At 40.1% G+C, this 288358-nt stretch overlaps 1 protein-coding gene across 4 annotated transcripts; it reads left to right on the top strand.

Moving 5' to 3' along the window:
* The first annotated feature begins 95922 nt into the window (after positions 1-95922).
* NRP1 (neuropilin 1) lies at positions 95923-234011 on the top strand. 4 transcript variants are annotated; one of them, XM_030321698.1, is made up of 17 exons: positions 95923-96297; positions 99714-99888; positions 152098-152279; positions 157964-158191; positions 164367-164522; positions 167068-167234; positions 191874-192029; positions 195431-195575; positions 203101-203432; positions 207981-208125; positions 211517-211600; positions 215988-216047; positions 221557-221694; positions 225539-225810; positions 226291-226387; positions 228898-228948; positions 231090-234011. In XM_030321698.1, exons 1-17 carry the CDS (start codon positions 96225-96227, stop codon positions 231377-231379), a joined length of 2751 nt encoding a protein of 916 aa, XP_030177558.1. In that variant the 5' UTR covers positions 95923-96224; the 3' UTR covers positions 231380-234011. The 4 variants fall into 4 exon arrangements, with proteins under 4 accessions (XP_030177558.1, XP_030177557.1, XP_030177556.1 ...); XM_030321697.1 differs by having other exon boundaries at positions 225536-225810; XM_030321696.1 differs by having other exon boundaries at positions 211517-211621.
* The last annotated feature ends 54347 nt before the right edge of the window (positions 234012-288358 follow it).

Genomic DNA, 288358 nt, shown 5'->3' with positions numbered 1-288358 from the left:
AAGAAATCAAGTACTTGGCTCAAGTGAAAGAATGAGGAAGGAAAAGAAGATGAACACATAATGAAATTCTCACAAAATCAAATGAAAATAATAAAATAATTTTCTTAGAAATCTTTAGATATAAATTAGTCGTTCATTGCAGAAAAGATTTTTTATTTGTTTTGCAAAAGAGCTAAAAAGCTATGTGACCAACCAGACCTGAGCATTTGTTCATTATTTTATATTGCTATTAAAATGCTGTAGGTAATTTTCAGTTATATATAAAGAACTAGCAAGACAGCTATATTCTTATAATTTAAAAATTATCACATGTCAATAAAACTATTAAATTATAATTTTAGGCCATTAAAATGAATAATTTAAGGCTATGAGGAGAGCTTTCACTTTAATAAGTTCATAAGGTGTCAAACTTTGCAATTTATTATAGATTCTCCAGCTAATATGCCATAATTAATGTGAATGAAAAATATTTCATTGCCTAAATATTCTGTTTATGTATTCCTTTCTAATGATGAAACAAAAGGACTAATTTGTTAAAGATATTCTTTAATTGACTCCAAAGGGAATACTTAGAATATAATTTGCTGACTGGTTTTGTGCAATTCCTGATTCCTGGTACTCAATGACGTCCATAATTTTATGATGACAAAACAGTATAATCATGTAGTAATGTTATTCCCAAGCACAACAGTTCCCAGTGGATTTTCACTACCAACTGTATGGTTTAATAAAAAGAACACTGGGGATAAGATTTCAAAAGGTAGAGGTAAAAAAAGGTCCCTCTGGCAAAGTAGACCCTTGCCACCAAGAATACAGACCTGGGAGAAGGTAGGCAGGTGAGACAGATAGATAGATAGATAGATAGATAGATAGATGATAGATAGATAGGTAGATAGACAGCAAGAAGTATTATCATTTATTGCCAAGTATTTGCCCAGTTGGGGAAAACAAAGTTTCCCTACTTTAGGAGAGAGTAGACTTACACATCTCTTCACTCCATACCAAATATGATACACACTATTAGGTATTAAGGGGATAGGATTCCACCACTTATGAGGAAGGGTGATAGCTTTATCTGCTCAGGAAAAAGATAGAAATTCTGCTAGGCACCTTCTTTTATGGTACTCCCCAAATATCCTTGTGGCCCTTATTGATATCAACTGGGTACTGGCTGTCTGTGCTGCATGTACACAAAAGCAACTCATCAATCCCCTCAGTCATAGCCTAATAATTCAAGTCACAACCTAATAATTCAATATAGGCAAATTGGGCTTAAATTTTAGCTAGTATCCTACAGATAAATTACATTTTATTATTAATTGTTTGGGGCTCATATGTGTTAACAATTTAGGGGAGAATTTGGAGGCAAAGCATTTGTTTGAAGAGGCAGGTCTTATTAGGGTTTATTTAGTTTAGATTAGATTTTTAGAAGTTCACCATTCACAATTTACTTACATAAATAAATTACCACATATAAACCTTAATTTGCTCAATGGGAAAACAATGATCGAATTAGCAACCATTCGACATCCCCAGCAGGATGTTTGTGAGATCCTCAAAGACAATGTCAATGAACGTTCTTAGCTAAATTCATACTACTTTACCAATAGGAGGCAGCTTTAAGCCTACTTCATTTCCAGTGTTCAAACATTAAAATTCTAATCACAATGGATATTTGTCAGAATATAACCCATTTAAAGGGTAAGAACTCCTACATTTTATGACCCCAAAGAAAACTTTAGTGAGCTGTTCATAGAGCCAAAACTTGCCTTAGCTCTGAAATCATAATGGGCAGAACAAATGTGGGCCCATGACATGGCCCTGACATTAGGAAGTAAACATCACATGATGTCATGTGAGTGGAATATGAAATGTGAAAGCCAAGCCATTCTTTAACCCTACCTGTCATATGTTAGGCCCTGTATTAATGTGCTCTGCCAAAATGGGGTCTTTACTACTAAAGAGACATGGAAGTTTGGACTAGGTCCAGAGGAGAACGTGACAATTATTAATGACTTGGAAAAAAGACCTATGAAGAAAGGTCAAAGAAACTCAGAACTTTTCAGAGAAGACTTAAGTATCTTCACAATTTCAAAGTGGGCAATTAACCAGTAGGAAACACAAAATCAAGAAGAGGAGTCTGGCTGTTAAATTTGTCAGACAGAAGAAGTTTCCAAGGGACAATGTGGAATCTTATCTGGGGGTGATTACGGGTTTGATGATCTTTTGCTTGGATGGTTTCAATTTCATGTTATCTCAACTCCTAGGCTTAGACTTGGGAACCTCTTAAGGCCATTTGTAAAAGGGGTGCTTGGGCTTATCTGAACGGCAATGTTTATTCCTTGTGTCAACATAGAGCTGGAACCAAAGAAATTGAGACTGTTCTTTCATTCTGGCAACTAAATTGTCACTCCCTCAATAAAATTTGTTGCAATAAAAGTCTACCCAGTACATACAAAAATCACTTGACAGTTCCATTTTGGTTTTAGTTCTTTCTTTGAGGTACCCTTTTTTAATGTCCCACACATACACACCCTGAATGCATCCTGTACTCCCTTATATCTGAACCTTTTCTTATTTTCTCTTCTCCCCCAGGAATGTCTTTGCTCACCCTTTCCATCTGTTAAAATACTACTACTTTATTTCATATTCCTCAAGGCCAATTCAATTGGCATTTCCTCCAGATAAACTTCCTTAGTTTTCTCCTTCCACTCTGTTGGAACTAATCTCTCCCATATGCACATATGGAAGTATAGCTTCTATAGCACTTTGTACTTTTATTTTACTTCTGCTTTTGAAAATAGATGCTCAATTATTTATTTGCCTCTCTTCTAGAGATAAAGTTCCTTGAGGACAAGAAAAATTATTCTTTCTTCTACTCCCCATAGTGCCATGCATATAATAAATAAGAATATTTCTCAGGAAATACTCTCTGCAGTCATGGACATGAGCCCTTGAACGTTCTTTTCTTTGTAACTGGAATACACTGTCTTACTCTAAGAAAAGTCATCTGTCTTTCTTCTTCACAACTCTGTATAGAATTTATATCTTCTATTATAATTTTTAACCTAATTCCACTGAGATATTGGTTCACATTATTCTAGACTCTAGACCAAAATCTGTATTTGTTACCTATTGCTGCATAATAAATTCCACCCACAGCTTAGTGGCTCCACATTTTCATTATCTCATAGTTTTTGTGGTTCAGGAATTGAGGTCTGGTGTATCTGGTCCTCTGCTTCATGTTCTCTCAAAGGTTGTAATCATAGTGTCAGTCCAGGATAAGGAGCTTCATCTAAAATATCAACTGGGGAAGGATCTCCCATATGGTTGTTGGCAAGATTCAGTCTCTACAGGGTGGTTGGCTTGAGGTTCTTTGTTGGCTACTGGAAGAAGAATCTCTCAGTGCCTTGCTACATGGCCCTCTCCAATATGGCAATTTGCTTCATCAAAGCTGTTAAGAGAGAACATCTTTATAGTGTAAAGCTTATCCCATCTCATTCCAAGCTTATTTACTGGTTCTCAAGCCACCTTAGATTAGTGAAAATAGAATCAATTCTTCTCCCTCTGTAACTCCTGATGGTGCACCATAGTGCATAAAGTGTGTTTGACTAAAGATGTTCCTTAATGAAATTCAAGTAAGTTTGAGAAATGTAGCAAATTCTGCAACTCTCAGAAGACTCACAAAACAAATAAATATAGTAAAAGATCTGTAATATATTAATTTGCCATGGTAAAGAAAACTGTTTAATTTTATTTTTTTCAGGGTTTCCCAAATTTGTTTGGCAAGGGACCCCTATAACAACCTATGAAACTACTGCTCTGAAGAATGTGCTTATATAAATAAGGTGTTAATTTTATAACAAGAAATAATCCCTTCTGAGAGTGTACCCAAAACACAGAGAAACTGAAAGCACTTGAGAGGCATTGTATTTCATATATGCTACCCAGGAAAGTAGGACAGAAGGCAGAGTGGTACTTAGAAGCACCATTGTGCAAATTCTATGAAGGAGTTTGATAGGCTATGGTTTGGGTGATCTCTGCACACAGGACATATAGGATGTACCATCCATCCAAGGAGCCAAATTATGGGTTTTGCTTGTGGAAGTTACTTCAAATAAGTAAATAATTAACCTACTTCTTGCAACACTGGAGCATACCCCCATCACTCTTTTTCCCTTTCTACCTCTTCCTCCCCACAGGACTGTGCTTCTTGGATGTAAACAATGCCAAGATAAGATGGGGATGTAGTGGGGGGAACAGTGTAGTGAAGCATTTCTAGCAGAGGACCGGGATATGCTTCAGACAGCTCTGAAATGTGTGAGCCCTGACCAACTGCCCACCAACCGCCGATTTTATCCTCTAATGAGACTTCCTTATTCCTCCCAAGCACGGTTTTAATAAATTGTCCTGGAAAACATCAAAGTTATTTGAAAAGGTCCATTATGGCATATTATTTCTTTATGCAAAATGGCTGTTTAACAAGATTGCCTCCTTGAACTTTTCACATGAATAAGAAAGCCAATCTCATTTGCTAATGGAGGCTTTACAGCAGATCCTTTTGCTGCCCTTGTCTCTCTTTACCATTATTTTATGGATAATAATTTACAATTTGTGTAAGCTAGGGGGGGAAATACCCTAGAGCATAGGGTGACATTCTCTGTGCTGCCATATGGTGTGAATGTCCCTGAGGCACATTTTAAGGAAGCCAGCCCTGGCCCCTTTGGCAGCTTGACAGGAAGTAGAGAAGGGCAGGTGATACTTGCCACTGAGGTGAGGCCAGGGCTAGCTTCATAAGCTCCCAGCCTTTGCTCAGAAACTCTATTTGTAAGACGCTGTTTGCATCAGTTATGGTTAAGAAGGCAATGGATTCGTAAGGAAGGAGTCATGCCGCTCTTACCCCTGATTTGAGCACAGAGTGGATGATGTGGATAATTAGGCTTCTGCTGCTGCTAATGATTATTCAAGTGAATAAGGGGATAGAAAAGAGTCAGCAGTAGAAATATCTTAGCAAGAAAACATGTACTGAATGGGAAGCTTGCACAGCACTCAGATCCTTAGTAGACACCCACCTGAGTTTTGGCACTGGTCAAAAATTGGTGAATTTACCATCTATAGAAATTACTTCCTTGACATCATGGGATATGTTTTATATTCTCTATTTGGGAAATTCCTATGTAATTTTATATTAAATGGGGGAATTTCTTCTGAGCAGCAAGGAAAGATGTTTTCAATTGTTTTTCTGAAGGGGAAAGAAAGGAGGTTGTAGGAGACAGCCCAGGATCCCTGGATAGGATGAGAAAAGAGAGAGAGAGAACTGGGGCACCTGGGTGGTTCAATTGGTTGAGCCTCTGACCTTGGCTTGTCATGATCTTTCAGTTCGTGGGTTCAAGCCCCATGTTGGGCTCTGCGCTGACATCTCAGAGCCTGGAGCCCTCTTCAAATTCTGTGTCTCCCTCTCCCCCTGCCTCTGCTCGGGCTCTGTCTCTCAAAAATAAATAAACATTAAAAAAAGTTTTTTTAAGAGAGAACTGGATTAACTATACAAGAAGGTATAATAAAACAGAAAGGAAAGAAAAAGGAAATTAAGAAGTTATGGGATTTAATTTTTTCAAAGGTGATGTTTTGAGTAAATCATTTGAGGGAAAAATTTGAGGGAAGGTTGCAAAATTATTAGTATATCAAGATTTTCATTAGGGTAAGAAAGAATGATTATTTCTTTTATGAAACTTACTTTCTTCACGGATAAGTGGAAAGTTCCTGAAAAAAAAAAAAAGTCTATTGACTGTGACTTTGCCCACTTTATGCCAATTGTTATTTAATCTTTCTGGTTGCCAGTTTCTTTGACTATACATGAAATATACCTTCCTTTTCAACAGAGGCTGCCTTAATAATGGAAAGAATCTCAGGACATCAGAAACTATGAGACTTGGGAAGGAGCCAAAAGGCAGGAGATGTTTCTTTGCTGAAATTTATTTTGGAGAATTTGATACTTCAAGATTTGCATGATGTCAGAATGCCAAATCAAAACATCAGAAAGAAAAATATGTTTTTCCTTCTTCAGTCAGCCTTTATTCTGTGTAGAATCCCTTCAATTAAGAGTTGTAAATGATTCAATAAATAATAATAATTTCAAAAAAGTGTATCAATTTAAAAACAGTTAAAATTGAAAATGGACCATCTTGAGAAATTTTCAGTGGTATGTGTCTGTGTGTATGTGCATGGCCAAAAGGCCTTCTCTAGCAGACAGAATAAAATTAAATTAGGAGATGTACCCTTAAAAGACTGATCATAAAGAGACCCAGTACCTGATGGTGATGCCAAAAGCCCTATAAAAATGCCTATGGATAGCAGGTGCCATCAGGCGATGATCAAGTTGATTGTCTATCTGCATCGAAATGGCTCTCCACCATGTAACTAATCACGTAGATGAATATTATTGTGATTTACACAGCAAAAAAATAAAATCACTTAGCAAAAAGGCCATGATTTAATGTTTTGCCTTGTGTTTATCTATTATTATAATCAAAATTACCAATTACCCATCATATTGGTCAATATGGTGGCCCAAGTTAATTAAAATACTTATTGAGGGGCGCCTGGGTGGCGCAGTCGGTTAAGCGTCCGACTTCAGCCAGGTCACGACCTCGCGGTCCGTGAGTTTGAGCCCCGCGTCAGGCTCTGGGCTGATGGCTCAGAGCCTGGAGCCTGTTTCCGATTCTGTGTCTCCCTCTCTCTCTGCCCCTCCCCCGTTCATGCTCTGTCTCTCTCTGTCCCAAAAATAAATAAACGTTGAAAAAAAAAAGATTTAAAAAAAAATACTTATTGAGTACCTCCTTTGTGGAAGACTTTGTACTAACTACTGTGGAAAACACACACACACACACGCATTCACACACACATATACACACTCACACACACAAACACGAACTGAATGATACATAAATCCTGCTTCTAGTTTCTTAAAATGTATGGACACTTTTATTAGATGAAAACTTTGAAGTATTATTCCCATGGTGGGAATACTTTGAATTATGTAATCTAGGTAATCCTGAAGAGTTTGTATGTAAATATTCACAAACAGGAATATATTTTAAATGCTCAAGGAAAGTTTGCTAATTTAAGAATCATAAATTGTCTTACATAAGACAATTTGATAATTCCAGTAGTCTATGTTACTTGTAATTTTTGAACTTTATACTTATTTATACTTATTTATTTATACATCCGTTATCTTGTAGTAATAATTCCATTTTTCAAACAACAAAATATATCCAACCTTTTTTTTTTAAAAGTGTAATGTAAACATTGCCTTTTCACAAATGCCAAAAGTGTTCTAATGGTGTGTAGAGCAAAGACAACTCATAAGGAAAAAAAAGGCTCCTTTCACCTGAGAGATCATTTCTAGTGCATGGTGTGGTAAAGAAAATGTTTACTACTTGCCCATTTAGAGAAAATGTCTTTTATTCACTACACTGGACCATACTTTTATCCTGTGCTTTTAAAAAGATAAAAGCAACAGAATGCATTTACACTCCTGTTTCAAGAAAGGATATTTGTTTAAAAATATTTTTTTCTTTCTTAAATGAATGGGGAAACATTAAAAATGTAATTTGAATGACCTTTTTTGCAGTAACCTAATGTATGTATTTCCTGACATAATGCTAATTTATACTACTATAGAGTTAAAAAAAAAACACATAAAAAACAAGCAAACATTTGTTTGTTGCGGTTGATATATACATGTAGTCTACAGATATGAAGGCTTATGTTAAAGTTTTAATGTGAAAAAATATTAGAATGCTTTCTTTTCATTTATTCTGATGGCTATGAAGGTCAAAGAGAGATCAATCCACAGAGGCCAGTAAAGTTAGAAGTAATTTAATTAGGGTTGTCTAGATCTGAAATATCATCTAATCCACTTATTGCTGGGGGAAAATATGTGTATCTATATTTGTCAAAAGTGATTATGTACTTTTATAACCTGTGAAGAATTATACCACAAACCCCATGAAGAAGACAGCCTTACAGGAAAAAAAATGGAATGGGCAATATTTATTGTCATGCTCAATATTATTTCAAAGTACAACAGTATTTTTTTCTTTCTTTATGAAAACTGCATCATAACAACCACAAAGGTCAGTTAAGAAGTGTTATGCACAGCCCCTTGCCACCTAAAGGAAGCCAACTTGTTACATCGACAAGGGTGACATTGCATGGTCTCTGGGCCCCTCCCAGGAGATCACATTTCAATGTCATGATACTTGCTGGTGTCTCAGAACCTACTGTGTTGTAGAGAGGCCAATGTGATCCATTGTCACCACTCACTCTGACCAAGTCAGTTCAAGAGATAAGACTTTCAGACAAACTATAATATGTAAGCTACAAGGTAGAATGCAGAATGTGGGGCTCCAGAGAAGCTTTTTGGTGTGCTGGAGCTCTCATTCACTATTTCCACAGGACATCATGTGAGTGGTGGCTCCAAAGGACTGTATAATTCACCTGGGTGTCCCACACAGGAGGTCCCATGTACCCATGGTGGGCAGAATGCACCTGTTTTGTTACCCTATCTGAGATTCCTGAATGCCACTACCAACAGGGCACTATTAACTGGTGGAACATTTGTTCTACAGAACCTCATCATTTTTTCCACTCAATCTTTCTTTGTAGACACCAAATCCACAGAGAAACTGATAAGAGAAATTATAATTAACAATTAATAAATAAGTCTCCTTAGCAAGGAAAATCCCTTATTCCCGAAGGTTTCTAGATGCATTTAGCGACTAATTGCATAAGCAATTCTGTCACCTGTGACCTTGCATCGAGACCTCTCATTATAAAAAAGTCTTCACCAAGTTAGTCAATTTGTTCCAGGAAAATGGAGTTGATGTAAAATTTCAGTCCTGCCTATAGAGTTTTCAAAGTGCAGGCATATGTTGCCTAGAGTTCAACTCCAATGAAGTTTGAGGCTTTTATTAAATTATCCCCATTTCATCGAGCATTTTCCTGAGTCCTGCAAACCTCTAAGTGAATATAATGTTAGTTTTACCTTTTTTCATAGTCCTGTGTGGGGCAGAGGGGGAGAGGGGTACGGGAGAATGAGCTTTGAGTTCATTGGACCACAACCTTCTGAATGGGCCTCACTGTGGAGAGGGACTTTTTATCCCTGACAGGATGGTAAAATACTCTAACTTATTCGGATCTGCATTCCTTTTGCAGTCCTGAATCTAAACAACCAAGGTTTGTAAAAGTTTAAAACTCTGTAGGTTTTTTTTTTTTTTTTTTTTTTTTTTTTAATGAAACAAGAAGAGTATTTAAATGGCAACAAAGAAGGGAAGCTGTTAAGCCATTCCCATGATTGGCTTCCAATGGAGCAACCGGTGCGGAACAGAACTTGAGGGTTTCATATTGAGTTCCAGATTGCCATATGGGTTCAGATGAAAGTTAAAGTCAATGAGTTGGATACTTTTCAAATCAGATACATGAAAATTTGGTAGGAACACAGGGGTGGGTTTAAAAACTATACTTTAATTAAAGATCACAACATGTTTTCTACAACTTTTCTGTGTTTAGGCTTGGCAAGCCCATGATGAGTCCACACTAATGACCATGAACAGAAAGAAAACTACTTGTGTCTCGTGTTTTTACAACACTGTTTATAGACTTCTCTTATGGTACTTATAAATTGTGCTAAAAAGAACTTGATATGTAGGACCAGATAGACCCAGTTTTGAATCCCAGGCACACTATTTACTGTGTGACATTGGACTAGTTGTTTAACTTCTAAGTTTTCCTAGTGATCTGGTTATCTATTATATAATGACCAACATTCCAGAACTTAAGGATAAGGCAACAACGATTTTAGTATGTTTGTGGATTCTGTAGATCAAGAATTCAGTCAAGCCACAGCAGTGATGGCTTATCTCTGCTTTACAGTGTCTGGAAAGATGGAATCTATAGGCAAACGGAATCGCCTAGAAGTTTTATTCAGTACCTGGGTCAGGATAAATTGAAGGCTGGCTCAGCTAGGACTGGCATCCAGAGAATGTAGACATGCCCTGGGCTTCCTCACAGCATGGTGGTCTCATGATATACTTCTTCCATGATGGTTCTGGGCTCCAAGAGCAAATGTTCCAGAGGTCAAGGCAGAAGATACATGGCCTTTTAAGACATTTTGTCATTTATCTTGTACTCTACCAGTCAAGGCAGTCACAAGCCTCCCTAGATTCAAGGGGAGAGGATATAGACCCCACCTCTCAAAGAGGGTATCAAAGAATGTGTGGCCATGTTTTAAAACCACCAGTACAACCTTGTAAGAACATGGTGAGGATTAAATTAGAAAATGTAAAACATTATATTTCCAGTACCAGAAAATTAACAGGTGCTTAATAGATGGAGTTCTGTTTAGTACTTTGTTAGGGTTGTTAAGGTACAAATCTTACTGCCCACTGTAAGTTCGCACAAGATAAGTTCAAGTGGAATTCATGGGGTTACCCTGCACTCACGCAGTGCCCTGGCACATGCTTCATACACTTAGTTAAACATTTACTGGACTGTTTTTGGTTATAGGCCTGAGACTGTGAATGAATTAATGAAACTTTTGGAATCTTGTAGTAAGCAATGATACCTAAGATAGTTTATTAAGAAATATTGTTAATGCCCCAAAGCACTTAAAGTGGTGCTTTAGAATTACTGACAAATTATCATTTCAACATAGGTATTGCTAAATGTGCAAAAGCAATGATTTGATTTCATAAATATATAACTGTGTAATTCTTTTAGAAAGCACTGGGATCCCTTATTGTCACTTACCAATGCCATTTAGTTAAAGTCTTAAGAACACAACTTTTCCTCAAGTTCTTCTTGTTGTTGGTTTTTGTTTTTTTTTTAATCCACACTGTATGAGATTGTGCAAACCAATGAAAAAAGAGGTTAGACAGAATTTTCTGGCCAAAATGAGTTTGCACAGCTGTGAGCAATAAAATACAGCAGCCATGGCAACCCTCTCCAGTGTCCCGATAACACATCTGAAATGAGGTTATTAGAATTATTAATTCACATTAGTGGCTGTTAAAATTACTACCTGCAGATTTGCTGCTTGAAAATCCTTTCTGTGTGTGTCAGAAGAAGGCCTTGTTTCCAAAGGGATCTAGGTACTTAAATAGATGCTATCTATTGTGTGTAAGGTGTTAGAGGAAGACCAATGGATTAATAAAGCTCGCAGTGAAATCGGGATAGCTGCCTTGTGAGGCAAAGAAAGCACATGTAACACTTTGTTCTCCTGACGGTGGCAAAGGACCAATGAGGCTCTGATGGCCAGAATGATAACTGGATGCTCCTGAATTCTCTAGAAGGTATTACTTAAAATCCAACCCAGTGTGGGCTGTTTCATGAAATTCTGAGTGGCATAGAAAATATTCTACCTTGGCGAGCCATAAACAAAATCAAAAGAAATCAGCTGAAAAGTAAGTCATTTGTAAGGAGGTTATGGGGATTCTTGGAGAGCCCATGGAGACTTGGCTAACTCCCTTCCATCCCCCATTAACTCAACTCAAAAAGCAGATGCCTGCTGTTTTAAGCAAAAGAAGAAACACCATTACAGAGAGGCCACGGTAGGGATTAATCAGGGGAAGCAGCTATACGGCTGAGAAAGAACATTTTATTTATGGAAATGAGCAGGAAAACACACACACACAAGGGGAAGAAAATCTACAGATATAGGAAAGAGGCTGCTGAGGTGACAGAGCTGCCTTCCTTGTAGCTCACGCGTGCCATGTGATGTGCGTAGAACCAGACATCTGCAGGAATGTCTTCCTGGTGGCAATGGTGCCCCTAATCCCTGGAGCAGGAGCCCTGTTCAGCCTTGCATAGTGTCACAGAAATGGGAGGCATAAGAGTTCCTGTGTCCCTTCTGAATTCTGTCCTAGTGACTAAGAAGGGGTACTCCATACTTCTGCCTTTTTGATCTAGCTTTGCTGGGTTCTTCATCCACGCAAAGGCAGTCTGCCCTTGACTCAGGAATAGTTGTCAGCCAGAAGTCAGCAGGCTTCCTCCACACTGCTAAAAGTGGGGGTCTTTTGTTTTTCTTTTTATTGAAGTATAATTAATATATAGTGTTATATGAGTTTCAGGTGTGCAATATAGTGATTCAACAAATCTATACATTTCTCAGTGTTCATCAAGGTAAGAGTACTCTTAATCCCCTTCACCTGTTTCACCCACCCTCCACCCACGTCCCCTCTGGTAACCATCAGTTTGTCCTCTGTATTTAAGAGTCTGGTGTTTTGTCTATTTTTTGTTCTTTCTTTGTATATTTGTTTTGTTTCTTAAATCCCACATACAAGTGAAATCATATGGGATTTGTCTTTCTCTGTCTGATGTTTTGCACTTTGTATTATGCCCTAGAGGTCCATCCATGTCGTTGCTGGTGGCAAGATCTTTTTCCAAAACAGGGAGCCTTTGATAACCTCTGCATAAAGCACCAGGAACAATTGCAAGGGTTCTATTTAACCTTGCTCTGAGTCTCCAGAAGTGGGCGCAGGAACCAGGAGACTAAGACAGAACACTGATAAACACCACGTAACTCCAGAAGCCACATTCTCCAAACAGAACTTCAAACACACAATCCGCAGAGGACTTGGGTGTTGCTTACAGATTCTCAGAGCAGTCTGAGTCATATATAGTTCAGAAGTCAGAAATGCTGAAATTGCTGGGACATTCCTATGGTTTGTGGGATGATTTGATAATATGTTTGTATTGAATCTGGCTGGAAAACCAGAAGGTATGTTTACTCAAAGAGGTCACACACAGAGACCTTCCTAAATAGGAATTTGTCATAGAGGCTGGCCTCAAAGAATCATTGATTCCCACCCAAGGAGAAGAGCTTCCATGAGATTTTTCTAGTAGCAGAGACTAGATTGTATCTCTGCAAAGTATATACCTGCAAAATTCAATTCTATTCACAATTCCACTGTATCTAACAAGTAACTATTGAGTACTTAGTATTTTGAAATCCCATTGCCTTAAAATTCTTACCTACTGGCAAAAATGCCACACCTCTTTCATGGAACTACATGAAAAAAGTTTTTTTAAAGGATTAACTGCTTTACATATTTGGGCATTGAGATGGCCCAGTCTTCCCTTTGACTTGATTTTCAGTTAGCTGGCTTTCTTAATCACAAAAATAAATATACATTTTTCTGATTACAAGGTAAATCAAATGCAACATGATGCAAAAGCACAAAAGTAGAAAATGAATACTATTCCAAAAATCACCACTTATTCCAAAAATCAGCCACCTTCTAATCTTTTTCCTGTGTGTGTGTGTGTGTGTGTGTGCGCGCGCCTTGGTATTTCTTCAAAACTTGCCTCTCTGTCACTTGATCAGTATCCATCACATCCACTTAGATTCCAAATCCCCCAAGCCCTCACCATAAGTCCCATATGGTTTCTTTTCCTCAAACTCAAAAGTTTTGGATGCAACCTCAACAATTGCTTTATGCATCTCTGGCTCTTAAAGTCATTCATTATGTTTACTTTTGGGTTACTGATCACTTCATTTATCAGTTCCCTGCTCATCTTCACCATCTTAACCTTTTATCCTCGTGCACAAGTCAGCATCAGAAATTCCTATCTTGTAGATAGGCACTATATCTGCCTTTAACTGCTAAGAATAAGAGGATGGGGTGGTGCTTTTGTGTCTCTCAGAAAAGGACAGGTGGCCCTGGCCATCTGGGTGTCATTTATCCCAAACATTTGCCTTTGATTTCCCAGACTTTTTCCCCAATTTCTTCCAGAACACTTGTCCCTTTCCTCTGTCCCTTCCCACCCACACTCCTGTTTCTTCACAGCCCGTCCTCTGTCACTGTTTTTTGCCACTTCCTCTGTACTTTCAAAATCAGTCTTGTGTTTGTCTTGTCAAAATCTTATCTGCCTTCTTTCTAGTTATTTAAAAAGTTTTATTCACATTGATACATAAAAATTCTGACTTTTGTCATTGGCTTATCCAAGAGTTTTCCCATCCCTTCTCTATTTCTCTCTTAATTGTAATCACCAAAAATCCGTTTTCTCAATCTACAAAAAGCAGATTCTAAAGCTTTGTGATTCAGAAAAATGCACTGGAAGGTACACAGATCTGGATGCACAGAAAACAATAAAATCTGGACAATAAAATCATCTGATAATTCTCTGCCAATTTTGTCCATGTTCTTCATGTTTTCCCCTCTTGCTAAATTTTACTCTTAAGACATTTCTCCTACATTTGTGGAGTGAGTCATGACTTGGGTGTTGCAATCCCCTCTGCCCTCCTATTTCCTAGACACATCCTCTCTCTGGTCTTGACTCTTAAATGTTTCTCCTCATATATCAAATAACCAACCTAAAAATGAACCCTGTTTGTTTCCTTTTTAAGACACCTTCTTTCCCTTCTTGACTGTCAATAACACCTCCCCGCTTCCCAAACTCAGGGGCTTATAATCATGTATTATTCCTCCATTTCCTTCTCTGGCCACATTTCATTCCCATGGGACCACCGCTCCACTTCCTGAACAGAAATCTTACAAAGTGAGCGTTTTCATTCTCACTTCCACTGGACTTTAGTTTAGACTGAAATAATTTCCTGCTCAACCTGCATGCAACCCCAACTTCCTACCTTCCTAACTCTCTTGCTTCTCCCTTCTCCTTCCTAGGAATCTAAACTTTTACTAGCAAAATATTTTATTTTCTCAGCCCACTTCCCTATGTCCCCCACACCCACAGGTGTACCCTGTTCATGTAGTTGTTCTTCTTGATTTCCAGAAGTTTTTTTTTTGTTTTTCATATACAATTCAGTGTTTCATGATATTTATGTAGCCCTCCCTTTTATCTCAGGCTCTTGCATCTTTCTTTCCTGACCTGCATTAGCGACTGGCTCTCATAAGCATCCTGTTATGGCATCTTTTAACTTCTATATTTATTCCAACACACTTGACTTAAAGCTTGAGCACTGAAGTATACATATTTTATCTACTGTATCCCCTTCCAGATGAATAGTTTGGTTGCAAATAACCAAAATATGCTAGATTTTGTTACTACATAACAAATGATTTCTAACTACTTCTTGTTTTGAATCACAACAAACAGTGCCACAAGGCATCCTTGTTATTATTTCTTTAAAAACACTTGGAGCCCTTGTACAGGAAGTGGGAAGTAGGACAGCCCTGGAATAGCCTTGAGGAAATATTGTGTTGTGGAAACTACTTTTGGGATTACATGGGACATTTCCTAAGACCCAGGTAAAAGCAGAAGCAAGAGAAAGATAGTCTAGGCTGCTTCCCAGGGAGTTTTCACGCACTGAAAACCACAAGAGTGTCTCCATGGCTCACTTAATGGAGAAGGTACTTGAGACCTTGGGACTGATTTGTCTAACTTTGGTGTAGTTGGATTCGTGTCAAATATAAGCATCAGTACAGTGGAACCGGCCAACTTTCTGAAATCTTTCCCTTGGTTCCAGACACCTCCTCTATGGTGTTTATACTAACCCTGGAGCTAGAAAATCCTCTTGAATCAGATAACTATGAAGACCTATATTTCCTCCAGTCCATCTTAAACCTGTTCATTCATCCCTTAATAATCAACATGATGCATTAACTTTCTCCCTTTGACTTTCAACTCTTAGCTATCGCCTCCCGAGTCCTTCAGCCCAAAGATGCGTTGAAATGGCTGATGCTGTACAGCTGTCACAACCAAACACTCAGTTTAAATGTTACTTCTTCCTGGAAGAATCAGTTATTGTCTTAATGTTGCCCCAAGCTGGTCCCCTCAGACCACTCCTGGGGACTCTGCCACAGTTGCTTGCGCTGTTTCACCTCTTAGATTTTAATACATATTAGAAAAATCTAAATGAGATTTTTCATTGGGGTAATTTCAATTTCTTCCCAAAAGATAGGCAGGGAAAGCAGCGGGATGCTTTGCCAGCTGCAGCTTTAGCACTTTGATGGAAGGATGCAAACTCAGTCTTTATCTCTTTATGGATCACAAAGGCCTGAACTAATTAGTACTTATTAGAAAGCCAATTAGAAATACATTTTATTTCTCCATGTGGTGTAAATGGAATATACCAAGGTTGATTGTGGACCGAGATATGCTCTACAGCACTAATGCAGAAGCGGCAAGTGCAGGGTCTGGAGGGCGCTGCACCAAGAGCGGAGGTATGGTTCTCTCTTTCTCATATGCAAACTTGACCAAATGCTATGCATGGTTGGGTCTATGGCTGATATCCATGTGCTGTGGGGAATAAATATCCTTTCCTACTTTTGATCTAACATCCCTAGCATTCCAACAGATCGCTCACCTAGAGTGTTTCCTTTACTTTCTCATTTTTCTTCATAATCAAACCTATTCAGCCAAGATTTTATGTAACTGGGTTTAGACACCAATAACCACACAGATGTGGCATCTATTTTTGAGAACCTTACATCTTCTTCTCTGACAACCCTTTTACTGTGTTATCCAAAGGTGCTCAGTCAGGGTTGATATAATACCACCTCCCACCTCCCACTTTAACCACTCTGTCTTGTGCTGGCCTTAAGTGTGCTCCTGACTTTCCTCTTAGAGATGCTTTGCAAATTAGCTAGGTGATAAATACAAACAACTCAGATCCATATTCTTCCATAAATTTCATATTCACTCTATTGATATTAGAATGCTAGTGACTGTTTATCAAATATAAAATTCATTATACGTCTGTGTATCAAGCCATTTGTCCATCCATCTATCCGTCCATATCTGTATCTATGTCTGTATAACCCTCATTCCCTCTCCCTCCCTCGCTCTCTCTTTTCTCATATGTGCGCACTTTAATAACAACCTATATAGCTTAGGAGGTTGGAAGAGTGATGTCTTTTCCTGTCATATGCCTCCTTTTGGTTCAGACTCACTGGTAAACCATTTTTGGCCCTCCACTCACAATCTGGACCTTATGTGTTTATGTTAAGTGTCACCTCTTCCCTCATTAGACAAAATGCTTCTTATTAGCCAGCACTGTGCCCATACTGAAATGGAGATCATAAGCTCAGTAACCTCCATGTGGACAAAAATTATTTGCTAATTATCAGAAGTACTTGCTCAGGAACTTGGTTCTGCCCCACTGTTACTGCTGAGCTGACTAAGCCATCTGCTAGCCTGCTTTCTTTTATTGTACAGTTTGGGGCCTCCCGTGTGTCATTCTGAAAGCTGCTATTGCGACTCCCTAAATTACTTTCCACTGCTCATATTCTTTATTGCCTTTGTCTTATTTTAGAATCTTAGATTGTTCTCATTCTTCACCTGTCTTTGAGCTTAAACAAAATCGGCCTGGTTGTATGGGTCACCCTTTATATGGTCATTCGAAATTAAATGAAAGCTTTCAAACAGAAAGGTCTAATAAAGACATTAACTTATTTTATCCTATAATATCAATGTTTTTTTTGAGGGTGGGGTAGGGTGGTAGGGGGAGATTTTCATGGTTTGTAACTCTAATCTAAAATGCCCAAGAAATTCCATCACCCATAAAGTGAAAAGCAAACAGACATCCACAAAAAAAGCACATTCCTTATGCCCCTAATATTGCCTTCAACGCACTGGCTACCTGGCTGACATTTACACTGGTATTTTCTTCTAGTTTTTCCATGAGATTTGCTTCCTTCCCCTCTTTCAGTCATCTCCCTGGTATTAACTTGTTATAAGTAGAAATCTGTGGCATGTTTCTTCTTATTTCAGGTGCCCAGATAACACATGGATCCTCACCTGTCCCTAAGATCAGCTCTTTCTTTTCATTCTAGGACATTATGCTGTGCTTTTTTTAATCCCCTCTTATATATCTTCATGTTAAACAATCAAGGTTTTATACCCATTTTGTGTTGATTAATGAACCTTAATTCTTGGAAGAAAACTCTGAGACAAGATTTTTGAGTCGTTCCTGACTCAGCAAAGCTTCTATCATTCCCCTGTCCTCAAAGCCCTAATACGAAGAATGTCCATCTGACAGAACCTGAGTTCATTGCCCACAAATTAAAAGTGTAATTATTTTTCTTTTCAAAGACTCAGGCATTTGAGCATTGGAATGCTCAACTCTGAGGTCCCCAACTGCACAACATATTTCACATCACCCTTCTGTATTACATATTATTCATTCTTGATATTATTCCCAGCCACGTTCTTTGTTATTATACAGATTGCTGATGTTACATTTTTGTAGACATTTCTCCAGTACCATCCTCACTTTCTCTCTGATGGGTTAAACTTCTGCCTGTCTCTTTGAGTCCTGTTCTAGTCACTTTGATGCATTGTGATTGACAGTTTTTCTGAACCCCCCCCCCCAGGCCTCAAGAAAGATCTGTTAGTGCAATGCCAGTTCTCCTTCCACTTTTCTCTGGTGAATGATTGGGCAGGTGCTCCAGAACTTATTACCCAGCTCCCCATTGGTCCTGCTGGGACCACCCAGGTGCAAATTGCTTTTGCTCTTGGGATCAGAGTTAGCTGCCCAGGTAAATGTGGTTCCTGCCTCTGTATGCAGAGAAAGACTCCAGAAATTTTTAAAATTAAAAAAATATATATTGTTTTTATTATTTCTTTTTGAGAGAGACAGACAGAGCACAAGCAGAGGAGGGACAGAGATAGAGGGAGACATAGAATCCGAAGCACAGAGCCTGATGCAGGGCTTGAACTCACAAACTGTGAGATCGTGACCTAAGCCGAAGTCTCAGACCTGAGCTTAACCAACTGAGCCACCCAGAAGCCCCCAGAATTTTTTAATGTGGGATGGGTCATCAGAGATTTCTATAGTTCCCTAGGAGCTAGGACTGTTGGCGTGTTACCACTTTCTAAATTACTAAAAATGCATTTTTGTTATTTATCAGATGGATTGGATATGATTTAAACTTCTTCAGTTATGGTTTTCATATCTAGAAATTATGCATGCATTTTTATTATCTTTGATGGATGTAAACTTTTTAGAATTTGGCAATCCTAAGGAAGCAAGATTATGTCTCAGAAAGATGAATTCTAGCTGTTTCTTCTATCTTTAGTTCCTTCCTCATAGGCCTGGTCTTCCCCAACTCTGGTCAACAGAAATAAATACAGCTTTCCTTGCCATATGAGGTCACAAAGCACCATTTCACCAGGGGTACCCCTGGGCCAGGTGATCTCACCTGGACTATGTGAGCCTGAGCAAGTTATTAATAATAAACTGTTCTCTGAATCCTCACAAGGTATATGTGCAGCTATGCAACCTTCCTGTAAATATCTCCCCACTTCTTCACAGAAAAGGATTTCAGTACATTAATCCCAGCTTCCCTTTGTCATAGATATGCACAATTTCACCCGCATGTCGTTCAGGAATCTATGACAACGCCTTCCTTCTGTCCATCCAACTGTGTCACCACTAGTAAATGTGATCCCTCAATGACACGCTAACAGCTTTTATCCTTGGCCTGTGTATCAGTATTGCTGCCAAACCAATGCTCATCTTATCCTCCAGAATAAGTCAGAAACAGCTCCCCTGCTAAAGCTGACTCTGTACTCTCAACTCTGGAATCTGAATCACAGCTAAAAGGTTTGTGAGTCATGGCCACGGTTTTAATACCGAAAGTTCCCAGGGCCAATGTGCCAGTGTGGGCAGTCACTGGCTTCTTCTTCAACCCCCATCCTGATGATGACTCAGCTTTCAGCTCTTGTGATTTGCCCTCTTCCTTTTCATTAACCCTTCCAGATCTGTTCTTCCCTCTGTCATCTGGTTTCTCCTTCTGAAACTTTAGGGGAATTAACTGATTAATTCACCCATGCCAAAAAATTCAACTGCTTTTTTTTTAATGTTTATTTATTTGAAAGAGAGAGAGAGAGAGAGAGAGGGAGAGAGAGAGAGACAGCATGCAAGAGTGGGGAGGGGCAGAGAGAGAGGAGGACAGAGAATCCAAAGCGAGCTCTGTGCTGACAGAAGTGAACTTGACTCAGGACTCGAACTCACAAACCATGAGATCATGACCTGGGCTGAAGTTGGATGCTTAACTGACTGAGCCACCCAAGCACCCCCAGAAAATTCAACTTCTTAAGTCTAATATTTCCCCATCCTTGTTATTTTTCCTTCTTCCTTCTTTTTCCTTCAAGCAGCAATTCCCCTCATGTGGTCACTTGTCTGGCTACTCCTAGCTACTCCTCAAAGAAGCATCTCCCATTCTGATGGAGTCTGTGCTCTTCCATGATATTTCGTACAGCCCTGACTTCCTCTGTGTCTCTTACAGCTTCTCTGACCTCCCACCGCAGTGCTCTCTACAGTTGTTGAAGGAGTTGTCTCTCTCCCTCCTTTGTCCTTGCAAAGTGGCCATCAGGCTTAGCTTGTGTATCTCTCAGATTGGGAGGATCTTGCCCAAATATAAAACCTCAATCACATGACTAGACTTTTAGGAAACCAGTATTCCTTATGCATCCCAAACTGTCATTTCTAGAATGGACAGGGAAACTAAAAAATGGTCAATGTAGGTGACAAAAATATTCAGGACAAAACAGAACAATATCCTATAATCAAGACTTTAAATTACAATGGCAGACAAAATAGCAGGTGAAAAGAAAGCAAAGAAGCAACTTTCTTGGTGGATGGGATAGTGCCATCTTCCTACCTTCACCCTCACAGATACTAGAATTTTCTCAGTAAAAAGCCACAGACTTGTGGGATTCCTTTACTAACCCCTTTTCTCTCCTAACCATGCTTGTTGCCACTAATACTATAAGTGAGAGCAGATAGGAATCCCAACCTCTCTAGAGCATTCAGGGGCTCTTTTTTTTTTTTTCAATATATGAAATTTATTGTCAAATTGGTTTCCATACAACACCCAGTGCTCATCCCAAAAGGTGAGGGTCTCTTTAGATAGGAGGAGAAGGCAGCAGAGAAACATCCAGACTAGCCTTTCTGAGTCTCCATCACAAACAGCTGGCCAGTTTCTATGTCAGATGAACAATAATTTCATGTACATTGCTCAAAATTCAGTAAATCAAAAACTATATTGACTTTCCATGAAAACTGGCTCACTTTCTCACTATTCCATTCTCCTGCATTGTGGTGTCTTTATTCTTTGGTTGAACGAGAACTTCAGGTTGGCTTCCCTTCCCTATCCCTGATATCCAGTCTGTCACTACTCTTTTTAGACTCTTCCTCCTTCCTCCTCCTCCTCTCCTCCTCCTCTTTCTTCTTCCTCTTCCTCTTCTTCTTCTTTTTTATTCATTTTAAATTATTTTATCTTTTGCCATCTTAGATCAGATTACCACACCTATCTGGTGGATGGGAACTATGGCACCTTGTGTTTCCTTACCCTTGCCTATGTTCTTGGGCAATGACACTGACCACCCCAAACCCTGCTCTCAGGACATCCTCTCTCATTCAAGGATGCACCATGGCTTCATTTCATCACTATACCAAAAGCAACCAACCACACTTAATAAATTTAAAGGTGGAACACTATTCAGTACCCCCTGTAGGATTGCCTTCAATCTTTGTTTGTTTGTTTTTTCAGTATTATTTTGTTAAGTATATGCAGCGCATGATTGCTCTGATGCCTTTGTTCTTTTAAGTATTATGTAATATCCTATTTTTGTCCCTATTGTTTCTGCCTTAAATTCTAATTTGTCTGATTAACATTACCAAACTAAATCTCTTTTGATAAACATTTGTATGGTGTCTCTTTTTACTCCTCTTCATCTTTAATCTTTCCGTATGATTTTAAATTGTCTGTTTTAAGCAATATATACCTGGATCTTTATGATATTGAATAATCTATCTTTCAATAGATGGTTAATTCATTACTTTCATTGAATTTTATTTACTTTTATTAATTTTGTTTGGACTAATTTCACCATCTTAGTTACCATTCTTTTCCTTGACTTTTTTTCACCTTTGCCTTTTTCTGTAATAAAAATATTTCTGCATTTTTGTTTATATATTTGTTTTCTTCCACTACTTTGGTAATTAGAACTTGTGTTTCCATTCTTTCAGTGACAACTCTTAATTTTTTAACATATAGATTGTATCTTTTGATACTTATATCCTTCTGTTGACCATGACAACCATATCAGTATGATTTAACACTCTCTGAAGAATGACCCTCTCATTATCTTATGGTTATTGGTTAGATTGTGGTTTACATTTTTTAGTTATTTTAAGGTAAAAAAAATAAATAAATGTAATGTCCTTTAATCAAATTCTGTTATAATTGCTTTTAACTTACCCAGTGCATTTAGCTTTTAACGTGCTTTTAAGAGTTTCTATTTTGATCTCACCCTTGAGATAGTTTAACTGGTTTTTAGATCATGCTGACGATTATTTTTCCTCACCTATTTGTTTATCTGCCATTTTGTTCTGGATAATCTATCTTTTCTGTGTTATGAACTTTAAGATTTTCTCTTTATCTTTGATATCTACAAGTTTATTATGAAGTGAATGGGTATGGATTTGTTTTTATTTCTCTTTCTAGGTACATAGAATGTGCTTTCAGTCTGAGTACTCATGCCAGTCTTTTCTTCCCAACTGTTTCCTCATTTTCTTCTGCTGGAACCCTTACTAGATATTCTCTGGTGGTTTTCACCTGGCCTTCCTGTCTCTCAGTGCCTGTTCATGTGTATTTTCAAATCAATCTCTCCCCACCACCACCACCCCACCCCCCCCACCTAGCCCCAGCCATTTGCTTCATGCTGAGTACGCTGTATCTTAGCAATGTTTTCCAAATGTGTAATATGTTCTTCCACAGTTTATCCTGTATTTTGGATTTTTATTTTTATTTAATTACTATATTCCTCAATCCCAAAATTTTAGAATTGGTCCTTTTCTATATCCACCCATTCTAGTTTTATTTCTGCCTTTTGTTTCCTACTTATATTTTATGGTTTCATTTATCTCTTTATGCACCCTAAATGTAGGTCTTTGTCCAGACTTCATCTATGCTGATTTCTTGTCCAGATTTTTTTTTTGTCTACTTCCTTCTTTCTTACCATTAGGTTTCTCCATGTGGCTTAGAGTTTTGTTTTGCTGGTTCATCCTGTTTGATTGGTTTCTTTCTCTCTTGCTCTGTCTTACATCTTCATCCTTCCTAGTCCAACCATTTGTATCTGCTTCTACCTGGTGCCTGGGTTCCAAGTGCAGAACCAGACTTTATAATGGTCATTTGGGGACCTAGTGTTTTGGGGAGAGGAGAGATGTCACAGATGGAGTTCCTTATCCTGAGACTGTGCCTCTACCTCCTACCTTCTTGGATTTCCAATTACCATCATCTGTAGTCCCTAGGCAGCAGTCGATAACAGTTTTTCCATATCTTTTTGAGAGCTTAGAGAGCCCAACCTCAGCCCCTGGCATTTGTCTTCATCTCTTGATTTTTTTTTTTTTTTAAATCTCTTTTACCCTGTAGGAACTTAGTTCCCATTGCCTGCTGCCTGACCTGGACTCCATCCCACCCGTGGCTATGACCCTGCTTACCACTTTGTATTTTTGTTTCACTTTTGTTCCATGGAAATGTTTTAATAGTACTTCAACTTAGCTATTATAATTTTCCCATTTAATACTTAATCATTTCTTGGCATTTGAAACAGATGGGAGGTGTGCCAAAGCCCTGCCTGCCTGTACCAGCTTGACCACAGTTCAACACTACTTCCAACTACTCACCAAAATAAGATGTTTGGTTGAGTTAGGAAACCAAACACCTCTGCCATGCTGTATGCAATAACATATTCAAGTCTTATGAGCCTTATAACTCAACTCCCTAGTCCTTGGCAAAGGCTTCACCAAAGGCTCCAACCCTTAAACCTTCGCCTCTCCTTTGAATTTCCCAAGCAGTGTAGATCTCAAATAGAAACTTAACATTCATATCCTAGTCATTTTATGAACTATTTAGAAGGCCCATGCTTTACAATAACTTGTAATTGGTTGAGACATAACTAAACTAGTTAGTAAAACCAGATAACCCCCCAATTAATGCTGATTTTATTGTGCCTTATTTATCAATTGGTTGGTTATTACAAAAAGTGACCAAAAACTTCCTCTCTTTGACATTTAGAGGCATTTGTGCATATTGCTATTATGCATCTATTTCTATAAACATAATATAGTAAAGAGTTCATTTGACTTGTAGGATTCATTTTAATAATGTAGTATAGTTTTTGGTTCTAAACCTATATAGTTTTAAGTTTTGAATTGGACCACTGTATTTTTCAATTATATTTTATTGAATTTTAGAAAGGAGAAGAAATACATCTTATTTATTTTTTGCAATCAAATATATTAATATATTTTTTCTTTTTTATTAGGTTTTTATTTTAATTCCAGTACAGTTAATATACAGTGTTATATTAGTTTTAGGTGTACAGTATAGTGATTCAACAATTCTATACATTACTGTGTTCATCATGATAAGGGCATTCTTTAATCTCCATCACCTATTTCACCCATCCCCCCACCCACCTTCCCTCTGGTAACCATCAGTTTGTTCTCCATTGTTAATAGTCTGTTTCTTGATTTGCCTGTATCTCCTGTTTTCCCTTTTGCTCATTTGTTTTGCTTCTTTTTTTTTCAAGCATTTTACTTCTTAGAATTTATTGCACAGATATATATTTGAGGAATGACAAAGAGAAACAGAATAAAAATACCTAAATGTCCATTAGTAGCGGTCTTTCAAGGTAAGTTAGAATGTTCTGTTAAAAGTCACGTGAGTTCTATATGTACAGATATGAAAAGATTGCTTAAAGTCTGTTACAGAATCAGATGTAAAGTTACCATTTATATTATGTATAAACATGCACATATTTACTACACCACATGCTCAACTATGCATACATTATCTTTGCATGAATACATACAAGAAACTGGTCACAGAGGTTGCCAGAGATGAATTTACTTTAACCAACCATGTGTTTGCTTTTCAAGCTTTTTACTATTATATGGATACCTATGCAAAATGGAGAAAATGTTTCCATTTTCAATTCATTTTGCCATGTTAAAGAGTATTTCCAAATCTGGAGGATTTACAAAGACCTCACAGCATCTTTCATCAATGTCAAGAATCTACTCATAAAATGTTCCATTCGGTACCCATAGCTTAGCCTCTAATTTTATTTAATACTTTCACTCATATTTTCAATCTTTACAGCTGAATTATAAGCCCCTTGGTGGCAGAGAATGTCCTGCAGGACCTTGAAGAAAGGGACTCAGCTCTCTTTGTTCATGTGAACCCAGGATCTGGTACACAGAAAAATCTCAGCAAATGGTTTGCTGTGTTTGTTTGTTTTGCTCCATAAGTTCATTTTTATTTTCTTCAATCTTATCTGTAGTAGATAAATAAGAATGGGAACAAATACCTGTTACTTGTGAAAGGCTTTATTCAATTTGACGCACAAGCTAAAATCAGGAGTAGATTCTTAGTACACGGAGATCAAGATGATATGATGAGCCACTATTATTTGGGTTGTTTGAGGGAGCTTTTCATGTATCTCAAAGTTCCTCAGGCACAGGGTTTTGTCTTCTACTTATTTTTACATCTCCCTTAGTGCCTAACAAAGGAATGCATACCTACGTAGGTACTCCACAAATTCTTGTTGCGTGAATGCCACTTTCAGAGACTCCTATATGGTGGATGTGAGAGCTCGAAAACTCCCTGGAGAAATCAGCCTAAAATGGGCTTGGGGAGACTGGCATCTGCGTAAAGCAATACTTTAGTATCAGGCGTTGGACCCTGAGATGTGCTACTTTGCCAGTAGGATCATCAGTGTGGCAAACCTATTTCCAGTGTTAATATTAAATTCTCTATCTCGTTGTGTCCCCTTTCCATGGTCCCTTAAGTCCAATGGCTTGACAGTTTTAGATAATGCAAAACAATGGTAGTGCTTGGTCTTTGTCTGATTTGTGATTAGTTTTTCTTGGTTATTTTCGTACTTTAGCATTTCATCTGCCTCTTGAGACTTTGATGCTGGGCACATATTTTATTTATCTGAATTTTAAAATGCTACCATCCTTTGTGAGAAAAGATAAGTAAAAGTGCTTTTTTGGTCCCCCTGTGGAACTGTTCTTTGTTTTATCAGTAATGCATGTGCTAGGGAACAATTTTAATGGGATCTGTTCTGAGTGTCTGAAGGACATATGCAGATTGGATTTCATTCCTCAGTGAATTTTCATCTGAGAAGATTGCACCATCATTACTATACCCATGCTTTAGCCTTTGCATGGCTGTGGTAGACTGAGTTACAGTCTCACCCCCCACTCCCCAAGATATTCATGTCCTGATTCCCAGAACCTATGAAGGTTACCTGATGTGACAAAATAGTCTTTACAGATATGATCAAGTTAAGGATCCTAAGATGGGGAGATTATCCTGGATTGCCCAGGTGAACCCAATGTAATCATAAGAGTCCTTGTAAGAGGGTAAGCAGAGGGAGATTTGATGAAAGGAGAGGATGAGGTGATGTGACAATGAAAGCAGAGAGTGGAGTGATACTCTTTGAAGATGGAAGAAGCCACAAGCCAAAGAATATAGACAGTCACTGGAAACAAAAAAGGCAAGGAAACAGACCCTCCCTTCAGAGCCACCAGAAGGAGCCAGCCCTGCTGACACCTCGACTTTAACCTCATGAGTACCCTCTGGCTTCTAGAACTATCAGAGAAAACAAACATGTTCTTTTAAGCCATGGAGTCTCTGACAATTTGTTACAGCAGCAACAGGAAACTAATACATGCCCCATATAGTGTAAGCATCCAACTTGCTTATATAATGACAAAGAACCCTGGAAGCTCTCATTGAACAGTTCCTTAACAGCCACAGAGTCCAGCAATCCAAGTACTATTTGAATCCCTGTTATGTTATCCATGGCAATGATCACTGGAAGGAGAGGGAACCATCCATCTGGAACATAGTCCACTTTACCTCTGACAGCTACATTCAGGGGGTAGATAATATACAGTACAATAGTTCTTCCTGAGAGAACCTTCATGCAATGGAAGAAGAGAGCCAGATACGTTTAAATTGTGAATGCATCTGAGATCCTTCAGCAGCACAATGAGGATAAAAACATATACCTTACAGGGTTGTTGAAAGGATTAGAGATCCTGGCAGAATACCTGGCATGTATGGGTCACTAACAAATGATAAACACCATTATTTTTATTGCGCACCAAATAAATTTGCTTCAAATAAATAGCTTCATCCAATTACACAATCCGTACTTTATCGCTATACAGGAAAGGTCTAATCTTTCCTCTTACATAGACAACCTTTGCAATACTAACAATAGCAATGCGTCTTGTGAGACTTTATCTAGTCCAGTGAAACCTTTCCAGATTCTTCAGCTGTAATTCCTATGTCATGGTTTAAATCTCCTCCATTATTTTCTAATCTCAAGCTCTATCCCATCCTTAGTGTAGAAATAAGACACGTGGAATAGGATCTGTTTGAGGGGTTCACAGCGCCTGTGAATGGAAAGACAATATATAAGCACCCATGTTCTCCATTAAGGCTATCATGCAGCTGCTATGACTCAGCGTGGAAGATGGGCCTATGGGTAATAACCTGCCAGATGATAATCTCTGTCTTTAAACTGACATTTGAGGGATAATCCTCAAATTTGTAGTCCAGTGCCTAGAAAGTAGGATAGACTCAGGAGGAACAATTTGATATATATATATAGTTATAAATATAAATAGTTATATATATATATATATAAATTTATATATATAAATACACTAATTATGTATGGGATCTCTAAAACATAGTGCAGTGGCCTCTCTGATTTTACTTTCTTGGGATAGAAAGCAAGTGGTCTTAACCTGCAACAAAATATTCCTCTAGTTCTGCCTTTCTCATTTTGTCATTGACCTGCATCAAACCCATTGATAACTATCCTGCTTGGCTCTTGCCTCCCTCCGCAGCCCTCACCTCCTATTCCCTTGCCTTTATCTCCTATATCCCCACCATAGCAAACTTCCAGCAGCTTGGCAAAGTGCCACTTCCCCTTGCCCATAAGTCAATCTGCCTGGTACAATCTTCCCCTCCTATGTCTATTTCACCTCCTATTTCACTGTAAAGATCCATCTCAGTATTCACCTCACTCAGGACCTCCTTCTTTACCCATCCCACCCCATCACCACCACAAGGATGAATCAGAGCTCCTCTGTATGTAGATAATACCATGTACTTGTTGCCATCATAATATTTATTTATATCTTGTTGTATTTGATGATCATGTGTCTCTCTCCCATGTGAGTTTCTGAACTTCTTAAAGGTTGGGATTTGTGTATTGCATGTACTTAGCACAGAGCTAGACTATGCAAAGAGATCAATGTGTACATGCTAAATGCAAAGATAAGTGCTCACGAGTTCTCTGGTACTATATGTGCACCTTTGCCTAACCATTCTGTGTGTCTGGTGTTCTGTCATTACGTCACCAACAGGGATTGTCACACAGCCATCTCACATGGTACTCTAGATGCCAGAGCTATTCTAGTACAACTTCTCCATGGAGTAAATGCTCAAATAGACCCAACAAACCCATAACTTTGAAAACTGGAAATGATTTACCTAGGAAAAACAGCATGGAACAACGCTTTGAGCTCTCTAAACCAGGTGGTATCTCGCAAACTAGAATGTGGTTTCTGATTGATATTGGGTGCTTGAATTACTTAACCCTGCCTCCCCTTTAATCAATTAATCATTTATAAAAAAAGACCAAATAATATAAATGATTATTTATTTATTGCTTTTATTTCTTTCTTTAAGCACTCTCTAGACTAGTCCATATTTCAGTGCATGTCAGCCCTCTTCAATCATTTTTTCTTGACACACACTGATTTCAGAATTTGGTATTTATTGCAACCTACTTAATGTATTGCGGTGTGGGGTAGTTTTTTCCTAATAGCATTTAAAAATGTGTGCTTATACTTCCATAAGAATTGTTACCAACTTTTCAATGCATTTGTATTTGATAATTTTTGTTTCAAAAATAAATTGCAAGGTCTTCCACAATTCCTTTGGTTATATCCTATGCAGGGGAGAAAATCTGTACAAAAGGATATCACTGTAAGTTTATGTGGAAAAAGTAGAGAAAATTTTCTTTCACACTTTCTAGCAAGTCTTTAGTAATTTTTATTCCCCTGAATTAACTAATCACTGACGCTTGTTCTTAAATTTGTTTAACAGGTCGGATAAATGCTGACTCAGCATTTATGGCTTATTTAAGAGAGGTAAAATTTATGTGTGTCTCTTAAACTCATTGGATAAAAAACACAGATAGTAAATCTAGGACACACTTCACACAAGTCACCAGAGGAGGTGAATAGTGTCAGATGCTAAACATGGGTCTTTTCTGAGGGAGAGAATTTTGTCAGTTTCCAATCAAACACAGGCAACTGTAACAGCTATGCTCTCTGCTCACTACCTGCCATGTCACTTAACTGCTTGGTCAACAGTTTCCTTTAGAGGTGCACAAATAAGCTTTAGTTGGGCCTAAAACCACTTTTTTTGCTTATGCTCAAGCCCCATTGAACCAACCTAAGTAATTAGTTGCTTTTCGGCACCTGTGTGTAACACAAGAGACTGGAAACATCCGGTGGCTTGGAGGGAAAACTAGCAAGCAGGACAAGTCCCACTGGTTTGTACAATAAAATGGCTCATGCATAGAAAAAGTAAGCCATCTAAATAGAGCGTGTGGAAATTTACTAGGACTTCTGATTCTTTTCCATGGAAAAATCTGTTTAGTAAAAACACAAGATAAAATTTAGACTATTTTCTGATTAGATGAATGCACAAGAGCCTGGGAATAAGAACATGCTAGAATATAACAATAAAATTAGAAAATGGGCAAAAGACATAGACACTTCACTGAAGAGGATGTACAGATGGCAAATAAGCACGTGAAAAGATGTTCCACATCAGTAACCGTTAGGGAAATGCAAATTAAAACCACAATGAGCTATTACTACACACCTATTAGAATGGCTAAAATAAAAAATAACAAATGCTTGCAAAGATGTTCAGAAACTGGATCTCTCATGCATTGCTAGTGGGAATATAAAATGTTATAGCCATTCTGGAAAAGAGTATGGCTGCTTCTTATGAAACTAACCACATACTTACTATAAGACCCAGAAATTATGTACTTTCCACTAGGTGTTTGTTACAGAGAAATCAAAATGCACATTCACACAAAAACCTGTACATAAATGTTTGTGGCAGCTTTATTCCTAATAGCTAAAGCCTGGAAACAATCCAGATGCCCTTCTGTGGGTGACTAGTTAAGCAAATGGTGTTCCATCTGCAGCATGGAACACTACTCAGCAAGAAAAAGGAACTTTGGACTAATGACACACAGAACAATTTGGATAGATCTCAAGGGAATTATTTGAATTTAAAAGGTTATGTATTGCATGCTTCCATTTATATAACATTCTTGAAATAGCCAAATAATAGAAATAAAAAACATATTAGTAGTTGCCAGCATCCAGATAGTGGGAAAGAGAGAAGTAGCCCAAGGTATCCTCATGATGAAACTGTTCTGTATTTTGACTGTTGTGGTGGTCACATGAGTCTACACATGGATAAAATTGCATAGAACTAAATACACGCACACTAAAATAAGTGCATGTAAAACTGGTGAATTTTGAACACAGTTGGTACAGAGTATCAGTGTCAATTTCTTGCTTGTGATATTGTAGTATGGTTACTATCAAGGGAAACTGGATGAAAAGTACATAGGAACTCTGTGTTACTTCTCAAAATGAAAAGTTAAAAAAATTTTAATGTTAGAAAAATATTTGTAGGTTACTGATTGATAGGATTACAGTTTTAGGTTGATAAATTTGCTCTTCTGAAAAATGGTCACCTTAGGGTTTCAACATTACTCAGGGTTCTAAAGCAATGGATGACAGACCTGGACATCACCCTCAATTTTTTCCCTTGTTTTTATCCTCTTCCACACTAACTCATCAAGTTCTACTTCCTATACACTCCTTAAATATTATGTCCTCCCTTGTTTCTACTGCCATTGTCTTGGTACGGATCATCATCTTTCCTTAGAGACTATTCCAATAGTCTCCTGACTAGCCTCAAAGTCTTTGTTCTCTTCTTCATTGCAGTCCATTATCAAAAGTGTAATAAGCTAGTCCTCTTTCTTAAAAAGAAAGTTTGCCTTTCATCTACTTCATTGACTCCCACTTACCCCCAGGATAATAAAGAATTCTTATATATTAGAGAGAAGCCCCAACATGCTGGAACCATTACCTTAGTATCTACCATTATTTTTCCCGCATGACACTTGATACTTCAAGGATTTTAAACTACATGGGATTTCTATTCACACCACAAGTACTTACGCTTCCATACTTTGTCCACACCCTTCCCTCTCCTTTGAATGATCCATTCCACCCTCTTACCTTCCAAGCAGTCTTCTGCAAAAACTCAACTTAGATATTAGCTTCTCTATCAAACCTCCCCTGAAAACCTAAGTAGAATTCATCACTTCCTTTTTTGTCTTGAACATACTGTTGAATTTATAACATTGGTTCATATGTGTTGATGTACATGTCTCTTTCCCTTCTCAGGGCGATGAACTCGTTAAGGACAAGTTCCATGCCCTCTCATCTTTATCTTCTTATGATCACACACAATGTTTATCAAACAATAGGCACTTGATAAGTGTTTGATGAATTGAGTTAGAGAAAAATTATGGAACTCCAGCAGTCTGATTGACTTGGCTGTAGCTATTTGGTATCAGTAATGAGAATTACAGCTGTGATTAATTGCAATGATGGTCCCAATTAATAGCCTCCCATTACAATGTGACTTTGCAGCTCCTCCCATCGGGAGGGGTAGTCTGTTCCCTCACACCTTGATTCTGAGCTGGTCTTGTGATTTGCTTTTGCAAACTGAAAGTGACAGAAATGTCAGTGTGCCAGTTCTGAGCCTTGAGAGACCTCTTGTGATTCTGCTCTCTCTCTTGGAAAGCTGCCCAACCACTATGTGAATGAGCCGGGCTGACCTGCTGGAGGACAAGAAACCACATGAAGGACAGCCCAATATTCCTAGCCAGGCTATTCCAGACAAGCCTATAGTGAGCCAGTCCCTAAGACAAGCCAACAGAACTATCTGTATGACCTAAAGTTGACAGGAGATTTATAAGTGAGCCAGTTGAGACTAAGAAGACCACCCAATTGACCTGTAGATTCATCAACAAAACAAAGTGATTATTATTGCATGCCACTGATGTTTGATTGTTTCTGATATAATATTAGTTTGGTAATAAATAAAGATGTGAAAATTAGTACCAGAGGTGGAATGTTGATGTAACCAACATCTAAAGTATGCAGCATTGATTTGGGAAACAATGTGTGAGTAGAGGATGGAAAAACAGTAAGTGCACTCTTAGCAAAGGCTGGAGAAATGATGTAAATATTGTTTTCAAAGCTAGAAAAATGGTGATCTGTGTTATGCAACAGCAAAATTACTTGTAAATGGTCATCCCTGCACATTACATGAAGTGAAAGGAGCCAGTCATAAAAATCCACATACAACTCCATTTGCATGGAATGGCCAGAATAGGCCAATCAGTAGAAATAGAGGTGGAATTTGAGGAACTTAACAGAAGGCCATAGGGGAAAGGAAGGAAAAATAAGTTACAAAGAGGGAGGCAAACCATAAGAGACTCAAGTACAGAGAACATACTGAGGGTTGATGGGCATGGGGGGGTTGGGAGTGGTGGGGAAAATGGGTAATGGGCATCAAGGAGGCACTTGGTAGGATGAACACAGGGTGTTGGATATAAGTGATGAATCACAGGAATCTACTCCTGAAGTCAAGATTACACTGTATACATTATATGTTAGCTAACGTGACAATAAAATATTATATATATGTATATTAGATTAATTAATGTTTGCCAGGGGCTTGGGGAAGAAAGAAATGGGGAGTGACTTCTGGTGGATATAGGATTTATTGTTGGAAGCACAAAAATTTTCTAAAATTAGATAGTAATGAGAGTAGTACAACCACTGAACTGTACAATTTAAATGAATGAATTTTAGAGTATGTGTATTATTTCTTAGTAATGCTGTTATTGAAAAAGCTATCACCTGCTGCAAAATAAAACATGCTTCATCAATCAATCAATAGATTGATCAATCAAGTATCATATATACACACATACATATGTATATATCCACACATATACATGCATATATATATATATATATATATGTATATGTACATATAAAACCTAAAAAATACTTGGTTTTGGTTAAGTGCATTCTCCAGGCAGAATGTTAAAAGTGTTAGCTGGTCACTTCTAGCTGCATATGGCAAGGTACATAATCAGAAGATGATGTAAAGAAAGCACTGGACAGTGTGTAAACAGAATGACTTGATGGATTGAAAAATAAAACACTTACTTATTTCCAGTCTCTTTAGATAGCAAAAATTCTTAATGTAAAATTCTGCCTGAGGACACAGATCAAATCAAGGGTATCATTGTGGGACCATTTGTTTAAACCTCTGAAATAGTTAAAGGACACATTGAGACAAATGATTCAATTGCCACTGAACCAAAGGACTTCTAAAATATTAATGGTATAATCTCTCAAAAACGGAATCCCAAAGTAGCAATTGATAAATCTAGAGAGCATATCTACAGAACAATCTTGGGTATTGGCTTTGTCCAATGAGGTGAAGAAAATAATCAGATTAATTAGGAAGTTATATAGGCAAAAGCACTGCCACTCTAGACTAAAGGTGATTGAGATTGTCCAAAATGTTCAAAATATTCTGAGCATCCTACTTTCTGTAGGCAGAAATAGGTTAAGAACATCATTCATCAAAAAAAAAAAATCCATTCATCTGCCAATATGGGTTATTTCTTCAGATGGAGCCAATGAGGATGATGGAAAAGAAGAACATCTCAGAGGCCAGGGACAGGATCTCAGAGGATGGCATAAGAACTTTAAAACAAAAAAAGACCAAGGAATCAGTCACAAGAATCAGAACCAAGGTTCCTCACCACCAGCCAAGGTCTAATCAAGAAACACTCCCCATCTCCAGAGTTGGAGGCACCTGGTAACATTTCCCTGGTGAGTTTCAGAACTGCTATGGGTCAGTTACTGATAGTGTCTCCCATCCTCTCCCTTTTTCAAAAGGAGTTTTTATTGCAGTGATTTGCCCCTGTGCCATCATGATATGCTGGGTCTCTGGTGACATGTAACTTGTCTCTACATTTCACAGACCTCTGGATCAAGAGGATACACATTCCAAGAGCCACATGCAGGGCTGATATTAAGTTTAATGCCATGATTGGTTGAGATTTTGTCAGTCTTAGCAGAGTCTGACTATATTTTGCGTGTAGGAGGGCTATGAATTATTGAGACCAGAGGCAAATTGCTATGAATTGATTGCAGAGATAGCCCCAACTAATGGCATCTCTATATCTGCACTCTGCAATGTGACTTTGCTGCTATTCCCATCAAGAAACAGAGGCTAGCTCCCTAGCACTTGGGCCTGGCTAAATTGTCTATTTGCTTTGACTAATATAATATGGCGAGGCCAAAGTTATGCCAGTTCTGTGTCTAGATCTTGAGGACTTTCACACTTTCACTTTCTTTTAGAATCTTGCTTCTGCTAGGAGAACAAGCTTAATAAGCCTGCTAGATAATATGAGAGACAGAGTGTAGAGTATAGAGTATGAGAGAATTCAATTGCCATTGTTATTCCCTAGCCAGTGACTATAGAAATGAACCAACATCCAGAAGCAGAGCCACCTGGCCAACTTGCAGATGACTGCAGATGCATAAAGAAGCATACCAAGATGTACTGAACCCAGTCTAAATTGCCAGCCTTAAGAATTGTAAGACAAATTAGTGTCTATGGGTGTAAGTTGCCAAACTTGGGGCAGTTTGTTATGTAGAGATAGTTAACTGATACAATAACTAACATAAACTGGGTACCTACTCAATGTTAGGCATTGTTTTATACACCTTGTAGGTATTAGTTCATTTATTCCTTACAAGAACTCCGAAGTAGGTGTTTTTATTATCTCAGTTTTACAGAGAATGAAACTGAATTAAAGAGAGTTGAAATAATTTGCCAAGGCTACCAACCAGAAGGTAGTAAATCCTGGGCTCAAACTCAGAAAGTCTGGAGAGAGAGTCCACGCTTTTAAGCAGTATACTATACGATTGCTTGAGCAAGCAACTTGAGACAAACACCTTGATTTATTTACCTTTGTTTCCCCAATGCTTGGCATCAACTAAAGGCTCTACACATACTAAATTTTCCATTTGTAACAACATGTATGAACCCATTTTTAATTTCTACATGTTGCTAACTATAAGGAGCCATTATCTGAGGAATAAAGTTCAAGTCCTTTAACATCTATCTACAAAGCAACCTATAATGTAATTTCCTCTACCCCTTTCCCTCCATGTACACACTATTCCTTGATAATTCTCCATAAGGATCTACCAACGTGTTCAAGTGTTCAGTAAATATTGAGTACATATGGTTTGGCAGATACTGGTCCTCTTGCTTTTTATGCATTACGGATGGCTCAATTCACACAACTCTATGAAGTATTTTATCCTAATTTATAAATGCGCGCAAGTATATGATTTTTTAGTATACAAGTACAGTTATAAGAACAGAACCAAAATATCAATGATTTAAACAATAGAGAAATTTATTTATCTATTGTTTAACAGTCCAAATATAAACTGTCCAGGGAAGGTTGGAAACCCCACAGGGTTGCAGATCCAGACAATTTCTATCTTTTTGCTACATTATCCCCAACCCACAATTTTTGCTATATGGCCCAAGATGGGTGCATTGGCTCCAGCCATCACATGTGGATTCCAGCCATAAAGGAGAAAAATAAAGGCAAATAAGAAAGCATCTTCTTTCCTTTCAAGGAAATGACCCAGAACACACCCACATTTTTTTTCCAGGTTCCATGGGCCAAAACTTTATCATGTGTTCACATCTGGTAATAGGGGAGGCTGAGAATTATAATCCTTAGCAGAGCAGCCATGTTCAAAGTTTAAAAAAATGTGTGTAATGTGAGAATGAGAGCATAGGCACTGGGGACTACTGGTCACTGTTGTCGCACCCACTGGGTCACATCCAGGTCACAGAGCTAGAGAGTGATAGAACTGGGATTTAGTAAATGTGGGCCTGCCTCTGCCACCTGTGCTTGGTGCATTGTGCTGCCCTTCTGCTTTCCTCTCTCTTGCTCCCTCAGCAAGTTGTTTGTGCTTTCCTCAGAGCACTTGCACTGTCTGTGTTACAGTTGTGTCTGTGCCTCTTTGTCTCAACCACAAGACAAGACGTCAGGACATCCTGAAATCACAGAGCTATTTTAATCATTCTTTCTCCTAAGCCTTCAATATAATCCTAATGACCATTGTGTGCCAGGCAGTGTGCCAGACTCTGCATTCATTCACCCCCCCCATGTGAAGAACACTACTTGTACTCGTTTCAGAGGCCAGGAAAATGGACACTTCAAGAGATTAGGTAACCTGCCCTAGATCATGCAACTAGAAAGTGTCCAAATGGAGATCTCGAATCTGCACCGCTGGCCTCCAAATCCTCTTTTACACTGTCTATTCCGGACCAAGCCCAGCCATGGAAGTCATGATTTACATACAGCCCTCCCATTCACTCAGTAAGCCACTTAATTATGCCACTGAAACTATTCCCTTGGGAATTATAAAGAATAGTTATTTTGTCCGTGTTCTCCAAGACTTTCTAGGTCAGTTCTCTTGGTCTTCTTCTGACAATTTACTCCTTTCTTACTTATCCTTATCCAGGGGTTTCCTCTCTGCTGATTTTATTCTTTTCCTGGGAGGTTTTTTTCTCTTTCCTTTGAAGGCAGGTACCCCACAAGTATATTCTCTGAGCTCTGCCCACCCTTCTCGTCCTCTCACTCAAAGACAGCATCCAGAACACTCCTTTGGAAGCTCCAGTCAGCCAAATTCCCGATGAGTCTTCATCTCTCCCTTCCATGTCTCCCCTGTTCTGGTGCACATCCACCTGCCCGTGGACACCTCCTCCTGTTAACTATGCTAGTCATCTAAACTTGTCATGTCCAAAATGGAACAGCGTGCCTCTGTCTCTCCTCCAACCCAACCCCAAAACTAAAATTAAAACATAAATAAATTGACTCTTGCTTATTTTCCTTCCTATATCAGGCTATCATTTTTTTTCTGTATTTCGCCAATTTTAAATGCCATAGTTGCATCTTACTTCTTTTTCTCCTTAGCCCAGTCCCTTCCCCTGCCCTTCTATGGTTCTTCCTTTTCTTACTCTATTGTTACCCTTATGTCAGATCCCGGCCACCTGTGACAGGGCACGACCTCTCAACAGGCCTCTCTGCTGCCCCCAGATCCATGAGTGTGGGCTGGGACTTGGGGCTTATCTCCCTGCAGCCCCCGTCTCCCTTGTGGGTTCCCATAGAACTGCACCTTGGCTCCCTTGGTCCCACCCAGCCTCCTCCCACTGGCTTCTGCCCAGCAGTCACTGCTACCTTCCACTCCCAGCAGGGGCTAGGCAAAGGCTCAGGGATGGTCACATTTGGACACATGTGCCTTGCAGAATCTCAGGGCGGAGTATGGCTATGGCCCTCCCTGACCCAGGCTGGCTGTACCACTGACCACTGTATGGGAATTTGGCAGAGATGAGCTTCTCATCCACCCTGATCCAGGAACCTCGCACCTTTAGGTGCCCTGAGGCCACCCATCTGCTATGGGTTGAGGCAGCGGGCCATGGGAAGGGAATACGTACGTGGCTTGACTTCCTCACCACCAGCCAAGGCAAAGCACACTTGTACAGCAGCTGGTGGGAGGGAGAACCCAGCAGCTGAATGATGGGCTCTAGCCAGGCACCCATGGAGCACAGATCTTCCCCTGAGAGGACCCTGGTGCCCTGTATATTATCCCTAAAATACCCCTTGAGGAGTCTAGTATCTCCTCACTTACTGGACAACCTGGAAAACAGGCTGCAAGTGCTTTAACCCAGTGTGTAATTTCTCCTTGCTCTGGACACATGAACATCACCAACATCCTTTCTCCCTATCTCTTTCCTTCCTCCTGCTTGCCTACCTTTGCTCATGCTGAACTCCTGTTGGAAATGCCAGTCCACACCTCAGCCCCATTGGATTCTACTTACCTGAACCCTGTACATCCTGCAGGGCTAGGTAAATCTCTCCTCCACGATGTCCCCATGATTCCCAAGGGATGAGCTCTCCCCTCTGAATACGTACATCACTCCCATACATTTGGCTACTTTACTGCCTTATATTTTCATCGGTTACACATATATTTCTCTTCATTCTAAAGGAGATTTTAAACCTGTTGAAGTATCTGGGTCTTAAAGATCTTTGACTACCATCAATATCCAGCACAGAGCTTGCACACAGTCAGCCTACAGTAAGTAGCTGTTGATTGTTAGAATGTGGACAAGGCGTGCAGAACAGACACTCCAGGAGGGTTGGCCAGTATCTGCAAGAGTGTGGAGGTGGAATACGTGTAAGGGACAGAAGGAGGCTGCAGAGAAGGGGGTAGAAGCTCGAAGAGGAGACTTCTTGACAAGAGCTGGGGGTCCTGGTGGGGAAGTGAAACATTTAAAAAAATCCCAGGTCACCGTATCTAATGAAATGTCAGACTGGTTCTCAAATCCTCTGCACAATTTTGCATTCCCACTCCAGTAGCCTCCAGGTGCTGTTCTCATACATTGATCTCCCTAATTGTATCTCACTGTTCGTTTGAAATGTGATTTGCAAATCCAGCCCACTGCTTCAGAGCCCAGGTCCTGGCAACTGCCTGTGACTGATTCAAACGAGACTGTTTGAGGATACTCTCCTTCCCCCACCTCGTACATGTTTGCTGCAAGTCCTGTCTCTCAGAAAGGGTCTTTGTGCCACTATTTTACAATAATATTTTGGATAAAATGTTCAGTTTCTTCTTTGTGATTCCAGTCAGATGGAGAAGATCTGAGCTCAGTGTGCAGGAAAGGGCAGAGGATCTGTAATTTTCCTTAAAACAGTTCTTGGCCAGAGCCCTTGTCTAATTTGTATGATGCATTGCTTGACAATGTTACGAAACACCATGCTGGCCTACAAGGCTAATTTATGGAAATTACAAACATGCATGGATTGGATTCTTTTTTATATTATAAAGTGGTTTGACGTTTTGAATTTTTGTTGGCTTTTTAGTCTCTGAGGGATGAGTGAGCCCAGAAACTTCCTAACATTCCCATACATCAGAATCTTGCTAATCTTTTGGTGGTCTGTGAGTCCAAAAGCAGCAAAGCCTTTGAAAATGCCTCCTGCATTCTGTTCCACATTGCATTTCAAAGTTTCTTTTTGATGATTTTATTTTTGGGAGACCTTCAGAATCCTGTTTGTAAGTTGGCCATTTTGTTCCTATTGCTTGATATTTCACTAACATCTCAATAGACAGTACATTCAGCCAAAAGTACTCTGGACTCATACATCAAAGAAATCCTTAATGAAAGTACATTAAAATCAGCCTTCAGGGTCTGACTTAAATCACTAGAAATACATTTACACTGTAAAAAATTTAATTGAAAGGATTTTCTTTTTTTCAAAAATGTATGTAGTGATCTGATCCTAAGTATATTCCAAATCCAAGGTCATCTTCATAATGAAGCAAATAGCTACTGATTTGCTTAGCTTTGATGATAAATTCCATTTTTTTCCCAGGCAAAATATAAGCCACCAAGGATTTGTCTATTAGGAAATAAGGTTGATGCACTGGGTTTGTCTTAATTTACTATGTAAGTAATTGTTACTTGAGATAATGTTTAAATAGTTCCTAGGTACTCCTTGTATTCAAAGAAAGGTAGCCTATCACCTGTTTTCATCTAAATGAACATGCTTTCTAAATTTAAAAAAAAGTACATTTTTTTGCTTCTTTAATTAATCCCTTCTTCAATCCTAGAGACCATAAAAACAAAAGCAAAATATTTCTTAAAGTCACGTATTACTCTCTCATCTTCTCCTTAAAAATGTCAATCAATTTATTCTGAAATCTTCCTTGTAATTAAAGTATGGAATATCTTACTTTTTATTCATTCATTCATACCACAGACATTTTCCCTAAGAATTCTCATTTCTCCATTCCAATTTTGGCTTTGCAAGCAAGCCTGCTATTTATTTCTGGTACTGTTCGATGTCTCTCAATTTAATCCTCAAATAATTATATTCAAACATCCAAAGAGCACAAATGTAGCAGCCTAACTATTTAACTCAAATTCTAAATCACAAGTTATTCATGTTAATGGTTATAATGAGTTTTTAAAGCATATATTACCATTATTTAACATGCCAGAAAAGGAGTTCAGTGTTTCTTTTCCTCATGAAATTTCAAAAATCACTAGAATTAAAATCACATCAGACATTTTTGGCTGACCTGTATCACAGGGCAGTGGTCCTCACTTCCCATGACTTAGCACCCTCTTTCTCATTCAGTGTTCTCTTATGTAGAGAGGAAACAGCAACAGAGGATCAAATAACTGGATCTTTTCCATTTTTTTCCATATTTTGTCCACACATTTACACAGGTCTAATTGGCAAGATATAAATACGATGATCTTTTTCTGAAAGGAGAGCTTGTGGCATCATGCATATTCTCCATGCCTTTATACATGCATACACACACACTCATGTACACACACACACACACAGGATCTGTTACTGCTCCTTGTGAAATTAGCCCAACTGTCTATGCTGGGAAAAGTAGGAATATGTCCTTACTCTGCAGCAAGTCAGCTCATTCAGACAATAAAAGCCTGGAAGTTAGGACTTGGCACTTGGCTTTATTCTCCTTCCCAGAAAAATGCAAATACCAGCTCTGTGACCAGGTTCTGTATCCTCCTCACCACTCCCTGCCACTAACCCTGCCTCATCCAGGTCTCATTGCAAAACCCAAGCCTGAACAGAGGAGAAGAGCCACAAACACAGGGGGGTGGGCTCAGACCAACAGTGGAGCAACAGGTGCAGAGGACTCGGTCATAATCTCAAAAGGATTCCATGTCCTAACACTGCTTTTGTTACTGACTGGACCAGGTTCCTTGGACACAGCTAGAGTAGAAATGAGGCCAAGCCCCAAATTTAAAGGCACAGGCAAGGCTTAGTTGGGGGCCAGAGCTGCAGCTGAAAGGAGACACAGTCAGACAAAGGTGTCAGACTGGCTCCCTGAACAATATCCATGGAAAGGCTTAAAGGGGCTGAGGTGGGAAAGGAATGATGTGTAAACAGGTAGGGGTGGGGAATCCCAGTAAAGTGGGAGCGCAGGTGCAGTTGACAGAACATGATCTGGGTGTGGTTTTTAGCATTAAAATGAGGGGAGATGTTAGTGAAAGGTCAACTTTGGTGACCCTCCTGTTTCAGATCAGTTTGAACAGGTCTGGGCTTGCTCCTTGGTCCCAGCTGTACTCTGGAAGAAAAGCAACAAGAGCCAGTGGAGGGTGCCCCAGGTGCATAGGGACTGGTTGCCAGAGTCCTTGACTGTCTCACTTTCCCTTCTCCTTCCTGTTTCCAGGCAGGGTTCCCACATACTGGCCTCCTAGGACCAAATTTCTGATTTTCTTTAACCTCTCTTAAGCCTTCCTTTACTGGCCATCTATCCCCATCTGCTGCTTCAGGAATTTCTCTCATTTCCTTTCCAGAACAAGGTGGACTATCAGAGTCCACTCTGCAGACTCACCCCAATTCAGCATCCTCCCCTAAATTGTTGGTCTGCGGGGTGGTAACTATACCCATGATTCTGGAAAAAATCTCCTTGTTAGGTGTATCATCAGTTCTCAGTGGTGAGCAAGTTAGTGGAAGGCTATTTGGCATACGGGCTTTCGTGAGGATCATCTAACTGTAATGCCTGGCATCTCAGCTATTCTGGCCACATGCATATTCCCTTCTGTCTGACTCTAGCCCAACATTTGAAGTTAGTCAACAAGGTAATCTTTCTAATACCGATTCTTCCATCAAAGGCTGCTTGGATTAATAGGAAAACATTCAGGCCTTGACCGTATCAGACTTTCCTTTTACTTACATTGTCTTCTAAAATGTATTATGTAAGCCAAACACTATAACTGAAATTTCTACTCATTCAGAATTAGTTGCCCCACCTGCTTGTCTGACCAACAATGACTCAGTGGGAACTTCTGTCTATCAATGTCAGAAGGTCTTCAGGATGTTCTTTTGGCTGTTTCCAAAGTCATTCCAAAAAGCATTCCTTCAGTGTTGTAATAGAGGCCAGATTTGGTATTCAACAGCACAGAGACTTTTCTTTCTTTCCTGCCAACTTGAGACATCCTTATAGCTTTAAAGGACAAGAATATTCAGTAACTGCCAAGACTGAATGAATCAGCCCCCAAAAGCTATAGTAAAAATTATGTAGGAAATAACAGGCCAAGAAAACCCAGTGCAAAACAATGGTCATTTTACATGTAAATTTCATGGCCTTCATATTACAAAAGAAACAAACAAATTAGTAGAGACCTTAGCCCCAAGGAAATTAGTTTGGAATTTAGGAAGTGTGACAAATACATTTAAAGATTTTAACAAAACCTGGCATTTTTAGCCAACACACAAGTCTTGTATTTCATCAAACTTTTCCTTAGATCATAAACTGCTCCATTATGAATATATTGGAAACATGATGAACTATTGTTTTTGGTTTCTTTGCAAGAAAGCAATAAAGTTGCCTTTTTCTTGGCTGTTATCTAGATTCTTGTCATTATCCATGACATTGCATGAGCCTGTATTATCTTTAATTTTGTTTTTGCAAACTAATAGTCATAAGAAAATCTCCTTTTTTCACTTAATGATTTGGTTTATTTTCAGTGTCTTTTTCAGTATGATCTCAGCTCCCAGGCAAAAGGGAGTTGAGAAACTTGTAGAAGATTGACAAGGGCAGAGGACTGCAGTTGGCAGGTAGAGGCACAATAAAGCCCTGATAAATCTATAAAATTTTGGCTTAAATATCTTAAGTACCATTACTGTTTAAAACCTGCCCCAATATAATGGTAGTAGGGAAAGAATTCCAAAATATTGGCCAGTTTAGTGGGCATTCCCTTTCCTCTGGTGACCCAACACCATAGGACAAATACACTTAGGAAACTGAACAATGATATCTGACTGATGTGTGATGGCTATCCTGTAGGGGTACCCTAAAGGGTTTAGGCCAAGGTGGCTAAATGCGTTCTTACTAAGACAGCAACATAGGTTATGAGACAAACCCTTTAGTGACTTCATATTCACTTTGGAGTCCCAACACCAGCCACTCTAGATTCTTGTCTCATTATCTCCTGCTCTGGGCATATTATTCATAGACAAGGTGGGGGCTTATGATGGCAACAGAAAGAGAAAATTATTATTAAAAACATTTCAAGAACCCCAATCTCTTGCAAATGTAGAATATGAATCAGGCAGAAAGAAAAAGCTTCATGTTTGTCAAACAAAAAGCATCCTGATAGACAAATAACATAGAAAGTTTAACATTAAGTTAAGGCAAAAAACAACCAGGGCTGGTAATGTTGTCCATCAAGGAAGGAGACGGGGGGGAAATGTGGGCAAATGCTACCAGCATGTAGACAGTGACCTGGATAATCCAGGACGTTCCAGGTAAGGGAACAGCGCTTTCCCATGCCCTGACTCCCTCTGTCTGTGGGGCGCCACTTTATTTAAAAATCTCAGTTAGTTAAAACTTCAAAACACCTACAATAAAACTGAGGGACCTACAGAAGGTACACCTGTAAACAAGACTCCTTCCCTTTCAAAGTCCTAACGGATGACAAAGGACCTGTGGTAAAGGCCTAGAAATAGATACAGTATGAGTGCTGTGAGGGGGTTATTTAAATAGACCCTGAGGTGAGGGTGGGAGGACCCCAGAAAGCATGCAATTGGTTCAAATCTTACAAATGAAGAAGGAAAGAGATTTGTTCAAGATCCCACAGTTACCAGGGTGCCTGGGTGGCTCAGTGGGCTGTCAGACTCTTGATTTTGGCTCAGGTCATCATCTTGGAGTTGTTGAGTTAGAGCCCTGCGTCGCACTCTGCACTGACAGTGCAGAACCTGCTTGGGATTCTGTCTCTTTCCTTCTCTCTGGCCTGCCCCTCGCCCCCCCCCCCCAAATAAATAAATAAACTTTAAATATAAAAAAGATCCCATAGTTACCAGTAGAAACTGAGTCTTCTACTTCCTCCATTATGTAGCACTACCTCTCCAGGACTCACATTTCTGAGAAATAATGAGGTTAATGGAATTAGATAACTCATAACCCAATTTCTCATTTCTCAGTGAGATCAGGAAGAGAACTATGAAGTCAGGATGTGTGTGACAATGAGATAGGGCAGTTCAAAGAGGACCAAGGGTAGACAGGGGTTAGTGCTGATATCTATCAGGGAGGGGACTTCTGTCCAGGATCTGGGAAGTCTGCAGAGGTGTGCAGAAAGGACTGAGAATTAAAAGCAGGTGTGCAGGAGCAGCCACACAGGTCAGCAAAGCAGAACAGACGAACCTGTTCTGATGTGGTGCTGAGGAATAGAATATTTACTCAACCTAGGTCAAAGGCTCTTTGTTTTCCAGTTTTATGCTGTTAGAAACACAAAAGACTATTCCAGGGAGAGGCATGCTTTACAGGTCCTGACAAACGCTACTCACAGAAAATACTGGATATAGGCTTGTTAAGAATGAGGATTTAAAGAATCTAGCCGACTTTGCCAAATAACCAATTAAATTAGAATTAATTATTGAGAAGAATGTACATACATATATGTACATACATATATATTTGGGTCTCTGGAAACAAATAACAAAACCAATTAGAGCTACTTTGCATCCAAAAAAAGAGGAAAAAAAAGAAAATTTACTCTCAGTATACAAAGTCACTCTACGGAACCCAAGGTCAAGCAAGCCTCAGGCTTCAGCAAGGAACTAGAATAGAAGTTGCTGGAACTCTCCACTTGCCCAGCCTGCTTTGCTCTGTAGATTGCTTCATTGTTCCCTCTCTGCATTTTGCCTGTGCTGCCTGACTACCACACTGGGCAGGAGGTGGCCACCCCCAAATCCACAGGTCACCGTTCAGTCACAAGCAGATTCTGATTTGCAGGACCACAGACCTAATGCCAAACACCTGAAAAGAGAATATGTTCATTCCAGCTCAATTCCAGAGTCCATCACTGGCCTAAATGGCTCTATCCAGGAAAAGTGCTCCAGCAGAGGGAGATGGATTGGGGGCTGAGCAGATGGTTTCCAGAAAAAGACCTGGAGGTAGGGTCCTGAGGCATCTACTATGTATTCATTCCTTAAATTTAAAACTAGGGACCTCCAAGAGCTTCTAGGCCAAACCAGTCATTTTGTAAATAAAGAATATGAGGCTCTAAGAAGTGAAATGCTTGCCCAAACTTATAAACCATATATATGGCAAAGCCAGAATTAATCCGAAGTCCTCCTATTCTTTCATTCCTTCATTCAACTCATGTTGACTTACAGCTTGTCAGCTTACTACATGTCAGGTCCTTGGCCAAGGACTAGAAATAAGTGTTGTATGCCAGACAGGATCTTCTCCTTCCTGGAGTATACAGACAAGTGGGGGAACAATCACACAAATAAATAAAAGTATAACTCTCATCAGTGTTAAAAAAATTGACAGTACCAATTTCCATTTTGCTGTTAGATGTCATTGGCTAGGTCAAAAGAGTAGATATCAGCACTCAGAAGAGGAGTTTCACCTAAAATCAACTTTGACAGGCATGATATCGCCAAGATGGTTGCATAGGAGGCTTCTGACTGGCCCTTCCTTCTATGGACACACTGCAAATATAGCTACCCACAGACCAATTGCCTCTGAGAGAAATCTAGAACTAGTTGAGTGACTCCTGCACATTGGATGACACAGAAATTACCCACATCAAAACACGTAGAAAAGGCTGAGACACTCTTGCTCTGAACTGCACCCAGGACACAGTGACATGCATTTGGGAAGGAACCCCCAAGTCTAAGCTGCTCCTTGAGGACCAGAGGATTTGGACGATACTTAAGTATCCTAACTTCTAAGGCTGCCACTCAAGGGACAGTCTCTCACACAAGGGACAGACTCCCAAATCACCTAGCTCTGAGAGTCAATGAGGTTTGTATTTACCAGATCCATAGCACTATAGCAAACAAAAAAAACAGATGTTAGATGTACATCTGAGCACTCCCCTTGGTTATATCCCCAGCTCAGCGCAGAGGGAGTAGGGAAAAATAGCCATCCCTCAGTTTCTTGCTGGAAGGGACTGCATACTTTCCAAGCTGCTGCCTGAAGGCCCAGCTTCTAATCAGCCCGTTGCTAGGTGCTGACGAGTTCCTCCCCAGAACCCCAAAAAGCTGGTAAGCACTTTCCCTACATTCTCCCTCCGGCTCACTCTAACAATAAAACCAAGTTTCCAGCTTCTCTCTGGAAGGAACTTGTTCACACATTTAGTGCCCCAACTTCTCAACTTTTGTGGTGGCCACCCAAGGGATAAGCCCTCAAATCACCTAGCTATGATAGCCAACAGGGCTCAGCATTCACAGGTCTATATTAAACAAACAAATAAAACAGTTTTCAAATGGGTGTGCAAGTACTTCCTGCAGATATCTCCCACCCTGGGCTCAGCACAAATACCAAATGGAAATAAAGAAAATCCCATTTACAATAGCATCAAAAGTATTCCTAAAATACTTAGGAATAAATTTAACCAAGGAAATGAAAGAACTATACACTGAAAACTGTAAAACATTGTTGATAGAAATTGAGGAACACACAAATAAATAGAAAATATTCCATACCCATGAATTGGAAGAATTCATATTATTCAAATATCCATAGTAGCCAAAGTTATCTACATATCCAATTCAATTTCTCTCAAAATTCCAATGGCATTTTTCACAGAAATGGAAAAAAATAACCTTAAAATTCATATGGAACTACAAAAGACCCTAAATAGCCAAAGCAATCTTGAGAAAGAACAAACCTGTAGGCATCACACTTCCTGATTTCAAACTACACAAAGCTGTAGTAATCAAAACAAAGTGTAGCACTGGTATAAAAACAGACACATAGGTCAATGGAACAGAATAGAAAGCTCAGAAAGAAACCCAGCATATTAGTCACTTAATTTTTGACAGGGATGCCAAGTGGGGAAAAAATAGTCCCTTCAATAAATGGTGCTGGGAAAACTGGGTTTCACATGGCAAAAAAAAAAAAAAAATGAAACTGGCCCCCCAACTTATACCATACAAAAAAAATCAACTCAAAATGGACTAAAGACTTGAACATAAGACCTGAAACTCTAAAACTTCTCAAAGAAAACATAGGCAGTAAGCTCCATGACATTGGTATTGGCAATGATTTTCTTTGGGTTTACACTGAAAGAAAAAGTAACAAAGACAAAAATAAAGAATGAGACTACATCAAACTTAAGAACTTCTGCACTATGGGGGCACCTGGGTGGCTCAGTCAGTTAAGCCTCCGACTTTGGCTCAGGTCATGATCTCACTGTCCATGAGTTTGAGCTCCCCTTCAGGCTCTGTGCTGATAGCTCAGAGCCTGGATCCTGCATCAGAGCCTGGATCCTGCTTCAGATTCTCCATCTCCCTCTCTCTCTGCCCCTCCCCTGCTCATGCTTTGTCTCTCTCTCTCTCTCAAAAATGAATAAAGATTTTTAAACATTTTTTAAATAAGATAAAATAAAAGCTTATGCACCATAAAGGAAACCATTAACAAAGTGAAAAGACAACCTGTGGGGGAAAAAGACAACCTATGGAATGGGAGAAAATATTTGCAAACCACATATCCAATAAGGGATTAATATCCAAAATATATAAAGAACTCATACAACTCAACAGCAAAGTAAAGAAGTTTTATTTTCCCTAAATTTAAATAACATTTTATTTTGCTTAAATTTAAATAAAAATTTAAAAATGAAAAAAAAACAAAACAAAACAAGGGACCTGAATAGATATTTTTCCATTTTCCAAAGAATACACACATTTAGGCAACAGGTACATGAAAAGGCGCTCAGCATCACTAATCACCAGGAAAATGCAAATCAAAACCACAATGTGATATCACCTCACCCATGTTAGAATGTCTATTATCAAAAAGACAAGAGATAATAAGCATTGGTGAGGATGTGGAGAAGAGGGAACCCTTGTCCATCACTGGGGGAAATGTAAACTGGTGTAGCCAATATGGAAAACAGTATGAAGCTTCCTCAAGAAATTAAAAATAGAACTACCATATGATCCAGAGATCTCACTTCTGGGAATATAGCCAAAGGAAACAAAATCATTATCTCAAAAAGATATTTGTACTCTCATGTTCATTATAGCATTATTCACCATACCCAAGGTACAGAAACAACCTAAGTTTCTGTCAGTGAGTGGATAAATAAATAAAATGTGATACATACACATTTATACACAACGAAATATCATTCAGCCTTAAGAAAGAAGGAAATGCTGCCTTTTGTGAGAAGATGGATGGAGCTAGAGAATAATATGCTAAGTGAAATAAGTCAGAAAAAGACAAATAATGCATGTTTTCCTTATATATGGAATTAAAAAAAAAGAAAGAAAAAAGCCTTCCTCATAGAAACAGACAGTAGAAATGTGGCTCCAGGGGCTGCAAAGTGGGAGAAATGGGGAGAGACTGGTAAAAGTATACAAACTTTCAGTTACAAGAAGAATAAAGTCTGAGGATCTAACACGTAACATGGTGACTACAGCTGAAATTTGCTAACAGATAGATGGAACTTAGGAGTTACCACACACACAAAAGGTAAATTTGTGAGGTGACGGATATGTTAATTAACTCAATTGTTGGAATCCTTTTTAAAAAAAATTTTTAACGTTTATTTTTCAGACAGAGAGAGACAGAGCATGAATGGGGGAGGGTCAGAGACAGGGAGACACAGAATCTGAAACAGGCTCCAGACTCTGAGCTGTCAGCACAGAGCCCGACTCGGGGCTCAAACTCACAGATCCCGAGATCATGACCTGAGCTGAAGTCGTCTGCTTAACCGACTGAGCCACCCAGGCGCTCCTGGAATCCTTTAACAATATACACATGTGTCAAATCACCACACTGTATACTCTAAATATACTACAATTGTATTTGTAATAAAATAAACTTAGACACTTCATAATTTCATCAATCAATATAGTGTGTGTAGACATGTTACGCTATTATAAAATCTTGAGAAGTGGTTTTAAAATCACCCATAGCTGTGGCACAGCCCTCAGTGTGTGTGACTGTTTACCAGCAAACAGCATTTTATCAATAGACATTAATTTTTGTTTAATTGGCATTGGCTGAACATTTGGAAACAATGAAAATATTCCATCAACTCAGAATACAGTCTTTTTCAAAGATTCTTATAGTACAAGCATCCTAGATATTTCTTTTTTGGATATCTGTGGCTCCTTAACTGAGATGTTGTCATCAAAAATGTAAAAGCCTATGAAAAATTAAAATGGCTTTGGTTTGGCTAAGGCCCTCAGCTGAAAGAATATCATCACATGTCTTCACTTCTCTTGTATGTATGGAATTGTACTTTGGAGATTTTTTTCTTTTCTCCCTTTTGACTAAAACCAAGTCAGTTGCAAAGTATCCAGCCGCCTTGCTTCTTAAGAAAGTACTCTTGATTTTTAGGTGTCATTGTTCTCTCCCATTACCATGCAGCAGGTTTCTTCTCTAAACAAGTGGCATTCTTAATCTTTCCTTCCATTCCATGCAACACAAACTGAGTTGGAAAAAAATAACTCCAAAATAGCATCTTTCTATTTTTGCAGTTTTATATGATTATAACATGCTAGAAATGTCACTATAATTATAGCAACAAATTATTTCAACAATCCTCACAAGTGATGCTATTTATAGACACTTGGAGAAGTATACAGAGCATGAATCGACCCTGGCGGAAAATCTACTGAATGGCTGTGCTGTAGCCTCGGGCGGGTACCACCTGGCACCAGGTGATTAGATGTGTCCTGTGGAAACGAGGTTCCAGGAGTCTTCACTCAAATGCAAAACATAAGAAACAGAATAAAGGAAAGAGGACATTTAACTGATTATAGCTTGGCATTCACTCTGCATTCCTAGTGTGTTAGATACTATTTTAAAAAATTACAATCACTGTTTCACTCTCTTTCAAGACTTAAAGCTGACTGTTCTATCAGAGAGACCTCAGGTTCAGGAGAGGTAAATGGCAAGGGAGAAATGTTTAGGTCAGGAAAAAGAATGAGATATCTACCTATCTCTTATCTGTGATCATTTATGGACTATTGAAGCTGGAAATATATACAAATAGTTATTATGGACCATACTTAAACTTCGTTCATGGCAGTTTAAGCAGATTGGCTGGACGTGTTTGTTTGTTACTGGGTTTTCCCTTTTTTGTTTTTAGTTTCTTTCATTTTATGGTTTTTATATAGTATTGCTTAACAAAGCTGTACATTCAGGGATGAAGTAAATTTCACAGTGGCTCCTTTAACCTCTACTGCTCAGATGCATTTGCAGAAACTGCACTTTAGCTCAGAGATTCAGCCTAGGATGAGATTTAGAGAGCAGGGAAAACCATTTCATCAAAAGTAACCCCTCAGTAAATCACAATTTGCTCCAAATTATCTGTGTTTTTTCATATTGGTTGACGAAGCTCTCTTCCTGGGTCACTGAGTAGAGTTGACAGTGCTGTCATTCTGACAGCAATGGGTAAGTAGCTTCCCTTCTCTTCCCCAAAACCTGACCATGCCTCTCCAGGACACCTCCCAGGAAAGTGTGAGCACCAGCTGCAGTAGCTGATAATGACAACCCTGTTTGATTTTTTTTTTCCTAGCAAACAAAAAGATGTCCCTAATTTTCCTAATCTCCCTGTGAATGTCCACCTCTGTGTCATTAAATGTTCACCTACAGAATTTTAAACTCTATCAGAGATTGCTTTTTTCCTATCTGTATTTCTCTGGTGTGCATTATTGCCTCGAGTATGCAAAGGTAAATTTGCCATTAGTTGGCTGTCATTATGTTGTGGGAGTATACACACAGAGTGAAGCTTAAGCTTAATGCAGGGCACAAGGTTGAACTTCCGTGACTGTTGCATGGTGCCGAGAAAGTGATCTGGGGACACACTTTATGGGTAAATGACAAGTGCAAGAAAGGGGTCTCCAAGGCAGAAGACAAAGATTTCCGGAATTAATTGCTAGTAGCTTCTTCTGATCCATGTAAAGGACCAACCTAAGTAGGAAAAATAGTAACAATAAGAACAACAAAAAAACCAAACCCAACAACATGTGTACAGCAGGGACTGCAGCCGCAGCTCCATTTGGAATGAATAAACATGTGTTAATCATTAGAGTTTGAAACTGATCCCAGAGTATGTTGCATTATAGCTACAGACGTGAAAAATGCATATTTGCACAGACAATAACTATGAATGCTTAGATGGCGACAAAGCCATCCCTCATAGTGCGGAGCTCAGGATGGGCTGGGGAGGACAACGCGACGTTACAGGTCACATTTAAGGAAGGAGGAGATGAATTTTCTTCAGAAGCAGCAGGATGTTCCCTGGCACGCAAACTACGGGCTTTGTAAGAGAGCTCCAGATGGATGCTGAGAATAAGATACTAAACACAGCAACACCATACTAGTTGGACAGCTACCTGACAGCATTGGAAGAAGCCTGCAGAAAGGGTCCCTTCATTACGCTAATAATACACGGGCTTATGTGGTTAACTGAAGCCAAGGGCTGGGGATAATTTTACAAAAAGGAAAAAAATTTAGCTGCCATGGTAACCTAGACAACGACAGATCTTCTGGATGTGACAAGATTCCAGTCTGAATTACACAAAGTCACCATAAGCCCAGAAAGCAAAATGGATTTAATTAGTTGGTTAAAGTCTGCAGTACAGGAAAAATGGCAACATTTGTCCTTTATTCTCTTTCCAAACTAACAACATTTCGCTAGTATGAGCGTTCCTAGAAAAGGAGCATTTTTAGCTAAGCACGTGATTGCAAAACGATGCTTCGCATGGGAAATCCCCAAATTTAAATTCCCTCAAAACTCCAGATCCAAATTAGCCATGACTCCTTGAAGGATGAACAGAGAATAGGCTTCATGACATGTCATTACTAAACATGGAGTCTTCAAATGTCCCTCCCTGTAGCCACAGATGCCAAGATTACCACTTCCTAATTTTAAGGCTATTAAGATAACTATAGCACAGGAACCTTCTTCATCTTATTAATCAAAATATATTTGGTAAGTACATATGGCATATTGAATATTAAATAAAGCAACTCTCAACAGAGAAGATTCCTATAAACTAAGATTTACTATCCAAAACAACAGCCGTGTTATCATAGCCAGGCCTGTGGGGGGATATTAAAGGGCACTGAAAACTTTTCTAAAATTGGAAGACTTGTGGGGATGTTGCACATGTATTTTGCCTTCCTATAATTTTCTTTTCCTTGGTGTCTTAACTGTGTATTATAGACTATTACGATTATACAATTATTATTACTACTATTAATAATAATTATTGTTATTATTACACCTGCTCTATAACTCTCTTCTTTTGGTTTTCTAACCCCCATTTCTGGGTAATCTTGGTCCCATTCATAGCTCCTCTTCATGGAGTCCTCGTTCTCTCCTTTTCTGCTGTCAGCTTCGACTCCTCATCTCCCATTTCTCCAATTTACCATTCGATATTTATATGTTTCCCAAAGCCTCCTCTCATATCCACAGTTAAATTCTTCTCCCCGGTCCTTTATTTCCGTAGGCTTCTGTCAATGCAGTCATTGCCCTTCCAGGGTTTCTAGTCGTAACTTCAGAATTGGTTATCTTCACATCTCATGTCTAATCAACCACCAAGTCCTGTGGGTTCTTCCTTCAGATTCTCCCTCAATCCTGCCCACATATTTATACTTGGCAATGTCAAATGAACTACTGCTCATGAACAGATCATAGTCCCTCAGGTCTGCGTGCCTGGGAGTATGTGCTTTCCTCAAGTATCATTAGGTAAAGAGCAGTAGAAACTCAAAATAGTTCTCAATGAAGGGATATTGTGTAAAGATTCAGAGAAATCTCATGGAACTCAAGGTGGGAAGCCAAGTCCAGCTGGCAGTCCCAGAGCTGAGAGTGGGAAGAACGCCAGGAACTAAGGGGGTGTTTCTCTTTACTCAAGAGGTGCTTCATTCCCTCAGTTTGCTTGAAGGCCAACCGTCTCTTTATTCATCAACATGCAAATGACCACCAGGCATCAAGACCTTCCAGCTCTATTTTCTGTCACCACTTGGCAACACACCTGGGTCTCTCAGTTCAAAGTTCAAGGGAAAGAAAAGATTGGACCAAGTTATCTGTTTAACCAAAACCACACATATGTTTGGTAGCTGGACCATCAGTAGGCTGCCTTTGTGTCAGGTGGCACGTGCCTATCCTTAGGCAATGAGCCCTGATTCAAGTAGTGGGAGCCGTAACTATTGTGGCCATTTGCAGAGACTGTAGGTGGAGGATGGTCTTTAGAAGGGACCATGGGGAGGACAGGCAATGAAACAATTCTTGTCAAAAGTGCTGTTTCCTAGAACACTCTTTTCCCCACCCATCTACTCAGAATACTCCTCCTACTCATTCTTTGAAACCCAGAAACAGTCACTCTTTTGTTCACCATTTCACTTATTTTGCTCAGAGCCCCAAGCAGAAACAATCACACCCAGCTCGGTGTTGTTGCTATTTCTTGAGCTTATATCTATTACTGCATATAAATCACTAACCTGTAATTATTTATTTGCATGATTGGGTCTCCCACTGGACCAAGCATCTCTTCAGGACAGTTTTGAATTCTGTTCATTGCAGTATTCCCAACATTGAACACAGTGTCTGGTAGTAAGTACTCAACAAATGTTTTGTTGACTGAGTTGCTTTTAATATGCTAATTAATTAATTAATATTTATGAATGTTGTCTCCCAAGTCTGCCCCTTGCTTTAGGGAATTAATTGTATGTAATTGAAAGGGCAGAAGTTACAGTTAGAAGCAATGAATTAGAAGCATCTATAGAAATATGGATGAATCTTAAAAGTATAGTCCTTAGTAAAAAACGGAAAGGAAGAGAAGATATGTAATGAATATCATTTGCATGAATTAAATTTTTAATGCACACAAAATGTAGTAATATTTAGGAACACATACAAAAAAACAAATATACAACAAACACATGGAAATTTTTGACTATGGAAAGAGAGTAATGGAAAAAAGGTACAAGAATTTTTAAAAGAGATAACAATAAATAAATAAAATAAGAAAGGGGTCTTACACAGATTGAAGATGGTAATGTGCCTTGATCCAAGGAGAATGATGGACTCAACCATCTGCTTTGACTTCAAAATAAAGAATAACAAATGGAATGAATTTTAACATTATTAAGGTTTGCATTGGTTTACGTACCCTAGCTCTTGTTTGTTGGTGAATTGATACTGGGAAAGTTACTTACATCTCCTTGTACTTTAGTTTCCCTATTTATAAAATTGGGATATTATCAACTTAGTAGGTATGCCTTAAAATTAAATTAGAAAATGTATATAGAACACAGGTCACACAGCAACTCAAGAAATATTCATATAAATGGATTCCTATGCAGTCTCCCTGCTTGCATTTGCCTTTGGGTTCTTCCAGATCAAATTTACCTACTATCAAAGACAAAGACATCCTGCCCCTACTCAAAAATTTTCCATTATTTCCTGATTCCTATATTATCTACTTCCCACTTTGTTGGAATTGGGGGGTTAGTGGTAACAAGGTAGAGGTGTTAGAAATGATGTCTTAAATCTTACCTGTGAGTTTAACACAGTAGAGGAAGAGGTGGCTGAGGGAGACAATAGAGAGGGCATGGAAGGATATTGCCCTTGTACCACAGAGTTAGACCATGGAGTTGGCTACTGGAATTACTATCACACTCCTATAATATGAGGATTGGAGTGCCACCCAGTGATCCACTAATCAATGCTTAGCAACTCAAGGCCAACCTTACTCACTTCCTTTCATAAATCTTGAGCTCCAGGTAAACTGATTTTGTTATCATTCTCTCTGTAGGAGTGCTGACATTTCCTGCTCTGTGACTTTCCTGAAGATATTCCACACTTGGAATGTCTCATCTCTTGTCCCCCTATTTCAATACTATTCATTTTTCAGGGACCAGCTAAAATCCAAACTTCTGAAAAAACTTCCATAGATCACTTCAATTTTTGAGGAAGCTCTCCTTTCAAGATGGTCACATTTATTTGGCATTATATACTACCCCCTCATAAGTTTGAGTCATCTGTTCAATCTGAATTATATTTATATTGGGTGTATAGACTTTTATTCTTATGGTATCTTAGTATCTAAACAGTGATTTATATGTAGTAGACCCTCAAAAAATATTGTTTAACAAAGAAGTCACTTCAATAGCCTAAAATTATATAATTTGCAGGTGAGTTAACTGAAGGCTAAAATCTCAACTTATTTTATCAGTGAGGAGACAGCAGGTAGAGGAAATAACGTCATATCTATGAGTTAATGAATACATTTGTTCTTTTAAATTTTGAGTTTCCCTGTCTTTTTCCTAATCCATAGAGGTTTATGGGGATATCTTGGGATGATACACAACCACAAAGGGCCTTAATTTCAACCATTTGTGAAATGAAAGTGTTTGATTAGAACTTTCTGCAATCAAAATCTTACAGAGAAACCCAATCAACAATAACAACACACACACATGCACACACACATACACACACATACACACACAAATACGTAGCTGCTGTGATTGAAGATTCCCATCATCTTTCCCTTACTCCATTCACCAGTTACTTGGAAGTAGAGTTTGAAAACCCCAGGATGGAACCAAAGGCTCTCAGACACTTGTTAGTTGCTGACTCCATGACTGCAGGAAACTGAACACCTTCTTGCTTCTTTCATACCATCCTCCATTTGGCAGGCTATCTGAGTGGTACAAATTACTTAATAGGCCATTCAAAGTAGTAGGAGTTTCACTGCCTTCCCAAGATTCTATGAAGATCAAATGAAATAACATCAGTTGAGGTGTTTGCCAGTAATAAATCTTAGCATAAAGGCATAGTGGTATTATTCATATTTAGATGGTGATTGTTGTTGCTTTTACCATTTTTATTACTAACTTGCAACACTACTTAGAGATACTAATTTTACTTAAATACAAGGAAATGAGGACTTATAGAGGTTAACTAACCTCAAACCAGGCAAATTCTAAGTAACAGAACAGTGATTTTAATCGCAGGCTTTCTTATCCAACATCCATCTTTTCACAACATGCGTCCTCAAACTGAATTAAAAAGGCTGCCTGAAAGAAAAGATGGTTTTTGAAAAATCTGTTTAAAAGAACACAACTTATAATGTCCTCCATGACAGTAACCCTAACTGATATCTCTGAAGAGCTTGGAGTGAATCATTTTGATCCTTGGGGCCACCTTGAAACATGGAAGTGTTGGGGGTGATGGAGTAACAGCTTTTCATGAGCTTGGGATGCAATAAAAGATGTCAGAGGGAAATAAAGACCAGCTGGTGGAATTTACCAGAAGCCAGGGATGAGTGTTTCTGGTAAGAGTAAACTCTATTCCCTGGGATATTACTCTGGTTCCTGTTTGTCATCTCCTATACTGTTGGTAATAGTTGGACACATTTCTATGCTTGGTTTCTAGGCACTCCCAACCACATACTAACAAGTTTAATCTTTGCTCCCCATTGATCTAATACCTCTCATAGATAAGACCTTCACGCTTCCACATATGTACACTCTGCTTTGTGGTGTCAAACTTATGTACTTGTTTTTTTACTCTGCAAGCTCAAGACCCATCATCAGTCATGACAGGTAAGACATTGAGACTGAGACTGCCTATATTACTCAAATGAAATGACTTTCCCAAGATCATGAGAACACAGACAAATTCAGTGTCCAGATCCAAAATCCAGCTGTCTTCCCACCACATAGTTTTTTGGATGAAGCATTAAAAACTGGTCTGCGTATTATTACATTGCTATCTGATCCCATTAGTGGACATACGAGCTTTGTGAAATACAGTGCTTTCTTCCTCTGGAAGCCATTTGATTCTCATATAATCAAACACTGAAAGTATTGTATTTCATGTCCTCACAATCAACATGGAAGGTGATGAATATGGAGCATGTTTGGTTTTAAGAAATCTCTACGTGAGGGGTGGAAGGGAGCAGGCATGGTGTATATTCATTTGTTTGACTTCATTTTATTGTCTTTTGCAAATCCTTTTTAAATTAATTGATTGGGCCCAATGAACAGGTCTTTCTTTTCTCCTTCCCACTCTCTTCTCTTTCCATAAAGATCCCTCTGGTATCCCAAAGACATCTGTTCAGAGAAGAGAGCTTGAGACATAAAGGGGTCCATGCTTTGGGGAAAGTCTTCAATACCTGCTGTCTCATTGGGGTCCATGTGTGTCAATAACTTTACTTCTGGAAGGTGCTGGTATGAACATTCAGATTCAGGACAGAAACTCCAAAACCTCTAGTTAAAACCTCTGTCCTACTAGTTTCAGAGAATCTAAGTCTTCCCTCTAAGGTTTCATTTTTGGTCTCAGTACTACAAAAAAGGACATGTTTTCAATATAATTCACAAAAACCAGTCACATCTGGCGAATTATTAGTAAATACTAAATAATTAAGCTTCAGTTCAACAAAATTTGAATCTAATGCCATTAGGTGGCCTCCATTTGGAGTTTCTGTTAACTACTTCGAGTCTAAAACTGGTACAAAACCCTTTCAATTCACCAATGTTTAAATTTTGCATTTCAATTTAGGAGGAGAAACAGGAAATGAAGAAAGAAAGAAAATTATTACAGTTCCAAATGTCTAAAAGTGTTTAACTTCAGTTTTTTTTTAACTTGGTTTTCATTTTATTCAAATTAGTGTAGGCACTGCAAATAAAATTTTAGAATGCAGACAGAAGGTCTGTGAAGCATAAATTATAGGTGTTTTCCCAACTGGTTTGTATAAAGGATTTGCTAGATCATAAAAGTTTAATTCACTAAAAGTCAATTCTTCTGAAAAAGAAATTAACTTGGTTTAAAGAATAATATTCATTCACTTAAGGAGTTTATACTGAGTGCCTAGGATGCACCAAGCATTGTGCTTAGTACCATGGGATATAATCTAGAAGTTTGGTGAACTTATTTGAAAAAGAGGCGGAGAGGGACAGAAAGATATACCTATAATACTGGAAATGCTGGCAAATCTAGTTTTTGCAAACATGATATATGTTGAATTTCTTCTGCCACAGTTTGGATGCATATACCTTATCTATAAAACAAATATCTATCTAGTATTTAAACACCAGTGAAGATACAATGATGAATAATCTGTAACCCCTGCCCTCAAGGAGTTTACAGTCTCGTAATCAATTTGATAACTAAGTGATTTTTTAGAAAAAGGGGTGAGCTCTCTATTCTCCCAAAGTAAGGATCAGTAGCTTTGAAAACAGGAATTAGGGAAGCAGCAGAACCAGGCAGTATCTGGGTTGAATTCTGTAGGAAGGGGATGACATTAAAAAGACTAACAATTAACTTTTGAGAAACAAGCTCAACATAGAAGAAAAATAGACTGGAGGGAGCCAATTTTAATTCCTGAGCCAAGAATTGACCATGGCCTGGATGGATGATCCAATCTGAGAAGAATCTGTAAGAATGGCCTCTTTATCTTTACAAAGCTAGATGCCTTATCCTTGGTGCCTGCATGCTCCTATCAATAAGGAACTGGTACCCACATCTGGCTATAATAAGTGATGAGTCCTTCCCCCCAAAAAAGATTCAGAGTTCCAAGACTGAAGCACAGAAGAAAAAATTGCAGAATATACATTCATTCTGCCACCCACCCCCACCTCAAGCAGGGTGCACAGTGCCAGTCCCCCTTCTCAGTATTGAGAGGACACTGAAGGGACTATGTCATTGTCCACAGTAACAGCAACAACCAATTTAGATCCTTAAGACAGTCATCCTGCACTTTTTCCCTATGCAGAATCTAGATGAAATAGCAAGCACACCAGAGATGAGGTAAGAAATTAAAATCATAAACTCAGACTCTAAGAGTGTACCTTAGTGTAACATTTAAATTTTAGCATTAGAGATTGTCTATCTACTCATAATATAAAAATAAAACACAGTAAGTCTTTTAAAAATCTGGCTCAAAAACTTTTTCATGAATTGTTTTGAAATGAAATCTATGACATGTTCTAAAAACTCTTGAATCACTTAAAAAAGAATTTCGTAGAACCACGGAAACTTAAGGCATGGATGTTACCTTAGGAGGTAATATTCATAATTGATTATGGGATTCTCCTGGGAATTCTCTATCGGAAGTACCCATAGTGTAATTCTGTACTGGAAACCAAGGATTACCTGTCCTTCAATATTCCCCCTATATCATCCTCTACAAAATCTGCGTCGGTAAGAATCTGCATTCTCAGGGCGCCTGGGTGGCTCAGTGAGACTGACTTGTTTTTGGCTCAGGTCACAATCTCTTGGTTTGGTTCCTGAGTTCAAGCCCTGTGTCAGGCTCTGTGTTGACAGTGCGGAGCCTGCTTGGAATTTTCTCTCTCCCTCTCTCTGCCCCTCCTGGACTTGAGATCTCTCCCTCTGTCTCTCAAAATAAATAAACTTAAAAAAGAGGGGTGGGGAAGGGCTCCTGGATGGCTCAGCTGGCTAAGCATCTGACTTCCGCTCAGGTTATGGTCTTGCCATTTCAGAGTTCGAGCCCCGCGTTGGGCTCTGTGCTGACAGCTAAGAGTCTGGAGCCTATTTCAGATCCTGTGTCTCCCTCTCCCTCCTTGTCCCTCCCCCACTCGCACTCTGTCTCTCTCTCAAAAATAAATAAACATTAAAAACATTTTTTAAATAGAAATAAAAAGGAATCTGTGTTACTCACATTCCCTAAAGTAATTTGCAAATGGGATTCTGTTTGCCTACAAGAGATGGAACAGGGTAATTTTAACAACAAAATTTAATTTGATCTAGGAAACATATGAGGGAATTTTAGCCATTCAAAGCAGAAAAAAGGAATAATAAGAACTGAGGCTTCTCTTTTCCCTCACTTTCCTCAAAACTTGAACTTCTGGCAGGACCTTGTTCATTCTTTCACTTCTCAAAACTGCCATTCTTTGTTTCCAGTTTTTACCTTTTTCTTTAATACCCCATTCTCCTTATTTAAAGCCAAATGTGGAGTTATTAAAAAGTAATTTTTTAAAAAAGAGAAATAAAATTTGTAGAGTACATACCAAAAAACCCCTACATTTTATAAATTATAAATCTGAGGCATAAGAAATTTAGTGACTTGCCTGAAGTCACACAGTGAACACATCAAAAACCTAGGGACCCAGCTTCTAGGAAGATTAGAGTCAGATAGACATTGACTCTGGAGGCAGAATAATAATGAGATAACGTTTGGAGATTAGCTCCAAAGCTGCATATAGTAAATACCCAAGAAAAAAATCACCATCATAAGTTTCTGTCTTCAAAGATGTCAGGATGATAAGTGCTGCAGAGGAAAAAAAAAAAAAAAGATAGGGGGAGGAAAGTAGAAAGTAAGGAGGGATGCTAACTTCATTGAGAGAGATGTATGTCGTTCACAATAACCCTGCCCGCTGCCCCCTGACGTAGCCCCCTTTTATCCTGGCTCTTTGCTTTAAGACCTTTTTTTTTTCTTTTTTTGCCTTATATCTCTTGCTTCCTCTACTTTTTGAATGCTAAATGTTTAATACCTAAGATAAAAAATATAAGTTCTGCACTCAATAAAGAGGTGAACGACATGGATACAAAAATTACTTCAGCAGACTGGGTATAACTTGGCTTAATTTTTGTCAAATATAGGGATGCCTGGGTGGCTTGGTCAGTTGAGCTTTGGACTCTTGATTTGGACCCAGTTCATGATCTCACAATACAGTCTGCTTGGGATTCTCTCCCTCTCTCTCTCTGCCTCTCTCCTACTCATGCTTGTTCTCTCTGTCTCTCCCTTTCTCTCAAAATAAATAAATAAACATTAAACAAATCTGTCAAATATAAGAAAAATGGTTTCAAGTTTTAAAAAGAAAACCCAAAATACACAGAAAAACTAAATTTTGTTGAAGACCCATTAGTCTTTGCTCATTCATCTCAGGATAGTTGCAGAAAGGTGAAATCCATTCAAACAAGCTGTGGTCCCTAAAACTGAATTTTCAAAGAGTCCCCAAACCCCTCTGCCAGTATCTCATTGACCTACTCATTTTTTTTTTGTGTATCCATCAAATATAATCCTCCACACACTGAATTGAAAAAGGAGTTAGAGTCAGAGTATTCAAATAATTTAGAATTTTTATAGCAGCTGATATCTATTATTAAATTAATTTTCACCTGTAGGATAAAACTGAAGTGTTTTATGGGCATCTACAATCGTAAAAACCTTTATTTCCATTTTAAAATAACTGAATACATGTTCTGGTAATCTCTCTTTCAGACTCTTCTTCTCTGAAAAGAGGGTAGATTCACAACCCCTTTGGATACTCAAGCAGGAGAGGACTGAGAGACACAAACCTTTAAAAGGAATTTTAATGCCATTTAGAAATTATCTCATCAAACCTAAGATGGTGGCATGAAGTAGTGAGAAAATCTTTGCCCTGACACTCTGGTGGGGTTGGGAAAGGAGACAAACCAAGTTTTCTAGAACCAATTGTGCTGGAAAATGCTATATGGTATTTTAAAAGAAACACCTTCATTTTTCCAGGTCCCAATTTCCTCGTCTATAAAATGATGGGGTTATGTCAGCTGCTTCTAAGTTCAGGAATTGAAACTTAACGTAGTCAATTTCAACCTAAATATCTTCCTTATCTGGGGTGTCTGGATGGCTCAGTCGGTTAAACATCTGACTTAGGGCTCAGGTCATGATCTCGTGGTTCATGGGTTCAAGCCCCATATCTGGCTCTGTGCTGACAGCTCAGAACCTGGAGCCTGTTTCGGATTCTGTGTCTCCTTTGCTCTCTGCCCTTCCCCCGCTCATGATCTGTCTCTCTCCCTCTTTCTAAAATAAATAAATTTTTTTTAATTCGAAATATCTTCCCTATCTTGCTTTATACTTCAATCTGACCAGTGCCATCTGTCTCAGGAAAAGGAAACACCACTCACCCAGGTGGTCACACCCGTCACCTAGAAGATGTCGTCCATGCCTTTCTTTCTCTCACAACCCAAATTCAAGCCATGAGTATATGATTTCTGAACATATCCTGACTTTGGATCTTTCTTTCTATCATAATTGCATTCCAAACTACCTCCCTTTCTCTTCTCTCCTAATGTATTTTCCTGTTCCCGCTTTTGCTCTGATAAGGTTTATTCTCTACAGAGCAGCCAGAGTGATCCTTTTAAAACATACATCAAACTCTGTCCCTTTCCAGAACAAATTCATCCACAGGTTTCCCCTCAATCTCAGAATACCTTGGCAAATCCTTACCATGCTCTGCAAAGGCCTACACAGCTCACTTCTGGCTATCCCACCAAGTATGACTATATTCTCCCTCTGCCTATTGGCCTCCAACCACTCTGCCCCCCTATTGTCCCCACTCACAGTCTTTGTACACACAGCTCCCCTGGCTAGAACCCTCTCCCCTCTCACCTGGATGGCCCCCTATTCTGCTGCGCAGGTCTCTGTTTTATTGTCACTTGCTCAGAGATACTCATGCTGACCTCCATATCTGAAATAACTTCCCTGTTACTCTCTCTGAATCCCCTTCCCTTTGTTTTATTTTCCTTAGTACCTCTATCACAAATATGTTAGATTGTTTCCATAGTGGTGCACAATGAATCATGGCTCCTGACCATATGTAGCTCACTCTGAGCCCCTGGGACATGAGCAAATATGACACACTTGATAAACACTTGTTCTTTGGTGCTTGTTCCCATGGAACCCTAGGACCACCCAGGGTCAAAAGACCACATGGACAGAGGATCCCAGCCAGCCCTGCTCTGCCAACTGAGTCCAGCCACCAGCTGACCTTTCAGTTCAAAGCAGTCACATGAGGGAGCCCAGGTGAGGCCAGCAGGGACCCCACAGCTCATCCACAGAATTGTGGGACATAATAAACCATTGTTTAAGCCACTCAGTTTGGGATGGTTTTTTATACACCAAAATATAACCAACACAGCTCCGATGGCATATTATTCCTTTATTGTTGTCTTCCCATTGGCATGTGTACCCTATGTGCATGTAGGGACTTGGTGCCAGAGAGTGTTGTGGTGGCAAAGTGCCAAAGGAAAAGTATTTGAGAAGGTAATCCCAGCCAGAACGAGTGCAGACCAATCAAAAATATCTTACAATATTTCAGTTCATTCACAAAGGCAGTGCCCATGACCAAAACCACTGCTGTGCCCATCCTGTCTTCCTGCTAAATCAGAATCCCCTCAACCTGAAACCTTAGCTCACTGTATTATTGATTTCTAAACATACCCATCACTGAGCTTCTAGACCCTTGGACAAAGAACAATATACTTTTTAAGTAACCATTATTTTATATCTGGTATAATTAAAGTTATAAACTTGCCATTCCTCCCACCACATTAGAAAAATGAATTCCCCACACACTCGTAGCCTCAGGCAAGATGGGCAAAGAAAACTATGTTCATGGAAGAGCTGTCAGTTCTATTGATGATGAGCAACATGGATTGAGAGGCCGGACCTAACACCCTGTCCCCTGCCCAGTGGGATGGTAGAGCAAGACTGGGGGAAAGAATCAGAGAAACAGGCATGGAGGCTTTAAACTGAGCCCAGAAGTGAGCTGAATCTGAGCAGACAGTAGACAGGAGATACCATTTGTTTTTCATAGTCACTACTCTTGGGGACACCCTGGTGTCAAGTAAGGCAGGCAAACTAGGGGCTCGTTTGCTTGGGAGCCATTCTTGAGTTTTCCCACAGGCTATACTGCCTGGAGCAAGTTCATTCAGCATTCTGGGTTGTAGTTTTCTTATCTGCAAGAAGAGGAAATTGTCCTAGATGGGATCTAGGGCCCTTTTAAGCTTAGAATGCTATGAGCCTAAATCAGTAATACCAGAAAGATGCTGTTTATCACCCCCACATCCAAGAGATGAACAATGAAGTCACTATTTTTATCAATTGTTAGACACAAATTAATAGTCCTATGAAGCAGTTTTTATGAAACTGCTTCCTAGATGTTGTGTGTGTTGCATCAAAAGCAAACATCATGAATTGACTCATTCCGCATGTATGTGCTGAACACCACTGCATGTTGGAATTTGGACAAGCACCCAGGCCAGGTGAGAGGCACAGAAGACAGCCCCCTGTGGAAGGCTGTAGTCAGTTCATAAAGGATCTTGAGTCCCCAGTGGCTTTAAAGGAGGAAGTTACTGGTCAGCGTGATTCAGAGGAGGCTCATTCTGGTGTCAGGGCTGCTGGGCAGGCGGGGAGAAGCAGATGGTGGGGAAGCCAGCAAGAAGGCTGTTGAAGTAGTGTGAGTGAAACAGAAGCATAAAGATCTTCCTCTGTTATGCGGGCAAACTGTGTAACAAAGAGACCCAAGCATGCCACAGCTCAACACAAGAGGCATTTCCTGGACAGTGGGTCAGCACCGGGGGTAGTTCCTCCACATGGGTTGTGCCATCCGCATCTCCACGACCTCATGGGGCTTCATGGTGAGCAGTGTTCAACCAGCAGAAAATGAAAGAGCACAGAAGACCTCGTGCGGCAGGTTCTCAGAGACCACACCTGAAAAAACACATTTCTGTTCTGTGTCCCTTTGGCATGGCCTGGATGATACAACAGAGTCTGGGAAAGCCATATACTCCTTGACAGTCCCAGGAAGACAAAAACTTTTGGAAAACTACTGGAAGTGTCTGCTAGAAGATGTGAGCTGACAAAGTAGCAAAGACAATAAGATGAGGGAAGGATGGAATTAGGAGACATTTCTGAGATTAAATCACAGAATGTGGTGACAATTTGGAAGGAAGCTAGGGAACGAAAGGGAGACATTTGGTGATGACCCTGAAATTTCTAGCTTAGTAAACTGAAATTAAAAATATTGCCAATAAGAAATAATGTTTTTGAAGGGCAACTTAGTGTTATCCATCAAAATTTCAAATGGAGCATACCTTTCATACAAACATTCTACTCTAGGAACTTCTATATAGAAAAATTGATTCTCTCTCTCTCTCTCTCTCTCTCTCTCACATACACACACACATACACACATGCAAAAGCATTTCTTGCAACATAGCTTGCATTAGTCAAATAAGGGAAAACTACTTAAATGTCCATCAAGAGAATACAATAGGATGAAATATGATATAGCCACATAAGTGACAACCATTAAAAATTGCAAGAGTGATCTATATGTATTGACAAGAAAAGATGTTTAAATTGTACTGTCACATTTAAAAAGCAAGTTGCAGAATGATATATACAACTGTTTTTGGAATAAAAATATATGTATGCATATTCATTGAAGAAAAATTCTAAAATAATATACCAAAAACCATTAAGTCATTACTTTGAGAGTTATGTATTATTTAAGTTTATTTTTATAGAGTTTCTATCTTCACTTGAATAATCAGGAAAATATATGATTAAGGGTTTTATTATTCATCTATTCATCTAGCTAGCTAGCTATCTAATTTATTTCCCAGGATCTAATTTATTTCAAGGAGTACATAGTTTCCCATGCCTGTTTAGGTTTAGGAGAATGGTCAGAATGTGAACATGTATGTGTGCATGTGTGGAAATGTGTGTTATTTTTGCTGTTCCTCCAAAACGCTTCATAATATCAGCAGCTTTCCCATTTTAGACAAGAGTCTCTGAGAAGTTAATGTGCTTCCTCCATATCACAAGCATCCATATGAAGGATCTTTCCTTGGGCTTCATGGAAAATATGAAGGCCTTCTTCTGCTATCCTTGTCTGCAGAAGACCCCCACAGGCAGACATTAGTGATGGCTTGGTGGCAGAAGGGTGGGCTGAGTGGGCAGAGAGGGAAAGACAATGAGCACAATAAAGAAAGCTGTGTCTTCTTTTGGAAGATCATGTGGAATGTCAGCTAAAACAACCCCCTGTCTATTTTCACTTTGCCTAGTTCTTGTTTCCCTTTTCTCTTGATCCTTCTCTCTGACTCTGTTTTTCTCCCCTCTGCCTTTCAGCAAAAGATGATAATGAGAAGAGATATAAAAGCCAACAAACCTTTAGCTGTTTTTGATATTTTGCAAATGTTGCCTTAGGATTTTTTTGTTTGTTTTGTTTTTGTTTTTGTTTCTGATCACAAGCCCTTGAGAGATACAAGCCGTGCAATTTTGAATTTTTGTTTGTTTAGAGAGAGCAGGAGGTATGTAGAGAGAAGGAGGGAGAGATAATCCCAAGCAGGCTCCACACCATCAGCACAGAGCTCAATATGGGGCCTGAACTCACAAACCACAAGATCATGACCTGAGCCAAAACCACGAATCAGATGTTAAACAACTGAGCTACCCAGGCATCCCACAATTTGAAAATTGTGTACCCTGTCTTCTATAGGGACATAGTCATGCCCATAAAATTCTATTATTAAGCTCTTGATCACAGGTACCATTTGAGAAATAAATGGCAATTGTTGAGTTTTTTAGTTGTATATTGATGTTACCAGTTAATTTTTGTTTTTCTCTTTCTTCTCAATCCAGTTATCTCTCTCAAATGTATTGAGTGAAATAAATAACAAGTGTGTACATTTTGTTTTCCTGCCTTGTTTTTTTATTTCTTTTTTTTTTTTAACATTTTATTTATCTTTGAGAGACAGAGCATGAGCAGGGGAGGGGCAGAGAAAGAGAATCCGAAGAAGGCTCCAGGCTCTAGCACAGAGCCAGATGCAGGGCTTGTGAACTGTGTGATCATGACCTGAGCCAAAGTCAGAGACTCAACCGAATGAGCCACCCAGGTGCCCCTTCCTGTCTTGTTTTTGATGAATCATAAAAAGATCCATATCAAAAAATGTAAAAGGCGTTTCACATGCAAAATATTTCACAAAGAATGAAACTAAGACATAAAATATCACATATATTTGTATCAGCTCACAGAAACCTGTTATTTCCATGTAATAAGACATTTCATAAGCTACCCATGAAGTCTGTTTCTTAATATTATAGCCACTACACACATACACACACACACACATGTGCACACACACATGTACACACACACACAGCGGGTTGGGGGAGAGACAAAGACTGACTTGGCTTAGCAAATATCACTAATAGCCAGTATTGTTGCAAATTCATCTTTATTGCTTTATGTATGAAAATAAATTTAAGTATATATTTAATATGCATCTAATGTAACAATAAATTCGTTATAAAAATAATCATTAGAATGCAGATGGTAAGACTTTGTTTCTAAATAAAGTCAGCAACAATTACTAAAAATTGTTTATTAGGTTCTTTTTTAAATAAAGGAAAATGATAAGCCTCAGTGTGTGTAGGATATGTCTGCATCATGCAGGCTTACTTGGAGCATAAGAATGCATACTGCTTCAGTAATTCGGATGAGAAGAAAGAAGTTACAATATTTTAACTTGTAATAAAAATCCATCAAATATGCTTTTCAAAAAATATTATTGTGTGAATGTCTTAAATGGCTATCATTTCTAGGAATCTTCTTTAGCTATCTCTGCCCTCAAGAAAATCAAATAAATTACACTAGACCAAGCATTAATTGGTTGCCAAGATTCATTTTGGTAAAAATCATTCTGGAGTTATAGACGTTCATAAAAAGACTAATTGCAAAGTGGTTTAAATTATTGTTATTATGATTTAATTGTTCAAAACAATTTTCTCTTAGGAGTATTTTTTCCAAGTCATTTATTTCACTTTACCAAATGACCTTTTAAGAAGTTCTGTAATCAGCATACTTTGTCAAGCCAAAATAGGAAATATGCAGAAATACTCTGGACTGTTTGCTCTCTTTTCTTCTCTGTCTCTCTCTTTCTTTCTTTAGGAAAGCCATGAATTTTATTATTAAAGTAATTCAAAAAGATAGGCACCTATAAAATTAAAAACAAAAGCTCAACCTTAATGCCATTAGGCTCATTAATTTTTTTATGAAAAATAGAAACAGTATGTTAAAGTAGTATGCTGAATATTTAATATGAAAAATAATGTGAAATGGCTTAAACATATTAGATGTAATATGAATATATAACCTAAAATATAAAATGCAATACCTAAATATACGATGTGAATATATTTATCTTGTAACACTTTGTATTTAAAGTCTTCCTTATAGGGAGTCTTTGAAAGGCCCCAAATATTTTCCTTTCCACAGCGTATAATTTAGCAACATGTCCTTTCTGTGCACTGACTGGTATCAAAGTGTTTCAATAATCAAAATATATACAGAAAAAGAAATTCAACTCAGTATATTTGCATCTGCTTAATGTGAAAAATTTTATTGTCATCTGAGTTCCCAAAATAAAGATGAGGATTGGAGACTGACAGTCTAGCTTGTGGCCCTTTTTCTATCCACACATTGAGCACAGGGTCCATGGGGTAAATATGAAGATGTGGGCCAGCTGACCTTCCCATCTTATGAAGAACCTGAGTAAAGTAATAAAGTTAGGAAACAGGATGGAGTTCATCTACAGATGATCAAACTCAATATTTTTTCATAGTTAAAAGCTGGGTGTATTTAAAATAGAATTTACTCTTGGGGCGCCTGGGTGGCTCAGTCGGTTGAACATCCGACTTCGGCTCAGGTAATGATCTCACGGTCCGTGAGTTCGAGCCCCGCATCGGGCTCTGTGCTGACAGCTCAGAGCCTGGAGCCTGCTTCAGATTCTGTGTCTCCCTCTCTCTCTGCCCCTCCCCTGTTCATGCTCTGTCTCTCTCTGTCTCAAAATTAAATAAACGTTTAAAAAAAATTTTATAAAATAGAATGTACTCTTGATAATAGTTTGAGATTTCATCTATATAATATTAATCAGTAAAAACACAGGTTTATCAGATTCTCTTTTAAATCTAGCATTTATCTCTGGCCTTCAAATGGTATAAGAAGGTGGTGACCAGTGTCACATATGCACAAAAGGTGTCTTCTATCAAAAAAGAAAAAAGAAAGGAAGAAAGAAAGAAAGAAAGAAAGAAAGAAAGAAAGAAAGAAATCAGCAGATGTAGTATGCATTAACTGTTCTTTAAAACTATGTGGCCATGGTAGGAAAATGGAGGAAAAACAGAAGGTGAAAATGTATGCAGATGAAAGGATCTTGTTATGGACTGAATTGTGCTCCTTCCCCTAAATTCATATGTTAAAGCCCTAACTTCCAATGTGACTATATTTGGATATTAGACATTTAGGGAATAATTAAGGTTAACAAAAGTCGTATGGGTGGGGTCCTATTCTAACACCGATGGTGGCCTTATAAGAACACAAAGAGACACCAGAGATCTCTCTTTCTGCTAGTGCACAGAGGAAATCCATAGGAAGACACCATGAGAAGGTGGCCAACTGCAAGCCAGGAAAAGAAGTCTCATCAGAAACCAACCCTAACAACACCTTCACCTTGGACATTTAGCCTTCAGAACTGTGAGAAAATTAGTGTTTTGTTGTTTAAGCCACCCAGCCTGTGGAATTCTATTATGGCAGCCCAGAAAGACAATGCCAGTTTAAAAAGTGCTTCCATTTGTTAGCTAATGGAAGGTGAATGAAAAGAAAAAGGAGACACAGGACAGGGGCAACAACTGATTGAACAAGTCCCAGAGGAGACTAAAGATGATGGAGTCTTGAACACAGAACACAGTTCACAGAACACAGATGACTTTCATTGAATAAATCAATTGCTTTAGAACATTTTAGACAGAATTTAGAGAACTTAACAAGCATTCCGACTTAGTAGGTGCAGTATTTTCAAAAATGCTTCAAAATAGTACCCTTTCCCTTTTATCTCAGAAGAAATAGCTCCTACTCCAGAACCAAACCTTCCACTTGCACTTAGGATTTCAAAACTTCCCACCCCCTGAAGACATCTTAGACTTTCTCTTCATTACATTCCTGGCCAGGCCTCTCCTTGAGGTCTCTCCCCACCAGCAACCACACCCATATACCCTATGCTCCAGGCTTGAATTTTCTAGCCTCTTGTGACTTACGAACCCCTTTCATAATGATCTTGCAAATCATCTCCTTTAAATTTCTCCATGGTATAAAATGAGTAAATTTTAAGTTGAATTTTTTTTAAAATTTTACATCAGTGTATTATTAAAAATTATATCACAAAATTCATTTAAAATACTCTCCTATAATATTAATTCTGTGTATAAAAATGTTTATCTTTTTCCATTTGTTATATGACATAGTACTGTTTGATTTGCTTTAATTATGTAAAAAAAAAAAAAAAAAAGAGATGGTTTAGTAACAAATCCCAAAATGATACTGTATGCAATTTGGAGACTGATGTATATTAAAATGTAGATTAAAATTTAATTACGTGTTACATCATCAGGATTTGACTACTTTAGTAGCTGATGTTTAGAATCCCTATATTTTGCAGTTTAAAAATCAACTGGTTCATTTATATAATTGTTAAGTTCTAATGATGGTATGAAAGGAGTTTTCAGGCTGTTATTTGCAAGCACTTCCCAAATAACATATTTTTATTAGATGAAAAGCCAAACTAGATATGATAACTACCCTATTTTTTTTTCTTTTTCTGTTTTTTTAAGCATTTGAGGCATCTTGAAGAGCTTCTTCAGAATTTTTTTTTTAATTTTTTTTTCAACGTTTATTTATTTTGGGGACAGAGAGAGACAGAGCATGAACGGGGGAGGGGCAGAGAGAGAGGGAGACAGAATCGGAAACAGGCTCCAGGCTCTAAGCCATCAGCCCAGAGCCCGACGCGGGGCTCGAACTCACGGACCAGGAGATCGTGACCTGGCTGAAGTCGGACACTTAACCGACTGCGCCACCCAGGCGCCCCTTCAGAATTTTGATATATGAATATTATCATGTGCTTTTCAATAATTTCTATTCTGACATCAACATTCCTTACTTTATGCCTTAAACCCAGAGGCCCCTTTGTCAGCTCCAAGATGAAATTGAACACATTGCTTAAAAATTATATGATGATTAAAACCAGTGGTATTCAGTCTAGTGACAACCTTGTTATTTCCATCTCCACTTTCTACCATGCTTGCCTATCTAGTGTGTATAGGGACTCTGGCATCCTGCTGCTATTACTTACTAGGGCACAAATCCCTTGGAAAATCTTGGGGAATCTCTGGGTGTCCACAGATCACAGACCACAACACATTGCTTTAGCCCCTTGCTCTCAAACTTGAGCAAGCATCAGAATCAAATGAAGGAACTGTTAAAGCACAAACTGCTGGGCCCCAGAAAATCCAAATTTTCTGATTCAGTAAATCTGGAGATGTGCAACAATTTGCATCTCTAGTGAGTTCTCAGATGATGCTGATGCTGCCAGGTCCAGAAGCAGGCAGGAAGAAGCACTGCTCCACCATTGCAGACTGTTTAAAGTGTTCCCATTTGCATCCAGGGTCCAGGTCTCAGCTTTTTCCCTTCCTGGAATGCCCCTCCCCCAGCTCTTCCCATCCTCTGAGTTCTACCTGTGGAAACTCCACCCCCACCTGTCCTTCAAGGCAAATTTACTACACTTCCTCTAGCCAGCTTTCTATTCTGCCCAGAGTTCCCCCATGTTCTCCCCTGTGAGACAGCCAGGTGGATGCTTGCCCAGCATGCACACATTGAGCACAGACTACGGGCTAGGCTGCAAGGAAAATGTCCAGGATACAAAGATGTGTAAGCTGCAGATCTTCCCTTTAAGGAGACCTCATTTATGGATCTCACTCTTGTTGGCTGAGTTGAAAATGCCTGGATTGTGACAACTATGTCTTATTAATCTCTATATCCCCTAAAGAGCCTCATGCACATTTAGGCATTTAATAAGGTTACTTCTAATTTTAATTGACTCATGAAAAATATTATTTACTTATTCAACAAATACTTATTGGATGTGCCATGATGGATGAGGCAGACCTAATCCCAGCCCTTATAATAATAATGACACATGATGATTTATTGAGTGCTTATTATGTGCCAGACACTGTACTGAGTGCTTTATATTTATCAACTCATTTAAACCTCAAAACAAGTCTATATGATGAGTACTGTAATTACTTTGACTTTACATTGAGGAAGTCTAGGTAAGCTGCTCAAGGTCACACAGCTAGGAAGAAAAGGAACCAGGATTTAGGGCCCAGGCAATCTGGCCCTAGAGTTTGCCATTTACCATGACAGTACAGCTGATGAAACCTATTTTATTTAGTAAGGGAGGAGGGCAGTAACGCTGAATGAATTAAATACAATCCTAATATGTACTATGAAATGAGAAGTACAAGATGTTGTAATACTAGATGATGTAGGGGCAAACTTGGTCTTTGGGGATGGTCAGGAAAAGCTTTCTTGAAAAAATAATTTCAAGCTAAAATACAAAGTGCAAACAGGAGTAAAGAAAGCAAAAGAGAAAGAGGGTAAAGTGGTGTTACAAGTCAAAGAAAAGGCATGTGCTTAGTTTGAAAGGGGTGAAATATGTTTAAGGAACTGAATCCTGGGGGGCCTGGGTGGTTCAGTCAGTTGGGTGTCAGCTCAGGTGGTGATCTCAGGGTTCCTGAGTTCGAGCCCCGCATCCACCTCTGTGCTGACAGCTTGGAGCCTGGAACCTGCTTCAGATTCTGTGACTCCCTCTCTCTCTGCCCCTCCCCCGCTCACACTCTCTCTGTCTCTCAAAAATAAATAAAACGTTAAAAAAAATTTTTTTAATTAAAAAATTTAAAAAAAGGAACTGAATGCTTATGTCTGAAAAGATGCAGCTGAAAAACACTGGAGGCAGATCAGTCAGACTTAGGCATCCTGTTGGGGATTCTGAAAATCATCCTAAGAACAATGGGAAGCCGCTGAAGTTGTCTATGTAAGACAGTTGTATGATTGGATGTACACAGATTGGAAAAGAACAAGTACAAATATGGACCCTGGCTGGTAGGCTACTTCTATAGACTAAGCAAGAGAGGAAGATGGCTTATATTATGGTGTTGGCAGTGGAAAAATTGAGAAATGAATGGATTTTAGCAAGACTGAGAGAGAAGATAAAACTTATTGCTAACTGAATGGGAGGGCTGAGGGAGAAGTGCCAAAAAGGACTCTGATTTCTGTCATGCAGAGGGAGGTGACAGAGAGTGACTGAAGGGTGACTTTTAAATTGAAACCAGAGTGATAAAGAAGAACCAGAAATGTAGGGATCTAGACAAGGAAATTGCAGGCAGAGGTGAAAGTAAGTTCCAAAGCCCTGATGTGGGAATGAGCTTGATGTGTGCGGGATGGCAGTGTGGCTGGGGCACAGTGGGAGAAGCAGGGTGTGGAGGAGAGCAAAAAAGAAGACTAGACCTGAGTCATCACAGCCTTGAGAGTGAAGGCAGAAAATTTAGAATTATTCTAAGTGAAATGGGAGCCACAGAAGAGTTGCCACAGAATGGAGACATACATGCACATGTTTAAAAATTGTTTTAGCGGGGTGCCCGAGTGGTGCAGCTGGTTAAGGATCTGACTCTTGTTCTCAGCTCAGGTCATGATTTTGTGGTTCATGAGTTTGAGCCCAGCATCTGGGTCTGTGCTGCTGGTGCAGAGCCTGCTTGGGATTCTGTCTCTCCTTCTCTCTGCCCCTCCTCCATTTGTTCTCTCTCTCTCTCTCTCTCTCTCTCTCTCTCTCTCTCTCAATCTTAAAATAAATAAATAAACATAAAAAATTGTTTTAGCTGCTTTTGTAGAGAATTGTTTATAGAGAAGCCAGAGTATACATAGAAAGACTTGTAAGAAGCTACTATAATAGATCAGGTGAGAGATACTGGAGGCTTAAACTGGGGAAATGATTATACTTAGCATTTAAAAGATCATGGATGTTAGATTTTGGCCTAGACAACTGATGGATGGTGGTATTTACTACTTACTAATGTGGGGCATGCTGGGGAAGAACTTCTCAGGTGGACAAATATCAAGGGTTCTGTTTCCAATGTGTAGTTTAAGATGCCCAGCAGACTTCCTAGTGGAGTTACACTGACAATCAGGTATGTGGGTCCAGGGCTCAAGACCAGGGCTACTAAGAGTACATTTGGAGTTTTGCTTGAAGCCATGGGACTGAATAAGATCACTGAGTGAAACATGGAAGGGGAAGGGACAAACACTGAGCTCTGGGACACCTCAAATATGGGCCACCTGGATCGTTAGGATGAAACTAAAGAAGTGACCACCACGTATGGCCACCTGCACATCATTGTGACCTTGACCAGGGCGATGTCAGTGGTATGGTGGCAGCGATAGCCTCACGGAATTCCAGTGAGGAGACAAATCAGAGGGAATGACACTGACTACTTTTGTCTTAAGTTGTGTTGTGATGAAACCCAGGGGAGTGGCGGGGGGCTGGAGAGGGTATGGGAAATACTATAGCATATCTGGGTGCAGGGGAGAATGACTTTGAATAAAGGAGTGGCAGGGAGTGGGTAGCAAGAGAGAGAGAGAGAAAGAATAACCGTAGGACTTAGTCCTTGAGAAGGCCAAAGGGGATGACAGAAGTAGAGGAGATGGCTTTAGACAGCAACAGGGATAGCTCATCAACTGAAATAAGAGAGAAGGAATACTATATGGGTGCGGATAGTTAGGTTGGTACAGTTAGGTTAGACAGATACAGATAGCAGTTAAGTTGTTAGATAACGTGGAGGGAAGATGAATTAATTCAGTTTCACTCTCTGCTTATATTTTTCAATGAAGTATGAGTTGAGGTCATCAGCTGAGCAAGATGGGAAATTGAATACAGATATTGAAAGCAAATAAAAAGTTGTAACATAGTCATAGAAGCAAGTAGAAAAAGAAACTACCAGAGAAATAAAGCAGGGTTGTACAACAATGTCCAGTACAGATTGTGGTTATGAATATAAGTGAGACCGGTCAGCACAGTTATGTGATCTTTTCCCCCAACATTGTTCAGCTGTTTTGGTGAAGCGTGGATGCATGGATAGATGGATAATTGGTTGAAGCAAGGGTGTACATATGCCAGGCAGGTGCAATGAAAGAAGAGAGGGACAACAAAATGAAGGAAGTGGTTGTAATTATGGGCTGTGCAAATGAAGGTAGGTGAGGAGGGAAGGAAGAGAGGCACTAGATTTGAGATCTTGATAACATTTAAGAATCTCCGGTATAAGGTATCAGAGCATGTAATAGGTTAGCAAGGATAGGTTGTGGTGTCTCAAAAGAATTATGTTTAAAACCAAGCTAGTTTCTCTTGCATTATAGGTCATAATCACTTATTCAAAGCTAGTCTGGCCAGATGCAATCATTATTCAGAATTTTTCAAATTTCCCAAAACATAGTGCATATGTGTCATATTCCAATGGGAAACAGGGGTACTCTCCAATCAAACACATTAATATTTCTGTAGCAAAACCACGAATTTTCATGTGAAGTAGGATAAAGACTATTAATACCCTTGGAACAAATCAGATCAGGTCATCTTGCCAGATGAGTTGTCAGAACTGGTGGGATGTGGCCTCCAAATGAGTGGCAAATAAATAAATAATCAAATAAACAAAGGTGTCAGAGCTATTTGATTGGGGATTTCAGATAAGAGATTGTGAATACAACAACCCTCTGTGCCCCCAAGTCATTTGATTTTTAATTTTCTCTTGTTTTCTTTTTCTCCAAGAAATTTCATATACTTCCCAACTAACACAGCCATAATGCTCAAACAATAGCCATAATTTTAAAGGTCACACATGTTTACCATTGCTCACCTAGAGGAATAAAGTTTTACACCAACCCATGAAAAACTTAACCTCCTGTAAAAATATGTGAACAAATGTAGATTTGCTTCCGTAGGGAAGGGAAGCAGGGGGCAATTATCCCAGAGTGTGCCAGCTCTGGAATTGCTCTGGGGTCAGCTCCATCCTCTGGTTTACATTCGTGGGGAGGATCCACCCAACAGCTGTGTTTCAATCATCTATAGAGATACTGTCTCCCACCCACTACCCTAAGTTAGTGAATTGTAATAAAAAGCACAGAATTGAATGTGCTGCGAAATATACATTATGTTCCATTGTGTAACTGTGTAATTACTGTACTATACATGCTGGGCCAGAGAATGACTGAAAACTGAAGAATTAACCAAAGTTATGGCTAATCCTGGACCAGATCCAGCAGGCAGATGAACGGGAAAGTCCTGATATTTTGCCAAGGCCAGGGCTGTAGATAACTGAGCGACACATGGGGTAATAGAAAGAATTAATTGACTGAAAGTTCAGATTAGAAGGTTGTTGAGTGTGGCAAGTTTGTCCAGAATGGTCTCTTGGGATGTGGTGTTAAAACAAACAAAGAAAACCACATAGGATATTAATATTATTTTAATAATCAATAAAAAATCTACATAACCTTAAGTTTTAATAATCTTTCTCTGTATCAAGCAATGTTTCCATTCCACCATTTAGCAATGTTTCATCATGTTGTTGCAAGTATCAACCTTCTTCCTTCTTTCTTTTGTAATTTACTGAGGTAAATCTGTTTTCTTTTAGGATAATCTTTCTAGCCCAACATTCCTAAGCAGACAGAGTTTGCAAGAGTGGTCCATTAAGAATTTCATTTTTCCAAAAGCTTAAGAAAACCATACATTTAATTAGGATAAGGCTAAGAAGCTAATTAACCTTGCAAGTATATTCCTGAGAAAGTACATTCCAAGTGGGAGAAAGAGTGAATGAAAGTAGAAAGGTAGAGAGATGTAGATGCCCAGGGAGTTCATTCCAGCAGGACAGAGAGTGTAGGTAGAATTAAGGAAAGTGAAGAACAGAAATGAATGTCACCATCCAGTTTTGAGTCTCTTAAATGCTAGCCTGACAAATTGGAATTTATTTAGTTTGTTTGCAAAGACAACACGAAGGTTTTTGAATAAGACAATGGCATTATCATATTTATATAGCTTTTTCCGTAGAACTCAAACCACTTCACGTTCTTCTGAGTCATTAAATATGTCTGTGGCTTTAGGGTAACATCAAGTTAATTTGAGTCCTTGTCCTAGTTTTTACTGACTTCCAAGACCTGGAATCTATAAATTAAAGTCTGCCAGTGACTCAAACTCTCTGAACTTCATTTTACTTCTATGTAAGTGGGGATAATAATACTAATTTTATAAAGTCCCTGTGAGGATCAAATGAGAGAATATGTAAACCACATTGTGGAGTATATGGTACAAAGTCAATGCTCATTATAAGTCAGTTCTCCTCCCAGGCCTTCCATGTCTTCTAATAATTAGAATGATAACATCAGAAAGAAAATATCCCTCCTGTAAGCCTTTTCATTTTCTCTTTATTCAATTTGAGAGACTTTTATATGGCAACTTGCTAGATCCTAGGACACCAAGATGAATAAAATAAGGCTCTTTTTCTTAAGAATTCCACAGGCTAGTGAAGGGAGCAGAAACCACATCAATAACCAGAACACCAAGTAAGGAGAATTAACAAAACACTGGAGGCTTAGAGGATGGGAGCTAATCCTTGCCAGTGGATCTGAGATTTCACAGGAGAGCTGATAGTTTAGTTAGGCTTTCAAGAATGAGGAGGTAGACATGTGAGCAAATCACAAAGGCATAGAGGGTGAGTTCCTAAAACAAGAAGGCCAATAGGGTGGACTAACCCAGTATGAATCCAGAAGGAATATGAGAACAGGTTATTAAGGAATATATTTATCCTACTGTGAGTATGAGTTTCATCCTACATAGAAGCAGAAACCACAAAAAGTGTTCAAGCTGATTTGATATTTTAGGCAGTGGTGCAATAAGATATACTGGAACACCGGAGCAGCAACACCTCCAAGATCCACAGAGACCTTCATGTTTCCGGTGTTGGTATCATGATGGAAACTGTAACCAAGATGAAGGGTCCAAGAAGAAGAAAAGTAGGGAGAAGTGGGTTGAGGAGTGAGATGAAATTATTTGGGCCCCCTTAGACTTGCATTGGCTGTGGCACAACCAGATGTAAATCTGCTTTGAAGTTCAGTAAAGAGATCACGATGGATTCAAGGAATCACAGATTATAGGTAAGGGCTGAAGCCAAGCATGTGACCAGGTTCAACCATGAAAATATGGAGTGTGAAGGAAAGAGGGCTAAGGGTGGAATGAATGATGGGGATCACAGAGTAAAACATGGTGTGAAGAAAAGAAAGGATTGGTAACAATAACACAGGGGCACCTAGCTGGCTTGAGCTATACAGCATGCAACTCTTAATCCCGAGGTTGCGAGTTCAAACTCTATGTTGGGTATAGACATTACTTAAAAAAAATAAAAAATAAAATAAGTAATACAAGTGGAAAAAAAAAAACAGAAAAAGAATGTCTATGAAGTCAATGGAGAAAGCCAGAAAAAACCAACTGTGTTTTTTTTTTTTTTAATGTTTTTATTTATTTTTGAGGCAGAGAGAGGCAGAGCATGAGCAGGGGAGGGGCAGAGAGAGAGGGAGACACAGAATCCGAAGCAGGCTCCAGGCTCTGCGCTGTCAGCACAGAGACTGACGCGGGGCTCGAACTCACGGACCATGAGATAATAACTTGAGTCGAAGCCGGACGCTTAACCGACTGAGCCACCCAGGTGCCCCAGACCAACTGCGTTTTATGCAGAAAGAAGGTCAAAACATGTTTAGAGTGAAAATACATATATAGGTCTTTTTCCTTTATTCCTTTATTTATGTATAAATAAATATAATAAAACATAATATAGAATAAAAATATAAAAATAAATATATATAATATAAATTTAATACATAAAACATATCTTTTATCGCCATTTAATGAACAAGATGAAATGCTTACCTGATTTTTAACATGTATCATGTAATGGCTCCAAGTAGAAAACATTTCCTGAAAAGAATATCATTTTTTCTCATTCTTAGATGATCTAGATGGCATCATTCAGTCTTTTGTGTCCACACTCATTATAATACAATCAATCCTATATAATGACACAAGATACATTTTCCTGAGACTACCAATCTGCTACTTTCCTATTCAAAGAACTTTGAGTTACTCCTAATTGCTTACAGGATAAAGAATAAATCTTTTCCTTTGTCATTAATGACCCTTCGTATGCAAGCAACAACTTCCTGTCCTGTTACTTTATTACATGAATCTTCTCTCTGGTTTATTCATTGTCCTCAAACAAATTTTATGCATTTATGCCTCTAATAGTTTTTTAATACCTGATATAATTCCCTTTATCCGACCCTTAGAAACAAAAAGAAATGCTGCTATGTAATTCCTGAGCATCCTGGAAGGCTTATCTCAAGTATCATTCCCACTAAAGTCCACTCTGCTTTCTAGACCTTTGATAGTTTTCATTTGGTACTTATCAGGCCAGAGACGAGAGAATCTGAGCAGGGCCCCTGAAAGACTGTGTGACCTTTGGAAATATCTCCGGCCCTCGGTTTTCTCATCTGTAAAATGAGAGAATTTTTAAGATTCTCAAGCTCCAAAATCATTTTGTTAGAGTGGGCAGTAGGTTCTAACAGGATACTAGAGGCCAGCAGAGAGGAAGACATGGGGCAGCACTCCACAAGAGTTGGATCAAACCAGACAGCCCAAGATGGTGGATGCCATGACAGGAACCACCCCCCAACCCCGACCAAATTAGGAAGAAAAAGCAGGAAACACTGCACCACCCCAAGAGATGAATATTCCATCCCCTAGCTAACAACTATCAATACAAGATAGAAACCCAACCCCCAGGGCATGCAGCACCTGCGCGAGTGCTCTATCTCTGTCTCTCTCTCCCACTCTCATATCTCCAGAGTGTACTTTTTGCTTTCGTTTTCATAAACTTTCTTGCTTGTGTTGCTCATCCCCTGTGTTGTATGTCTGTCCTCGAATTCTTTCTTGAGACAAGACCAAGAACCGTCTGCACCTCCTTCAGGATGGGCTGGGTCTAGGCCCTAGGGTTCAGGGTCTCCCCAGTTCACCCAGCAACAATTTGATCCTATATGTTATAGTGCATGTCTAGCTAAAGAGATAGGCACAGAACAAAACAGAACAGAATAAAACAAACCATGATACTAGGCACACACATGCAGATGTGCACGCACAGACACACACAGACACACACCAATATTCCAGCAAGGAATGAAATTGAATATCTTCTAATGAAATGAATGTACTAATACTGATGAAGGAGCATGAGGTAAGCGGAGGGGCAAAACACAAGCTAGCACACACCCCCTCCCAAGGTGGGATTTGTGTGATATTCCTTGGACACTCCCGGCTACCCCAAAACAAGACAGGACAAAAAATAAATTGTTAAACTGATAGGAGTCTCCACCAGCTTACCAGAAAAAAGCAATCCCATCAACAGCCTAAAGTCCAGGAACTGCCTACTGTCTTAATGTTAATGTTTTGCTGGAGGGAAAAACAACCTTAGCTTGACAATAGCTAGGCCTCCGATTGTCTGCAAGACTTTACCATAGGACAATCCCTTTAGCAACTCCCTCTTGACTTTATCTCCCCCACTCTATAAAATGGTCACCCCTGACACAGCGACGCTCTTCCTGCCCATGGGTACTGTCCCCATGCTTCAATAAAATTACCTTTTTGCAGCAGAGACGTCTTTAAGAAGTTTTTCTTGGCCTCTATCTCCGGACGGCCCTTCCCCCCCACCATCACCTCAAACTTTCATCAATACTAAGACTTTGCCAATGAACTTGAGTTTGGAAAAGAACATATATATGGAATAGAATGACAGTAGCAGAGGAATCAATTCAAGCACCTCACAAAATTGGAAGCTAAAAGCGTAGAACAAACTTAAGCTTTTAAAAAACGTTATCAATAAAATGAACTTAGGGTCCATATTTTCTGACTTTGATGACCTGGGATTCATTTCATGTTCCCCTCTCATGCACACTGTCCTATTTTGACATACAATATCCTCTCAAATCTCTCTGAGTATATTAGTCATAGTTTCCATATTTTTTTAAGTTCTTTTTTTCCTCCCTGAATTTTCTCTCTTTCTTATCTATCTATTTTTCTTTTCTGATGTTTTGCTTTCACACTGCAGGATTTTCTCAAATGCTTTGTGATCCATGGTTGGCCCTTCAGACTTAAGATGAGGGAGCAAAACAGTTGTTTATATATCTGCTTTTCTTACTGAACAGTAAGTCCTTTGACCAGAAGGATTATGTTTTGTTTACCTTTTTTTTCTTAAACACTTTTGCAAACTTGACATGCAATATTAAAATTATAGTATTTAGAACATAGGAACTGACCCACTCTTTTCTATCCATACCATATTTGGAGTAAGAGTACCATTAACAACCAATAAGGAAGACTGAATCAGTTATGAAACTTCATTCTGTAATCAAAAGTTGAATAGTTATATCATTGATCACACAAATGGAGAGGTCACCTGGAAAAGAACAGGCAGAAGGAAGTAAGGAAAAATGGGACATTAAAGGCAAGTCAGATATCTGAATGACTAGACATGACTGTTGTACAAATACCATTACTATGATAGGCACTCTCCCTATATCAGGCACTATCCTGAAAATTAAACATCTAACTCTTGCAGTCCTATGAGGTAGGTATTATTTTTTGCCCCATTTTACAGATGTGAGATCAAAAGGCAAAAATACTAAGTACTTTGCCCAAGGCAACACTGTTCATAATTGGCAAAGCTGAAATTTGTACCTAGGCTATTTCTAGAACAGTCATTTAATCTCTATAGACCTAATTATCATACATTAAGGGCTTTAGAATTTGGAAGTGAATGGAATTTATTAGAATTTAGAATTTCAATCAGAAATTCAATTCAATTAGAATTTCCCAGTGATGAACTAATAGAATCAAATGTCAGGGACATCAAGAGGGCACGTTTGCAATGGTCAAGAAGTTAAGTCTTCAAGATCTACTCCAAATCCAAGAGTCTCTGATGGCAGTTTTATGTGCATATATGTAGTCATTCTTTCCAAGTAAAATGTAAGATTCTTGGAGGTATGAATAATGTCTTAACCTTTTCCGTGTTCTATGTTCTTCTCTCCATACTGTTCTGTATGCATAGTAAGCAACAAATATTTGTTGTTTAATTTTGAAATACTTTCCACTGACTAGCCATTTAGAACAGGGTCGATTATCCCTTCTCTGTGATGTTTAGCATGAAGGCAACAGAACAGATTGATGACTTCTAAAGCTCCCTTCTAGAGCTATGATTTGGTAGGGGACAAAAATAGACAGGAAAAAGCACCAACATCCTTATGTCCCTCTGTGGCACAGTTGGAGAGTGCTATGCCAGGGTTTCTGATTTTAAAGGTTGTTTTAAAAAAGAGAGAGCGAGAGAGAAAGATAAAATGAAGTTCTGAGCAAGTCTCAAAATGGCTTATTGATCATGTCACGCAGGTCTTCTAAACTCCATCCTGGGTATATACAAAATATCAAATACGTGTTGGGAAAAGGAGCTAGCCTTTCTGATGGCCTCAAGGATATGTCAGATATAGCAGCAAGTTATCTAAATATTTCTAGACTACAATATTCAAGACAAGACAAGAGGAGCAATCACAAAGATTTTGCAAAACAATTGTCAGCAATAAGAACATATCTGACAAGTTTTGGGGTAATACTTCTTAAATATCTCTCCAGGTTGTTTAAATCCATTTGAAATCATCATTTTGTCTCCAAACAATGACAATTTGATATTACAAGTAGAACATTACAGTAATTTTGAAGCAAATGTTACTGGGTCACTTTGTAACTGACACTACATTTAAATACATTATATTATTTTTTAAAAGCTGAATGAAAGTGCAAAAAATATTACTGAGTTAAGAAAGTGAGAGTATAGGATAATAATAATGATGCTTTAAACCTAGTCTTGAAATTTTTAGACAGCGTACATAACTATTTTCATCCAATAGCAAAAGCATACAGACATAAAGATTTGAACAAAGAGAATTAGATGTTCTTGTGTTGAGAGAAAACTGAAGAGCAGACCTCAAAAGTCTTTGAAAGCATCAAATGATCCTATAATAGTGAGATATGGTTGCTTGTAAAGTTATAATTATATCCACATTGACTAAAACAGCTCCTAGCCTCCGAAAATGCCATTTACAGAGAAGATAGAAATTCTACTTACCTGCGGCCCCACCCTCCCAAACCACAAAGCCTCACTGATGGCAGCTGTTCCCTCTCACCCTCATCTTCAACTGCGTGTCTTGGCTGTTCAGGCGCTTCCTTCAGGAATATGAGTACTATCAGGACCTCAACCAAGGCACTTCTTTAGAGCCCCACTATCCAGAAAATTTCCCCTCACAATCCTAGGAGTAGAACCCAGCTGCCAAAGCCTGGCTTTTTTGAGCTTTCCCCTATTATTACCCTATTGACTTAGTGTCCTTGCCCTTCTTAAAAATAACCAAGTCTAGGATCATAAGAGGCCTCACAGCTCATGGCTACCAATAATGAAAGTTCAGCTATGGGTGAGTTTACAATGTCTTAGTGAACTGGCCTGTTGCCTATCTTGTATAACCTTGTCTCTGTGGGGAACCATGTACAACCCTAACCAACTAATTTCGAAACCAATATCTAGAGCATAACCCATGCCTAGGCTAGGGACCACCCATAATAATAATCACCCCCAAATAAGCAGCAGGAGCTAAAACTACAAATTGAAAATATTCCACCAGGGAAAGAAGAGGAACTAAGACATTGGGAATGCATATTTAATAGTTGTAGCTATAGAAAAGGAAAATAAATTCACACCCAAAAACAAAAGCAAATTAAGAAGGCTTTTTAGGTGAAACTACTAGCTAATAATGCTGTCATGGGAACTCTGATAAAATGCTTACATTGCAGTCTGACAGATCCCAGAATCCTCTGATGGTCTAGGAAATCAAGTTATTGAAAACAGTGTCTTTTGTATTTAGAATGTCTTCTCTGCTTTGGAGTAAAAAAATGTGTCCACACTGGATGTTAACAATAACCAAAAGGAAAAGAAAGGAAACAAGCAAACAAACAAAAATCACTCTCTTTTTTTCTTCTTTTCCAATGGAAGCACTAGAAGGAACAGTAAAATAACAAGGCCATGGTATCAATCTGTCAGAATTAAAAGGGACATAGTAAAGGTCACAATTGCGTAGAGTGCACGAACTCAACACCAAGAAGATTTGGAAGTCATTTGGCTTTGACTTAATACCGTAAAAGTGTTTGTGCTTAATTATGGAAGCCCTCGGGGACTCTTCCCTTTCCCCTTTGAAGGTGGGGAGTCATCAGTAATGGAAATTACCTGGTTGTGAGATTAAGAAAGACAATGTGCTGGACACCAACGAGGGGCCAACATGGTTCTGACAAATTACAACCAAGCCTCTCTTTTAGGGCAGCAGGATATCACTCTGGGGGATTTTTCCATCAGCCAAAGTACACCTACCTGGATCTTTGTAGATGTGACCTTCAATTAAGGCAATGATTTCCTCATTACCCATTTTCCACAGGCTTATTTTACAGAGAAACTCCCAGGGAGCATGAAATAGGAAAACTCAGAAGGAACAACAAAAGGGATTTTAAAATCAGGATAGTCATTACAGCCTCAGGGGAAAAGGAAGAATGTTTTGGGAGCCTTTATAAAACTTTTATTTTATTTATATTGTTTTCCAAGGACAGCTTTTACTAAGGGATGTGGTTGTTAAAATCACAGCAAAGGTACGCTTTGTCAGATAGATGAAGAAGCTCTACTCTGACCTCCTCATGCTTTGGGCCAGCAAGACACTGAGGAATATTTTTATCTTAGCCACAAAACCAAACCTATCTTCTGGACTTAATAATATGGGGAATATTTGCTAGAGCCAACCACAGCTTAATCAGTATGAGCCCATCGAATACCCCTATGAAGAACCAAAAATTGCCCCAGAAAATGCTCCTGTGTCAAAAGCATGGTACTGGGTAGGTAGAGCTTTCAATCTCACAAGCAAGTCTGCAACTGAGCTCCAGATTAATCTGAAAAATACTCTGAAACATAATGTGCCCTTGATATGGAAGCTAGAGGTAACATAAAAGGAGACCCACAAACCAAACGTGTTATTTTTTGTCTTCAACTTGACCTAGCACCGGCAAGTCTCCATTATTGCTCCCTGAAGGGAAGTGGGAATGAAAGAGCAGAAACTCAGCTTGGTGCATATTCCGCTTCCATTGACAAGGGTACCCAGAAAGGCAGAGCATGTCCATTAGCACAAACAGCACATGGTCAGAGAAACATAAAGAGGAACAGCCTTGCTTTACCCTGTACTTTCTCAATAAACCTTTTCTTAAATTTTTAATCTAGTTAACTCACAAAGATCCTTTATGAAATAAGTACTCCTGTTCCCAGCTGAATAGGAATGCTGACTTGCCCTATACTTATGAGAAATCAGGCAAAGAAGAGTTTTGGTGGAGGGTGTTTTGTGGTTTCTTTATTTTGCTTTCTCTTATGGTTTTGGTCACTCCCTGCCATTCCTCCGATAGTACTATTTTTATTTTATTTTATTTTATTTTATTTTATTTTATTTTATTTTACTTTACTTTATTTCTTGCTGACAGTATATACAGATGGACACAGGACACAGTCTTCAAGTCCACTGCAAAGCTTCATGGTCCATGTTAGAAAACAATTCAGAAAGAAAATACACTGGGAAGGTTTTAAATATCACATGAGCAAAGGAGCCAGTGTGAGAGACTCCCTGAGATGTCTTACATTCAAGGTCTTACAGAATATTGGAGAATGAGACACCCACTCTAATGTTTAAAAAAAAAAAACAAACAAAAAACTGCTCTCAAATAGTAAAATTATCATCCAATTTTGCCACTGATAAGGCCTTGAAAGATTACTGAATCCAATGCCTGTGTTTTACAGATGAAAACCCTGGCAGCCCAGCAGGATGAAGCGATGTGTTCAGTACTGCACAGAGTTGTGGTAAAATGGTAGCCTGGACCCTCTGGGTCTGGACTCTCAGCACAGTGCTCTGAAATTAAGTTGTACTTTCCTGTTATATGCTTTCATAGGTAAGCATCTCTCTGACATTGTTCACATCCTTATTTAAGCATGTATCTTTTTTTTTTTTTTCAACATTTATTTATTTTTGGGACAGAGAGAGACAGAGCATGAACGGGGGAGGGGCAGAGAGAGAGGGAGACACAGAATCGGAAACAGGCTCCAGGCTCTGAGCCATCAGCCCAGAGCCTGACGCGGGGCTCGAACTCCCGGACCGCGAGATCGTGACCTGGCTGAAGTCGGACGCTTAACCGACTGCGCCACCCAGGCGCCCCTTAAGCATGTATCTTAAAAAATTTTTAGGGACAGCTGGTGGCTCAGCCAGTTAAGTTTCTGACTCTTGATTTCAGCTCAGGTCATGATTTCACAGTTAATGAGATCGAGCCCCAAGTGGGGGCTCTGTGCTGACAACAGGAACCTGCTTGGGATTCTCTCTCCCTCTTTCTCTTCTCCACGCCCCCCAACCCCTCTCTCTCTCAAAATATACATTAAAAAATACTATTTTTAAAGAGTAACATTATGTAAAAAAAAAAAAGTCTGGTACTATAAATGTGTGTGAGCCTGTTCCAAATATGTCTCAATATAGTCAAGTAGTTCTTTTTTTTCTGTGAGGCTTAACATACCTCAAGAAAACGTACCACATAAGACCTGCATTAGAACATATTGTTCCGAGTTCTTTTTAGGATGTGATTACTGTTTATTGCAAACTTCACACCAGAGTCTACCAATCATGTCACCCTAAAAACTGTTTATTTGTTGAAGAAAACAAATTATTTTATAAGTGATTCTTAGGCTGTGTCTTCACAGCAATCTCCCCAAAGTAGATATGTTTGTATTTCCCCCTTGAAGGCAACTTAACATTTTGGAACCCCAGTGGTGGTATTCTGACACCATTGTGCACAGATTCCTTATTCATATCCTTATGAGGGTATCCTGAAAATTTCCTGGCCTCTAAGAGCTTACTAACTTGGATTACATAGCCCCTGAAATTTCACCATTCTGTGGGCTAAGTCTTGTGCTCTTACAGTGAGTGATATATTTTTTTTAAAGGCCTTTGTGAAGGAGCAGGGAGAAGAGAAATAAAATGCAGGAGAGTCACTGAAAAGAAGGTGGAGTTAAAAAGGAACTCCTTCACCTGCTTTATCATTTTACTGACAGCTAACCTTAAATGAAGTTTGAAATAAAAACTATAGATGCATGCTATGTCACAGTTGGATATTTGGATAAAAATCTAAAAACAAAGGAAAGCAAAACAAACACACACTGTCATCCACCATAATAAAAATGAAGAACTGAAAGTTTGGTAACTGGTCACTCCCAAACAACAAAGAGACTGGTCTGCTGAATAGTGGACACTTGTGGCTTCTGGTGACCTGGCATTCCTTCCTACTTCTTCCAGGAAACTAGAGACCCTCTTTTTCTTTCGGACACTGCCTCTCTGCACTCCGTCTATCATGCGCCCTCATGCCCACAGCTCTGGTTGGGCAAGTGACCTAGGATGACGAACAAGAGGAATCCATCTCCCTTGACAACTGCCTGCTCCAGGGATGGGCACATAAACCAAGCAGATCCATCTGGATTTTATGGAAGGTAAGTACATATTTTGGGAGAGAAAGCCTACCTCTGAACCCTTTCTCTACTAACACAATCTACAAAGAAGGAAGCTTTAAGTATGGACTTGCTATTACCCTTGACACTGCCTGGAGAGTGCCTGTTGGAGAATGAAGCCAGCTCAGATGAAAACACACATATCCTGCTGATTGGCACCAATTGAACCTTTGGCCTAGCTATGCCTGAGGCTAGGTCCACATCTTGATTTCCCAATTAGGACCATTAAATCACTTTTTTGTTTAAGCTAAAACGGACTGACAAGTGACAACCTTGATTACCCCTCATCATCCTAGAATTTAGGAGATGCTTCCTTTTATACCTGACAGGAAAGTTGCTGTCTTATATCTACATAATAAAAGATATTCACCCGACATGATCAGAGCTAATAGGAACTACACAGATATCAAGAGTTGATCTGTTTCCTACAGTAGCACCTGTTTAAAAACCCAAGGCAGACCATTTCAAACCAAGGTCCAAAGAATCTTAAAAATCAATGAGATAAGAGTTTGCTTAGGCAGACAACATTAAATTTGAGTATGTTTGAGTAAATCTGAGAATGAGTTAAATTTGACTACATCCAGTCCGTGTCTCAATATAATTCCAAAGTCTGAGATATCACAAAGGAATCTTAAAATCCAATGGAGAAAAATGCCTTTGAATGCCAGACTAGAGACAATAGCACAGTGTGAATTTAAGATGCCATTTGACTTCATAAAACACAAGCTAGTGGATATTTTATGAATTTTCTAAAGAATAAACCAATTGTGTTAAACTTATTTTATAGTTTTACTTCTATCTTCCTTAAGATACAAAGGAACATCAATTGGTAAAGATAAATTCAGAACATCAATTTCCCACAGTTTATTCCATCATAGAATTGCTGCATAATCTTGCCAAATTTGAATTCTCCATGTATCTTCGTTCTTCAATCTGTGGCATAAGAGGGAGAAATGATCTCTTTAGAGGCTGGTGAGACCCAGGTCCACTTTGAACTCTGAATGCAAATTGTAAGTAGTAAAGTTCTCATGGATGCTTGCTTTTTGTTTCTTTCTTTCTTTTTTTTTTTTTTTTTTGCTTTACATTTCAAAATGCAAGCCTATATATTTCGTTTTATCACCTATCGCTTAACAAATTTGCTGTCTCAACTTTTACATTTCTATTATTTTTAATTTCTACAACAAAAAGTTACACCAACAAAATTGAGAAGAGAAAGTGCAGGAGTGTCTCTTACTAAATATTTTCCCTTCCTGTCTACATTGCTATTTATTGTCCTTGCTGAGGTGTTTATAGCATTTGTGCAGGAGGAGAATGTGCCTGCAAAAGGTAACTTGTTGAATGACTAGTCTGAGGAACTTTTACAGTACAAAGCTTCCCCAAAGGCTTCCCTTGTTCTGCATGCCTTCCTCAGGTCATACAAACTTTTATGTGGCATTAGGACAAGTCCATCAAAGCAATGAATTTTGTAGCTGATATCAACCAGCAAATATATGTTACCTCTTATATAGGAGAAAAGGTGCTTTGACAATCTATTGGTTTAACATAATAAACTGAAGGAAGAGGGCTTGTTGAAAATGATGCCCACTGACAATAGTCTATCAAATACATTTGACTGAACTATCAAGGCAGGAAATTGTATAACAACTCAAAGTAAGCAAAACAATCACCTATGTATCTATGGAAAGTGTGTGCAATATTGTTGTTGAATCTTGACTTTCCAAAATTGAAGAAACAGTTTATTTCACATGGAATATCCAAACAGGCAAGTCTGTGGATGGCTTCTATAGGGTGTAAATGAACATTTAAAATTCTTCTTTGGCCATCTCCAGAAGGATAAAAGACAAAGAAGAGATTGGGTGGGAGTAGAAGACATTGCAAAGAGTTATTTGGAGTGACACTTTCCTGTACATTAGTAGACACATTCATTAATTTTGTATAAATAATAGTTAGAAAAATTCCCTTTTATTAAGGCATTATTAAACACCTACTTTGAGTCACTAAAACTGAAATAATACCATGAATATTTGATTACTAGGTCAGTAGGGGTTAAGCAAGCTTTTATGTTTCATGGAAGCCAATTTTTCTAGGAAAAGTGTCCCTAGTTCAAATTTTCAACCTACAAAATTATCAAAACAACAGGAACAGCTTCTCTGGTCAGTCTGCTCTTCATTCCAATTATGCTCATCTCCAGAGACTTTCAATACCTCTCTCTCTCCCTCTTATCGCATGGGACAGGAGAAAATGGAAGACACTAGAGAGAAACTGTCCCCTACCAGGACAGCAAACCTCCATGCAATTACATCCACCAGCTCCTCTTTCCTCACATGGCTATGACAGAGAGGCTGTGCCTTATTTTCAATATCTTTCCCAATACTAGATTCTACCCATTGGCGTTTAAGAGTGTTCGAGAGCACCCATCTTGAAAGCAAACAAGAAAGAGAAAAAATCAACCTCCCTCCACACTTCTTCCTTCCAGGGCTATTTTCTGTCTCCCCCACCTTCAGTAGAAACTTGCAAACAGAATTATCTTTGCTCATTGTCGCTATTTCCTTACCTTCCACTCATTCGCTAGCCCCCTCCACGCTGGCCTCTAGCCCTGTCCCTCCATCACTCCACTGGAAAGACTCTTGTCAAAGTCACTGTCAGTAGTGATTGGCCACTATATCCAATTGCATTTCAGTTCTCATCCAACTAGGACTCTCAACAGTATTTCAACTCGCTTGTCTAGCATTTCCTGTTTGAAATCTCCCTTCTACTTGACTTTTATGACAATATACTCTCCTGGTTTTCCTTCTACTTCTCCAGCTGCTCGTTCTCCAGATCTTTTGTTGAATCATCCTGACAATCCAGTCTTTAAATGTTCCTCAGCGTTCTGTCTTGCTCTCCTTTTCCAATTCCCTTAGCAATTTAATCCATTCCTTCCACTTCAATTACTAAATTCTTATAATTACTGGATTGTAATATCACAATCTATTGCTACATACCTAAGACTACAAATGTATATCTCCAATCCAAACCACTCCTCTGTATTCCTACCTCATTTGATAGTCTCAAAGACACTAAACACTAAACCTGGATCAGATCAAACTCATGATCTTCTTTCCACACTAGTCTTCCTTCCAGTGTCTTTTGCCTATTTGAAGACTATCACCAACAATTATGAAAGCCATAACCTTATGGGTTGTCCTTGACCACACCCTCTTCTTCATTAGCATAGCCATTTCACCATCTGTCCTGTTATTACACTTCTAAATACACCAGAAATACATCTTTTTCCAACCTCCACTGCTATGATCTTTGTTCATGTTCATATTCAGATTCTACCATAGTTACTTCCTAACTGGTCTCTTGGCTTCTTCCCTTATTCTACTCTTAACCTATTCCCCACATAGCAGCTGGAATCATCTGATATGAACACAAAACAAAATTAAATTCTGCTAACATAAATTCTACAATTCTTAACTGTGGGTTTGTTTTGTTTTGTTGTTTTTGTTGTTGTTGTTTTGATTTTTGTTTTCAACTTTTAAATTAGTTTTTACTAGTTTTTTTTCAAAATTCCTTAAAATTTTAGTTCTCTGTATAAAACTATGATTAAATGTTAAGAGAGAACTACTTCCCTGTTTGATTGTTCAAATTATATTTTATACATTGTCCTACTTAAAAACAATCCTTTGGAAATTTTGAATATGTTCTCCGTAATGTTTTTATTGGTCTGATGAGTGTTTCTATTGGTTATTATCACCTTAATTTTCCTAATTAAAAAGTAATTCAATAAAGGCAGAACAATCTAAGAATATTCTTTTAGACAAATAATACATAATTTTCAAATTCTAGCCCTGACCTCTAACACCAAAAACTGTTTTAAATCAGATAACATGTTTCCAATTTTAGCATTGTCTTCCTGCATCTTGTTATTGCATGTACTGTATTATAACTTTGTCTTAAAACTTTAGATGGTAGCATTTTCTCCAACATGTGAAGAATTTTTAAAGTAATTTTTTATTTACTTAAAATTTTTTTAACATTTATTTTGAGAGACAGAGACATAAAATGAGCAGGGGAGGGGCAGAGAGAGAGGGAAACACAGAATCTGAAGCAGGCTCCAGGCTCTGAGTTGTCAGCACAGAGCCTGACACAGGGCTCAAACCCATGAACCATGAGATCAGGACCTGAGCCTAAATTGGATACTTAACTGACTGAGCCACCCAGGTGCCCCTTAAAGTAATTTTTAAAAGGCCAAAACTGAAGGATAAGAAAGTAAAGTTTCATTTGTTTATTTTCTTCCTTCCTCTGCCAATCCAAATTAATGACATACCTGTGGATGAGGTCCAAAAGATACCTCCTGAATAGCAGAGTCCTTTGACAGAAGTGTCATTTGTAATATAATTTTTAAAAATAGTAGTAGGGACTCCTGGCTGGCTCAGTAGGAAGAGCATGCAACTCTTGATCTCAGGGTTGTAAGTTCGAGCCCCATCTTGGGTGTAGAGATTACTAAAAATAAATAAATAAACCTAAAATAAAATAAAATAATAGTAAATTAAATTTAAATTTCTAATCTTTTCCCAGTTTCACTTCTTCCATCCTTACATTTCAAATGTAGGTTAGCTCCTGCTAAAAATATGTTGTTTTATTGCTTTTCTGAAATATGTGGGTTTGGTGCTTTAAAAAACTTGCCTAGACTTGATATAGTTTTGAAATACCAACCTCAATCTCCATATTGCATCAACCTGGAATACTTTGAGGAAGTTTGTGGCTCAAATGGCCCTCCCGGAGCAATGGATCTCATCTTATTTCTGATAAATTGATGAGAGCTTGATGAAAAGAACCAAACATTTACCACCCAGTCTATTCTTAATGGCGGGCAAAGATTCCAGCCCTGCTAGGGAGGTCTGTGTCCCTTATTCCTCTGCAGTTCCAGTGTGGGAGTCTATGGGGCTCGGTGTTGCCCACCCAGGGCCTCCGCCTGGCATTCTGGAAGTATGCTCCATGAATCTTCCCTTCACTGAAACTGGGTCCTATCTAGTCTGGGGATTTGTGATGTCAGGAAGAGTGATGTGTTCGTGAGATCAAAATAAAATCAACCTAGGAACACTGCCAAATTCTTCCTCTGTCTATCACTTATTCTCATATAAAGGTCGGTCTGTCTCCCTTGCTGGAGAATTGCGGAAATCTAAAACTGACCCTTTTCAGCACTTAAGCGGAATCTAACAGCAGAGGAAAGAGGTTGTTAGCAAGGACAATTTGCTCTGTACCAACCCACTAGCTGGCAATTATCAATCAGTGTGGTAGGGCTCCATTCCCCAGTACTGTGTAGAAACTAAGAAGTCTAGAAAAGCCTCAGATCAGGTAAGCCCAGAAAAATCAGAGGCAGAACTTAAATTTGATAGTTCCCCCCAAGCACTTAGTGCAAGTCTTATTAGTTGCTTGGAGAAAGCCTGGCTAAAGTGTTCACCGGTGAGCAAGAGAGAAGACAGGAGTTTTTTGGGGTTTTTTTGTTCTTGTTTTTGTTTTTTTCCTGCGTGTTGACAAGCTGGAGGTGCCCTTCCTCCGGGAAAGGAGGAAGGGAGCCAGAGGGGGCGGCGAGGTTGCAGAGTGGGGGTAGTCCCTCTCTGAGCGCCTGATCTGGTGGCTTTATTTGTTAGCGCGGTGGGTCCAGGCTGGGAACTGCACACTCAGCAGGGAAAGGGGAAGAGAGATTGGCGGCAGTTTTATAAAAACAATACAGCTCAAGTCTCCCGCGTGTGCCCCCTCGCTCACCCCGCGGAGGCACAGTCCGGTCAGAAACGGCTCCCTGGAGCTAGTGCGGCCTCCTAGTTCCCAGTAGGAAGAAGGCGGGTGTTTGCGACTGGAGGACGCCCTGACCGCTGCACACCCCTCCCCATTCCCCTTCTCTGTCAACCCGCCAGGTTCTGAGAGGCGCCTTTCTCTCCGAGCCCGGGACGGAGGTCGCTCGGGGTCACCCCAAATCTGATGATGCCGTTCGCCCTGCGCAGCTGGGGCTTGGGACTGGCGGGGGTGCGCTGGAGGCAGAGAGGACACGGGGAGGAGGCGACGTGCGCCTGTCGTAGCCAAGCGCCGGGGCTTTCCTCCGCAGCGCCTGCTCCCCCGGGTCTGCGCTGGGCGCGGCTGGCGCCCTGGTCTCGCCTCCCTCCCGCCCTCCCGCCGGCCGCCAGGGCCCCCGGACGCCGGGCTGCCCACGGCCCCGCCACTGTCCCTTCCGCTCAACCCGGGCATTTGACTCCCGGCCTCGTAGCGCCACCTCCCCACCCAGCGCCTCCCGGGGGTCCGAGAGCCAAGACTCGGGAAACTGGTGAGGGGAAGGAGGCGCCCTGAGGCCGGGTCTCCAGCTTCGAGGCGGGGGCTTCCCGCGCGCCCGCAGCGGGAAGGAAAGCTGGACCCGGAGAGAGCGCGCGGTGAATGCGGGCGCCACGGCTGCACCTCCGCCCGGCCACTAGCCCGCCGGCACCCCGAGGGGCGCGCGCCATCGCGCGTTGCCGGGCCCGCGCGCCTCGGGCTGCCCTCCTCCCGTCCCGCCCCTAGTTCTTCCGCCAAAACCCTTGACCAGAGTCTCCTGGCCAACATTCTTAAATCTCTTTTGCCAGCTCTTTGCGCCAGGTAGGAATAAAGCTCTGCTTTCAGGGTGTGTGCAGAACGCCTATTCCCAGAAGGTGTAGTGACCTTTTCACCTCCCGCACGAACTCTTTGGGAGGGGGGTCCGAGGGCATTTACCCTCTCAAGGGCCTGATCGGTGGCCGAAACGTTTGTTCCCTATTCTTGCTATCCATATCCTCAGAGGCCTTATGCAGCAGTTCCGGGAAAGCCTTTGGGGATGGATCTGGGGGGCATCCAGTCCACAGTGAGGACGCGCCGCCACGGGAGGAGGGGGTGGACAGGAGCTGGAGGACTGGCATGACAATTGCCTGTGGCCTGGGGCGGGCACCGTGCGAGCCCTGCCAAGAGCCCTCCTACCCCGCTACTGTTCTCCCTCCCAGCAGAGGCACAGAAACGGGGGCCCCTAGACCCCTAATTGCCAACCCCCGGGAACACCTGGGCTCCAGAGAGACGAGAGTCTGGGCGGGGTCGGACGACGGCTGCCCCCTAGCTGAAGACGCACCACTTCCCACCCTCCCGCGTTCCCTCTGTCCCGGAGGAGAGGGCCCCAGATCTCAGTTAACAATGGAGCCCCCGGTGCGCGGCGGGCACCCGGGCACCACTGGCGCCCGGCAGCGCGCCCTGCTGCGGGACAGGGAGGCTGTGTGCGGCTGCAGCACAGCCTCGCCCGCTCGAGTGGTCTGATTCGGATTTACGTGGCAGCGACACTGTCAACCCTTGCCTGGCTCTGTGGTGCGTCTCCCACTCCAGCCTAGCTTTCCCGGGTCTCCCTCGTCCTGGCCCGGAGCGCCAGGGGAGCCCTGCTCCTCCTCGCCCCGGGCCTCGGGCCGGCACAGCGGGAGTGACCGGGCAGGCCCAGCGCTCCTCGCCGCCGCGGGTCGGGGATTTGGAGTTGCTCGAAGCTGTAGCCAGTTCCCGGGCGCGCCGCACTCCTCCGCGGCCGGATCCCGGCGATCCTCCACCAGCGGCCGGGCTCTCCCCCGGGGGTCCTGAGCGAGCGCGCAGAGGTAGGCTAGCCCGACCCAGTCAGTCGCTGGCACCGACCTCGATGCTTTCTTTCCAAACACACACACACACACACACACACACACACACACACACACACACGCCCTGGGCGCAGACCCCCCAACGCCTCCCTTCCCGTGGATATCCTTCAGGGCCTCCGGGAGAGACCGACAGACGGACGGGGAAAGCACACGGAGGGAAACTTGTTCCTTCCAGTCTCCTGTCAGGCAATTACTGGCGAGCCTGTGCCGGCAGAGAGGAGGGAGGAAGCGAGGGAAGGGCTCCAGAAGGGGAGGGGGAGGACGAAGGAGGTGGGGGAGGCGGGGGTGCAGTTGGTGAAACTCCTCTGTCTCCCGCTCATCTTTTCATTGCGTGCTCCTCTCCTTCGCGCAGACACCCCAGACCTCCCCTGGGCGCCAGCTCCTCGCCAGCTCCTCGGCTCCAACGGGTCCAGAAACAAGCCGGATTTTTTTTTTTTTTTTTCTGGAAATTGGCTTTGGTGTGTTTCCCTACCTCCCTCCTCCCCCGTCTAGCCCCCCCCCCTTTTTTTTTTTTTTTTTTTTTGAGACATGGCCCGGGCAGTGGCTCCTGGAAGAGGAACAAGTGTGGGAAAAGAGAGAGGAAACCGGAGCTAAATGACAGGATGCAGGCGACTTGAGACACAAAAAGAGAAGCATTTCTCTCGGATCAAGGCATTGCATCGCTGCTCTCCTTTCTCCAAGACGGACTGAGGATTTTACGGCCCTAGGCGGAGTTGAAGCTCTTCAGTTTGTTTAGATTCCCCGCTTTGCTCTATTTTCCCCGCACGTTCTGGTTCTCCCGCGTCTGCCTGGGGATCCGGCGAAGGGAGAATGGAGAGGGGGCTGCCGCTCCTCTGCGCCGCGCTCGCCGTCGCCTTCGCCCCGGCCAGCGCTTTTCGAAACGGTAAGTGACAGGCGGAGGCGCGTGTGACAGCGCGGCGCCCGGGCTCCCCCGCTGCCCGCGTCCGGCCGGGACTCGGGCTTCCCGCTCCAGCCACGGGACTCACGCGGAACTGCCGGGATGCACCGGGAATAGCCACCTCCTGGGCGGAGGAAACTTTTGTCCAGGAGGAGAAATAAAAAAATAAGAACGGTCGGTTCGGGGCAGGAAGATTTCAAGTCCTCCGCCTCCCTCCCCAAGTTGGTTGTTTGGTTATGGGGGTTTTCCTACCTCCGTTACAAGGCAAAGCTGCCTACCTTCCCAGATCAGCACACCAATTATCTTAATAATGTTTCCTCCCAAAGGCAATTAGATGAGACTCCCTTTCAAAAATCTGATGGCTGTTGAAAGTTAATGAACACTTTGCCGGGAGAACTTCCTGGTTGTTTTGCAGCTCTTTGAAACCATCTCCTCTGGTGGGTGCCTGCAAGAGATAGCGGTTTTGGGGTTGCTGGACCTCCGTCCTCTGTCTTTACATATCGCCCCTCATCTGTCTGAAGTATGAATGAAAGTTACATAGTGTCAATAAAGGAATCTGATATATACAGTGTAAGACACCGGGATATCTGAAAATCCCTAACCTAGCTACAGCTTCCACTTAGCTTCTAACACCACTCACTGCTAAGTAAATGAAAGAGTGCTGGGTTATAAACAGTATTCTGTAAACTAAATAATGTATTTTAAAATGTGATCTGGTTGTAGGCATGTTTAACTTACACTTTAAAGTAGGTGAAGGCAAGGATATGGAATTATCTTTACAGTAATTCTTCAGCAATTATTATTAACTATTTATCAAATATTTATTTTTGTCTGGCTTAGATTTCAATCAAAGTAATTAGGGAAAAAAAGAACACCCACTACTTACTGTGGTATATTGTTTTAATAAGAGGCCACAAGTGGAGGGGTTCATACCAAGAGGAATTTAAATCACGTCTTTATGATAGGAGTTAATCTCTCTAATATGCTTTTTGGAGGTTTTGTGATTGAAGCAATAGATTTCCCCCAACAGCCACCAAGCAGTGTTCTAAAAGAAAAGCTTAGAGGCAACACACACACACACACACACACACACACACACACACACCTGTAAATATGGAGTTCAGTTTATTAATGAACCTGAGTTAGTGGCATCTTTCTATAATCTGGCTGGCAAGGGATGAAAAACATTCTCCTCCAATTGAAAGAGGTCAAGTGGTTAGACTTTAGAAATTACAGTAACCCAACCTCTGCCCTCTACAACTCCCGAGATTAAGTCCTTAGTAGGGATATTCACAGGATGGATTCGTAGCCTAATGCAAATAGCTTCCAGACTTTAGATTGTGAAGTCCATGGATATATATATATATATATATATATATATAGTATATTTTTAAATTTTCTTAGCAGAAATCTGGGGAATGCTGAGAACCTGAGCTCCAGTCTGTGAGCTTGCCTGGTTAAAGCCATGTTGCTATGCGTTCAGTGACCAGAGCCAGTAAATGCCTCTGTAACACAGCAGACGTCTTAAAGCCATGTCCACCTCCTCCAAGTACCAGTGTCTGCTAAATTAATTCATTAACCTTATTTAGGTCTAATGGTCCAGAGTCATTAGAAATTGCTCTTTCTTAATCAACTGTTAGAGAGATTTAACAGAGCCAGGGAGTCTAGCAGTCCACATTATCTTATTACACTGTCACTTTCTCAGAAGTCACAGATTAAAGAGCTCTGGTGTGGTACCGAGTCTACCTAAATGTCTTCTGAAGTGACTCTGTGGAGTGACTAGAAGCAGTGCTGTTTTATTTCACTCCTCTTACGGATGCCAGACACTGCCATGATGTTTGTATAGAGCTGGAGGAGACTTAATGAGATGGGGTCACTTTCCAAGTTTTCTGCACATTTGAAATAATGGAAAAGCCTCAGTAGAATCACATAACAGAGTCCAACATGATCATTAGTTGAGATCCTGAACTCTAGTTGCAACATTTCTTCTTGGCAAACCTTAAGCTTTTAAAAGCCAAGGCAAAGGAAACCAGTAGAAGGGTACCCCCCAGTCTAAGAAACAGGGTCAGAAACATCTAGCAATTGAGAAAAACAATGTGATTTATATTGTCTTCTTTTTAATTTATGGGAAATGATTTCTGTAATGCATGTAGCTTTATGCATTTTTGATGTGCACTTCATCTTTCATTTCCATTTGACCTGGTTTTCCTGTAATAAAATTCTGTAGATTTATAAATTCATGCTGAGAGCAAAGAATGCCATTCTCTTTCCACAGGGAATCTATTAGATGCAATATTAAAATCTATATATACCATTACTGAAAATTTGTGATTGATAGGCTTATATATTTCACTGCTTTCATACCTATTCCTCTTACATAGTTTATGCACCAAATTTTTTTGCTTAAAATTAAGCATCAATAAATGTGGCAGCATTTCAGGCTGAGACTCTCCAGCATGAAATCCATCATAAAAAGTGACAATGAGAATCTACGCTGAACAATAAAGCAGCCCAGTGACTGGTTTATTTGGCTCTCAGTGAATCACTTCAGCATTTGGTTTTTGTTTTTGTTTTTTAAATGAGGGCTCAAAACTAGTAAGCTCACCTTTCGCAGAATGTGAGACTATGGCTTACCATACCCAGACCTCATGTGTGGTAGGATTTTTTTTTCAACATATAGGGAATTAGAATTAATGCCGGGTGGCTATTTATTTTTCTTTCTGCCCAGTAGCTTTGATCTAGTCTCTAGGACTGAACAACTTTACTTGGAGCGGTAGAGCAGAATTATTTCTGCTTCACCAAATACACTTTGTTCTCTGTTGATCTGGATCTCCAGAGCAGAGATAACTCAAAATCACTTAGATTTATGGACAGATAAAACAACAACACAAAAGGTTTGGCTTTAAGCCAATCGAAATCTTGGATGACAATCCCCACTGATCAATGACATAGACCAGGCTTATCATCAAAAAGCCACACAAGGGGTCGAATCACTTCTTTTAGTCACCTTCCACTCAGAACTTGCTACTTAATGCGATTACACTTCTTGGGGGATAATTAAGTCTAGTAGAAGCTCCCTGGGGACCATGTTAACATCCATTGAGAGGATTTAATGTTTTTAACGCTAGAAGACCTTTTTTCTTGGGAAGGAACTTTGTGGGGGTAAGGGTGGAGTCCTGTCAGATGTCAGTCTACTTTTCTCCTGTGCTAACCTTCCTGGGATCAAAGAGTGTTCCTTGGTGGGGGGTTGCTATCAGTGCCACCTGAAGGGCCTGTGGGGACCTCTTGGAGTTCCCCCTACAGAGTTGTGGAATGTTTAATAACCAGTAATGTTTGTATAAAGCTAGAATACCTAAATGGTTGTCAGGGAAAGATTTACTAAAATGTTATTTTTATTACAGATAAATGTGGTGATACTATAAAAATTGAAAGCCCAGGGTACCTTACATCTCCTGGTTATCCTCATTCTTATCACCCAAGTGAAAAATGTGAATGGCTGATTCAGGCTCCTGACCCATACCAGAGAATTATGATCAACTTCAACCCTCACTTTGATTTGGAGGACAGAGACTGCAAGTAAGTGAGAAAGTATTTGAACAGGGCACCACACCACCATCTAGTGGTCATGGATGCCTAAGGGGGGGGAAGTCTGTGTGTACAGTATGGGATATAAATGGATCCAGGAGGGATTCTGATCTAGGCCAGATCATGTATCAATGGTATGGAAATTAAATTATGTTAAGTAATTTCTGAGTTCCCCAAACTAGCATATTATGTTTAAATGTATAATCTCTCAATTTTTTTTTCCTGGTAACACTTATGGTTTCAGAACTCTTTTGTTAAGAAATGTATATTTACATTTCTTTCTCTTTTTTTTTTGTTCCTGGAAAGGGGAAGAACTAGAAACCCAAACTTTCACTTAAGATTTTTTTTTAATATTGTGGGTTACTAACATATATAGCATCAACAGATGATGAGGTTGGGTATTTTTTAACAAATCTGTGACACATTTTGTGATTTAAGGACTGAATCTTATTGAATTTGACATGACAAAAGCAAAGTGTCATTGAATAAAAATAAGGCATATAGTGTAAGCTGGATGAGGGGTTTTCGTTGTAGATTAATGATTGCAAGTGTCTTGTGGAAAATGCAAAAAAAATGTTAATGCATAATGAATACAATGGGGCTCAAATATAAATTATTATTTCATCTATCTGCTTTCATCTTGCTAACGCCTTCTACTGTTAAGTAAATAAGCATCAATTTATGCCAGATTTCCTTATTATCAAAATATCCTCACTATAGATACAGTCTAAATTTTATCTTTTCACTTTATATGAATGAGCTAGTGTGTGGATCTTGCTTTGCACAGTGTAGAAAATGTGTTTTAACATTGCAGGCAGCAGTCTCCTCAGATCCAGGATTTGCTCTTCTCTCTGGACATCCACGAGACCACCTGTCTCTGTCTTGTCCACGTTACCACACTCTGCCACCCTGCATGTGAGGTGTTCTCCAGACACTTGAACCTGAATATCTACCTTTAATGAATGTTTGGATAATGAAATAGTTTTAGCCAAGGAAAACAATCTACTTAAATCTCAATTCTAAAGTGTTTCTCGGGGACCAATATGTTTTCCCAAGTTTTAAAATGGATCAGTTTGATATAATTCCATACGATGTGAGTAGGCTATGGTTTCCATTGGATATAAACATTATTATGCAGGCACGTTCATTATTAAAAATGTTCTATTTGCAAACACATAGCCTTTTTAGGGAAGAACAGAGTAATATGAAAACGTTCCCACCTGTAGGAAGTCCTTAACGACCTGTTGAGTTGGTGGGGTAAACTAGTGTTTCATGGGCAGGGAAATGAGGTCATCAGGCTAATTCAACATTCTGGTACCTAGAGAATTAGCATACATTCATACACTGTTGATCAATTTCCAAATAATCAGCATACACTAGAGTGTAAAAAAAGTATGCTGATTCCAATTTAATCCTTGTTCTGTGCCTCAGGGCATTATATTGACTTCTTAATCTTGTATGAAAGTTGCCATTAATAGAGTGTTCCAGTGACTGCTAAGAAACAGGGAGTTTATTGTTGTTGCCAATATTCTGTATGGTGGTTTTACAGCGTCAGTCACCTAGAGAAGCTGGATGTTTGTTCTCTCTTTCATTTTATTTTGTTTTATTTTTTGCTTTTTGAAAATATTTAAACTGCTATAAGAGATATTTTTAAGAGATGGTAAAACATGTTCAAGTAATAACATTTTTCCAAAGATAAGATGCCATTACATTTTAGTAAACTCATGTCTACTAAATCCTGATCTGAAAATCATGACCACATCTGCATATGATATAATAGCTAAAACATTCAAAATAATCAGTAGTCAGTAGCAATGGTGTGCTGGTAAGGGTTGAACAACTGGTTCTTGGAAGGGGGTGGGTCAAGTCCTCATTTGTAACATTTGCCAATTTCTGTAGTGTAAATATTCCCACCATGGTCAGTTTCAAACTATCTATGTGATGTCACTGTATGAAGACTTGCAAAGAGACGTGCATGAGGGGTTCTTGTGAGCTGGTGCAAGCTGGAGTAGAAGTGTATGAAGGGGAAGCCAGTCAAGTGAGTTAATATGTGTTAAGTGCGTATCACAGTGTCTGGCAGGCAGTAAGTCTGCAATAACTATTTTCTATATCATAATGGGAGGTGGAGGGTTGTGGAATTGGAAGAGCACTTTTTCAATGTTCTTTCTTAAACATGACAAGAAAAGGGATAATTATAATTTATAGCAAGGGAAAATTTTAGTGATATCGACAAGGTATTCAAGAAACTGACATGACCAAGAAGATTGTTGCTGTTGTTCTGATAGAGGCGAGATTTTTCAAGGCTACAGAGTGAAGTGGTTTCTTAACTGTAGCGAGTAGGGATTTGTTCTCTGTGAAGGTGCCATCTCCTGGCCAGCCTTGAAAGGCTGATAATATTTAGCCTGATGAAGTCAACGGAGATGATGGCATAGAAAATAGCTTTGTGCCCTGTTTTGAAGTGTTGCTACCTGATTGTTTTATCAATAAAAATTCAAAAAATGATATAGGAAGAGCAGCTTAAGACATTGCTGTCACTATATTTTCAGGCTGGTCCACATGTGACTCCTGGTCACTGTTGCATGTTGCAGTTGAGATACAAGCGTGGCACAATTCTGACAATCTTTTGTGAAGGCTGTGAGAATAATCTACAGCTTTAATTTAAAATTAAAATTCCCTACAAAAATGAAAAATACCAATAACCCTTGGGAGAACAAATTCATAGGCAAAAAGTTTTTGTTGGATGTGCAAGAGCATAGTTTCTTTGTTTTTTACATTTTAGTGGGTTTGGGGTAGGTTTTTGTGTTTTTTTTGTTTTTGTTTTTGTTTGTTTGTTTTTTGGTCATTTATAATAGGCTCCTTCCAAAAACATATTTGAGTTGATACAAAATTAGGTACAATAAACCAAATACAGTGAGCTGGCAAGCTTTTAGTAATCATTCCTGTTAAGATCAAACTGATTGTCTTATTTGAGATATTTAATATCTTCGCCTGTTTCAGCTACATTTTATGTCTAAGAGCAGTAAAAAGTCCAATGTCATTGGGTTATTGGCAAGATAAAATAGGGTAGTGGCTATGAAAGCCCTTTGAAAAGTTAAAAAGCTTCTCTCGAAAGAAGTTGCCACTGTTATTATGATATCTTTAACAACTTGGTGATGGTTAGAACATTTAGAAATATGAAACTTAAGCATATGTGAAACTAAATACATAGATCCAGTAATGGGATGATCCACATAAAATATACCTGGCAATTTCTCTTGAAGCTTTCTAGTATTTGTACAGTCAACTTCCACCATGTGAAAGTTTGAGAAATCAATTCCCTAGCACATTTGCTTATTGAGGAACATCCTTAAAACCCAGGTAAAATTCCTTTTGTGGAGTGAAGGGATGGATAAGTAATTAAATAGATTAGCTCTGGTAGGAAAAATATTTACTTATTTAAATTGGTATTGTTTTATTTATAATTAAATTAAAAACTATGTGTAATTTTTAACAATATACTAATGCAGTACCAATTTTTCATGTGAAGAGCTCCAAGACCAACCCAACACATAAGCACTATGAACCTAACCTTACAAAAGGTTTTTAGAGTGGATATCAAGGCGTTACTTCCTTAGGGAAAATGGATTTGCAAGTTTGTGCCTGATAATTTTAAAATGCAACAATCTATGCTTCAGGTTGCAGTATGAAAGTCAGGTTTCATTACGAATAAACATAAAGACATACTATTATAACTACCAGAGTTCTTTTATTGAACAATGTATAGTATTGATCAATCAATCAATCAACCAGTAGGGCAGTAGAGAATCTGTCTGTGGCTAACATTGCACTAGGACGTTTAGCTAGAATTACCACCTGGTTTTATTGTTATGTTGATAAAAGAGAGGTGGCTAGAGAATATTCTGAAGGAGGAGAAGGTATGGAAGGAATGTACCAGTAAAATCCTCCATACCTGTAAAGTGTCAAAGCATAGTTACAAACAGAAAAGAAAGAAAAAGGCAACCTGCTGAAGTGTTTTTCAGAAAACAGTGTTCATTGTGACCTGTAAATGGTTTTCAGCATTTACGTTGAGCTAGTTAGCTCTTACTCAGCTACAGTTTTCTTCAGTGGTAAAGCAGACATCTTGAATCTCATAAAACTTTATATCTGCATAATAAACAAGAATGTCATTGATACAGTAGTTAGAATTTATGGAGCTTTTCCGGTTTCCCAGCAATGCAAACTATCAGCATGATAATTTATAATGGGTTGTGACAAATACTGCTGAGCAAAGAGGTGTGTGATTACATTCAGATCAGATGTCCTCATCTAGGGAGCAATAAAAATTTCACAGACTTTGGGTTAAAAACATTAAGAAAATGAATGTGGAGCTCCAGAAAGAGTCTAAAAAGGTGGTAGTATTGGAGGGAGAAAACTCAGTAGTGGTCTTCTTACTGACTGGTTCCTGGCTCCAATGGCTGATTTGTCAGTTGCTGTTTTGCAGGATTTCACCAAGACACAAGCTAACATGGTACAGGTGATTTTTGTCTAGAAGAGATTTGTAATCTGTTCTTTGTGTAACCAAAAGTAGGGTTTTTTTTCTAATTCAATGCAGTCAAAGGAGATTTCACTCTTGTAACTTCATGTGAAGTTTAGTTATAAGAAAATTCTAACTAACCAGAGATAATACTCAAGTTTGGGCATCTTGTTGGAATAGATCACACACTGTTTCTTTAATGCCACTTTTAAAATTACCTAAGTTCTTACGAACTTAGAAACACTGGTCATTTCATTTATTTTCATAGACTATAAACTCACTGAATGAAAATTAATGTTATGCTAGTTTCTCAGGTCTGATAATTTCCACCAATTTAATTATCCAATGGCCACTTTGTCATTTATTGCCAATTTGGGGAAGTATAAGTTCCATTTTTGGTTTCCCTGAGTGCTATTTTCTGTTTGTCTTTTCTTATTTTCCTTTGTTCCACATGGGTTTTTTTTCCCCAATTAATTTTGATTTTTTAATTTTTTTTTTATTTTTTTTTTTTTAAATATTGGTGTGATTTTTTTTTTTAATTTTTTTTTTCAACGTTTATTTTTGGGACAGAGAGAGACAGAGCATGAACGGGGGAGGGGCAGAGAGAGAGGGAGACACAGAATCAGAAACAGGCTCCAGGCTCTGAGCCATCAGCCCAGAGCCCGACGCGGGGCTCGAACTCACGGACCGCGAGATCGTGACCTGGCTGAAGTCGGACGCCCAACCGACTGCGCCACCCAGGCGCCCCAATTTTGATTTTTTTAAATGCTGCATTAAAATATTATTTATCTTGATTGGTAAGTTTTTCATTTTTTTTGTTTTTGAGGTGAGTGCCTTACTTACTCTAGTCCCAGTCTTGCATTTTAGAGCATCACTTACACCCAAACAAAGTCTTTGTTTTATGGAAAACAGTGAGTATTTTAAACCAAAATACTTCTCCATTTTCTATATGAAATATAGAAGTATAGGTTCTTTTAATTAAGGTATGATATGTATGTAGAAAAATACACACAGTGTGAAGTTTGATAAAATTTTATAAGGTGAGCACATCCATATAACCAATCCAAAGTAAACATTTCCAGCTTCCTATGAAGAAGCCCCCTTATGTTCGCTTTCAGTCACTAGCCTTTAACTTTTTAAGGATGACTACTGTCCTAACTTCTGTGATTCCATTTCTATAAATTTCAAAGTCAGACAAAACTAAACTATAGTCTTAGAAGTCTGTATGCACTATCCTTCGAATATGATAAAACTCTTTGGAATAGAGATAGAACAATGCATACTATTCCCTTTCTAATAATAATAATAGTAATAATAATAACAGTCATACTGAAGTGTACTCTAATATTTTTTAGTAACTCCTGTAGAAATCTCTTGTATTTGTTACATATATTATGCATATGTTAAAATATACACAAAGTTTTCAATGTGGAGCTTGCTTTAGATTCAAGGCAAATGCAGAAAAATCTTCCTTTGCTTTACTTTTCAGTTTTTCATTGTTGATTTTCATCCTAAGTAACTTCCTGACATGGTCAGTGTGAGAGACACCACTCAATTAAAAACTTTTGAGTGGATAAGAATGAACCCTTCTTAGAACAACTGCTGGCCAATGTTGTTGCTACCACCTGCAGCCTCCTTGGTTACTACTCAGGCAGATAATTATCTACTTTCTTCCTTTTGATTTTTTTTTCCATTAGCACTGATTCAATTTGAACAAAACCCCATGTGTTTAATAAAATTAACTTTCTTTATTATTTTTTACTATAAGCAGTCACATTTGATCATAATGAATTTTGAGTATTATAGGGTTGTTTCGCGTTAGGCATTTTGGTAATTTGAAAGAAGAAACCTTTATGAGAAACTAAAAGAGAAGGTTAGTTGAAATCTTATCAAATTGAATCAACATGTGCATGGCATTTCCAACCAGATTTCACTTGGGGAGCAGACACTTAAAAATCGATCCAAATGAGACATATGCCTTCAGCCGGCATGCATATTCTCAGCTCCTTTCTTTCCAGCATAAAACTTGATACTTGCATGCATGCTGACATACTCCGGCAGAAGCACACACACAAACACATATGTGCATGTGTGTGTGTGCTTGTAAAGGAGGCTACAAAATAAACTTAACTAATTGCTGTTGTAGTATTCATCAAGGCTGATCATTAAGCCCAAAGAAGAACAAGAGACAAGATTAGTGTTCAGATCAGGTTCCAAATGCTTCTTAATTGGGTGTTTGTAATCAATCCTGATTGTAGGAGTCAGTGACTTGGCAGAACATAGCACCTCAAAAAAAGATTTTTCCTGCTATTCTGTGGTTGATAGAACTGTGTCTAGTATCTAGGTCAGTTAGGGATGGCATGAGGTCAGGATAACTCTCAGATTGGCTGTGAAGCATGCCAAACACATTATGCTGCTTATGTTTGAAATCACTTAGTCTTTGCAGTTAGCTTAGCAAATGAACTTCATTCATTCAGAACTCTACTAAATTCTGCAGAAGAGCAGAGAGGAAAAATAATCTTTTGGCTTCTGTCCACTCAATTGCCTTGTAACTTGGATTCTTTCCTGATCACACCCAGGTCTATATTGTACACATTTTATATCTTATTCAGTCAACATGTTTTTTTTCCCCTTTAATTTAAATAGTTGATAGAGTGTTTAGAAAGTAATGATCATGGCTGGTTCTTATTGTTGGGTCCTCACTCCATGCCTGCCATGGCACTCACTAAGCACTATGTACGTGCACGGGATGTCACTTAATCTTCCTATCATCCCCATTTTACAGATGGCAGCACTGAGGTTTACAAAAGTTAGACTGAGCCCAAATGCTCAGCTGCTGCACCAAATCCCTTTCCATCTTTGTGACTGATGCGGCTTGTGATGTCCCTTTTGAATGAGAAAATTCTTATGAAGGGTTGCCACCTTATCTTTTATTCAAGTAGCCATTTTCTTCTATGAAACACCTCACACAAAACTTTGAATACAAACCAACTAACTCTGGGGAAGGACTTAGTTTTGGAACTCTCAGTTCAGATTAGGTAAGAACTGCTAAAAATGGTGCACAGAAACTTCACACCAATTGGTGATTTTCCACTCAGTTAAAACTTGCCTTGGGGTTGGGTGGCTTAGTTAGTTGAGTGTCGACTCTTGATTTTGGCTCAGGTCATGATCCCAGGGTTGTGGGATTGAGCCCCGCATAGGGCTCCACACTGAGTGTGGAGCCTGCTTAAGATTCTCTCTCTCCCCCTTTCCCTCTCCCTGCTCTCTCTCTCTCTATCTCTCTGTCTCTCTCTCAAAAATAAATTAATAAAATAAAACAAAATAAAATAAAATGAAATTAAAGTAAAGTAAAATAACTTGCCTTAACTTGGGGATGAAATCCTGGGGGGGAAATATCTAAATTCTGGTCCCTTTGGTTGGTGGAGTTGGAAAGCTCAAAGCACATACAAACACAATATTTATGTAAAGCCTGATAACCAGGCAGCACAAGCGTTCGACTTATGCAATTGGTTCGGGGGACATGTGAGATCCCAGCTGGGTCCAGGGCTTTTTCACAGGCCCAGAAGGCAGCAGGATTCCTTGTCTTCCAAGCATGGCTCATTTACTTAATCTCAGGCAAATGTCAGGAAAGTTTTGCTCTCTCATGTCTTCCCTGTCTGTAAAGTTTTGATACTTCTATTTGCCATCATGACTCTGTAAGGGTTAAATGGAGAATGTTTGCTCAGGCCCTGGATTCCTATGAGAAACAGAAGAGTGTTTTTTGAGAAGAAACAGATGCTCCAGAGTATTTTGTTTTTATCTGGTCAGATACTTGTATAATCAGCTGGCCAGGTTGGAGGTGATGGCTTGTTGCTTCTGATGGACTGGCATGTCACAGAGAGAGCAGCCAGTCCCAGGCTGAAAGAGGATGCTGAATGTCTCCTTATTCAACTTCTTAAATTTCTTTAGAACAGCCAGAGGTGCCAAAGGCCAGTCAATATATTTGTGATTCCAACTTCTTGCCTGACTCTCCAACCAACAGATGCTATGAGCAGGGAAGCTATTGTGTGAAATATAAGCAGTCACTGAAATGGCATGGAAAAAAAATTAAATGTGCTCAAAATCTTGTTCCGAGAGAGAGAACTTAAAAAAAAAATTGAAGGCACTAGGGATGCCTGGGTGGCTCAGTCGGTTAAGCATCCAACTTCAGCTCAAGTCATGATCTCCCTATTTCCTGAGTTCGAGCCCCACATTGGGCTCTGCACTGTCAGCTGTCAGCGCACAGCCTGCTTGGGATTCTCTCTCCCTCTCTCTCTCTCTGCCCTTCCCCACTCATGTGCTCTCTCTCTTTCAAAATAAGTGAACTTAAAAAAAAATTAAGAGCACTGAATTCCCAAATTTAAAGAAAAAAGAACAGGCTCTTGACCCAAACAAAATAAAAGACACAAAACCCCACAAGCATGGTAGCTTGACTTCATCTTGTTTGGGATGATGATTTTTAGACAGAGAAATCCCTGGCAAATGAGACTGATATTTTACCTTTTATCTCAGTTCATACCTGCCTGTTCATTCTTGAATAGCTTGAGAAAGCAGGCGTTTATTTGTAACACAGTTGGTCACAGAAAAAGATGATTAAAATTTTAATTTCTGGATCAATCCACTCTTGAAAAAATTTCAGCCACTAGAAATGACAAATTCTCATTAGTTCGACAATGAGAGTGCATTTGCATCTCTCTCCTACCACCCATCTGTTCAGGTTCTTCATTCTAACAGTACAGGTAAAGGTTGGTCTCCCCATTGGGTAGTGAACTCTTTGGAAGTAGACACTGTGTCTCACTTTCATTTCTGCTCTCTACCATCCCCACAGTGCTTTGCACATATAAATTAGTGGAACTACACAGCTGACTTTTCTTGAAATTGAAGTCTGGAAAGAAGAGAAGAGAACAATGTTGCCCTGAGTAGAGTTCACAGTGGGCAGTCTGGGGGACAGACTAGCAAAAGTCAGTGAAGGGAGAGCAAAGGAGCAATTCTGGTAACTGTCCAAGTGGGTGTTCCATTGGTCTCAGTGCCAGTTTTTCGAAAAGACGTGATGGCAGCCACTCCCCAGACACGGAGGTGCGTTATCGAAATCTGGCCAGGTTCCCCCTCCTTCCCCACCTGCCTAGTCAGAGGCATCAGAACTGGAACTTTCTTTGTTTTTTGTTTTGTTTTGTTTTGTTTGTTTGTTTGTTTTAATTTATTGTCAAGTGAGCTAACATACAGTGTAGTCTTGGCTTCAGGAGTAGATTCCGTGATTCATCTCTTACTGATGACACTCAGTGCTCATCCCAACAAGTACCCTTCTCAATGCCCATCACCCATTTTCCCCGCCTTCTCCAACCCCCCACCCCCATCAACCCTCAGTTTCTTCTCTGTATTTAAGAGTCTCTTATGGTTTGCCTCCCTCTCTGTATCTTATCTTTCCTTCCCTTCCCCCTATGGTCTTCTGTTAAGTTTCTCAAATTCCACATATCAGTGAAATCATATGATATCTGTCTTTCTCTGACTTATTTTGCTTAGCATAACTTTGCAGCCTCAGTTCCCAGCCACACAGGCAAGGCTGGCTGATCAGCTGGGGAGTGATCAAGCAGAAGGTGGGGGGGGGGGCAGGGGTTAGCCTTTCATACATGTACAGCCCACTGCTCTTACCCTGTGTATGTTTGAAATGCATTTTAGCCCTGGTTCCACTGGAGCCAAAACATCACCAGAACTGCCCTAGAAGCGTCTTCCCTTCTACAAGTGGTAGCCCGTAATTTCATTTTTCAGTGAAGGTTGCTGACCCTGGGCAGAGGGAAGAGTGAGGTTTTTTTATAGAACTGATTGGATTTTCTTTCTTTCTTTCTTTCTTTCTTTCTTTCTTTCTTTCTTTCTTTCTTCTTTCTTTCTTTCTTTCTTTAGAAAAAGTTTTATGTTTTCCTTATCCTTTATTCCATTGCCAATTTTTTTGTCCCTGAGTAACTGTTAGGTTATCTTGGTTCAGTCCGTTAAGACATCCTCCTTTCCCTCCTTAGTGGATCTAGCCTCATATCTGGTGTGTGTTAGTTCATTAACAGGAGCTGGGGATTTCTGATTGTCGGGGGAACATGTTAGCAGCTCCTGTGAAAAGTGTTCTGGTGAGGATCAGGGGCATGTAGTATAATTGCACGTCTGCCCTTCATTTCCATCTGTGAGGCAGGACACAGGGAAGGTGGGCGGGGTCACAATCTGTGAATGGCTGGGTTGTGGCGCTGTGAATACTGTGGTTTTGACAACCTCAACCAGTGCCTCTCAGGCAGATGTAACAACATCAGACTCTGATGGAGCAACACAGCCTAGACATAGCTTCAATTCCTCTTTTTCCTTCTCTTTCTGGAGAAAAAAAAATTGCTTTCCTTCCTCTACCTATCTCGGTGACACAGTGTTGATGAGATAATGTAGGTGGAAGTAGCTTAGGAATACAAGAGAAATATGTTAAATAAAGCCTAGGTATTACTATAACAGGAAGTGCATCCGCAGGTTTTGTTCCTCAAAATAAGTTCAGACTGTAAACAATAACGTCTGCATCCTTACGAGGAGGCACTTATAAATATTTCAAAAGCACTGCACATGTCTACAATGGAGATAGTATCTCATGCCCAGCCTGTATTCAGCAAACAAGAATTTCTGAACGTTCTTATACTAAGTTTGGCTGGATAAGTGGGCTATAATTGCTGTCTTCTAAAACTCTGGATGGGTGGAGTTTCTGGAAAAATCTCGTGGAACATGCTATCTCAATGTCACAAACTTGATAATAAAATTCATGGCTTTAAAAACATAATTTTCTCAAGTTTGCCTGAGGACTTATAAATATATTTATATGGTACATTCAGACAGTAAACCAGCCAATACTTTATGTACAGCCGGAGCCAATATCATGGTGGCTGTTACAGGAGGGATGCCAGTCCTTTCCGACCAGTTAACCAAAATTGTGCCAGTCCATTCATGTCCACAAAAGAGGAAATTAGACGGATTTTGTTGTAGAAATTTGTACAGAAAAGCAACTGGGAAAATACATGTCTTTAAATTGATGATTCATTGCATTCCTGTCCCTGTCCCTGCACTTCTGGTGGCCCCAGGTCTTTTAACTTTGCTGTCTCCTTCCCCTATTTCTGGTTGTGAGAGATTTCCCAATAGTGAGGAGATGTCTCAGTGGCTGTGATGAAAAGCACGTTCTCAGGAAGTCCCTTGAGAGAGTGGCAGAGGAGAGATTGCTGTTTTAGCCCCCTCTCCCCACTTCACCCTCATAAATGGCCTTAAATGATACAGTCATATCTGTAGCTTCTCAAATGCACTTTCAATTCTGTTTTCATTTGAAATGCCTTCAGGTGTGTGTGTCCAGGAGCTCCAGCAGAAGTGGTTTGCTTTCCTTCTTGTGGGACCATTGTGGTTCTTCACAGGTCAGATAGATTCTGTAGGACTTTCTTACTCATGAGTAAAAGAAATCCTCCTGGGAACTTGTTACCCTTCACACAAATATTTCATATCTCTCTCTCCCTTTCCTCTTACTGGCACAAATACTATACTCCACAACTCTACCTTCTCACTTAACTCTTTTCCACATAATTCCTGTCCCCTCCAGTTGATTGAAACCTCTTGTTGAAATGTTACATTCCAATTATTCTTCTAATGCCTCAACCACTAGCCTTGCCTTGGCTCTAATTTCTTCAATCTATGTACAACATTATACACAATTTGCTACTCTCTACACGTCGGGGCTTCCTTCTTTCCTGCATCTCGTCATACTGAACCATCATGGTTTCCTCCCCACCTCTTTTTTCTGACTTTCTCTTTCTCTTCTAACACTAAAAGACAGGCCCTTGCCAAGTTTCTGCCTTTGCCCTGAATGTCTTCTCCCTGAATTGCCTTGTTGATCGTAGTCACTCAGCTCAGATAATACCCAAATTTCTGTCCAGCCCTAGATTTGACCTACACATTGGACTCAAACTTCCAAATTCATATGGGACGATGTTGACTGCCTGAGTGGTAGACCATTGCTACAAATGAAAAATCCGATTTTGTCCCACCCCTGCATTTTCTTTCTCTTATTGACTCCTTTCTTTCCTGTTTATCCAAACTCGACACTCCGGAATGTCTCCCAATGCCTATTTGTCCCCCAGGTGCAGTCAGTTTAAAGTCCTCTAAATTACAAATCTAGAACGTCTATCTTTTTTGTTACATTTCTTTTGTAACCACTCAAGCCCTAACACTTTTAACCCCTTCTTGGTGCTATTGCGTTAGCCTTATAAAGGGACTTTCCTTATTCTTCTTCTTTGCTTAGAAACATGGAGCTTCCTATTTCTCCTTGCTTCTGTCTGTACTTCTCAGTCAGTCTTTCACAACATAATTTCCCCCATCCCTCCGGCCTATCTCCTGTGGTTCCCCTATACATCCTAACCAAAATACATTGTAGTTCTTTAGACTTACCCCTGCTTTCCCACCCCACACCTATTCATAAGATGTTTCCTTCAGAAAGGTGGGAAGGGTAAACACGGTTCCCTGTGAAAATGTTACACATCATTCTAGTTGAATCTGAAATGCTGCTTCCTTCATAAAGCCATTCACCGAATAAACATGGTTTCTCTTTCTCTGTCCTCCAACACCCTCAAAAACTGTATTTATACCTCATTCATGTTCTTTAAAATATTGTACATTGTGTCATGATCATTAATATTCTGCTACTCTCCATTCAACTAGTTCGTGAGTTGCTCAAGAATGGAGGATGATATTGATTTCCACTGCTTGCAGGGCCTTGCATAGTGTTTCAGCTATTATAGGTGTTTAATTAACATTTCCGAACTGAACTGACCAACTGACACCCAGCGAGTCTTCTCCAGGGTGTCTATCTAGCGTGGAAGAACCAAGCCAGCTTTACAGGGAAAGCTCTAACTTAATCAGACTATTAAGATGCACACTTACACTTCTCATTTACATAGTAAACCCTTCATTTTCCCGGGTAGTGGAGTCAAACTTACATTTTCCTTCTAAAAACCGCTAGTTTTAAAAACTTAGATTTCAACAGGTGAATGGCTTTAGCTAAATCTCGAAAAAATATGCAGAGGTAGTGCTTGACTGAAAGCTTTACTTTCTGTCTTACACTCATCTCCATAACCTGTTTTGGAGTTAGAGACATAACATGAATACTATTGTATAGGTATATGTCCTGATTGCTGAGTGTTTTCTGATATCCCCACAACTCTTAAGACCTTGTGTCACTACTCTGAATATTTTGTCCATTGTATATTTATATCCGGGCTCATGTTCAAACCACCTTTATGTAAATTTAACACAAATAATTTAGAGGTTTCGTCCATTCCAGCTGGCAACCTCAGTATATGCACATGTTAACTTCCCAGCAGATCACTGGGGAAGTTGTATAAAGTGAGGTTCTGTATGATAGAAGTCAACAGGGGATACAAACTGTGCAGAATGGTGTAAGTTTGTTAGTCTATATCGCCAGATAAATACCATGCCCCAGGCCTTGGTACAGCCACTTGTAAATACCACTCTGGGGAGGTGTTAGATTGAGCTAGCCCAGGGGTTGCTGCAGTGGGGTGTTTTCTAAAATGGACAGTACAGGGTTTCAGCTACTCCTCTGGTTGACAGCATGGCAGTGTTTCCTAAGTGTTTCTTAAAGTTGTGTGTCACAATGAGCTAGTGTCAACCCAAGGGGAAGACACAAAGAAAATTGTAGGTTCATGGCTACACCTACAATAGCAAGTAACCTCAGCCACCATGGCTCATTTTTAGATTTCTTACTACTTTACACTGAGTTCTCTGGGATAGTTCCAGATGTTTCTGTTATCTGTCTTATCTAGAAACCCACAGCACATCCTCATTCTCCCATGTCCAGGTTGCCTGCAACCAGAGAACAGAATGACTTAGATGACAAACTCTTGCATTTCCATGGGTATAAAAGATTAGCTGGGGCAGAGGTGGGAGTGCTACCTGACCAGGCCCTCATTTTATGCTACTTTGTGCCAGTCTGTGTTGACCATGTTCATCGGTCCCTCGGGAGACTTGCTTAGTTAACGGTGTACCCTTCATGTATGATGCCTATAGGAACCTATAGTGATCCTGAATTCTAGAAGCGATTCAGCCTTTATGTAGCTGTGGGCTCCAGTATTTCATCTTTCTGGGCTTGCATTTCCTCATCTGTGAAGTGAGAGGATTGGGCTCTGTGCTTTAAGCTGTCTTGCCTCTAATATAACAAGAGTGAATGTGTGCAGGGGAATTCTGCTGCCATAAGAGCATATTCCAAAGATGTCTTTTCTGGCGATTTTTCCTGGCCCTGATCCCTGGGCCTTCCTTTGTCTTTGACAAGACCCCTGCCCCTTTTTCTTTTGTCTGTCTTAGCTGTAAGCTACCCCCACTCAGCCTTTTGTAAAATGGCCCTTCCCATTTCCTTACTCTTTTTTTTTTTTTTGCCTCTGAGACACTCTTATGTCAGAGACACTCTTTTATGTCAGTTTTCTACCCCCAAATGGTATCAGACATTTTAAACTCTATTTCAGCAACATTTATTCTGAGGAATTGCCCGTTTTCCCACCTGACTTTAATCTTCCCCATTACCAGGTCTGTTTCAGCTAATCAGTCATTTGGAAGAACTGAGAATGTGGTCCTCAGAAATACTCATCTCTCGTTCTGCTGTCGTTGAATATGATATTTGCGGGCAGTGGAAATTTCGCATAGGAATGAGTTGTTTATTCTTGAAACTAAATGAGCCACAGGCCAAGTTCGAAGTGTAATTTAACTGCAATTGATAGCCTAAGTGTTAATCGAAACTTGGATTTGATCACTAACACAGAAGTAGCTCTACCTTACCTTTTTGTTCAACATGGTTTCTTAAAATTAGATTATAAAAAATAGAAATTACATTGGAAAAAATACAAAGGAATGACAACAGCGATTTTGTTAATGAATCCCACCTCACTCTTTATGTCTCAGAGGCAGTGTAAACTGTGTAATAAGCTATGCATCTATTTGTAAAACAGCCTCGAATTAAGGAGCTTATTCAGATGCCATTGTAAAAATAATTTTCTGAAATTGTGGTCTATCAACAGGAGATAAGATGGCACTTTGTTGTCGCCTGCTGAGGCCCATTATGAATATTCTATTTCAGAAGCAAATCACACTGTAAATACAATGTTCAGATTCATTTATTTCCACAATAGCATTTTTGCAAAGGTGCAATTTCATAATTTGACTTAGCATTGATAGCACATCATCATTTCAAAGCTCTTTATAACCACTGGTTAATTCACACATCCTTAGGAGATTGTTTATTTGTACCAGCCCCATTTTACAGTGAAATCACCAAAATGTACACAGATAAAGCAACTTACCAAAGACTAAACAGGGAGAGAGATGTGATTAAAATGTGCTGTCCTTCTCCTGAGCACATCTGACTAGGCACTTCTGAACATACATGTGTTCCCAATAAAAACTAAGAGCTCTCTTAATGATTCTATTACAGGCAGGAAACTTGGTTTAAAACAATAAATCCAAGTCATTCAAGATGCAAATGTAAACAGGACCTGAAATGAAAGAACATATTAATTGTACTTTTCTCCTCCCTTTGGTCCCCCGAGCCATATTTTTGTTAAAGCAAGTGATCAATGGTGGACTAATGTCTAAAGTTATTTAGCTAATTCCCAGCATTAATTGGAAAATGTCTAGTATTTCTAAACACCGCAATAAAAAAAGAACTTGAACTGTCAACCCCCATTATTTTTGTCATTACATCCTTCCTAGGACTGACCCTGGGATTTAAGCTCTTCGTGCTTTTTATCCATGTTGTTTTAGGGTTTGGTGTAGATATCAGTTATACAGGCCCTGAGGTTGATGATGATCATGAGTTTACCGTTCAACATCCATCACAACATATTCTTAAAAAAATGCATGGTGATAAATTCAGAACTTATAACCTTGGAAGTTGAGGTCAATTCAGGCACTTTCCAAGACATTGTTTATTTGGACACCAACATTCCTCCTTTGAATACCTCAACTGTTGCCTACTATTTCATTCATTTGACAAGTAATTATTGACTACATAGTATGTGCCAATGACTGTTCGGTGATATAGCAGTGACTGTAACAGACATCATCCCCTTCCTTCATGGCACTTATATTCTAGAAAGACGGTGATAAACAAAAGAGAGCCTCTGTGGCAGGAGCTGTCCTTTGTGCTCACTCTGTGCCCTTCCATCTTGATTCTCATTATCTTCACCTGCAGTTTCCAGACTGTCCACCTGGGACCTGACTCTCTCTCCAAATAAGATGCATATAAAAACATCTGGCTTAGGCAATTGTTGGTTGAGTGTCATGTTTGTTCCTGGTTGCTGATGCTCTCTACATGTAACCTCTGCTGAGGTTCCAGACCCTCTCTGATTCAGCCTTCAGTCACTACTCTTGCTTCCCAAGCTCACTTAATCTCCAGCCCTAAATACTTGACCGGTGCATGCCGGCTATCCACATCTGACACTGGCTAGGAAGGTCCTGCCTCGGGTCCTGGCCTCTTTGACTATAATTATGGATCCCAGTCCATCCTCTTTTACTCTCCAGCAGGCTCTGAGTGACAGGTTTCAGGAAGCAGTGGACATGGACAGAGTGAACATGTGGCCTCCAAAGTTTCAGGATGGTTTTTGGTTGCTTTAAAGTATATGTTTGCCAGAGCCGGCTCGGCAGGGCTGCAGGGGACATGGCCTCTGGGTGATTCATATACAAGAATCTCTCAGTGGGGACCAAGCACAATCAGCCCTCACATTTTAGAGTTGGCTTATAGCCTGAGCAACCATTTTACTCTTTCTTCAAGTAGCAGAAATTAAAGAGAAGACAGAAGGAAACTATAGGAAATCTTTTCTCTCTCATATCCCTAGCTGGAGTATAAAAATAATAATCCTTTAACAAAAATGGAGCAGAATGCTTTACCTTACCATTCCATCTTCGTCTCTTTCCATTAAAGGTCCCCATCCACTTCCTGAACATAGTGAGGGGTAATAGAAACAGAAAGGAAGAGATAATCCTCAAGGAGACATGGACAGAACTTGACCAATGATCGGATCTAAGGGGAGATGGAGGCTGGGATTAGCGACTCTGGGTGTCCCTGTCTTCAAGACCTGAAAAAACAATAGTACTAGTAACATAGATAGTAAAAAAGCAAGGTAGTAGGTCCTATTGTGGACATTTTGATATGCTTTTGAAATATATACACAACATTCGATTGCTTGCGAAGTAAGATGATCCAGTTCAATGCTGATAAAAATGGGTTTGACCACTTCATCTTAAGAGAAGGAGGAAAACTAGAATTCACCTACCAAATCTGTCAAAGATGGCAAATATGTTTGGTATGGATTAGCAGTGGCCTTCTGTAGTACATTTGAGAAAACTTCTTGGAAAGGAATGGCACAGTAGAATGCAGTGTCTCCCACAGGCTTGAGAAAGAGGTGGTAGTTCAAGTGCTACAAATAGCCATCTTTAGTCCGTACACAGAAGCAACCTCTTTTGGAAATAGGCTAACCACAGAATGGTAGACAAGAGTTTTATGTAGAACAAACATTTCTGTTGATTAAGTTAAGGCATGAGTATTTTTTTTTTCTTGAGCACAGAGTTATCCGAAATAGATTTTTAAATCTAATTGTTATCAGCCCAATGACAATTTTTGGATTATTTGTCTTGAAAGAAGTCTTATGTATATATTCTATAGAATCAATTTTAAAAACTCAAGATTTGCAGATACTGTGAAAATATACATAATCATTTTTATAGTTCTAAATAAAGATTTTCTCTGTGGCTTGGCAAACTCTACATTCTGATTTACACAATAGGCCTTTTATAGAGACATGCACACCACACTGAGGTTGCATATATATGATGGACTCATGCTGCATATTTTTCCTTTGAATAAATATTTGAAAAAAAAAAAAGACACAAGAAAATAAGTTACCCGTAATCCTACCACTCAAAGATAACACTGTCTTCTTTTTGTGTATCTTTTTTAGGCTTTTCTCTTTGCATTTGGAAATATGCATATGTTAAAAAAAATGAGATGATTCTCTGTAAACACTTTTTATCCTACCATTTTCTCTTAAAATTACATTTTAAGTATTATATTAGGCCCTTAAATAGCTTTTAAGGCATGACTTTTATCAATCACATTATCTTTGCAAAAATAATAATTTTTATTAAACTGCTTAGGACATTTATTTTCAATTATTCAAAATTATAAGTAATAACAATAATGGTGAGATGAACATCTCTATGCACATCGTTTTGTAACTTTGATAATTTCTTTGGAAGAGATTTCTAGAATTATGATTTCTGAACTGAACAGTAAGGACAGTATTAAGCCTCTTGAATACAAATTAGTAGCTTGCTTAAGAGGGTAATTCTCAGAGATAGGGGAGGTTAGTGAGATTTACTTTAAAACCATCTACATTTTCAAAGAAATTGATATTTTTATGACATAAATTGACACTTTAAATCAGGAATTGGCACACTTTCTGAAAAGGATCAGCTAGTAAATATTTTAGGTTTTGCTGACAAGATGATCTCAATCTCAACTTCTCAGCTCCTCCATGATAGTGTGAAAGCCCTAGACAAGTAAATGAATGAGCATGGCTGTGTTTCAATAAAACTTTATCTAAAAAACACACAGACCAGTTTGCTGTGCTGGCCGTAGTTTCCCAACCCCTGTCTCACCTGAAAATTCTGCCAGTCTGTGAAAATATCTAAATTTGTCACCAGCAAGATTTGGGAGCCATGTTTTGCAGTGTTCCCTTTGTAAAGATTTGAGCTTGTAGGATTGTAAATCCCAACTATAGTCTAGGGAAGGGAGTAAATTTGCTTTTGTTGAAAGGCAATTTGGAAACTAAGCAAGGAAGCTATGAATCAGCCTGTTGTTTCAACATATGTAGACTATGAAGAAGTCTATACAGTTAAGCTTCTGTTTGCCTCTGTTGGGCAGCTGTAGCTCTGCCTTGCATCTTTTCTTAGTGTGCTTCCTTGAGATATTCACTCTAGCTTCCACAAAAGTAGTCCCATCTATGTACACAAACTAATTTAACTCAACATTGATTCAATCAAGGGCTCCATCACTCATTAATTCCAGCATTACTGCACAATTCCTAGGAAAACAAAGCTGACGCTGGAAGAAAAAAAAATCTTATGAGAAATAACTTTGTTCTCAGGAAACTTACTGAACAGGGAATATTTTTCCCAGATGTTAATCATGTAATTGCTTTTCCTTAGGTGACCCTTTATGGACCAGCTAAAAGACATCACTGACTACCTTTAACAAAGGTATAAAACAAAGGAAATAAACCAAGTGTAGTCTAAATAATGCTACTATGTCATAGATAACTAGCAATTATTTGTCAAGGAAATTAGTAAAGTAGCCACAGGTGTAATATATATTTTAACAGTCTTTATGGCAAAATAGAGGATGAAGGAAATTACTTTCAGTGACTGTCGGATCTTACAGAAATGGGCACGCATGTGCGTGCACATACACACACACACACACACACACACACACACACACACACAGACACCCCCTTATGACTTTAAGAATGCAAAAGCAGCTGCCTTGGTAAACACCACATCTGAGTCCAGCAGTAGTTTTATGCTCATTGTTTCTGTCTCTTTTATTTATGCTAGGGAAACAATGTGAGCTAGATGCAGACAGCATCTCTGCCAATAATAGAACTGTGTTTGCTGGGGAGCCCAAGCAAATAACAAAGAGTTAGAAAAAAATGGATTTGACCTTAGCAAATTAATATAAACAATAACTTCCCTGCACATACGCACCCGTACTCATACACACATACACATATTCACACCATGTATGTATAACAGCTACAGTTAAAATTTTGGTTAGATTTTTTTTTTTTACTAAAGGACCCCAAATTGTGTTCCCATCATAAGCTTTTAGGTCTAACATAGTTGTTAAAATGTATGGAAGTTATAAACACATACACTGCTTGGCAGTTAGCTAAAATGATAACCCCAGATTTATATTCTGACTCTTCTGTTGGGTGGATGAAGAAACTGGAGATTTAACAGTGAGTGACTTTCCCAGTGAGTGAGGCTGTGTTACAAGCTTGTTTCTCCTGATTCCCAGAACAATAATTCCTTCACCCATTCACACTGCCTCTGTACCTATGTTTCTTTTCCTATTTGTTGTTTGTTCTGGGTAGTATATATTCATGATTTGTTGTTTAGGACACATGTATCTCTTCTGCAGCTTGTCCTTCAAGAGGTTGAGAACTTATTTTGTGTCATCTTGAAAGGGAGGACTGGGACCAGTGGGTAAAAATGATGGTCCTAACATACCATCACAACCCTTCTAATTGTCATAAAATATGACTTCCCAGGAATGTAAGCTCAATCTTGAGCTATTTTAATTTGAAAGGTTTACATGTTAAAAAAATAGTTTTAGTACATTATATATGTTTATACAAATGCAATTCAGTACCTTATAATAGTTGCTATATGACAGAAAATCTTCAGACAGAGTTATCAGTGAGGTCACACAAATCAATGATTCCCACTATCACTGTGTGCTGTGAATTGGTCCATGGTAATGTCACAGAGTGCCCATTTGTAGCCTGGCAGAACACACGTTCCTGATGCACAGTGTTCTATAGCAAATCACTTTTCAATTACAAAGAATTGATTTGATTCTTTACATTACTTTAAATCAAGCTGGATGCTTTTGCTTTTCTGACTTTCATTGTTTAGACTCAAAGTATGTGGTTTTCTACTCAATTTCTACTCTAGTGAGGGACTATTTCATAAAGCAGTGGGCTCCCATTACCCCCAGAAGCTTTCAAGCAGTGGCTTGATGCCATCTGTGAGGAGTGTCATGCAATTCTGTAAAATTTCAGACCGAGACTGAATCGGGTCCACAAATAAATGGAGATGAGAAGATTGAATGCCAACGCCATGGCCGTTGGTTTAGATGGAGTCATTTTCATTTCATTCCCCAGAGTGCATAATGAAAGACACAGCTTATCTCAGAGCTAAGTTTGACTTGGAAAATAGCATCACAACAGCTGCTATGGAACAATCACCATGTTGTAGAGTCCTGGTGCCCTTGGGTACTGAGAAGCAAAGGAACCAGTGAGGCAGTATTGATTAAAAATAAATAAATAAATAAATAAATAAATAAATAAATAAATAAATAAAAGGCATCCCAACCAGGATGACAGAGAACCTCACTGAAGACAAAATGCTACCAACTGTCTCTTATGGTTGGGGTTTGGTTTCTTCCCCATTCTTTTCTTAGCTTTCTCAGTCTTTTGCAGTGATGAGTTAGTACTCCTAGGGGGCTAGGGGTTCAGTTCAAATAAAGAGAAGTAAATCAGTGAAAGAAGAGGATATGGAAGCCAAAAATAGAAGGTACTATAGTGAAAACATGTCTTGGGTCAACTCCTAAACTAATTATTATAATGTATTTCAGTTACCTTCAACCGTTTGACCTTTTTTTCGTGTGTTAACCAAATTACTTTTCGTTATTTCCCAAGAACAGCTAAGTATCATACAGGGAATATTTGTTCTGTCATATGATTTGGTTGACTCCCCCATTTATATCTTAATGGAAAAATGGATTCTCAAAATTTGAAAAAATCAGAATATTCATTTCTTCTTTCTTATCACCATGCCAATACTGTTTTATTCTATTCAGTAAAAACAAAAGGCAGGGGCATATATCACATGAAGTACCACAGTGGGCAGTGGGCACTGGGCTCAGGATGATGAATAACGCCTTGTTTACCATCCTCAAAGGGGCTACAGTAAATGGGGGAAGCAGGACTGGTAAACAGATGTTTTATAATTTAAGATGGTAAATGCTATAACTGATGAGTAAATGAGGCGGTTTCCAAGTTTGGTTATGTGGGCAAAGCTTCACTTTTCTCCTGCCACTTCCATCCCATTTAACATTATTTACTTTTTTCTCATTAACCACCAACCTCCCATTTAGAGAGGAAACTGAATATCCATTCACACCCACAAATTTTGGCCTTTCACTTCATTTCCCTATTATAATGAAATAAGGCCCTAATCATTGTCAACTGGAAACTAAATAAGGTAGAGTTTAAACATGAATTGTTATTGATCTGTACCACCTACAACTGTATGAAAGGCAGAGACAAAGAACTGTACCCTGGAATGCATCCCTTGATATTTAAAAGTTTATCATCTCTTTTGGAATATGGAGTTTATCCAAATAATGAGATAGCAAATGAAACAAGGCAGTCTGGAAGTGCCAGCTGAGTGTTACAGAGGAATGTGTGATAAGAATTCAAAGCACCCGTTTTTCCTTGTCAGGTAATTAAAAAGAAGAATGAGTTCTACAGATAAGACGAATACAAGAGAGAAGGTCTTTTAGAAATGTTTGTTTGTTTGAGTACACTTTAATCTATTTGTCCAATTTAGAGAGAAGGTAACTGATAGCGTTGATTGCTCTCTCTCACTTCACTCTTACATAATGAGGTTCACATACAGGTGTGATTAACTAGAAAGGAATGCAAAATCTCGCTACGGTGGAGGGACAGATTTTGCCTGAAATTGGTAGATTGTAGTGAAATTACAGAGGGGTGATTAACTGCCTTGGACAAAGATGTATTCAACTTTGGAAATATGAGCTGTGACTATAAAATAATAAAGTTTACTTTATAAACAATCATACCCAGAATTTCTGCCTGCAATGATGTCTCTACCTTTTAAGTCATTGACTGTGCTCCCATTTGTCAAAACCAGTTTCGAAGTGACCTCAGGGCCCTTACTAACCACAGGGATAGAAGCGATTTTTGTGTTTACAGTTATTATTTTTATTTCTAAGCTTTGAGGTCCCCAAACTTGCCAGAGCACCTCCCACACCTCTCCTGTCCCCCTTTGTACTGTGAACAGGTCTGATCAGCTTGCCTTCCTTGGCTGTTAATCAGGACGGAGGCTCCAGGCCTGGGCCTGGATTTCTCAGAGGAAATCTTAACTTTTCTCCAAGCCCCACCTCCTCATTAACAGACCAGCTACAACTTACTCTTCCTGCATTTTCTGTGTGGCTCTTGCAGTCCTGGCAAGATGCCGGCACCTCTGCCACGGATGGTAATAAAGTGCCCTCCAAGAGAACATCTGATCTGCAAAGTGTTAATGGTGAAAAACTGGGGGGAAGTCCTTATCCAAAAGCCATCTTTTGATCAAGGAGGGGCCCTCTGCCTCAGAGGAAATCTTTCCTGTTTACAGACTTCTGGGGCTTTGAAAAGCCTTGGCAGACAGTGGGCCAGGCTCCTTAGCTTTTACAGAGGGGCAAACAGGATGAGACCAGGATGGAAACTACATATCATAGGAACCCAGAAGGACAGGAAGTAACAACATGAGAGGGAACTCTTGATTAAAAGTATAATTGGAAAGGTTTGTGGGAGGTGGGAAGGGGATAATGACATTAAAATATGTCTGTAGATTTTGTTCGTGTTTGTGATAGTACAGCCATTAGCCCACCTTTTCTTCAATTGGTTTTCTTTGTCACATTATTCTCCACTTTGGAGAAATCTGATCTTTCCCCCCTCCCCTCCGCCCCCCCCCCATGAAGATTTTGTGCTAAGTCTATTTGGGAGAAAAGACAATCAAACTTCATTATTTTGATTATTATTAATTTCTTTTTTTTTCTTTTTTTTAATATGAAATTTATTGTCAAATTGGTTTCCATACAACACCCAGTGCTCATCCCAACAGGTGCCCTCCTCAATACCCATCACCCACCCTCTCCTCCCTCCCAACACCCATCAACCTTCAGTTTGTTCTCAGTTTCTAAGAGTCTCTTATGTTTTGGCTCCCTCCCTCTCTAACCTCTTTTTTTTTCCTTCCCAATCCCCATGGTCTTCTGTTAAGTTTCTCAGGATCCACATAAGAGTGAAAACATATGGTATCTGTCTTTCTCTGTATGACTTGTTAAGTGAAATAAGTCATACAGATTATTATTAATTTCTATGTGAAGTGGAACTTGGGAAAGACCTTATTATCCTTTGTAGAATTAATTATTCTAGAATTAATAATGAGGATATTGAAAATAAAAGAAGTAGGTAAAGGATGAAATTGCCATTCACTATGCTTTTTCTTTTTTTTAAATTTTTTTTTTTCAACGTTTATTTATTTTTTTGGGACAGAGAGAGACAGAGCATGAACGGGGGAGGGGCAGAGAGAGGGAGACACAGAATTGGAAACAGGCTCCAGGCTCCGAGCCATCAGCCCAGAGCCCGACGCGGGGCTCGAACTCACAGACCGCGAGATCGTGACCTGGCTGAAGTCGGACGCTTAACCGACTGCGCCACCCAGGCGCCCCTCACTATGCTTTTTCTACATCCTGTTCTCCAAGAATGACATAGATGGTTGTGAATTCTTTTTAAAAAATGGCTCAAAATTAGACATTACAATTAAAGGAACATTTTTTTCTTGCTTCAAAAACTGTTGTGTGTGTGTGGTGGTGGTGGTGGTGGTGGCCATTGAACTCCCACATGTGGATGGGGATGTCCACGAAATGCCCCACTAATCTTTACTCCATTTCTTGGCTCCACCCAGCCTTCATGTCACCACTGAGCCACACCCACCCAGCTCTGTATCCCACACTACAGGGTGAACCATGATCATCTGTTTCCAGACAGAAGTCAGTAGTAACATGTTTTATAATTGTAGTCCTATGCCAACTAGAGAATAAATTGTCATTACCAGATGGCTCCATGTTGCAGAAAATGTGCTAGTACAGAATTCTGCATCAGCCTCCTTGACTTGCACCCAGCAGGTGATATTTATGGACTGTTTACAAGTTGCTCACATATGGCATTCTAAAGAGGTTTGTAACTTTTATATGCTGTCATCCAGTTTATTTATTTTATGAAAATCCCACTCCAAAGGTCAGTCTCGTTCTGTCTACCTCCCTAACTTCAGACTGAAGGAAAAATCCTGAATGTAATCTCAGGACAAAAGAGCTAAACAAAGGGACTTTCAAACTCTCCAAATGTAGTGCTCCCCCCACCCCCCCGCCACACACACACACACACACACACACACACACGTCCCTGCCACGCTGCTCATCCTGACTGCGGGCGTAACCCCAGTGAGAATGGGGTAGTGTCTCTCACTTATTCAAATGATACAACATTCATGTGCTTCTGTGTGGAATCATCTGCCAGCACTGGGCTTGGTTCAGCTCATATGGAGGAGAGACCCCAGCAGCAACCCTGCGGAGTGAAGTATAGTCAGTCACGTGGGAGGGCAAGCCATGGGCACAGAAGCAGAAGTGCCCACAGACCCCTCCTGCCACGCACCCCTACCTCAGTCCTCAATGGGCCCTGGCCATCAGGTAGGAGCCTTGCCTGGCCACCGTCCAAAGTGGAGCATCAGGGCTCCCACCTGAGACAGTGACACATCGGTTCCTGAAAATAGTTCTTCCTGACCTGGATGCACTTTGCTCTGGACATTGGCATTCCCGACTTTATCATCCTCGGTCCAGGTAGACACTCAAGATGGGTGGAAATTCTATTCATTTTTAGGTCAAGGAAAATAGGAAGATGTTTTCTTGTCCTCGGGAGAGCTAATCTACAGGAGTGACATTATTTGGTCATTGGAAACATTTCAATACTGAAACGAACACAAGGTGTCCCCATGGTGGGAACATGGGGCAGGAAAGAGGGGAGAAAGAGGGGGCAGGCTGCCCAGGAGCCACAAGGTCCAAGGACCATGAAGATTTTAGACGTCTTGAAAGTCAAGTTCTTCATCTTCATTTGGTAGGAAATAGGAGACAGCATGTTTTTTAGAACATGAACTTTTCAAGTGACTTTTCCAAGTCACATAGGTAATCTTTTCCCTTTTCACAGATTTCTTTAGGTAATTAGAGAGCATATCATAACACAGAGTTCAGATGGGGAAAATGGAGGCCAGTGATTCCCCCACAGTTCAACAGGCACTGTCAAGCTAACCAGGATCCAATCATTATTCTCAACTGATTGCACCCCTCCGAATCAGTTCCTGCAGCAACTTGTATTTTTATTTTTTCAAAAATGTTTATTTGCTTATTTTTTAGAGAGTGCAAGTGGGGGAGGGGCAGAGAGAGGGGACAGAGAATCCAAAGCAGGCTCTGCACTGACAGTCTGACAGCAGCAAGCCTGATGTGGGGCTGGAACTCAGGAACAGTGAGATCATGACCTGACCGGAAGTCCGACTCAACCAACTGAGCCACCCAGGTGCCCCTGCAGCAATTTTTTAAAAAATACCTAAAACTGGGCCCTCAGATAATCCTGAGCTAAGAGCCTGTGGATGGTGCTCAATACTGGTGAGCGGAACAGACAGAGAGCCTGCCTCAGCACCCAGGCCTCTGGCCCACCGGTCAGCCTGCAAGGCTGATGGACCCCTGCCTGGGAGAGCCAGTGGGTCTAGGGAAGGATGCTTCTGGGGGAAAGGAAACAAGGCTTCTGTGGTAGGGGTGGGGCAGGTTTGGCTCAGCCTCTAGAAAGAGTAGGGCATGGTTTATGGAGCCCTTTCTCTGGACCACACTGACCCAGGGTCAGCCACTTACTCTGTGACCTTGGGCAATGTAATCTCATTAAGCCTCATTTCTCTCAAGGACAAAGTGGACCTAAAAATAGTACCTTGTGTGGTTATTGGAGTATGGAATGAGATTATACAGGGCAAGTGCCTAGAAAAGCTCCTGGCGCACGTAAATGCTCATGAATAGTAGGTGGTAACAGTAGTGGCGGTGGTGGGAGTATTTTGATTAGTGGGAAGAATCTGGGGTTTCCATTCTGGCAACATTCCAGCCTCGGCCTATAACAATAGCAGCTACAGTTCCTGTGGTGTCTACTGCGTGCCTGATGGCATGTGTATATCTTTAATCCTCACAATCATGCTGCAAGATATTGTCATCCCCATTTTATGAAAGAGAAATGAAGTATAAAAAAGTTAAAAGATCTGGCTAAAACCACAGAACTTGCAGTGGCAGAACAAGGGTTTGAAGCCAGAGGTCCTTCTGATGCCAAAACCACTGGAGGATCTAGGTTACCTGACCAGATACTGAATTATGGGAACTTGTGTTCCCTTCCAGCTGAGCAGGGATCCCAGAACCCCTGACCACATGACTGGTACTAATGTGCTTATTTCCGGGGCAATAACTGAAAAGCACTTGGGATCTTGGGAATTCAGGCGTGACATAAGGTTAGGACATTAAATGGGACCTCCAACTCTGAAGTTGAAAAATCAGGCTTTTCTCAGGGCAAAGGACGGCTGTGAATAATGAACAGGGGCTGCCTAGATGGGTGGGTGTTGGCTGTGTGCAGGCAGACCCCTCAGATCCCCCAGACTCCCTTCAACCTGGGCAGCACACCCTAATGGAGCAGGAACCACATGAGTCCCTAGTCACCCAGGGTAGAAAGAAGACTTTCACGTGCTGCTCCTGGGACCAGTGCTAGAAATAGGTTCTCTTAAAGTTCCCTATCACAAACAAAAAAAATTTCCTGGGGATCCCAAGATCTTAAAAATCTGCTTGGCTCCAGAAAAACAGGTACATTTAATGCTCATCTGAGCAAGATTAACAGGATAACGTGAATTTCCACTGTGAACTGACGTTGATAAGTATATTATTAATAGGAAAATGTAGTACTCGTTTTCAGAGAATAATGTAATTCCTAAGAATGTTTTCTTAGAGCAGTGTCCAAGGGTCTAATTTTTTTTTAAGTTTATTTATTTATTTATTTTGAGAGAGACTGACACAGCACGAGCTGGGAAGGGGCAGAGAGAGAGGGGGGCAGAGAGAATCTCAAGCAGGCTCCACACTGCCAGCACAGAGCCCGGTGAGGGGCTTGAACTCATGGACTGTGAGATCATGACCTGAGCTGAAACCAAGAGTCGGTCACTTAATCAACTGAGCCATCCAGGTGCCCCAAGTCTAATTTTCTAGAGCCATGAGATCCATCTGACTACAGGATCTCAGGAGATCACTGAGAAGGTGGTCCTCTGTTTTTTTTCCCTCCCCTCCCTCTGTCCTCAGACCTGCACAATTTAAGGCAGTTAACCCTACCTTGAGGCCCAAAGTGTTTGAAGGAAAAGTAGGTTTGCTGGAATGGAGTGCACTTTGACAACATGAGATACAAGATGGAAAGTAAAAACTGCAGAGTCCCCAGAAATATTTCAGAATCCATATTTATATTCAATTGAAATCTAAAGAAACAGAAATTCATGCAAATGGCTTCTAGGAACACCCTTGAAGAAAACAGTTCATTAATAGACTGCAAGTGAAATATTCACCCCTTAAACAGTGTGCTGCTTTTTATAATAAGACACACAGGCTGTGGCCATAACTAAATTTGCCATAAATTATATGGCATCACCACAGACAGTAGTGTTTAGTGTTGGGTTATAGTACAGATTGTGTGGACTCCCAATCTGTAATTTATAATCAATTTGTAGAGTCTTTAAAGTTGCAGTGAAGGAAAGATTTTTATTTGTTTAAACTGGATTATTAGGACTGACATGCTAATGCTGTCTGGACTCTGGTGGCCCAGTAGGTGCCTCCCAGGGAACTGACTGACTTGCCTAAACCAAACTTGGTGTGTGGCCTTGGAGCACTTGGCTGCCAGATTAGATTACCTGTTCCCATCCTATCCCTGCATCTCTAGAGTAAGAACAGACCCCTTGTGCCACTCCTGGGTAGTGACTGCTCCAGATCAACCTTCCTGGCACTCCTGTCTGCATTAGGCCTACCCTGAGAGTGCAGAAACTTCTTGTGCTTCTCATCAAAGAATAAGCTTATTTCCAGCTGGCTCTGGGCTGGTTTGGGTATAAGAAGCAGGATTAAGATGAAAGGAATCATTTTTCATAGGTCTACTTAAAGTAACTAAAAGGAAAAGGAGATGGAGAGTTCCAGAACAGTCAAACTAACCTCTAGAGAGGTCAGTGGACCAGGGGCAGCTTGCCTTCAAACAGATCTTCCTGTCTGGCTGTCGGTTCCTGCCCTCACTGAAAAGCCTGAGGATACAGCTGAAAGAAAAGTGTTTCCCAAACTTAAGGAATATACTTATCCCCCTTTCAAGAAAAGCATTCCCGCCAACCTTTAGTGTTGAAAATTATTTTATTATTATATTGCTTACTATATATGTACAAACGTGTTCATGTCCTATTTATGTTTAGCATTCCCACAGAATAAATAAAATAATGCAAGTTTACACATTAATCTTGACATAACAACAAAACCAAAACACTCAGATAACAGCGTCAATTTTACGTGATGAATCATGGCATTTGGCAGAAACAAAATCCCTGTCATTGGGTAACATTATAATAGCGTGATGGGTTTGCAGTTTTATACTTAACTTATTATTAACTTAATTTCCTTGAGTTTCAGCACAATGGACAACCCTTCTGGCTACTAGTATGGCCTTTGCTGTTTTTCCTTTTTAATTTTTTATTGTTTAATTTGTTTTAGCCACTGATGGTGGTTTAAAGTAATGGCGTATTAACGATGGATTAATTTAATGGTGTAGCCCAAAATATTATTATGTTGGAAAATAATAAAAAGTTGTTCACTGACTATTTATGTCTGGAGTTGTCACTTGTGAACTACTGCCTATTAGTTCCCCAGTGACTAGACCATGGTGCCAATGGCCAGGATCCCAGTGCTTTAGAGTTCAGTTCTATGTTACTCCTGTGTTATCTGGTATGACTTGCCCATCCCAACCACTTGTGTCTGTTTGAATGAACGGGAAGCCTTTGTCTACACAGGGATCCATGCCTTCAGGTGGTCTGCACTTCTCATTCATTTAATCATAAACGCAAATACACGCGTGACTACAGAAAGACATGGCAATGTTCCTTATATGATGGTTATCGAGGCGATCTAGAATATGTGTGCAGTGCAGGTTTTTAAAAAGATAATCATCAAAAGGAAAACCCCATAATGTTAAATTCTTTTATAACTGTTTGACACTTGAAGAATGACTGGCCTTAGGTCCAAGTGCCCACATATGACATATTAGAGATCGTATCAGGGCAAGCCACAGGCTCTGGATCTATGGTAAAACCAGAACCAACATGACTATTTTTAAATCCTGGTGTGTTGTTAATGGAAAAGGCCTTTGAGATCTTCTGGGGCAATACCTTTAGGTTACAGATGAAACAAAGGCCCAGACCAGTCAAGTGACCTACCCAGCATCACCCGAGTCCCTCCTGACTCTTTGACCAAGGCTGTCCTGTCACTGCATTGGCTTCAGAGGGGCAGTCAACCCTGGCAGCTCAGCAAGTTGGTAGCTGTGGCACAGAGGAAATGTTCCTTGTTTAATGTTATGGATTTTGCTCAGATACAAAGTGGATGTCGGTTCTCTCCCAGGTTTCACTTACATCGGGTGAACCCTTCAGGATTTCACAAAGACTGGCTTATTACTGTTTTTCTTCCTCATTAACTTTCCAGTGCTTATCCTTCTGGCCCTTTCTATCTCTGAGCAGTTGCTAGAAATGAGTTTTGCTGAAACATTATTTTGTGAAAAAGATCACACCCAGAAATAAGGACTTACATATGTTAGCAGGAAGTTAGATGTTACTTTAGACTTCGTTACGATTCTCACATTCTAAGAGCTTAACCCAAAGCTTTTGAGAAATGTAGGGACCTCACCACTACATAAAACGTCACATATACATAAAAATCAGTAAGTGATCAACACCTTACATTGCAAGAAATAACATCAATTTTAACTTGAGGTTGCAAACCCCACTCTGATTTTATATAAAGTTCTACTTTGTTGAATTTGCTCACACATGTTATTGTTCAAGGTAACATGAAGTAAAGAATATATTTAGCTGGTATTAGTGACCTCTTTGAGTTGTCTGAAGAAGGAACATTATCCACACTACAACTGTGATGGAGGACTACACATTGGGTATGGGGGAGTGAAATTCATTCATTCACATGGTAATGCAAAAATTGATAAATCCTCAGTATGGTGATAATGCCACATACCTATTATACAAATCAGCTATGTTTTAAGGGATGTTTGTGGCTTTTAAGCGTGTGTGTGTGTGTGTGTGTGTGTGTGTGTGTGTGCTGTTGGCAGATGCCAAGCATTCCTCCTTCAAAGATAACAAATATGTTTTCTGTCTTCTCCCTCTTGCTGAATGCTGAGTGAGTGTGTTTTAATAGAAGTGCTGGAATGGGGAGAGAGAATCCAGAGTCCACTACTGACTCTGCTGCAGTCTCCTGGTCGTATGACCTGTAGCAGTCACATCACTTACTAGGGGCTCTGTTTCCTTATCTGTAACATTTAGGGGTCAGAGAAGATGCCTGCCAAATTCCCTTCTGTAATTCTTGTTCTTGATAGCTTTCTTTGTTTCTAGCACGATGAAACAAATTGTGTGTGATTAAGTACACCATCGCTGTTATAAAGATGTAATAGTCCAAACAGGTTGTAAAATTCTAAGGATGCAACGCTCTTTCTGTTTTCTTCCACACTGGAAGCCAAGGTATCTACTAAAGATGTTAGAATCAAAATTGGCTGGGCCAAAAACATTCCAGGGAAGGAAAAGCCTGGAAAAGTTCCTTCTCAGATTACTATATTAAAGTCTATATTTCATAAATGTCTCTTATCTCATCTCAAAAGAAATAGAGAATCTAAGTATTCTGGAATAAAAATAGATTGTTATTTAAGTATATGTGCATGCGTACATTTAAATAAATTGGAAAAAAGAAGAAATGTTCTGAAACAGAAACGAAACAGGTTGGAACTGTCTTCAAAAATTTTCTTCAAAGTAGAGGTTACAGAATGCAGGAATAAGTTACTAGGGAAGCTGTGGAATTTCTTTCTTCAATGGGTTTTAAACGTAGGACAGACACAAATCTGCTCATCTGCCTGAACTGGATTAGGTTGTACAAATGAACTCAAGCCCTTCATTGTTGATTCCCATGAAAATGCTCAGATGCCTTTCTCTGCCCATTAAGGTTCAGGGTCAAAGTCAGCACAATGGTACATGCATAGAAAACTTAATTTCCTCTCCTCCCATATTTGTAGCTAAACATTAACTGAGCCCATCAGAATGCTTGAAAACATTTATTTTTTTCAAGTGGGGATTTTAAAAATCACTTTGCTTGCTGTTCACATATATGCTAGAGAAACAAAGGAGACAACAACTGTAGAATCCTGTTATTCAAGAAAAATCAGGGCAAAAGTAAATTTGTAGAGAAAGTTCATGTTCTTAAACCATGCAAGTGAAAACATGTTTAGGAAGTCTGTGGTAAAAAAGTAGCTGGGTATCAGGATGTTAAAACTCACTCTGATCTTGGCTACTCCACTTCTCTGTCTCAGTTTCCATATTTAAAAATAAGGAGCTCAAACAGACAATTTTCAAGGACATTTCAACTTGAAAATAGATATATAAAAACCTCTCTCCCTCCCTCGCTCTCTTTATGTAATATATGGCAATATATATATGACTATATATGGCATATATGTGACTATATCTATAAGATAGATGTGTGTGTGTGTGTGTGTGTGTGTAGACAGAGAGAGAGGGAGAGAGAGAGAGAGAGAGACAGAGAGAGAGAGAGACAAGGTATATAGATATATACGTATCTTCTAAATTTTGTCCCCATTTAATTGACTCTCTAATTCCAGGAAACACTTTTTGACCCGTGTTTTAAATGTTTATTATAAGTGAGTTTGCAAGCCCTCAGTTTTCTCTAGAATTCATGCCGACACTCTTTTGAAGATTCTGTTTGCATCTACTCTATGTACCCCACAGATGTCTTACTGCTCTCCACGTCTCCACAACACAGCTCTGTTTAGTGGCGCGCTATGGTTGCTGTTGTTCGTAGTTGTCTGGAAAAGTCTTGTCTCCAAATTACAGTGGCTTTCTTTTCTCTTGCCCTGAAGCAACAAATGATGGGAGAAATCTGTGTATGTTTCTGTTCTTCAGAGTCAGAGCTGCCTCAAGCATAGAATTCTTAACCCTCTAGTTTATTCCAAATGCAATGAATTGCTAAATAAATGAGAACCATGGGCTGCCTATCAGGGCATTTGTGTAAGTTAAATTAATTTTTAGAACCAGATTGCATTAGTTAAGGCTGGGATCTTAATGTGCGCCGACAAAAATGTCCAATCAGCCTACCAAGGTGCCTGAGATGTATTACCCAGATAATAGCTGAAAATTTGAACTTGGCATTTTTATGGATTGGTTTGTGTCTAAAAGGCAGGCAGCTTTTAAAAGCCCTGCATAAACACTGCTTTCTGTGGACACCTATGGCGTGACTATTTATAAAAGTACCCAATCATTTTTCCCCTCCTAAAAGTGCTATTGGCAGAGGAGGGCTTGATATTTAATCCATAACCTGCAACTCACTGCACCCCACAGTGGCAAAGAACACACAAGAGCCAGAAGAAAGAGATCAAGAAAGCATTAAAAATGTCAGGCCACAAGACCATGTTTAAATTATTAGGTGAGATGCTGTCCTGCATTTAACAATGGCCCAGCACACCTCCAGGCCCAACTTCCTCTCCACTTGCTCTGTTTTGATGGGTTACTGCAATCTGTTCTGAAATTGAATTTCAGTTTGTTTCAATAGCATTTTGCAGTAAATAAGAGTGACTCTGGTATCTTGTTTGCGAATCTTGATATAATAATCAGAAGTAATTGAAGCATGCACAAGCCACAGAGACTTATGACATGTTTTTAAACAAGTATTGACTGATATGAAACTAATTTAACTAAAACTGGAAATCGGACTCCTCGGAGAAGGCGTGCACAGAATACAGGGTCTGTTGCAGTTGCACTGAATTGGCCTTAAAAAATTACTCGTTCAAATCTCCTTACCGTTTCTGAGGAGTTTAGGTGCAAGTTAGTGGCAGGCAAGGTTGTGACCCCATGAATAGGGCTAATCATCTGACGACCGGAATTAATCATTTGTCAGTCCTGTGGTTTGGATTAAGTGGGGTCAGTCATCCACGACTGCCTCGGTGGCTCCTATGGATAAGAAAACCTCTTGGTAACAGAGGCACACAAAATCGACTCCAAATGACAACATTTTGTGTAAACCAGCACAGATTTGGAATCTTTTTGTTTTATAAGTGAAACTTCCTTAGATAAGATTGTAATCTTTTGTATTTATGCTCATGCTTACATCGATCTATGTAACTACAGACATCCCACATAACCATCATATACATTCTCACTTGCAATGTGCCTGCTGGACTTATATTCCATTTAATGCTACTTAGGTACTGAAAAGGAGAAATAAAAGAACAAACCTATAATTTACATCTCTAAGCCTTATTACAGACAAAGATTATTAGAACAGGCCGTGCTATTCTCCTTAGGCTCCGGATTTAAAGCAGGTGAAAAGCGTTTGAGGATAAGAATTTGGAATTCAAGTGATGGAAAAATATAGTCTAAAATGTTGGCTTCCACAGATACTGACCTTAGGTACAAATGGTGGTGAATTCTTTTGTTCACACACTAAAGAAAAGAGAATGGATTGTGTGTAGTGCACTCAGATTAGTGATAAAGTCTCTGAAACCTTTTGATGCTTGTCCCCTAATTGAAGGAAGTAGAGGAGAGTGATAATGCAGAGAGGGAACATAACGGAAAGAAAATAATTAACAGCTTCATTAGGCAAATTTTACCATTTGAATGTGTTTCAAGCACACAACTAATGTCAGTTGGATTGAGACTTTATGTGGAGCAAATTTCTTTAAAAGACAATGAATTACAACATATAATTTGAAATGCATAAATGCTGCCCTTATCAGTAACACTACCAGAGATCACAGAAAAGTTGAGGTCTAAAGAGTATATTTTCCTAAATAGAATCTTGAAGACATGGACCTCATTAGAATCATCATTCCACCTGTGGAAACAGGATTGACAGAGCGACTGGGGATTTATAGACGTAATACCTATTATCACTAATAGGAGTTAGGTACCCAAATCCCAGAACGGTAGATGAGACTATGCCCCTAAGTATTTGGCATATTCCTCTGCAGAGGTGTTGTTGTCGTGATGGCTATTTTAACAAGGTTTAATGTAATTGGAACAAAAGTAGAACCACCCAGGGTCTTGAGTTTTCCCCACAGTGATTGATATCATTTGTAGAAAAAATTTCTTAGAGCATAATATGTTTTCTTCCAGAACCTTTAGTAAGCAAATTAGACAATGCAGCTGAAATGTTGTTACAATATCAATACCAAAGAGTTGGACTACCTGAATTATGTGATGTTTGTTGCGATTTTTCTTGTTTATTCATTTTCTCCATAAGCATGAGCTTTTTTCCAGGGAGGCAGTTTTGTTTCTGATTCTCATAAAAGCCCGAGATAAATAGAGAGACATATTTTCTACCTACCAGAAATCTTATCATGGAAATAACTAGGGCATGGCAACACCTAAAAACCAATTCCAGGGCAACACTGGGCAAATATAATTACCTGGTCCATACTGGCTAACAAAGGGCTCCATAAATTCAAGTGGAGGAAACATCTACAGATGACTGACTATAAGGAAAGCTTCACAGAACAGATGAACCTTGAGTTGGGCTTTGAAAGAATGGAATTTGGTTTGGCAAAAATAAGAAAAGAGAAACTTCCAGGAAAAGAGATGCCAGAACAATTCTGTGCAGTTATTCTTAGGTGAGGGGTGTCAGGGAAGTTGCTCTGGTCTTTGGAAGAGTAGTACTATCCCAGGGATGGTGACTGGGCAGAGAGGCTGGGAAGCAGAGACCCACAGGAGTAGCCAGGGGAAGACTCTTTGGGTTTGTGTCTTCAGACGACATGCATTTGCCTTCAAGTCATCGTTTCTAATTTCCTTTTTACCCTGCCATTTCTCTAGTAGCCTTTTTTTAAGGCCATTATCAGCATTTCTTCTATCTACATTTAAACACTGTTTTTCAAAAGTCCAGGGGAGAACAAGGGAGAGATGCGTCATGTTGTTTGCAGCCCCAGAAGAGCCTGGCTGACACTCTACCTTGAGCCAGCTCTGAAGTACTGAACGAGCAGAGCGTGCTTGAGAGGCAGTGGGAAACACCTTGCTAGAGAGATATCTTCACATCATCTTCAACTGGCACGACTTCTATTTCTTGGACTTTCCGTCTAGCATCCATGCTATTGGTTTGCTTTTTGGTCCCTGACAGTGAGGTCGAGAGCCAAGGATGAGGAGTCGGCTCTGTCTACACTGCCACTCATACCCTTGACTCTATTCCAGGCACTTTTGTGTGACTCTAGGTGAGCAATTCAGGAGTTAATTCAGCTTATTCTTTAGTAAGTTCAGTAAAGAATCGCCTGTGACACCAATGGTTTAACAAAATCGACCAGCTGCTCTGGTCATGATGTGGACATAGCTGCAGTAAAGACACCCTCACATGTCACAGGATACCATGTATTCACTCTTTCCTTTCAAGCCTGTAAAACAATGCCAAGTGTAAAAGCTCTCTCAGCTTTGCAGAAAAAGAGTGCTGCATAAATATAAGCTATTATTGCTTTTCTCACCAAAATTATATATACACATATATGTGTCACACATGCTAAGAATACTTTCCTCCTTAATTGCAAAGCATAATGGGAGTAAAAATCAAAGCTTTTGCTAATGGTCTGCCATTTGTACAGAACATTTCCATTGAACAGATCAATATTATTACTGTTCAAACATTTACACAGCCTGTGTTCAACATGTCTGTCACACATTAAGGGGCAAGTATTTTTGAAGACATTGGATTTTAAAGAAGAAAAATTAGAAAAACATCAAGTTGAAGTTATTATTTTTAACGACTGCTAAACCCAACATTCCTTCTGCTTTGATAGTATTTGAACTATTAACCTGTGTTTCTGGAGTGTATGTTCATCAGTGAATAATTAAGGAGGAATTCAGTAGTAAAAAACTGATATAAAAGCCATTTGATTCTAAACTTACAAAAGCCTATTTTAAGTTTTAAAAAATGATTAAGGCTATGTGTGTGCTTAATTAGTGAAAATGGGTATTTCGCCTATGTCTGGCAAGGAGAATTATTACAACCTGTCATTAGGAAAAGTATCCTGAATCAATGACATTTCTACAGTATAGCAACAATCTTGCTATATTACACTCACACACACACACACACACACACACACACACACACACACAAATGTTAAAGGGACTATCGGTTGGCATGAAATTACATAGTAGTGCGTGTGAGGAGGAAGGGAGTAAGAGAAAATTCAGCATATAAATTTAACAGTTACAAAAATAGGAACATTCTCAGTCCAGCATTGGGAGTTCTTGGCTGGTGTGCCTAGTTTGTAAAAGAAAAATCAGCAAAATAAATTCTTTCCCTGGCATCAGAAAGCCAACCCTCAATGTGAATGTGGAAAATTTTTGTATTAAATTGTCATCTGGGCATTTCTTTCGCCCTCTGGCTCCATCCATGGCGAGATCTAGAGCAGCCCTTCCTCTGCCCTGAACCTCTCTCCATTTCCTGGGTCCCTGCTCCACAGAGACAATTTGTCATTCCCATGGCAAGACCCTGCGTCAAGATTGCCTAGCCCCAAATCAATAGGAAATGTGGAGGCTGGAGAGTATGGGAATGGAGGGAGATGGAAGGCATGGTGGGGTATGGAAGAGAGGAGAATAGAAGTCTAGCCACCCACCCTGCCTTTAATGGCACCAACACTACTCCAAGTGCCCACAACATTACAGTGTTCGAAATACATACGCACCTTCCATAGTGCTCACTGTCCTTATACTTGCTAAAATAAGCTTGTCTCAACAACCTTTGAGCAATTTGAGAAGTGGTTCCTTACATATCTGTGCTTTTGCCTGTTTTCAAAAGTGTCAGTCTCATATATGTGTTCTTTAATTTTTTTCTATTCTTATAATACCAAAAAAGTTAGAGACTTTAGGGTTGTAATGCTTATCCACAGATACCTGAAGAGCTGTCCTGTGGAGGAGGAATTGAATGTGGTCTTAGAATAATGGGTAGAAGCTACATTAAATACTGAAGAAGCATTTATTGAGGGAGCAGATCCAAGTCAAAACAAGGAACACACAATAATCATCAGGATGACAAAGATGGAATGAACTCCTTGTCTGGACTCAGTCCATCTCCTCTTCCTATAGGTTTTGGAGCAAGGCTGAGCAGTCCCTTGGTAGGAATCTCAAATTGGAAGTAAACCCTGATGACCATCAAGACCCTTTCATCATCTCCTCACAAATGGGATGTAATGGTTTGTCGTTCATCAAAATACAGTAGAATGTTCTGGTTCTTCTGGTAACTGGATTTGAAATATTGCTCCACTCCCCTTAAGCGTTTTTTGGCTTCAGTTTTCTCATCTATAAAATTTAATTTTTTTTAATTTTTTTTATTTTAGAGAGAGAGGGAGAGAGTGCATGAGTGGGGGAGAGGAGCAGAGGGAGAGAGAGAGAGAATCTTAAGCAAGCTCCATGCTCAGCACAGAACCAGACAAGGGATTTGATCTCATGACCCTGGAACCATGACCTGAGCCAAAATCAGGAGTCGGATGCTCAACCACCTGAGCCCGCCAGGCACCCCTATACAATGCAGTATTGGTCTCCTATCCCTCAGATCTCTTCCCACTGTAAAATTTGCTAGTTCTCTTCATGGTGCTCACCACAACATGAACTACATAGTAAAAATCAGGACATTCCCAATTCCTGCTCTCAGAGATGCAAACTAGAGTAATCTAGCCAAGTGCATCTGTCAGGCGTGGTCAAGCCTGTTTTACCAAGTATAGGGATCAGTCTTAGGGATCAGCATTGTACTTGTTTAGCTAGAAACAGTTGCTAAAACAGTTTTCCAAGCACTGATTAAAATTAAATTCCTAACATTTAAGGCAGAAAAGAGGAAGGAATTATGTTGCCAAATTTATCTCTGTCTTTGCAAATTTATGTCATCACTTACAAAATTGATTCCCTTCCTGAATTTTTTATTATTTTTGACCTGTGGCTAGTTCAAAGTCAGTGACTTTCCAAAATAACACTTTGAAAATACTTTCTGATGAACAACAGTTCCACAGGTATTATGTAATAAAAGACACTTACAATCAATAGATTGGCACATGTTGGGTTAAACCAAGTTAAATCAAGGTTTCGGACCTGTGGGACTTCTCAGAGCCTTTAATATACTGACATAAATTGTGAATATTCACAAAAGGAACATTACAACATGTAGCATTCCCAGATGATTTGGGGAAAAAACTATTTTTTCCGTGAAACATTTCATGAGTATTCTGGGGAACACATTTTAGGACCAATTCTCCACTGTTTCTGCTTCCATTAAAAATTAATAATAATAAAGGCAAACACAACAGATTGGAAATTGATGAAAACAACAATAATATTATATAGGTAATTGGCCATTACTAGAGAAAAAAAGCAATCACAATTAATGAAATATCTGAAATATGGGATATTTTTAATGTAATGTGATAATCTCAAAGACCTGCACTATTTTAAGTAAGTTTCCCCTGAAGGATTCTCAGAGGGCCTGTTTTATTGTACATTTGTAAGTGAGCACTTATTTGCCCCCAAATAATTCAAGAACTAAAATGCTGAAAAACTACCTTGCTATCTCTCCGTGTGACTTTACACTATCAATTCTCTTAACAAACTTTTATTTATAAAGTGCAATAAACTATAGCCCTCTACGTTAAAAGCGTTCAAAGAAAGTAAGCTGTTTAAATATAGTGAAATGTTCAATGTTCCATGTATTCTGGTTTTTAATGCAAAAAGTCACCTTTCCTTATGGAATAATTAGTCAAAGTAAGGGAAGATAAAGTACAACCTTCTATCTCCTTTGCCTACCTGTCTTGTTTTTACAGCTGAGTCTTTACTATCATCAAGAGGAAATTTTTTATGCCTTTCTCTAGTTTATGTTGTGATAAAGAGAAGAGTGTATTTGGAAATGCTCCCTTTATGCTCCCTTTTGTTTCAGCAAACTTGACCATATTCCCTTTTCCTTTCTGTGAAGCTTGCCATTAAAGGCACCTTGGGGTTGGGGAGGAGTTTAGATGGTAGGACGGAGGTTGTCTGATCTCCCGGTTGAGTCGAATCCATGCTTCCACCAGAGCCATTTTGGCAAACTGACCCCCTCTGAGTTCATATGGTTCATATGGTTAAACTTAGATGGTGCTTCTGCTTTTAGGCTACTGGCAATGTTTATGGCCACTGCTTTCTTTTCTTCTAAACACGCAGTTACTCTTTAAGGTCTGCATAAATCATGAGGCCACCTAGATCATTAAAATCCTTTCTTCTCTCCATGAGCTTGCTCCAGCACAGAGATGGTTCGAGTCTTGCTCTATACCGATTAATTACTGAGTCTGTAATGCAAATCAGTGATAAGAAAAAATCATATAAACTAATGTTTAGGCCAGTAACCAATGATTCCCTGAATATATTTTTTAACTGGTTTGCACGTTGTAAGATAGAAGAAACCCTAGTTGACATTTGAAGTATTTTTATGTCCATAGATATATTTCTCATTACATAAATTATTCTCTGTATTACTAATCGACTTGGGGGTTCAGAATATATGCTAGGTTAGTAAAACTACTAGTGACCCAGTCATGTGCAGCTGATACACCTGTTTTTCAAGTTAATAGAATCTTAAATAATGAAAACCAAAAAACAGAAAAGAACAAATACTGTAAGCATGGATGCACCGAACTCTAAAGATGGCCTACAGCAATTCAACAGTACACTGCTTTCAGTAAACATTAGGGGTTAAAGAAAAGGCAAATCTCCCCTTGACCATGATCTATTTTTCTCAAGTGTATTTCATTCTAGTATTATAAACGCATTAGGCCCACGGTGCCTGGGTGGCTCAGTCGGTTGGGCGTCCAATTTTGACTCAGGTCATGACCTCACAGTTCATGGGTTTGAACCCCATCTCGAGCTCTCTGCTGTCAGCACAGAGTCCACTCTGGATCCTCTGTCCCTCTCTCTCTCTCTCTCTCTGCCCCTGCCCTGCTTGTGCTGTCTTTCTCTCTCAAAAACAAACATTAAAATATCATTTTTTTAAATAAATGCATTAGGCCTATACCTAAAAGATTCATATTTCTTGGTTATGGCTAGCTTAGTGGTTTGTATCTTAGGTAAACTCTAGGACCTACTGAACAGAATTGTAGAGTTCCAACTAGGGTCAGTACTCCCTGTCCATACTAAAATTCAACTCAATGTTGCTTTCACTGGTCGTGTCACTAAAAGGAAAACTAATCTGTGTCACTAGACACATTTTTCTTTGGCATTTTTTTTTCTTTCCACTTTTTTTTCAGAAAATATGGATAGCCATTTCAGGGTAAGGGACTTCCCCATTCCAGAATGAGTAATCTCACCTACCTGACACCATAGCGTTCTACTGTAATTAACCTGCAAAGAAAAAAAAAAAAAAAAACTTAAAAAAATGAGTATTTGCCAACTTTAGTTCCTGCAGCTCTGATTTGCAAACTACCTAGATCCCCACTGAATAATTACTAATTAATCAGGAGGATATTTTTAAAATTCTTGAAATTAGCACCTCAGGTCCTATAGTCTAAAGCAGAATTATTGCTTTATTTCTTTTTCCAAACAATGAAAAAGGAAACTTGGGGATTATGATTTTGTGACACTATAAGCCAGAGTCACTGCCTTTCTATAACTGGAAGTTGTACCCGGGGTGCTTCCATTGTACCAATTATGGGGGCTTTTGGAGAAAATTCAGCACTGCATGCTAAGAGTACTAATCCAACTGCACATCATTAAATCAGTTGGGTACATCAGTGGAAACACTTAACAAACTTAGTGATTTAAAAAAACATATTGTGGTTATCTATAAATTGATTTCTTTAATTCCATTATTGACGATGGTTTTCATTGATTGACTTTTGGTGGTAGTACTGGGGCAAGACCTACTGCCATCGCAAGTCGTATTTTTCAGAATAACAGGTTATTATGGTCATATTCTGAGCCTTAGTCATGTGACTGATGGATCCCCCTGGGAGATAACTGTAGTTAGATTTCCTGCACTACCTGAACTACACAGTCTGTTTCGAGCTTGGTGGCATACCTTTTGGAAAACAAAGCCCCCATTTACTTTTTGATACATTCATCTCTTTCCTTCTTATGCATTCCAACCTCACTTGGGAAGGGACATCAAGCCTGGCAAAGGTCATTACATTCATTACCTAATTTAACCCTCCCTATCGTCCTGTAGGTTAATCCTCATATGAGTTGTCCATTGTACAGGTGAGCAACAGAGGCTCACAGAGTTTGGTTAATACCTGCCCAAGGCACTCAGCTAGTCAGTGGCACAGTGTAAGGACTTGGATCACAGTTGTCCCAATGTGGCTAAATTGACTGCCTGATGGTCAGGCAGGTGGCACTTCCTTGCCTCACTGACCCCTGTGACACTTTGTGGGAGGTCAAATATTGTGACACATCTTGACAGACCAAAGGTGCCTGAGTGGTTCCTGAAGTTCAGAGCCCAGACCAGAACCCTGTTCTTCCTGCCCCAGATCTCTTCACTGGGCCACGTTATAAGAAGCTCAGTTAACTTAAAAAACTCAAAATTATTCCCTTTGGAGGGCCAAGAGGAGAGGAGCAGAGAGAAGAGAATATCTTTTTAGAAAAAAAAAAAAAAAACCTTAAAGATACAAGGATTTAAAATAAATTAGAAGGAAGTAAATGTGTCCAAAAAAACCCCTCTGTCACTTCCTGATGGCTTGACTTGCTATATAAACCCATCTTGAGACAATCCATACAAGTAATTCCTTTTTTTTTTCCCCTGAGAACAGTGGAAAGTTGGCAAGAAGTAAAAATTTTCTATGAAATAGGGAGGCGAACAAGTTGTAAATGATGTTAATATCTTCCAGATGGCACAGTTTTACTTGGGAACTGAGTTTATTGTAATTAAAGGCATGTGAATTTTTCTATAAATACTGAACTTTGCAAGTTTGACACTGAAAGACTCCATCACTTCTGGAGGATAGTTGTTTTAAGGGAGGTGTTCCTTCTCTTCCATTTAAAATGCATCATTGAATTTCATAATCTGAGTTAAATCATAGAAATATTTTCCCATGTGAAGGACTCTTTTTTATCTTCCCTTCCAATAAATCTTAATTACGAAGTGAGATTCCTCAGAAATGAGAAATTTTAACTCCAAACATTTTCTATTAAAATTATGTATTTTGACCATTATTTTATACCACATGTCTTGAATTCTTCTATGTATTTATTTTTAAATTAAGCTATTATCACTTTTCTGTCTCCAGACATATGTGTTGGGCAATCTTGGAAGTTCTGTTTTTGCTTCAAACAGGAGAGTCTGGCTCACTCCAGAACCCTGCTTTCCTTTTCCCTGCAAGCAATGCCTGCGGGCTCAGGGATCCCAAACCAGCAGCCAACATGACATGAGAACATTAAAATTGCTTCCATGATTGCTCCAATTTCCTAATCCCATCCTTAGTCTTACCCTGTATCTACTAATCTCTGCTCTACCAGGTGATGCAAGTGGATGATCCCTGTTGGCTTTGGTTTCTACTGTAGCTTCCAAGCCCCGTATGTCCTACCAGAGCTTGGTCTGTGTGGTAGGCAGAATTCTAAGAAGGGCCCCCAGGATCTTTGGCCCCTGGGATGCACACACCTTCTCCCAGTTATTCAATCAGCCATTAATCCAGGTGCTGCTACAAAGGGATTTTGCTGATTTAATTAAGTGGCTAAACCAGCAGACCTCAAGAAAGGGAGATAATCCTGAATGAGCCTGACCTAATCAAATGAGCCCTTAGAAGGGACTGAGCTTTTCCTAAAGACCATGAGGCATGAGTAAGGCAGATTTTCGGCTGTTGGCTTTGAAGCTGGAGAGGGCCACATGATGACAGGTGCAAGTGGTCTGTAGGATCTGAGAGCAGCCCCCAGCTGACAGCCAGCAAGAGAGTGGGGATTGCAGTCCGGCAGCTACAAGAAACTGAATTCTGCCCTGGTGCTGTGAGCTTTGACAAGGACACCAAGCTCAAGTTGAGAATGCAACCCTGCTGACACCTTGATTTTGGTCTTAGGTTGCCCCGAGCAGAGAGCCCCAGCCACGCCATGCCAGACTGCTGAACTATGTGACCTAATAAATATGTGTTGTCTTCGGCCCCTCTCTTCACAGTGATTTGTTATGCAGCAGCAGGGATCTGTCTATAACCTGCTGGACATTTATTATCTCATGTTTTCTCCTATGCTAGTCCTGACCAGCCACGGCATCCCTCGTAATCAACTGCCATCCCTTTGCATGGCTCCAGGGAGAACCATTTAATATCTCTTAATTTTACTCCAGTAAAACTTTTTTCTTTAACACTTTCTTTCTTTACTTTTGTAATGCCTCATTTCCTGGGACTGTTAACTCTCATACATATTATTATGTTACTATCTAGTCTATTAATCATCAGTTTTCAATAGCTGCAATAAAATTATGGATATTCATTATAATGACCCTGAGGCATCACAAAAGCTTAAAGATGAAAATTTTAATGTGTGAGATTAGCTTTATGAGTTTTACTATACTCTGATTATTGAGAACAAGTTATCTGACTACCTACATAAAGAAACCCTTACTATACTGAATCAGCAGAACCACCTTCTGGAAAAGATGCTAGGGAGACTGTATTGTGTTGGGATTTCCTGCAGGAGAATTATCTGGAAGCCTGTGGACAAGTGCAAGATTAACATCTTGCAAGCCTTTGAGGAGGACAATGACAAGACAAAAGCGTTTGCAACAGTTTTTGTTCTAAGAGAGGTAGGGGGTTGGCCTCCCATTCACAATCTGTAAAGTCAGTTACAGGAGGCATGGTTTGGCTGGAGTACATCCAGCAGCCACTAAGCAAAGCTACCTGTTCTCTTTAGCACCACCTACTTCCCAGCTCTGTGGCATGGGCGCAGCCAGCCGGCCAGGGTTGTCATCCCTGCCCTCTGGACCTTGAGCTCTGTACTGAGGAACTCCAGGGTAGAGAAATGGCAATGTTGATAAAATGCCACTCTCCTTATAAGCGAATGGGGTCACCACTATGTTGGGTAGCTCCACAACTGAAATAATGCTCCCCCATGCCGGACACTGTCAAGAGCGTATCACTTAGTGCAACTATTCATAACCACATCATAAGTATAGCTATAGTCAGGCTATGGACTAGAAGTTAGGGGTGTATCAAAAGGATAACTAGACTTGGGGCATATCAGAAGGATTGCCAGAATAGAAATAAGGGAGACTGACTTTTAGAAAGTGTCAGCACAAGTTAAAATGAGGCTTAGCTTAAAGACTCATGTCCTACAATCCTACTTATAATACACAGAGTGCATACAGGAAGAAAAAAAAATATATATATAGACATATATATATATTATATATGAAAAAACATGTATCATTAGGAAAAGATATTTAGCATTATTTTAATAAGGGAAAATTACTTTATTAACTTAGAAACAAACATTAAAGGGGAATATGACAAAATATTAAACAAAACAATTTTCTGTCTATAGTATAAATTTAAAATTTTTGCCAGATTCAGAATGGCTTTCTTAGAAATTGGCACTTCATAGAATCAGCCAGCACAGCCCAGTTTCTCTGTCCCTCTGAAAATGTCAAGGGCTCTCTGGCCATGCCCAAGGCTCAGGCCCTCTCCTTGTCCTGAGTTTGGTGTGTTACTACCTCCTTCCTGGGGGAGTGGCCCAGGCCGACTCCAGCTCTGGTGGCAGTCAGAGGGGCCTGCCTTTCCCACTTATCCATCCTGGGGAGTGCGGATAGTCCTGCATAATCCAGTCTCTGTGCCTGCCCCATCCTTACTGGAGCAATCTGTGTTCAGACCTCAGTGCCAGCAGTGGGGAGAAACCAAAATTTGAGCTGCTATTCGATAACACTCTAGCACCCTCCTCTGTTTCATCTCTATTTCTCTACTGCCCAGGCGGGGCTTGGGTTCTAGTCATGTGGTCCCTGAACATCCAGCCCAAGCAGGAGGACCAGGACCAGGACTAGAATAGCTCTGGAAGAGGCCCATTAAATGACCACCACCAATTCCACTGAAACTTTCAACCCACATGACTCCCTGGAGGCCAGTGGCTCTCTCTTATCTCTGTCTATGTCTGTCTCACACATGCACACATGCACATAAACTTCCATACACACTGCTATGTCTGTGTATATACCTCTAGCACACTGTTAAGAAAAAAATCAATGAAATATTAGTTGATATGGTGGTTTTCTAGCAACAATGACCAGTTGAAAATGAATTATGAGTTGTTAATAAGTAATTCTAAAATAATAAGGTCATACCCATCCTCCACCTCTCAAAGTATATGTATGAGAAAGAGTAACAAGAACAAAAATAGGAATCAAATTTGCCCAAAAGTAGGCAATGTCGAAAGGATGCAAGTTTCTTCATCTGTGTCTCCCACCCAGTGCTTCCCCAGCTCTGTGCTCCCTCTGGGTTGGTACTACCTGATCAGTGCCTTCCTGGGATCATGGGAAAGACTATGTTAGATAGTACATCTGACAGCACTTTGTAACGTGGAAATTACCATACAAATGGCAAGTATTATTGCCAGTATCAGACACTATCAGATCACATCTGATTCATTTTAACTTTCTAATACTTAAAAAAAAAAAAAAGCACACAGACTTTCATTGATCCAGTTATTTTTAAAAAAGATGGAGCCTTTGATTTATTTCCAAATAAAACCTCATAAAAAATAGTGTTTTCTGACCAAGAAATAAAAAATTATTAGCTAGGCAACAGGATATTGATTTGCTACTTTATATACAGAGAGTTAATGCTTTTCAAAATAACTTTTATTTGATTACAAAGAACACTTATCCATTGTAAAAATTTTGAAAAATACAGAAATGACTGAGGAACATAATCTCACTACCTGGAGACAATCACTTATTAATGGCTCTACATACTCCCTTCCATTTCTTTTTCTTCATATGATTAAGAATTGAGAATATACTGTATATAGGGTTTTATGCTCTTACTTTTCACTTATGATATCATTAACATTTTTCCTATGTTATAAAAAAATCTTTTGTTGAATATGCTTTTAGTGGCTGAATAATATTCCATGATATGAATGTATATAAATTCCTTCTTGTTTCCTTCCTGCCTGCCTTATTTCCATTTTCCCCCATTATTCTAAATAAAACTTCAGGAAATATTTTTGCATAAATATTTGACATGATTCCAGATTATTTCCTTTGAATGGATTTCTAAAAATTGTTTTTACTCAATAAGAAGCTATGAACCTTATAAGCCTCTTCATATATCTTGATTAGAACATTGCAAGCAAGCCAGAACTTAGGGGTGAATATCATGTAAAATCACTCAGAAACACAGATACAGATACAGACTAATTGGCTTCTTCTAGCTCCATCATTGTATATTTTTATTTCCAAATCCTTCTCTAATGCTCTGAGAGTAAAGCTCATTCTCTGCTGGGGAATATGTAAGGTAATTCTTGGACAGCGGTGTAGTAATCGTTTACAGGTTGTTCAGTAGGAATAGCTATTAATGCCTTGTGCAAAATAAACCAAAGATCCAAAGAAACACATTTTTGCAGGTGAAAATTATGTTAGCCAACATCATTTCTCACTCTGGTTTATGATGTCAGGTATCAGGTTTCTCCATTATTAATGTACACATGCACGTGGGGGCAGATCCTCTTGGAAGGAGATTAAAAAGACGCCGCCACCTATAACTCCCCTTCCTAATCATACGAGAATGTCCAGAAGCTGTGAGGGGCTGGTACAGTAGCTCCCCCGTACAGACAACACCCCGCAGAGGATTAGCTTTCTTCCCATTAGCGGGCTCCACCATGGAGAGTCAGGGGTCATTTGTACTCACCAGAGAAAACCCGACTTGAGTAAAGTGTGCTATTCGTCTCTTCAGCACTACGTACCTATAAAGCCTCTGAAACCACTCTTTAGTGACTGAGTACATTTCTCATTTCCCATCCCTTCTCCCCCTACTTGGCGGTTTTCCTAAAGCCGTAATTCAAACTTCCCAAAAGAAAAAAAAAAATAATCTCTGGGTAATCCTTTCAAGAATTCTTAGAAGGAAATCTTTATTCTTTTATCATTCTTATGGGAAACCTAACTCGTGATTAGTATTAGGACTCAGAATGTTTCACCACACACGTATACCCAGGTAGGGTGAGGGAAGGGGGAGTGTGGGGGCAAAACACCCTTTAGCTTAAGGAATTTGTGCTCCTGGGGCACCTGGGGGGCTCAGTCAGTGGAGCATCTGACTTCAGCTCAAGTCATGATCTGGGTTCGTGAGTTGGAGTCCCACATCGGGCTCATTGCTGTCAGTGCAGAGCCCACTTTGGATCCTCTGTCTCCCTCTCTCTGCCTCTCCCCTGCTTGTGCTCTCTCAAAACTAAATAAACATTTAAAAAAAACAAAAACAAAAACAAAAAAAAAACCAGCTTGCTCTCCCAAGCCCGGGACACTCTTGAGAAGCACCACCATAGTACCACACCCTAAACCAGGAACCGTGGTAAAGTGTCTTTAAGTTGTAAAAGAGTTAGTTCCCAGTAAATGCAGGCTCCTTAAGGGAAAGCATTAAGGTAGGAGAGTTAAGAAAAAAAGTGGCAGGATGCCTAAAGGGGGAGAGCTTGGTTGTCCTCTAAATATTTAAAAAATCCACATGACGTTTACATTCCTGTGATAAGTGGACAGGATGAGGTTTGAGGAAGGGTTTTCCTGGCTGGGACCCTCCAGGCCCCTGCACAGAAAGACAGTGCGCTTTGGACTCAGAGGCAGCTTCCCTGTCACCTGGAGCATTCGTGTTCTGGAGCAGGGCTCCAAACGGATGGGCATGTCAGCTTGCTGACCCCTCCTCTAGCTTCTATGCATGGGCCCAGTTCCTGAGACACAGTTCCCGGCTCTCCTCAGGCTCTTCTCCAACGTGTGGGTTCAGCACGAGAGTCAAGCAAGTGGCCCGGCTTCCACCTGTGTAGGTCCCTGCCGTCATGACCAGGGATCTTGACATTCCAAGAAGTGTGGCGTTTGTCACACTGGAGCACTAACAGAGCAATGTTCAGCCGCCTGGGGGAGCGAAATTTGCAAACTCAGTATCTCGGGCCTCAGGCCAATGCAGGCTGGGTGCGTTGCTGTGGTGACACATTTAGTCTCTAGGGAGGGATTGCTGGCATGCCTGCTGCATTCCTGGCACCACGTTTGCCAGCAAGAAACTTATGGAGTGGAACTGGTATCAACTCCAGAGGGAGATGCAAGCTGCTTTCTTAACTTCCTTGGCAGTACTACCCTTTGCAACTTGTGCACATAAACCCTCCTGAATATTTACATGAACTGCTATTTGTGACACTCTTTGGGGGCCCTGTTGGATGGTGCTTTGAAGGGAAGTGCTAAAATGATAGCAGCCTTCCAGTTTATAAATGTAACTATTGTATCCCCGAATAATTCAATTTCCTAAAATTGGCACTTAACGATGCAATGACTTATCTCTTGCTGGGAAGAGATTCTAATCCCTCTCCTCCTGTTAAAAATAGCTTTTACTGTTGCCAAGAGGAGAGCCTGGTATTTACTATTAGAAGATATGTGAATTAAAATACTAGCTTCTTTCTCTGTTGCAACTCACTGGCACTATCTTAGCTGAGCTCTCTCCTACCTGGGAGGAAAGGCTCCTCACAGAAGTGCCCCCAGTTCTTAGGAAAGCCTGACCTACCTCCCTTATTTGTGCCTGGAAAGCAAAATGCACTAAGATTTGGCCACTTAGTATTCAGACCATGTCAAGATTCAAGTAAAAAGCCTATATTGCACCATCACCAGGCCAAACATAGCCAACAGTTCAAACCACAGTTAAATTATAAGCAAACGTGGGGCAAAACATGCAGACCTGTCTAGTCAATGAAGCAGTAGAGATAAAAGGAATTACTACATAAATGCCAATGTGGAGGCTTAATGAATACAGAGATGGTGTCCTTTCCAGCTGCCCCCAGTTAAGTGTAAAAGGCCAGTAAGGATTTTGAGCATAATGCTTTCTTCCTCCTCTTCCTCCTCCTCCTCCTCCTCCACTTTTTCTTCTCCCCCTCCTGCTTCATCTTCTTTTAACATGCAAAGCATCTCCCAAGGTATTGAGAAATGAACAATTCTTCTGTGCATGTCCATAGTTTTGCAGAGGGGCCAGCCAATGATTACTACTGGAAACATCAGATGCAGCAAAGGAAATGCAGTTAATACAATAATTCACATATGTTAATGCTTAGTTCCATCAATGTCAGCTTTATTTTCTTCTTGATATACACAAAGCTGGCACACAATTTTAACTGATGAGGTAATGTCATTTTTAATTTAGAGAGCCTTAAGCTGTCCACTCTAACTAGTGATATCATCTTTGCAGTTCCCTCGTGAGACTTTATGTAAACATAAGTAATGTGTCCTGGACAGTTTGAAAAGAGATTGTTAAAGATGACATTGGTCATCATGAAGATTTCCCCCACTTTGATCTCTTTTAAATTGCCAGATACAGTTTATATTACTGCCATATTCTAGCCATTCCTGAAATTAATATATCCCAGGACTTTTGAACCAAGTCAAATGCAGAAATAAAATAAAGGTTTGAAATGAATGGACTGTAATGTTTTCATGTCAGTTCTAGAAGAAAAATGGAAGACAGCTCAGATTATCTGGATCCTAGGTGACTTGGTAAATAACAAGAGAGGAAAGGGAAAGGCACTAAGAGTATAACACCAAACAAACAAAACTCTTCCTATTTTTGAGGGGGAATGCTAGTTTGTTGGAGACGGCTCGCCACCTCTTGGAGGTAAAGAAGCATATGTGTTATCTCAGTACAATATTTAGAATAATATTTTATTGTGATTTCCTTTACCATTTGTCTCCTTAGTGTATTATTATTAAGCCCGGTTTTTTTTTAAATCACATCACTTTGGTGACTTGGAGTGTGTCACATTTCCTTCTCAAGCAACAATATTCCTTTAAAGATTCAGGCTGGTGGGTATAAACACAGTAATTTTCCATTTTTAAATAAACCTTTTTCTTTGGAGAGATTATGTTCTGCAATTCAAGTATAGCTTTGGAGAAGATGATCTGTGTTTTAACCACTGTGGATACTGAGAGAGTTTTTCCTAAGAAGTCTGGAGTTTGGTAGAATTGAATTAAATAGTAAAGAATCTGTTTATTATTCTGTGGCCATATGTTTAGAGGGTCGCTCACAGAAATCAAAGTATTTTTCATGGAGAGCTCCAGCCAAGGAGACATTTTGGATTCATAAAAGAACTTCACAGTTTGAAAAGAATGCATAGCATTATGTATTGACACCCCACCACCACAGACAAAGGAACACAATTTAATAATAGAGAATTGTGCTCATGAGATTTTTCTTTTTCTTGTTAATTGGTTACTTTAACTGACATTGTCTGCAAGTATAATGGACACCATTATTCTTAATAGTTCTGTGTTGCCAGATGATGTATACAGACATGATGTAGTCCATTTTGATTATTTCATTTTGCTAGATTTTTATCCCTCCATGTAATACAGTGGTGAATACAGATAGCACTGTTTTCCTAACAGACTATGCTGGATAATGCTGCCTTCTAAATCACTGAAATTAAAAGGGCATTTCTCACTAACCTGTTGTCTCCTGTATTTATGTTAGGTATGACTACGTGGAGGTCATCGATGGAGACAATGAAAATGGACGCTTATGGGGAAAGTTCTGTGGGAAGATTGCTCCTTCCCCTGTAGTGTCTTCAGGGCCATTTCTTTTTATTAAATTTGTCTCTGACTATGAGACACATGGTGCTGGATTTTCCATACGTTATGAAATTTTCAAGAGAGGTGAGTGACTTCCTGCAGAACAAGTGTGGCTAAACGTTCATTACCATTGTTTGATTCCATGAATGACAAAGGGAAAAGAAGACAAAGGCATAATGCTTTGATCTTCTTGTAAAAAATTGCATATTCCCATTACAAAACTGTTGGAAAATACTTTAAACAAAGGAAAATTACCCAATGTATGGAAGAAGTCGTGTTTAAAGATTTTTTTAAGTGGGTCACCTGGGTGACGCAGTCGGTTGAGGGTCCGACTCTTGGTTTCGGCTCAGGTCATGATCTCACATTTCATGAGTTTCAGCCGCACATCAGGCTCTGCGCTGATGGCGTGGAGCCTGCTTCAGATTCTGTCTCTCCTCTCTGCCCCTCCCCAACTTGTGCGCGCGCGTGCATGCGCTCGCTCTCTCTCTCTCTCTCTCTCTCTCTCTAATAAATAAACTTTAAAAAATATTTTTAAAGTATTTCAGGACTCAAAATTGCATCATTTTAATGTGCTGACCAGTGTTTATAGGGTATATATTCTGTAAAACTCTCTAAGAGCATTTATTCTTATCTTTCTTCAAAAATAAGTGTGATCTTCTCTTGAAGTTTTATTTCTTTCATTCAAAATGTGTGAGTCTCCTTTATCTTAAAGCCATGTACATACATCCTGTTCCCTTTATTTCATTACAAAACTCAAAACTAGTATTTCCCAGGAAAGGGAAAGCAGTCTGCTGGTCTTAGAGTTTCTAATGCTGCTGAAGGAAGAAGAGTCTTTCTATTAATGTCTGTTAAGAAGAGGAATAGTTGGAGAAAGAACCTCTTGGAGGAAACAAAACAGTAAAGCTTTAAATGCCATTCCCCTTAGGAAATAAAGATCTTTCTCCCTCTACGATATAATCACTTAGTAGTAATCTTCTGTTCAAATGGTATATATTGAGATGTATAGAATCTGAAAATTCCTAGTCTCCCAGCCTTGAAGAATTGAATGCACATATCAGTCAATTGATAAACAATGTATATTTATCCAGATGTCACTGTTTTTCACAACAGCTGGTAGATTCCTTTAATGTGTTAAATTTAACCTTCCGTTTTAGGTTGGCAGTAATGTGGTGGGTGGGAGTTCCAATCCAGGGACAGAAGCTTAAGATTTGAGTGTACTGTCCTAGAATAGGAGCTTTTTTTAATAGAAAAAAATCTAGTTACATCAATTACAGAGTCTCAGCGGCAACTGAGAATAACAAATAGGAGTCATTAGGAATTTCTAGGAACATTGGTACAACTTCTTAAAATTTCAAAGAAATCTGCCATTGCCCCATACAAGTATGGATAGATAGAAACAATTCTGCAAACATTTGAATAAATAATAGTATACATATGACTTCAGTATGTACAGCTGATTACATATATACATATTTTCTTGTGTTGAAAGCTGTTTGACCTGTTGTAGAAATCATATTGTACATGTATGTATATGGACACACACACACACACACGTATCTACATTTGCTCACTTACCGGCATATGGCACTATCAAAGAAAATAAGGTGTCAGAAAGGAATTTAGGAGTAGCCTTTCATTTTCAGTGTTTCTCGAAGATCTGAAGATAGTTGAAAGAGGAGAGAGAGAGAGAGAGAGAGAGAGAGAGATCTATAACTAAGTCATTGAGAATTCTTCATATTCCTTCCTAATGAACTCAGCCCCTTATACTTCCATTTCCTCAGAGGTACTGTAATTTCCTTATCCTGATCTCCAACACCACCTTTGAAACTTGAAGCCTTATTTTTTCTTTCTCTTCTTGCCTCTCTACATCCAATATGGCTTCTAGTTCTTTTGAATTTACATCCAAAAGCCTCCAAGAGTCATGCTGCCTTTCTGCATTCACTACATTCCTCATCTGGTAAATGGATAATAGTATCCAACACAGGTTTATTGAGAAGATAAGTTGAGATGAAAACATGAGAAGCATGTAGCCAGTGCCTGTTACCAAAGATGTGTTCAGTAAACAATGCTTATGGATGAAACTGGTGCCATTAGCTTTCAGAGCCCTCGCTCTCTATCAGTTTATATTAACCTCCATGGAAACCGGGCTCTTTTCTTTCTTCTTCTCAAGAAGCTTTTTTTAATTCTTCTACTTTTTTTTCCTATGGATATACCCAACTTGTCCTCTACACATGCAAATGCACACACACATACACACAATATACACATAATGCATATTATGTATACACATATATATCCAAGTATGTTTCACTAACCATTATGCTTCTTAATATTTTCAAATTTGTTCATATATGTATATTTTATTTCCCAACCAGATTGGTACCACCTGAAAAATGCAAAGAAAACATCTCCCCCCCCCCCCCACTGCATATACTATAGTCCTTACAGGTGTTTCATAGAAAGTCATTAATGAATACATTTATGCATACATATACAGGTTCATGGATATTTTTTTCCTCAAAAGCCATTTAATGATATTATAGAATCCATGAATCTCCTTTTTCTATTTTTGAAAACATACCACTTCTTCCAGAGTGCAGCAATTTCAGGTTTCCTCAAAACACATAAATTATACTAATTATAGTTGGCCCAATAAATGAGTCTTTCACCTGTTGGCCTTGAGGTTTTCTGGCACTAGATTACAGTTCTAAGGAAATTTTAGGCCATTTCTGCATCCCTAAGGCTGCATTTCTCGAAGGCCACCTTTGCAAAGGTCAGTCAGCAAAGCCAGTCCCCACCTCTTCCCATGCCTCCTGGAGCCACCCTGGACACCCTAACTTTCTACCCAGGTCCCTCACTTTCCCCTTCTATGTGTCTTTTCCTAGATGGTGAAAGATTGGGCCATCAACCTGAAAATTATTCCCACTCACCTAAAACAATTTCTCCAGGAAACCCAAGCATCACTACCTATCACTCCTCCCCTGTCCTTCCCTTGGTCTGGGTTATCCAAGGGAAGAAAATGTAGACATTTTCTTTGCGTGTCCATGTGGGGAAGACATGGCATTTATGGAGAGCAAGACTGATCCCTTCACATGTTATTTGGTTATGAGTCTGGATTTTAATAATAATTCCAAGGAGACTATCTTAGCTGTTATTATTGTGTACCCTTATTGTCATTAACAATGAAGCGTGGCATTCTTACAGCCACACAAGGTCCTCCAAGTCTTACAAATAAATCAAAAGCACAGTGTTCACTGGCGGCCAATGCCATGTGTTACCTCTCACAGCAGCAGCTCACTCATGCCTAGACACACAGGGCTGCTCTCCTTCTCTCCTGTTTAGTGCTTCTGTACTCTCTACAGAGTTCCTTCACCCACTCCTGCCTTGCTTGTTTTTGGGAAGTGCTTGCTCATCTGTGGCAAACCTATGCAACAGTGAACAGGAAAAATATTAAAACAAATGTTGATGTTTACTGGAGGAAGTAGGAAAATACAGAATCTTGAAGTTTAAAGGGATTTTTTTCCCAAATCCTAAAGCCCACCTCCCATTTGTTATATACAGAATCTGAAGACTGGGAAGGTTAGGAGGCCACTCAAGTTTACACAGCAGGTTAGCAGTAGAAGTAGACTGGATCACAGATCTGGTGCTCAATCCAGTTCTCTTCTACTACTCCATGGAATTTCTCCAGTTTTTGTCACACTCCTTAGCAAACCTGGGCCAGCCTTAGTGAAAGCATTGAAATTATTTGATTTTGAAAGTATGCCTTTAATCCCTGTCATTTTTTCCTCTTATTAAATCTTGATCTCACCTGGATAATTTTACCTTTTTAAGAAGGAGAAAATATTAGTACCTGAATTGAACCCCACTGTCAGCTTTTCCTTATAAGGATCTTAAAAAAGCATCCCCCCCCCAACCCCGCACTGCCCCAGGGAGGAAGCTGGAGGTCTCCAGGGTCACTGTTCCTACATCTTAAAAATAAAATGAAAGGGATTCCAATATTTTATATATATATAAAACACACATATATATATATATATATATATATATATATGTGTGTGTGTATATATATATATATATATAATTGTAAACTATAATGTCTTTGTAAATTAATGTCTTAAATTGGCAAAGTCCCTGTCATCTTAGAAGCCACCCATGAACTTAGAATATAAATGATACGGCACATTCTGTAATCTTCTTACCTGTAATTGACATGGTAAATGTCACATGTTAGTAACTTTAACCAGAATCAAATAAGTAAGTATCTGAAGCCACCATGGTGAAGGATGAGCCACATCTGTGAAGGCTTTGGAAGGCATTTTAAACAAGTCAGACCTCTAAAGGCCAGGTTTATTGTGTACATCTAGTAATTTTTATTCTTCTGTGTCTCCAGTGCCATGAACATCTAGTATGTACATGGAGAGCAAACAATTGATTTGTTTTCTCAAAAGCCTGCCAGACGCACTGAGGTGGAGATTCAGCGTAGCAATTCTAAACACTAAAAATAGAGATCTGTTGGTTTAATTTAATCTGTATTGATGCCTACAGTGTTGCCTCTAGTACTTGGCTCTGTGGGAGAATATTTAGTTAAGAACACTCTCAACCAACCTCCTTATTAGAGCTGAATCCATGCATGCCATCACAGGGTGCTCATCAGTGAGACAATGGCCCAGGGAAAGAATTGTTGAATTGAATATTCCCAGGTTGGATCTTGAGTTTCAAGAGGATCAAGTCGTTGCTGATTCCCAGAGATCCTTAGGATACGTTTGAAAATCATAGCAATGGTGGTGGTGATAAGGGGTCAAGTTGATGTGCTCATATTCTTGTAGATGGGCCATTTTCAATGGTGTGGTGAATACTACCCCATTTGCCGCTGGACGCCATGAATCAAAATTGTGGTCATTCATACGGTCATAAGGTCAACTTGCACTATAGGTGTGTCTGAGCTTGACCAATTTAAATTACAAATTACCATAATTTGTAAAGTGTTGAAAACCCTGAATAGTCACTAAAATTATACACTATAAATAGACACATTACACACCCACACATGTATGTTAAAAATAATTTTAGAATGGCACTGTATCTGATACATTGGGGAAGGCAACAATGTCAACATTGATATCAAGTGACTTCTAGCAACACGGCCTGTAATCACAGTTTATCGTGCCCTCACTAACAGCCACACTTTACCGGCACACCTGTGTCAACACCACTCAAAATGAGTCACTCACCCTGGATACATGTACGAATTACCTTTCACATTTAGTTTGTCAAAGAGGCATAGGTCACATCTGGCAGAGTTACTGAGTCACTGGTGTAGGAATCTGAAACCCAAACTCCCTCCACTGAATTCTCTCCCTCGCCTTTGTAAATGTTCTATTTCACCAATAAAGGGCTGTCAGCCTCAAGATTTAAAGATTTAAGCTTGAAGGGGCTATAATTATTTCTCTAGGGCTCTGTCGAGATTTCTGTAGCTTACTCATTCATTGTTCCCACATGATTTGATATTTGTCATTTTTTTTTCTCTGCAACAGCAGAAGTTTTTAAATTGCTTCACACAAATGGAAAACTAAGGTGAACACAATAAATCTGAACTTGACTTTCCATACCTATCACTCCTATAGTAAGGCTGAGTAATGAGTGATTTGGAAAGTGACTATAATCGTGAGCTTTTATTAGAAAGATATGCTGCCTTTACCCAGGTTATTTGTTGGTGAAGTTGTGTGAGTGGGATTTTCACTTTGCTCTTTCTTTTCTTTTGCTTCTAGGTCCTGAATGTTCTCAGAATTACACAGCACCTAGTGGAGTGATAAAGTCCCCAGGATTCCCTGAAAAATATCCCAACAGCCTAGAATGCACTTATATTATCTTTGCACCAAAGATGTCAGAGATTATCCTGGAATTTGAAAGCTTTGACCTGGAGCTTGACTCAAACCCTCCAGGGGGGATGTTCTGTCGCTATGACCGGCTAGAAATCTGGGATGGATTCCCTGATGGTAAGAAGGGCAGGAAGCATCCCCAAAAGGGGGAGAATCTGGGGGAAGGGCCCTGAGATCCTTTTACAAGTGTCACGATACATGCATCATTTTTTAAAAAAATAGTTCAGAAAGAGGAGATAAAACAAAGCAAAATGGTAACTCTCTTTATGAAGAGTAGCGATGAAATATTTGAGCTCAAAAGACAGTAATTATCTAGTCTAATTTCTTCAACTTATAGGTAAGGAAACTGGGGCCATGAACGATTACACATGGTCTCATAGCTATTTTTGTGATAGAATTAGGACCAACACATGGTTTTCCTGACTAAAGTATTTGCCTCATTTCATTGACCTGCCTACTGGTCATTAATTCACAGACCTGAAGAGATCAGTTAAATCAAACAATTCATTTGACAAATGCAGAGACTAAAGACCAGAGAGGTTAAGTACTTGATACAATTTTAAGGGTGAAATGGCATCCATTATGCAGTTACCAAAAATTTAGAAATTTAGAAAAATAAAGAGGATGTTTGGACATTCCTAATTTAGACAGATTCCTTATCTGCTCCCTAGGGAATTTTTATCTTTGGCAATTTGAATCATCTCAACACATCATCTGTATACATTGTTTTTATCATCTAAATTTATCCTACATTTTAAAATATATTTACTGAATACCTGCCATGTACCAGACATTGGTCTAGCTACTTCTTAGTAACAGAACAATCAAAGATGGCTGCTCTGCCCCCCCCCCCCACCCGGAGTTTCAGTTCTGCCAGGGGCCATTGGACAATAAACAATACACTTACAGATGAAAGAATTCTGTCCTTGGAATGCAAAAAGTGAGAACTTCTGTAAACAACAACAACAACAAAAATGAAAGAAAGGAAAGTAGAGTAGAGCAAAGGCATGAAAAGTACTAGGGTTAAGAGACGGGGATATTTAGGTTGAAATTTTAAATAAGGTGGTCAGGTTCGGCCTTATTACAAAAATGTCATTTTAGCAAAGATTTGAAGGAGGTAGGGGGCAGGGGGTGGCCATGTGGACAGCTAGATGAAAGTTTTCCCATTTCTATCCTTGTGAATTAGAAGGTGAATGGCAAAAATACGCACCCAAATCCTGAAAAGAGGGAGATAATATCAAATAATTTGTTGCAGCTGTATTGCTTGTCTTGTGTTTAGTCTGGTTTAATATTAAGATTTCTCTAGAGAACACACTCTACACAGATCAGAAAGGGCAGCTTGGAAGTTCTTACGAATCATGCAGTTAGAAATATGTAACCACCAATAAAATAGAGTCAGATATTATGATCAGGCTGGAGGAAAGAATATTTAAATAAATATTAAATTGTAAATGAAGGGCAAGTATCATGTGAAAGAGATTGCCTTTGCCTTTGAAATGACATTAAAATTCTCAGCGTAATTCAATTTAGCTATGTTCCTCAACAGTAAACAGCAATGGAGATAAACTGGGTTTAGAGAAAGCTTATATTGTCATTGCAGTAAGTGGGTGAGTTATCATTGGTGTAGTTTCTTCTTTGCTCTTTTACTATATAAATAGGGTTATGATGATCTTATCGAAACTCCTTCATTAAGTAATGAGATTTGCCCAAACAGAGTGCTGATTGATTTCTAAGTATTCAATCTGATAATTAGGAAAACAATATTATAACAGTATTGTAATAATAGCTGGAACATTTAATAATGGGTTTATTTGTTCACAACCCAAATTTGCAGCCTTCCTTTCTAGAACTTACATTTAAATTGACATTTGAAAAGGAGGTCCAATCAACCAACTTATTTAGAATACTTTCAGAAAGAAGCACATTGTTATTAGTGTCAAGGGTTTTTCAAAGTAGTAATTTTCTGGCTCTAGAAAATCACTGAGTTGAAGCGAGGAACAATTAACAATAAGAGTTATCAGCCTTGCAATTCACTCATGTTTTAAACTATGGTGCACTTGACTTATTCCCAGAGAAAACTGGCCTTGGAATATGGAAACTGTGTTTGTATATTTGTTAAAATTTACCTAGCCTTGTCCAGCCTACACCGGCATAACAGCACTCTCCTTTTTAGGCAAAAATGACAGACTTCCCCTCCTGGGTTTGTCAGTGGCACTAGAAACATTTTTGTTATAGTAGTTCAACACGTACAGTCCCTTGCCAGCAAAATTGCTTTTACTCTTTGATATCCCTTCCAAAAACAACAACCAGAAGGCGCTGAAGGCTTTTAAACATCAAGTGATTTTATGTTGCCTTTTATCATACACATTGAATTAGGTGACTAAGTAATTGAAAGCGACCCATTGAATAGGATTGACTTTGAAGAAAAGCAGTTTACTCCCAAACTCAAGTCGAGGTATGCATTGTTGTGAATCACACATCTCTGTCTATCACTCCTTAAGCTCCATGGATTCACAAGTAGCGACTCTGTAGTAATTGGTGGAAGTTTACATATGGTTTGTGAGCCATGAGCTGAGCACACTGCCCGGCCCTGGTGGATATTGCAAATGTTTGTGCTGAATTCTGGAGCCAAACACGAATGCTTAGCTCACACCACATGGGCGCACATGAAGTCAGCTCTCCCCCCAGGCTTTAGCTGCTGTCGTTACCTACATTCCAAAATCTATCAACTATTTGAGGAGTAAGTTTCACGAACGCTAGATTGAGCTCTGTTTGGATTTTATTGACTTAATGTTTATATTAAAATTAACTTCTGGGGCGCCTGGGTGGCTCAGTGGGTTAAACGTCCAACTTCAGCTCAGGTCATAGTCTCACAGTCCATGGGTTCGAGCCCTGCACTGGGCTCTGTGCTGACAGCTCAGAGCCTGGAGCCCGCTTTGGATTCTGTGTTTCCCTCTCTCTCTCTGCCCCTCCCCTGCTCATATGCTGTCTGTCTCTCTTAAAAATAAATAAAAACATTTAAAAATAAAAATAAAATAATTAAATTAAACTTCTAAAATAGAAATGATATAAACATAAAATTATTAACACTCCAAAATGTAAATGACATAAATGTGCAATTTTTTTTTTTCCTGGGGAAAAGTTGCCAAGTCCAGATATTCTCCAACAAAAAGTTTATTATTGTAGGAAAACAATACCTGGTCTATTTTGTACTTTTTCGAAGTGATTACCTTTTTTGCTTAGTTATTCAGAATGCCTCCTTTTGAAAGTCTGTCTTTATAGCAGATTGCTGCCTTTTTTTTTTTTGCCCCCCACCATAGAAAGGGAACAGGAGACCAAACTGTCTCATTCTGAGGTGAGAGATTGGAGAGATTAATTATTGGAGAAATTAATGGAAAAATACAAATAACAGGGTAATGCCATTCCCAGTTGCAGGTATATCTTTTAAATAGCATAAATACTTTATTGCCTTCACACCTGGAAAGATATGGTCACTATGCACCTACTGTCCCCCCAAAAGATTGTTTAGCACATATTGCTTACTTAAATTCTTCAGTAATGCAATTGCTGAGTTCCACTTCTGTTTTTGTGAGTTTCCATTCATCTCCTTGGCCTAACGGAAAGAGGAAATCCAATAGCTGTGTTCATGTAAATACACAAATGAGCACATGCATGAGATAGATAAGTACTGTGCCCACTCTTGCTCAGATCAATATTGCATTAGCTTGCTAGGCTAAGGTCTTGCTGTTGTTCAGGAAAATTCAATACTTCTTTGTCTTATAGTCGAAAAAGCCTTTTCACTCTCATATCTTGAGGGCTCCTAAAGAGAGTTGCACACTGCTATCCGGGGGCAAGGTTCTAAAGGACAGAAGGCAGATTTACCCGGCATGTCTTAAACATTATAAACCAGTGAGTCATGGAGACTCTCTAAATTATGAGTCTGCATTAGACAAGTTCTCTTCTGTTTGCTCTTTCAAAGAGACTCCCCCTCCCCGCTCCCCAGAGGAATGGGGTGGTGGGGGGAGGGTGGAGAATCTGCAGCCAGAGCTTAAGGGGTTGAGTGTGGCTTCCCTTGTGCACTTGTATTCTTGGCGGGTCAATGGCTGTGGTGATCAGAGGCTCCAAGGACTAAGGCTGTAAATGTTTGCCCACAAGCTAAAGAAAAAGAAAGTTATGAAACCACAATAATGGAATTTAACTGAGGGGAAAAAGTGAGAACCTACGAATGGACTCTAGGCCTCTCATTAAGATAGTAAATCAGAAATGGGATTCTTTTCAAGGAAAGGAAAGACCGGAGTTTATGGCTCTAGCTCGGTGTTTTCATGCATATGTCATGGGCAACTTTGTGCTCCATAGGGAAGAAAAACGTGTTGAATTCATTCAGAATGATGAAAATCTGTAGAAGAAGCTGAGGCTCAGATTAAAGCTCAAGAGAAACAAAACTGCAAGTTTCATCTCCTGAGATGCTCTCTTCTGCCAACTGGGAAACCTGATAGAACAACATTTTCTTCCCATAACAGAGTCCCTGTTCATGACCATGTCATGCCCTGTAGATAATCTGTATCAATTCCCCTAATGGGCCAGGGTCCTTGTTTTCTTCATAATAAAGCAGGCTACACACACACACACACACACACACACACACACACACACACAATGTTTGGTTGCTGGAGAATGAGGAGTTACAGTAGAGAAAACTCTTTAAATTCAATCACATCAATTACTATGAAGGCATGGAGAAGTTATCAGATATTCGAAGTAACCATTTTTCACTAACTCAAATGTGGAAACACTTTGGTTTAGTTGTAGTTTTAGGTTTGCTTTGTTTTAAGAGGGCCAGCCAAGAGCTGAAAACCTGTCAGCCAAGGATCTGAGCACTCTGAAAAGCAGGGTGCTTGGACTAGCCAGCTGCCTACTAGGAACTCAGTGGGTAGGTGAGGCTCCAGGGAGATCAGTTCTTATGAGACTCACTTTTCCAATCACATTGGAAGCTGCTTCTAGTCTTCATCAGCTGCTTTCTGCATCCAAGCTCCACACACGGGCCTTGGCACACCAAGTCCCTTCTGTAGGCCCATCCTTCCAGAGAGGGGTCCACCCACTGTGCTTCCTTGAACAAAGCAATAACTCTTAGTTGAAATGCAGAGAACCATGGATTTCTTGGAGGGGAAAATGGTCCACACCAGATTGTCCTTCTAAGCCCAAACCATCTGCTATGTTTTTACCATATGTGCAATGGAAAAAAAAAAAAAAAAAAAAAAAAAAAAAAAACTAGAGAAAAGGGGATTTTTTTTTTCCTTGCTGATGATCTGGACAGGGAATTGGAGAGATTCTCCAAGCCCAGAGGGCTTGTGCACTGTCTATGTGGCAAGTTGCAATTACTAACTGCCAAGGTTTATCTAAAAGCACTTCAACAAAGGGGTGGCCAGTTTAAGCCCAGTTGCAGTTTGACATATCACAAATTAATCAGTGTTCCCAATTTTTCACTGCCCCAGGTACTACTTTTTTTCCTGATGTGCACAGTCAAATGGCTCCTTTGGGCCATCTTTTAGCCACAGGACCTAAGTGCAATGTGGTCACGTCTCTTAAGCTTGGGAGAGAAAAAAACAGAGAAAAGTCAGATACATTTTCTTTTCATTTTGTTTACAACTTATTATTACGTATAAATTATTGGTGTCTGTAGCTTCTAATTTTTTTAAATTGTTACAATTATAAATTATCCATTAGATACAGCCCTGTCTGTGATGTTCATCATAATAAGGCTCCAGAACTAAACGATGGAACGAAGAAGGAAATTGGGGTTACTCAATGTTGGATCAGATTCCTGGCACTGGTCTGGTTGCATCCGGGACCAGTTCCCTGGATCTCCTCATAGTGGGGGGAAAGTGAGCAAGGCAGCTTCCAGAACCCTTGGTGATCACAGCCTAGCTGGAATCTTTCAGCACTGGGTAGTGTGTGCAGTTTGGTCCTGGAGATGAATGTCAAGGTGACACTTGACAGCCCAAATCTCATTCACTGCAGATGAAGCAAGCATTTTGATTCTGTTCCTGAAAACAATCCTGCTCAGTGGGGAATGAGGTTATATGCCTGTTATTGCCCTTCTAAGCACACTTTAAATCCCTCTCCACAAACCTGATCCAATATGTTCACAGTGAACCAATTAACCAGGGAAGACTTGCTTTGGGTAAGAAAACACTTCTGGGTTCTGCCGGGACCCATGTTTGCAAACGGTTATTCTTGCATCTGCGGTGGAACAAAAGATACTTTAATGTTCTCTGCATTTCTCCCTTTCTAGTTGGTCCTCACATTGGGCGTTACTGTGGACAGAAGACACCAGGTCGAATCCGTTCCTCCTCGGGCATTCTCTCCATGGTTTTTTATACTGACAGTGCAATCGCAAAAGAAGGCTTCTCAGCAAACTACAGTGTTTTGCACAGTAGTGTCTCAGAAGGTCAGTATTTATTCACCCTGCAAAGCCCTGTGGTAAACACTCCATGTTATTCCTCCTCACATATCTGTGGCCACATGAAACACTAAAGAAATGGTTTGCGAATTGGAATGTCAAATATTTATTTTTCTCTTTTAAATGGTTTTTTGGATATCAATAGGAAGAACTGTTTGGTGTGCTTTCTTAAGGAAATTGTGGATGAGAAGGCTGCTTGTGAGCCTCTGAAATTATGGGAGAAAGTGGGAAATGGCAAAACAGTGTCCTGAAACAACGAACTATAGCCAGACCCTATCTGGCACCCTTGAATGTGTACTGGGCTGAGAATCATAAAAGGACAGGCATTGATCACAAGGGATAGGAACAAATCTGCCATAGTTTATTGACAAGGCAGTCTTACAGAATAGATGACACTTGGTGGATTGGTTTGTGAAGACACCAATGGGAGCCATTTGTTTTTTGTTTTTAGGTGAATAAAAGTGGATATTCATGTAAAAGAAGCATGTTTTAATTTTGGTTATAGCTTTCCACAAAAGAAAGAGGAAGTACTATGTTTCACATCTTATTAAAATAATCAACTAACTCAACGCTTCTTCAAAGTTTATGTGGTGTCCAGCTCTTTTAAGGGCCCAAGGAAAACACCAGAGAGAACAATGAATAAATTGTGTATTTCATCAGGTCTAGCTGCCAGGTTGTAAAGTAACATAGGGAAGAGGACAGGGGCTGTTTGGAGACCTTTCCTGCAGATACACTAGTATCTTTTTTTTTTTTTTTTTTTTTTTTTTTTAATATTTGTCAGATGGGTGCCCTGGGTGGCTCAGCTGGTTGTGCATCCCACTCTTTTTTTTTTCTTAAGCTTTATTTATCTTTGAGAGAGACAGACCAACAGAGCGTGAGCAGGAGAAAGGCAGAGAGAGGGAGACAGGATCTGAAGCAGGCTCAAAGCTCTGAACTGTCAGCACAGAGCCTGATGTGGGGCTCAAACTCACGAACGATAAGATCATGGCCTAAGCCAAAGTCAGACACTTAACCAACTGAGCCACCCAGGTGCCCCATAGATATGCTAACATCTTTTCTACCAGATCTTACTGGAAAATGAAAAGGCCAATTAAATTTCAAGATCTTATTTGTGCTTAATTTGATTAATTAATTTATATATGTTTGTGTCTATAAATATTTTAAATGTTTATTGAGAGAGAGAGAGAGAGAGAGAGAGAGAAAGAACATGGGGGAGAGGCAGACAGAAGTAGAGAGAGAGAGAAGCCCAAGCAGATTCCATGCTGTCAGCACAGAGCACGACACAGGGCTGGATCCCATGAACCATGAGATCATGACCTGAGCTGAAATCTAGAGGTGGATGTTCAACCAGCTGAGCCACCCAGGCACCCCTAAAAATATTTCTATATTACAAATAACAAATCTAAGCTTAAAAGTATGAAACCAGTGAAAGAAAACCTTCTATGCCATAAAACTTTATCTATTATGATAAAAAATTCAGAAAATGTGCAAGTTTGGTTAGTTGGCATTTTTCTTGATGATTGAGAATCCTTAATCTCTAAAGCTTTTTTTCCCCATGTTAGTACTTTTAGATTCACATTTCTTAAAGTTGATTATTTATTTCCCTATGTCATATTTCATATCAATGTCATATTTCATTGTTTCACTGAGTATATGAGGCCTAATGGAATACATGCTTTCATGATTCATAGTCATCATTGTGAGCATTATTATTTTATGTTGTAAAACTGTGGTCCTCCTTGGGACCATATGATACTGTGGTTTGCTTCTGATGGATACTCTCGTGTTTTAATAATATAAACTAATGATGTTAATAATCATGACAAGGCCAGGGCAGGAGGCATGAGAACAAAGGGAATCAGGGACAAGTGGCCCAGGTGCCAACTACAAGGAAATCTGAAAGACAGAGAATTAAGGTCTACTGTTCACCAAATATGGATTATAAACAGACACAGAATCTTTTTCACTTTTACTGGATCTTAGAGAAAATACTAAAACTTCTGGTGTGTACTCGTATGAACTTTGAAAATAAATCAAAAGCGCCATCATTTCCTAGTAATTTTTTTAAAGTATATTTATTTATTTTGAGAACAACAGAGCCAGAGCAAGTGGGGGGAGGGGCAGAGACAGAACTGCAAGCAAGGTCTGTGCTGCCAGCACAGTCTGATGTGGGGCTTAAACTCATGAACCGTGAGATCATGAGCTGAGCCAAAACCAAGAGTCGGGACCCTCACCTGACTGAGCCACCCAAGCACCCCCTAATAGATTTCTAATAGTATTTCTGTCAACCTAGGTCCAGTTAGGAAAATAATTAATCCACTACAAGATCTTCAGAACCCTGTTTTTAAAAATTACTGCCATGAATTTATTCCCACGTATCAGTACCGCGTCTCAATAAGTCCCCCACTGTCATCTTCTGTAAGATTTTGTGTGACTGTCAACATGAATGTTTTAGTTGGCCAGATTATAAAAAGAAATCTGCCTTTCAGGTCCCCTATGTTTTCATGACTTTGGGCCATTTTTCCCCCTCTAGATTTCAAATGTATGGAAGCTCTGGGCATGGAATCAGGGGAGATTCATTCTGACCAAATCACAGCTTCTTCCCAGTATAGCACTAACTGGTCTGCAGAACGCTCTCGCCTCAACTACCCTGAGAATGGGTGGACTCCCGGAGAAGATTCCTACAGAGAGTGGATACAGGTATGTAGCAGGAGACGTGGCATCTTTAGGGTGGAAGATTTTGGTCATCTAGAAAGGGTGTTGAAAAAAAGCAGTGCAATGCCTGATGCCTGCAGGTGAGAAGACAAAAGGAATGGGCACCAAGTGTCATCACCCTGCAGAACCATCATGTCACTGCAGTCTAAGAAAAGCAGGCCTGGTTGATGTCCTTGAACATTCCTTTTTTTTTTTTTTTTTTTTTTTTTTTTAACTCTTCAGAGAATGCCCAGTTGTCTCACTTTGGTAACAACTAAAAGATCTGATTTTTCCCAACAACTACACATTTTCTATTCATATACTTCCTCCTTCAACAGATTTTTATTTCCTTGATGAAATATTTTGGCTCAACCAGTAGACTTGCATGAAATAGTTATATCAAAGTATAAGGCTTCTTATTTGTTTGTTCAGAGTAGAAGAAGGAAAGAAAGGAGCTGAGGTTTGCTTTTCCATACAAGTGTACATAGCACATGCCCAAGAAAGCAGTGGGAGCAGATCAAGGGCACTGGTCTTTGGGGGCTGTGTATATACACATGTATGTCTGAAATGGACACATTTGTATCCTTATTATGACGTTGCTTCTGCTTCCCTCCCTTTGCCCTGATACCCCCTTCCTTACCATTACCCTTAAGTCCCCAACAGACTCTCCTCTTCTGCACCATGACTCCCTTGCCCCAACTCATCCCTGGCACCAATCCTAATACCTCAGCCTGGCCAACCTTGATGTCTGGATATGCCCACTCAAGACCTGATGCTCATGTTCTTGACTTTTTCACCCACTGTCAAATGAAACATTGGGTATCTGGCTGTGTGGGTTAAACTGTGGGCAAATTATACAAAGTTATTTGCTGAAGGATACAGGCTTCATTTTCATAGAGTAGGCAAAGCTTGTCTTACATACATTGCAAGATATATAAAAATGACTAATTCCCAGAGAGAGTTTCTAAGCAAGAAAAAAAGCAAGATGATTAATCCCCTACTTTCTATATCCATTGTTGTTTCAGTCTTTTGAGCACAAATCCCAGATTTTGTTTTACTTTGTAAAGGTCAATATTAGTTTAACATACACTTAAAGTGAAATGGCCTATTACAGGAGACTGAACTCCTGCTAACCTCTAAATGGTAACACTGAGAAATGTGTAGACGGTGAGAAAAGATGAGATTTTTACCTAAGGATTGCTGAATCCAGCTCTAGATTAAGTCAGAAGTTAAATGAATTTGCCTATGTCAAAATAGCTCTTGGTAACTTGTTTTTTCACATCCCCAAACCAACAGGCAGTTCAGTATGATTGACAGACGTGTCTCCAGAGGAAAGCTTGCATTTTGCAGTGCTAAGCATGTTTACATGGTAACGTGGTCCTATTCTTGGTAATGTGGATAGTGCTCAATAATTTAGGGACAGTGTTGGGCTTGCAAGACTTCTGAAATTGCAACTGTAGCAATTCTTCTGTGCAAGGCAATTCTGTGTCAGTAGAAACATTGAGACAAGATGGGCTCTCACAAAGCATTTGTCAACAAGACAGGATTTACATCCTTCTCAGGAGCTAGGCAAAAGGAAAAAAAAATCTGAAATGGTCCGACTCTTTCTATCAAAGCGTAGAAAGCAATGGTTAGGAGAAGCTACGTAACCAAAATCTCTCAAACAAGGTTTACTTCTTACTCAAGCTACTCTCCATCGGCCAGCTGGGGGTCTGTTCCACATCTTCTAACACCAGGACCCGAACAGAGGGGACAGCTGTCATCTCAAATATTGCTGGTCACCAAGCAAAGGGAAAAAGAGAGCACAGCCATTGTGCTAGCTCTTATGGTCCCCTCAAAGAGCGCTTTCACCCATTTTCATTGCCAAAGCACATCCCATGGCCACACTTATCTTCTGAGGGGTAGCAATTCACTTCATGCTGGATGGAGGAGAGCTAGAAATTTGGTGAACAGCATGAATGACATTGTGCCATTCGTAGAATAGTTACCATTTATTGAGGGTTTACTATGGGGCCCCACTTCTGCTGAGTACTTGACATATTTGTATTTCATCCTCACAGTAATCCTGTGAAGGAGGTGCTATTATCCTCATTTTACAAAGGAGGACCCTGAGGTTCGGAGAGATTAGTAAATGCCCGAGATCACAGTGAATGACCGGGCTTGGAATCAGGGTCTGCCAAACTCCCAACACCTGCTTCTTTACACTTCAGTCTCCTCTGTCTTTATCATTTGTTACCTTTCATATGAATTCAGGTATATCTTGGGACATAATTCCCTTCATGCCTTTCCTTGTGAGAGGACACACGGAGATGAGTTGGGTGCTTACTCTTTCTAAATCTAGCATTCAATGCCCTTATGCCTCCATCCCTATGGACGATGAATGTCAGAGAGACTCAGCATCAGTTCACCTTGAGGTAAGATTATCTTTTGCTCCTTCTGGAGCTCACTGGACTCATTTACATGTTTTTTGTATCTTTTCCCTCATGATGGGAGCTCTTATCATTCACCCATCTCCTAATTATGAATAATTTTGTATGTTTCCAGCTTTTCTGAAACTCCTTGGAAGTGGTTGGCTTGTTGTTTTCATTGGGTAGATGTTTTACAGTAACCACCAAGTAAAGCATAATTGAGGCTGAGGGCAAGAGGCGCGTACCTCCAATCACAGGAGCATTAGCGCACAGACATTTCTATTTATATGCACATCAGTATGCGGTTGGTATTTGTTTTCTTTTTCTGCTTTTTCACATTTTGCATGAGATATACCCCACAAAACATGTTGCTGTAGCAACAAGAACAAACACTTGCATGTGTTAAATTAATAAGGCAGTGTTGGAAGTTGACTTTCCTTCAAGACAGGAACAGTCTTTGGTTGCCATTGTTTTCTCTAGGAAATTACTGAGTGACATAAAAAAAACAATGCGTCGTTAACCGTGGGTATGAACGTCTACATCGGTGCTTCCTGTGAGATCTGTTGTCTGCCAGAAAGCTTAAAAACAAGTCAAGAGGCAATTTAGTGGGAAGGGGCATAAGGGAAGTCCCCACTCGGAGCTTTGCACATGGTCATATCCTGCTCAAAAGGCCACTTCATATCCTGAGCAGCTAAAACCTCCTAATGGTCAACAGCAGAGTTTAATCACACTTCGAAATTTGCCCATGTTTTTCAGAGTATTCCACTCTGTCCTGTTGCTTGGAGCTGCTTATCTTATTATTCATTTAGTCTTTTTCTTCCTTTTGTTTCTGGCTAAACAATAAAGGATTCAAAGTAAAGACTCCGTATATCAGTGGTGTTATAAAAATTCTTAATTTTCAAGCACATCATCAGAGCCCAAGCCATTAACCTCATTGAAGCTGAATTTCCTTCCCTGTAAAATGAAGGTATGGTAGCCTTCTCCATTCAAGCTGTCGCAGTTCATGATACTGTGAATCTCAGAGAAATGCAGTCTTGGGCTTTCTTCTCCTCTGTGCATACTAAGTGCGTAGCATACTGTCTGCTCCGGAAACGTGTTCTCATGGATCCTAAGTGTAGTCATTCACACACAAAGCAGAATTTAATTCGTTAATTATTTCAATGTTTTATTAATGATAGTGTTCACCACACTGTAAACAGATTTATCCTTCTCGCTTTAATTAAAGCTCTTGGGAGCGCTCTCCTCAAAACAACTGTGACTTTTCCCTGATTAAAATGCCAGGAGACGAGGGGGAAAAAAGGCAAGAGATATAATGCCTAAATGGGATATGACCTTTGTTGATCCAAAGAAATAAAATGGCACCAGGGACTAATCGATTACCACACCCTCCAGTGAGTTTAGAAATAGAATTGCTTGATAAACCGACTCAGGCTGAAACTCCACTCTTCTCCAAATTTGGGGGCATTGTCTTTTGTGGGAAAATTTTTGGGTACTAGATTATTTATGCCGTCACTTATCCCAGAGAAGCAGAAAGCGAAAGCGCTGGCTCCTAAACCCCATCCTGTTTGGTTTGGTAAATCAGCCCTTTTATGGATTAATCACACAGAAGAAAGAAGCCTCCACAAAGATACTCTGTAGCTCTGAGAATACCTCACCGAGCCCCCAGAGCAAAATCGTCTTCTCTCTCCACTACCTCTCTCTATTTACTAGAACAGATGTTCATTCTGAGGAATGAGGAGAAGGAAAGTTCCAGAAGAGAGGAGCTAGCACTAACTTTATGAGGAGGCTTGATTCTATATTTTCCTTTTGCCTTATGTATGTTCCTGTTGGATAATATTCCACATTTTCTAACTGAAGGAACTTTGAAAGCAGACATCAGCAACAAAAGGCCTTAGTGTGGAAAGGAGGTAATCTGAACTGAGACATAACACACCCACAATACCACACACCACACACCCTCAGTCGTGTTCACTCACTTACAATCATAGTGTCAAAGAAAGTAAATGCCCTTGTTAATGTTCAACATGTGAAACTGATCAGGCCAGGCCTTAGGGTTGTTTTGTGGATTTTAAAATTAGTTATATGATTGGGGTGCTGGGTGGCTCAGTCGATTAAACGTCCGACTCTTCATTTTGGCTCAGGTCATGATCTCATGGTTTTGAGATCAAGCACTGTGTTGGGCTATGCTCTAGGCATGGAACGTGCTAGGGATTCTCTCTGTCCCTCTGCCCCTCCCCCCACTTGCACTCTCATTCTTTCTCTCAAAAATTTAAATAAATAAATAAATAAATAATAAAATTAATTGTAAGACATGTTCTAACAACAAAACTTTATGTTCCTATTGCACTTTTTCTTTTTTCTTTTATTTATTTATCTTTAATTTAATTTTATTTTTAGAGAGAGAGAAAGAGAAAATGCAAGTGGCAGAGAGGGGCAGAGGGAAAGAGAAAGAGAATCTGAAGCAGGCTCCATGTTCAGTGTGGAGCCTGATGCAGGGCTTGATCCCATGACCCTGGGATCTTGAAGTGAGCCGAAATCAAGAGTCAGCTGCTCGACCGATTAAGCCACCCAGGCGCCCTACTTTTCCGTTTTTAAAGCACCTTTTTGCACACATCCCAGTTTAGTCTTAGAATGTAAGTTAAATAGGCCAAAGATTTACATCCTCAACTTCATGTGAGAAAACAGAGGCTCAAAGAAGTTAAATGGTTCATGAGTCCCAACTTGCAGAAAAGATGCAACTTGTGGGGAAAATCGGGCTTACACAATGGAAGTGGACTTCCTTTCTCACACGTGAGAATGGAGTCAGTAGGCACAGAGAGATCATGAAGGCAGACAGCAGCTGGTGAGTCACCACTTGTGGCTGGACCTGACCCAGGCCCAGCGTGCAGCTGGCTTTTCCATAGCTCTTTGGCCATTCGAACTGTGAGTTTTTCACCTTACACTCTCAAATTCTCAAATGCAGTAAACTGAGCAATTCTCTCACGCCGATTCTACAGAGGAAAACCACAAAGTCTGGTGAGGTCGTAAGGCCCCACATGTCCTGGAGGAGAGACAGTCATTCAAATAGCCAAGTTCCTATAATCCCCAGCCCAAGGGTCCTTCCTCTAGGCCAGGAGGTCCTTCCCGGCTTATTGCCCAAAGGCTTCCCAACATCCCTCCAGGGCTGTGAGTTGGAGCTACCAGCAACTTCCAGAGTGGCTCTGTCATCATTAAAACGTGGAATTAACAGTTATGACTTGCTGATAATGGAGACAAAAGGCAATTTAAAGGCATGGGCTTGATTTCAGGAGCTAAGAAGGGGCCAGCTGGATGCCCTGTATTGGAATAGTAACAAATGGAATGAAGTAACTCATGAATTCTTGGAAATATTCCCTCTGACACATGGAATTATTACACATTTTTAGGAAATCTTAGGTGGGAAAAGTTAGTGCTCCTCATTCAGTTAAAAGAATTTATTTGGAATCCTTGTTTTTATCTTTCAAGTTACTTGTCTCCCAAAATTAGGATAGAAACTGAAATCATTTATCGTAAAGCCTTAGAATATCATTTATTTTAACAGGCTTCATGTATAATTTTCTTCTAAACGTTCTGGAAAAATCTTTTGTTCTCATAATAATGTGTTGAGTATGGAACAGGTATCATGGATGAAATAGTTTTTGACATTTTCATACAATTGCTAGTTTTTAGCAGGTTTATAATCTGTAATGCTGTATTCATAATTGGTTCCATTTGCTGAATTGACTGGTCCAGAACATATATTGAGCCACGTTATCCTGACTGTAAATGGTCTGCTTATAAACCAGACACTTTAGAGGGTACATTATCTCATTCAGATCATTAGTAAATTGCTGAAATCGCAATAAAATGATCCTTTATAAATGTGTAACTAGAGAACTGACAAAAATAGCTCACTGGGTTACCCAAATGTGGAATGAGACATGTAAAATATAGTGTTGGCAAATTTAGGGAAAATATAGCTGTTTGACTGAATGTTTATTCCCCAGGTGTGCTGCCTGTGTGTGTGTGGTGTGTGTGTGTGTGTGTGTGTGTGTGTGTGTGTGTGTCTGTGTCTGTGTGTGTCTGTGGTGCAACTAATATTAGTATGCTGTTTTAGCTAAAACATTGATCTGGAAGGGAGAAAAATTGCTTTAAAAAAAATTCCCCCAAGATAAGTCTTTCATTATCTTACCCTGTTTCTGCAGGGACCTCTACTTCCTGATAAAATGAATGCTTTACATCCTATCACAGGGCTGTTTTCTCTGACTAGGTTCCACCCAGGAAGTCTCTGTTCCCAAAATTCCTCTCTGGAGGAACTTTTCCTTTGCTTTCTCTTGTACCTTGTTTTCTCAAGTTGTTGAAAGTCATTTGAAGGAAATACTTATAGAAAACATGTACAGGGATGGGTTAAAGTCAGAACTTGTTGCTGCATTAAAGGAGGTTATGATTTGGGGAACATGGAATAAACGTGTGGCATAATTATTTAAGATATTTTTACCTGACTGTTTTGTCATCTACAAAATACCAAGATCATTTTAACTGTTTTGATCAAATCAACCACTTAATTCAGTTTTAAACATCAGTCAAATGATTTTACTAATTAGTATTTCATGTCAACACACCCCAAAGAGAATGTGTGACATTTAAAGAAACCTCTTAGATTTTTATGATGAAATCGCTGGAAAGACAATATTGAAAAAAACCACAACTATTCAGATAGAACTACACTTCACATAGATTAATTTGCATACCACACACATTTCATTTGTTTATGGTTTTGGTTTCTTAATTGTTTTATGTCTATTTGGAACCAATATTCATAGTTATATTCTAGAGGAGAATTGTTTTCTTTCTAGGAAAGCGCAGTTTTAAGTATAAGGCTAAAAGCAGATGCAAACATCATTTTATCTAAATTCCTTATTTTGCTTGAGTTCAGAGGTTAAGTGATTTCCAAGACCACATAGCAAGTTAATGACCCAGACCCTGGACTAGAATCTTAGCATCCTTGCTGCCCCTTCTTTGTTGCTACTCAGTTGTAATACTGTGCAAACATGAATTTGGATCCTTCTTGAAGGTGACAGCGTGAAGACCAGGTAAGCACATTTAAGTCCCAACATATTCCTGCTTAGTTACTGATTGGTAAAGGATGTCTATCAAATTGAGCAGTCATTGCCAAAGCTTTACCTTTGGCCAATGACTGGACTCTGTCCCAACCAGAGTTTCTTGGTCTAAACAATACTGATGTTTTAGATTAGATAATTCTTTAATTTTTTTAACGTTTATTTATTTTTGACAGACAGAGAGAGAGAGAGAGAGAGAGAGAGAGAGAGAGAGAGAGAGAGAAAGAGCACGAGCAGGGAGGGGCAGAATCCGAAGCAGGCTCCAGGCTTGGAGCACAGAGTCCGATGCAGGGCTTGAACTCATGAACTGTGAGATCATGACCTGAGCCAAAGTCGGATGCTTAACCAACTGAGTCGTCCATGCTCCCCTAGATTAGATAACTCTTTATTGTGGAGGCTATCTGTGCATTGTAAGATATCTAGCAGTACCTCTGGCCTCCACCCACTAGAAGTCAGTAACACACACACACACACACACACCACACACAAACACACACACACACCTCAATTATGACAGCCAAAAATGTCTGTAGGTATTGTACAATGTCCTACTGGGGACAAAAATCCCCTTCCATTGAAAACCATTGGTATAGAAGATGCCCCAAGTCCTAATCAAGTCATTTTTTAAATAATAAGGTTAATCACCATTAATAAGGTTGATCACAAAGGAAAGGTAAACTGGTTGCTTGGCTGTTTTTTGTCACATTTCAATTGCTTATCATAGATAATCATTTGAATAGAACCGCAGTTCTTTTGTTTTCCAAAAATACAGATGCATCTGTTTACCTTATGCAGGAAAACAGCATCATAAACCTCCTGGTTTATTTATCTTAAGCTTCACTATTTTTAGCTTTTAAAAGTGAACTGTTTTTAGCTAAATAAATACAGATGTGATTTCAAAATACTGTAGCTTGGGTCTCAAAATGCACTGATAAGGATTGGATTATGAAAAGGAAACACAAGGATAAAATCACAAGTCATTGTTGACAAGATATAGGAAAAATAAGACTGAAATGAGCCCCTCCACACCTGGACATTATGTGTCACTGACCTTTGCCAACGTATTTTAATTTTTTTTGCAGTATGTAAATCAAACGTGTGTGCGTGCGTGTGTGTGTGTGTGTGTGTGTGTGTGTTTTCACTTCCATGGTAATCAAGAGTAAGGAGCTGTGTTTGAAAAACTTGTCTATTGCTTATTAACTTATCTTTTCATGGGAAAAATACTATTAAGTTTCCAATTTTGTAACCTAAACAACAACACATTAAGAGCTATCAATTCCAACCAGTTTCATATCTGTGGACCAATAAGAAGGCAAGGTTGATGGTTTCACATCTGTTTTGGGTGAAAGGCTGTTCCTGTCTGTGGTATTTAAAATTTAAAGAACTTCTGTTATTATACAATTGGGAATCCTCAGGGAGTAAAATGTTAATGAAATCCATAACATGCACAGATTTTATGATAGCAGTTTTAAGAAATTCCTTTGGTGGGGTTTGTTGATTTCTGTCCCGGCGGTAATAATTGTACCTTTTACAGAGTGCATTAATGTTCGCGTTTAGGAGCAATGGCTACGTTTATGCAGCGTGTAATGTAACACACGAACTCCTAAGCTTTAAATAACTTTCATATCGTAATTTGAAAGCCCTGGAGCAAAAAATGTGTGTTCTTCAGAATTGGCACAACCCACAGTTTAAAACTTACCTAGCACGTTCACAGCAACCTCCTCCAAAGATGGAAAAGGTACACCCTGCAAATTCCAAAGCCTGGATGCAGACGGACATTCCAGACCCTCTTATATTTCTCATTTAATGCACCATTTGAAAGCTCTGCATCAAAAAGGCAATTTTGATCAGCATCACAATAACAATTTGGGATGCTGACCTACAAGAGAGACAGATACTCATATTTATTTCCTTTCTCCACTTCCACTGCCCTCCCCGCAGCTTTCGAATTTCATTTAATTCTGTGTTCAGATAAAGAGAGGAAAGCAGATTAAATCAAAAATGCTCTATAAATCCCAATAGTAATAAAATGCATTATGCTTTCATATTTCCAGCTATTGAACAGAGTAAGCATGTGAAACTAATTGCACACATTATGACTCAGAATAATCACATATGTACTCGTGCATGTGACATGCAGGGTTTTTTTGTTTTTTTTTTTTTTTTTTTAAGCTCTCTTTTCCTTAAGGGGTTAAAACCGCATTTATGACACTCTTAGAATTGCCTTTCTTCAGAATAGTGAAGTCTTTTACCAAAGTTTTGTTTTCTCACAATTCTAATGCTTTAAATTTCTGACTACATTTTCAGGATTTAGCAGAAAAATAAATCAGCTCCTTTATTCTTTCAGCAGGCCTGAGAAGGACTATCTATTGATAGAATTCTTCAGGGGATGGATGATTGGACCAGACAGCTTCTGAAGTCTTTTCAAGCATTTAAGATTCTGTGATTCTATTAAAAATAAATTTACTCTATCAGCTGGTGCCCTGGGCTTTGCCTAAATGAAAACATAAATATATGAAGCATAAGTGGAATTCATTTTAAATACTCCTGATTACCGTGTGAGGCAGCACATAGCAAAAATGTATTCTCAATTCAAAACATTTTCTCTTCTTCGATCAAGTAATTGTTTAGGTTGGTTTCACCATGAAGTTTATCTGAGGATTTCACATAGAAACTTCACTAGTGAGGCCTGTCTTCCTTGGTTCTTTTGTACTAGCTCACAGGGATGTGCAGCCCACCAGGGAAGATAAGATGAGGCCCAGAGAGTTCATCTTTCGTGTCTCTCCAATCTTTGAAGAAAATATCTGTAAGGCATAAGCTTACCTACCATTACGGACTGTTCACACCTTAAAGTCCTGCCAATACTCAGTCTTTTTTTCTTTCCTTAAGAAGACAAATACCACATTCAATTCTGAGGATGTTATAGGCCATAATACTAGCCCAGAAAAGTGACAGGGAAAAAAAGCGGCCCCAGGGAACCTGGATGAAGCTGTATGAAGAAGGACATTACAGTTGTCTTATGCCTCCAAGACTTGATGTATTTACTTTGGGCTAAAGCTGATGCAGATAGATCCATCTCAGAGGAGAGAAAGACCAAATCCCAGGGAGACACGCAGGCTAATAGCTACAGAAAGTGTAAGAAATCTGACAGAGCTTTCAGTTTGAGAATCTGGAAATGAAATCTAAAATTTGCAGTGGGGAGTACCTGTGATAATAAAAAGAAACTAGCAAATTATGAAATATGAAATACTGAAGAAAATGTTCTTTTGTATTTTAGGAAGGACACCACGCTCACGGGAAGAAGAGATAATAGCTCTTTTTTATGTTCCTAGTCTTAAAAAATGAAGGTATAGCATGTAGGATTTTCATGGGCTAATTATTTAAACCTTATTTTAAAAATCCAGGCTAGTCATTGCTACTCTCAATCAGCAACATTCTATCACACACACATTATACTATTTCTGTAGCTTTAACTTATGTTTCCAAATATTGCAATAAGGAGGCTCTAATTTATTTAGAAAGCTCCAATGCCAAGACAGCAAGAATTCATTTATTTAACAATTCAATTTCCATGGAAAGAAAAACCAGTCAATACATTTGTACATTCAATATGGTATTTCCTCTCAATCAACCACTAGGAAATAAATGAATCTTCTTTATTGCGACAAACGTGGAAGGCATCTTACGTGATCTCCATCTGCACATTCCTGTGTTTTCTGGGCAGTAGGACAAAAAGGAAAAGGAGGCAGGAATAGGCAATTTGGGGTTCATCCTGTATATGCTGAAATTCAACTGTGATTATTAATTCCTGTAATACAATAATCCAGTCCCCTTAGCCTAAGAACTTTGTGGTTTCAAGAAGAATTTACGTTAACATCTGTTTATCTACTTATCTTTCTTTGAAGTGTCTAGACTTAGAATATTCATGTGTCTCATATAGAATTCATCTTAATTAAAATCTTTTTATCAAAAGTAATTCAAATGTTATGAAGCAGTTCATTTGATTTCTTTTTAAATACTGGCAGTTTTAGTAAAACCATGCGAAGTGATGTGTTCTTATCCTTAACTTTGTGTCTACAAGTATAGTAACAATGGGATAGGATTCTTACTGCTCCAAAAACTTGCAAGGGTATATGAAAGGGATGCTTTTTTTAGCATCTCCAAGTATGCGCCTTAGCTCCATGTTTTTCTGTCAAGAAGTGCCCCTTACACACACACACACACACACACACACACACACACACACACACACAGCAGTGTGGCCATGTTCCCCAAGAAAGCATTTCACCTCTTGTCACCTCCAAGTGTATGGTTGAAATAGATGTATCCAACCACGTGTTAAGAATGGTTCCAGTGGATAAATGCAAGTCATAGCTTCCATTATGTTAAGGACTTTAGGCAGTGCTAGGGGACGAATAACATGATATGCTTAGTGTAACATCTGTGCTCATTCTCCTGTGGTTTGAAAGTAGTCATGCACATGCATTTTTCCCATTGTGTGACCCAGGCTGAAATGCATGAAATTAATATAGATTTTTTTTTCAGCCTGCATTTGGATGGCAAAGCAGCATATCTTCAGAACACAGAATGATGTCATGCTTTTTCCCTTTCTTCTAAGGGGAGCCTGGAAATCACTAATCATTATATAACATTTCTCCTCTCCTTGTTTTCATTGCCCAGCTCCAACACGGAATCAGTCAGTCCAAAACTACAGAACGTTCCTTGTGAATTGTAAATGCAAATGATTTTCTTAGAGAGTAATTTTTGAAAATACATTATTTCAAGGCTTTTCTTGTCCTCCTTTCTCAGTGATCTTCAAAAAGAATCAGTATACACTTCCTGGATGAACGATAAGCTTCCAACAGGGAAAACGCAGTTGACCAAATATTCAATCGTGACGTTCATTTCATCTGTTCTCAGGAATGATTGGCATCCCTTCAGAGACTAACTGTTGACACACACTTTCTGATGGCCAGCTGTACCTAGGCAGTCTGTTCTTTCTCTCCTTTCTTGTCTCCGGGGCAGCATTCCTTATAACCTTAGGCGGTGACTGACTTTAATCTCAATAATCCCATCAGCTCCTTGCTGGATTGTTCATGCCAAGTGGACGAGTTTTCTTGGACACCTGCACTTGCAGATTTGCCATCAGCACATGAAATTCTCATTAACGTGACAGGCCCACCTAGCTCCCTGAGAAATACATGGAAAGTCAGTATAAAAGGATGCTGTCAGAGTTTATAGGCCAAGAAGCTGATTTAGACTGTTGCCCTCATCTGCAAGTCTTTAGTTTCCAGAAATTCATCCTTGTGTTTGTTTTTGAAACCAAGCTTTTAGGAGGAGGGAGAAAAATTAAAGTCATGACTTACTGGAAAACTAATAATAAACAAGTCTTTTTGTTTGTGCTGGAATAGACAGATGCCTTTGGAGTACAAATGTGTGTTTATCTTGAGTCAGTTAGGGATCTCCCCACTAATGCAGATAAAACTTAACAGGAAGAGTGGAACAACAGCTTCTGAAACAAGTAAATACACTTTACCTGTACATGACATTTAATACGCTTTTTGGTCTTTTAAGTTTGAAAATCTCTTTAAACTCCTGATAGACCTGAAAGATGTATGTGTCATAACTGAGATCACTGCATCTAGAAAGGGGTGATGTGATTTTTGCCTCGGTGCAGAGCTCTAGTTCTCCTGCCAGGAGGTTCACTTGCGAGGCTGTTTCTCAGACACCATAGACAAAAAAACCCACAAAATTCACCAAAGGCCTGAAATCTGCATGCATTTCCTAGCCACATACAGCTATAATTCCAACGTCTTATAAAGCCCACAGGTTAATTTGGTAAAACCGTAGAGACCTATAGTTATGCAGTGAAATGTTGATGTTGTTCCTTTTTAGAAAATACAGGAAGGGTATGGGAAAAGTCTAACATACCAGATACATAAACAGCCAATACATAAACATCCTGTGGACATCATGCTTGCAATTAACTTAGCTCTAAAATAAAAGGTTTGCATGAGGTTGAGAGCACGATAGACATTGTGAAAAAAAATTTATGGAAGTCCTACTGTCCTTTGGGGTGACTTGTGGGAGGAAGGACACATACTAAGTTACATGAGAGGTCATCTGAGAAATAAGTGAAAAGGAATACTTCACACAGCGTCAACCTAGCCCATGAAACTCATTGTTCAGTGGACTCCAGCCTCAAGCAGTGGGCTTTTCAAAGGACTGGAAATTTTATGAGTAGTTATACTAGTTGCAGTTATAAACGCCAAGATAAAAATAATCACATTCCTAGCTTACGTGCACAAGTTAGTTGGCCAAACACTAACTTTGCCTTTAATGACAGGCAATTGGCTTTTGTTTGGAAGAAAGGGGTTTCAGATCTTGCCAGCAATGGTGGACAGACACAGCATTGAGTTTAAATCCAACAGATATATACTGAGTATCTGCTAAAGATTAGACACTGTATGTGAGAGCCAGGTGAATTTAAAATGAAAGTTTCTGTCCCTCCTTCAGAAGAGTTAAAATCCAGGTACACTCACACGCACGCACACACACACACACACACACACACACACACACCAATTACCCAAGTGACTAAGAGAAAAAAATATTAGGGTCACATTCTTATGGTTAATGTGTGTACGAATGCTTCGTTATGATCCTCATAATAACCATGGGTTGTAACTAAATAGAGTAAGCCTTAGTGTTTTTGCTGGCAAGACAAGAAGACTAAGGCTTGGGATGGCTAATTAACTTGCTTAACATTGTCCAGGTCACTTTTTAATGTCAAAGCTACAGAGTTACTTCTGGACCCTGTGCTATCTGCCACCACTTGCTGCCTTTATCACCCCAATTTTTTCCCTGAAGTCTAGAATTGATTGAGCATTTATAATGCAGTCTATCCACTCTGTACTGAGATTTATTGTTTACTTTACTTTTTCCCTCACTGACTAGAGGGCAGGAATCTGGGAACCTTCCCTCTCTTTCACCCAAGTATCTAAGACTTATTTGTGTTATAAATGAGTAATTGCCAGTCACCAACTTCCCTCCACCGAAACAAAAACGCTCACCATTATAAGCTCATGTTCTGAACTCGATGCCCTCTCCTTAAATGTTTGAGGAGCGAATGGTATGATTTCAACAGCAGTATGAATCCCTGAAGTAAACAAAAGGTTTTTATGCCACTTCACTGAAATGTTTTCTTTTAAATGTAGATATAAACTTAGGGTAAGACTGCAGAGTGTGCCATTAGAGCTCAAGAGAGAAGTCCCTGACTCATGCAGATTGAGGTTTAGGTATGTTCCCAGGAATGCTTGGATTCCCAGAGGCAGGGAGAGCCCGTATTTCAGCAGGATAATCTCAGCAACACAGTACATGCTCATGAGCTTAAAGCTTAATTACAAATAAGATGTCATTGTCTCTCTGTCATTAGCCACGCCCTTCCTGGCCTGGACTTGTGGACCACATGAAGGCCCACGCAAAGAGTGATACATGCTAGGGGAAGGGGGCAGGGAGGACACTTAACCTTGATCTCTAAAGCAACTTTGCCAGGAGATATTAGATAGAAAGAAAATATTCATCATATCCGATATTTCAAAATACAGACAGTTGGGTGAGATATTTTTCCAGTTGATTCTGCCTTTAGCTCAACAATCTTGGCCCCTTCCCCGGCCAAAATCTTACCCCATCTTATGGTATCCAGTTTGATTCAAATGACCCTTTTACCATAAACCCTGTTCTTTCTCTTCCTGGAAGGAATCTTTCTTCTTTGGAATCCCATAATGCCTCATCTGTCAACATGGTGGTGTTTTTTACTTTCAGCCTTGTGTTATCATTATTTCCACACAGGCCTACCTGCTTCCAGAGCCTGGCAAACAGTACATGTGTGTTGAGTTTAATGGATTAGCTGTTTTTACCTGGACACTTGAGATCCTTCAATTTAATTTCACACTTTCAGCTTGAATATCTATGATGTGTAACATGCCCTAATTGTGAACATGCTCCCTCGCTCCATTTATTAGTTTATAGTTTGCCCCCAAACGTTTTTAAGAAGGAGAACAGTAATTAATGTTTATCTACATCATACAGTGTGTCTTAATGTCCAGATTTTAGAGGTTTCTCAAGTAAGAGAGGAATTCAAATGGAATAACTGTCTGGTTTTTCTGAACACAACTATATCTGTTCAAGAAAATCTAGAAGGAAAAATACCCTCAGGTTTTGCAGAGAATATGTGAAGACTTTCGGCTCATATGTGTCTTAAAGATGTTTTTCATAAACTAAGCTGAGCATTTTCGGGTGGGTGTCACAGTCCCATGTGCTGCTGTCAATCCAAAGATCTTCAAAGCCTAATCTATCTTCAAAGACTGTATCTATCACATGGAGGAAATGTAGACCAGTGGTGGTGCCTCCATTCTAGAACATTCCATCTTTATCGTTTCCATATTGGAGTGATTTGAGTAGCTGGATTCTGGAAATGACACTAGTTGAAATGCTAAAGTATTAACCTGCTGCACGGAGTCCCTTTTGTTTCTTTTTTTGCCTATGCCACTTGCCAATTTTAACAGCTACAGCAGATTTTACTATTTAAACAGAACCAGATGGAACTCCAGTTCAAAGAACATAGCAGAATTAAATATTACTTTTTTAATTAGTTGTTTCTGATTTATACCCAAAAAAATTAACATGAGATAGAAAGAATGTGCAATAAATTCAGACACAAAGGAACCCACTTAAGCATTATCTCTCTTTATTAGCCAAAAAAAGACAAAGGTCTGCCCTTGTTTAGGGACGTGGTTTTTCTTGCCCCTTTCCTTGTTCTTATGCTGGAAGTATAGTGGCAAGTCAGGGAAACCAGGCTTTCCATTGCATTTCTGCTGTGACATCCTTATCTAATGTTATTCCAACTGGCTGGCTCACGTCTTCCGATAGAAGAATTCATCTGTTCATTCATGTAGGATTGTTGTACTATTGGAGTTTTGTTATAACCAGTAGTTTGTTTCCACCCAAGAAAAATGCTTTCCTTTAATTTAGCTATGGGGAAGAAAAGAGAGAGAGATTAATACAGGCAATTAAGACCAGAAAAGAAAATAGGTAAGGTTCTTCCTGCCTTGCACTTTTCTCATACTTGGATATTTTTACTCTTTACCAGAATTTTAAAAATATTTCCTCATTATCTTTTGCTTAAAACAATCCATCCCTACCATCTTATTTTTCAACAGCATAACTGAGTCACTTACAAAGTTTTGCTTTCTGGTAGCCTGTGTAAATTTTAAACCCACAGTCAAGGTAATCATAAATGGTTTCATATTTTCTATGATTATACAAAAATGTAATTTTTAAAAAGAATGATCAGATTTCATTATTCTTGACAAAGCAATTCTTTCAATACTTATCAAGTTTTTGCAATACAGATGGTGCAACAGCATGGGTGAGTGTTTGTACATGGGCCATGGATCTCCTCTGGGTAAGTCCTGGCCCAGTCACTGGTGAGCTCTGTGACTCTGGGCAAGGTCCACCCACCAGTTAGTTCCTCAGTTGCTTTGCCCATAAAATCTTCCATGTGTGACTATTGAGAATTCAAAGAGATAATCTTGTAAATTTAGCCCTTAATAAATGCCTGATACATAGGGACTGCCCTGTGGTTTTCCTGTTAATATAGTAACTTCAGCCATAAGTATATTTTTTATGTAATACAATAATAGTGAAAAAACACATAAAGAGATAGAGAATTATATCACTGGCTATAAAGTGGTTATATTCCAGTTGGTAACTATACAAAGTCCAAGATGCTAGGTTAAGGAATGCAATGATCAGATGCTTGAATTAAGCCCTCAGATCCCAGAACAGCATTGATGTTCAAATGACCAGGCTCTATCAGAAAACGTGTGTTATCTAAGGAAATGAGACAATTACTTAAAAAATATTTTCTTTAGCTTGTGGTGTCTAGTGATGAATTAAACAGCTCTTTGAGTCATCAGAGATGCTCTAAAAAAAAAACCCAACACACTCTCCCCCTGCTTCAAAGTATTTTTCCTGTTTTTAATCAGACTTCAGTTCTTTGTCCTTTATTTTTTCAGGCTCTTGTATTGACCTGCTATGGGAATGTTAGAAGCTGGTAAACGCTTCCTTACCAATGCTACCTCAATGGGCAGTATTTTATTGAGCAAGACAGATTTTCATTTTAGAAATGAGGCTTTCCACATTATGACATTACCAATGGCTGGTTATGTATTATTATAGAAAGCAACGATATTCATTTCATGGCTCGGAGGCTGCATGCTGGTGTTTAAACGGCAGTTTGCAAAGGTTTGCTACGTGATTTACTACACAATGCTAAGATGTGTGCTTTGTCCAAAAGTGATTCCCAGTAAAATGTGTGCCTCTCCTGGCTTCTCTTTATCTGGGGAATGTGTTTCCTGCCATTACTAAGACAATGCCATGGCCATAAAGTGCATGTGGATTATACCTGTAGACATCTTACAACAAATGTTGAGTCAGGATCATGGTCAGGATCTATGCTGTAGGGAGTCCTCACCCCACAGGTGCTGCTAGCTCTCTACCCCCTGCCCCCCCAGAAGTGGATAAGGACAGGATTTTACTATTGCACCTCTCCCCAAACCCGAAATGAAAATTGGGCTTTCCTCTTCTGTATCTGCTGTCTGACAATATTTTCTCTTTGAGGATAGAGCACAGTGAAAGTAAGATGTGGGTAGACATTCTACTAGCAGTGTTAGAATTTATATTTATATTTATATTTATATTTATATTTATATTTATATTTATATTGGAAACAGGATATATGGGGTAAGCTATTGTAAGCTAACTCAGAGAGTGGCCGACAGAACTCAAAAGTAGCGTGCTAGACTTCTGCAAAATAGTCTACACACTACCAGATAAGTACCAGATGTTTATGTGCATCACACACACAGAGTGAAACATTCAACAATTTTAGCGAATGCATTGATGCTCGGCTCCATGCATACCCATCCCACCATCACACCCCCTTACCATCACCCTTAATGTCAAACAGAAGTGCATCAAACTCAGATGTAAAATCACATCCTTCTTCCAATTAAAAATAAAGCAGCTGTGAAATAATGATATTCTTTCAAAATAAGAAGATAGTGATTGGAACAGAGCTGATTGGATTTAGGGAAAGCAGGTTACTTAATTATGGTTATTGTGTGAATGAGTTTTTATGGAAAGAAAGGAATTATTGTTCAGGATGATGAACCCTCCAAAACACAGAGGGGTGGCATTATGTAAAACTATTCTGGGGTTATATCTTTGTCTTTCCAGCTGCCTGTCTTGGGTCACCAATCTTGTCTATTATGATGTGAGGTTGGTAAGAGCTCATCATAATTCAAAAAGCTAAACCAGCAAGAGGATGGCCAGTGGCTGATTTGGAAAGGTTTTCGTGAAAACTATTTCTTTTGGCTTGAAAATGACCGGAGCACAATACTCTTTAAAGAGCCATACGCTTCTTAACAAATAATGTCTATAGTGGTGAGGGAGGCACAGTAAGTCGTTTAGGGTCCATTTATTTCATTCATTCATTTCCTCCTGCTTACCTCTGCACTTACTGCTCCTCCTTCTCACCAGAACATTCCTTCCCTTTGTGCCCATTTGTCCACTTCTACTGGGTACCCTTCAATACCCATCTTAGACATCAAAGTCTGCAGTGAAATGTCTGCAGTGCCCCAACTTCCAATTCTCTGGGTAAAATTTTACTCCTTCCCCTGTGCTGGATCACATTTCATGTGTATTGATTGCCCCATTCTGTCATCATGTGTTTGTGTTTCCAACACTCTGACTGCTCTTTATATCCTCACCACTTGATACAGAACTTAAAAGATGAGTGGTATTAAGTGTTCACTGAATGAATGTCAGTTAGGTTGAATAAAAATGTTCACAGGTTGAACAGATCATGCTACAACCATACTGTGGAACACCATGAAGCCATTGAAAATACTTTGGGCAAAAACTTCTATCCATAAAACTAAACAAAAAGCAGGTCATCAGACATAGACTTAATATGACCTCATTTTTTCTGATACTAATAAAACATACAACACAACATTCACATATAGTTTGCATAGGAAAAAATACTCTGGAAGGCTATTATTGGTGACTTTCTCCTAATGTTGGTCTTATGGAGATTTCATTTTCTTCTTTAATCTTTTCTGCAGCTTATACATTTTCAATAGACATCTATTACTTTTCTATATAGAAAAGCAGATGTCCCTTGCAAGAAATCCTAAAAGTCTGTATGGAAGTAGAGCAAAGACGCAACCTGATGGGTTCGGTGGTGGAGACATGAGCTATCCCCCAAACATCGCAGGGGAAGAAGGTACTTCATTCTGTCTACCGGACTGAAAAGACGAAAGAGTCATTTGTTATCAGAAAAGAGGAAAAGGTTATTTTAGGTCAAGAGAACTTCACGTGGCAAAACAGGGAAACAGAAAGGCTTATTTTGTGTTAGGAATAACAAATAATTTCACGTGGCTGGAAGGGATGGTTGGAGAGGGATAGATGCAGCAGGTAGGACTACAAAGGCCAATGGAGGCCAGTGTCATGGTTAGCAGAGCTGGCTTCACCGGTGAGAATGGTGTAAACACCCAGGCTTTAGGCAGTGAGTCCTTCTGAGTCTCCTGACACAGACACAGGAAGTGTGCCCAGCAGGGCTTCTGAGGCTGATGGTTTTGCTTCTCTCCCAAACCCAGTGAGTCACTCCAGGGTTGTTGTTAGGGCATTCCTCAAAAATACCTAGGAAGAAGGACTTGAAAGAACACCCCTGGTGTTGCCCATGAGAATTCCCGCAGTGATAGGGAGGCTGTGTCTTGGTAGAGTTCTGGCTACCATCCGGTTTTAATTGCAAAGGTTCAGGCCCCAGCCCTGATCATTTTGTGAGGTTGTCATTCATCCTTACTAAACCCAGTGGCAGTAATGTGAGGAAGAAAAATGAAATGAAATTTCAAGTATCCCAGTGTGGTATAAACAAGAGAATCTGCAGAGTTTTAAAGCACAGCAGGAAATTTTATGCAATTACAAGAGGAGGTTGCTAATGCATTTCATTGCTGTTGAGAAAAGAAAATATTTTTTTCTTTTTTATAAGTGATTCGTGTACATGTTTTAGGGCCTTTCTATCTGGGACCTTGGACGTTTCCCCTGTTGGATACCCAGTTAATTCCAGTCTGTTGCTCCTTCCTTTAAGTCAGTTGTTTCTAATGCCTAGGGTTCTTCCAGTTGACAACCAATTAAATTCTCTCCTACCTGGTAACCAAATTTTACCCTAAAAACAAAGTTTAAAAATTAGGAAAAGGACAGCCAGGGAATGAAGTACTAGAGTTATTTCAAATCAGCCTAAGCTGAATGTGCACTCTTGAGAATTTAATCATTTCCAAACTGAAGAGCCATTTGTAAGTTTGACAGGAAGAGTTTATTTAAATAGCTCTGCTTCATGCTCCCTTGGACGTCAAGACTTGAAGGGCTCTTCAGCTTGAAAGTGGATATGGCATTGGGCATGACTCAATGGATAGTCAGTAAAGCACTAAGTGTTCTGAGAGCATTTGAAAACAGTTGAAATTGTTGAGTGCAACCATGTCCAGAGTGCCCATTAACTTTCAGATTGCAGCGTTAGGAAATCAGAGAGTTTTTGCGGCAACTTAAAATCACCTGATTATTTGTCTGGAATAGAGTTAGATTTAGGGTTGCCAGAACATCCAGTTAAATCTGAATTTCAAGTAAACAATGGACCAGTTGTTCATATGTCCCAAATATTGCATGGGACGTACATGTACTAAAAACATTTGTTGTTTCTCTGAAATTCAAATTTAACCTAACAGTCTATATTTTTATTTGCTAAATCTGGCAAACGTGGATTTGCCTCCTTTTTTTGAGCTTTGTATACAAATTCATACAAAGTACTATAGTTCACTTGGGGAAAAAACTCAAATTTCAGAAAAAAATTCAAATAGCAAGTACAGGCACTTGATAAAAATGTGTTGGGTAAATATTTATTTGTTAAAATTAAAGCATCTACCATTATTCAAAAATATTAATTTCTATTAAAGTCTTGCTCATTTTTTCTCTTAAATCTGGTAATAGCAACCAGAGCATAGACTTTACATCTTTAAAATCAGGTAAATGAGGGGCACCTGGGTGGCTCAGTCGGGTGGGTGTCTGACTTCAGCTCAGGTCATGATCTCACAGTCTGTGGGTTCGAGCCCCACGTCAGGCTCTGTTCTAACAGCTCAGAGCCTAGAGCCTCTTTCGGATTCTGTGTCTCCCTCTCTCTCTGACCCTCCCCCGTTCATGTTCTGTCTCTCTCTGTCTCAAAAATAAATAAACGTTAAAAAAAATTTAAATCAGGTAAATGAGATAAAGATGGTTTTACATTGAATGGTATCCTCTTCCTTTCTAGATGAAGTCTCCTATTATTGAATTGTGTGACTTCAACTTGGCTTTTATGAGCTAGTAATACAGCTGTTTTTCCTGGATTTAACTTTGTGTTCAGTTTTGAAGTGAATTGGCAACATGTTGATTTAACTACTCTAAGGGCCTTCAGGAAAAAGCAATTCATGAAAGACAATAGTCATTCTTCATGAGGCTGACTGTACATAAAATGGAAATTCTTTAGGTGTCCATGGCCTATAGGACTGGAGGGTTAATTGAAATTTCGTTTTCTGAAAATTGGGTTGTCATGTAGTAAGTGGAAAGCAGGATTCAGAAGTTTTGGTGGTAGGTAGAGGGTATACTGCAGGGGAGGGGGTTGTTTTCTTTTTCTTTTTCTTTTCTTTTTTTTTTTTTTTTTTTTGGCTTTTGTTGCTATTTTCATTGGAAAATGGCATTCTCTTACCTAATAATGAATGTACTGTTGAAACATCTTGTTACTGTTAAGCAGTTGTGATGTGCAATTACTTTCTGTGTCCTTTAAAAAGTATTTGCCAGGGGTGCCTGGGTGGCTCAGTTGGTTGGGCATCCAACTCTTGACTTCAGCTCATGTTCTCATGGCTCATGGGTTCAAGCCCCACATCAGGCTCTGCACTGATGGTGTGGAGCCTGCTTGGGATTCTCTCTCTCCCTTTCTCTCTGCCCCTCCCCTGCTTGCACTCTATCTCTCTCTCTCTCTCCAGATAAATCAATAAACATTTTTTTAAAAAACTTTCAAAAGTATTTGCCATATATTTGTACCATTTCTTTAAAGTATTTGCATTATACAGAAATACAATAGAGGGTATGACAAATGAAGGGAAACTATTTTAAACAAATAATCAAATGTATCCCTAAAAGGAAACTGAAAACATTTCTAATCTATAGAAACAAGTATTGATTTTTGTTTTAAGATCATTCTTGGTTATTGGGGCACCTGGGTGGCTCAGTCAGTTAAGCGTCTGACTCTCAGTTTCAGCATGAGAGGTCATGATCTCGCAGTTTGGTGAGTTCAAGCCCACATCAGGCTATGTACTGACAGTGTGGAGTCTGTTTGGGATTCTCTCTCTCTCTTCCTCTCTCTCTCTGCCCCTCTCCGACTCACACTGACTCTCTCTTAAAATAAATAAATGAACTAAATTTGTTTTTAAAGATTATTCTTGGTTATTAATGATGGAAATAAGGGAAGTAAAAGAAAAAAAACACTGTAGTTGACCCTTACACAACATGGGTTTGAACTATGGGGGTACACTAAAAAGTGTATTTTTTATAGTATTGTACTGGAGGTGTATTTCCTTATGATTTCCTTAATAACATTTTCTTTTCTGCAACTTACTTTATTGTAAGCATACAGTATATAACACATATAACATATAAACTATGTGTGTATCAATTATTTATATTATCTGTAAGGTTTCTGGTCAACAGTGGATTATTAGTAGTTAGGTTTTGGGGTAGTCAAAAGTTATACACTGATCTTCAACTATGGAGCAGGTCAGAGCCCCTAACCCCCCCTCATTGTTCAAGGGTCAACAGTATTTTACTTTACAGAGAACATGGAATCATAAGAAGTCAGAGTTGAAAGGGGCCTTCCAGGTTATCTAGCCTAACTCTTTTATTTAACAGACGAAGAACTGGAAATCTAAAGTCATTAAAGATGAAGTGATTTGTCCGAGGCCCAACAGCTAGCTAGTGGCAGAACCAATACTAGACATTTGAGGGCCCGATGCTTAGATCTTTGTCCCACCCACTCATATCACAGGGTCGCAGGAACAACCCAAGCCACTGCACACCTCTGCCAGGAAATTGTGGACCTTCAGGCTTTGGTCACCCTCTGTCATCACTGCTGTGATGCTTTCCAAGTAGCCCAACCTTCAGGGGTACGAGACAGGCTAGTGAGAGATGAAGATGAGGCTCCAGTGTTGAGGAACTTCTCCACTGGAAACTTACAGTAGGAGCTTGTGAACTCTAGCCATTGTCCTTGGAAGCATCAGTCCTTCCCAGATGATGCCTTGGAATCCACTTGCCTCTTGAGCTGAACTGCAAGAGAGGCCATGGGAAGATATGGGGAAGGAAGAAATCTAAAGATGAAACAGATATCCTTACTTTGCCTTCCTGGTCTCCCCTCCATTCCAGATTATAAGTCTCTGGCCCATTCTCTAAACCACAGCACTCCTAGTGCTTTCAAAGTCCTCTTGTTTCTCTCTGGAAGGGGACAGATGCTGAAGAGTGATGAGAAATGGGAGCCCATTAGACCTGAGTTTTAGTCCAAGCCTCTCCAACATCCAATTTGCAAGTTTATCTTGTCTTTTCTAATTTTATCTTATCTTTTCTAATTGTAAAATAACACATACCAATGCATTGTTTGGAAAGAATTTTTAATCTCTTAGAAAATATAGCAAAATGATATTGAAACCAGTGTTCACTTTTGTACCAAGATCAAGCAATTGTGGTTGCAGCAGTCTCTTCCTGGAACTGCCAAACTTGGACAATTGCTGTCTTAATCCTAGCCATGCCTTTCTTTAGAAGGAATGAAATGGAGAAGTTAGGGGATGTTGATGCCAGGTGGAAGTAGGACCTATAACTCTCAGGTGGCTGAAAACTGCACTGTGGAACCCACGGGAAAAGATGTTTCAGGTTATGATAGTGCAGGGTGAATGATTGACTAAGCTTGTATTGTTTTGCAGGTAGACTTGGGCCTTCTGCGCTTTGTCACTGCTGTCGGGACACAGGGAGCCATTTCAAAGGAAACCAAGAAGAAATATTACGTCAAGACTTACAGAATAGACATTAGCTCCAATGGGGAAGACTGGATCACCATAAAGGAAGGAAATAAACCTGTCGTAAGTTTCGCTGTCAGCCCCTCAACCAATTCAGTCTTTGAAACGGATGATCAATTTTTACTTGTTTGTTTGGGAGCTTTCTGTCTGGCCTGGTTGAGTCTGGGATTGATTTAAAATGAAAAGTGCAATTTGAGGTTTATATCTGACCAAGGGGTGGGGGTGGAGGGGTCTCATGTTCCCAGATCCAGAAGCCAAGAGGAAATTATACAGATGCTTCCTAGAAAAGTCAATACCAGCCAAATTAAGTGTTAGGCTCAAGAATCACTTTAACCCTCCCGTGGGGACACTGAGCATGTGTAGGATAAGCACTGTCTTTTTAGAACCTGAGGAGTTGTTCTGTTTTACTTCCCCGTGTTTCTTCATTGTCTTTCATAGATTCCTTCTTTCTTCCTCTCAGTCATGGGCTGGTTTTAGAAAACTCCTTTTCATCTACGCTCTGTGGCTCACAAACTAATTTACAAGAGTGTTTGGCCGTTTATGTGAAAATGAATAGAAGAAAGGCAGTTCACAGTGTTCCCTCAGATCACACAAATGACATGATGTTACCTCCTCACTGCTCTTAACAAAAGAAGACACACCAGCCATGCCCTGCCCTGGGTGCCCTACCCTAAATCATTTGGAGCTGAGTTGTTTTTCTCAGCCTGCGTGTTTATTTGAAGTTATGCTTGCTCTGATTTACTCATCAAAAGATTTCTGAGATCTCATATTCACTGTTTCCCCAAAACTAAAAGCTTGCCCTGAAGGCCAAATAAAATGCACAGAAATGATAAGGATAGTAGCAAAGATCCAGGTAACTTGAAATTCAGGATTTGGGAAGAGGCCAATTAACATGTCCTTGTCTCTGTTTTGAGCATGCATGGCCTGATTTTCTCCTTCTGGGTCTGGAGCTAAGAAGAGCCATAGTGTGAAGTGAGAGAACTGTTAATTCCTTTTGATTAGCTGCAAAGCCCCCACTCTTATTTAGGGCAGACAAAATGAAAGTAGATATATAGACAGTTGCCCTGTGGGAGGGAAGGTCTATGGACAGCAAGTTCAAGGCCACTGACTAGCCCTGGAGGACATGGAACCATTCCTCCATCTGGGGAAGAAAAATCCTCACAGCCAACATTTGTGAAGCTTTAGCAAGTAAAATTTGACCCTAAGTTTCATGACTTAATCTTGACATATTTTTGAAGACATGCTTTAATTTCAAACAAACAAACAAGATACTAATGCCCAGGATACAGCAAGGAGAGTAAGGAGAACTGACCTCAGGCCTTCAGGCCATTTCTTTAAAACATGAGTGCTACTTCTCCACGGTGTCTTCGTCAGCCGCTGGCCATCAGTCATTGGCATGGCCCAGAAGGGGCTGTCCGAGAGCACACACCAGGTTCTGAGGGGGTGTCTGACAATGCACAGAGCTCACTCTAGGTCCACTATCGGGAACATCCTGGCACATGGAAGGGCTTCCAGAGTGGGAGGCAGAAAGAATAAAGAAGGATTCAGCAAAGATATAGGTGCGACATCCATCTGAGCACTTATATTGAACCTAAATGCAAGCCAGACGTCCACCTGGCGTCCAGTTATTGTTGTCCACCCTCCTTTCCCTTTACTTTGCGGCCTCTCAGACACTGGCCCCTACCCCCTTCCCTGCTTTCTTAGCCAATGACAAGGCCAGCAGCCCTCTTTATGTTGAGTGGAATGTATGTACCTCCATGGTTTTCAGCAAATGTGAAGTCCCCTCAGTGTGAGCCAGAGTTCACCCCCAGCCTGTGCCGGGGCATGCAGTGCTCTTAACTGACTGTCAGGCTCTCCCTGAAGTGGACTTGTTGACCCTTCAAGCGTTATATGGCTTGGGACTCTGCTTCCTCTGGCAGCTGCCCATTCTTCTCTGTCACACAAAAATGCTCCCACACAGATTGTTTCCCAGAGAGATTTGCTGAAGTAGGACAGAAATCCAAAGGCCATCACAGGCGAGGATAAATTATGATATTAAACCATCTCTGGAGAGGGATCAGGCTAACGGCCAACTTTGTAAAGCATTTGACCACCTTCAGTCACACAGGCCACTTAAGCTAAATGAAGTAAAAACATCAGCTCGACCTTTGGAAGTCCTTTCTCCCAGGGGAAGAACAAGTCTTGGGAAATTGTGGTTCTCCTCTGAGAACTTACCTGGAAACGTGGGGAGGAATCTCCAGGCCTCCAATGGGCTCAGTAATGCTCAAGTGACACAACATAATAGGAATATGGTGTGGCTGTGTAAGAAGCAGAGCACTAGCTGATTTACTTTGACACGGGATATCCCCAGTTCAGGGCCAAAGTGAAAGACAGGGAAGTAGAGGCTTTCAGTTCCTCCTGAGGTGGGTCTCGTGCCGGATGTTCCAGCATGGAACCTGCTGAAGAACACAGCAGTGGAGCCACGCCCAGGAAGAGTAGTCCCGACACATCCTTGTGGGAAACTCATTCATGACTGGCACTTACTACCTTTGCAGTTACAAGCCTCATCTTTCTTAAAATAAAATGGCTCATTTTTAAAACTAGAAGCAGGAGCCCTGGAAAAGCTGATTTCCAGTTACGTATCATTTATAACTCAGTGTTGATTTTGACCGCTAAAACATAATTTTACCAATATCCAAAAAAGATGAAAGATCATTACTTAGTTGGTGTCAGGAATAAAGTTTCCCATCAAGAAATGGAGTTAAAAGAGGGGAAGCTACTTGACACAGTGCTGTAGCTGGGAATACAACCTAGAATTTTCAAAAAGCCAAACCCTATGGGGGCACCTGGGTAACTCAGTTGGTTAAGCATCTGACTTCAGCTCAGGTCATGATTTCACAGTTCATGGGTTTGAGCCCCATGTTGGGCTTTGTGCAGACAGCTCAAAACTTGGAGCCTGCTTCAGGGTCTGTGTGTGTCTCTCTCTCCCCACTTCCCCGCTTGTGCTCTGTCTCTCATGAATAAACGTTAAAAAAAAATTTTTTTTTTTAAAGCCAGACCCTACACTGAACTCAAAAAGTACTCCTTCTGGGGGTTCCTGGGAAAGTAAAATAGAGTGAGTTCCCATGCACCATCTATAGTATTATGTAGGTCCTTATGATAAAGTTAATAATTTCCAACTTTTTTGGATAGCCTTTTTTAGGTAGCCTTTAACAAACGTTGTCTTCGTAATAGTGCTTTTGGAGTCTCCAGGATCTCAGAAAATTGAATGGATGATTAGGACAACATTCTACATTACACGTGATTTCTTCTGATTGCCATCATTTGAAAAAAATAACATGACAAATTACTAATGCCACCTCAACCTTTGATGGGCAATGCTGAAATTATAAATAATTTTTATAGGCATTTGTGGAAACATATTTTTGTATTTGTCTTAAATCTGAAGAGTCTGTCATTAAAGGACCCTTTCTTTTTCTACATAGATCTTTCAGGGAAACACCAACCCCACAGATGTTGTGTTTGGAGTTTTCCCTAAACCACTAATAACTCGATTTGTCCGAATCAAACCGGTGACTTGGGAAACTGGCATATCTATGAGGTTTGAAGTCTATGGCTGCAAGATAACAGGTGAGCTCCAGCTTGAAGATGGCCCAGTTTTGATTTATGTAAGCTTTGCAATATAGGGAGTTTTTATAATTTTAGGAATGGGAATTTTATATAAAGCTGGTCGTTTTCTTTATATAAATCTGGTCATTTTCAGTTGGTGGTTAAAGGCATATGCTTTGAGTTTAGACATCTGCGTTCAAATCCTGTTGATACTCCTCACTAGCTTATTTTGTGAGGGAATTTATTGTCTTTCAAAGCCTTAGTGATCTCAACTAGAAAACAGTCATCATGCACCATGCAAGATTGTTGTGATAATGGAGTAGCTCATGGATATAAAGTGCTCAGCACAGCCTGGTGCTAAGCGACACCTTTCCACTTGACTCCAAGCTCCATGATGGTGAGCACTGTGCTTTTCATCTCTGTTTCCTGGGTGCAGGGCACACTGACAGGTGCTTAGTCGATTTGCAATGAAAAATTACTGCATGGCATGCTCTCCACCTTTTTCATTTTGATGCCTATGGGTGGCTCTGTCAGCCACAGTCAAGAAGGAGTTTAACTTATGAGAATTTCTCTCTTCACTCACTCTACCTGGACAACTTTTTGTCTCAATATCTATCCCTCTTTTGTTGAATGCATACACTAATATTAGAAATTGATCGGTCAATGTTTCCTCTCTTTTTGTTTGTTTCTTCTGACATTCACAGGACTTAAAAAATCTCTGTTAAATTGATGTAAGTAGAGGGATTATACCCATTTGAGAGATGAAGGTGTACTCTGGAGGCACGAAATGGCTAAAACAGTGGGCCAGCTCGGGACAGAGCTGGAAGTAAAAGAACTGTCGTCACTGTCACTCTCACTGCATTTCTCTGGCGATTCACCGATCTTCCTGTGCCACCATTCTGTATTCTGAAGTAAATACTAGTCAGGCCACAATTCCTCACCATTTAAGTAAATACATTGCAAAGGTTTCACACACACACACACACACACACACACACACACAGCAGTACAATGTAAACTTCAGTGTAAGTTTAAAAGTTAAATGGAATCAGTAACTGATTCACCAAAAAGTAATTAAAAGTGAACCACTTTTAAAAGTCTCTGAACTATCTTTTAATATTATGTTAGTGTACATAGTTAGGACATTTAATCTCTTCTTCCATGAATGCTAGTACTATTGTTTTTATTTTTATCCTTTGTAGGATAATTATATCGAAACAAGGAAACTACTGAATTTAAAAACAAAAACAAAAACAAAAACAAAAGCCCCACCACCTGGGCAATTTTCAATGAAATTACAAGCCATTTGGACAAGAGCGCTACAAGAAAAAACTAAGGAGAAAAAAACTATCCTTGTTTATAGGAGAGTCCATTTTGGCAAGTAATAACTGACACCTGATTTTACCAAAATCATATTTATTTCCATACCAGAGACAGGTTTGTTTATTGTTTCAGGATCTAAGACTAAGAAAGTTCAAGGCCTTGGAGGCAGGAATTGGGTGGAGAGAGGTTTGGAGGAAGAAGGGATGTTGAAAAGTTAGATATAACCTTGGCTTTATTTTTGATCATCAGTTACATGAGAAAAGTTCTAGGTCATTTTCAGAGAATTACAAATTTCAGAAGTTGCTCGTAAATTTGTAGAAACAAGGCCATTTGAGGTCAGGGTGGAAATAATTTCTGGCTCATTTCTAATCTAATGTCACTGCACCAAAAAAAAAAAAAAAAAAAGAAGAAGAAGAAGAAGTAACTTTGTAAAGACTCCAAACGTAGTAGTCTAAACTCTGATTTCTGAAGTTCTCCTTTTAGTTCAATAAAACATACTTAAATTTGAACCTCTCTTTCCATTTTCACAAGGATTTCCCTGAGAGTTCATTCTAGGTGTGTGAGTCTTCACATGTGAAGAAGGCAAATACTTTATTGGATTTTTAAAACCAAAAATGTTACATGACTCAACGTTAAAGGACTAATTAAATGTCTGGTTTATTTATTTAAACATAGATATCTAAAATAGCATACACTATTTTCACATATATTTTATTTTACTATTATTTTAAGGAGCTATTTTTTCCCAAAAAAGATCCTGGTTTTAAGTTCATAGCGCTAATATTTTTATCATGACCCCTGATATATTTTAGATACTTCTCTCTAGTAAGGTAGCTACAATCTCCAAATAACTGACCAAGGCAGATTTTTGGGAAGGCAGCATGTTATAAGGATAGTCACGTGGACAGAAAGTGTGCAGACATCTATCCAGGCCTCGCTCTCGACTGTCCACTTGGTGAATGTGAGACCATGGGCAAGACATTTCGTCCCTCTGAACTCCATTTCCTGGTCAGTAAGATTAACCTTAATTCAGCTGTAATGAAGATTAAATTGAAAGTATTTATAATACACTTGGCCTAGAGTCAGTGTTAACTAAATGGTACCCAGTAAATTACACAGTGAATGGTACTCCATGAACTGAACCTAGGACAAAGTCCCAGCAAGCAGAGTTTTCTTCTTGATGACCAGAAGCAGATAGTTTTCAGCTTTCAGAGGCCCTAGTCCCCTCAGAATAGAGACTAATGCAAGAGAACAAGGCTGCAGTGTCCCTGCTGGACTGTAAGATCTGTGAAAGCAGGGGCCATGTTTGCCTTACTTTCTATTGTATCCTGTATGCCTGGAACAAGTGCTCAATACATTTATTTTTTAATGAATGAATGGATGAATGAATTGCAGTTTTATCCACAAATGACTGAATTTCAAAATACCACCCTCTCCTCTTCAGTTGGCAATTCCTAACTCAAACTGGATTAAAACAAACAAAAACTATTGAATTAAGTTATCCTGTGAACACATCACTCAACTTCCAAAGTCTCCAGAGCCCTTAAGTTTTAACCTAATTTTTGTATTCAGAAATTATTTTTTAGAAATACAATAATCTTAGAGAAGCCAGAGTATACAGTGTGGTCACCATGTAGAGATATAAAGAAAACAAGATTGGAGCAAAAACCATTCTGTTTTAAAGGTGATTGCCAAAGGAGCATTTTCATTATTTTGACAAAGCAGGCTTCATCATTTTGGCAAATATAGATATGTGGGGAAGATAATCTTGGAGGATTACTGCTTGATGTATGAGAACATACCACAGACTCGTTTAACTTGTGTTTGTTAACCAGAAGTCTCTTAACTGATGCTTCTGCTCACATCAGTGTGTTCCTATGTTAATCAAAGTTTGGAGGGATGATCTCAGGTGCCACAATATCCTGAGTCATCATGGGAAGATTAAATTATGCTCACTCAGTTTCACCCATCAAATGCAGTTATCATGATACCTCTCATTCTCTAAAACAGAGTATTTGATTTACCAGTATATCTCAGTTTTCCTATTAAAGCTGTATAATTTTACCATAATATATCAATGAAAAGAATCACCTTAATTCCCCACCACAGAACTCATCTCTCCCTTCCATCTAATATTGCTTTTTAAGTTTTCGAACAGGGTTGCCAGGTAAAATACAGAATGTCCAGTTAAATTTGATGCTGATAAATGACAAAGAATTTTTTAGTATAAGTATGTCCCATGCTATATTTGGGACATACTTATACTAAAACATTATTCATTATTTTAAATTCTAATTTAGTCTAGCATCCTGTTTCCTGTTTTGTTGTTTTTCTTTGATTGTTTGCTAAATTTGGCAACACTATTTCCAAAGGATTTGACATGTAGCCAGGCTAAAGCACATCTGAGCAAGCCTGCTATGGAAGAATAGAACTAGATCCTAGCATCTTATTCAAACCTTGAAATGTTAGTGTAACTTTTCTCCTAATCATTGCTAAAAGTGAGTTATTAAATTGTTGAATTAATAATTGTTATTTAACATTGTTAAAAGTGCTAATTTTTAGTTAAAGGCAAATCAATGTGCCTCTTCACTGTTCTTTTTTGGATGAGGCAGACTTATAGAAGGAACAAGGGTCTAACTGTACTGTGGATATGTTAGCAGAATGGGGGCTGGGCATCACTAGGTTTGTTGATATGTAAACTCTGCTTTAGCCAAGTCTGCATTAGAGAAAGGACGTTAATCTGGTAAAGGTTGTGCTCTCCTTACAATATTCAAGTTAATTGTGTTTTTGTCCAGATGGTAACATCTGGTACTTATTACTAGCTAAACATTTTCTTTATAAAAGCTGATTTTGAATCAGACAGGTGTGACCACAGTGACCAAAAATGTGACTTCTATTTTTAGCACTACAATTTCATAGACCCTCAGTAAAATACTTTTTATAATTTTTTTTAATCCTCATTGAATTTATTGTATCCAGGTCCCAGCCAAGAGCAGCTACTGTGACTGAATTACAGGAAAGGGTGCTTGAGAAAAATGGCAGTTGCCTTTATTGTGTTAATAAGTTGATTCATTTATCAAATATTTGTTAAGTAAATACCATAGAAAGCTGGGCTCAAGGAGTCATAGAAAAAATTTAAATATGACTTGGCTTATGTCCTCAAAGACAAAATCTGGTGAGGCCAGTAGCAGCAATCCAAGGAGCTGCATAGGGTCATCAATATAGAGAAATGCACATAAAGTGCTAAAGAAGAGTCTCATAGAAAGAAAACCATGCCTAGTGGGAAATGTTGGGAAAATTGTAGCATTCAAAAATGGCTCAAGATTTGTAGTGGTTTAGGTAGTGGGAAGGGCAAGATAATGGGGACTTCCTAGTGAAGGGAAGAGAATGAAAGAAAGCCTCCCTCCATCCCACCCCCATAAGAAAGTTTTTTATTCCATTATTTATGCCTGTCACAAATGGGGTAAAATGAGGAGAGGCTTTCAAGGCTGCAGTATGGAAGACAGGACATGCATAATTCCGAGCCGGGACTGAATGCTTGGATAAAGAAATGGCATGACCTGAAATGTACAACTCATTGGAAAGTATCTGAGCAATTAACTCTTAAGGACCAGAAGATAACATGGACACAGTTTAATCTCATTAAATGCATGCCTCTCATTTAGGATGGCTATATTTTTTAAGCTAAATTTTAGTTATATTATGCAGAATTGAGTTGTTTCAAAGAAAAATAGGTTATCATTCTTATGCATGTCCTTGATTGAGGTGTACAGTTTTGAAAGGAGAATAATTGAATGATTTGTTATTAAGTGGCCAATCAATTAATCAATGATTGATACTCTCCTTATGCTCAGAAGCTACTTGGACTGCTGCAGAAGATGTAAAAAGATCTGATGCTCTTTGTTGCTTTTTTTTTTTAATGTTTATTTATTTTTGAGACAGAGAGTGAACAGAGGAGGGTCAGAGAGAGAGGGAGACACAGAATCTAAAGCAGTCTCCTTCCAGGCTCTGAGCTGTCAGCACAGAGCCCGACGCAGGGCTCGAACCCACGAACTCTGAGATCATGACCTGAGCCGAAGTCGAATGCTTAACTGACTGAGCCACCCAGGTGCCCCTGATGCTGTTTGTTGCTTTTGAGAAATTTATAATCTAGCTGTGGATGCAAGATAACCAATCTTAAAGCATGGAGAGGGGGCGCCTAGGTGGCACAGTCGGTTAAGCGTCCGACTTCAGCCAGGTCACGATCTCGCGGTCCGTGAGTTCGAGCCCCGCGTCGGGCTCTGGGCTGATGGCTCAGAGTCTGGAGCCTGTTTCCGATTCTGTGTCTCCCTCTCTCTCTGCCCCTCCCCCGTTCATGCTCTGTCTCTCTCTGTCCGAAAAATAAATAAAAACATTGAGAAAAAAAAAATTGAAAAAAAAAAAGCATGGAGAGAACAATTTAATGCTAAACTGTGTGCTACTTTCTCCACATGCAATCATATTTCTGACAAGGGAGAGTTTGGAATAAAGGCTAGAATAGTTTCAGAAGTTTCCATGAAGAGTTTAAGATAGGTTTTAAAATTTCAGCAGAACTTACCTCTGTCAACAGGAGGATAAGGGGCTGCAGGAACATTTTGAGCAAAGATAATGATGAGGGTTGTATCTAGGGTATACAAAAAGATGGATTCACTGAAATATGCTGTCAGTAAGAGGAAACAAAATTAGATAAACAGAATGAAACCAAAATGAAGATTTCAAAGGCTGGATAGACTTTTTATATAGTCCTATAAATAATGGGGGGCCATGGAAATTTTTTAAAGCTCTCTTTCTTTTATTATTGTGGTAAATACACATCACATAAAATTTATAATTTGGGCCATTTTTTTTTTTTTTAATTTTTTTTTTTCAACGTTTATTTATTTTTGGGACAGAGAGAGACAGAGCATGAACGGGGGAGGGGCAGAGAGAGAGGCAGACACAGAATCGGAAACAGGCTCCAGGCTCCGAGCCATCAGCCCAGAGCCTGACGCGGGGCTCGAACTCCCGGACCGCGAGATCGTGACCTGGCTGAAGTCGGACGCTTAACCGACTGCGCCACCCAGGCGCCCCTAATTTGGGCCATTTTAAGTGTACAATTAAGTTGTGTGACGTACAATCACATTATTGTGCAGCCATCACCACACTCCATCTTCAGAGCTTTTCATGATCACAAACTGAAACTCTGTACCCATTAAATACCACCTCCCCATTCCTGCCTCCCACCAGTTCCTGTGGCCACCATTCTACTTCCTCTCTTTATGTATTTGAATCCTCTCCATACCCCACATCAATGGAATCATACAATATTTGTCCTTTTGTGTCTGGCTTATTTTACTTAGCAATGGAAGATTTTTGAGCTTAAGAATGACATTGCAAAAAAAATTTTTTTTTTATGGAAAGTGAATTGGCAGTTATGGATGGTATAGATTCATAACTGGGGTCTGACAAGTCAACCAGACTAGTTAGCACCCTGGCCAGGAGGATGCAGACCAGAGTAATGCCAAAAGGAAATGAGGACCACAAGGCAGGACCAACCAACATACTTTTTTTTTTTTTTTTTTTAATGAAAATATGACAGGATTTAGTAGCAGAACAGGAATGGAATATATAAAATAGAGAAAGACTAGATGACTAGGCAGAAACTAGCTGGTTGGCAGTTCCACTGGTTAAAACACAGAGTTTGATAAAGAAATTCAGTATCAAGGGGAAAAGGTCCGTTTGGGTTTGGACATGGTACGTTTGTGACGACAATGGGATTTTCGTGTGGAAAGCTCCTAAAGAAGTTAGAAAAGGGGTGGGCAGGACAGCCTCCGGCTGTTGGAATTACTGATTTCCTATCTCCAGCCTATCATAAACTGAACCTCTGTTGGGCAGGGCCTGTACTGGATCTAGGGCTAAATTCTAGATACCAAAGGGACTGGAACATCAGTACTTTGACATTAAGCTTGGAAGAACTCAAAAATGGGGAAATGTCTATCTTCACGGAAGAGTTTCCTTCTTGGAATGTGAGTGTGGGAGGGAGTGCTATAAGTCTAGGAGAAAGGTTTGAGGGAGGCAGCGCTTTGGTTTAATGTCAAATGATCCAGAGACTTAAAAATGTATATGAATGGGTACAATGTTCCTATTCAGTCTGTGGTATTCTCTTTCTAAGCATGGAGAGTTATAGAAAATCATTTTACATCATCTATTTCATTCCACCCTCTAGATTATCCTTGCTCTGGCATGTTGGGTATGGTGTCTGGACTTATCTCTGACTCCCAGATAACAGCATCAAACCAAGGGGACAGAAACTGGATGCCTGAAAATATTCGCCTGGTAACCAGTCGCTCCGGCTGGGCACTGCCACCTGCTCCTCACCCATACATAAACGAGTGGCTCCAAGTGGACCTGGGGGAAGAGAAGATTGTGAGGGGCATCATCATTCAGGGGGGGAAGCACAGGGAAAACAAGGTGTTCATGAGGAAATTCAAGATCGGGTACAGCAACAATGGCTCAGACTGGAAAATGATCATGGATGACAGCAAGCGCAAGGCTAAGGTGAGATCCAGGGATGGGAGCAGCTGCTGGGGAGGAAGTCCTTTCTCGTGTCATTGACTTAAATCCAAGACCTCCAGCATTTTCCTGAGGAAGTACGACTTTGTATTTCTTTTAAGCCATGACATCAGTGGAAGTGTGGATGGTGTCCGTAAGACCCCCATTCTAGGGAAGACAGGAATGAGATGCTAAAAGTGGTATCTGAGATCAACGCAGAAAAGAATTACATTGCTGGCCGCCTTTCCTTCCTTAGGGAACAGGGGAAAGCTCGACACTCAGGAGACAGGGCGGCCCAGAGCCTGGGAGCCTGGGGACTGACAGGGCAACCCAGCAGAAACTCAGAATCTCTCAACAGATTTTAATCTGTTAGCCACTGCCCCACCCCCATCCCTTTTCCCTTCTCTCACCCATCCCTCATTTAAGTGGTTTTTGGGGGGTTTTTGTTGCTGGTTTTTTGTTTTTTGTTTTTTTTACATTTTAATTGTGGTGACATACACATAACCTAAAATTTACCATCTTAACCTTTTCAGATGTAAAGTTCAGTGGTGTTAGGTACATTCCTACTGTTGTGCAACCGATCTCCAGAACTTCCTCATCTTGCAAAACTGAGAATCTGTACCCACCCCACAATGACTCCCATTTCCTGATGCCCCAGCTCCTGGCGACCACCATTCCACTTTCTGTCTCTGTGAATTTGACTTCTTCAGGAGCCTCCCATAAGTGGAATTATACAATATTTGTTTCTTTGTGACTGGCTTACTTTACTTAGCACAGTGTCCTCAAGTTGGAGCAACAGGATTCCATTTCTTTTTAAAGCTGAATGATACTCTACTGTATGCACATACCACATTTCGCGTATCCATTCATCCACCTATTGCCACTTCCATTGTTTCTGCCTTTTGGCTTTTGTGAATAATGCTTGAGTATGTTTTTTTATGCCTTGGAACCTTTTAAAATACACTTGGCTCTTGATCCAATGATAAGGGAGATATTCCAACATTCATCACAACACGTGGTATCGTTTTTTTTTTTAACCAAACAGATTCTTTAGGGATTATGTTTTACTTAGGCTGGTGGTCAAACTAATTTGCATTTTCTTTTTTTTAGTATATGTGCTGCCGAAGTGAGCACTGATTTGCATTTTCTGAGCACACAACACCAGCTAGGCCTGATGATGGCTGGTTTGAGTGTGAATAAGTAACAACCCATAGACCATCAGTTCTGTGTGCACTGAGGGAAGTATTCAGCTGATGGCACTTCTCACACCCAACACAACTAGCTTTCCATCCCAGCTTTTGCATCTCTGCTTTGCTCAGGACCTACTCCTTTTGTGAAAAGATTTTAGCCCATTGAAGGGAATGTTATCCTTGTTCCCACTCTAAATGACTGTGGTGATGTGCCTTGAATATAGTGACTCAGGCCAAGGGCTTTGCAGGCAGGAAACAAAAGGCCAATGGCACAGCCAGATCCCCCTCTGTCCAGAAGCTGGACTCTGCAGAGACCACCTGTCCCCACTGGCTACCTGTCCACCAAGGCCGTGGTCAGCACCAGTGTGGCAGGCCACTGACAGTGATGATGCTGTCGGAAATGTAAGAATCTCTCTCCCATCTCGCCCCTACTTAACTTGTGGTTTCTAAACAATTTCCAGTGTTTTTTTTTTTTAAATCTACATTACAGCTACTTTCCTTCTTGTGTTCATTTCATCCCCCACCCCCTTTATGCCTGCCCCTCTTGTTTTGATAAAAGAAAAAGTAAAATAAACACCAGAAACCAGAGTTCCCCTTAAGAGCCCATCTTTTCAGAGGAGTTGTGAGCCTTCTGACTTTGTCACAAAGTGTGAATATGCCACACATCAGCAGCATCCTGGTGCTGTTGTGACAACAGCAGGTGTTGTGACACCTTCAACATGAGGGTTCTAGGAGAGAAAGAAAACAAATTACCATATGCTTTGGATAAGGTGCCTCATCGAGTCTGCAATTAAGTCTAAAGCTATCACTCTACTGTAGTACATTGCGCATAGAATTCCACCAGGAGCCAGCACACAGGTTTCAATCTTAACAAAAAACTCCACTCATGAGTATGTGAGATTTTTCTCCTCAAATATGATCTTATCCGTCATTATCATCCCCCTATGATATTTAAAACCACAAAAGCCTCTAAATTATTTACATAGAGCCTAATCTGTCATTCCTGACATGTCCTTCTCCTTAAATAAAATCTTTAAGATGCAAAAGGACATGGGTAAAGCCTTCAGTTTAGGTGCAGTGCATATTACTAAGTTGTATAATGATACTTAAAACATACTCTATTTAAACTTACAAATGAAGGCCACCTGCTTAGGATGCCAAGTATCTTTTGTGTAATAGTAGAATGAGTACTGGGTTTTATGAATCAAACAGTACTTTGATGGCTATAAAATCCCCTATATCCTGCTCCTCACTTCCTACCCTCAAGTAGTACATGATGGACAAGGTATATCAGAGTCTTTGAATTAAGCAGAGAGGAGATCTAAATGCTCAAATCCCTCTTCTAAACCACGGTGAGTAACAGGACACAAAGATATTTCATAAACGATCTTATGTTAGCAGTGTTAGCTCATTTCCATATAGATCCTCGCTGCTAATATTCTTTCCAGCTCATCACGGACAGCTTTTATAATTTTCTACATTGTCCTAATTCTTTACTCAAGTTAAAATTAGAAGAAGAGCTGGGAGTCTATAGCTATAAGTGCTTTTCTCCTGTGATTGTTGGAGCTATATTAACATAGAACAGGCATGCATAGTAATGTTGCTTTCATTATAATTATATCTCACTGACGACACTTAATTGGGCCTAACAATAATATATGTCAGATTCCCAATTACTGGAAGCAACTGTGTTCCATCAAGAGTGCAGAACCCCAATAATGATTTTACTCTTCAAAATAAGAGAAGGCAGCTTTAGGGGAAGAAGCGAGTCTGTGTTAACCACGTCCTTTAGATTTCTGGAGACTTTTCTGGATTGGATAGGACCAATTAATTTATTTCTGGAACTCAGAGAACCTCTGGCCAGATCACAGTCAACCCAATCCGTCTGTTTTCACTTACATGTGTGTCCCTTTTAGCCCTGATATTTCTACCACTGAATGATTACATCTTTTGCTGGCTTATGACATCTTGATCCAGGAATCGGGTATGGTCCCTGCTCCTGACTGACATGGCCTGGTGGCTGGCCATCCACTCAATCTAATCTACCAGTCAGTAACCCAAACTGCAATACATTTAAAGAAAAATTAAGGAAACTAAGTATGTGGCCTTGGTTATAGACCTCAGTTACCTGAATGTAATGAGATTAGACATGATTATTTCTAAGGGCAGAGGCATCATAGCAGTGTGGTGAAGGGCCCCAGTTAAGACTGCCTAGGTTTGAATCCTGGCTCTGACACTTACTGTACGTATGGCCTTGGGCAAATTACTTGACCTCTCTGTGCCTCACCTGTCAACTGAGGATAATGATAGAATGTACCTCAAGGAGTTGTCTTGAGGATCAAATGAATTAATATACTTTAAGCACTTAGAACAACGCCTTGCACCAGGAAACATGATGCGATGTTTCATGTATAACAAGACACTCGCAATGATAAGGCAACTTGATTTTCCTAATCTCCCTCCCCACCTCCCTTTAGGGGTAGGATTAAAGAATAATGTTGGGAGAAGAGGATAGAAGAAGGCTTATCTATTTCTTGAAAAAATTATTGTTCCATTTTCTTATGATTCCACTCAAGGATTTTGACCTTCCTGTCAATGTAAAAAGGGAAATAAAATAATCAAGTAGCAGCACAGGCAATGGGTGGCCTGGCCCCTGAAGAATGTCACAGTGACTTCAAGTCAGGAATGTATTTCAAAAAAAGGAGCCCATTCACACTGCAGTTCAGCCAGGCATCAGAGCCTCACTTGATAGCCAGGACCCTTGTTACTTTCCTGAGAGGTTCTTTTATCTACAAATGCCTCCAACTGGTGGTTCTGCTTAAGTAAATAGCAATTTCAGTGAGTTGGAATAACCCCAGTTCCTAACTAAATAGCACTTGTACTACATTAAATTTAATATCTCCTTCTTCAGGAATTTAATCACTCCCTCTTCTACAGGTTTTAGCAAACTAGGACCCGCTTCTTTAAGAGAATGTAACAGGAGTCGTCACTGAAAATGTGGTGTCTAACATAGCTCTGAAAAATGGCAGCTTCTCTTCCTGACTTCTCTTCCTCCACCTCAAGGAGGTGGTAGAAGTGTCACTTCTTGAAGGCACATCAGCATAGCATTGAAAACGTGTCTCATTAAATCCTCAGCTTCTGGTATAGCCTCAGTGTGTACTTCAAAGTTTCTGAGAAATGACATCTGTCACTTCTTAGAGAAGCTTTAGTTGTTTCCCCCCCCTTTCTCATTTATGAAAGACATGTCAGCCATTTACGAGGTGGTGGGATGGGGTCTGTTTCTCTGCCCTATTAAGAGTCCTGAAGGAGGGATTCCTCTACCGAAAGGGAGGTTTTATTGATAATGGTGTTTCTCCTACTTCAGTCTTTTGAAGGAAACAACAACTACGATACACCAGAGCTACGGACTTTTCCACCTCTTTCCACACGATTCATCAGGATCTACCCTGAGAGAGCCACTCATGGAGGACTGGGGCTGAGGATGGAGCTGCTGGGCTGTGAAGTGGAAGGTAATTACAACGTCCCGAGTCCCTTCTAGTTTCCGGCTTTTTAATCTCTTTCTTCATGCATTTATGCCCCTGATGGCGAGGCTGCAAATTGCCAGCTTTTTCCCCTGGGTGATCCTACCTTGTGCCTGTCAGTCTGTGAGGCTCGACGTTCTAGCACATTCCACCAAACAGTGCCTTCAGAATCCCACTTTTGTATTGGTTGTTTGTGGAACTCTCCTCAGATTCTTTGGGTTGCCTTCTTTGACTTTTTTAAGTTTCCTGAGGTGAAATTTGCATAACATAAAATTCACCATTTTTAAGTAAACAATTCAGTGGCATTTAGTACATTCACAGTTATTTTTGCGACCACCACTTTTATCTAGTTCCAAAGCAAAACCCCCACCCATCAAGCAATTTCCCCTAGACCCCTGGCAATCACTAATTCCTTTGACTTTTTAGTGTTGTTTAGCCATCTGTGTCCCATTCAACTTTCTGTCTGCAGTGTTGACTGCCATCTCATACTAGTGGGAAACAGCATTTGACAGACAGAACCACCACCATTATCTTGAATGAACTGCTTAGGCTACTGCAGAGAAACAAAACTTTACATGAGATAATATGTATGAATGTACGGTGAGGTCTGTTTGAGGATATTACTGCATACACTTATCATATGAAAGTCATCTCAAGGACAAATTCAGCTCACACACTGACCTCAGAACTGCACTTACCTCTGCATTTTTTAATCACATAATAAATAAAAGGAATGTTTGAAAAATGATATGATAGTTGTTTATTGTACCATCTAATGCTTTTGTGCATTAGAATTCCCATCTGCCTTAGATTTGGGCATAAAGAGTAACCAACTTTTCCATCCCCATAAAGGTCTTTCTCTAGGTTAGCTCAAAGAATGGCTATTGTTGGTACCCAGATGTTAATCAATTGAGCATATGATCATGGTTGTTTCAAAGAATGCTTTTTAATATCACCTTCTTGTGGTTTCAAAATTATTTGTGTTTTGAGCTACCCAAATATAATTACATTCTTGAGCACATTAAACATCATAAAACTTTTCTTATGCACTAAAGAATCTGAAGCTATAAATCACCATACTAGTGAATAATTCATAGCTACTTTTGTATGTATTTATTTTAAAGCAGGCCATTATCTCCCATTCTTTATTGTGTAGTTGTTTCCTTATCTGTAGTCATATCTCAGACCTCTGAATTATCCAGTCACTATCAGCACAGACTAAGAATGACTATGTGCCAGGACTTTGGCAAAGATACCAAGAAACAAAAAGGGATGGGCAGATTGAACCGACTGTAGACAATGTTTGTTCCATTTACTGGGAAACGTGTTCATCTGGAAAAGGGAGTCGGTTGCCATGATGCAGGTCATCAGCCTGGATTCTAGAAAGCAACACTGATTTAAGAGGTGGAATGAATGGATGGCTGAAAAGACTGAGGCTGGTGGCAGTTTGCCAGTGTCAACTCTGTAGTGAGAGGTACAAATCGTTGGTGAAGAGATTTGCCACAGATGTTTCCAAGCACTCACAAAAGTGAGGAAGTTGCCCTTAACCATAAGAGAAACCAACATCCGGGGAAAGTAATGTCAAAACTTTTTGACACAATCTGTGAAAGGGAGTGTTTTTTTTTTTTTCTTCCTTAAAATGATTAACAGGCCCTATTAAAATATCTGCTTCATGACTGTGCCATGGGACATACCTAGAGGGATACGGGAAGACGGTGAGATATAGCTGAGCCTTCTGCAAGTGTCTGTCCTGTTTGGGGCTAGCATTTACAAGACACAATTAGAGAATCACAGAAGATAAAATATATCCAAGTAGTAAAATTGGGAAATAAAAATTATTCACTTTCTATTTTTTAAATTTAAACCAGGTACTACCCTGGGCCACTTCCAATGAGGAATTCCTCCTTTATAAATCCCATAAGGAATGCAGATGAATAGAGAGTTTAAAATACTTAAAAGTGGCAGGTAACTCAGTGAATACAAGTATCTGGATTAGCAGGAGGATTCCACTGATTCACTGATAGCAGTACGTGGAGCCCAAAATGTGTGTGTATGCATTTCACAAAGTCTAGATGGTGTGCCTAAACACTGTGCACATTCTCTGTACACATTCCTAGTGTGTGCTCTGGGCAGTTGAGGAAGTTGAAGCTAGCTAAATTTCTTTCTTTCTTTTTTTTAATGCTTATTTATTTATTTTGAGAGGGGGTTGGGTCAGAGAAAGAATCCCAAGCAGGGTTTGTGCCATCAGCTCTGAGCTGGACACAGTGCTCCATCTCATGAGATCATGACCTGAGCCGAAATCAAGAGTCGGACACTTAACCGACTGAGCCACCCAGGCGCTCCTAGCTACATTTCTATATCTGTCATAACTCTGCTCAGTAATTAAGCACAATAACAAAGACTATCAATTTTTTTATTGAGAAAGAAGCAGTTACCAACACATTCCCAGACACATGGCCAGAAGCTATTAGAGAACAGGCCCCCACTCCCAGTATCTTGTCTGGTTCTCAGACATTGAGAGCTGTACATTATCTCAAGCCTTGCAAAGTGAAAGGTAATGCCAAAAACTGTAAAATATTAAACAGATTGCAAGAATGAGTAACAGGCTGAAAAATAATAGACCAAACTAAGTTTAAAGAACTTCAAAAGCAGTCTTTGATTAATGTTGGCTACCTTTCAACTACACACTCAAAGATACAGGAATACCTGTCCACAGTGGAATGCAGTCTTCCGGGAGTTAAGGGAAAATGACCCCAGGACATCTAAGACAGCTCCTCTCAAACACCTGCTCTGGAGAGGGGGATCACAAGTTGAGAAGCTTACTTAAAGGGAAATGGAGTCATTCACAATTTTCTTTCTTTCTTTTTTTTTTTTTTTAAAGAACAATATTGTACTAAAAGTGAATCTTGAGACTCCCTTTTGGAGAAAAATTCTAATACAAACCTAGCAAGCTTAGCTAATACTCAGAAAGTAAAAGAATTCATGACAGGCGAATTCTCTAGCCCACTGAGAATGTAAGGAAAAACAGTTGAAGCAGAATCTCTGTCATCAAAGTTCTCAATTCCAGGGTCATGAATAAATAACCAGTGAGAATGCAAGCACTTTTCACAAAAAGGATGTTTATGTAGATAGCAATGTATAAAATGCTAGGGCAGCCAGCTCTACTGAACAGATATGGATCAAATACCAAAACAAAGCAGTCCCCAACGAATTCTGCCAAATCCAAGTAGATTTAGCTCCTGAAAGGGAGGTGAATCATGCTCCTGGCCTTCTTACCACGGATTAGAGTTTTCTGCAAAGGTGTTAGCAGACTCAATAGCCAGAGCCTCGCAAATACATTTCAGAGGTGTGAGGTAGTAATCCTTGGATCTTGTTTCAGCACCTACAGCTGGACCGACCACTCCCAACGGGAACCTGGTGGACGAGTGTGATGATGACCAGGCCAACTGCCACAGCGGAACAGGTGATGACTTCCAGCTCACAGGTGCAGAAACCATCTTCATCCCATTGCTGTGCCATTTCAGTCATGTTGTAGTGGAGACCTGCTAGTGCATGTCTGTTCATGTTTGTGTAGCTCCTCACGGTGGCGGCCATCATCAACTGGGGTCACTGCTTCCTTTCCTCATGCCGTCTGCCGCCGCCGTTTGGCACAATTATTTTAGCCATTTTCAGAGCCAGAGGCTAGGATTTTCTTAATTCCATAAGAATTTCTCTATGGCTCCATGTGCTAAACTCATCCTCACCTTCAAACCCCCACCCCCACAACACGTGCACCACCCCTACACAACCACACACTTCAAAATGTTTATTTGCATTTTTGAACAAGGGGAAAATGCTTTGAGTGGAACCTTTACCCAACTAATTGATGAAATTAGGCTTATATTTGAAATGCAGCTTTTAAGTTAGGGTTTTGTAAATCATTTTACATTGAAATTTACAAAGGCAGAATTACTTCTTATTTCACATCAGCAACGACTAGCAAATGTATCAGGGACGGTGTGTGCCAAATACCTCACTAATTAATTTAGAGTATTACTCCATAACATTCTAAAACCCTAAGAGCTACAAAGTGACCTTCTCTTCTACTTGGAATGGCAGAGGAAATATTAGACAAGTGGGGAAATGGGATTGTACCACTTGGAAATTGGCCAAGGCAGTAGGATTTTCACCCTATTGTTGCCAAAGGCACTGTGGGACCTTTATCGCCACTTGGGTCAAATGCAGTTTCATATAGCATCTGACTCTCATTTTAGATTAAACATGAGCCCTTGGATACAGGTCTGTATTTTTAGCCAGAGGGGACTCAGAGAGCCCACATAATTAATTTCCATGGGCGAAACTGAAGGCGTTACCATGTAACTTCATAATAGTGCCATGTTATTGGCTAATGCATTAATGTAAAAATCTGGAAGGAAATGTCCCACAGTACATTTCCAATTACTTCAAAAGCTCTCCTCTGAAGGAGCAAGAGAGCTTGGCACTCAGATAGAATAAGAGGTGAAATGTAGCTCAGAGACATAGTACCATGAACTTGGTTTACATTTAAATCCCAGCTCCTAAGGCTGTCTCCCTCCAAATTTCCAGGCTAATCACTTACAGTCATAGGGCCAATAAATGTTACTATGGGCTTTTGAAAACAAATCTTGTGTGTAAGCAGCCAAAAGCCACAAAAATTAATTAATGTAGAGGCATTTTCTTTGTGAGATGTCAAGTTCAAGCTGAAAACCCTACAGCTGATGTTAAGAACAGAGTACCATTCTATGAACCAGGTCCTGTGGAACCTTCCCAGGATTGCTTGTAAACACCCTGACACAGACCTCAGGCTTTTTGTGGACCCTGTCACATATCTGTAGTGAAATTCCTCATAAAAAGGAACGACTGTAGTCATCACAGTATACCCTTTCAATTGCCCTCTTGTGGAGAAGGTTCTTTTCTTTATAAACCCTAAAGTGGTCAGTTAATATTGATTAGAAACAAAGCCTCAGATTTACTTCTCATATCAGAACAACCAACCTTCTCATTTTTGGATCAGTTCATGACTGAATCAATTGAAACTGAACCCTTTGAATGAAATAGGGCAAGTATGTTAGCCTGGAGCAAATTATGTATGCCAAACGAGTAACAAACCACAGAAAATGGGTCATTTATAGTAGAAACACTGACAGTCTTTTAAATGTACAAGGTTATAGTTTATCTACAGCATTTAACATCATTTATTGGTGAGATAGAAAAAAGTTCTAGTTTTTTTTTTCTTTTTTACATACTACAATGGCAAAAAAAAGTTATTTTCTCGAGCCAGCCCGTTTGTCTCAACATTTCTATGAATCAGACATATATTAAGAACTTCCAGAGGTATTGATAATGCCTGCTCTACGCCCCCATCAAGAAGAGGTGATTTCAGAAGGCATCTCATGTTTCAAATTCATTTATCGCATTGCGGCCAGTTTTGGGTTTTCTTCTTGTTGCTGTTTTTACTTGTTTTGCTTTATGAAGTTACTTGTTATCCTTTTCTGAGAAAGGGTGTGCTCCTATGTAAGCTTTTCTGCAAGGAGCAAAATCCTCCCTGACCCAGGTATCACCTTGCATGGAAACAGCTCACATCCTAGGCTCACACACACTCCTTGCTCCTTCAGTCACAGGCTTTGCTGACAGAGCCTCAAACTTGGCACGTTGAGTGTAATGGAGCCAAAGTGAAAGCATCCTCACCTTATCCTGATAGGAGGGGGTGTGGAAATTAGGATGAATGCTCTCTTTCATGGTGTTTGGTTCCTTAATGCAGATGGTGTCCCTTTAATTTCTCCTCCTGGGTTGGCTGCTTTGAATATAGTGGCAAATAAGTATTTTAGCAAAATGCTCATTACTTACAAACAACACTGAATTCCAGGTGAACTCTACCAAAATGCATGGAAATGAGGAGAGATTTTGCTCTCCCACACTGCTTGCCAAGGTGAAAATTCACCCCTGAAGTTACTCATTTGCAAATGCTGTTGAAGTCGTTAGATAATACAATTAGCTTCAAAGGCACCAGGAGGCCAAATTTCTCATTGGGTCTGTGCGTACCCAACATCAGAGTTTGGCTCCCAACGTATAACAAAACTGATAATGCATATCAGTTTTAAAAAGTGAATTTTCACCTTGAGTCTTTCTCCCTTGAGACCACTGGGAACAGAATGCTAATGTATTCTGGCCTCCCTCCAATTCTGCCATTATAGATTCACCTCCTTAACCCATAATATATATAATTCTTTCTTCCTAGTGCTTGCCTCATTGAGGCCACGCACACGTGTGACCGCTCATCCAGCGTATATGCTGGGAAAGCAAGGGTAACATGACTTGGTGCTGTAGTCAATTAGCTCCAAAATCTTCAAACCATCCCAAGAGCATGATTTTACGGCTCTCTGATTCATGATCTGGATGATTTCTGCTCTGTGGAAGCTGCAGGGTGAAACTAGGACCTGGCCAGAATAGAGATGATCACACATCTTTATTGAATGATCCTACTGGAAGCTGTACAATGGCACCTTATAACCACCTCCCAAACTTTCCCTGATACTCATGAACCCACCCCATGTCCTTCCCCTGAGTCTGCCCTGGGCTTTCCCTCTTGGGGTAACAAATAGATTATCTCTGATCATAATCTGCAAAACAGATACACATAAGGAGAAATGGCTCCAACACCTTATGTAATAAACAGCAAACCGGTGTTTCCCCTGCATTTAGTGGGTTATAAGCCTCACCTGAGAAGCTTTTGCAAATTCAGATTTCAAGGCCTGAACTTTGGACATTCTGCTTCAAGGAGTTCCAAGGAGGATAGGCGGATTGGCAGCTGCAGTTTCAACCAGCGTTCAGGTGATTCTTGTGTTTGGCAAGTTCAAGAACACGACTTTAAAACAGAAGTGTAGGGGCACCTGGTGGCTCAGTTGGTTAAGCTCAGGTCCTGATCTTGCAGTTCATGGGTTTGAGCCCTGCATCTAGCTCTGTGCTGACAGCTCAGAGCCTGGAGCCTGCTTCAGATTCTGTATCTCCAGCTCTCTCTGCCCCTCCCTCTCTCTCTCTCAAAAATAAATAAACATTAAAAAAACTAAACCAGAACCAGAAGTGTAATAATGAGGAGGAGCAGAAAATGGAAGCGCCAGGGTGCAGAAGAAAAGAGGGTGGAGCTAAATCAGCACCTGGTTCCTTCACCAGCAATTCCAAAGTTGCCCTACCGATTGAGAGCTCACAACATTCAGGATATTCTTTGTGCAAACTTCCAGTTCTCTGGGCCTGTGAACTTTTTCTGCAGCTTCTCCAAATCACACACTGGGCAGAATATTTGTCCTTGGGAAAAATAAACAACTACAGCAGCAAAAGAAAGGAGGAACTGCTGTCGCCCTCTTAAACCTACAGTTTTCAAAATAGATTGTGGGGAGCAGCCCTACACCGCCCCTGAAGGCACGCATCTGAAACCTTGGGAAACTATTTGAAGCTTAAGAGGCCCAGGTCAAGTTTAATTCCCAAGTCACTGGGGACTTGTGGAGGCTTTTGCCCTTCACTGTCACAATGGTGTAGCACGCTTAGCCTGGGAACCAGGGAATGCCCTTGGAACAAAGTCTCAAACTGTCCATACCGCCTGGATGCTTTATGAGCAAATGTGTTGAGTAAAAAATAGTGGTTTATTTGAACTTGATATCGTGGTGGACAAAATCTAAGTAAAACAAATTACTACAGGCGGAATTAAAGGAAGGATTTTCTGTGGAAAATGTTCGCCTCTAACAGATGTATGCACACATGCAGCATTTCTTTAATGCTTATTATCCCCAATGCTTACTTTTTTCTCATTTTCGTCTGTCACTATTTTTGTTTTTCAGGTGGGACCACCGTGCTGACCACAGAAAAACCAACCATAATAGACAGCACAATACAATCAGGTATCCAACAAAACAAAATGGCGTAGATTCCACGTGTGCTTCTCCCCCTCCCCCCCAAATAGTGCATGGCCGCCCCCCTCCATGCCCTGAAATAGTGCCCTGCGCAGCTTCTTGGTTTCGGTTTCCCCCAAAGTCCTAGAAGAGGGACGCCATGCAGCATCTGGTCTCTAAGCATGAGCCATAAATATTGCTTTCCTTTCATCCACATGTATATGCAGCCGGGAGTGAGGTTTCCTTCTCCATCAGTAATTGCCAAATGGTGACAATCCCAGCTCCCGACTGAAGGAACTGAGTAACATACTTTGTTTAACGCAGCACATCTAGGACATGGACTGTGTTTGCAAACTACAGGAGAAGGAAATCTCACAGGCAGCAGCCTGACTATTTATTTTCATCACAATTCTGCAAAACCGAGACAGGCAAAGTTTGTCAGTTTTGCCTGCCACGAAGTTGGCAGTTTGACAACAGCGTTTCCAGTGGGCGTGCCACGAAGTGGGGTGCAGGAAACCAGGGCTCTGATTGTGCGGGGGGAGAGCGGCGCCCTCGGGAGCGCCTCCGCATCCTTTTATTCATAGAAAAGCGTAATGACTTTTCAAACCCTTGGCTTGCTGTTTATCAGCGGCCAGCGGCAGTGAAATGGCAGCCTCCCCCCTTCTCTCTTTTGTATTTTGTTAGTATTCTGTAAAATTCTTCCCCCCAGACACACACGAAGGGAAATAGTCAGTATAAGCAATCAGAGGTTTTAAATACTTTAAAGTTAATCATTAGAGTAAGGTGACCAGGTCAGTTTTCCAGCTTCTCCATTTCCTTTATTGAAGCTCACTCAGCCTTGGCCTCCACAGTCATTTATTAATGGGGCGTGTGGTGTATATCAATGTTTCCTCAACAGTATGACACTACCCAGCTAGGCAGAAAGTAGAAAGGACTGCTCTAATTAGTATGCTTCCTTAAAGGACACTGTCACCGTTGACCTGATTAAACTGCAAAACAAACTTCTCTTCACTTGAACTTAACCCCAAGTTTCCCTGTGGTGTGCTCAGGTTGACAGAGTTCTTGCTACCCCATGGCTCAGACACCCCCAACTATGGAAAGGTGAAACAGAAGAGTATCTGTTCACCTAAATTCAGAAAAAACTATAGTCCAAATTACATCTTTACCAGTTGTAAAGTATGGCCTCCAGGGGTTGTGCAACCACGCTGGATGGCTGCAGTTGGTCATGAGTGAAGCCCGGCCTCTCGCTTGTTTCCTGACTTTTCTGGGGGCCCTTGGCCCTCTTGGGTGGTTTTCTGTGGAGTAACTGCCGGCTGGCTTTCTGTGACCTTCTGTCATAGGGAAGAGGGCTGAGGTGAAAACATGAAGTTCTAATGATGTAACAAACATATTAACTGCTCTGTTAGTTTTTTCTCTTGCCAGAGAGTTAATTAAAACCACTCTAAGGGGCGTCCGGGTGGCTCAGTCGGTTAAGCCTCTGACTTTGGCTAGGTCATGATCTCAGAGTTCGTGGGTTTGAGCCCTGCGGCAGGCTCTGTGCTGACAGTTCAGAGCCTGGAGCCTGCTTTGGATTCTGTGTCTCCTCCTCTCTCTGCCCCTCCTCTGCTTGTGTGCTCTCTCTCTCTCTGTCTCTCAAAAATAATAAACATTAAATTTTTTTTAATAAATATTTTTAAAAATTAAAAAATAAAGCCACTCTGAAGTTGCCAATGAACTTGTTTCAACTCCTCTCTCCTCTTGCCTATCAAAAGAGCTAGGGATCATTTAAAAACTAAAAGTGAGCAACAGTTCTAGAGAAAATGGAAAGGTATACACCAGATTCCAAAATGGGATAATTCTCCCTGGAGGTGGAAGGTTAGGCATGACTTTGTGAATGCATTCGGTTTGTGCATGAGTTCAAGGGCCAGCCATCTCAGAGGGTGTACTGTGGTCAGAGCACAGATGTACAGATCGAGAACCAGTAATACCCATAGCGACCACAATCTAAACCAGTTTATGTCAAACCAGAGCTTACTGATAAAGGCGGTCTGCTCTGGTTTTGAGTTCCACAAATGACCTTGGTTTCCTGTTTTTCCATTGCTTGAGTCCTGAATCTGTCTCCCAGTCTTTGTGGATAATGGACAGTCTGACCTTCTTTGAGGAGTTCTGTTCATTGTAGGCTTCTGGCTAAACCAATGCTCAGAACAGCTCAGTAGGCCCAGAGTGTACATAAAGTCAGAGGCCAAGTCTGATTTTGAGGTGTTCACCCAGTGGTGGGACCCACCTATCTGATAATTTGATCTACACTGTTCTGCAGTTTTCAGATTCTTTGGACATCTTTATAAGCAGCAAACTGAACCCCTGAACTTTCATCTAATCTCATTTTGCTGAAACCATTAGATACTCAAGCAGAGTCTTAAAATTTCATTTTTGTGGATTCTTATCAATATAATAAATTCAGTGGATGTATAATATTCATATACTGCCTGGGTTGTAATCAGATGCATAAAAGCCTATTAATGCTTTGCCAGGAAATCATGAGAAACCCTGCATTTTAAATCTAACTCCTCCTGCTGAAACATCTCACCCTCTGAGGATCTTCAAACACTCCTATAGCAGCTCAGAGTATATTCCTAACCTCTGATTACATGGGCCTGAGCACCTCCACTTATTTGGACTGAAAGACCAGTCTGTGAGTAAGCTAGTTAACATCCTCAAAAGAAGTTTTGAAAAGCAGATTCTAAAATTAAATCCTTGTGCATATATGGTGCTAATGATTCGACTGTGGGCAAGATAGTTCAACAATTGCAGCTGGTGCGTGCTCACAGCGGCTGTAAATTTGTTTTAAGTTCAGAATATTGTTTCCTGCTATTTTTAAGAGTCAAGAAGGGATTTAGCCAGATTATTCCCAATGAATTTAATGAGAATCATGCAGCCACAGGGCCTGGATAATATTTTGAAGACGGAAAGGTCAATAGTCCTATATACTTAACTTCATTCATCAATTTGCTTTTTTCTCTTTCTCTTTCCTCTTTTCTGCTTCTGTCCTTCTTTTTTCCTCCCTCAATCTCTTTTTTCTTTCCCTTCCCTATAAATGTTTGTGTATATTTTATGTGTTTAATAGACTTTCTGGCCAGGCTTGAATTTTCAACATTTTCTCTCACCACACCCCTCGCCACCATATGCATTGATTTAAAAAAAAAAAAAAAAAAAAAAAAAGTATTTCCTTTAAATTAGCAAGATTGCCAGAGATTATATGATTGGGACAAGAGACAAGAAGATGAAAGAGTAGTAAAATACATAACGTTAGAGCAGATTGCCTTGTTAAATTCCTAGGACTGGAAAAAACATGAGAAGATAAACACAGACCACTGAGCAGTACAGCTGCAGAAATGCTTGAGTCCTCCTTTCAAGCAAGGCTGTCCTATGTCCTGGTCATTACCAAAACATCCAAGTTCATATATTTTATTGTTATCACCAGAAAATTAAGAGCCAAAATAATGCATGGTGTGGTTTTCTATACTATACAATAATTTGATGTATTAACCAGAAATACAACCAGAAATGTGTGTGCTGTAATGGCTTGCTGCCTTCCTACATGTGCATGTCTTCTAAACTACATTTAAGGAGGAAACCCAAAACCACACACATATTAACATTTTCCAATATTAACATTTTCTAACATGAGATTATGCGGCAGTACATTCCAGGTTTGTGGGTGTTGACATCCAAGGTTGCTCAACCATTCAGTCACTGTTCAATGGACTGTAGTTCATCTGCATAATTCAATCTTGCGGCTCAAAAGTGTGGTAAATTTTGGAGAGGGTTTCTCATGCTTTAAGAAGCCCTATTTCATGGTTAGGATAGACTAGACATGAAATATATCACTCCAGTGACACCATAGCTGTGAAATACAGCCCTTTTGCACTAACACAAAGTCCACACGTTGTATGCATCACGTGGCTCACACTAGAGTTACTTTCCCAAACTGGCCCTAGGCACCCTTCCACCCCTCACCCCTCAGGAGGTCTCCTTGTCCCTGGATGGGAGAATCCATCCAGTTTCCTTTTGACAATGCATATGGTGCATTCCTTCCAAAATTCTACATTAGCATTTGAAAAGGGTTCCTTGGAAACTAAAAATGCAAAGTAAATCATCCTTATCTTCACTAAATCTTCCCATTAAAATCCCTCCCGCCATTGTTAAAGTGGGGGAGGGGCAATGGAGCCCAGGCTCCGAGAAGAAAGCAGGCTACGTCGTGTTAAACACGGACAAAGTTAAAGATCAAAGCAAGCTAGGATCTGAGCCTGACCCTAATACAACATACGATACTATACCTCCCTTATTGTACATAGGAATTGTTTGAGGAATGTTCAAGATCCAATTGGCGAGACGCCCTGGCACCTTTCTCTCCGTTTCAATGCTGCCATCTTGTGGACTACCTAAACTCAAGAAGCGGTGACCTTCCTTCATTAGAGAAAACAGCCGCGCTTTGTGTGTTTAATTTTATGTAATGGGGGGAGGAGTGGGACTGGCAGAAGCAGGAGAATTTTATCTTTAGGATTATTTTTATTATTCGCTTCAGTTTACCAAAAACAAAATCCAAGCCATTATGATTTCATTTTTTCCATACTTAAAAAGAGAAGCTACTTGTAAGAAAAAAAGGAGTTGAGTAAAAAAAGTAAAGCTGTGGGGGTTAAAAAAAACACCACAGTCAAATAGCACCTTGTAGAACACACAAAATAAATAATCCCTCTGAGAATCCATTCATACTTTCTTTTTAGATTCCAAAGGAAACACTCTGAACATGAAAAAAAAATTTTTTTTAATGCGCAGCTATTTAAAAATGCTTTGGCTTTATGTGAACTTGCCTGGGTTTTAAGTGGGGTGAACAATTTACATACACATTTTAAAATTCACTAAAAAAGCAGAAACTTACATTTAAAATTGATTGACCTGATGCAAAGCACAGAAGAAAAAATAATCTTAAGAAATGCTTCAGAGATCTGACCTAAAGACCTGAGGCATTAGCCAGAATGGTGAGAATACAGATAGCCTCCAGAATGAGACATCCAGCCCAGTCACATTTCTAGACTTTTAAGGTTCACAGGTCAATCTGTACTTAAGATTCTTTTCATTGGTGGATATCAATTTATATAATACTCAAGAATAGAGTATCTTTCATATTAAATATTGTGGACCAAGGGAGAATGCTACAGATGTAATATATATGCCTTGGAAAGTAACCTTTCTGGAAATTTTATGTAAAACCAATTTGGCAGGCAGTCCATAATCTTTTTAAAGCTAGATTAAAAAAAAAAAAAAAATCCTAAACGTGATTTTGCAAACATTTTGACATCTCCATGCGTCTTTTGAGTTTCCTGGTAATCCTGGATTTTGTGGCTTTCCCAGAATTTTCAAACATACGTTAAGTTATATAAATTGTGCCTTCTGTGAGCAAATTAAAGGCCTTTCTGACCTAAATGATTAAATTTGTCTTTCTCTGCTTTTCTCTATTTTTCCTTTCCACCCACTGAAGAGTTTCCAACATACGGTTTTAACTGCGAATTTGGCTGGGGCTCTCACAAGACATTCTGTCACTGGGAACATGACAATCACGTGCAGCTCAAGTGGAGCGTGTTGACCAGCAAAACCGGACCAATTCAGGATCACACAGGTAACGGAGAGTTCACTTCAGCCTCATTTCTTTGAATTAGCTAAGGTGTGGCTATGGAGGGTTTCTGTGGCCTGTGGGACCAGCGGTGTTTGAAAAGACTACCATGCGTTCACTCATGTCTTCCTTTCCTGGAATTACCAAGCTCTCCTTTCCTAGAAGGGATGCTTGTCCGCCAAGTAGTAGAGAAAGCTGATTAAGTTTGGCAACTGACTGCCTCTCTGGTAAATAGCAAACTGGGTAAAGATGTGTGAATAATTACCTGTTTCATACTTTTCCTGAGCTGTTTATGGCAATTTCAAGTATACTCAAATAGAAAAGGCTTAGTGAAATGAACCCTATATGTATATAACCCAACTTCAACAGGCACTAAATCACAGGACTCTTATTTTATCCCTATCACCCCTGACTCTGGATTATTTTGAAGCAAGTCCAGACATATGTCATCTCATTTATTTTGCAGCTAAAGAAACAATAAGTGAGACTATTGCTTGCTCTCTCTTGACCCTTGACATGGAAGTGGAAGAAGGTGGGGTGGGATTCTTATTCTTTAGAGGAAGGTTGTAAATCTAGCCCATTTTTTCTGAGCAGGTGGAAACCTCACCCCACACCACCTCCTGTCTTGCTTTCCTGCTAAGATTAATGAGGGGCAGAGGGATGGGCTGGGGGTTACAGGGGGCTGACAGCCACTCCAAGAACTTTTTATCCACCGCCATTCTGTTTTCCTCTTAGTCATCTTGTCACCCAGTGTAAAGATCCAGCGGCGTCCTACAAAGACCACATATACACACACTCCCATACACAACAGATACAACCCACCGACTTCTACCCTACTCAGGGAGACTTACAGGACTGTTCACTGAAGAGGTGGCTTCTCAAATGATACCTTTGAGGGGCATTTTCTGAGGCTGAGAAATCTCATTAAGCAAAATTGCCCCATGCTAGGGCTTTGGGCCAGTGGGTCAGTGGGCCAATGGATGGGCAGAGGGCACTTCATGCCTCTCCCATTTTATTGTTCACTTTTCTTTCCCCAGTGAATATAACCATTAAGTAGGTTGAATTGGCCGCCTTCCACCACAGCTACCTCTTTTCCTAATGAGAATGACAAGGAAATTGGATAAAATTGGACTCCTTCAATTCTGAGACACTTTCAATTGAATCTTAAGACAAGCAGTTTTAGAAAACTTAAAATACTTTGACTGTAAATGGCACTGTACATATAAATGGCATCAAATTAACCAAATGCAATTAGCTGAAATGAAGGCAGTAATGGTGGAAAAATTGATGCAAAGTGAAGCAAAATGGCTCAGTAGGATCTGACATTCAAAGGAGGTTAAAAGCTATGTTAGCCAGAGACAAAAGCTAAAAGGCTTGCAGAAGTAAAGTGCTAATTGAGAAAATGAAGACAGAGTTCCTGACCCAGAACTGTGATAAAACCCCTGAAAGGGAAAAATATCAATGCTTTATGTGTTGGAGTATCAGAAAAGGAGGGCTTGTCTTAGATTAACAGCTGAGAAGTGTGATTCCTTCAGAAGGATTTGTCTCTTTTGTTCTCCCAGACACCCAGATTTACCAGGTCTGCCCTGAAGAGAAAAAGCCTCCTGTAGCACTAGGAAGGCAATCATTTGCTGAGAGAGAGGGGTGAGCCCGATATCTGAAAGACAGGAACTTGTTAACATAAAAATCCTAGATGAAAAGAGCCTACACCCAGCACACATGCACACGGACCGACATTACACAGTATTCCGCACTTTGCAAATCAGACCTGGAGATTTCTTTAAATTAGCAATATCTAGGTAAAATATCCTGCTGTTCAATTTTGAATTTTTTCAAAGAAACCCACGTGGTTTTCTGCAGTTGACTTCTAAGAGGGAAGCTATGTACCTCCTTAAGGAGGATTCCTGAAGCCCGTCATCTTCCCTGGTTCGTTGAGCAAGGGTTGTTTGAGGAGCTCTATTACTTTAGATTAGATGCTGAACTGGACACTGGAGATTCGGGAATAAAGGAGGGTAGCCCTGCCTTGAGGAGCTCACAGTCTGGTTGCAGGTGAGAAATGATTACTGTGCAGGCGTGAGGGTGCCCCAAGGTGGGGATGAGCAGCGACAAGAAAGGTAACACAGGGGATCAGAGAAAGCAGTTCTGTCCCGGAGACTGTCTGAGCTAGGATGGTGTGTGCAGACGTGGAAGAGGGATGGCAGGTGGTGTGGTTGGGCAAGTTCCTCTGTGAAGCAGTTAGATATGTGGCAGGGGGGGTGTGTGGCCTCGGGTGTCATGAAAAGAAGTGAAGAGGCTAACGGTAGTGAGGAGCCACTGACAAGCTTTGAGCAGAGGAGTGACAGGAGCATGTTTTTAGAAGACCACAGTGCATCAGGGCAGAGGTCATGACAGATTTCTCAGGCAGCCATCTTTCCTCTATCCAAGTCCAGTTTTCTCCTTCTTTCTTCCACCTCTTCACTGACTAGCCAAAATAAACCTCTTGGACTCCATTAGTGTGCTTCCTCTGTGCAGCATCTTTAACTTCAGTATTTTTCCCTAAGATGGGCATGTTGGGCACAGAGGCACGATGGGTGTGTTTTCTACCTGTCCCTGCTGGTAGACTGATACCCTACTCACCTCAGGGAAATGGCAGTGTCACACAGATAGGGTAAAGTAGTGGGAGAAAACAAACCCCAAGAGTGACTGAGTCCCCTTGGTCATGGGAGCACGCCACAAAAACAGTATCAAACATGCTGCTGGAATTTCCACCCTCTTTGTATTTCACCCGTTGTTTTCATTAAGGGTGTTTTAGTGCAATCTCATCTAAGCAGCCAGGTGATGGAAGCAAGTTGCCCACTGACACATCCACTTCCACCTGGACACCGTTGATGCAGGCGAGCAGATACAAGGACATGCCCACATGTGCACAGTGAAAAAGTATCTCACAAACACACAAACCCCTTGGGCAGCAAACAAAACATCCTGCTGCCCACTGAGGCCCAAGCGTCAGATTCGCACTTACATCAGGTGAAGCGTTAGAGTAGGTATTTCTATTTGCAGAGCAAACAATGAAACATGAGTTGTGTGCATAGACCAGGTGGTGGCAGGAGGAAATGTTCCCACTGGGGGTAATTAAAAGCAAAGCCAAGAGTAAGTCCTTGCAGCCCGGCAAGTGTCTACGCTGCCAAAATGGCAAGTTCTAATAAGCCTCAAATATGCAACCTTGCCTCTCCTTGAACCAGAAGCCCACATCAAACAAGAGTGGGACTTGAGCTGAGATTCAAGCTTTCAGGTGTATTTAAGGAATTTATAAGCCATTAAAATAAATGAGGGAAAAATCATCTGAATTTGTGGGAAAAAGAAGATGACTAGATTATTTGGAAAAACTGCAACTTTATTATTATCAAGAAGCTATAGTGACCTAAGTATCCTCACCCAGCTCAAATGATAAATAAGAAAACATCAAAATATGTTCCATTTAATGTCTGTGTTCACATCAGTGCTGCTGAAACTATTTTAAAGTTGCATGAAAATAGGTCTGCCCTCTGCTTTCAGTGTGCTTGCAACGATGCAAAGGCCAACTGGAGTCACAGCCCAGATCCACGTGACAGTGCATTCCAAATATGTAGTATCCAAATTAATGCTGCTTCACAGCTTTCTCCCAATTAAGCACCCACTCACAGAGGCTTGGAGTGCAGACCCAGTTGCCAAAGAGGTTCCCCAACAACAGCACACCGCTCCCTTTCCACTGCATATTTGGGTTCTCGGTGCTTAGCCTAGGAGAGAAGGTTTGAGTCACGGAACTGGAAAGAAGAGGTAAAGGATTCATACATTCAGCCACTCTCCCTAACCTGGGTTTTTGTCACAGCAGGAGATGGCAACTTCATCTATTCCCAAGCCGACGAAAACCAGAAGGGCAAAGTGGCTCGTCTGGTGAGCCCCGTGGTTTATTCCCAGAACTCCGCCCACTGCATGACCTTCTGGTATCACATGTCCGGTTCACACGTGGGCACGCTGAGGGTCAAACTGCACTATCAGAAGCCAGAGGAGTATGACCAGTTAGTCTGGATGGCCATCGGACACCAGGGAGACCACTGGAAGGAAGGGCGTGTCCTGCTCCACAAGTCTCTGAAGCTTTATCAGGTATGCCCCCTTCCCTTCCCCGGGTGGGAGGGCAACTCCTTCAGAGACACTGAGATAATGTTGAAAATCATGGAGAAGAGATGTGGGAATTATTCCAAAGATGATTTCGGGCATTTCCCGAACCTGGGATTTCGCTGCAATCTCAGTAGCATATTTCGCAGTCTCCAACATTATAGGAATAGAACCAATTTGCTGAGAAAGAGGAGAATGCTACTTTATAATCTATTTCTGGCTGCCACAATGAACATTCCTTTTATTTGGTGCTTTCCCCAGTTTAACGTTTTGAGTTATAAAAAGAGAGTGTTAGAAGTTTGATGCCATCACCAGGCAGTTAACATAGACTGATGATCGAAGCGCACGCTTACGTGAAATCTCATGAATTTAATTTATGTGCCATAGATTGAACTGAACAAGCATTTGTAAACACTGCTATTCAGGACCGAACATTTCAATACTGCGAAAATGATTTCATTTTGTTAGGTGATTTTTGAAGGTGAAATCGGAAAAGGAAACCTTGGCGGGATTGCAGTGGATGACATTAGTATTAATAACCACATTTCACAAGAGGACTGCGCCAGTAAGTATGAAGTGCTGTCGAAACCAGACGCACTTTTCCAGGGCACAGTTATTTTCACGTGATGGTGTTTGTCTTGTTCATTTAGACCTAGAATTGCAATGCAGGCTATAGGCACATCCTGTGAAGTGCAAATTTTGTTGCAACAGGGCATAACATCGGGTCAGTTTATCTTTAGCTACGTCCTTTCCTAACCCAGTTCATTTAGTGTCTGATTGTACCTGCAAAACCACATAAATAATGTGGAATCCCAAAACCATAACTCAGAAGAAAGACTCACAGTTTACAGGCTATATATACCATGCCAAAACATTTTGATGAAAAGTGGAAAACTCAGACATCTGGATAATTCCAAATATTTGAGTCTATAAACAAAACAGCAGGCCGTTGAAAATTTTGAGCACAGTGAACTTAATTAAGGTTACATTTTTAATGAATCATAGAAGCTATAATTCTTTGCTTTATTACAAATAAGTAGATGTTTCTGACTCTGAAAATAGTGGCAATGACTCAAGAGAATAAATGAAATTTTGAGACTTTACCTAGTATTAGAGTTTATGGTTTTTATTGGTCTGGATGTATAGATGAAAGTTGACATAGAAAACCAATTCATATTCCCTGGTTCTTGATATGTAATTATAAATAGAATCACTAATGGCAATGTAATAGCACAGTAATTAGTCTTAAGCTCCATTTGCTACACTTAAACTTTTGCTATATATCATATAATAGGATGTTAATTATAACAAAATGGAGTAAGCCTATTGGGCAAATTTAAGACAAAGGGGGCCTGTTGGCTGTAATGGGTTTTTGGTCATTTCAGCAATTTACAAAGCTTTTATTATACAATATATTGAATATATGTAATCCTAAAGTGGCAATAATTTGATATGGTCAATTAAAGAAATTAGGGGAAAAAGAGCAGTGAATAAAGATCTGCTTCTTTGTACTATGTAAGGAAATCTATTTAATGCCACACTACTTAGCAGGTCTTCACAAGAAATGATAAGACTTAATATTTCAGTTGCAATTACTCTACAGATTGGCCACATCCAAGTCTACACTGTTGTTAAAATATGTATTTCAGGGGTGCCTGGGTGGCTCAGTCGGTTAAGCATCCAACTTCAGCTCAGGTCGTGATCTCACGGTTTGTGAGTTCAAGCCCTGCGTTGAGCTCTGTGCTGCCAGCTCAGAGCCTGGAGCCTGGTTCCGATTATTTGTCTCCCTCTCTCTCTCAAAAATAAACATTTAAAAAAATACGCATTTCATGCAGTTACACAGGCTTTCCTATTCCAAGATGAGAATTATATTTTTAGAATGTAAGAGTAAACTCCCTAAACTAAGGAAAAGAAATCAAATTTAATTCCATTCAGCAAGTTTTAATGGACTGCATATTGTATGCAAAGCAGCATCCAAGTGCTCCAGTGAATATATAGAAGGATTGAGACAATTCTGTGAGCATTTTTCTTTTCATGTGACTGGTCCACATGGCTATAGTTGTTATGAAGCAATGTACTCAGAAAGTCACAACTAATGCATTGCCAAAATACTCTATCTTGCTGTCACAATAAAAAGATGTCTAAGGGGGCGCCTGGGTGGCGCAGTCGGTTAAGCGTCCGACTTCAGCCAGGTCACGATCTCACGGTCCGTGAGTTCGAGCCCCGCGTCGGGCTCTGGGCTGATGGCTCAGAGCCTGGAGCCTGTTTCGGATTCTGTGTCTCCCTCTCTCTCTGCCCCTCCCCCGTTCATGCTCTGTCTCTCTCTGTCCCAAAAATAAATAAACGTGGAAAAAAAAAATTAAAAAAAAAAAGATGTCTAAGATAACTGTATAATTATTCATCAAATATATATCCTTGAATATTTAGCTATGGATGCTATGAGACTATCAACTATTTATTACTTATCCACACATTTATGCAACAAATATTTATTGAGGCACCTTTTATGTTCTGGACACTGTTGTAAATGTTGGGAATGTAGCAGTGAATAAAGTACTCAAACTCCCCACCTCCTACTCAAAACCACATGAGCTACTGGAACTCTTTTCCAGAGGGTTTTTTTGTTTGTTTGTTTGTTTGTTTGTTTGTTTGTTAAGACACAGGACACAGTCTCTTGCCTCAAAGAGCTAGGAAGCAGTTATCTACAAAAGCACAGGATGGTAGCCATATGCACAACCCCACTACTGTTTCCTATTTTCATCAGATTTCTCCCCACACTCCAGATGCCAAAACCATCACCCTCCACTCTTCTCTTCAAAACACAGATAGCTGTGCTACCTGGATTTTGATGTGACACAGATATCCTAGTCATCTGACATTGCCCCTCTATTGATCTATAGTTATGTGGTAGGGTGGGATTGCACTAAAAACTCTCAAAGAGATGTAGCAGAACCATTAGTGTGAGGAAGGGGTGTGTGTGTGTGTGTGTGTGTGTGTGTGAAGGTTTATGTGGTTGTGTGTATCAAATTTTGTTGGCAGTTCAAATATCTCTTTCAATTTTGTTTAACTTGTCAGAACCAGCAGACCTGGATAAAAGGAACCCAGAAAATAAAATTGATGAAACAGGTAAATTTTTCTTGCTGACCAATTTTTTTTTTTTTAATTTACTATGGCTTTCATGGTAAATTTTATGAAGCAACTATCTGGAACGTTAGTGCCCTGGTATATCAAAGCAGTTCAAATAAAATAAACGTCTCTGCCCATGGAGCTGCGAATTGTCACAGAGCGAGTGCTCTCTTCTAAGCTGTCTGGAGGTCTAGGGAAGCCACCGAGGCAAGTCCAGCTTGGGGGAGTGGCTGAGCCCTGGGGGAGCGTGCTCACCCTGCCCTCCCCTGTCTGAGCTGGAGGAGCCCCTAGAGCATAACTGTGTGAAACACTCTCACTTTACAACTGTAGAAGTAGGAAACCAGTAAAGACCATGACTTACCCAGAGATCAGTGCTAATTTTCATACAGTAATTTGAAGCCAACCTAAATTCTTGTCTGGTTGATATCCAGACATGATCTTTGAGGACTGGAACCCAATTTTTGTGATAAGCTGTTGTGTTAAATCTGTTTCCCTCCTCCTCTTCATGGGACCCCTAACTTTGTGCTAATGAAGACAGTGATGAGGATGAGGATGATGATGATGATGATGGCAAGGATTTATTGAGGATCTAGTATGTTCCACACACTTTATATATGTATCTTCTATGCTCTCTAAAGCTTATTTATCCCCATTTTGTACACGAGGAGGCTGAAAAACTCAGATCAGTGACTGGCCTTTAAGTAGCACGGTTAATTGGGTGGTAGCCTCGGATCTTACATGGATTAATCTGAAAATGTATGTTTTTCTTGACTGCTTTGTGATCAAATACAAGACATTTGATCAGAGTTGGGCCTTGCCTAATGCCATTTTATTTCTAGAAGCTTCTGTACCTCCCAGCCAGCAGTTGTGGATTGATGGACACTTGCCCCGGAATCACTCACAGCTGCTGCCAGCAGTTCTGTGTCCTACACATTAGCATAGGCACCTGTTGCCTGTAGAAATGTGGACTGGCTATAGTCAGACTTGGACTTGATAGACACAGATAAATATGGCACTATACTATGACATTAGTAACATTAACACCCAGCTCATTCAGCTTAGTTACACAGCCCACCACGCTGAGATGTAAACTTTATTAGAGGTTGTTTCAAAACAATGTTTCAAGGGAGAGAATATTAATATGCCCCAAGGCTTGTTTTCCCCTGTTTAGGGACTTGCATCTCATATTTTTAGTTTTCTTTGATTGGAATCTTTGTTGATCAGAACACCATTAAGTAAACACTGAATGTTGTGCATTAACATTTTAGTCTCATTTCTAGTACCACATAATTAGGCTCAGAGCTCCCATGTTAATAATTTTTCATGTTCCACTCTAAAGAAAACATTTCCCCAGTGAATGAACTGCAGAGCAGTGTGACTGTCTCCAGTGAAACCACCAAGGCTGCAAAGATGCTGATTATTAACTGTGTTCTATTCAGCACAACACAGACACGGTCTCTAGCTCTGAGCCATAACCCATTTGAAGTGTCAGCAGCAAGCATCCCCTTTGTCCTGAAAGCTCTCTCCTTCTTGAGTGAACCCACGGTGGACTTGGGGGGAATCTGTTTGACTTGAGGATTTCACATGTGGAGGAACAAACACATGTGTAAACTGTGCCCAGACTCGCAGGAAATGGTGCCACATGAAAGGGCAGCTTGGAAGATTTCCTTGTGCCTGGTTTGGAGATCAGGCAAACACACAGGTCATGGTCAAATCCCCTTACTAGCCAAATGTGTGACTAAGCATTTTGCAGAGCTTGATGACCACATGTTTGGCCAGGGACTGTAAACACAGATTGTGATCTAGTACAGATGGTGGGCTGTGCAAAATCTGAATTCGATTAGAACATAACCCTCCCTGTATGTCCAGAATCAGTTGTTTCCATGTGCTGAGCTATCTGTCAGAGTCACAGCACCGACTCCCCAGAACTCTCCCCTCCCATACCTCAGTTCTAAATCTTGGTGTTTCCCGCACATGGGGGAGCCAAACCCCACTTCAGAGATTGCCTGCGGGCCCTTGAGAGAGGACGGACGAACCTGGAGTGTGGGATTTGCTTTTTTCTCTCCTTTTTGTCTATTCTTCTGTCCACTTTCATCTGGTATGTTGGCATTGCTCATGGGCCAATTGTTCTTTTCCCCTAGGGAGCACCCCAGGCTATGAAGGCACAGGAGAAAGCAATGAGAACATCTCCAGGAAGCCGGGCAACGTGTTGAAGACCTTGGATCCCATCCTCATCACCATCATAGCCATGAGTGCCCTGGGCGTCCTCCTGGGTGCCGTGTGTGGGGTCGTGCTGTACTGTGCCTGTTGGCACAATGGGATGTCCGAAAGAAACTTATCTGCCCTGGAGAACTATAACTTTGAACTCGTGGATGGCGTGAAGTTGAAAAAGGACAAACTGAATACACAGAGTACTTATTCGGAGGCATGAAGGCAGACAGATGAAAAGACGAGTCAGAGAATTGAAGGGGAAGGACGTAACTTGAACGTGCTGGGGAACTGTTTGTTGATCTCTCTCACTGTACAGGCTGGGAAGTGCGTTGATGACGCTGAGCCAGGCTTTTCTCAGGAGCATCCATGAGTACGGCCGACAGACATGAACAAGTTAGCTGTGTTCGCAATCGGAATCATGTACAGTCAGCTTTTTTCTGTTGGTTTCATTTGAATAATCCAATGCTGGTGTTGAGACCAAGTATGAATGACTTAATGATTCATTTCGACTCTCCCTCCCCATTCTCTCTCCTCTTCCTTTTATGGATTCTTTTCAGAAACTGTGCAAAATCCAAGATGCTGGCACCAAGTGTATTCAGCGGGGCCCTTTTGATGGACATGCTACCTGTAGCCCAGTGCCCAGAATCTATTAGAATAACTGCACTTCAGTGGACTCCTGAAGCTGTACTTGTGTATAATTGCCCGCGTCGTGCATAGGCAAAGAAGGGTTAGGATGTTTTATGTTAAAGTGCTGTAGCCTCAGTACCAGTATAGTGTGTCAGCTCTGTTTACAAAGCAATACCGTCAAATTTTCTTGATGTTTTCCAGTGTTGTACTAAACCTCGTGCTTGTGAACTCCATACAGGAAACCGTGCCATCACCAAACACTGCTGGCAACTGGGTGTGCTGCCGACAACCGCAATGAAAAATCCTTGGCACTGGCTAGTCTATGTCCTCTCAAGTGCCTTTTTGTTTGTACTGGTTCTCATTGTGTTACATTAACAACCCGCTCTGTTTCTCGCTGGTGAAAGCCCTACTCTTTAATCAAACCCTGGTGGCCCACTGACTAAGAAGAAAGTATATTTTAGTGTGAGATGTCAGCCCCTGGAAAGGCAAGGGCTCTGAAGATTTGGCAATGTGGCTTAATTGTTCTGCTTTTTCCGTAGTTCAATTTCATGTCTCTTGACCCTTTTGTATAAAGCTGCAATATTCTCTCTTATTGGTCTTTCATATGGAATGTATTTTCAAATGTAAACTCTTTCTCTCCTCTCTCTTTCTCTCTCTTTGTCTCTCTGTCTCTCTGTCTCTCTCTCTCTCTCTTTTCTCTCTTAGAATTTAAGCATTTGCCATTGTCCAGAAAAGAAACTTGCAGCTTTAACCTGCTGGTAATGGCAAGCAATTTTGCTAGACTTTATGTTTAAAAATAAATAAATAAGGGAAATTCCTAACTTTGCCCTCCAAAGTCTAACTTTGGTTTTCTTGTTAACTGGTTAAAGTGACAGTATCTTTTTTCCTTAAGCCATTTGTCTGTCTGCTCCAATCAAAATGATCTGAGATAGAAATGTTTGCATTTAATAGAGTGAGAAGCTGAGGGAGAAGGAATACTAATTGGCTTTTAAGTGAGACCCAAAGGAAGGACTGAATACAATTCTCCAAGTATCCAAAAATATGAGATTTTTACATCCAAATATGCAAAATGACCCTTGAGAACCCTCTTGTTTTGCTATTGAATCAGACAAGGGAAATGGAAGAAAGAACAGTTAATTTAAGAAAGTGACTATAAATCCTGGTGCCTGGGGGGAAGTATTTTAAGATAATACAGGGAAAGAAAACAAGTAAAGTCAAAACAAATCTTTAAAAACATCCATTGAGCAGCAACGCTGAAAAAACAGAGATTTGAATGAATGCACCTAGAAACTTCCAATGGCTCACAAAGAAAAAGCCTGCCTTGGGACTGGTAAGAAGGAAGCCTAGAACAACAGCACAGAGCCGTAAATATCTTATCAGGCAGCATGCGAATTAATCCAAAGAAGCTGTGGTTGTTTCCCGTGTATTTGTATCAGGCCATGGTGTATAGAACTTTTAGATTGTCCTTCCTACATTGCCCTGGGTCCCTTTCAGATGCATTTGTGGGAGTCACATTTGCATCATGAATGGGTCAGTCCATTCATCTTGGTTTAATTGGATTATGAATGCCTTTTGTTTCCAGGAAAGTATTGATCACTAGGAAAAAAGAATAGATTTTTATCCCCAGAGGCATTCATTCAGTTGTTACAATCATACCAGGATGAAAGCACCAAGATGTGTTTTTGTTTTTTTGCTTTTTTTTTTTAAGGCAACAGACTTAGAGTTGTCCTTAGTCAAGGAAAAATGATACTGCAACTTTAAATTTTAAAGTATCTTGCACTGATAAATATATTTAAAAATTATATGTTTATAAAGTTATTAATTTGTAAAGGCAGTGTTACAAAATGTTCAGTTTATATTGTTTTAGATTGTTTCGTAATTTTTAAAGGTGTAAAATAACCTATTTTTTCTTTATTGAAATCTATAAGACTTTCTGTAGTAAAATGTTTTCATTTTACTGGTATATGATTGCTTCATGTTTTGTACCATCATAAAATTTTGTGCAAATTTTTTTTACAGAAATTTTTATTTTCTATGACAATATGACGCTTGTAAATTGTTGTTTCAAAATGAACAGCGAAGCCTTAACTTTCAATGACATTTGTATTCTCAGACACTGAGTAGCATAAAAACCACATAGAACTGAACTGTAACTTAGATTCCAAACTATGACTACTACATTCCAAAGAAACAGTTGAATTAAACATTTTCATAAAACACCCACACCTGATGGCTTTTATTATATTAGCTTTGTTCTTGTTAAAGAAATTGGTATTGTGCCAACATTGAATCACTTCCAAGATTTTTTAAAGTTCTTTTTCTTTTCAAAATTTTCTTTTTCAAAATTTATTTTACAAAGAGAGAGAGTGAGCTGGGAAGAACGGCAGAGGGAGAGAAAGAAAGAATTCCAAGCAGGCTTCACGCTCAGTGCAGAGCCCGACATGGGGCTCCATCCCACGACCCTGGGATCATGACCTGAACCGAAATCAACAGTCACTCAACTGACTGAGCCACCTAGGTGCCCCTAAAGTTCTTTTTTTAATTTTTAAAGTATATCCTAATTAGGAGAGAAAGTTAAGAAGACATATCCCAAAGTAGAATACTGACCCAAATTAGACACTGTCAGGATATAGGAATATAGAATTTAGCCTTATACACAGAAATTTTTCAACCCCAAATCTTATGTCAAATGCTCTTTATTCCATTTGGTAAATCTTTTTTTTTTTTTTTTTTAATGAAATTCACAAACATCTGTTGGTAAGTTTTGTTTTTATAGAAAGTAGGTACTAAACTGACAGGGTTTATGCATGTGCCTTTGTAGGTGTAAGGCAGTGTTAAGCATGGCATTACAACTGGCCATTTGCTAATTCTTAGGAAAGTTTCTATTCCATCTGGGACTAAAATAATAGTAATAGTAATAATGGTAATGACAGCAACACGAAAGCAAGAGAAATGTTAAGCCAAAGCATGCTGAGTATGACTCTTTAAAAAACTTCTTCCAGCAACCCTACTGTCCACAGACCAACAATTCTTTGTTTATCTATAATCCTTTGATTATAGGGAAATTTGAAAGCATAGGAACTTCTTGAGAAGTGGGCTGTTCTGTATAGCTCTTTGCAGGGAACCAATATTCCTGCTTCTCTGGACATTTTTGCCTTTTGCATCTTCCAAGATTTATCTAAGAATAAGACATTTTCCCTATTGAGGGAATTTTCAAATCTCTCTGCTTAGAAGAGAGAGACAGAGCTGGGTAATCACTTCACCGAAGTTAAATTCTACCTACTTTCAGGGATGTTTCCAGAAAACATGATGACTGGCAAGGGTCTATCAGAATTCATCTAGAGATGCTTTCTGAAAAATGCTAAGGGCCCTCAATTAATATTGTCTCTGTCTCATGTTTGAGAAGGCCTTAAACATAGATGTTTTCACCCTGTGTCACCCCTGGTTAACTGCTAGGCTACGTCCTTCTTACTGGGTGTAATGAGCTACATCACTCTATAATACTTCCCAAAGTCAGGAATTAAATGTATCATGAGGGTTGAAACACTTAAAAGCATGAAAATTATTTATTGTTCCATCTCCTGTCTTCCCTAATAACTTATTAATTGCCACTCGGGCTGAATTACACTAGTTCTTTTTGCAAATCAAATGGATTTTGTAACATTCCATAATATTTCTGCTTCCCAATGGTAATTATAGCTGTTGCGTTGCATTAAAAAGCAGTTCTGTTAAGCATTAGTTCTATTTCCCTAACCTATATCCACTAAGGGATCTTTACCAGCTTTTCAACTTGGGGGTTGAGAAAGGGAGTAAAGGGAGCCCCAAAGTAAGTAGAACTGAGCACCAAAAGTAGGTAAGACTAGATTAATAACCTTTTTAAAAACCTGTCCAATGAAACATTGCAAGATGATTCAAATGAGAGCATCACATTATCACATTGCATGCAACATGTTAGCAATAAATGTCCTTTGAACCAATCATATCATTTTAGGAGGAAAAGAGTAAACTCCACTGCACCAGAATTTTCTATGGTGATGTCATTATAGTGCTTTTTATTGAAAGCATTAGCTATTTTCATAGCAGCTCTTTGAGGTAAGGTTTGCAATATTATTCCACCTTATAAATGAGGAATCCAAAGTTTAGGGGGGTTGAATGATGAGTCCAGTGTATCTCTAATCTAATCTCCTCTTCCATTGCTCCTACCATCTCACAGCCCTGCATTTTCTTGCAAGGTGCTTGCATAGGGCCTTGCTACTCAAAGTGTGGCCCAAGAATCAGCATCAATAGTGGCATCACCTGGACACCAATTAGAGCTACAGAATCTTAGGCCATACCCCAGACACACAGAGTCATTTTAATAATATCCCCAGATAACCTGTATTCCCATCCATTTAGGTTTGAGAAGTGCCAAAAGTCTTCAGTTAATGCTGAGCCAGGTGTGTGAAAGTTTGCCTCACTTCCAATAGTGATTTTGAGACACTCAGAGATGGGGAAAATACACATGCCTGCAGGTTTCACAAAGCACTTTCCAGATGAGTCGGAAAACAGACTGGATGCAACCTGGAAAACAGAAAGTAAAATTAGCAAATGGGCAATCCCACTCAGAAGCATGATTGCTCTGGAGGGACCTACACATACATGGGCTTTTCTGAGACTGCAGAAATAGTGCTGATGAAGTATTTTGCTGGGCAAAAACTTTAAAGTGCTACAGAGCATAGCAAATACTCTACTCATCAGAGTATAATCGGGGGTGGGGTGGGGAAAGGAGGACCCATTTGTAAAGAGCAAAATCCTCCTACCCAAAAGAAGTTGCCTTATTTATTCAACACACACAGTTTACTACTTTAATTTATTTTTTTTAATTTATTTTTTTTTATTTTTTTTATTTTTTTTATTTATTTTTTATTTTTTTTTTTATGAAATTTATTGACAAATTGGTTTCCATACAACACCCAGTGCTCATCCCAAAAGGTGCCCTACTCAATACCTATCACCCACCCTCCCCTCCCTCCCACCCCCCATCAACCCTCAGTTTGTTCTCAGTTTTTAACAGTCTCTTATGCTTTGGCTCTCTCCCACTCTAACCTCTTTTTTTTTTTTTTTTCCTTCCCCTCCCCCATGGGTTCCTGTTAAGTTTCTCAGGATCCACATAAGAGTGAAACCATATGGTATCTGTCTTTCTCTGTATGGCTTATTTCACTTAGCATTACACTCTCCAGTTCCATCCACATTGCTACAAAGGGCCATATTTCATTTTTTCTCATTGCCACATAGTACTCCATTGTGTATATATACCACAATTTCTTTATCCATTCATCAGTTGATGGACATTTAGGCTCTTTCCATAATTTGGCTATTGTTGAGAGTGCTGCTATGAACATTGGGGTACAAGTGCCCCTATGCATCAGTACTCCTGTATCCCTTGGATAAATTCCTAGCAGTGCTATTGCTGGGTCATAGGGTAGGTCTATTTTTAATTTTCTGAGGAACCTCCACACTGCTTTCCAGAGCGGCTGCACCAATTTGCATTCCCACCAACAGTGCAAGAGGGTTCCCGTTTCTCCACATCCTCTCCAGCATCTATAGTCTCCTGATTTGTTCATTTTGGCCACTCTGACTGGCGTGAGGTGATACCTGAGTGTGGTTTTGATTTGTATTTCCCTGATAAGGAGCGACGCTGAACATCTTTTCATGTGCCTGTTGGCCATCTGGATGTCTTCTTTAGAGAAGTGTCTATTCATGTTTTCTGCCCATTTCTTCACTGGGTTATTTGTTTTTCGGGTGTGGAGTTTGGTGAGCTCTTTATAGATTTTAGATACTAGCCCTTTGTCCGATATGTCATTTGCAAATATCTTTTCCCATTCCGTTGGTTGCCTTTTAGTTTTGTTGGTTGTTTCCTTTGCTGTGCAGAAGCTTTTTATCTTCATAAGGTCCCAGTAATTCACTTTTGCTTTTAATTCCCTTGCCTTTGGGGATGTGTCGAGGAAGAGATTGCTACGGCTGAGGTCAGAGAGATCTTTTCCTGCTTTCTCCTCTAAGGTTTTGATGGTTTCCTGTCTCACATTTAGGTCCTTTATCCATTTTGAGTTTATTTTTGTAAATGGTGTGAGAAAGTGGTCTAGTTTCAACCTTCTGCATGTTGCTGTCCAGTTCTCCCAGCACCATTTGTTAAAGAGGCTGTCTTTTTTCCATTGGATGTTCTTTCCTGCTTTGTCAAAGATGAGTTGGCCATACGTTTGTGGGTCTAGTTCTGGGGTTTCTATTCTATTCCATTGGTCTGTGTGTCTGTTTTTGTGCCAATACCATGCTGTCTTGATGATGACAGCTTTGTAGTAGAGGCTAAAGTCTGGGATTGTGATGCCTCCTGCTTTGGTCTTCTTCTTCAAAATTCCTTTGGCTATTCGGGGCCTTTTGTGGTTCCATATGAATTTTAGGATTGCTTGTTCTAATTTCGAGAAGAATGCTGGTGCAATTTTGATTGGGATTGCATTGAATGTGTAGATAGCTTTGGGTAGTATTGACATTTTGACAATATTTATTTTTCCAATCCATGAGCAGGGAATGTCTTTCCATTTCTTTAAGTCTTCTTCAATTACCTTCATAAGCTTTCTATAGTTTTCAGCATACAGATCCTTTACATCTTTGGTTAGATTTATTCCTAGGTATTTTATGCTTCTTGGTGCAATTGTGAATGGGATCATTTTCTTTATTTGTCTTTCTGTTGCTTCATTGTTAGTGTATAAGAATGCAACTGATTTCTGGACATTGATTTTGTATCCTGCAACTTTGCTGAATTCATGTATCAGTTCTAGCAGACTTTTGGTGGAGTCTATCGGATTTTCCATGTATAATATCATGTCATCTGCAAAAAGCGAAAGCTTGACTTCATCTTTGCCAATTTTGATGCCTTTGATTTCCTTTTGTTGTCTGATTGCTGATGCTAGAACTTCCAGCACTATGTTAAACAACAGCGGTGAGAGTGGGCATCCCTGTCGTGTTCCTGATCTCAGGGAAAAAGCTCTCAGTTTTTCCCCGTTGAGGATGATGTTAGCTGTGGGCTTTTCATAAATGGCTTTTATGATGTTTAAGTATGTTCCTTCTATCCCGACTTTCTCAAGAGTTTTTATTAAGAAAGGGTGCTGGATTTTGTCAAAGGCCTTTTCTGCATCGATTGACAGGATCATATGGTTCTTCTCTTTTTTTTTGTTAATGTGATGTATCACGTTGATGGATTTGCGAATGTTGAACCAGCCCTGCATCCCAGGAATGAATCCCACTTGATCATGGTGAATAATTCTTTTTATATGCTGTTGAATTCGATTTGCTAGTATCTTATTGAGAATTTTTGCATCCATATTCATCAGGGATATTGGCCTGTAGTTCTCTTTTTTTACTGGGTCTCTGTCTGGTTTAGGAATCAAAGTAATACTGGCTTCATAGAATGAGTCTGGAAGTTTTCCTTCCCTTTCTATTTCTTGGAATAGCTTGAGAAGGATAGGTATTATCTCTGCTTTAAACGTCTGGTAGAACTCCCCTGGGAAGCCATCTGGTCCTGGACTCTTATTTGTTGGGAGATTTTTGATAACCGATTCAATTTCTTCGCTGGTTATGGGTCTCTTCAAGCTTTCTATTTCCTCCTGATTGAGTTTTGGAAGAGTGTGGGTGTTCAGGAATGTGTCCATTTCTTCCAGGTTGTCCAATTTGTTGGCATATAATTTTTCATAGTATTCCCTGATAATTGTTTGTATCTCTGAGGGATTGGTTGTAATAATTCCATTTTCATTCATGATTTTATCTATTTGGGTCATCTCCCTTTTCTTTTGGAGAAGCCTGGCTAGAGGTTTGTCAATTTTGTTTATTTTTTCAAAAAACCAACTCTTGGTTTCGTTGATCTGCTCTACAGTTTTTTTAGATTCTATATTGTTTATTTCTGCTCTGATCTTTATTATTTCTCTTCTTCTGCTGGGTTTAGGCTGCCTTTGCTGTTCTGCTTCTATTTCCTTTAGGTGTGCTGTTAGATTTTGTATTTGGGATTTTTCTTGTTTCTTGAGATAGGCCTGGATTGCAATGTATTTTCCTCTCAGGACTGCCTTCGCTGCGTCCCAAAGCGTTTGGATTGTTGTATTTTCATTTTCGTTTGTTTCCATATATTTTTTGATTTCTTCTCTAATTGCCTGGTTGACCCACTCATTTGTTAGTAGGGTGTTCTTTAACCTCCACGCTTTTGGAGGTTTTCCAGACTTTTTCCTGTGGTTGATTTCAAGCTTCATAGCATTGTGGTCTGAAAGTATGCATGGTATAATTTCAATTCTTGTAAACTTATGAAGGGCTGTTTTGTGACCCAGTATATGATCTATCTTGGAGAATGTTCCATGTGCACTTGAGAAGAAAGTATATTCTGTTGCTTTGGGATGCAGAGTTCTAAATAGATCTGTCAAGTCCATCTGATCCAATGTCTCATTCAGGGCCCTTGTTTCTTTATTGACTGTGTGTCTAGATGATCTATCCATTTCTGTAAGTGGGGTGTTAAAGTCCCCTGCAATTACCACATTCTTATCAATAAGGTTGCTTCTGTTTATGAGTAATTGTTTTATATACTTGGGGGCTCCGGTATTCGGCGCATAGACATTTATAATTGTTAGCTCTTCCTGATGGATAGACCCTGTAACTATTATATAATGTCCTTCTTCATCTCTTGTTACAGCCTTTAATTTAAAGTCTAGTTTGTCTGATATAAGTATGGCTACTCCAGCTTTCTTTTGGCTTCCAGTAGCATGATAAATAGTTCTCCATCCCCTCACTCTGAATCTAAAGGTGTCCTCAGGTCTAAAATGAGTCTCTTGTAGACAGCAAATAGATGGGTCTTGTTTTTTTATCCATTCTGATACCCTATGTCTTTTGGTTGGTGCATTTAATCCGTTTACATTCAGTGTTATTATAGAAAGATACGGGTTTAGAGTCATTGTGATGTCTGTATGTTTTATGCTTGTAGTGATGTCTCTGGTACTTTGTCTCACAGGGTCCCCCTTAGGATCTCTTGTAGGGCTGGTTTAGTGGTGACAAATTCCTTCAGTTTTTGTTTGTTTGGGAAGACCTTTATCCTCCTTCTATTCTAAATGACAGACTTGCTGGATAAAGGATTCTCGGCTGCATATTTTTGCTGTCTAGCACCCTGAAAATCTCGTGCCAATTCTTTCTGGCCTGCCAAGTTTCAAAAGAGAGATCAGTCACGAGTCTTATAGGTCTCCCTTTATATGTGAGGGCACGTTTACCCCTTGCTGCTTTCAGAATTTTCTCTTTATCCTTGTATTTTGCCAGTTTCACTATGATATGTCGTGCAGAAGATCGATTCAAGTTACGTCTGAAGGGAGTTCTCTGTGCCTCTTGGATTTCAATGCCTTTTTCCTTCCCCAGTTCAGGGAAGTTCTCAGCTATTATTTCTTCAAGTACCCCTTCAGCACCTTTCCCTCTCTCTTCCTCCTCTGGAATACCAATTATGCGTATATTATTTCTTTTTACTGTATCATTTAGTTCTCTAATTTTCCCCTCATACTCCTGGATTTTTTTATCTCTCTTTTTCTCAGCTTCCTCTTTTTCCATAACTTTATCTTCTAGTTCACCTATTCTCTCCTCTGCCTCTTCCATCTGAGCTGTGGTGGTTTGCATTTTGTTTTGCATTTCCTTTAAAGCGTTTTTCAGCTCCTCGTGACTGTTCCTTAGTCCCTTGATCTCTGTAGCAAGAGATTCTCTGCTGTCCTGTATACTGTTTTCCAGCCCAGCGATTAATTTTATGACTATTATTCTAAATTCACTTTCTGTTATATTATTTAAATCCTTTTTGATCAGCTCATTAGCTGTTGTTATTTCCTGGAGATTCTTCTGAGGGGAATTCTTCCGCTTGGTCATTTTGGATAGTCCCTGGTGTGGTGAGGACCTGCAGGGCACTTCCCCTGTGCTGTGGTGTATAACTGGAGTTGGTGGGTGGGGCCGCAGTCAGACCTGATGTCTGCCCCCAGCCCACCGCTGGGGCCACAGTCAGACTGGTGTGTGCCTTCTCTTCCCCTCTCCTAGGGGTGGGATTCACTGTGGGGTGGCGTGGCCCGTCTGGGCTACTTGCACACTGCCAGGCTTGTGATGCTGGGGATCTGGCGTATTAGCTGGGGTGGGAAGGCAAGGTGCACGGCGGCAGGGGGGGCAGGCTTAGCTCGCTTCTCCTTAGGTGATCCACTTCAGGAGGGGCCCTGTGGCAGCCGGAGGGAGTCAGATCCGCTGCCGGAGGTTTGGCTCCGCAGAAGCACAGAGTTGGGTGTTTGCGCGGAGCGAGCAATTTCCCTGGCCGGAACCGGTTCCCTTTGGGATTTTGGCTGGGGGATGGGCGGGGGAGATGGCGCTGGCGAGCGCCTTTGTTCCCCGCCAAACTGAGCTCTGTCGTCCGGGGGCTCCGCAGCTCACCCTCCCTTTGTCCTCCAGCCTTCCCGCTTCCCGAGCAGAGCTGTTAACTTATGACCTCCCAGACGCTTGCTGTCGGACACAGTCCGTCAGGCCCCTCCGCTTTTGCCAGCCGGACTCGGGGGCTCTGCTTGGCTGGCGAGCCGCCCCTCCGCCCCGGCTCCCTCCCGCCAGTCCGTGGAGCGCGCACCGCCTCGCCGCCCTTCCTACCCTCTTCCGTGGGCCTCTCGTCTGCACTTGGGTCCGGTGACTCCGTTCTGCTAATCCTCTGGCGGTTTTCTGGGTTATTTAGGCAGGTGTAGGTGGAATCTAAGTGATCAGCAGGACGCGCGGTGAGCCCAGCGTCCTCCTACGCCGCCATCTTCCTGCGCCTCCTAAAATGGGTAATTTAAGTAGAGAAAGTAGTCTAACTGAGCTCAACGTGGCTATTAACCCAGTTTACTACTTTAAAAAGATGTTAAAATCCTGAAAGGTAAAACTAGACTGAATCCTACTTGATCTTCCTTTGATGATTTCTAATCTTATTCCTTAGGGTCATCTGTACAGCTGAATGGAATGGTACCTATTATGATATAAGAGCTTAAGAAATGTGTAACACTTATAGCCAGTACCTACTGGTATCATTGCCCTGTTAGTGGTGTTAGGAAGCTGCTTGCTCTGGTAGAGTGTGATGCTGGGATTGGACATGCTGTCCTGTGAGGAGCTGTTGAGTCTCACCCTTGTGCTACTCAAATGAAATGTCTTGCCCAGATGGAAAGCAGGTCCTGGTCCATCATGACGCTCCTTTCAGGGATTCAGACATCCCCCCTACTCCATCATTTTTGACATGCACTAATGCCACACCCTTCTTCAAGGCCCGATCATCACCCTGACAGGATACAGTGCTGGCAATGCTAACAATGTTAACAATCTTGATGTAATCCAGTCGGGAAACTGTACCATTGTTAACTTGAGCTATCCTTTCTCTAATTTTGTCCAATTTCTGAAAATCATTGATGTTGATTAAATTGCTTCTTGACTTTGAATATGTGATATCTTTAAAGCAGATTCAAATCCTCAGGTTTTTGTTTTGTTTTGGTTTTGGTTTTTGGGTTTTTTTTTTGTTGTTTTTTTGGGTTTGTTTTTTTTTTTTTTTTTGCGATTCTTCTGCTGTGATTCAAGCCCTCCATCTAAAAGGATCTTCTTTTTGGAGTCATAGTTTTTGTTACATCAGCTTCTAATTCTCTATGTATTTAAGTTGCTGTTAGTTATAAGGAGAAATACTCTTTCTGGCATCCAGATAACAAATCATCCCTTTGATTTAATTTCATCTATTGATTAGGTTTGGGTGGGTGGAGAGGCCCAGGAAGTGGCACCCATTCCATATTTTCCCTGTTCCTTAAGCACACGGGACGAGGACATCAGCTATGTGTACTTCAGCTAATGAATGAGCACATGGTGGCATCTACTTCGCATAAATTTCTTAACTCCTTATCATCATAACCACTACAATTTCCTGAATGTTTACTGTGTACCAAACTTCACTATATGCTTCAGTTAATCTTTAAAACAACCTTATTATGATTTAAAGTTACAAAACAAGTCCAGAAAGGCTGAGAAATATAATTGATATCACACAATTAGTTAGTAAGTAGCATTTCCAAGATTCAAACCCAGATCTGTCTATATTCCAAATGCTACTCTAAGCTACCTCCACAGGTGAAGGAAAGGTCTTCTTGTTACCAATGTCATTTGTTACACGAATGTCCTGGAATGAATGGAACTGTGATCTCACTTTACTGTTGGCCCAGGTGTTAGCTTAGGCTAACTATGGCTTGGCTATGCAGTAGTAAGAAATAAACTTCCAAGTATTACTGAGTCAACACATAAAAGGATATATTTCACTCATATAAGGCTATGGTGAATCAGGTAGCTCTGCAGGACACTTCTGTTCCAAGCAGTGACTCAAGGATCTGGGCTGTTTGCCTCTGGCTGCAATACCAACCAGAACACAGAGCTTCTAGTCTCCATATAAAAAAAAGACTAGAACTTTGTTCACTGTCTCTTAAGTGCTGCAGCCTGGGATTGGCACATGGCCCTAATTTTAAGGGTTTTGAGAAAAGTGGGGGAATACATGTATACTAAAGAAGTAGGAGGTGTCTCTACCACAACTTGCAAAGGCAAAGCCAAACTCTTACTGTACAAGGTAACTGAGATTATTCACTATGCCTGCCTCATAGGGAAGTGAGGTCTTTCAGACTGGAAACCAATCATAACCTAGGGAGAGAAATAACCAAGGATGAGCAGTAACATGAGATGAGATGGCTTATGTCAAAGATGAGACTCCTGGGGCACCTGAGTGGCTCACATCGGATGAGGATCCAACTCTGGATTTTGGCTCAGGTCATGGTCCCAGGGTTGTGGGACTGAGTCCTGCATTGGGCTCTGTGTTGAGCATGGAGTCTGCTTAAGATTCTCTCTCTCTTTCTCTCTCTCTCTCTCTCCCTCTGTGCCTACCCCCTGCTCTCATGCTCAGGCACTCTCTCTCTAAAATATACAAAATAAAATAGGAGGGGACAAGATGGTGGAACAGCATGGAAGCTTTTTTTGCATCTCTCACCCCTGAAATACAGCCAGATCAACACTAAACCATCCTGCACACCTACAAAACTGATTTGAGGATTAACACAACAATCTGCACATCCTGAACCAGAGAACTCAGCAGGTACACAGCACGGAGAGGTGAACTGAGGGAGAGAGAAGCTGTGGAGGTCAGGGAGCTGTTTTGCTTGCAGAGAGAGGACGGACACAGGGGAAGAGTAAGAAAGAAGCTGGAGAGAAAAGAAAGAGTATGCAAGGGACTGAACAAAAAAGGGAGAAAGGAGAAAGGAGAGGATTTAAATTCCTTTAAGACTCTATAAACAAGGGGAGTGCAGAGTCTGAAACTCCACAGCTCACTAGCTGGTGGAACTCTGGTGCGAAGAGTGAATCCCCAGGAGCAGACAGTGAGGTCCTCAGGGTCCTTGTGCTGCATGGGGTGAGGTAGTTCCCCTGCTGGGAGGACATTTGGTAGAGGCTGTGAGGCCACCCCACAACCAAAGATCCCAGCGGGATCTGGAGAACAACTATATTCACAGGTGTTGGAACAAGGACGTTAAGGGGGAAGCCTGGTGTCAGATGTGTGTTGTGATTTTTCATAATCCCTGAAACGCTGTTGCTACATGATTGTGTGAACTTTTTCTGGGGTGGGCTGGCACCCAGCTGTAGTTTCTGGGCATCAGCAGCAGCACGGTCCTGCAAACGTTCTTGGTTGAGGACCATTGCTCGGTGAGACCATCTCCTGAAAGGTCTGAGTGGGTCAAAGCTGCAGTCTCTCAGAAGTGTGGGATTGGGAAACACAGCTGCATCTGAGAAAAACTCGGGAGGGAGGTGCCTGATGGCTTGGTCCTGGACAGTGTAAAAGCAGGGTGTGGACAGAGGGATGTGTGATTGCTGGTTGGGGAGAGCACAGAGTTCTGATACTAGAAACTGGGTAGTTGGATAATACCATTTTCACCCCTCCTGCGCATGCACATACACACCTACATGTGCCACTACAATCCAGCCCATTAAGCTAAGCAGCACCATCTAGTGGATAACAAAGCCATTACACTAAGCCCCACCCAACTGGGCCAACCTTGTTCTTCAGGACACCACAAGTCTCTCTGCCTGCTTAGTTTACGGACTGTAAAGTGCTTCATAGTTTGACTTCTAGGGGACACCAATGTAATTTCAATCGTATTTCAGTCTGTTTGCTGGTCCATCTATTCAATTTTTTTTATTTTCTTATTCTTGAACACAGAAAGAGAAATTTCTTTTTATTTTCCATTTTTATTAAAATATTTTCTTTCATTTATTCTATTATATATTTTTTACCTTTTTGTAAATTTTTTAAATTCTATTTTACTTCCATCATTTCATTTTATTCTATTTAATTGTACTCATTTTTTCAAATTTTCAAACTTTTTTTTCTTTTCTTATCTTTCCCTTTTTCTCTCTCTCAAGCTCCTTTCAACAACCAGATCAAAACACACCTAGGATTTAGCATCCTTTATTTGATTTTTTTGTGTTGTTTTTAATTTTTCAATTTTAATTTCTTTACCTTATTAATTCCTTTTCTTCCTTCAAAATGATGAAATGGAGAAATTCACCCTAAAAGAAAGAACAGGAAGAAATGACAGGCAGGGACTTAATCAACACAGATACAAGCAAGACGTCTGGACTAAAATTTAGAATCACAATAATAAGAATAGTACCTAGGGTTGAAAACAGATTAGAATCCCTTTCTGCAGAGATAAAAGTTAGTCAGGATGAAATAAAAAATGCTATAACTGAGCTGTAATCTCGAAAGGATGCCACAGTGGCAAGGATGCATGAAGCAGAGCAGCAAATCAGTGATATAGAGGACAGCCTTCTGGAGAACAATGAAGCAGAAAAAAAAGGGAGACTAAGGCAAAAGAACACAATTTAAGAATTAGAGACATCAGTGACTCATTGAAAAGGAACAACATCAGAATCATAGGGGTCCCAGAAGATAAGAGAGAGAAAAAGTGGTAGAAGGGTTATGTGAGCAAATCATAGCAGAAAACTTTCTTAACCTGGGGAAAGACACAGACATCAAAATCCAGGAACCACAGAGGACTCCCATCAGATTCAACAAAAACCGACCATCAATAAGGCATATCATAGCCAAATTCACACAGTACTCAGGCAAGAAAAGAATCATGAAAGCAGCAAGGGAAAAAAATGTCCTTAACCTACAAGGGAAGACAGATCAGGTTTGCAGCAGACCTATCCACAGAGACTTGGCAGGTCAAGAAGGAGTGGCAGGATATATTCAATGTGCTGAATCAGAAAAATATGCAGCCAAAATTCTTTATCGAGCAAGGCTGTCATTCAAAATAGAAGGAGGGATAAAAACTTTTTCAGACAAACAAAAATTAAAAGAGCTTATGACCACTAAACCAGCCCTGCAAGAAATTTTAAGGGGGACTTTCTGAGGGGAGAAAAGATGAAAAACAAAACAAAACAAAGACCAAAAGCAAAAACACTAGAAAGGACCAGAAAACACCACTAGCAACTGCAACTCTACAGGCAACATAATGGCAATAAATTCATCTTTCAGTACTCACTTTAAATGTCAATGGACTAAATGCTCCAATCAAAAGACATAGGGTAACAGAATTGATAGAAAACAAGATCCATCTATATGCTGTTTACAAGAGACCCACTTTAGACCTAAAGACACCTTCAGATGGAAAGTAAGGGGATGGAGAACCATCTATCATGCTAATGGTTACTAAAAGAAAGCCAGAGTAGCCATACTTATATCAGACAATCTAGACTTTGAAATAAAGACTCACAAGAGATGGAGAAGGGCATTATGTCATAATTAAGGGGTCTATCCACAAAGAAGACCTAACAATTGTAAGCATTTATGCTCCAAATGTGAAACAACCCAAATATATAAATCAATTAATCACAAACATAAAGAAACTCATTGATAATAATACTGTAATAGTTGGGGACTTCAACACCACACTTACAACAATGGACAGGTTATCTAAACAGAAAATCAACAAGGAAACAATGGCTTTAAATGACACACTGGACTGGACTGGATAGACTTAACAGATATATTCAGAACATTCTATCCTACACACATTCTTGTCCAGTACACATGGAATGTTCTCCAGAATAGCTCACCTACTGGGACATAAATCAGCCCTCAACAAATACAAAAAGATTGAGGTCATACTGTGCATATTTTCAGACCACAATGCTATGAAACTCAAAATCAGCCACAAGAAAAAATATGGAAAGATAACAAATACTTGGAAACTAAAGACCATTCTACTAAAGAATGAATAGGATAACCAAGAAGTTAAAGAGGAAATTAAAAAGTACATAGAAGCCAATGAAAATGATAACACCATAGCCCAAAACCTCTGGGACACAGAAAAAACAGTCATAAGAGAGAAGTAAATAGTAATCCAGGACTTCCTAAAGAAACAAGAAAGGTCTCAGATATACAACCTAACCTTACAACTTAAAGAGCTGGAAAAATAACAGCAAATAAAGCCCCAAACCAGTAGAAAATAGGAAATAATAAAGATTAGGGCAGAAACTAATGCTATCGAAACCAAAAATAACAAACAAACAAAAAAACAGTAGAACAGATCAATGAAACCAGAAGCTGGTTCTTTTAAAGAATTAACAAAATTGATAAACCACTAGCCAGTTTTATCAAAAAGAAAGAGGAAAGGACCCAAATAAATAAAATGAAAACGGAGAAATCACAACCAACATAGCAGAAATATAAACAATAATAAGAGAATATTACGAGCAATTAAACGCCAATAAAATGGGCAATCTGGAAGAAATGGTCAAATTCCCAGAAACATATACACTACCAAAATTGAAACAGGAAGAAAAAGAAAATTTGAACAGACCCATAACCAGTAAAGAAATCAAATTAGAAATCAAAAACAAGAATCCAGAGCCAGATGGCTTTCCAAGGGAATTCTACCAAATATTTAAAGAAGAGTTAACACCTATTCTCTTGAAGGTGTTCCAAAAAATAGAAATGGAAGGAAAACTTCCAAACTTCTTTCTATGAAGCCAGCATTAACTTGATTCCAAAACCAAAGACCCCACTAAAAAGGAAAATTATAGACCAATTTCCCTGATGAACATGGATGCAAAAATCCTCAACAAGATACTAGCCAACTGGATCCAACAATGCATTTAAAAAATTATTCACCACGATCAAGTGGGATTTATACCTGAGATGCAGGGCTGGTTCAATATCCAAAAAACAGTCTATGTGATACATCACATCAATAAAATAAAGGATAAGAACCACATGATCCTCTCAATAGATGCAGAGAAAGCATTTGACAAAATACAGCATCCTTTCTTGATAAAAACCCTTAAGAAAGTAGGGATAGAAGGATCATACCTCAAGATCATAAAAGCCACATATGAAAGATCCACCACTAATATCATCCTCAATGGAGAAAAACTTAGAACTTTCCTGCTAAGGTCAGGAACAAGACAGGGATATCCACTCTTGCCAGTGTTATTCAACATAACATTGGAAACCTTAGCCTCAGCAATCAGACAATGCAAAGAAATAAAAGGCATCCAAATTGGCCAGGAGGAGGTCAAACTTTCACTCTTTGCAGATGACATGATACTGTATGGAAAACCCAAAAGATTCCACAAAAAAACTGCTAGAACTGATCCATGAATTCAGCAAAGTCACAGGATATAAAATCAGTGCACGGAAGTCAGTTGCATTCCTATACACCAATAATGAAGCAACAGAAAGAGTAATCAAGGAATAAATCCTGTTTATAATTGCACTAAAAACCATATAATACCTAGGAGTAAATCTAAGCAAAGAGGTGAAAAATCTATACACTGAAAGGTATAGAAAGCTTATGAAAGAAATTGAAGAAGACACAAAAAATGGAAAAAGATTTCATGCTCCTGGACAGGAAGAACAAATGTTGTTAAAATGTCGATACTACCCAAAACAATCTACATATACAATGCAATCCCTATCAAAACAACACCAGCATTCTTCACAGAGCTAGAATAAACAATCCTCAATTGTACTACTAGGTATTTATCCAAGGGATACAGGTATGCTGTTTCAAAGGGATGCATGCACTCCTATGATTATAGCACCACTATCAACATTAGCCAAAATATGGAAAAAGCTCAAATGTCCATCGACACATGAATGGATAAAGAAGATGTGGTATATATATACAATGGAGTATTACTCAGCAATCAAAAAGAATGAAATCTTGTCATCTGCAACTACATGGATGGAACTAGAGGGTATTATGCTAAGCGAAATCAGTCAGTCAGAGAAAGACAATTATTGCATGAGTTCACTCATATGAGGACTTTAAGGTACAAAATAGATGAACATAAGAGAAGGGAAGCAAAAATCATATAAAAAGAGGGAGGAGGATAAAACATAAGAGACTCTTAAATATAGAGAACAAACAGAGGGTTGCTGGAGAGATTGTGGGAGGGGGGATGGGTTAAATGGGTAAGGGGCATTAAGGAATCTACTCCTGAAATCATTGTTGCACCATATGCTAACTTGGATGTAAATTTAAAAAATAAATAAATTATTAAAAAATAAAATAAGATAAAATAAAATAAAATAAAATAAAATAAAATAAAATAAATGAGACTCCTGAATATTGGATTAGGAAGGGGCATCTGCCACATGGAGACAGGTCAAGAGACAGGAAGTGAGGAAACTGAGCTAAGGGCCTCTGAAATTATTTCAAACCATCAGGTCCAGAGAATAAGGACCTTGGGGGCAGTATGTGGGAGTTCTCTGTGAGTTTGGGGAAAAACTTTTGTATTTCTCATACGTTTTGTGTATTTCTATTTGATTTTCCTGTTATGTTTAGTCATTTAGTTTTTAGTCATTTGGTACTAGTTAGTAATTTTTAAGTCCCTATGGATCTCAACTATCCAAATAGGAGACAGGGAAAGGTTTTTGTTCATATGTGGCCAAAACATAAGCAAGGAAGGCAAACAATATCCAGAGCTCCTCCTTTCCTTCTCTACTGCAGTTCCTATCTCCACTCCCTATTATATTTCTTTCCATAGAATTTATCACCTTTCATTCATGCTATTATTCATCCACACTAAACATGCAAATTTCATGAGGGCAGTGGTAAATATTTGTTGAATAAAGGAAGCATGGTGAGAAGCTGGGAGAAGATAATTTTGAAGGAAATGGGAAAGGAAAACACAAAGTTAGGGTCAGGCTTAACCTCCCAGGATGTTCTTCTAGAGCAAGAACTTGGAGGGTTGGCACACCACAATTTTTTCTTAAAAGAGATTTCTTTCACACCCTGCTTGTTATGGAAATTCTCAATAACAGAATGGCATCTCCTCTAATATTTATGTCTTGCATAGAGACAAGCAATCCCCCTACCTAAGTTTCTCTTTTTCTTATTCCTACCCAAAGGCAACATCATTATCATATAAGATTTATAAAGTGAGAAATCACCCACAGTGTCTCATAGCAGCCCAACTAACAACACTGAGAGGATGAACTTTCTAGAAACCCTGTTGAAGATGCCATGTCAGTTTAGCTCTGTGGGATGCCAACTCTAGAGATGAATTTGGGGAACACAACTGGGCCACCCACAGGATCAGTTAGGAAAGCAGACATCTTCCTTGAGTGATATTGCTTGAGGATTATTGAAAGATTTCCAAAAACCTAGCTTTGACCCTGCTTCTCATACCAAAATATAGATGAAGCAAAGCTACTATTTTCTCTTCTCCCAAGATTTCATTTTCCATGTAAAAATGATACTTTTAAAATAATAAGACTGTGGCAGAGCTAGAAAAACAAGCACACTCACAGAATGGAAAAGTTGAAAAAATTTAGGAAGATGGAAAACAAGCAAGACAGACGCTGGACTTTCTGAGTGAAAATAGTGAATAATTTTAACTGCCTCACATAAGTGAAGGGGAGAAAATTAAGCAAAGAGGGAGACAGAGAATGCTGGGAGGGGGGTTATAAATAGTCAAAGAGAAAAGAGAGAGGAATTGTAATTAAAAAACCCTGTATCACGAACTTTCCCTCTCCTGATAACTATGAAAATGAGATTAAAGTTAGCAAAAATCAGCAAATATAATCATTAAAAGCAACTAAAAATGGTAATAAAACCTATTTAAGGAACTTCAAAACCTGAAACCAAACAATTAGAAAACTCTAGAGCAGCCAGGAGCAGCTGGGGGTGTAACATAGCCTAGCTTATCACCTGATTCGACCCCCAGAGGGACATATCCAGGTAAGTCGAAGACATGTGAAGGATTCTCACTAACAGTGCCAAATATTGAACTACACAAACTGAAAGGATGTTCTCATCTTTTTTTTTTTCCTTTTTCAACTGAGAAATGGAAACTGTTTTGGAAACTGTTTCCCGAAATAAAGGGAAAACTGGTGGAATGAGGAGAGGAGAGGACCACGAAGCTCTCTGAATTGGGGAAGCTGTCTGCAGTCCAAGAATACACCCTGGGAATGAGCTACAGTCCACTGTTAGGTGAAGGGAAACTTGGTGAGGCAGAACCGGCTGTTTCTTCAATTTCTTCCTTTAATAATAGAATTCCCAACATTCCTCTGCACACATGACTGTCCAGAAGAAAGACTGCATTTCCTAGCCTCCCTTGCAGCTAAGTGTGGCCATGTGACTATATCCTATCCAATCATATGGAAGAAGTAATGCTTGAAACCTCAGGTTAATGGCTTTAAAAAAGAAAGAGATATGACCCTTTCTTCCCCCCTCTCCCCTTGCACTGGCTGGACATGAGTGTGCTATAAGAGCTCATATGCACTGTAATGCATAGAAAACTTGTCAGACAACTAGATACAAAAATTTAGGATCCCTGATACTACAGAGCTTCTGCTGCCTCTGTACTGTCAACCTGGACTGCTTACATTCAAGTCATTAAGTAAGAGAAATATAAATATCTACGTTATGTAAATCACGACTGTTTTGGCCTTTGTAGCTGTATCAGTATTATATCTAACACTTGATTAGATATGTAATTTAGAATGTTTAACAAAATCTTAGAGGAGAGAACTGGGCCCCGACATTGATGAAGACTGCACCAAGATGGTCTTGCTCCCTTTCTTATTTTCTCACCCTATAGGTCAGATAGAGTGGGAAGAGAGTGAAGACTTACTCATGCTAGGGGCACATGGGTGGCTCAGTCGGTTGAGTGTACAACTCTTGATTTTTGCCTTGGTCATGATCCCAGGGTCCTGGGATATAGACGCATGTCAGGCTCCACATTGAGCGTGGAGCCTGTTTGGGCTTCTCTCTCTCTCTCTCTCTCTCTCTCTCTCTCTCTCTCTCTCTCTCTTTCCCCTGGCCCTCTCTCTCCCCAGATAATGTGGTCTCTCTCTCTAAAATTAAAAACAGAGTAACACACTCTATATCACAACAAAGAGAAGGTACAGTCCATGTGGTCTAAACATAACAAGATAAAGAAGAAGCTGGCACCAGGCAAGTAAATAACAGAAAAAACGAAAACATCATGAAAAAAAAAAAAAAACAGATATTGTAATCTAGAAGAAAACAGAAATCAAAAAACAAGAGATTTACTCACAATGACTTGGTCTTATGTAGAGAACATGATCATAATAAACAAAAATATAGAATGACAGAAATGGGGCTTTTAGGCTCAAGACAAATTGAGGATCAAAATAGCATTATTACAGGTTTAATAAACAATTTAAGAAAAAGCAAAAATACTATTGAACATAGAATTACTGACATAAAAAGGCAAGGTTTGAGGTTATTATGATAACTGCAGATGAAAAAGAAAAATCAAAGCATTTGATGAACACTACTATAAACAGAATAAAAGGCAATCCAGCATCAAGATACTTTGTATCCCTGTGAGAGATTCCACCTAAGGAAAAGAGGATGTGTTGAGAGATAATACAAGAAAATGACCTTGAAATAAAGAGGATACTGAATATGCTTATTGAAAAGAATACTGTGTTTCAGGAAAAAGTGATACAGAATGTTGACACCGAGTTACATCCTAGTTAGGCTGTTGGAGTATAAGAATACTAATTAATGTTTCAGATATCCATGCAGTAAAGGCAAACAACTAAGAAATAAGGGGAAAAGCCAGTTTGGCCCTTCCTCAGAGTAACATACCAGTATCCATTTAAAACAATGGAGTAAAGCCTACAAAATGCTGAGGGAAAGAAAATGTAACACCAAGAAAACTCTGCCAATCTGGAATGTTATTCAAATACAGAACAGACATTCTTAACAATAAACACAAAATTCATGGAGCACAGTACCCCGAGCTGCTCTTGAAAGAACTACCAGGGGTGCCCGGGTGGCTCAGTTGTTGAAACCTTGGACTCTTGATTTCCGCTCAGGTCACGATCCCATGGTCGTGGGATCAAGCCCCACAATGAGCTCCACTCTGCGTGGAGCTTGTTTAAGATTCTCTGTCTCTGTCTTTCTCTCTCTCCCTGCCCCTCTCCCCCACTCATGCACACGCACACTCTGTCTCCCCCCTCTAAAATGAAAAAAAAGACAATAAAAAAAAGAGAAAGAACTACCAAACAATTAAATTCATACAATTCAGAGATAGATTGAAAATAAGAAAACCAGGAATAGAGAAAGTGGTGAAAGGTAAAAGCTATGTGGGAATTAAAGTCATCCTACAGAATGTGAATGTTATAAATTTAAATAATGTAAAACAAATGATATGGCTAGAATACCTATATCAGGATGTAAGGATAGTGAGTTGAGAGAGAGGGGGAGATTGCTGATGCCCTCTTGTTTCAGAGCTAGGATTCAGAACACATTGCTTTAGATTACAACACCTGCTTGCTCTTTGTCACAATTCTGACTCCTTAAAAAATTTTTCCCAAACTCCTCTGCTGAACATAAAATGATCTTTTAGACACTAATATTGCTGGTAGTAAAGAATCATTTTTTGACATTCTACATTTCCCTCATTTTCCTTTAATTTTTCCTATTGAGTAAAAATGAATTCAGTAATTTTCATTAAAATTGAATCTACAATACAATCAATCACATTTATATAAAATAATTTTCTCAATCCATTTATCAATCTGCATTATATCTTTACTGTTCTAAAAGTAGGGCTATTAACGAGTGTTACTTTTTGACCTGTATTTTTCTGTACTTACAAAAATTACAATAAGAAAAGAAAGAAACAGGTATCTGATTGATGCAAACACTTGATGTGCCATGGCAATTTATTGTTTTACTATCTATTTTCTTTTTCCCCTTATTTCAAACAGGCAACCGTGTAACTCCTCATGTCCAGCATTTTTGCTAGATGACAAGCAGCTGATGTCAACTTTGCAAAAACATTAATCCATTAAAAATTAACATTAAGAATCTTACAGTGAACGAGAAGAGGGAAAAGATTTTGGGGGCAAGGAGTGATGGCATTGAGATTTGCTCAGGCTGGAAATGGAAGAAAAGTCTCTAGATTCTATGCACCCCACAATGGCTCCTAGGAAGGGAAGGGAGATCCTACTAGCCTATAATTTCTTATGACCTGAGGATGGGAACAATGAAGAAATTGTAAAACAAAATGGAAATTAATATTTATTATGTTCTAAATAATAAATAAAGTGTATTTTAAAAATAGCTTAAAAGTATCACTTTAAGTTTAAAGTCCACATGTCAGCTCTTAAGGCTATATTACTAAGATAATATATTAGTCGAAAACTTGGTAAGAATTGGTTTAATCTCATAATGTTGGTTTACCCACTATCACTGAAGGAAAGCGTGGCTCTTATTTTTTTTTCATTTTTATAATGTTTATTTATTTTTGAGAGACAGAGAGAGAGAGAGAGAGGCAGGGAGAGAGGGAGACAGAGGATCCAAAGAGGGTTCTGTGCTGATAGCAGGTGTGGGGCTCAAACTCATGAACTGTGAGATCATGACCTGAGCTAAAGCTGAATGCTCAACTGACTGAGTCACCCAGGTGCCCCAAAAGTCTCATAGAAGATGAAACATTGGGTCAAGAAAACCTTCTGGGGAGGAAGGAAACCAGGAGCACTGGGAGAGGAAACAGCTCTGGAGGGAACCTGTATACCTGGAGAAAGTATCAACAAGGGAAAGAAGATGGGAAGATGGGAAGAAAGAAGGGAAGGAAGTATGAGAACAAAAAACAAATGGCCTGTTTTCTTATTTTTCAAACAGTTCCCAGCAGGAAAATGAGGTTTTTGTTGTGTTTGTTTTTCTTCCCCAAACCAGTAGGTTGTCAATCCGCACTGGGATCATATAGTAAGTCAGAGTATTGGAACAGCCAGCCTGGCACAAAGTAGGAGCTCAGTGAGTTAAGAAGTAAGTGATAAACTTTATAAATAAGTTAATAAATGATTGAAAAATTCCATAATCCATAGAGTATAAGGTCCGATGGAGTGGGGTCTAGAAGGTTATATTTGGCTGGCCAATGACTTGACCTGTGTAAATCATAAGAAACAAACAACTGTTTATAAAGCATTTAAATGTTACAGGCCTCAAGGACATCTTTGTTTTAGAAACCACCCTGGGAGTAACTTATTCTAGAAAGGAGATGCTTGTGACAGCAGGTCAGAGTTAAATGGCCTGGCTGAGGCCTGTCTTTGGCTACCTGATGGCCCAGACCCCTGGCACCCACTCTTCACCAGCGTGCATTTGTGAACCTATGGCTGACAAACATTCTAGGCTCTCTTACAAAAGAGGGTAACACACCCCTCAATCTCACCCCATTGCCACACCTTCATCATCAAATCCCTGGCAACATTTGAGGATTTGAAGGTCATCTTGAAAGCAGTATTATTTGTTCCGTCACCTGACAATGTTACCCCACAAAGTCATTCTAGTTTATAACTCCTTGATGTAAGTTCCTGCATTTACACTCTTTTTAGCTCACACGAGAATATAGCAGGCAAAGCACTTTGCAGGTAAGCACCTTAGTAAAGGTGTTTTTCCAAAGGAAATGTTATTATTAGGTCACATTTTCCCATCATGCTCAGAATTCCTTTTGAATTCAGTGAAACCTCTCTGCGGAGTAGCCCAAGCACAGAGTTCTGCCATTGTGTAATGTGCCTGCTTGCCTTGGGAGCCTCAGTCCTGGGGGAGATGGGGCAGGGAGATGGAGTGAATGTTTATAAAATACAGATCCACAGATAGACACTTGCAAGTGGAAAGTATTCTTATTATGGAATCCCAAGGTAAAGAGCACCTTCTAATGCAGAATGGCCAGTGCGTCATGCTGTGTTGCAGTGACTTTCGACTGCTACCCTGAGCTCCGGAGAGCGTGTTCTGCAAAGCACATGTCGAACGCTACCATTAAGCTCTTCTAACCTCTTGTTAGTAAGCTGGGCAGAAACCGTAAGTGAAAAAAGTCACAAACACAATGATCTATTATTTAAAAAAACTAGACTGCTATAGATCTTAAAGAAATTCCGAATGATTCCATTTCACTTCTGAAATACATTAAAGATTGTTAGATGAAGTAAAAGCAAGCAAAATGTTTATGTTTGTATAGTGACACTTCAGTCATTTCTCACACTTGGTTGGCAATAGGTATCTTGAACGATCTGCATTATACAAATCTTATTTCTAAGTTCACATACTTTCGTTTAAGCAGTGGAGAGAAATTTCTTTGTTAAACATTGCATTCTCTTCGTAACTCATGCTAACTTGCAAACCAACACGTGCTACTTTAAATCAATACCATCACATGAAAGAAGGATGGAAACCAGAAATACATCAAGATAGAAAATGGAAACCATAAATGTATCAGGGTAATTCAATGTAGGCTTATACCTTGGATTTGTTCTGATCATTAATAGTCAAGATAGCATTTTGTATAGTGGAGAGGACAATGGCTTTGACTTCAAGAGACCTAAGTATTTATCTAATTCCTCTTTTACTTCCCTCCCTCTCTCCCTCCCTCCCTCCATTCTTCCTTTCTTGCCTCCATCCTTCCTTCCCTCCTTCCTTTTTTCCTCTTTTCCCTTCCTTCCTTTCTTCATAAATATTTACTAAACACCTATCTGCACAAGGTGTTATGTGACATAAAGAGATATGTAAGATCCAATTTATGCCCTCAAGTGATCTATAGATTTGTATGGGAAATAGGAATGACAGGATGATAAAGCTATAACATGGGTTGAAATTTACCAGTCCTAGATGAAAATGCAAATTCAACTGTGCACTGACTTCGTAACTTCATTCACATTACTTAACTTTGCTAAATCTGTTTACACATCAAAATGGAGTTTACTTATAAAAATGAAGATCGTTCTATCTGACTCAGAGACTGCCTGTAGAGAGAAAATTGTCAAGGTGTCTAAAATACACAGAAAACTGTCCAGTGAGTTATTTTCTTAAAAAAAATCCCAGACTCGAAGTCAGAAGAGGTGTGTACAAATTCTAACTCTGTGGCAGGAATGACGAGGTCCTGTAACCTCTCTACATCTCATAATCTCCCTCAGTGCAAGAAGAGAATTGAGTTCACTGATGCTCAACACCTCCTCCACTTTTAAAAGTTACTTTTATCTCAGCCAGTGGAGAGACCCTTGGGATTTTTGGCAGAAAAATTACTTAGGTTGATTAGAAAAGTTTAATTTGGTAGCAGTAGATTGAGCAGGGAGTGTGCATAGAGTTAGCAGAAAAAGACAAGGATATCTGTTAAGAAAAATCTCTTTTCTCCACACCACAAAACAGCCACCTAAATAAGCAGCACCTACCTAATAAAAGAACATAGAACCTTTTGTTGTTTTTTGATTCCCCCCTAGAATCACGCACACAAGCTATCACTTATAGCAGAGTGTTATTTAAAGTTTGGGAGTGAAGAGTGTGTGTCTTGGGGACGGGGTAATAGGAAGTGGGCATGAGAGCCACACCATAGCAATGATTTAAAACAGAACCGTACATGGCACATCCCTTAAAAGTCCTGAAGAAGCTATTCCCAACACTGGGAACTTCGCAATGGGCTTCTCTTCTAGAAAGCCCCCGGCCTCACGCACCACCCCATGCTGTTTCTTTGCTGCTAAGATACACAGGTACAGTTTCTCTTCTTGGCCTTGCTCATGCTCTGCTCCTCCCCAGTCCAACTGTAATGACAGCTGTTATTTATTTAGTGTTGATAATATTCCCGATATTTAAGAACTTACTGTGTGCCCAGAGCTATTTTAAGCATGTGTTATTTAATCCATACAATTCTGTGAGTTGAGTATCATTGTGATAATCACCATTTTCACTTACAAAGTATGAGATTTAGGCACAAGGAGGTGAAGGTGACCCCAGTGAGAACGTGGAGGCAGAACTCAGGGATAAGCAAGCTTGATTTCAAGGTATGTGGCATGCTTCCCTCACCAGCTTTGTCTCTCCTTACCACAAACCCTTAGTCCTTCTTTTTCTTATCTTCCAGGTCCCAAGCTAAAAATCCTCTCCTTTTTTGGTGCTCAGAAATTTCAGCTTTCTTGTCTTGTTTTACCCAATCCCATGGCCTTGTCTAAAGCAAGGCAGCATCTCTGGGCCTCTGACCAATATCCTTCATTGGCTGTCCCCTGTTGCTCTTCCTGGTACAAACCTGTTTTCACCTGATTCTTGTTCTCCCTGGGCAGGATGGGCTCTCTCCCAGGACTCCCTGGATTCTCTCCAAAGCCAGAGTCAGCAAACAAGGCACAAGGAAAGAATGCAGGTGCCTTAGTGTCCCCTCACTTATAACTCCAATCAGACTGCCACTCATCTCAATCTGAATATAAATAACTTTATTAAAGGTGACTTACAGCCAAGTCATCCATTAATTTCCATCTGAAAATGTGCCGTCCCCTAGAGTTTATTATAAAAGGATTGTACCTGCACCACTGTCTTCAACATCAAGAAAGGAATCAATGTACTAACCTTCAAATAAGAAAAAAAATTGAAGACCCTATTACTGTCTGCGGCAGTCACCTTCCAACTCTTTTACAGACTTAGACTTTTGCGGCTTGTGTTTACTTTTCAAACTCATTTCCTAACAATCTCCTGTTGGTTGCTAAAAACCCCTTTTTGACAGAGAAAGCACAAAGGTAGTAACCACCTGACCTAGTGATTCTGGATCCATAGTGGCCAAGGTAGTAATGAAACACAGCTCCTTCTAGAGAAACTTGACCTCTGAAATCCACTACCATGGGTCGTAACCTCCTTTTGCACTAAAGCCTGTCTCAGGACTAATCATGCCTATTTCAGCACAGCTCCTGGAGGAACTGTTAGTGAGGCACAGAATGGAGTGAAGAACAATATTTCAGAGGGAACAGGAGGAAAAATTGAGGATCTTGTCATTTTAAATCATGGAGAGGTGATCATATAAATTCCTGGGATCTTAGAGATTCATATTTCATTAGCTCTTAGAGGAATAGTATCAGAATATGGCACAGTTCCAATAGGATTGAAATTTGTCAATTCTCCTGTTGAGAACACTGATTTTTCTTTAACATCTACTTATTTATATTGAGAGAGAGCATGGGAGAAGGGCAGAGAGAGAAAGAGGGAGAGAGAATCCCAAGCAGGCCCTGCACTGTCAGCTCAGAGCTCACTAACTGTGAGATCATTCCCTGAGCTGAAATCAAGAGTCTGATGCTTGACGAACTGTGCCCCAAGAACACTGATTTTTATCTATTAGGTGCCAAGGTGTCAGCATGCTGTTCTAACACGAAAGATAAGGGAAACTGGTGGAATTACTGCTATAAAGAAGACATGGGGCAACATGGTCACCCCGCACATGGGAGGGTGGGATCTCTAGATGATGCTTCAGGACATTTTCACTTTCCTGGTGCAAAGATTCTATCAAAATCGGCTAGTGGCTGTCTTGCTCCAAACGTGAGAAAAAGGTGGACAAAACACAGTGACTGTGTTATAGAGGGAACAAACTGAAACTAGTGAGCTGGCTGGAAAAGACAAACAGAAGAGAAAAGCTCTTCACCAAAAGTCTCCAAAGAAACCTTGCTTCTTTGAGATATTTCTATAAAAAGGACTCTGTGGACTGATGTTTTTGAGAAACACTACATGGAACTACATCCTCTGGAAGAATCAATCACAGCTGCTTTGATGTGCTAATATACACTTTAATCTTTGATTCAGAATTTTCCATACTTATTTACCCATGGAAGAATTGTGTGTGTGCAATACTCTGAAAATATCTCCATTCTGAGAAATGGTTAGATAATAATAGACTAAAAATTAGATTTAGTTGCAGGAACGAAAGACAGGAACATCATGGCATGTTACTGCTGGAAACGTTGCCTCAAAATGAAATGGTCCTTAAGATCCTTTGTTCTGGTTGAGCAGATAAAAAGACCAAAAAAACCTAAGACAATTATTGATGAGGGGGCACAGATGTTTAGGAATCTTAGGCAAGAACTCTTGACCAGAATTTACAACTTGTTCCCTCTTCCGTTCTTTCAACAGATTCTTTATGCTAATGAGCCTGGCATTATCGCTCATCATCATCTCCTTGCTTAATCACCCTTGATTGCCTCTGTTGTGCATTCATAACCTCAGGTTAAACAATGCAGACAACGCTTTCCTCTTCCCTGACTGTGACAATGTATCATAATTGAGCCATTTCTGCCTCTCTGGTCACCCTCCTATTCTCCCAAGTGCATCCTCTGTACATTAATCTGCTAGTTAAATATTGATAGCAAGCGGCTCCCTTAATATTTACTTTCTTGCTCCATTATTGCTACATACAGGGTGATTATTTGTTTCTGTCTTCCCAGCCTGTTTAATCAGAACTGAGTCAACTTTCCTATGTTTAACCTTCTTGTCCAATCAGAGTTGGAGAGTGTTTGGAGTGTGTTCTGACATCAGCTCTGAAATAATTCTCTAGGTTTGGTGCATGTGCCATCGTAGCCAGCAGGGGTCAGAAGGGCATTTCTCTCTGGGGTCAAGAGCGTTGGTAGTGACAAAGTAAAACCCTAGAGGCACCATCTGGAGTTGAACAAGTCTCTTTGAGCATTGTCTTCTAAGTGTAGCCTAAGAGAATTGGAGTGACCTGCCAGCTTTTGTATTTTTTATGGAATGTTGGTGCTGGAACTCCTACAGTGGGTAAACTGGTTGCAAGACTGGGCATCCCAACAAAGACTATGGAATTGGGGAAAGTGTCCCTACCAAAAATAAAGAAACCTGGATGCAACCCCTGATCTGGATGAGATTCCACTGGAGGCTTTTGGGCAGGTAACTGAACTCTCTCCATTTGCCCCACAGGGTCATGTGGGAGCATCAAGTGCTAAGTTGACAGAAAGCATCTTTAAAAACATACCATTCTCTGCTGCTAAGGCATAGAAATGTAAATATACTGCTCAAAGGCAAGCAAACAAATCATTTTGCTTTAATCAGAATGGTGTGGGTGGTAGTCTTCAACTCTTGTTTTTCAAACTGGAAGCTTCAATACATGCCCCCAACAGAAAGATCACAGTTGCCTTGCATAGGTGTGTATTTAGGGGGACAGCACGATGATTAAATTTGGGACACACTGGTGTTACTATCAAAAGAAAAAGATGAAACAGGTGTGCTCTGGGCTGTTTCTAAATCCTGGGTCTGGTTGGTTTATCAGTTAACTAGGAACTGTCTCCCTGCCTCTCCACCCTACAGAGGAATACAGGCAAGCAAGAAGTGAATCCTCCAGAAGGTCACTATCTGATTTTCAACAAGAGTGCCTGGCAGTTGAGAGATTTTAAGTAACATAAGAATCACATGCAAGCACGTGGTTTAAAGTTTCCCCAGTGGTTGCTGATAAGGCGAATATTCCTCTGCATTGATAGAGTGAGTGGAAGGACACAGTGCTAACTTTTCCAGGTGATTCAACCCGTCCTCCGAGTCCTGGGAAATGCAAGGTATCTGTGGCACTAGTGACATCCACAGCCATGGAAACTGGAAACTAAAGAGCTATCTTCCAAGTAGTCCCCTTGTTTTGTGCCTGGCCTATTCTTCAATGGTTTTGATTATTTGACATTCCTCTAAACTCCATATCTTATCACACTGCCATACATTTTGCAAATGATTAGAATCTCTCTCCTCTCCTGCTTCCTCTTCCTCAATTGATTGTCTTGGAACTTCCTACACATTCTCAGAGATGCAATTCAAATTTCTCATTTGGTATAAGCCTTCCTAGTCCCCACGGTGAGAGAGAGTTACCTTCTAGGCCTCTGTAGCACCTTGCACAAACTCTGTTTATGGGAACATCACATTAACTTTATAACTATGTGTTTACTTCCTTTACTGGTAATCCTACAGACAATAAAACAAAGCTCATTCCAGGTGGTTCAATAGGAGGAATTCAATCAATACACTAGTTACAAAGGTGTTGAAAGAGTTGATAAACCACAGAGGGAACAATGAGACAAGGCAGATTCTGGTGACACTGGAAGGTGCCAATGACTGCCTGGCCTGGAGGAACAGAGGCAAAAAGAGCTGTTGTCAGAGCCCAGAAGCCAGGGCTGGATCTGATCCATGAGAGCTGGGCCCACTGGGACACCACCCAAAAGCAGAGAGATATGGGGACAGATGTGCCTGCATCTCCCTAACACCCATCCTCCAGTCTCCTGCTGATAATCCCACTACCTTAACTGTGGCCCCAAGAGAGTTGCTAAGGGAATCTGGAGAATGCAGCTTTCAGGAAAAAGTCTGAGGTTAGATCTGAGAGCAAAGAAGCAAATGACTGGCTCAGTTTCCTCCCTCAGAAGACCATGAGCTTCATTTTTGTATCCTAGGCACTAGAAAGACACTACATGAATCTGTTGAGTAAGGTACTGAAAAAGTGAGATGTATTTTTTTTGTATTCTTGTCAAAGGGGCTTAAACCTTTTTAGAAAAATAGTATCCACTTTTTTGGCCTACCTTAAACCACTTTCTTTTTTTTCATCAAATTGAAAAGTACTCTTTTTTTTTCCTTTAATGATGGGATTTCCATCTTTGTCTGTTGGCTTTTCACAGTTTCTACATGCCCAGAGTTCCAAGAGGATGATGATAAGAGGCAGCTGGTAATCTTGTTTGAAATTTGCATTGAGTTCAGTCATCGGTTCCCTAGGGCCCTACTCTGTAGGCCAGTCAGGCTAAGAAAGGAGCTTCTTTGCTATCAGATACTTTTTAAGTCTTTTCATTACCAATTCACCAGGACAACACGTAATGAGGTCTTGCAGTAGCAGATAGGGAATTCATTTCTCAGCCAAGCAGCTGAACTTGTAGCTGCCACACTGTGGACCATTATCTATAATTACTTCATGGGTATTCCACAAAAATAATTTTCCTTGTGGGATATAAAAGGCAGGTCTCACTGAAGGTTTTGTAGATTAAGCCCAGGCCAAAGCAAGATGAGCTGGTGTTGATATCTAAGTGGGGGTATTTCTTTTTTCCAGGAACCATTTGGCTTCTGCCTTAACCATGAAGCCACCTTCGGTGAAACAAGTGACAGTGACAACTGGATGGATGCATCATTACTAGTCTCTAAAACTTGGGGTTCCTGGCTCTTTACCAATCTTTATATGCAAATGCTCTATGCACAAGTTTCTATTTCAGTGATGCCATTCTTCAGAACTTGCTTATAAATCAGCTGGGTGCCAGATGCCTCACACAAAATCAGGAAAAGAAAAGACCATAGGAGGTGTCTGGGTAGCTTGGTCTGTTAGGCATCTGACTTCGACTCATGTCACGATCTCACGGTTTGTGAGTTTGAGCCCCACCTCAGGGCTCGTGCTGTCAGCGTGGAGCCTCTTGAGATCCTCTGTCTCCCACTCTTTCTGCCCCTCCCCGACTCACCCTCCCTCAAAACTAAACATAAAAAAGAAAGAAAGAAAGAAAGAAAGAAAGAAAGAAAGAAAGAAAGAAAGAAAGAAAGGGAAAAGAGCATAGGCTCCCCTATGGAGAAACAAATTCTGGAAAACTCAATGAAGGGAAAAATAAGTTCTTGTCTGAGGAAGGTGGGTGAGGAAACAGCAGGGGTGTGGCAGCACTGTATCATCTGCCTGAAAGCTGACCGTGCATGTCTCCTCCCAACTCCATGTTCGGTGACGTCACAGTGGTACCTGGAATTGGATAAGAGTGGGAATATTTATACTATGCACACTGGCAAACTCTACAAAGTAGGGCTTCTTCATTTTCCTTCCTCTTCAGGGATCTAGTTGTAACACATTTACCAGTGCAGCACCAGGGGCTGAAGAATCCTTTCATTTATTTGTTTGTTTGTTTGTTTGTTTGTTTATTATTTTTTAGAGAGAAAGAGAGAGAGAGAGAGATAGTGTGAGTGGGGGAAGGGCAGAGAGAGCAGGAGACACAGAATCTGAAGCAGGATCCAGGCTCCCAGCTTTCAGCACAGAGCCCCGTTCAGGGCTTGAACTCACAGACAGTGAGATCATGACTTGAGCCGAAGTCAGACCCTTAATCCACTGAGCCACCCAGGCACCCCTGAAGAATACCATTTTTGCCAATGCCTGCCTTTGATAGAGGCCATCAAATAAAGACCAGCAGGAACTCACCAGCAGCCAAACAAATCCAGGTTGATTAACTTGCTGTACCCAGGGTGATGGGACACCACAGAGACTGTGGAATGTCTCATGATGGTTAAAAGGGACTGGGAGGCACCTGGGTGGCTCAGTCAGTTAAGCGTCAGACTTCAGCTCAGGTCATAATCTCCGGGTTCATGAGTTTGAGCCCTGCATCAGGTTCTGCACTGACAGCCTGGAGCCTGCTTGGGATCCTCTCTGTGTGTGTCTCTCTCTCTGCCCCTGTGCTTCACTCTCTCTTCTCTCTCTCTCTCTCAAAATAAATAAATAAACTTAAAAGAAAAGATGGACTGGGGAAGGGGGAACAACACTACACTGGAGGCTGCCATGAAGCAGCAGGCTAGAAATTGGCTTTGCGGGTGTCCTCCATTATTCAGGAGGCAGGAGAATGAAGCAGGGCTGAGGAAGCCCCTGGGAAAGGAGCTGTCCTCAGGTAAGAGAATAGTGACCCTTCAAAAGGAGAGAAGTTAGCCATCATTTAGCAGCAGTGGTATTGCCGTGGAGACAACTGTCTGTTCAGCCTTGACCATGTTCCATCAGAAACTTTTTTTTTAAAAGGTTCTATTAGGAACATCACAGTCTGATTAGCAGCAGTGCTAAGAAGTGAAGTTGAGGTCCTGTTTTCTTGGAAACTGCCAAGTTTAGATAACTGTAGAATGCTGTGTCCAAGCCCCTTGTTGCCTGCTTTGAATCCAAGGCTGTCTTCCCTGTGTCAAAGTGACCCACAGGCTCAGAGCCTCCAGGCAACAGTGGGGTGTTCGTTCCCAACAAAGTGAATCAAAAGCAACACTTCTAAAAGTGTAGGATGTGAAAAAACACAGTTTCTCAGCATAATTTCACTCCTTTCAATGAACAAAAGCTGTTTTCCCAGGTTCATACCTTCTACCAACCTTCTTCCTGCTCACCATCACATGGTTCAGACTCACCGGTCTGGCCACTGGATTCATGGGGAACATGGTGGCATTTTTACTCAAAGGAGGTAGAGACACAGTGAAAGCTTTTAAGACCTCTATGTCTTAAACACCTTTTGTCTCCAGTGCCTGGCACCAAGTAAACACCTAATAAAGCCTGATGGAATGAAATCCTCTATGATGGGGGTCCTGGGGACAGAAATAGTCTTTGGACACTTCTCAGACCACCTGTTTGGGCAGTCTTATGCTCTGTGCATTTACAGGTTGTTTGTTACCATCCCTGCCAAGTTCCTTTTTCTGTAGAGAGGGCCACTTGGGTACCACACAGATAGGAAGGAAAGTGTGGTATTTGCAGCTGTGCCCTCTAGGTGTGGCCCTTGATGCAAGAAAACATATAGCGTGATTGTTTTCTATACTTCAAATCCGTAAGGCCACAGATTATCAGAACCTTTCATCAGGGTTTCTCTTATGCGACCCACCAACCACCTGCACCAGGATCACCTGAGATGCTTGTTTATAAAGTGCACATTCCCATCTCTAGCCACGTCGACTGAATTGGAACATGTAGCATTGGAAACCGGGGTCTGCGGTTTTCACAACCTCCCCTGCATGTTGTTTGTGTGCACTATGGTTTGAGAACAGCGCATTCAGACAGTATGATTTTTTCTTTTCTTTAAGGTCTGCTCATCTAATAAAAAAATGAGAATCTGTTGATTCACTTGTCCATTCGACCAACATTTACTGAGTGCCAGGAGCAGAGGTATCTGTAGTGAAAAAGATACTCAGGGAGCTTACAGTCTTCCAGTCAACTCATCTGTCAAGACTGTTTGCCATGATATGAGGGAGATTTTGTTTTCCTTTTTTTAAAATTAACTTATTTATTTTTGAGAGAGAGAGAGAGCAAGAGAAGGCAGAGAGAGAGGGAGACAGAGAATCCCAAGCAAGCTACCTGCTCTCAGCACAGAGCACAATGCAAGACTCCAACTCATGAGCCATGAGATCATAACCTGAGCTATGATCAAGAGTCGGACACAACCAACTGAGCCATGCAGGTGCCCCTTTTGTTTTCCTTTTTTAGACCATTTTAGAAAAAAAATGGCATCATGCTTCCTGACCAATGATCAGAATTGCTAATGTTTACAAACTAAGCTGTTTACAGTGGTTACTTCTCAGAGGATGGGATGCTTGGGAGTAGGAACAGAAATACACTTCAAAGGACTGCCCCAGGTTTTATTGTGTCCTCCACCCAGTCCACCCTCCACATTCTGACCTTAGTGACAGGTCAGTGCACAGTGTGACATCCAGGCTCATCCGCTTCTGCTGCCAGCTGCCTCAGTCTCTCCCAGGCTCTGATAGTGGTCATGGTGCTGGTCATGGCAGTTGCTGAGGCAGGGGCCTGAGCTCCCATGCCTTGGCTCCACCTGCCCAGACTCCCTGGAAAGTCTGCTTCTGCCATCACCTCCAGGCTCTGAGGATGTTCTCTGTAGTGTGGGATCTCACTTGCTCCAAGGGCTAGTAGGTGTCCCACATAGGGCAAACTTTGACTAAAAGGGACAAGACAAGAAAGAGCCATCAGAGAAGTATCTTGCCATCCCACCTCCAACTTGCACACCCATGGACTGTTCCAGGCAAGGTGGTTCCTAAGTCTGCTGAGAGATGCCTGTCCCTTTCCTTTTTTCATTACTATTGCCTTAGGAGAGCATCCCTAGGGACTAGCATATAAACTTCACCTCAGGCTTTGTTTTTCAAGGAAACCAGGCAAAGATGTTGTCTCTGTTTAAAAATTAATTTCTTCCAATTCATCTATTAAAATATTTAAATTGTCTAACTTTGGCATTATGGCCAAGTATCTACCTCTGTCCTGAAGTTGGGGATGTTGGCTAGCTCATATTTGTTTTTCTGGCCAAAGAATCATGCCCTCAAAATAGTAGAAAGTCAGTAAGCATTGCATTTGATTAAAAAATGCAAAATCTTTGCCTTTGAGAAGCTGGTGATTAGAATTTTCAGGCACCTGGTGCCATCCTGGAAATGGGTTTGGTTTCCTCAACCAGTCAGGCACCTGGATAGTGAGCTAGAGCCACCCTATGTGGTCATGCAACAACAAGAGTAAAAAATGGGTGGGAGCCTGGCAAGAAAATAACAGAAGTTAGATTATACCTTTCAAATTCCCAAAAGGAATGCTAAGGGGACTGTGATTTTCCTGGGCTATGGAAATCACCGGTATACCAGAGGATGCTTTGAATCACTTCCATACCAAGATCAGTCAAGTGAAGCCACTGAGAAGCTCATCCCACATACAAATGAATCTCTAGATTTTAATGTGCAGATTACCCATCATCTTATCTTTCAAAGAACTTTTTATTTCATAAATTTTCATGCATTGGCAATACTATTTTTAGTTTTTTTATATTTTTGTCAAACACAGATTTTACATCCTACATGGTTCTTGAAAATTGAAATTGAAATTGTTCTTAAAGGCAGTCTCCTGCCCCTCCAGTCCCAGTTGTCTAGGCATGGTCCCCAAAATTAACTATTAAGCAGCTCTATTGACTGTTCCCTAAAGTGTTTAGAGTATTTTTCCTCTAAATACTCTATGTTCTCTCAAGTATTTCATGTTTCTAAACAATATATTTCTGATTCTGATTCTTGATTGTCCACTTTAGACATCAACTCTTAACATCCCACCGTGGTATATTAGATATATAGCCTATTTCCCCATATCCCTGCTGCCTTCTCCCACCCTTCCAACTAGACTTTTCACAAGATTTAGCTGTATCAATAGTCAGTTGCATATACTTATGTAATTATCATTCGCCACTGAGCCCATTAACACATAGACCAATACTCCTTTGCTACAAATTATTTTCCTGGGGTTAATAATTACTCCATTTAATTCATTTGCCTGATTTTCTTTGTAGGTGTCCTGTTTTTTTTCCACATACTCCAATAATTCTGTCAGATGTCTATAAATTTTCCTCTGCCATACTCTTATTAATATTTCCCCATCCACAGTTCTCCATCCTGTTTGAACAATGACCTGGGGTCCTTCTGAGCTTGCCTAAATGTGTAGCTGTCACTCTGAGCCTCCTCCACTTTGGAGTCTTCTGTTTTTTAGATTGTGTCCTGTCCAATAAATGTAAGTGTGGAATAAAGACCCGTGCTTATATGTAGGGACTGAGATTATCCATTTCTCTAGGAAACTATTAGAGGATATGATCCTGCCAATGAGAGAGTAAACCAAAAACAGGAAGTCACAGACCCTAGTCACAGAGGTTCAAAAACAGGAGAATGCTGAAGGAAGCTGAGTCGTTTCTCTGCCAGAACAAGACCTCTTTAATGCTGTCCTAAGGAGATGACCACAATGTATCCATATATCAAATCACCATCATGTACACTTGAAATATCTTATAATTTTGTGTGTCAGTTATAATTCAATTAAACCAGAGGAAGAAGAAGAAGAAGAAGAAGAAGAAGAAGAAGAAGAAGAAGAAGAAGAAGGGACTGAAAACACTTAAAAAAAAGTGTTTGATAGCAGATTCTTCCTTAGTCTGGCTTAGAGCAGGATCATAGGGGAAAAATAATCTTACAAGAATTCAGTGTAGACTTCAACATGATTACCAGCATATTCCTGCTGATTGGTAAGCAGAGATTCAGAGGTCGGAAATTATTCTCCCTGGGCACTCTGAAGGCCTTGATCTAAGTCTTCTGGCTTACAGTGTGACAATTGAGAAGTCTGGTGCTGCTCCCAGTACCAAACCTTTGTATGTGACCTGTTTGTGGAATCTTTTAGGGTGATTTTATTACCCCAAGTTCCATGATGCTTTGCCTCTAGGTGGGTCTTTCTTTACCCCTCAGTGTATCATTATGAGTACATTATGGGCCCTTGCAATCTAGACACTTATGTCCTTTGGTTCTGGGAAGTTGCCTTGGATTAATCGTTTTATAATTCTGTGCACTTCATTTGCTTTATTTCCTGCTTCTGGGACTCTTTTCAGTCAGATGTTCAATTTCCTGACTTAGTCTGTAAATTCCTAGTTCTTCATTTCTTTATCTCCATCTGTCCTTTTATCCTGTTTTTTTTTTCTAGAATATTTCCTTCTCTTCTCTCCTAATCTTCCTAATAAAATGGTGGAAGGAGTATCCTAGTTTTAATTTCAATGATCTCTTTCCTGTTCTCTAATTATTCCTTTTTTTAAAGTTTATGTATTTATTTTGAGGAGGGGGGAAGAGGGAGGAGCAGAAAGAAAGAAGTACACAGAGAATCCCAAGCATATTCAGGGGCTGTCAGCATAGAACCCGATGCTGGGTTCAGTCTCACAAACCATGAGATCATGACCCAAGTTGAGATCAAAAGTCAGACACCCAACTGACTGAGCCACCCAGGAGCCCCTTATAATTCCCATTTTTATCTTTTTAAAAAATTATGGTAGAATACATCTAGCATAAACATTTTCCCTTTTAACCACTTTTAAAGTGCAATTCAGTTGCACTAAGTATATTCACAATGTTGCACAAACACCACTATTTATTTCCAGAACTTCCTCACGATCCTGTACTAAAACTCGGTACTCGTTAAACAACTCCCCCTTCAGCCCCCTGCCCTTTTTTAGCAGCCCCTGAAAACCACCATCTGTTCTACTTTCTGTCTCTATAAACTTGTCTACTCTAGGTATCTCATTTAAGTGAAATCACACAACATTTATCCTCTTGTATTGGGATATATCACCTAGCATGTTTTCAAGGTTCATCCACATTGTAGCATGCATCAGAATTTCATTCCTTTTTAAGGCTGAATAGTATCCCCATTGCATGCATACACATTTTGTTTACCCATTCATCCAACAAGGAACACTCAGGCTACTTCCACCTTTGGCAATGGTGAATAATGCTTCCATGAACATTGGTGTACAAATATCTTTGTATACATTAGTGAACAAACATGTTCAAGTTCCTGTTTTCAATCGTGGGGAGTCTATAACCCCAAAGTGGGATTGCTTGATCATATGTATAGCAATTCTGTTTTATTTGGGGCGGGGGGTGAGGGGAACCATAATGTTTCCCACAGTGGCTCTACCATTTTATATTTCTATATGTGCAAGACTTCCAAGTTCTCCACATCCTCATCAACACTTGTTACTTTCTTATTTTTTTTAATAACAGGTACCCTAACAGGTGTGAAAAGTTACCTCGTTGCAGTCTTGATTCCCATTTCCCTGATTAGGGAATGCTCCCTGGTTAGGTAACTTCTCATGTGCTCATTGGCCACTGTATATTTTCTTTGCAGAAATACCTAGTGAAGTACTTTGCCCATTTTTATACTAGGTTATTTTTGTTGTTGAGTTTTAAGAGTTATTTTTTTAATTTTTTAATGTTTTTATTAATTTTGAGAGAGAGATACTGAATGCACGTGGGGGGAGGGGCACAGAGAGAGCTTCAGCTCAGGATGCTTAACTGATTGAGCCACCCAGGTGCCCCTAAGAGTTTTTTGTTTTTTGTTTTTTTTGTATTATGGTTATTAATCTTTTTCAGGTATATGATTTGCAAATAGATTTCCCATTCTATGGATTGACTTTTCACTCCCTTATAGTGTCCTTTGATGCACAAAAATTATGAGGTCCCACTTAATCTATTTTTTCTCCTTTTGTGCCTCTGCTTTTGGTGTATGTCTTATTTCCTTTTTAATAGTAATGCTATCTAGTTTCATGGATGTGATAACATCTCTTGACTTGCAAGTATATGAATTTGTAAGTTTGCTTGTTTGATTTTCACATTTTCTTCTGTTCCCTGCATTATCTCTGTTTTCTTATTTGTCACTATTCCTGGTATTTATTTCTTTGGTTTTGGTCTTGTCTTTCATACTGGAGGTTTTCCTTAAACGCTTGTTAAGCCTTAGCAGTTATTCAGATTTAAAGGTGAGATATTAAAGCCTGATGGGGACTAACTGCATGAGTGACTATGAACAAAATAAAATAGTGGACTTTATCTAAGATGATAAAATGGCAATTCAGCCTTTTTAAGGTAAGTGTCACTAAATGTCAATATATACATTTCTCTGGGGCCTTTAGTAGAAGAAGCTTCTATCATCTGACCTCCTGATTTGGAGGCATTTGGTTGGCTACCAGTACTATGGAAGCAGATGGGGGAAAAGGATAGTTGAGCCCATCATTCACTGCAAATACATTTACATAATATCCTTGTTTTCATGTGTGTCCTTCTCTATTCCCCACCCTCTATATCTTTGTCTGACATGTTGGAATTCAGAGCCTCTTAGGTTCCATTGCCCCCAAAAAGAATGAACTTCTAGTTCTTGATTAAAGAGCACATGAGAAAAGGAAACGTACCTGGAGACCTAGCCTTTCTTCATGTAGCATTTCTACTGGCTTCCATATTATAGTACCTGTCTTAGTTAGCTTAGACTAAAACAGAATATGATAGACAAGATGGCTAATAAACAACAGAAATTTGCTTCTCATAATTTAGGAGGCTGGAAATCCAAGATCAGGGTGCCCAGATGGCTGGGTTCTGGTGAGGATCTCTTCCAGGTTGCACACTGTTGTCTTCTCATAGCCTTACATGGTGGAGAACAGAGATGGGAAGCAAGCTCTCTGGTGATTCTTATAAGGACACTAATTCCATTCACAAAGGCTCCACACTCATGACCTCATCTAATCCTTATAATTACCTCCCCAAATCCCTGCCTCATAATACCACTGCTCGGGGGTTCAGGCTTCAACATAGGAATCTTGCAGGGGACACATTCACTTCACAATAGCATCTCATCTAACCAACTGTGTTTTAAAGCAATTATCTTGTGCCTCCAAATTCTTAGCCTCCTTCAGTGCTGAGGGCAAATCAGCTCACCTCTCTACAGTATCTCCTCCTGAAATCTAGGTTTAGATCCTCCACTTTCCTAAGTCATTGGCATCACCATGAGCTTCACATTTCCTAGGAATTTTCCCACTGTTGTCTTCTACTACCTTTGAAAGTTTACATCCCTTTTTTTTTTTTTTATTCCTTTGCTGGCACATTTGGAGAGAAAAAAGAGATGTATGGGGTCAATTTACCTTGTCTTACCAGACGTTTCTACTGTCTCCCTGAGTTTCTGCATGTCCTTTTCTTTGTGATTACTGTAGTTCACCATGTCCCAAAGGACATTTAGAGAAATAATGGTTACACAGGCTGTTAATAAAGATGTACAAAGAAAGAATCTCATGGCCAAATAAGTGTGGGAGACATTGGACAATAGAGACTTTCCAGGAATGCTTGTATTTTTCAAACAAGTTGAGTACTACTTTTCAAGAAATGCCACCAGGGGCACCTGGGTGCCCCAGTTGGTCAAGTGTCTGACTCTTGATTTCGGCTTAGGTTATGACCTCACAGTTTATGAGATTGAGCCCTGTGTCAGCACAGAGACTGCTTGGGATTCATTCTCTCTCCTCTTTCTCTCCTCTCTCTCTGCCTCTCCTCCCACTTTCTCTCTCTCTTTTTCTCTCAAAATAAATAAATAAACATTTAAAATAAAAAAGAAATGTCACCAGAGCCAGCTTAAAATTCACATTAGAAAACCATTCTCATTGCATTACGACACTCCTCTTTTGTGATCAGACACACACACACACACACACACACACACACACACAACTTATATTAGACTTGTCTTACACATCTATCTTAGTTCCCAGATTTGGTTCTATATTATTTCAGATCTAAAATATTCAAAAGAATGTGCTTTGGTCTCTGAAGAATTCCAAATATGTTTTAAGTGATGACATAGTCAGCTTAAGTCTAGAGCCACAGAAGATAAGTACTTTGGAAGGAACAGCATGTAATGGAATGCACAGCAATGCCTATGAATATTTTGTAAGTCTTTTGATTTTATGGCTACATGTCATATACTCAAATGAGGCAATCTTGTACAGTAGCTTCTTATTTCCTAAAAAAAAAACAAAACAAAACAAAACTTAATCTCCTTCAATGACCAATGAAGTCTTCTCTTCTGACAGGCATCAAAATCAGGAAGGGTTTTGGCTCTGTTTTCTTTATTCTTCCTGTTAAGCTCTTCCTATGAAGTTGTCCCACATTTGATGTGTTCTTTGTTAAATACCACTCATTCTCTGCCAATTTAGAAAAACATGCTTTAGTTCTACTGCTACAGCTGAAAAGGAGGATAAAAGAGGGGGTGGGATTTTTTTTTCCAGAGTGGGTGGGGCGAAGCATTTCCAAAGGCACCCAGTGATTTTCTCTATTCCCAATTTTGACATTTCTTTCATGGTTCGTCTCGTTTCTGAGGAAAAGACGTTTCTTGTATGCTGCCACTTGTTACAAATGCAGTTAGCGTCCCTGGAACACTCGTAGGGTAACTTCATGATCTGCTGAAGTGTCTGGCTGACACACGGTGCGGCTCAGCTGCCAGGACCCTAAATGAACGCCGATTACAATTAAATGCAAATTAGTTGCAGCAGTTCATACATAATTTCTTCAGCTGCCTCTATTTTCCAAGGCACAAATGCCATTCCAGACTGTTGTAATTAATTACCCCCAGATAAGTGTGCAGTAAGGATATCCCTATCATTTCATTTTTCATCATTGATTTACACATCTGACATGGGAGCACGTCGTTTGCCAGTTAGGCAGTTTAATTAGGTTAATTGACGCAGCCACTAGTATCCTACGGAAGTCACTAGACTCATGCTACCCAGCCACCTTGTCTTTATGCAGTGCAGTGCACTCAGGTTAGACTGCAGCTGGAACCAGGCACAAATCTTGTAGTGGGTAATCCTGCCCTCTGTCAGTCTGTGCACAGTGATAATAAGCATAGTAGGTGCTTATTGCATTTGTTAAGTAAATGGATGGATGAATGTTCTAAAGCCTTATTTTCATCACTGTGATGCTTGGCTTCCATGGGAAATTGGAGCAGCTCTATGAATGAAGGGGCCAGAGGGCATACAGAGAGAATAGCTGGTGAAGACAGAGCCTGCGGCCAAGTGTCCAATCTTGCCATATTTCTGCAGCTACCAAGCTGAGCCTCTGGTCTGTCTAGCCTGGGGGTTCTACTGGAATGTGCTGAAGGTGGAGAGTGTCAGAATGCCATCTGGGCACCACATGGCTGCACTCTCCCCTTAAGCAGAACCTCAAGTGCTTGCAGCAGGATGCTGCTTTCTCTGCCAACACCCTACAAAGTGTCTTTGCAGATGTCTCCATTTGACCGGTGAGCATTACAATGGGTCCATTCATGAAATGAAAAAGTGCCTTATTGCACATGACAGAGGTTCCTCACTATACCCAAAATGTGGGCTTTCCAGCCATCATTGCCCCTTTCAAGTGGTTGCACAAGGGCTATATTTTCTAAGCTCATCTTGCATCTAGATGGCTTCATTTGATTACATCTCACCAATATAATTGTGGCAGATTGTATGATCTAAAGTCATCCATACCACGGGGTCCCATTCAGACATAGTTTTATAATGTGATGTTGTACTCCTGAATCAATCAGTGAGCTCTATGTTCTCTCCCTTTCATCTGGGTGAGCTTGTGAGGTTTATCAGGCCAAATCATAAAAGGTAACACAGCTTCTGCCCAGACCTCTTGGGACACTCATGCTGGGAACCCAGTCACTCTGGCAGCCCAGCAGCCACATGGAAAGTCCAAGTGTGGATGTTGTGGCTACAGCCACAGCTAATGTACCATCAGACACCAGCCTACAAGAGAAGGAGGTGAGTTAGCCAACAGCTGTAGCCCTCAGCCTTTGAGCCACCCCAGGAGACACCAAATGGAGCAGAAATAAGCTGTCCCTGCCAAGCCCTGTCCAAATCACAAATTCATGAGCAAAGCAAATATCATTGTTGTAAACCCCTAAGTTTGGGTGATTTGTTACACAATCATAAAGAACCAGAACAGGAATGTGAGTAAAAATTATATATGTTACTTCCAAGATGAGGCATTGAAGAACTAGCAGTGTCTTCTCCATATCCTCTCTCTTTCCCCAACGTCTTGAGGCAACTGGACTACAAGAGGGAGTGACCCAAGTATCTTGGTTACCATGCTGTGGCAAGCTTTCCATCACTCAAGAATGCCTGCATCAGACTGTTCTGGGGATAGAAATAAATTTTTGTTGTGTTAAGACATTAAAATTAAAGGGTTTATATTTTTATAGCATCTAGGGTTATCCTAACAAACTCAATACATTTTTTCTAATCTCCCCTAAATCTTCTACTCCTACCAGTATCTTCCTGTCCTTTATTTTCCCAGTTATCTGTGTCATACTGACTGTTGTCACTTGGGTTTCTGTTCAGTTATCCTCACACCTATAGATGAACCCTGTGTGTCATCAGAAGGATAATACTTAAAAACTTCACATCTCCTGGAGGATGTAGAGCCAGAAGACAAAGGAAGGGAGGGAACTCGTAACTCTTATCCCTCCTCAACACCTCAATGACAAAGGCAGCACTAGCACAAGGCACAGAGGGAAGGAACCACTATGGTCCATAGAATAAACCAACACAGGTCAGTGGAATAGATCGCCAAGTTCCCTTCCAGAGGCTGTCTTGTCTAATGGAGCCAAAATTGTCACACACAGACCATTAGGAGTAGACCATGCTCATATCCTTTCCCCATTACATAACCAGAGGGAGCAGGTAGATCTTGGGTTCCCATGGGGCTCTGGTGCCAGATAGAGGGCTAAGAAAATTAGAGGTCCAGGGCAGCATCTGCACCCCCACGTCTAGTGGCTCTTCCATAGGTCTCAGGGATCTGGGTCTAGTGCTTATTTCTGCAGCTTTCCATTGACAATAATCTCCCTGCTTCCCTGATTCTCAAGGATCATAGGCCACCCAATCCTCCCATGTAATAACAATGCAATGTCCTGTAGCATCATGTATGACACTTGGGAACACAAAAACAGAGAATGCCTGCTCAGTTTTAAATATTCACATGAGTCAGTGCTACAGGAGGCTTCAGTGGGTCTCTTTTTGCATTTCTTTCTTTTTCTATTATTTTTTAAAATATAATTTATTGTCAAATTGGCTAACATACAGTGTGTAAAGTGTGCTCTTGGTTTTTGGGATAGATTCCCGTGGTTCATTACGGGACCCATACAACACCCAGTACTCATCCCAAATGCCCTCCTCAATGCCCATCACCTATTTTCCCCTCTCCCCAACACCCCATCAACCCTCAGTTTGTCCTTCTGCATTTCTGAATGCTGAGAGATCCTCAAAGATCTTGCCTTCTGCCTAGTAGTAAAGTTTACTCCTTAACCTGAAATGCGCTTGGAAAAAACTGGAGAAATTCTATTGGGGAGCTCAGATTGTGTCCCCGACACTGTGGAGGGGAATCTTGGTGTGAATCATACTGTTCCAGGAAGTGGCTTTTCGAATGTTCAGCATAAAATATATTCAGCATAAAATATCAGTACCTGACCTGACCTGATACCTGCCCCGTGTATCTTCCTACAACAAAGGGACCTGCCCTCATCCACCCGCAGCTTCCTTCCTGATGATACCTCTCACCCCTATTACTTACAGCTGCCTAAAGCCTTCTCTGCTGAATTTTTCTTTTTCTTTTCAACACTGAATGGCAGCAGCCCACAGAGCACTTGGGATCCAATCCAAAATGAGAAAGCTTTACCACTAAATGGAAAAGTACAATAAAAATACCCTTGGTTCATGTTTACTTTTTGAATTACTTCATCTGTGAGTTCCAAATCCTCTAAACTCACAACTGCCTGGCATTTTGGGGGGTACAATCACAAACCAGGGTCTGTGGAGTTCACTCTGGATGTTGCTAGCCCCAGAACAGTATGAGACCAGATCATGTGCCATTTCCCCAAATGGCCTGTGGGAGAATTTTTTGTTTTTTATGCTTCAGTGGAAACCCCAGAGTGGAATTCGGCTTTTCACAGTTCATTCCTAAGTTGAACAAACCCCTTTTCTATGGGGACCTCAAGAATGTCAGAGATTCCCTCATCTTTCCATGGTTCCAAGCGTGGTCTAATCCCTTATCTCTTCATGAGCTGTTTGGCTCATGCTGTTTTGATTTCACCGGAACGGCTGAGCCTCTGAGATCCCTAGCTCTGGCCTCCTCTCTTCAATGTGTCCCTCTGGGCCTCTGGGCTTAATGTCTTCAATGGAGATCTTGTGGGATAATGTTTCCAAATTTGTTTTCCAGAGCCTCAGCCCCTGGGAGCAGACTTGCCTGGGTTTTGTCAGTCCCTGCCCGGCCCCTCCCCATCAATCTCTCCTCGCCCCCCTTCCCCTCCATCAGCAGCTCTGTCCCTGTTGGCTCCATCACTCACTGCTGACCTTGGAGAAGCGATAAAGACTTTGGTGGCTGTGCTCAGCCAGGGAGACACAGAGGTGCCAAAAGCCAATTTCTAGTTTTCAGTCACTTCTATCTTTCACTAGCTTCTAAAAGATTTGAGGGTTTTAAAGGCTTTGTCAATCCAGGAAACCTCTTTCCACCCATCTCTGTCCTTGAAGCTCCTCATTAAAGGACCAGCCCCCTGTTGACAAGACTCTGTCTTCTTAGTAATGGAGCCAGGGATGATCTATTTTTGTGCGGCCCAGCACTGCTGAGTGAATGGTGGCCTCACCGAACCCCCAGGACTAGGTCTAGCTGTTACCCCATTTCTGATATTCTAGTCATCCTGAAAACTACCTGGGGATTGGGGGTCTTTCTAGGTGGCCCCCCAGCAGTGCTGTCCCCTCCCCTCCTACAGACGTGGGTCCTGTTTCCAGTTCCAAGTTTGCTGGGCCAATACGAGCATCTGTCTGAAGCAAATGAGCCGAGAGCCTTGACAGATCCAGGTTCCCTAGCAAATCAGATGAAGAGGAATGTAAATCAGGGATGAAACTCATTATCTTTAGACCCAGCATCACTCAGGCCACAGGCTCACAGCTGTGTGACTATTTTTTGCCTTCAAGTTACAATCAAGTTTCAAAACTGACCCTCCACACCCTTCCTAGCGCATTTCACAAGGAGAGGCTGTTAAAAGCTTAGAGGCACAAAGGAAATGAAGGACAGACTGTTCTAACAGTGTATTGCCCAGACACAGACCCTCACACCAGAGAGGATGGCTTGATCAAAGCCACCTTACAGTCATTGGAGCTCTCAGTTTAGGAGCACTTATAAAACAGGGGCTTTAGCCAGGGGACAGATACCATCCCCAGCCTGAAGGAAGCCCCAGACTATTCAGGAAGATGAGTTGGGAAAACCTGAGCTTCTCCCACACCCAGCTCCCAGCCACATCACCCAGAATCTCTGGATCTGGACCTCAGGATATGCATTTTTTAGACACCACAGATTATCCTGATGTTCACTTGGGGTGGGAAGTCCTTAAATACACACCAAAGAATGTGATGGCAGAATGAAAGAGGAGCAGCTTACATATCCAGAGGGAAGGAGAGAAGAGTGCAGAGGACCAGGGGGGGTGCCTGGGTGGCTCAGTTGGTTAAGCATCCGACTTCGGCTCAGGTTATGATCTCATGGTTTGTGGGTTCGAGCCCCACGTTGGGCTCTGTGCTGACAGCTCAGAGCCTGGAGCCTGCTATGGATTCTGTCTCCCTCCCACTCTGCCCCTACCCCCCCCCCAAATAAATAAACATTAAAATTTTTGTTAAGAATTTAAGAATCCATTTATTGACAGTTGATTATATGTCAGCCAGTCTTCTGAGTGCTGGGACTATGCCAGTACACAAAACGGATTTTTAAAAATCCTTGTTCTGGGGTACCTGGGTGGCTCAGTCAGTTAAGTGTCCAACTCTTAATTTCAGCTCATGTCATGATCTCACAGTTTTATGGGATTGAGCCATGTGTTGAACTCCTCATTGACAGTAGAGCCTGCTTGGGATTCTCTCTCCCTCTCTCTCTGCCCCTCCCCTGCTTGTACACTCTCTCTCTCTCAAAATAAATAAATAAAATTTAAAAAAATCCTTCTTCTCATGGAGATTATGGACATTGGTCTCCTTGAATAGGGCCCAGCTTGGGGAGAGGTGAGGAAGGGAAAGCAGATTCTACTTTCAGTGTGAAATTGAGGAACCCAAGGCTTTGGCACTTACAAATGGCAGATGGTAGGTGGAAATGCAGGCCTCCCAAACCCACTACGTGCTGCTACATAAAGGTATCAATTAAGATGAAGTCAGAGAGCCCTGGTAAAACACACACAGATGCTGACATTTAATGTGGTTGGGAATTTGGTTCTTCAGTTATTTTTCCCTTCCTAGCAGAACCTTCTGGGGTTATCAATGCATCCATCTTTTTGCTCAGCACTTTTAGTATTACCTCCTAGGCCTATCGAATAGACATATTCATCTATACAAATAACACAATTCCCTTAAAGAATTCAAGACATTTTAGAAATGGCAATCAAATTTGCAAAATAAGGCAAAGCAAGGTATAACAAAAAGACAACAAAAAAATTAGTAACCATTTTTTGTTATGCGAAGCTATAATTAAGAACAAAATTAATGGGCAAAAGACGTGAATAGACACTTCTCCAAAGAAGACATCCAGATGGCCAACTGACACATGAAAAAATGCTCAACATCACTCATCATCAGGGAAATACAAATCAAAACTACCATGAGATACCACCTTACACCTGTCAGAATGGCTAAAATTAACAACTCAGGCAACAACAGATGTTGGCGACGATGCGGAGAAAGAGGATCTCTTTTGCATTACTGGTGGGAATGCAAGCTGGTGCAGCCACTCTGGAAAACAGTATGGAGGTTCCTCAAAAAAGCTAAAAATAGAACTACCTTATGACCCAGCAATTGCACTACTAGGCATTTATGCACAGGATATAGGAGCTATTTCAAAGGGACACATGCACCCCCATGTTTATAGCAGCACTACCAACAATAGCCAAAGTATGGAAAGAGCCCAAATGTCCATCGATGGATGAATGAATAAAGAAGATGTGGTATATATATACAATGGAGTATTACTCGGCAATCAAAAAGAATGAAATCTTGCCATTTGCAACTACGTGGATGGAACTAGAGGGTATTACGCTAAGTGAAATTAGTCAGAGAAAGACAAAAATCATATGACTTCACTCATATGAGGACTTTAAGAGACAAAACATATGAACATAAGGGAAGGGAAACAAAAATAATATAACAACAGGGAGGGGGACAAAACAGAAGAGACTCATAAATATGGAGAACAAACTGAGAGTTACTGGAGGGCTTGTGGGAGGGGGAATGGGCTAAATGGGTAAGGGGCACTAAGGAATGTACTCCTGAAATCATTGTTGCACTATATGCTAACTAATTTGGATGTAAATTTTAAAAATTAAAAATAAAATTTTAAAAAAAGAACAAAATTAGACAAATATACAACAAAAGAGCACAGAGTTTATCAGTGTATTATTTTCAGGAAAAACTATAAAAGCAAATGTGTATTCAGAGGATTTCATATGTGTGATATCCCAGACAAATTGAAAAATTCCTGTTTAACAAAAAAATTATCATCCTCCACTAGAGAAGTAAAGCATGGAATACATTGGTACTTTCCAGCAATTTCTTTCTTTCAAATCTATACTGGTTACAGGAAAGAATACACTTTTTTTATGACAATGCAACCCCAGCTTGGTTTTAAGAGGGAAACTGAGATACACATATATCTACCCATGGTTATTTCCGTTCAAAGAGAAAGAAAACAAACCCCAAATCCTTGAAGTGATAACAACAGTTAGTTTTATTTCACAGCTGATAACAGTTTGTCCTTTAATAGGTAGAAGATACAAAAACAAGACTGTGTGTGACTTCTGTTTCAGTGAATGGGCAGGTCCATGGACTTCACTCCTCTGACAGTGGCTCCTACCTCTCTGCCTGGCCATCACTCAGCTCCTACCTATTTACTCCACCTCAATGCCACTTCCCACAGGCACAACTTAAACCTTGTCATCATCTGCAACATGTTCTGTGTCCCCACCTTGACCTCCCTGTCCCCTCGGTTCTTCCTCTTTTGCCCCCCTTTTCCTCCCATTTACCCTTCAAGTCATCCCTATTCAGTAGAGCTGCTCTTCATCTGTCACTTACACCTCTCCCATCTTGCTCTGCTGCTCTCTGTCTTTAGAATCTCCTCTCCTTCTGTCACCTCTCCACCAAGCTGTTCCTTATTCAAGGAGATCAAGGCTCACCATCTCCATGAGAACAGGGATTTTTTAAAAATATCTGTTTTGTTCACTGCCATAGTCCCAGCACCCAAAAGAGTGGCTGGCATATAATCAGCTCTCAATAAAAAACTACTGAATGAATGAATGAACAACTTCACTACTTAACTCCTCTGGTCCTCCACACTACTCTGTCTTTCCCTTTGGATGACAGACCTGCCCCTCCTTTGTTTTCCTATCACATTCTGTGTTCACCTCCAGGACTTCTCAACCCTGAGTGAAGCCTGGTGCATAGCAAACGTTTGCCATGGGTAGCTGTGTGAATATCATGATCCTAAGGTCTGTGGGTCTTCTCCTCATCCCCAATGGCCCAGATGTCTGGCAATCAATCCCAAAGCCCCCTTCACAGCTTTGCCCAGACAGTGGAACCTCAACTTGTGGGGTAACTAACATTCTGGTTGAAAATCCTAGAGCCCCTGAGGAAATATGGTAGCACACACATGGAGTCCTAAATAATCCTAGAAAAGAAAAGTCTTGTTTTTTTTTTTTTTTTTTAATCTGCATGATTTTCCAAAAGAAGCTAGTATATTTTAGAGGGAAGAGCATTGGGTTTGGAGACCTGGGACTGGACTTTGTGACACAGGGAGGATCCCTTAGTGATTAGTAAGTAATCTATGTATTTCTTCCCTTTCCTGTCACCTTCCCTCCTGTCATCCACACACCCAAGCCCTTGGTCACTTCACTGCATCTTCCAACAGAAAGGATGTATAAGAAAGATGTATTCTTACTTTTAAATCCTAATACATTATTTAATGAAAGACAGAAGAGGTTATGTCTGTTTGGGCTGAAATGAGTTTTATGAGTGAGTTGCAGATTGCTCAGTTAGCCATGCCTGCCCCACAGTTTCCATGGAGAGAGGCCGCACTCTGCACCCGGAGCATACACCTGTCTCCTGTCATGTCGTATCCGAGTCAGCTCTTCATCTTACATGAGCAGGCTTTCTCTTCAGAACACTCCCATTTTGCTACTACACGACCCCCTCTTGTGCAGGGGAGTTTGCCACACACCACTCCTCAACACGGGTCTGTGCTCATAACTGCATCATCTCCTTGGCTTGGCACATCTACACAAATAGCTTTGATTAGTTTCAGTCTCTTTTAACCGTAACAGTTGTGTCTGCCAAGGGAGGCTAAACTTGGGCTTAGACTAAACCAATTAGCAGCAAGACCCCCACTCTCCCTGCCTTTCTGTGCTGCTCCTGCATCAATGCCTGCACTGGCAACATGAGCAATCTCCACAGTGGCTGTGCCAAGTTCTAATCCAGGACCTTCCAAAGCCCTTGCCTGGCTGCTGTCCCCACTGGACACAACCTTTGAGAGCACCGGTCAGTCTGGGCTGAGCCTAGCATCTCTGCCAAGAACGACCTTTTCTGTAAGGTGCTCTTCTGATGGTTTCTGTTGTTTATACCACAGTTGAATGCTGGCCTCTACTTTTAGCTTCACCCAGTAGAGCAAAGTGGTGACACGGTTGTTTTAAATGTTATTCCAGTTATATAATATGCTTTACACCGTGAAACACGGTGAATATGTAAAAGCTCCCAATTTTAGATCAGTGCCAAGGGGCTGCACTGGTGGGTGATAGATGAGCTACAGGGTGTGTGTAAGCTGGCAGATAAGCTGGAAGTGAAAGTGGCTGCTTTGCTGCCTCCAGTCCCTTTGGGCTGGCTGAGCCTCAGGGGTGAGCTCCAAACACAATCTAGAGATGACTGGTTATCTCCTGTTTGTTGATGATCGTTGACTGGAAAGTATTACTGAGTGTTGAACTGGCACAATCTTACCTTGAAATGACTAGGCTTGCATGACTAGGATGAGTCACAGGCACTGCCAACTTTCAGGCACAGGCCCCAGGGTTGGGCTTTTGTTACCCGATTGAGGGTTCAGGCATCATCCAGTTAGGACTCAAAGGTGGCCTATCCCATCTTCAATACAAAGGAGGTGACAAAGTTGAGCGCAGCGTGTGGTGGATGACAATTTGTATCCCCTGGGAAAAGTGAGGGTTTTTTTTTTTTTTTTTTTTTTTTTTTTTTTGCCGCTGCTCATCATTTCTGATAAAGATTTGGCAAGATTTGCCTTTGCTTCTCACTCACATACAGAACTGATTCCTGTCTGATAGTTGGAGAATTTGTTCCTTTCCCTACTTGGTCACTAGATCCTGACTCTGAAACCTCAGGAGAGTTACCTTCAATGACTAATATGTCATCTTTCTCTTCCCTTTGTATTTTATTTCCAAGGGGGCAGGATGATAGTGGTACGGTACAGTTTTATTTAATTAGCTAAAAGGCTCTGTGTCTACCTCCACTGCCCATAAATTAATGTCCACTGTGACATGCTGTGTATAGAAACATTCAAGGTTACGATCAGCATGTCAAGAGCTAGAGTTTGATCTTTACTAGTCGTCCCTGTCCTGCCCAAAGGAAACAAGCGACTGAATAGACCAAGGACAAGGATCTGTGAATCATGTAACATCACATAAGCAAAGAAAAGAAGGAAACACATCATCACCAGCTAAGATGAGCAGCTGCTGGACTGAAGTTTCCAACTGCTAGTGGTAAGTTCAGGGTGCTGTGGGAACCAGGGAGGGACATCCAACCCTGCCTGGGTGAACATAAAATGGAGGTTACCCCTGCGTGGAGTCCCAAGGTTCAACAGGGATCAGCCATTTGCAGAGTGTGAAGTTATCATGCAAAGGGAGCAGCAAACATGAAAGGTCAAGAGGAGTGAGGAAGTTCAGCATAGCCACAGAGGTGGAGAGTGGTTAATGAGGGCTCTAAAGAGGAAGGCAGGACTGGATCAAGAAGGGCCTGCGTGGCTTGCAGGAAGGATTTTAAGCAGAGAAGAAACATGATCAGAAATGCAGTTTATAGAGCTCACTCTGGTGGAAGAGTTAAGGAGGCAAGAGTTGAAGTAGAGCCGTCAGTAGGGAAGCCAGGAAAGAAACGTGGATGACTTGGAATCTAGCAGTGCTGGTAACGGGGAAAGAAGACAGAACAGAGGAATGGTGAGATGCTCAATGATATATGGGGGTTGGTGAGGGACAAAGGGGGTACCTGGTTTCCCAGGCTTGGAGCTTGAGCATCTGGAGGAACATCAGCGCCATTTGCTAAGACTAGGCACACAGCAAGTGGAGTGGGTCAGTAAAAGCGGGGCACAGAGGGAGGATGCAGTGATGACAAGTTCCATTTGAGAATGTTAACATGTTAAACTGGAAGCTCTTGGGCTCCTCAATTTCTGGTCAAATCAGCATGCACACGTGTGGTCTAGTGGCATAGGCTTAGGTAGTTGTAACACCCTCTGTGTCCTATGTGACCCTCACCTCCCTCACTCCGGGTGGGAACACAGAAAGACAAACTGCAGGCTAGTGTAGTGCAGGACTGGGAATACTGGTGAGCGACAGGTATTCTGTGAATCACACAAACACAAATGGAGCTGCATTAGTGCACACCATCGAAATGCTATGCGGCTCATGAGATTAAAAAGGCAACAGTCTTTTTAATCCTGATATAAAGGACTATAATCATTTTTGTCACACGAAGCAAAAACTATAGCTCCACTACAAATTTGGAAAGAGCTGACTGGTAGGATTCAATTTTGCTACACTAGTAAAAGTCTCAAGATTCAGGTAGCCAATCAGTAAATAATTAATAGGGTTCATTATGTGAAAAGGCATCTAGGAGATGCAAAGATGTGGTGATGGTCCACATCCTCAAAGAATTTGTAATTTTAAAGGCATTTAGGAATACAAATGGCTGTAAATAAAGGTAATATTTCATATGTATCAATAGCAACTATCAGCAAAACCCCAGGGTCAGAGAGATTAATTGTGATTGGGGCAGGGGGAAGTCATGAGGGGCTTCTCAGGCCTGGGGTGGCATGGGCTGACCATGCTTTATGGACCAGCCCGCACCTTTGAGCAGCAGTAGGATTTCCTTCTACATGCCACAGGGGTCTTTCCGCCACCACAAAATGAAAGATCACAATCAAGTGCCCACACTAAGTCAAATCACATGAAACTGCCATTTTGTACAGGTAAAAATGGTCAAATATCAACAGTCTCATGAAGTTTAATATAATAATCCTATCTGATCTGAAGCCTCGGGTCAAAGAACCCCTAACATATGCTAGAACTCCCACAGCCTGCTGAAGAGACGTGGCTGGTGCTCACTCCCAGCATCTTCACATGGGCTTCCAAGGGAGAAACAACATTCCAAGGAGCTGGCTCTTTCCGCTGGAACAAATTCACAAGGTTGGAAGCCTATGGGCAGTTTGGAAAATTCACTGGTGACATCTACGTCATTCCCCAGATTTGATTCCCAGTCTTGTGGCCAGTGAAGGAAAATCAACTTGATTAGGCCACATTCCTGATGGCAAATGCTCCTGACAGTCTCTCGCATCTGAAATTCTCACTAAAACAAACTCTTCTAAGCCTCAGCAGCTTCTGTGAAATCCATGTTAACTTCCTGCTTAATCTTTTGTGGAGAAGATTAATCACAAGCGCACCCCCACCGTCTCAACCCTGCTTTGCTAAAACTTGCCCAGTGTGGAAAAAAACCCAGTTTGAACCCAGACTTGCATCCCACAGGAAAGTCCTGTAAAGGCCTGGGCTGAGTCAGGCTTTTTGAAGCACACATGCTTTTTTGGAGCTGACTGATTACTGATGCTGTCACCTGATGAGGATGTAAAGATTCCCTGAAGCTGAGGTCATGAACCTAGAGCTTATTTTTAAAACTGTAATATTAGAGAACCATTTCAATATCCATGTGGGGATGAGAAGAAACACTTTTTTTTAAATAAATAATTTAAATGGTTACATTTTGGCCCTGCCCAGGATTGTGGATTCAACCACAGCTTGTCTATGGGATTACTGTGCACAGCATATTTAAATTCACCCCACAAATGGCCTTGTTTCTTTTTTAAAGGGACAGTCTCATTCTAGAATTAGAAAAATGTTTTGCACACCCAAAGATCTCTGAAACGTTTGCAGACGTTACTTCATTGGCCCCTGCAGCACCTTTTATGGCTCCTATTTGGCTCGACTCAGATGCTGAGGCAAAACGGGGAGCTGAGCCAAGGTCAGCCCCCCCGCACCGGCAGGGGTATGCCGCGCACAGGATGGCACACGCGCTGCGACAGCCAGAGAAAACGCTGCCTCAGCAGCTTGGTGGGATTAGTAACGGCTTTCTTTCTGCCCCCGTGGCACCAAATGTGGGCAGGAAAGAAAAAGAAAAATACTGTGAGAGCTTACTTCAACGGTCGAATGATTTGGTGATTTGGAGTCTGCCAGTTCCTCGGAGGCCCTCTGAAGCTGCCCGGCTGGGCTGGCCGGGGCAGTTTGGAGAAGGCTCGAGACCCTCGGTCATCACTTTAGCAAGCTCAGCTCTGTATTCATGCTCCTAAACTGTAGTCCAATCTCCTGCTCCTGTGCATGAGGAAAGTGAGGCCCAGAGGGGTAAGGGTCCATTCTAAGGTCACAAGGGGATGGGTGCAAGCCAGATCTCTTGGTTTCAAACAACTGGGCGAGGAAGAAAACTGGGCAAGCGGAAAGGAGACAAAGGGAGAAAAGGGGGGAAGATGGAAGAAAAAGGACAGAGGAGAGAATAAAGTATTGGAAGTGTCAGATGCTTTTGTGTCCCTGACAGCGGTCTGCGGCCTGCTGACCACCCTGGGTGGGCGTGCGTGTGGCCCGAGTATGGCCTGACTGGCAGTCCTGTGAGAACCTGCCACGGGTAAAGTGGCTCCGGGCAGAACCCCAGCCACTGTCCCTGTAGGAATGGAGACTCAGGAACTGAGCATCACCCCCGGGCCCAGGCGTTACGCATACAATTGATGCCCTGCTCCTTGTCAGCCGAGGCAGGGCCCTGCCTCCTGGGAGCATCCCTCCTGCATCTGCCCTCCCACCAACAGGCTAGTACGGTATACATGCCCGC

The sequence above is a fragment of the Lynx canadensis genome, chromosome B4 (assembly GCF_007474595.2).
Source record: "Lynx canadensis isolate LIC74 chromosome B4, mLynCan4.pri.v2, whole genome shotgun sequence".
Classification (NCBI taxonomy): domain Eukaryota; kingdom Metazoa; phylum Chordata; class Mammalia; order Carnivora; family Felidae; genus Lynx; species Lynx canadensis.
Note: the sequence above shows the minus strand (reverse complement) of the source record. Positions and strands in the feature narration are given on the sequence as shown.

Coding starts and splice junctions, on each gene's coding strand:
- NRP1 (XM_030321695.1), top strand. CDS start 96,225: ATGGAGAGGGGGCTGCCGCTCCTCTGCGCCGCGCTCGCCGTCGCCTTC. Junction 158,192..164,366: donor CTGGGATGGATTCCCTGATG/GTAAGAAGGGCA, acceptor CTCCCTTTCTAG/TTGGTCCTCACATTGGGCGT. Junction 225,811..226,290: donor AGTCTCTGAAGCTTTATCAG/GTATGCCCCCTT, acceptor TCATTTTGTTAG/GTGATTTTTGAAGGTGAAAT.